This window comes from Atractosteus spatula, chromosome 11 (genome assembly GCF_055471065.1).
Source record: "Atractosteus spatula isolate fAtrSpa1 chromosome 11, fAtrSpa1.hap1, whole genome shotgun sequence".
Classification (NCBI taxonomy): Eukaryota; Metazoa; Chordata; class Actinopteri; order Semionotiformes; family Lepisosteidae; genus Atractosteus; species Atractosteus spatula.
Genome location: NC_142716.1, coordinates 3656738 through 3932825, shown reverse-complemented (window position 1 = coordinate 3932825; position 276088 = coordinate 3656738). Strand labels below are relative to the sequence as shown.

General features: G+C 43.1%; 10 protein-coding genes across 34 annotated transcripts; 5 read left to right on the top strand and 5 right to left on the bottom strand.

Annotated features, from left to right (window-relative positions):
* Positions 1–1743: 1743 nt before the first annotated feature.
* pigk (phosphatidylinositol glycan anchor biosynthesis, class K) lies at positions 1744–35414 on the bottom strand. The gene is made up of 11 exons (XM_088927776.1): positions 35303–35414; positions 33848–33901; positions 33256–33347; positions 30317–30452; positions 29599–29710; positions 28502–28598; positions 26506–26623; positions 25944–26054; positions 21942–22114; positions 14786–14861; positions 1744–4063 (listed from the first exon to the last, which is right to left on the bottom strand). Exons 1-11 carry the CDS (start codon positions 35387–35389, stop codon positions 3947–3949), a joined length of 1173 nt encoding a protein of 390 aa, XP_088783902.1. The 5' UTR covers positions 35390–35414; the 3' UTR covers positions 1744–3946.
* Positions 35415–38556: 3142 nt separating this feature from the next.
* Positions 38557–100950, top strand: ak5 (adenylate kinase 5). The gene is made up of 14 exons (XM_088926562.1): positions 38557–39066; positions 42353–42539; positions 43548–43715; positions 47132–47304; positions 48436–48549; positions 53454–53645; positions 73500–73590; positions 81667–81743; positions 90886–90928; positions 91323–91358; positions 96400–96563; positions 98705–98821; positions 99603–99794; positions 100164–100950. The coding sequence occupies exons 1-14, from the start codon at positions 39007–39009 to the stop codon at positions 100227–100229; spliced, it is 1680 nt and encodes a 559-aa protein (XP_088782688.1). The 5' UTR covers positions 38557–39006; the 3' UTR covers positions 100230–100950.
* A 1018-nt stretch (positions 100951–101968) lies between these two features.
* zzz3 (zinc finger, ZZ-type containing 3) lies at positions 101969–134328 on the bottom strand. Of its 9 annotated transcripts, XM_088926560.1 has the most exons (13): positions 134229–134245; positions 133869–133906; positions 116424–118010; positions 111255–111393; positions 110945–111092; positions 109402–109523; positions 108986–109057; positions 108712–108813; positions 106889–106984; positions 105766–105915; positions 104524–104658; positions 103828–103928; positions 101969–103389 (listed from the first exon to the last, which is right to left on the bottom strand). In XM_088926560.1, exons 3-13 carry the CDS (start codon positions 117935–117937, stop codon positions 103245–103247), a joined length of 2724 nt encoding a protein of 907 aa, XP_088782686.1. In that variant the 5' UTR covers positions 117938–118010; positions 133869–133906; positions 134229–134245; the 3' UTR covers positions 101969–103244. The 9 variants fall into 9 exon arrangements, with proteins under 9 accessions (XP_088782686.1, XP_088782680.1, XP_088782684.1 ...); XM_088926554.1 differs by lacking the exon at positions 133869–133906 and having other exon boundaries at positions 116424–118000; positions 134229–134328; XM_088926558.1 differs by lacking the exon at positions 133869–133906 and having other exon boundaries at positions 110945–111065; positions 116424–118000; positions 134229–134325.
* Positions 134329–139905: 5577 nt separating this feature from the next.
* usp33 (ubiquitin specific peptidase 33) lies at positions 139906–170706 on the bottom strand. Of its 2 annotated transcripts, none has more exons than XM_088926551.1 (24): positions 170445–170706; positions 161634–161762; positions 161041–161094; positions 160412–160474; positions 158058–158207; positions 157043–157145; positions 156460–156529; positions 155381–155494; positions 154416–154494; positions 152657–153083; positions 151877–152020; positions 150887–150999; positions 150294–150466; positions 150100–150170; positions 149800–149833; positions 149328–149373; positions 149038–149218; positions 148043–148169; positions 146794–146963; positions 145572–145653; positions 145334–145442; positions 144119–144221; positions 142503–142571; positions 139906–141182 (listed from the first exon to the last, which is right to left on the bottom strand). In XM_088926551.1, the coding sequence occupies exons 2-24, from the start codon at positions 161718–161720 to the stop codon at positions 141025–141027; spliced, it is 2727 nt and encodes a 908-aa protein (XP_088782677.1). In that variant the 5' UTR covers positions 161721–161762; positions 170445–170706; the 3' UTR covers positions 139906–141024. The 2 variants fall into 2 exon arrangements, with proteins under 2 accessions (XP_088782677.1, XP_088782678.1); XM_088926552.1 differs by having other exon boundaries at positions 152657–153074; positions 170445–170666.
* Positions 170707–172132: 1426 nt separating this feature from the next.
* miga1 (mitoguardin 1) lies at positions 172133–201720 on the top strand. 2 transcript variants are annotated; one of them, XM_088926549.1, is made up of 16 exons: positions 172133–172327; positions 174415–174611; positions 175778–175958; positions 177125–177255; positions 177643–177775; positions 179289–179425; positions 180675–180798; positions 188741–188838; positions 193909–194027; positions 194524–194596; positions 195043–195129; positions 195214–195312; positions 196104–196238; positions 198015–198068; positions 198294–198410; positions 200421–201720. In XM_088926549.1, exons 2-16 carry the CDS (start codon positions 174507–174509, stop codon positions 200649–200651), a joined length of 1824 nt encoding a protein of 607 aa, XP_088782675.1. In that variant the 5' UTR covers positions 172133–172327; positions 174415–174506; the 3' UTR covers positions 200652–201720. The 2 variants fall into 2 exon arrangements, with proteins under 2 accessions (XP_088782675.1, XP_088782676.1); XM_088926550.1 differs by having other exon boundaries at positions 172144–172251.
* Positions 201721–202856: 1136 nt separating this feature from the next.
* Positions 202857–218801, top strand: nexn (nexilin (F actin binding protein)). Of its 9 annotated transcripts, none has more exons than XM_088926540.1 (16): positions 203085–203476; positions 207049–207140; positions 208345–208536; positions 209484–209565; positions 209823–209971; positions 212086–212127; positions 212749–212949; positions 213546–213725; positions 214460–214648; positions 214898–215089; positions 215760–215807; positions 216170–216364; positions 216647–216868; positions 217445–217636; positions 217762–218122; positions 218273–218801. In XM_088926540.1, exons 2-16 carry the CDS (start codon positions 207114–207116, stop codon positions 218284–218286), a joined length of 2286 nt encoding a protein of 761 aa, XP_088782666.1. In that variant the 5' UTR covers positions 203085–203476; positions 207049–207113; the 3' UTR covers positions 218287–218801. The 9 variants fall into 9 exon arrangements, with proteins under 9 accessions (XP_088782672.1, XP_088782673.1, XP_088782674.1 ...); XM_088926541.1 differs by lacking the exon at positions 203085–203476 and adding an exon at positions 205494–205650; XM_088926546.1 differs by lacking the exon at positions 208345–208536 and having other exon boundaries at positions 202857–203476.
* Positions 218802–219897: 1096 nt separating this feature from the next.
* On the bottom strand, positions 219898–232512 carry fubp1 (far upstream element (FUSE) binding protein 1). 5 transcript variants are annotated; one of them, XM_088926536.1, is made up of 22 exons: positions 232210–232512; positions 231271–231367; positions 230598–230660; positions 229791–229829; positions 229553–229592; positions 229246–229292; positions 229093–229164; positions 228797–228854; positions 228465–228627; positions 228266–228364; positions 228074–228178; positions 227783–227885; positions 227473–227573; positions 227229–227364; positions 226948–227108; positions 226659–226807; positions 226323–226399; positions 225232–225348; positions 224699–224773; positions 224268–224330; positions 223733–223887; positions 222354–223434 (listed from the first exon to the last, which is right to left on the bottom strand). In XM_088926536.1, exons 1-22 carry the CDS (start codon positions 232300–232302, stop codon positions 223426–223428), a joined length of 2022 nt encoding a protein of 673 aa, XP_088782662.1. In that variant the 5' UTR covers positions 232303–232512; the 3' UTR covers positions 222354–223425. The 5 variants fall into 5 exon arrangements, with proteins under 5 accessions (XP_088782664.1, XP_088782665.1, XP_088782662.1 ...); XM_088926535.1 differs by having other exon boundaries at positions 223088–223434; positions 225232–225357; XM_088926538.1 differs by lacking the exon at positions 224699–224773 and having other exon boundaries at positions 219898–223434; positions 225232–225357.
* A 1174-nt stretch (positions 232513–233686) lies between these two features.
* slc25a24l (solute carrier family 25 member 24, like) lies at positions 233687–240194 on the bottom strand. The gene is made up of 11 exons (XM_088928051.1): positions 240132–240194; positions 239883–240006; positions 239653–239779; positions 239088–239175; positions 238519–238630; positions 237866–238024; positions 237469–237606; positions 236924–237031; positions 235997–236164; positions 235211–235349; positions 233687–234025 (listed from the first exon to the last, which is right to left on the bottom strand). The coding sequence occupies exons 1-11, from the start codon at positions 240155–240157 to the stop codon at positions 233853–233855; spliced, it is 1362 nt and encodes a 453-aa protein (XP_088784177.1). The 5' UTR covers positions 240158–240194; the 3' UTR covers positions 233687–233852.
* A 1636-nt stretch (positions 240195–241830) lies between these two features.
* On the top strand, positions 241831–246040 carry dnajb4 (DnaJ heat shock protein family (Hsp40) member B4). The gene is made up of 3 exons (XM_088928386.1): positions 241831–242249; positions 243384–243958; positions 245605–246040. The coding sequence occupies exons 1-3, from the start codon at positions 242039–242041 to the stop codon at positions 245836–245838; spliced, it is 1020 nt and encodes a 339-aa protein (XP_088784512.1). The 5' UTR covers positions 241831–242038; the 3' UTR covers positions 245839–246040.
* A 2288-nt stretch (positions 246041–248328) lies between these two features.
* On the top strand, positions 248329–274830 carry gipc2 (GIPC PDZ domain containing family, member 2). Of its 3 annotated transcripts, none has more exons than XM_088926533.1 (7): positions 248329–248833; positions 248943–249270; positions 261688–261873; positions 264578–264758; positions 272408–272520; positions 272649–272730; positions 273202–274830. In XM_088926533.1, exons 2-7 carry the CDS (start codon positions 248998–249000, stop codon positions 273351–273353), a joined length of 987 nt encoding a protein of 328 aa, XP_088782659.1. In that variant the 5' UTR covers positions 248329–248833; positions 248943–248997; the 3' UTR covers positions 273354–274830. The 3 variants fall into 3 exon arrangements, with proteins under 3 accessions (XP_088782659.1, XP_088782660.1, XP_088782658.1); XM_088926534.1 differs by having other exon boundaries at positions 248940–249270; XM_088926532.1 differs by having other exon boundaries at positions 248596–249270.
* Positions 274831–276088: the final 1258 nt, after the last annotated feature.

Sequence of the window (276088 nt, the reverse complement as noted above, 5' to 3'; positions counted from 1 at the left end):
CCAACCTATCTCTAATCTTTCCGACTTAAAATGCTGAGCTTTTTAAAGAATTTTTTAGGAACTGTTTAGGAAACAAAACAGGAAAGATGTACGAGAGCAAGTACGTTTTCTGTTTCTGCGTTGATACCTGACAACGGCCATCTATTACTTCATCCCTTTTGGTTTGTTGTTGGCCAGCTGACTGTTTGCCTCATTGAAATGAAATGGGCATACTGTACCTGCAGCACAGTCGTGTTAATGGATAGTGTAGGATCAAAGACCATAACCCACTTTAAAGAGGAAAGCATTCCAGTTTTTTTGTGATCCGTATTGAAATAAAAGAGAGAAAAATTAGCTAGGCTGTCAACAGCCGTACAATTGGCATACTAGTTTGTACTTTGCAAGATAATGCTCGCTTGTATTCCCAAAGTCATTTGATGGCTTAGAACAAAACATCTGCCACTTTTTCCAGGCTGCAAGTTCCACAGGGCATGCAGGAGAGTTAGCGACAAATGTAAGATTGATACCACTCTCACGGGCAAGCCTGAAAGCTCAAAGGCACACAAAGTTACAGGGTTTACTGTCAAATTTTAAACTCTGAATACTTCTCTTCACGTCACGGCAATATCATGGAACATGCCTATCGACTTTCAGGAAATGGCTGGATAAGCTCCTTGGAACCATAAACAGCTACTGTACCTGCCAAATGGGCTGGATGGGCCCGCTGACGTCTTCTCATTTATAACCTTCCTCGTGTTCTGAAGAGCTGCCTCAGGGATCTCGATGTGCTCCGTTTTGAAAGGTTGCCGTTCAAGACCTAGAAAGTCTTGCGCTTTTCTATGAAAGGGGACCGGGAAGCGTCCAGGTTTATCACAGGACAGTAATGATGACGCATTCCTCAAAGCTGTGAAAGTGCTTCTGGAAAGTGCTCTGCAGAGAACTTCTTGCAGCTTTGAAAACAATCGTGGAGAACAAATTTCCTCACTTGCCAATTACTTAAACCAGCATGGTAACGAACAATGCCTCGTTCTTGAAACGACGTACGGAGCCACCAGATACACTAGCCCTTGTGCCAATGGGTCTTTTGTTAAGCCCTAAAAAATAAACACTGGTGTATTTTTTTAAGTGTTCGTTTATTCACCCATCCTGCAACATAACAGCTCTAGCTCCACAAGTATTGCTTTGTCTCTTTAAGGCCGGGCCAGTGCAGTTCTCATTACGCATTACCGAAGCCCACACAGACGGCACAAGTTCAATATCTTTTGTCATTAAAAAAGGAATCTCCTTCCCATGCCTCTGCCTTGGGGGCATTTTCTCTGCTTCTTGCAGCTCTGCGGTTAACAGGGCTTGCAATCTGAAATAATGGCAAAAGACAAGCCTGGGGAGAACTTCTCATGTGTGATGCTAAAAATAGCCCCAGAGATTAGATTTTATTGAATTCCTCTATTAGCTTTTGTCTGTGCAGGGCCCCCTCTGGACTAGAGATCTTTAACAAAAGTTCGCACTCTTTGTTCTAGTGAGTACACTTAATGTTCAAGCCCAGACTAAAATCAGTGGCAACTTTAATCAGAGAAGGACTCCCAGCCCTCCTGGTCTCTGGAAATCTATAACCACGCGAGGTTTAAAACTAGAAGGCTGTGCGTGTCAGCTAGGCCAATATTAAGTCCCATTAGGAAGTCCTCTTCACAGGAACATGCGTCTTTTATATTTTGAATTTAAAGCTCTTCATATTTTAAGTTGAAAAATAAACACACCACCACTATATTCTAGGGAACCCATCAGATTTATTCCACTTGTTACCTGAGCCATATCCAAGCCTTTGTATGTCACTGACTCATATACCATATCAAACACATGCAGAAACAGCAAGCTTTCAATAGCTATTTGCCCACTGTGATACATGGTACAAATCATACTACACATTCCTGCAAATCAGTGTAACGTATGAAGTTTTTTCCCCCAAATAGAGTAAGTGGCAGATTAATCAAGCAAATGCCAGAGATGGATTTTTTTTCCCCAAACTTAAAACGTTATCCCAGACAAGAAGGAAAAGCATATAAGTAGGATAAAAGTTAAACTGTAGTTAAAGATGTAAGGTAAAGGACCCCAAATGGCTCACAGACGTCCAGAAGCAAAAGGAGTACCGTTTTTTAAATTTAATTCATTCCTTCATGAACACAACATATTTCACTGGGACACACAGCTGGATTTTCCGCCCAGGAATTTAAGTACAATGCAAACCAGTAAAACCGGACAGTGTGTACAGATTTATTAGTGATGTATAAAAAAATATTTTTAGGAGGCTGACAAGACATCAGCTCCTGTTAGTGGGAAGTTTTTTTTTTATTCAATAGCTCACAGTCCACGACCGAGGCAGTCGACTCTAGCGAGCTCCGAAATAGCCTAAGAAATGACGAGGAAAACCCATCTCGTGTTCTTATCTGATCCATTATTCATCTTTCACTAACTACACAATGTAGCTGTGTGAAAATGTCATCCTCATCAAAAACCCTGCCAACGAGGGACTAGGCAAAGAAGCCAACTGATAGGCAACCAAATCTTCGAGGATTTGCAAATACAGTATGAAATGTGTTCAAATCATTAGAATGCATCCATCTACCAATAGATAAATAGATGTCTAATTACGCCATATGTTCCTCATCTCCAGAGGAAGGCAATATAATTTATTTGCCTTAATCCGTACAACAGAAGCCAAACACAGCTTTACCACAGAAATAGATGTACACTGAAGGGGAATGGCCTTCGTTTAAAATAGATGTGAGAATAAAAAGCAAAAGATACCGTATTTCTTTGAATGGCGGGACCGTTCAAACAGTAACTACCTCAAGTGCGTTGTGCTGTCTTGACAGAACAGAAATGTGCTACTGCTTTTCACATAAGTAAGCATGCTAGTATTGAAAAATGTGAAAGACAGGCCTTCACTGCAATCAAGTCTATATCTATATAACCTTGTACTACATATAGTAGATATTAGCATGGCTTTGGTACAAAACATCTGAGTTCCTCAAGACTATGTGGAGCTTTTATAACCTATGCAGTGTCTAGTGCCTTGTACAAAATGTACAGTTTTTTTACTAATATGTTTACAGCACATTTGTTAAAATAATGAGACTTTTCTGTTTCTTCGTGCAGTTAAAGATTTGGAGTTGCACCATCAGAAAAAATACAGGGATCTTAAAATGGCTGGATGCATGGGTACTGATATGCAACACTGTGTAATTGCTAAAAACACAATGGTCTTTTGTTTGCAAAGTACTGTAATAAGCAGCAAATAACTTAGGCTGTAGGCATGACAACAAAAAGTGCTTTAGGCAATGTTTTAATATACTCTCCCATCCATATATTTTCTAACAGCTTTATCCAATTCAGGGTCACGGGGGAGCCGGAGCCTATCCCAGCAAACAACAGGTGCAAGGCAGGACACATCCTGGACAGGACGCCAGTCCATCACAGGGCACACAGACACAATAACAGACACAAACACGCACACACTCACAGCAGGGCCAGCTTTCCCGGAGGCAGATTAACCTACCAATACTGTGGGAGGAAACTGGAGCACCCGGAGGAATCCCACACAAACGCAGGGAGAACATACAAGCTCCATGCAGACAGCACCCCAGGAATCGAACCCAGGGCCCCAGGGCTGCAAGGCAGCAATGCTAACCACTGCGCCATCGTGTTGCCCACTGTCATGCATTTGTCAAAGTGAGTTACCTGAGTTCATACAACCTTCTGTTTCATTCTTATCAGTAGTAGCTCATGTGTTGCAATTGGAGCTGTTTTAGCGAAACAATTTGATCCCTTTGGCGAATCCACTGATCCTGATTTTCAGGGATCCATCTCGGGAAGGAGGAAAAAGCTAAACTTTTCACCCGCAGTGACATTGACAAAGTCTACTTCCAAAATCACAAATCAGTGCCAGAGATTTTGACGCTCAAGAGCAGTCTTAAAATATGTGCTTCAGGTGTTTGATCCCATAGGTTTTGAAGAAAACAAGGAGAATTAATGTCCACAGGCCCAGGATGAATCCATCAGGAGGGTGCCATTCCTTCTGTCTGGGTTTCTGCAAAAAATAAACAAAGCTGATAAGTGATGCATTTGTCCTCAAAGTAAGCCTCTGAAATGAAGGAAGAAAAGGCACCTCAGTACACACAGCAGATCTGTCTAATGTGCAGTGATTTGTCTGCCAATTTGGTTTCCAGTTAAAAAAAGATTTAAGTGTGGGTTCATGAGAGGCCCAACCAGTACAGGTACTCATGAGTGCAGGCCGAGCTCTGCGATGCAGGTGTCCTGGGTTCGAGCCCAGGATTCTCCAAGTTTCAGCGCACAGGAGTAGGGCTTGGATTAGGTCCTTCTGGGCCCACTCTGTGTCCCGGGTCAGTGACCCCCTGCAATTTGCATTGATGGCAATGATGGACGTACAGTAACCAGTCCTCCAGGCGGTGCCACCTGTCCCATCAGGCACTGTGCAGGCTGCAATGTGTCCAATGAAGGACACCCCTGCAGATGGGTGCGTCAGAGGAGTGGGTGGGTTTAAAAAGTAATCATTGGCAGTTCTCTAAATCTCTAAAAAAGTTACAGCAATAAAAGTTTCAAGTTTTAAACCAGCACCTCTGAAGAAGTGAAGTACACCTCCAAAGCCAAATGAAACCTTAGCACATAATGGGATTCTCGTTTACTATCCCTATATTTACTCACCTAACATCCATCTGTAACAGTGGGTGTCCTATCCGTTAAAAATGCTACAGCCCCTAGGTTCCGATCTTTACAACACAGAAATAGTGCAGCAGTGTCCGGATAACATAATGGTACCATGTTTGCCACAGTCAGGATTTTACCAGACATTATACCCCATCAGTCTCTGATACAAAGCGTCAAAGTTCAAGCCTCTGCGATCGGAAATGTTCTATTGTATAATCACTGACTGTGTGGGTTTTATATTTTCAAATTTACTTCTTGTTATAAAACATGTCTACAGAAAAAGCATTTCTATGGTAATGAATAGCATTTTTTTCCTTGGAAACGAAAGCATTGACCTTTTAAAATCTCTCCAATTTCACCCGGTGGGTTGCATCCCAAGTGCGGTATGAATTTCTGAAATGCTAACTCAGCAGCTGCACATTCCCAGATGGAAATGTGCAGCTGTGGATCAAACCTCTCATTTTTAGAGAAAGGAAGAGCAAAGCACATAGCTCGTGTTCTGTTTAAATGTGTGAAGACGATATTTTCACTTCTACCAAAAACAAATATTGAACCAGCGCTCTGATCAGTTGGAGCAGTGTGCATTCTAAGGTCAGGTTTGACTTTTTGAGGGGAGGTTCTGAATTTTGAATCTGACAACTGCTGGTAGCATGATGAAAACAATAAAGCACCAAAAAATTAAGTAGAAAGATGAATTTAGTGGGCAGTGCAGTGGTTAGCATTTCTGCCTTACAGCGCTAGGGTCCTGGGTTCAATTCCTAGGGTGCTGTCTGCGTGAGGTTTGTATGTTCTGCCCCTGAGGACGTGGGTTTTCTCCGGGTGCTCCAGTTTCCTCCCACAGTCCAAAGACATACTGGTACAGCTACTTATTGGCTTCTGCAAAAAATTGGCCCTGGTGTGAGAGTGTGCGTATCTGCGTCTGTGTGTGCCCTGCGATGGACTGGCATCCCAAGCAGGGTGTATCCCGTCTTGTGCCCGTTGCATGCTGGGATAGGATCTGCCTCCCCCGTGAACCTGTACTGGATATAGAGGTTAGAAAATGGATGGATGGATGAATTTAGTTCCACGGCTACAATTCATACCTGTTGGTCCTTATTAGCTGTCTAAATGCAACAACAGAACCAGCGTAAGGGAACAAGACACTCTGCAAAACCAAGTCAGGACTCAATTTGATCTCAAAACTTTGAGAAAAATGACTTCAAATTACTATACTTCCAGTTGATATTCTAAAAACAGGGGTGTCTGTAACGCAGATATCCCAGATTAAAAAGTAAACAAGCTCCACAGTGGGGGAGCCTGTAAGGGGACAGGTGTTGATACACTAAAAAACTGCAAAGTGCTGCCTGCTAATATGAGGTCTATTTCAAGTAATGAGAGAAAATAATATCCTGCAGTACAAAGTTACTCATCTGGCCACAACGCAATTCTTAAAAGAACTTTCTAACTTTGCGATTTTACAAAGCACAGTGCTAACCGACAGTAATCGAACTTCTACAGAGAATTCGTATAAAAAAGTTCAATTAGAACTACAGGATACTGTATACTTCAGTACACGCACTACTTTGACACAAAAAAATAGAATGTCATATTTAAAGCCAATGTAGTAGCAATGAGTGGCAACACTGTGATTATTTTTGATAAGTAATGTGAGTGTAACACGCATAAAGGAGATCGTGTTTTTCCCTGATCTCAGGGTTTTCAAATTGCCATGATCTAATTTTAACTTCTTAAGGTGAATGAAAACATGACCCTAAAAACTGTGTAACCACCTGCAGTTATAAAAATCGATCAGGCTGGCCACTGAAAGGTTATAACAAAAGAACTGCCAAGAAAGAGCCTGCAGGATCATGGCAGCTATGCACTTGTGGCTATGACCTTTCAGTACACTAGATTGCTTTTTCACTTGCTCCTGGAGAAAGCATGAAAGGTTCAAAAGCAGAAAAGTATAAGCAACACAGAACGCTGCTCATCAACTATGCAAATTTCAAAATTACTATTTTTTTCTTGTGAACAGAAAAGGCAAACGTCTTAGTTAATTACTCAATTACAAAAAAACAGTCATTTAATCCGCTCCCTGTTGAAAAACGTCCACCCCTTATTTTATTTCCAACACGTGTGCCTCTGCCTTTAGCAACCTTGCTCTTTCTTATCTATACAAAATGATACTGCCGATTCCGTTCCCAGAAATGAGTTTGAAAATTACGGGTAATAACTCAATCTGCTCAAGGTGCCATCCTGACACAAAAGGAAAGCTGGCGAAGAAATAAATCATAAAAGAAACAGTCAAATGAATTGTGGTCTGTCAATGTTGCTGGCTAGGATAAAGGCAGTGCTGTAAATACACTTCTGTTGCCAGCTCTGGTGAGGCTCTTCTCTCATGGATTACCAAAGGCCATTTAAAATTCATAGAAAATACTCTTTCATGCTGTTCAATGCACTTCAATCGCATTCAAAGGAAATGAGAAATGTTTAATCAAAATTCAGCTCAGGTGTATTATTTAAGGAATGATGGGGGCTCACAGGTTGAGGGTGATCCGCCAATACAGTTATCTTTCCTCATGCATCAGCCCTGCTGTGGCAGATAGGCTCATGGAATATATTTTTCTTTATTCTCCTTTCCACTTCAAAGTCCTGGTGAAGTGACACTTAATAAAACCTTAAAAGACTCCTTTGTCTCAATGCAATTTGCCATTGTTTATCTGAGAACACAACACACAAGAACTAAAATCTTTTCTTTTTCTTACTAATGCAAAGGAAGACCATGATCTGTCAGTGGCTGATGAGATCTTTGAATTGTCCGTCACCCTATGTATATTTAAGTTTAACCATAAAAAAAATCTCTTTTTTAGTGTAAATATCTTTTTGGAAAAACGGGCTGAGGTCGTCTGATGGATAGAGAAAGAGAAAGAGACAGACACAAGACAGTTAAAGGACATGAAAGTAACAGCACAATGCTCAAGAAGCTTATTACCAATGCACTACACCCTCCTGTTTTGCTGAGTACCCTTTCTGGTGAGAGCTTGAGCATGAGACCATAAAGGTTGCAAATAAAAGGATGCCTTTTGCCCCCCAGCGAGCATGTGTGGCTGCTAGTGGCTTAATGTTCTAATAATTGTGAGTTCCTTTTTTAAAGGATCACAGGGAGGCAGCTTGCAGAACATGACTTCAGGGCCCCCACAATCCTCCCCATAAAGACGCGTGTCCTGTGTACCGTCTTGAAAGAGCCTCAACATAATCTCCAGTTGTGCGTCTTGATCCTTCTGTTGCTGCCGATTGTGAGAGAGTCAGGATTTGAACATGATTTTAATGTTTAATATCTGAACCAAGATCCCATATAATATAATCTCTGTTCCTGGCTAAAAAGCATCCGAGTGTCCCGAATCAGCAACATAGTATGATTAACCTGCACAGGTTCATGTCAGTGCAATTTTACATTATATGGCACTATTTTTTTACAAAGCAGTAGTTTCAGAAATTACTGTTAAAATATAAAAGACTTTAACCATACAATCCTTCCTGCGAATCTGGCATACACTACTCTGTTATACGATTCTCCATCCATTCTAAATTACATCAGTGCTTTGTGACCCTAAACCTTAAGAACCTTACTACACCTGGTCTTACAAGTGTCTTCAATCTGAGGCTAAAGATCATGTTAGTCTTGACTAACCAAGCGAATAAAGATTTAAATGGCTTAATTGCAATAGTTAACTGGAATGAGAACTAGAAATCCCTGTCACTGTCCAGAATCGGGGGATGGGAGCCCTGGGATGCTATATGAAAATATGGCCCAAATATCAAAAGCACAGCTGTATTATATTGGCAAATGCTATAATTCTGGATAAGAGGATACAAATGGTTGTGGGATTCTAGAACAAGCTACACAGCCATGTGGGTGGGTAGACCTAGCAAGGAGATGCTAGATAACATCCTTGGATCAATCTCCTACCAAGAACCAAATGAGCCAGACTGGCCGAAGAACCTGCTCTTGTTTGTAACCTTCTATTCTCGTAACCAGACAGGTCTTCAGAGTATTAGCCGCCTGGCCACCCACACAGGCTGCGGGACTAAAAACGCACGGTCAGGATAAAGAGGAATAAAGAACTTGTTACTACTGCCTAATTGACAAGGGGAGAAAAACCAACAAAACGCCACACCAAGAGCTGCTCATTTTGGAATGCATTCCCAGAACCCTCTTCTCTGACACTGTGATGTCACAAAGATAAATGAACAGAGAGCCCAGGTAAATGTAATATAAAAAATGATATCTTTATTTCAGCTTTATTTGATTAGTCTTTTCAAAGCTGTATTGATTAAAAGGGAGAAACAGACCAACAGCACAGCTCAGCTCATCATTGGTGCAAGTAACCAGCTGTCAGGCAGCAGGCACATTAATCAGGTATTTACTGCTGCTCAGGAGCAGGGCTGCAGTGCTGTTGTTACCATGGTATTACCTTTAATAAAGGGGAGGGTCTTTCTCTTTCTGCAAAAGATGTCGTGCGTCCTGTGCATTCATTAAGTGTGAGGTACGCTTCAGGAATTAAGGACATGAAGCGGCACACATTAAAAAAAGACAACTTGTCTTCTTTCATTAGTCTGTGGCAGGTTGTTTTTGTCAGTGCAGAAGGATTAAGTAGAAGCTATGAAAATACTAAATCTCTTCACTCTAAAATTCAAAGGTTTGTGGCAGAAAAAAAAATTACTGTAGACTTTAGCGCCAAAGACAACTATGGAGCAAAGCACAGAAATATTTCCATTCATTCCACTGAAACAACAGCAAGGAAGAGTCAATTAAAATGCCAAGCTACAGACAAAAGTGTTAATTACAGAATATATCCAAGTTTTTGCCTAAGGTAGTGAAAATAGTTTGCTTTTAATTTAGAAGTATAGTAGGCAAGATAATCTGGTATAAACAAAAATGCAAAAATTTAGGCAAATATTTTATTGCAGATATTTTAATAAGCTTTATTAAGCCAAACATGCTAGTGCCACAGACAGCTATATCATCATGCTGCATGTAAACCTTGAGAGAACACCCTGAAAATCTCTTGGATAAAACGATCTTTACAAGTGAAAATCGGGCTTTCGCGTTCAGCTGCACCCCTCTTTGTACCTCTAATTATTTAAAGATGCTCATGCTTTATTTTCCGACTGCTTGGCATTTCAGCCAGAGCGATTTTTCAAAACATACTGGAATGTAGTGGGAAGTTTGCTAAAGGGAAATTTTCAACTTTAATTCAATGTCACAATGCCCCAGAAGAGAGAACTACAGAGACCTTTCTAAGTACAGTAGCAGGTTTTAACTGCCATGTACTGAATATTATTGAGCAAGAAAACCCTGGGAGCTTGATAATTAAAAATGACAAAGTTCTTATTTGCCACTCCCCCCTATTAGCAACCTGAAATCTTCTGGTATACATTAATGAGGAGATAGTCAGTTACTTTCTAAATATAGCTGTAAAAGCAAACCAAAGTGGAGCTGCTTTTCCACCTGACACTTATTACAGCAATTTCCTACACTACTTTTGGTAAAAGCATCTGCTGAGTGATACCAATTAAATTATAAGCACTCAAAAGGAATTTATTTTTATAGACCAGTGAAAAACACTATTTTACCCTGGGTGTCCTAAAAATAACTTAAGCTTTTTAGAGTTTCATACCAACGATCTTCTAATGATTGCAAGGAATTCCATTTTATTTAATTTTGCACTGAGAAAATCACTCCACCGGGCAAGAGAAAAACTCTTCTGTAGGATCATGTTGTATGAATAAGTAGCACGTGGCTCTGGCAGTGCATATTTCAGAGGAAGGAGCACAGTCTGTACCTCTCCTTGACTGCTATGAGATATAGCAGCAAAAACAGTATTGATTGGCAGGAACCAAGGTTTGGTGGGTGTAAAAGAAATGTTTCAAATAAAAAAAACACTATGCACGTACATTAGCTAGAGTAGCTGAGATCTTTTAAAAAAAGATTAAAAGAGAGAAAATGCCAATCTTTCCTTCCCTGTGGCATCTCATCACAATAAATGAACACCAATACAAAAACACAGTACAAAATGACGTGCCCCGTTTTAAATGTTATGATTGTTTCAGGTTATGACTGTCTCTTAAATATTTGTTTCGAAGTCTTTCAAACTGAATTTTCTGACATTCAGTTTTGGCAGCTGCACATGAAAAAATCGCAGTCTCAAAAATCGACTTACTGTGGAGTAAGTCCTAGGAAAGGCTTCTAATTTCATTCCAGGACTGTAACGATGCAGTCTCCTTAAGACTTGTGTACTCCACTTCAAATCCCATTAGAACATTGGCTACTGGCAAATCCTGAAACACCTGAATGAATCCTGGAGATTCCTAACGGTGAACTACTCCATCAGACTCTTTAACCAGTCCATTTTCAACAGGCTTTCAGCCTTGTGGGCGAGAAACCAACTTGCAAAAACACTACGATTTTTATGTAACAATGCATAAAAGACCCAGTTTGTTTTACAGGACAATGGCACTGTTTGCTCGCAATAAAAAACTGTATAATTTTACTTGCACAAATGAATTTGACCTCTCTGTGCTGATAAAACCTAGGCCTTGGAACACAACCAATTTCAGTAGCTGATTGTGTTTTAGGGATACATTACTCAATAAACCCTCTATTGCCAGCTACATGATGCTGTGTTTTTGGAAACGGAGTATATAATAAGTACATAAAATGTATGCTAATATGTAATGATAGAAACAAAAAGTGAAATTTTATGACTCAACCTGATAGGATGATTGTCAATTTTCCAAAGAACTAACAAGAATTCAGGAAACTGGTTCCGACTGAACTGAGAAAATACCTTAAGCTCTACTGTAATTCAAAGGAGGCCCAAGGGCAAACTTCCTCAGAGGAATCATAGCTACTGACCCCTTGTGTGTGACGTGGAAAAACCCAAATAAAAATATTTTCAGAGAAAAGGAGCATTTTAGAACAATGTCCTTCCTCAGCAAAGGGGTCTAAATCTTTATCATAAATTTATCAAAAGATAAACTGAGAATGTGTTAGAACAGAACTGGGGAAGGGGTTTTGCTGCACAAATATGCTCTGTTAGTACCGATCTTAGCGCATTCATTTTTGAACAACCTGTCATCATAGATCTGCTTTACTGCTCATAAGGATTCAACTTGGATGAACACATTACAGCATACCGCACCTCAGGCTAGTACTTCCTGACAAGGGACACTGTACCAGGAAGCACTGGGTCCATGGGGGTACACCATGGAGTGCATATGCAGACAAATTAGAGACATCAAGAATCCTAACCAGCATGGACACCAATGCAGATGTGGGGAGAACATGCAAACTCCACACAACAGATTTTCCCAGGTTAGACTCCAAACCTGTATCCAAGAACCGAGAGGCAGCAAGGCTGATCATCGCACCACTGTGATGCCATATATACCTGAAGAATGCATAAAGCTAATGACGTCATGATACAAACAAACAGTCATAACAGCAGTTGTGTTCAGAGTTCGGCTCTATAGATCCCACAAAAAGGTTTACTAAACGTCACGTTCAGATTTAAGTGACTAAGAACATCTCCACAGGTAGCGGGCTCCTCTGAAGTACCGTGCTGGAGAACATAAGCAGACACCTCCCATCACATAGCTTCAAAACGCACACCGGAGTTTGTGTTTGATGGCATGCCTCCCAGAAGGTGGAAATCAAATTACATAAAAACTTTAATTACTTTAAGCAGAATATATCTTGCGATATTTGGCAGAAATGTGGAAACCTATTTAAAAATGTTCTTTTGATGCTTCCCAGGTGTTTAAAAACATATGCCACATAAAGGAGGACATTACATAATAGTCTGCTGTCAGCAGAATCCCCAACCACTCATCCACACTACCACAATAGCGTCTTTGTTCAGCCAGAACATAACTTCCATTAAGGTCCTCTGCTGACCTTGCCAACTTATTCTACAACTCTTAAACATCTATTATTTTCCTATCCTTTTTTTGTTTACTTATTCATTGAACACTTATATCTAACTTGGTGCAAACTTATCCATCAACCACCCCCCCCCCCTACATATTTTGGGAAAACGACAGACTTCAGATATATCATTTCACTGATTTTTTAAACACTGTTACATCCCAGCTCAAAATCTCTTCTTTATGCCATAGTGTAACACGAAAAGAGACATTAAGACTGTCCATTGGGATTCGGTCTTTCAGTGCAAGATTTTAAATTAGTTCCTTAGGACGGTACAATATGTGGCTAAAGGTACTGCAACAATAAACCCAACGGGTGTAAATGTATTGGCGATATTGCAATAAAAAATTGATTTATTTTTTCTCCCCCCAATGAAAATTTTGGTGGGTTCTCTTCAAGCTTTTGGCTTTTGGGGTATGAAGGAGGGGGTGTCAGAAAAGTGACCCCCTGAGCTAACTGCGCTCATAGTGACATCGCTTCTTAATCCTTCGATGTCGGCTCACTGCGAGGAGGAATTCGGCAAGCTCTGGGACTGTTCACCCGCTGATCGGGAACGTGAGCCCCTGTGAGGCAGGTTAGCTTTACCCTACAGCCGTGTTCTTGCAATCCTAGCCCGGCTCGGTATGAGAGAAACGGCAGGGTTCGACATTCGGTGGAGGGGGAATCATACCTGAACACTCAGTCAGAACAAAGATAATCTAACCCCCCTGAACGTGGGGTACAGCTCCTGTTTTTCAATTCCACACAGCCTTTAGTTTGTCTCTCCGCTTGTGCCGGCTGTAAAAAGCACATTGACTTGCTGCCTGCTCTGCTGTTCATTTCATTTGTGGTGAAAGCCAGGCATGAAGACTGAATTTTAAACATATGGCATTTACAGCCTGTTTGGCCATTTGAAGCTGTGAGAACTCAAGGGAGATCCCGCCACACCAGCCACTTCTCATTTTTAATCTTGCCTGCGTCGGGCACATCAATCGCTTTCCCTCAAGTGAAAGTCTCGGAGAAAAGGCTTAAGTACCTTTCTGATTGGGCAAGCTGCTCGATGGGGAAGCTTTGAATGAAGCTCACGTTCTTTTTATGTTTCCAGGTGGCGCTGCTTGTGCTAATCGAATTCAGCGTGCTACTTAGTGACGGAGATCCATCTTTTATGAAGACGCAGATCGCGACAATAAGAGAAGATCTCGAGATTCGTGCAACAAATCCGACGCCAGCCTCTAACATTAAATTGACACACTCTGTGTGATTAGCCATTTGTTCTCCCATCAATCTTTCGTAGAAACATCCCACATTAAGCGCAGGATGACGCGGGAGCTCCATCATCACAGCTGAAGAATTGCATGCTGGTACATGGTGAGCCTTTGCCAAACACACAGAACTCACAGGAAAAGTTTGAATGGAGGAATCTGCTAGATAACTCTTAAAAAAATCTATTCTTTACAGAAAAGGTACTTGATAAACTAGCACAAGCGGATATTAACGAAAGAGTGCACAGTGAATGAAGCCGTCTAGCTTCATGAGCCAGATGGGTGCTGCACTTCAGTAGTAGATCCCCGTTCTATATGTGCAGTGCTTGTCGTCATTATGATGAAAGCTAGTGTAAAAATGCAAACAATTATAAACTAATGACTAAAGAAGAGTTACAAAATAAGCATGCTGCATTCTGCATAAACAAAGGCTACTATACTATATGCTTTGTTTGGTGGTTTAGGGATCAAAAGTCCTGTCCTGGTGTGCCCCTGTGTGGGCTTCTGGTGTGTTCACTAAATGGCATCATCAAGGAACTCTGAAGGAAGGTATTTTCACCTGCACAGCCATTTTGCACAAAGAATGGGTTTGTTCCAAGTAAGTGTCATACTGATGTGCCTTTGGGGAAAAATCCACACACTGCATGAAGATACAGTAATTTGAAAAGTCCAACTTGTTATTACAATCCCTGCACAACAACTAAAGAACAGAAGAGTAAAATGAGAAGAGAAAAAACGTATTGTAAATGTAAAAAATGTATAAAATGTGGTTATTATACATCATAGTCAACTCTGGATGTTCTAGATCAAGTTCAAATACAGATCTACACAACTTGAAACTTATTAATCGAGTGAATTTTTAATGTGGACTGACCTGATGGATAATCTCAGCGACAGGCAGCTGTTGAACATACGTCTGTGGCTCAGATGATGTCATGATTGTCGCAGGCCTGAAAAAACAAAATAACACTTGACAATGAAAATACATCCACAGGCAAGACATGAGACACAAAATAACATATACATGGGCTGGGAAGACGTTTTAAATTCAATAACAAGAGTACTCTGTTGCTGGGGTGCCCAGTCCTGGTTGCCCACAGACCTGCTGGTCTTCATTCCAGCCCAGCTTGAAGAACAGAACTGAAGCCTTAATTGAACCAACTGAACTTGTTTGATTGGAATATTTGCAAGTTTGTTTGTTTTTTTCTACTCGGAAGTTTGGAATTTTAAGTTTACTTATGAAATGCAATAATTAAAATGCAGCCTCCTACCCGTTTAAGAGATGAAAACGGGCAAACAATTAAAATCAACCCATTCAATTAAGGCTGCTAAAGTAACGCAGGTCATCTGGAACAAAACCCAGCAGGTTTGTTGGCCTCCAGGACCAGGACTGTGAACCCCTGCTCTATTGCAGGCGAACACACAATCAAACAGCAGAGTAAATGAAGCAGCTCCATTAGGCAGGCAATGGAGCAAACGTGTCGTCACAAGACTACAGAAAGCAATATACAATTGCAAAAGTATTCAATGCAGGCTGGAGAACCTGTCTGTGTGGAGTTTACAAGTTTGCCCTGAGCTCACAAGGGTGTTTTGCAGACACTCCCAAAAACATGCTGGCTAGATTTGATTGGCTCCTCTATAGTGTCCCTTCTTCTAAAGGTCCTGTGATGGACTGGTGCCCTATCCCAACCAGGGTGAGCGCTGGGGTGCTTTCAGAGCTGGTTCACACCCTGCACTCTCAGGGGAGACTCCAGCCGGCCGCGCCCCTCTCCCGCACAAGGAGTATTCAGATATCAGAAGGATGGAACGGCCTCGACTCCTGGAGGCCGTGCCCTGGAGGGGCTGTACAAACAGCTTAGCATTTGCAACGAGACCTTGCCGCAGGAAAATAAATACAAAACACTTCCCATCTGGCTGCACACGGTGCACTGAACAGCTTCTTGAGGTTTGCTTGTGTTTCGCAAATTGTAGAGGATATGCTCAGCAGATAAGTCATTAGTGTGCTAAAATGGAATTCTTGGTTCTCAGCTTTACACTTATTGATTTCCAAAATTAGAATCTAATTAATTTTTGGTTGCACTGTACAGGAGAAAACTTAGTTCATCCGAGATACTGACGCATCAGGGAACTCAGTATAGGAAGGTGCTTTAAAAAAAAAAGTTACAAGATTTATATTTGCACAAAAATTCCACTGCTGCTGAGCCATTACCCTGACATACAGTACATCGATGACCATTAACTAGGGCAAACAGAAAAAAGCTCAATTAATTCATCTGGCACTTCCACACTAAAAACTTGAGTGTTATGTGTATGATGGGAATAAAATGTGAACCAGTAGAGAGCAAAACCTTAAACAAAATCATTGAGGAGGTATAATTTTTTATACTTACTATATTTTTCTGTTGAAGCACTTAAATAACTAGCCTTACTTATTACCCAGATAGCAAAAAAAAAAGTAATGCAAAGTGAAAAGTAAGATTTATCCACATCTTATTTCCTCCTGTTAAAAGCAAATTCATTTTTGAACAGATGAAATCGGCTTTGGTTTTACCGAGCAGAAGATCCAGCTTGCCTGCTCCTAAAGTAATCTGGCATATCATTCTCCCGTGCCACCTCCCAGAGAAACGTTATTCCAAAGGGAGCCGACATCCTCGATATGGAGTTTTTAATGAAAGTTCGGGAGGAACGAAGGCAGCCGAGCTCATTCGACACAGCTGCTGCAATTCCCCATTAATTCTGACGTAAGCAACCGGTCTCCATATATACCAGACGTCACCCTCTCGTCTCCCTCGTTCGTTTTCTGCATCCCTCCTCCACCCCCTCTCCACCTCTGCAGCTGCCCAGTGGGTCGCATGGGGGTCCTATCCTCCCCGTCCGACGGCTGGGAGGTTGGCCCTCAGCCAAGTCTTCACCTCCCAATAAACGATTCTAATTTCTCCCAACCTTTCGGCTGCCGTCATTCCCCGTGAAGTATCGGAATAGCTCCGATTACTTCTCACTGGTCACTCCCGTGTTCCGGAATCACAGGGCTGAAGATAGAGAAGAAAAAATCTAGGCTGACTCATTTTGAGCCAGCCAATAAACGAGACTGCCACTCTCTCTTAAGACACCCATGTTTGAAATAAAGCAGCAACGCGTTATTTGCCATTTCCTGATAGACTGAGCAGAACCCTGTGTCCCTTAAATATACTGACTAGTAGGACACGTCTAGGACAGATGTCAGCATGTGGGAAAGATGTCACATTGATCTCATCATACGAATGGATAAAAAAAAAACAGATGAAAGAGGTACTCATCTACTATAATTTAGAAAAAAATATGCTATCATGTTTGCTTTTCTTGCTTTTGTGCCTAGCTAGGCAGGTGAAACACTCCAAGAATATAGCTATAATCCCATTAATGACAGTGAGAAGGAAAACTAATATAGAACAAGTTTTCAAGATCACTTGATAAAAATAGATCTACTGCCTTGTACTACTTGGAAATGAAAACAAACTGGAAATGCAAAAGAGGATGACCTTGCGTATGGTACACAGATCTATGTAGCAGATTTAGAGAGCTATGAAGAAAAACGTGACTATGAGCTTAACATTATTTTGTATTATTTTTCCGTATTCCTGGAACACAATTTAAATACAACAGCAAATTATCAAAAGAAATTCTGCATTTTATATGAATAGTCAGTAAAACCAATGTAAAAAATAACAGCTACTACAGAACTGAATACTATGTGAAAACCTCTGTCTAAATTTGACACAGCATCTGTCTGTTATGAGATTTTGATGCTTACTTAAAAAAAACATTCTCTTAAAAGCAGTGTAAAAAAAGATGGGACCATTAAAGTATGACTCAGTCTCAAAATGTCTTTTATGTGGAAAAAAACTGCAGTGGAAGTTCATTCTCTAGGGAGAAAAAACTAACAAGATAGTAAAATATGACTGCCAATATCTGAAATTAATATAATATCAGATTAATTTTAACTACAGCAAGGTAATTTTTTGATGGTCGGCTCCCTACATATCCTAATGCTTTGTCATTTACTCTCTAAATTAAATCTGTGCTGTTTAAACAAATTGTATTTCATAGTTCAGTTATTTATAACCACTGGTTCAAATTTAATTACGGGCATTAAGCACTAGTGAAGTGGGTAGAATGATTGCTTTTGAATCCTGTTTCTTGCACAGATAAATCCATCACAATGGATGAAACATACAGTATACCTGCAGTAAATATATTCCCTCCTTGATTCTCAACTACATTTACCTTTTAATGAGGGTCTCAGACCTATACCACAGATCCAACATCTCCAGTCCTGGTCCTCGGGAGTTTCAAATGCATTTGATTTAACCAAGATCAGTTAAGCCAATGGTTTGTTAAAATAAGTGATTTAGATAACACTTGCGACCAAAATCTAAATACTCTTCATCCTGCAAAGACCAGTGCCCAGCAGGCTACTTGCTTAATTTAGTAATAACTTTCAAGTGTTGCCAATCTTGAGAATCAGGTAAGGCTAACTGGATTGGGGCTCTCCAGGACTTGAGGTGGATAACCCCGTGACACTGAATCTACAGAATATGTGACGCAATGAGGCATTTTCCACTGTCCACTCATTTGACATCACTGCCTATTCATGGCTATTCAACCAACTGGAACATTATGAGCTAGAACATTGAAAACAACTCTGCTTCAGAACGAAACATTTCGCCCACCAAATGCAGAGGCAAAGAAACCTTACAGCACCGAAGATCCAGAAGTATAAATCACGAAACAAAACTAGACATTAAGACATGTAACAAATGCCGTTTGTTGAGACGGTAAATAAAACTATGAAAACTTCAAGAAGCCTCCGTGCAAGTTATGCCGTAAATTCTCGGTAACAAATTCTGATTAATTTCCAATTTACAAATTAATTTAAGGAAAAACAGGAGTAGGGTACTACTATAGAGTAGTGGACTTTATAAAAAAAACATTGTTTGGTACATGTGAATGGCTGTTCATTACCATTTAGGGCATTTATCATTGCAACTCAATTTCACATATGATTATTGGGGCTACACTACAAACTTTTAGAGCAGCGCAACTGAAAATCAAAAGGGCAAGAAAAACTATTACCAGCCAAAGGCATATCTGTGAAAACAACAGTATATTATTAGCCCGTACGCGTTGTGATTAAAGGAAGAACTTATTACCCTTTGATTATTATCTCACAGCAAGGAACGCCAGAACACGGGCAACAAAAGAAACGAGAAAAAGGGTTGCAAGAATCTACGTGATGGCAGAAGAAGAAATTGAGGTTGTGTCCTTTGTAGCTGCGATTCAGAGCACTTTTCAGATAGTGGCGGTTCTGCTCGAACGCTCAAGATAAAATTTAGACCTCCAGCGAACAATCTTCATTTTCATTCCCTGCTGGTACAATGGTCACGGTTGCAGAATATTGAGTAACTGATGAAATAAAAAAGTAACTCAACAGGGAACGCCACAGCATCCATTTCTTCTGGTCGTCCTGCACGAATATGCAGGACACAGCTCAAGGGAGGCTCATTCTTCACTGCTTAACAAACACACATGATCGGGCTGGTTAGTGGACATTTTCATACCCAACCCATTTGAAAATAAAGGATGATTCAGAACTGAAAGCACAGCCTCAACAGCTCAAAAAGCAAAAGGGTTTACTACTGTACAACTCTAAATCTGTAGCACCGATAAAACATACTAAATACAGATACGTATAATCGCCAGTCTTTAAGACAAAGCAATTTTTGAAAGAACTGTATTGAAAAAAAAAGCAAAGTTTATATTTATATATTTTAAACTCAAAAAGTATATGCAGTAATTAAATAATTACCAACAGAGGGGACAGGCACCCTACAATGGATTCCAGTCAGGGAGAAACAGCTCTGTAGTTGCTAAATGTTTTATTTCATATTTAGGAGAGACGACTCGCAAAGTGTGCCTACAGAAACTTTAAACTAGGCCTTACAAAAAGAAATGACAGAACAGTTACTTTAATTAATGTGGAAATTCCAGTGTAGCATTTTAGGACTTTTCTTTCATCTTGCAATGAACAAGTATAATATCAGTAATGAATACTTGTTGTCTAAATTATTTAACATTTCTCTCCATGAGGCAGAAGGAGAGAGGCTGAGAAGCCTGTCTTCATCATCGCTGCTGCCCAGAGGCTGAAACACTACTGAAATCTAATCTGGGATGCTAATTAGTTGTAACCTACTTCAAATTATGTCACTGTGTCCAACATACAGTAGTTGAGCTGAAATTAATTTAAAAAACGTGTTGGAACTGGTGGGTTTCAGCTTTTAGGAGTCTAGTCACTATATTACATATGAGCCTGTTTGCCCATCTGAATGCCTCTTCTATTACAGTTTCCTATTCTCTTCAAATCAATATTTATTTTTTTCTTTCACGAAAGATCTGTCGGTTATAGTACCTAATATTAAAATTAAATTCCCACTGTGAAACAAAATGCATAAAAACATGAGGCAGAACACCCTAGGAATGCATTTAATATTGCACTTACATTTTGTACTTGCGGGGACCCACATGAAGATGCAGGCATTACAAAAACACTATTAACAGTTTTATTTAAGGTTGCCCACAAATGTATACTCGCAAGACTAATTAGCCAGCTGTTTGTGAGAGAGATATGCAGGCAACAATGCAGGTAAATAATCAATCTATGCAATTCATTTCTGGAACAGAGTCTCATACATGTGTTTTTCTCGTTTCCATTTGGCATCAAGAGACTGGTTGCAGATTCAACTGACAAGGTTAGAGATGTTTACATGAATTAATTAAATGAAAAACATGGTGTCCTAATTTGTGAAAGAAAATGAGCTTCAGACGCAAAAGAGCTGAACTCTGAAAGAGTACATACAAGACACGCCACCGCCATCTAGTGTTACAACCGTGTAAATACCAAATTCTCTCTTCGGACCAGGCATTTTAATATTACAAACTTTACCTTCTATAGAAAATTCTTAAAACCAATCCATCTTTACATTAATGCTATGTATAAACACCTAAACATATAGATAGTATCATGTGTTACATGCACTTGTCAAATACTGTGCATTATCATGCGTCACATACTGTACAACACCAAGCAAACATTCAATTCTCTAATGAGAATGGCTTTAGGTTAATACTGTACGTTTCTCCCCATATTGGAGAAACAGCTCAATATATTGTCAATGGCTCAAAATCCATAGAAAATAGAAAGGTATTTAAAAGACTGAAGGAAAAATGTCTGAAAAGGATCATTTAAAGTGGTTTTACACGGTACATGGTTTTAACCTTTAGCAATAACGCCGAGACCAATGTGGTCTGGTGGTAAAACTGTGCAGTATAATGTAATCCAAGCACAGGTCTGGAAGCAGCACATATTCAGAGCCTCGATCATCAGTGAGCCGCAGTTCAATTTTTTTATTCACTAGTCACAATGCAAACTGCAAAATAAGAACCACACAAAAAAGGACCGCCATACTGGAGTGTTACTTCCACCAAACCGGGGAGGAGGCTGATAAAAATCTGCCAATACCAGACAGAACCAACAAAGTGGTTTTTGTTTTTGAAGTCAGATTTATTATGGAGGACACCGGCTTGAAACATGGAGGAAGCTAACCCATTTTGCAGAAGGGTTTATTAAAAAGGAATCCCCTTCAGCAGCCCTGTGATGTTTTAATTTTCTACTCCACTTAAAAAAAGACAATATTGCCATGTTGTATTCACTTTTCACATGTACCACTTGTCTGGTTATTAAGAGGTCATTAAGAGATCGATATCCCCATTCCAGCTCTTGCAAATTGCCAGCAGGACTTGGAATGTGAAAAGCACAGCATGTGAAAGGCAGATTTCCCCATAGTTCCTGCATTGTATACTCTTAAACTGTGTTTGATAACACTTAAAGATGTCAGTAATAATGGCTTTTATACCGCAATCGCCGAAGAGGTCGGCAACAGTATTTACTTCGATGCAGTTCCCGTTATAGGCACCAGTATTCTACCACTACTTACTCGTCCTGCTGTTCGGGAACGCCAGGAGTCAAGCTCACAGTCTCCGTCGTGATTTCCACTTTGCGAACACTACCGAAGAAGTCTGTGATGAGCACGCTGCCAGGGTCCCTCTGGAACAGGTCCTGTCTGTGGCCAGGAGTGGAGACACACTGGCTCTTCGGACACACTTTAAACTGGCAAGCGAGATTGAGACAGGTTACAGGCAAAGCATTTCACAACCGCAATTAGGAAACTCAAATAATCAGGGCGGAGCTATTTTCCCCACACACACAAGCAGCATTTAGCAAGTGCATTTCTAATTAAATTTTACCCTTGAAAACACAGCACAGCCTTTTCAACCCATTAGGATGGGTGGTTCACTATAGATTGCTACTTTCACCACGATGGGTCAGCTCACCACCTCCTGTTAAACGAAGGACTGATTGCTAAATGAAACCTGATAGGAATTTCATGCTTTTTAAAAAATAATTGAATCCCGAGGCCATGCACAGAGATCATTAGTTTACAATCAAAACCCAGCAGTGCATGCATACAGTACGTACCTCTTTATACCTGATTAATACATTTCGCGGTTTTAAAAAAAAAAATGAAGTGTAGCATTAATAACTGCAATTATATAGAGCTTTTCATCTCAAAGGACGCCAAAGGTCTTCAACATTCAGGAGGGGGACCACTGACGTGCAGCACTCACTCGGGTGATTCAACACAGGCTTTGTGTACCATAAACACAACAGACCTGTAGATTATTGTAGGTATAAAAGGGAGAAACTGCTTCAACTAATCCAAACCAGGATATATCCCTAGTCTTATGAGCAGTGCCGGTTGGTTTGATTTAATTAGACATTGTAGGAGCCGTGCCCTTACAGATCATGGATCTATGACGAAATTACAGGCTGCCATCCTCCATAGATCCATCATCTACTGGTAACCAAAGCAACACGGTGGACCAAATGGTGTCCTTCTGTAGTTTTTCTCACATCCTCATGACCATCTTTGGCCTGAGATTCTTTAGGTGCAACTATACCTTCATTCAGAGCGGTCCTTTGATTATGGGAAGTGTGTGCGTATGCAGTCAAGACAGCATTTACATAATATTGGACTTAAAAATAGTCCGAACTTTTTAATTTATAGGCAGAAAAGCATGCACTTCGATGGCAAAAAAAACTTTGTTACATAATGAGCAAGTGGCATGGCCATAGTCTACTGTGCAGCTGAATTAGCAGTCTACAGAAACTGATAAGGAAAGGAGCTCTGTGATATTAAATATGAAGTTGCCAAGTGCCACAGTTCAGCAGCAGTTGTAAATAAAGATAATCGTTCAAGACTTCAGCTTGCAAAATCTCTCTTGCCCAAGCACGCTATGCTCAGAGAAAGAAGTGTCACTTTGTCTCTCCAGTGTAATCTTTTCTGTGACTTTTCGCCAACATTCAACTCCTACCTGTGTGAATCATCAGCCTCTCTTGTTCCCAATCTTGATTCTATAACTTTCTAATCAGTCCCACAATCTCCTTCTTGCCACCCACACCCTCCTGAAACATGTCACAGCTCCTCTTCACACAGGGACTGGAAAGAATCCCTACAGTCTTTTCCACTTACGCAGCCAAATTTTTGTTTTGAGGTCCCTAGAAATCTCTAACTAGGCAAACAAGTTACCTTTATCTAGTAAGTTTAACTCTGTGCATCTTTTTTGTTATTAACTATGTTTAATTCTTTATGCTCGTTTTATGCTTTTGTTACTTTCCCCAAAAAGTACAGATAGATTAGAAGATGCTTCGATAATGTTTAAATTTAGATCTGCATAAAATGTAGCACCTTGCTTATCGAAATGGCAAACATTCAGCAAATGTGTGGCCTCATAAGCCATAGCTTAAAATTCAAAATCTGCTGAGCATCAAAAGAAACCTGTAACTGCAACCACCCAACAAAGATATTCACCAGAGAAATAATATTGTCGTAGATGCCCTAACATTTTAGTAAACAGATTTGACGTGGGAAAACTCATTATGCTGATTAACATCTGTCACAACGACCGCAGATCGATAGGTGGTCTGCTGTGAAAATCACAGGCTAAGAGCATGTGTGGCTAACCGTGAACACAGATGGCGAGTGTCACTGTGCTCAGTTAGTCCAACCTCCAATATACAGACAGCAGAAAGGTGTTGCACAGGAAGTGACCCATCTGCCCTGCATTCTATGCGTTTCTTCCTTGATTTTCACCAGGCTTGATATTTAACAGGTTAAGTAGGAAGCAAAAAGACAACAGACATATTCAAAGCCATATATTCATAAGTGGTCAATCCTCTAATGCCTTAATAAAATGGAAGGACCTAAAACCACTATTATTATTGTATAACCCCATTTCACACAGGATCAATTAAAACTATAAAAATTAAAAACATTGTGGCAGTTCTTTGTTCACTAAGCAATAATCAGTCTTTGTATTAAAGCTGTTTTCAAGTATCTATTAATCTGTTTTTTTTCCCTTTTTCCTAAAAGGCTGCCCCTTGTAAACTGGACAGATTTGAAAAATATATTATGTTTTTTCCCCCCAAAATAAATGTTACTTCTATAAAAACGAAATACACACTGAAACCTCCCCCCTCAACATCCTGCAAATACTGGTGACCTCAGAGCTTCTCAAAAATTGAGCGTAAAAATCCTTTTTATCAGAGGGCCTCTCTAATCTGATCAACCCAGAGCGATTAGGAAAAGCACTCCAGATAAAAATCTGTCGGTTTTCTTTCAAAGCTGGAACACTACTAATCCCAAACCAATGAGAAACTCCAGCTTTTAAAAGTAATGAACGCTTAAAAAAAAACTAAAAGCTGAACTTGAACACGGCAAGGCTTGTGATTTCAAACACAGGTTTATAAACGAATACACTGGCCAGTCGGTATCTTAAAGACTCTCCTTGTTTCTGAACGAAGAAGACTCTTTCTTGTTTCAGCAAGGGATGATTGAGGAAGGTCATCAGGGGCCAAATTCACTGCCAGCTTCAGTAAAGTTTAAGTGAAAATAATAAAAAAGAACACTCCAGGCAAAGGTCTTCCATGTCCTTTTTCAAAAGACCCTAATCTACAAGCAGCTTTATTCATTCTTTTTCAAGTTGACTTCTGCCTTTCATCTGTATCACTGATCATGTTTGGAGCCCATCCTTGTTGGGACTGAAAAATTAATAACTCTCCTTGGTTATTAAACCCCACTCAAGCTTAATACATAGAGGAGCTCCGCTAACCCCAGGGCAATTCGAAATGCAACAGATTCCACAATGGCCCCTGAAGTGGTGTCTCAGATCTTCACACTAATTAGCTCGTCCAATTAATATTAAAAAAGCTTGTCCCAAACCTCTCAAAGTGAATAACTAACATTTAGGATGTCTTACATTGTTTAAAAGAAGAGTTACTAATCATTTTCTGTTATTGATAGTGGCACCATAGAAAACAGTGTTTTTAAGACTCCGTTGATAAAAAAAATGGATGGGGTTGAACATTACAAATTTAATTGAAAGTAAAATAGTTGTGCTAGTGTAAGTTTGGGCCAAAATATACCAACAGAGTTATGAGCTTCAGTACATTTCAACAGACTATTCTGCTTGGGAAACAAGCTCTCGGAAGATTACAGCAGGTACAGTATATATTGCAGTGAACCATGTTTAAGATACTCAATGCCTCTTGACTGTAGCTGCATGCTAAATGACAATAACATGGTGACAAAAATTACAACAAACCTGCTGGCAGCATTCATTTTTCAAGCCCCAACTGCTTGACTGTGAGGTAAATAAACTAGGTTTGCTCTCAAAATGCACTTCAAGATTGTACTTTTAAAGGCTTGTAAATTTAATCAACTAAAATCATGTGGTACAGAAGTAGATGCCCTACAATGGAACACATGAGGAGCTACACAGACCTTACTTTGACCACCATATGGACTCCAACACCGTTCCAAGATCCTTCCGTTTGCAAGCACTCTGAGCACAGCAGGATAAAGGAGGACCGTTCTTACCAGATCGTTCATGCTGGCCTGACTGGCTGGGTGAATGTCTTCCAGGAACTCCAGGAGATAAAAGGTGTATCTGTCCATCAGGTGGACTCCAATCGCCAGGTCCGGCTGGTGCTGCAATACAACAAGGTTTTTAAGTCTCAGGTGTCATTAATTCCTGTGCAAAGCCTTGATATGGTTTGGGAACACAGTAGTGGGGAGGGCTAACAAAACATCCAATGCTAAACACTCAGAACAAAATTGAAAATAAATCTTGTCATAAAAGAGTACCACTTAGACAAGGTAATTAGGAAAAGTTTTAGTATGAACTATAGTGGGACAATGACTGGGGAGCTCGAAGTACCCACTAGGCACAAAGTGTCATTCTTTAAACTTGAAATTTTAGATAAGGCGTGCTAATGCGCATGCTTAACAGTGCACTGCTCAAATAGAGCCAATAACAGAGAAGAGCCCTTAACCAAATCAGGGGCTAATTAACCGCAAGTCCTCCCCACTCCCGGTGTGAGGTGAGGTGGAGACAGTCCTCCGACAGACCACGTAAAGGATTGCAGGGTTTGAGCCTTACTGAAAGGGAGTCTTCTCCAACTTGGCTGCTGGCCAGGGCCATTACATTGGGAGAATAGAACCTTTCATACATCGAGACACCTTGGCAAGTGTCAATGATGAACAGCAGCTCATTGTACCTGGAAGAAAAGGACCGCGGCTGTTAGCTCTTTTCCCCTAGTCCTGTTGATCGAGAACACACCACTGCGGAAAAGGTGGCATCATTTTCAACAGGGGGTTGCCATGGCTACCGAAAAGGGCTCATTTTCTATGCGGAGAAGGAATTTAAATGCGAGGTTTTGCCCTGCTGTTACAACAGCAAACGGTGCCTGAAACAGACGCAGACAAAATTGGAAACCATCGACTAAATCCCCCCCCCCCCGACCTCAAAAGCCAAGCCATCTACCAGTGGATTTACATTGCAAAACCTGCACTTTTTCTAGGTTATGGATTACAGAAACATTTAATGGCAGCAAGTTCACAACGGCAAATGCTTATAGTACCGTTTTATGCTTTAACCTGATACGACAGCTAGGTGATGACTATGTATATATATTTTATACACCTTCATTGCTATCTTACCTGCTGTACTGAGGTGAAAAGGTCATTACAAAACTTCTGTGCATTCTGCCACCTCCCACTAAAGCCAACACATTAAAGTAACCAGTCCTCCAGTCACGTCACACATCATTTATCAAACCATCCCCGAGCTTTTACATAAAATCTGCAAGCAAAAACAAAACTACTTTGCATTACGTAATTATCAGAACAGATCACCTATTGCTCCCTTTAAAATCTTGGGGGAAAAATCTAATGAGATAAAAATTCTACATGCCAACAGCGTGAAGAGCAGCCCTTGGAATAAGGCATATTCACTTCTCTAGACCCGTTTCATTCAGGACAACATCAAAAGGTCTCCAAAGTTAAATCTCTGACTAGGCTAAAGACACACTGCTTACTAAACGGAGAGTCATTTGGCACAGCGAAGAGAATCAGTGCCAGGCCACTAGTGGTGAATCCTAACGCTCTGGAGCAGCAAAGGGAACAGAGCTAGAGGGCAAGTACTGACAGGCCTGGCCTGGACAGCATGGAAGCTGTGAGTGCAGCAAGTCGCAGCAGCCTGGGGTTGCACAGGTCGAGCAGCGCATGGAACAGTGCTAACAAGCACACTGTAGTATTGCCTGATGGTTATTCTGAGTTAATCTGGGGGGCCAGGTGAGGCAGGAGAGGTACAGGGATCGTGCCACCACAAGGTAGAGCCGAGTGACTCCTTAGAACTGGCCCTGGGATATCATGGACAAGTCTCCTGTAAACAGACTCTTCCACTCGGTCATGAATAAAAGATTCCAGGTTCTTGCCTGAAGCAGGAGCTGGCCTCCCTCTTCCGAAGTTTATAGAAGTTTATAAGAAGCTCACAATATATATATGCACTTTGCAAAGTCAAACAAGAAAAGCAAAAGATTTAAAAAAAAGGTGACCGACACAGAGGAGGAAATAAAAAAAAAAAAACAAGCTCAGACACCCAAGAGAACCTCACAGGCAACACAAAGCACACCCTGCCAGAGGACGAGTGACAACAGTAGCAGCGGCCGTCACGTGTGTGTGGTCTCCCCCAGCGCAAACACGTGGCTTCTGCTCTCGGGACTCTGGAGAGGGCCCGTGTGCCCGTGTGCACGCTGTCTGGAGCGCCCTGCGGCTCGAGGTGCTCTCAGCCCCCAGGGGTGACCGGGATGCGACACGAACAGTGACGCAACTCGCAACCATCATCACAGCCGAGAGTCCTGACTGCTTTGCCAACAGCCCCCAAAACAATTTGTGCTGCCACAAAACACTATAGTTATACCTTCCTGTAGCTCGTCAACAGACCTTGTCCGGATAACAGTAATTTGAGACTCTGAGACAGCTTTTGTGCTCCTCAGGAGAAAGATTTCATGTTGTAATTTTCCGCTGCTAGGGATTCAACAACCATCTGCAAACCCATCACCCGTTTTCCCCAAGCTCTCCGCGGCCTCACTTGCCTCCTCTTCTGCCACATCTGCTCGAACGCGTCAGCCAGCTCCACATTACTGATTTCTTCGGAATCTTGGAATTTCAAGAAGCCGTTCCCTCCGTGACCTGTACAGAAACGACGGCAAGGGACGGAGTCAATGCAGCACGTGAAAACACAGAACCCTATTGGGCGAATTAAAAACACTGCCTGTACTGTAGGCCTTCCACAAATACTATAGCGTTCGCGCAGCAGGAAACGTGCTAGAATTGACAGCATTTCAAAATGATTTTGTGCCACATCACATCCCTTTAAACCTCCCTCTGACCTATTCCGTTTCCCAGTTAAAAGCACCAAGAATGTGCTAAGGCGAGCCCTGTTGCACTTAGCACCACAGCTGTCGAGCATTTATCCTCATCCATCGCTCCAGCACAGTTCACAGGTGACTCTGATCGCTAATCCCACAGCTCATTTAACTTGCCTTTGAGTGCTGCTGCTCCCCTAACAACATAGATGTATATGGCTGCACACTGATTTATGACAGCTGTTTAACGAGACGTATAATTAATGAACAACATCCTGTACTTGTAAGACAAATATGTGTTGCTAAACTGAGATCTAGTGAAGATGCAATGGCTGTTAATTTGTTTATAAATGGGTAAAGGTCATTGTCAAATCAGTACCAAAAACACAGAACACTAATTATTAAGCAATATTTGTGTCCAACACAGGTCCTAGGAAGCCACAGTCCAGTAGGATGTTCTGAAATGATCAATTTGTAAACATGTGGAACAAATTTAGTAGGACATTACGTTGAATGAAGCCTGGAATGGTCATTTTAGGTATATAACAGTACAACTTGGAATAAAACCTCATTTCCAAACCACACAGTTTTTTTTACCTTAAAATACAACCCAGTACAGTGCTTAATGATGGTCATTCACTGAGGTCTCCTTCACTACAATAGTGGATATTTTTTAATGTTATGAATTGAGTAATTCAGGTTTGTGTGCATGAAAAGAGAAAAACCTAGCACTCCCAACGAACGTTTAAGAACAAACAGTAGTCTAGAAAACTGTGGAAGCTAATATTGTGCTGAAAGGTGGCCTCTTCCTGCATCAAACCTACCAGTTAAATAAATCAGTATGTTACTCCTGTCATCAGAAAGCAAGCGTTTTGACCGAGGGGTACTCGGAGGCAACCGACCAGTTAAGACACGCAGGAAATTCTCAACAGTAACCTGTAAATAAAGCAAAAACAGATTCATGTTTGCAGACAGATGTCACAAAGAATCAAGCGTCTCCATTAGAGCAAACAACACACGCACAGGGCAGAAGGCAGAGCAGCCAGGGAAAGCTCTCATCATTATTAAATAAACATTCGTACTGATGCAGCAGCATTCCTAAGGATTCACCAATAAAAAAAAGTTTGACAAAAATAAAAATTCAGACTCTTAGCTTCTCGGTAAGAAATAGTATACTCTGAATTCCAAAGATTAAACACCGACTACCAACAATATCCTGTTTTTGACAGTCTAAACCAGGGTTCTGGTCACTTTAGCATTAATACTTCTAACCAGGCTCTGAGGTGACTTGCACCTCTAACTAAGCGAGTGGCCTTTGTAACAAGTGAAAAATTCCTACAGACACCTAATTCAGAACAGAATTAAATTCACTGCCTGAATGACCACTCAGGTTGGAACAAAACAACAAAACACAGGCAGCACCTGGTACTGAGTTTGAAGCTATTGATCTAAACTTACACAATTCAACTGCTAGCATCAGGAAACAAACACTTCTTCGGCAACACCTTTAAAAAGACCATGTGTGTCATCACCAGTGCCCACCTCGTATCCTCTGTAATCGACTTCCACGTCATCCCCGTACACATTGAGCTCCATGTTTTTGTGGCTGAAGACTGTAGCAGGCTTGGGGTTTCTGTGGTTACAGGCCATGTCATCTGCCAGCATTAGCACAATATGGCTTAAAAACAAAGACAAGATACACTTACATGACGAACAAGGCATCATTTCCCCAACACTTTGTGTCTAGTAGATATTTCTAGAACTATTTAAGTACAAAAGGGGAAGACAGAGAGAGCATCACAACAAACAAAAACTCAATTCTCTCTCAGCAGGAAATCCGTGATTTAGTCATACTGATTTGCAAAAACAAAATTGTTCACTTGAATGCCATGCCTAGAATAAGTGTCAAAATAGCAGTGACTGCAAATTCACTGCTTTTTCACCAGTTACTGTACTTATCACGCACACACTTTCACTGAAGCAGTGTGCTGTAAATGGGCACCTAACTGAAACCAAGGACAGCGGAGGGTTCTTTGGCAAAAATTTTAATGAATTTCATAAATATGAAAATGAGATGCAGAAAACTGATGGCTTCAGCCAAAAAGTTTCAGCAATATATTGCAGAAAGCAGAACATATTCTGCTGAAGAAGCACACCACGAATTCAGTGCCGGAGTGTGGAGTCATTTAAATGTCAAAAGACACTAGTTTAATGCTCATTTATTAATAATTCATACCACCCACCCCTTCACACAGCTCATGGGCCTTCCACTTAGAAACTAGCGACAAGTGCAAGATAAAACAGTGCGGCCAAAGAAATGAATCATGCGTTTTAAAAACCAAAGGACTGTAGTGAAACAGATGGCGGCAAGCTTAGGACCCCTGCACACCATAGTAAGATAAATAATAAATTAATAAATAAATAATTTTTTCACGCACCCTTTCCAGATTGAAACACTTTGATCCTCAAGGCTGTGGGAATGTCATGAATGAAGCTTGTTAAGTTTTCAAAAGCAAAAAGAACCAGCTCCAAGAGCCAAGACAGACTGGTTTTTACCTCCTGTAGTTCGGAGACTGAACCTACAATCCTTAATAATTCAAGGAGTCGAGTCTTAATAATATATTGTAACTGTGTAATTCTGCTGTCTCCTCTCATTGTGTTTTTATTCCGTAAAGCACTTTCAGAACTCACTTCAAAGGCACTATATATAATAAAGCTCTATTATGATGTTCTTTTGACTCCTGAAACAAGCTCAGTAGTACACAACAGTTATATATCGCTTTGTCTTCACTCTTTGGGTAACAAGGCCTTCTCTTGCTACACCCCAAAACTCTGGAATTCTGTCCTCAAGGATATATATATATAAAATGTATTGTTTATTATTAGCAGTAGTTGTGTAAACAGTAGTAGTAAACATTCTTTCATCTGTTGACAGTGTAAGTGCTGGTGTGACTGTTTTAGGTACAGTGCTATAATAACTCATCAAAAAGAAGGATGTTGCTGCTTAAATCAATTTAACCATGTATTGTGCCTGGTCATATCAAATCCCCTTAATTCCCCCCCCCCCAAGAATTACGGTTCAAACTTTCATTCTCATTGTAATTCTTTTATCAGCAAGTCTTCTGTGCTACACTTACACACATGAGAACTCAAGGAAGGTTAGAGATGGGAAGGCCAGACAGCCCATCTTGCCCATATGCTTGTTAGCAGCCAAGTTAAAATCTGAGGATCTCCAAGTCCAAGCCAGGTGGTCACGTGGCTAGCAGAATCAGCCCTGGCACTACATGCAGAAAGACTGCCTCCATTAGTCAGTTTCAGATGCAGTTCCTCCTAGTTTCCAATCATTATTATTACAGTATGTCCTCTATTTTTGCGTTTCACTGTTTATTCTGAAGAAGCTGAACGGGCTGACTTTGTCATTGCCTGAGACTGGTCTCCTCGTAGTCTTTTCTGCTCCAAGACTACAAAACATTTCTCTAATTTCAGTGCAGGGCATTCCTTTAAGCCCATGAACTCTTTTCAGAACAGCAATACCTTTTTGTAACATAGTAGTCAAAAGCTGTACACAATATTATAAATGAATTATTTCTAGTGCACTGTAGCATTCCTTGTTTTACATTCATTATATAGCGCAATGTTTTTTCTTTTATATTGTTTAACCCTTAACCACCTCATCTAGATAAAAATGTGTCAACACCTAGTAAACATCATAAGGCTTAAGTCTTTTGCATAAGTAACTTCTTCCAGGTCCGAGCTTTCTGTCTTATCTTAATAATTTATGTTTTTACTACCTGTAAATCTGCAGTTGCCATCCCTCACAGGCCCCATTTTTCTCTAGGGAAAGGCATCCTTCTAGTAAAGCTAGAAAGGCGCATTAAGACAGCCTGCTTTGTCTTTTATAAAATTCTTTCATCTCGGGCTCCTCTGGGGGCACGCATCACAGACTAAACGTGATGTAAAATGACACTCTCTCCTGTTACCAGAAAAAAAACCGACAACTTAGAATACCTAAAAAAAAAATCATTCTCTGAGAACAAGAACAGCGCTTTAAAAAATAAGCTTCAAAAGATAACCCATTCGACACCGAATGAACTGCACTGAGCACCAAGAGTTTTGCAGGGCCAAAGAAAATATATTTTTAATTAAGAAAACTGGTCCTGGGGACCCACACATCTGTGGGTTTTTGTTCCACCCAAGTACACAGTTACATCTTTCAACCCTTAATAGATCTGATCATTTTAATTTAAAGTGTTTACTTGTTTTCAGTTTCCAGACATATTGGAGATTGCCTTTTAATTACTGTGTTTCTAGAAACTATTAAGTTTAGGTAATTTAAGATCTTCAGCCTGTGAGTTGGAAAAGAAAACTTGACTCTTACAGGATCCAATGAAGAAATGCAATTAAGGATTAATTTAAGCCTAATTTAATTAGTTTAATTAATTAATTAAAGGATTGGGAACGCCTGTATTAGATTTGCGTACCTGTCAGGAATCCCCAGTCGCTTGACACTCCGGTAGACCGAAAGAGTATTGGCCACATGGCGATAGTTGAACCAGAATCTGGACGTACAAACCTTGGTAAAATAAACAGGTCAATAATGACACACGTGAAACGTGTACCATGCGTATCAAGAATTATTAATAAAACCTGAGATAACTGGTTGACAAAACATTGGTAAGCAATCATCAATAAACTTGATAATCTCTCTTAAATCACCAAAAACAATTACAGTAAAAAAAAAATCACCTATTGTTTAGTTAAGGACTAGTTTTAATGAGCTTTTACCTCATGCTACAGTGTTATACCAGTTCTTATATTTAGTTATTTTCTATGTATTCATTCTGTGACACAATGCGTTTTCATCAAATATATTGTAAAAACATTGCTTAAAGGTATTTTTCAGGAATACTTCTATACAGCACAGATTATTTCATGTGAAACCTCGTTTCATACTCGCAGGCTAGATCAGATTTAACCTACTGTTACACATACTGTTTTTGCACTACTTCCCTGAACTCCAGCAGGTGTCCCTATGCAATACCCTGAAAACCAAGTCAAGTCCAGAACACCTACCAGAACCGCCCAGTTGTTCGTGTGTCCACTTCGGAAAAACTGGTTGGCTTTTGCCTAGGAGTCGGAGAAAACAGCCGGCGTAAGCTGGGGCTTCCCACTACTGGTCCTGGGAGACCTCACACACCAGCGGGTTTTCATTCCAGTTGAGCTTGATTACCTAACTGAAGCCTTAACAAAGCAGGCGTGTGGCCCCCTGGGACCAGGACTGGGCAGTTAATACGCTTTTCCCGGTATTACTTTAAAAACACCAACAGCTGTAAGCTTAACGGAATAAAAACTGGTTACCTAATCAAGGATATCCCTGTGAGGTTTACGGTTTACGAAACACTGGGCCATTTTAGCGACCCACATCGGAGGCTCCAGGGGACTGAAGTAAGTTCCTACAGGAAGCCCCATATATAAAAACCCAAAGAACTAGAGGCTCCCAACTCGAGTCCTGGAGAAACACCGGCTGATGGCTCTCATTCCAGCCGAGTTCTATATCTCCAGCGCGAATTGATGATTTCATTGATCTGCCTGCTTGTTTCGAATTTTGCTTAACTGGTTTCTCCGGTCACTCTTGGGTGTCGGATATGCCCTTACTTCAAGAGTACTGTTTCTAACAGCCCCCGCACACCAAACTTGCAGGCTGTCATGTCTAAAAGCTCTTACTAGACCATTAAATTGGTAAAGGGCTGATACCAATTACAAAACCCCTCTGACATTTTATGGGCTGAAAAACTTAAATAAATTAGACAGAAATTAAGAACTGGTGTAAAAACCAAACGACAGTGACATTGACATTGACAGACAACACAGAAATATATTCAGCTCAGTTCTCCTGACTGTTACTACAGGAGTTAAGTTTTATCGAGATTATTCTGACTACACATGTCACGCAACAGAGTATTCTGGATACGGTTTATCACCATTAAAATATCTATGAAGTTGCACAAAACAGCAGTTGTCTGAACACCATCTATAAACAGATTGTTTTTTCAAACACAAATCAAAGTTAAGGATATTTTTTTTTTACCAAAGCTAACCAGCACACGATTTATCGAATTCGATTTTTACTTCTGTGCAAGACAGCACTTAACGCATACAGGCACTCAAACCCAGTTTCACTGTTCAGTACTGAGGTCATTTTTATGGGCTATTTTTTATGGACAACTCCTCAGAAAAATACGTGCTGTACTGTTTCAGTATTAGAATGAAGAAAACCGTCTAATTTCCATAGACTAATAACGTCCGAAGCCACAGAGTACGGGGAGATTATTTTTAATTACAAAAACACTGAAAGGCTTATCGTACTACGCCTAAAACTATATGAAAATATTGCAAGATGATCTATCGCTTTCATTCATTCAAAAAACCATCCAGTAGCTAGTTGATTCCTTCAGATGAACAAAAAAGATTTTACAAATGCCGACACCACGTGTCAAGCGGTACACATATTAACAATAAACAGTTTACCTCAACCGAATCAGTTGCCACAGGTGCAGGATCAAGAAATAATGCGAATAAAACAAAGAATCCAAAACACCAACTGCAAATAGCCATCTTTTCCTAGAGAAGGGGGGGGACCGGAAGTGTAGATACTTCCTGCGTGTCACTTAAATACTTCCGTGTGGATTCTTTCCATGAAGGACCAATCAGATGTTATACCTGTAATGTATTCGAGGGAGATTTTATTCGTAGGATTGACCATAAAATAATGAAACCCACTAATTATTGAACACAGCACTTTATTTAGCGAATGGGGGAGACTAGCTGAATCTTCCATTCTTTTGTGACCTAAACTTCTCTCATACAGCCTAAAAGCCTCTTTTGCACCTTAAGAAATGAAGTATCAGTTAAGTAGTTAGTAAAGGCATTTGTATAGGTTCAAAGTTCTGTGAAAATGTTTACTAACCCTTCTCCAGCTGTGCAGGGTTTATAGATTATTTTTGCTATGTGTCCAGCCAGAATGTGGAACGTCCATGAAAGTTTTCCAGTAGTTTTCCAGAAATTGGAATTTTAAGTCACAACCACACAGTTTTTCTTGGATGGTACAAAGTATCAAATCAACCCAAATTTTAGGAATTTGTATACATTGATATGTATTCAATACAACTGTATAAGTTAATCTCCTATTGCTCCTGATCTAAACTCCTAAACAGTTAAAATGTTTACCACTGCATTATTTTTCTCTGGGTTTCTTTTAAAAGTCACTTTTAAACACATTTGTGAAATTAATGTCTTCATACTAAATGGAACAGAATCAGTATCTCAAATATAATGTCTGTCTGTCAAGAAAGCTTTTTTCCTATATAATTGCTTGTATTTTAGGAATAAAGATCTCATATTGTAGTTTTATTAGATTTAGGACTCCTTTTTGTGTACTTCTCAGCTTGAAACTATCTTACCATATACACCATTCTATTTATGATGCTTAAGCTAAAGTAATTGGCTTTTAAAAAGATCTAGACCCTTTATTCAGACAGTAAAAAAGGCTGCTCCTATGTAAACAGTCATATCTAATTACTAGTTTAACACTCGAATTTCAGATTTTTACATAAAATCGTTTTGAGTAACTATGTCCAACCACATCAAAATCTGAGACGTATAATGACAACGGTCAGGTGAATTGACATGGGTTAACCCACAAACCCAGGGGTTGTTCTCTTTAAACGCAGAAATGTGATCTTGACCATTCCACCAGAGAGAGAGCGATTACTTTGGTTATTTAGAGCTATTGTAGGCAAGCGTGCCCGTGCGTCGTCAGACCACCAGAGGGAGACAGATATTTGGCAACGAGACAGAAAAGTTGCACTCTATCGACTGGAAATACAACCTTGTACTGTATCTGCCGGAACAGGATAAGTGGGTATAATTATTTTTCACTCTCTTACGCATGTAAGGCACGGCGAAGAGCTCATATAACTCTGTAATGTTTAAGCATTTAAACTTCAATGCTTGTTTAATTTGAAAGAAAAGTAGCGTCATGAGGCTTGTTCCCCACCTCTGCAGTGGTGACTCCTGTGGTCATACCTCGAATTTCCCCTAAACCACTGTGCTTTGTTTGGCAGGGAGGTGACTAGGCCCCAACAGAGTATTCTAATAAGTATTGCCCCGAAGCAACACTACATTATGGAAACAGGAACATGCCCAAACCAGACAATACGTAGTATGATACTGGACAAAAAAGTACCACACCAAACACCTGGATGAAGGACGCCAAGTACACTGAAGGAAAGGACTTCCAGACAGGGGGAGTTTGTGCATGAATTCAGCAAATATCCAGCCTGAATGCTAGGGTCAAGTACAGTAGAGAAGTGCTGGACAGGCCTGGTTGCCTGTAATCATGGCTGCCAGAGGAGACCTCAGTGGCTGTGAAAGAGAGGTGATTTCAGGAACCTCAGTGACAAAGACAGCTCTTCATGTTGATTTTTCATGAACAGCAGTGTCCGGGGAGAGGTCAGCACCCCAGTGATGTCAGCACGATCAACGTGAAGCAGCCCGTTTCAGCAAAGGCATGCTTCCAAGATCTCCCCAGTGCAGGAAGCCATGTTCAGGCTACGGAGCACAGACTGCTCTTCACACCTGCTGGCCGTGCTTGTATGTGAGGCCAGTGGTGAAATGTGAGATGCATCATCCTCCGCCATGTTCCTGACAAACAGACATGCTCATGTGGTGCCGGTCTACAAAACTCTTCCGCCCTGAGTGTTCAGGTCAGGTGGCTATAGGACACATTTTCCTGGCATGGTTTAATAATAATAATAATAATAATAATAATAATTAATAATAATTTCTTACACTTACAGTATATAACCCTTTTCTGGACACTCCACTCAAAGCGCTGTATAGGTCATGGGGATCCCCTCCACCCCCACCAGTGTGCAGCCCCACCTGGACTGGAGTTTCAGTGCACTTGTTCCCTCAGAAGGCAAGGTCAGTGCTGATCAGTACTTCATCTCCCCATGGTGCAGCATTTCCTTCCTGCTTTCCGTCCTCGCCCATGGAGCCCATGTGACCTCCCAATGTTATCCACACAGCATGTCATGGCTGTCTTGGTTGCCAGATCTGAACCCAGTCAAGCATGTTTTCCAGCTGCTTCGGCCAGGCGCGAATGGGGTGACTTTCTACAGGGAACAATGATGTTGCCTCCCTCCTGCAGAACTCCAGGTGCTGGTAGACTCTGTGCCATGGGGAATGCAGGCAGTCTGTGCTGACCCAGCGCCCTATTAAAGTGCCTTTACACTGGTGTTTCTTTTTCCCCACACTATATGCACTTGGAAATGGTTATAGTTTTATATATGTTAGTAAAACATGTCATCACTGCTGGTTTACACTTCCCAGTTGGGTACTGTGTGAATTATCCAAAGAATTCAGAGGGAAGAATCCATATCTCTAGCAAAACATTTATCATAACCCTCCTTAGTATATATGTTGAATGTATAGAATTACTGTACAAAAGCTAAATACCGTTTGACGATATCGTATTTATTATCAGATAGAATACAGTATAAGAGAAGTGGTAAATACTGTAGGTAAATAGGAGCGTTTAGCTAACTTCACAAAAGTCAATGAGCATTAAAACTACACGAAAGTAAAGCGGGACCCATTGACAGTATGTTCTTTTGGCTCAAATGTTATCAGCACATTTGATTTTCAGCTACCACGATTTCGTCTTGTATTTTTTTTATATTTCAGTCTTGGTCATGCCCGTCTCATTCATTGGTTCGCCTTGAAGGAGCGTTTTCCTGATCAAGAGCGCTAGGTTACGTTAACGTTAACTTCATTTACTCTTGGCAACAGGCTTTCCTGAATCCCCTCCCGGCAGCAGATGACATGACGGATGTTCATTTTAAGGCATTGCGTTGGATCCCGTCGGTTCTTTAAGTAGGCGATATGACTATGAGACAAGGGGCTGGTTAAAAAAAAAAAGCCCAGCATGTCACAGTGAAATCAATAGGCTGCTGCTCGCCGCGGAGAAGAGAGAAATCGCCTTGTGGGATTCCTCGTTTTCCAGCCGCCAGGAAAATGCACCTGACGGTCTGAGCAACTGCCTGTGGAGTTTCATGCCCCAGGTTTCCAGTCTTAAAGCTCCAGGTGAAACAACAACAACAACAACGTCAAAACAAAACTGACAGACTGGACATTGTGTCGATCCCATTATTTTCCAGAGGACCAGAGACATGAATAGCGGCGAAGCCAGGGAATACCTCTCCAGGAGAGAGATACCGCAGCTGTTCGAGGTGAGTCCTAGACTCCTGCTGTACCTGCGGGCTAAATTGAGCCCGTGGTGCGTGATGATGGTAGGGTGTTTCTTATTCAATATTTTGTCACACGGCAGGACGCGTGAAAACAGGTTAAAACTGTAGCTCGAACGGATGTTTTGTCCCTCTGCGACTGGAAAGCTTAATATGTTAGAGCGTTTCATATCTGAACGGCAGCACTTGGTATTTCCAGTTATATGTTAAAAGTCTTCAAATGTTAACCCTGCGCTGTGGATAATAACCATCAATAATTAAAACAGTCTAATGGAAACGTTAATCAAACTGCGAGGATGCTGTGATAATTATGACTGTTTTTCATAAGTTCTATTTCGACGCTGATTCAATATGTGGGTTACAGCAAACACGTGCCTGATCACGGGTTTTTTTTCTCTCTTTCGGCACATGAATTAAGATGCCGGTACTGTGTAGCAGTCGATTCGAGTATAATCGATTCGTGTATACCGTGTGTCACAACAAGGAATCGAAACGGACTCAACCATGAAACAAACGGGCTTCGTTTTCATGGGGCAGTCAGACGGGGAGATGTACAGTGTAGTGTGCTTTTCACAATAACAAAGTGCACCTGTTCTCTTTAATTTTAAGATTAGAATAATTCTAGGATATACGAAATTTATTAGACAATCGCGTCTCCTCTCACATCGCATTTTTCCAGAGACATGCCAAGACACTGCCATCCTGTGAAAGTAATCGATATACTGTAAGTGCTGCAGCAGGTCCTAAAAATATAACTGTGAGATTGTGCTACTGGTTGTCTGACATAAATTGATAAGGTCAAATGTCTAGATTACTTACAATGTTTTTGGAGTTTACAGTAATGCGTTTTAGAAGGCACAGTTCTAATGTTATCGCAGTCCTATAAAGACTACATATTCAGAATTCAGTTATGCGTGATATTTATGATATTGTGCTGCATTAACATCTGGCAACAGGGTTTGTATCCTAAAATACACTATCTGTAGTGTCTTTGTGTAAAGGAATTCAATGAGGTGTGAAGGAGTGAGTACATTTGTTGACAAGCAGATTCAATATAAAACCTTTCTGCTTGCTTGTCTTGAACAGAACACTGTTCTTTAATTATTAATTAATAGATAGCTAATGGCCGATCTGTATCTGATTATATGTTAGTGCCTGTCACGGTGCCAAGCTCTTTGATGGTGCATTGTTTAGACCGTTTAGAGATTTGGGGTTTATGTTAGAAGGGAGGTGGTGGAATTTTTGTCCTAACGGACAGCATTTTCATCATTGTTTCTAGAGCAAATAACACCTCCAACTCAATTTTCACATGCTGGACATCAGACGTCTGAATAATGTAATGCAATTACAGTATGCGTCAGAAGGAGCTGAATCTTTTCAGTCTTCGACAGAGGAGGTTAGGAGAGAACCTGAGAGAGAATTCAAAGCTCTCAAGGGAACCGACAAAGTCAACCTACAGTAGTGAATTTCTTCAACACAAACATTGAAACACCAACCAGAGGACATACGGTATGAGGAATCTAAGAAGAAATGCACTTAAAACTGAAAACAGGAGGCACGTTTTTACACAAAGCGTTGTGGGAGTGTGGGAAAAGCTCCCCAGCTTTTGGTCAGGTGGTCTTCTCGTTTTTGTAACATTTGTTATGTTTTCTTCTTGTGCTTTATAAGATTTTTTTCCTTTATAAGTTTATTTTAATCTGATGTAGAACTAAAACTGTGCTGCACACTTCAAGCGACTGTCTCTCGGGTTCTGTCAAAGTACTGTGGTAATGATTTTCTAAATAAATGGCTTTAACTGCTTAAGCATCAGATTTTTAGCATAACAAAAGGTGTTTGACATCATGACATTTCTTACCTCAAGTTTAACAGATACCCATGTTCCTGTTTTGGACAATCATATTGTGTTGCTTTGCATACAACACTACACCTGTGGTCAGTGACGCAACATCAACTTTTAAGTTACAGAACACCATCCATGGCAATATTTTTGTAAAGTGCTCAACTATTGAATAACAAAGCAAACAAAAGCAATTAATGAAATTGTCTTTAAAGGAAAAGACCTCGTTGCTTACATTACGTATTGCTTAATGAGTAGTTTTCACAGGGATTACAACTAATCACGAGGGTACATTTTAATTTAATGGAAATGTCATCAATAATATGCAGCAAATTTTAAAATGTACAAATTACAACTCCAAAAAAAGGTTGGCCCCCAAAATAGTTCTCGTTATTTGGCATTCTCTAATTTAATCTAATTAAATTATCTTATAATACTCCCTAGAATCAGCTTGCTTTTATGTTAGTAAAAATATTTCAGTAAATGGGCCACAGGTGATACAGGAGTTTAATTCTTGCCTACAGTTCTATAACATGGGAAGCTCTTATGTTTAAAGCCAATATTTTCAGAATACTGAAGCAATGTGCGTCAAGCTTCAACTTTCAAATGGATTGTGGATACTTAAGAAGCTTGCAAGCTGGACTTTGCAGGTTCATGTGAAATATTACAATGTAAGATAACACTGATATTTTAATAAAGAATAATTTGATATAATAATTTAGTATTCTAAATTAAAATAGGATTTTATCATTTATATTATATACTCTATACCAATATTTGTAATGGGAGTTTGTGACAAACGTCTGGGAGGGATGACAACAATCAAATGCAATTAGTAATTAGCAGTCACTCCTGATCTCATTTCCTCTCCTGAAACACTGTAAATACTGTACTGATCTCCTTCCCTCCCTGGATTGCATCTTTCTGCATCCCAGCACCACCCCATCTCCACCTCTGCAACTACCTCTTGGTCACTCCGAGCAAGAGGGGTCCCAGCCTCCTCGTCCTCCGGCCGAGCGGGTTCAGCCAAATTTTCACTAAACGCTCCACAATCCTTTCAGGACACTTAATTCCTGGGTGTTGTTATTCCAAGTGAAATAATATTTAGATAACACAATGCATGCATTTATGAAATGTTTTATTAACCATTATGAATATTATTATAAACAACAACAACAATAATAATAATAATTGAAAATAATGAGTTAAAAAACTGTAGGGCTAAGAATTCAGATGTAGCATGAATGGATAATAAGAGGTACAGGAGGCAGTGGAGCAGCCCGCGTGCAATGGGTGCCAAGTATTGCCACAGAGGCTCTGTAGTTCACTGGTGAGGAAGTGGGTCCTGTTAAACACACAGAGCACTTCAGGATTGAAAATGAGCCGTCCAGGAAGCAAGGGGTGAGGTGTTTACTTCGTGCATTGCTGTTGCAGAGCCTGCTAACTGGCTTGATGTACTATCGGCCGGATGACCCAGTGGAGTACTTGGAGAGCTGTCTGAAGAAGGTGAGGGAGCTTGGAGGAACCGAGAAGGTCAGATGGGACACATTTGTCGGCCAAGAAAAAAAATCTTTACCCCCACTCAATGGCGGACAGTGCAGAAGGTCATTCTTCAGAAACGGTAAGTGTGCATTCACAATGCACAACATTCGCTTGCAGTCAGCAGTTCAGGTTGAGGTGTGGGATGAACAGCTATCAAGAATGGGTTTCGAATTGAAACAGCTTTGATGCAAAATGCGAGAAAAACAGACTCCGAAGATTTGTCTCTTTGGCCAATACACTGTGCCAAATATTGGCACGACTGCAATGTAATCCATCAACAGGTATCTTTGTGAGATAGCACGATACCCTTATTTGAATAATACCTGAAGGGCAGGATTACTGCTGATAAAAACAAAAAAAACTTTTATTGTGGTCATGAGATATGGAAATCCTATGAAAAACTGCCACAGTTCTGCAGTTCATGCATGAAGTCGAAAACTTTGTAGGTGCCGTGGTTTTCCAAACCAGCACCTTTATGAGGAAAGGAATATTTTTCTCCTCTGCAATGCCTCTTGCGCTTATTCAGGCCTAAACCCAGTAAACAGGGGCTGTAAAATGGGACTGTAGATCCATGGATAAGATTAGAGATAAGATACCTGGTCACAACCAGCGAATTGCCTGCTTTAATGACTGCCATTTTAATTGAATTGTTCTATTGGTCCGCTGTGAAATTTGGCCAAACTCTAATTCAGAAGGAGCAGTGGTGTGATTTGGATTAGCTGCTTTATTGTGTTCACTTCCCTGGCTGATGGAACTGCTTCATGACCATAAGCTATCACCCCCCCCCCCCCCACCACCACCACCACCCCACCCCCCCACTACATACACACACACATTTCACAAGGAATGAGCCAGGGAGCTGCTGTAGGGGTGATGCGAGTTGCAAGGGTGCAGGTGGAGGGAGAGGTGAATAATATTTGATATTTTCATGTCTTGTGTGGGCGAGGGTAGGGTTCGGCCTCCTCCTGCACGTTTGCTAAGATTCCACATGTATAATCTTTTATCCTGTTGTCACATGGCTCTGTGGACCTTGTTCTCCATGCTGCAATGTTTGTAAATCGGCTCTTTGTTTCTCTTCACCCTTCAGTGTTGCCAGACAGCCCCAATTTCCCTTACCGACGGTACGACCGGTTGCCTCCGATCCACCAGTTTTCCATTGAGAGCGACACCGACTTGTCCGAAACAGCAGAACTCATTGAGGAGTATGAAGTATTCGACCCCACTAGACCTCGTCCCAAGATTATACTCTTAATAGGTAAGAAAAGTGACCATAACTAAAATGGTTGTTTTACTGAAACCGAGAGTTTTCCCCTCAGGTTTTATTAAGAAACTCCATATTTGTTAGAATGTGGTCATCCGCACGGCGGTCTTAATGTTTTCTGCTGTTAAAAGATTGTGATATTTTTTCCAAGGCATGAAACGGCAAAGGACAGCACTGTAAGAAACTGGTTTGTTTGGGCAGTTCAAGCTAAATTTATTCTCTTATTAATGGTCTTATTAACATCACTACAAGCTTCTGTCCTACATTTCTAGAATTCTATTGACCTACTGTCACAAAATGAACAGTCAGTTCCAATTTCTCTGTGAGTTGGAGATATTTGCTTTAATTTCTTTAGAACCACAAACCTCCCACATATAACATTGTTCCTTTTTTCATAAAAATACTCAAGTCATTTTTAAGTTGCTGTAAGAGTTGTGAACCTTTACAGTTAAATGAACTTCTACTAAAGTTATTTAATTTATCATGTTTAGTTCCCAACTGCTGGTAATGATTAGGGGTTGTGTTTTCCAGCAGTGAAAAAAGGAATCATCTTGGATTTCAAAAGCTTTACATTTCAGTTATGTTTAAATTAAATATGAAAAGCGAATTACCATTTTATGACAAATATGCAAATTGGCTACAGCACCAAAACACACTATAATTCAATGTTAGGGAGCACTAAAATATTTATATTTGATTTTATGAAGAAATATATTTATAAATAAAACAATAAATAGATGTATATTTATTCAAAATATAAATAAATGCAAATTTATTAAAAGTTAAAAAACATTATGTTAATGTTAAAAAACATTAAAAGACATCATTTGTATGTAAAAAAGTGCACAGTTTGTCAATGAAAAGAAGCTGGCTGAACATTTTATGCCACAAGATAACAGTTCAGAAAATCTGGGATTAAATTCCTCAATTTCAAACACACTAGAAGTACTTTCACTCCTAGAACAAGTGGTTTTTGTAAAAAACAAAACTGCATCCTACGTAAACCAACAATCACAGTCCACCTACACACAAGTGTTCTGTATTAACAGCAGCGAACATCAATTTTAACAAACTAATGAATCCAGAATAACAAGTTATAAGGCCTTATTTGCAAAGAAAACGACTGTAACTTGGTATGTTTTGTAGAAGTATAAGTACATAGAAATCCTAGTATTGAACACATTCTGGTAATTTACAACCAAAGAACTTAAGTACTGGGGCAGTTTGTAATGAACCTACTGTATCGGCCCTGTTCTGTGAGTTGAATGACTGTAGTTGCAATGCCTAGAAATGAGACAAGAGGGAAAAGTAGCATGCACAGTACAGTGAGATATGAGACATGAAATAGAAAGCACCAAGCATTTAATCTTCAGGCTGTCCTCTATGGATACGCGTTCCAAACGTGAGCTCACTCATGAAGCGGGTTTGGAAATTAACCATGGTCATTTCAAGGAATCCCAGAAAGCACTGACAACTTAGAATTACAGGCCTGTCTTAATTAGACAGAATATTTTTGGAAGCAACTGTATCTGAATGAAGTACTTGTTATAATTGATTTTCACATTTAAATAACAAGATGATAAAGTCTGTATGTGTTGACTTTTTTTTCTTCATTTTTTGCAAGCCCTAGGTGTGCTTTTAAAAAGAAAACTACCTTTGCGGTAATGTTTAATTTGAGCCCTTGAAAACCTTTGCAATTTTTCACTGTTTGCCCAGTTCCTGTCTTTGGCATTAAAATGTATTCAAAAGGTTAGAGAGAGATTGTTAGCTCTTCAGCAATCATGCATCCTTATTAATTTTTCTGCTTTGCACTGATAGTCATCGTGTACTACACCTCGTTCTGACTGTCAAAAATGACAAATACAGTATTTGGATTTTCTTGCTATGATTAGCTTTTGACAGGTTAACATATTTCAAATAGAGGATTATAAATTGCTGCCCTTTTAAGATAAGCCGAGAACTAACAGAGCAAAACGTTCAGTGAACAATTATTAAATAAGGCTACTATAACTGAAGGACAGATTATGGCAGATTTAAGATGTGAATAGTTCCTTTCAGTTGCAGACATGCTTAGATATGCGGAAAGTGAATATGAAATGTCACCATCAGCCATGCTGAGTGTTTAAGCGTCCTGCAAATCCTAGTGGAAGCCATGTGGCTCTCTCCAGTCATGTTCTGTAAACGAAAGGTTAACCCTTAGACCTTGCTTTAGGCCCTGCTCATTTACCGCTGTGCACAGTCACATCTCCAGTTTGTGTGGGACTGACAAGCTGTGGTCCGGACAGGAGAATCTGCCCGAATAAGAAGAGACAGCCTGTGTCTTTGGGCTTTTCGGCAAGGAGCCCAGTGTCATCAACTCAAATGTCATTGGCCTTGACAGATTCGACATAAAAAGAAAATTGCTATGACTCAGAACTTTGTATCTCGATAACAAAAAAATCAGAATTGCGTGATCATGTTTTAAGTGTAGCGTGCACTTCACTTTTCCTTTCACTTCAGATTAGTTTTTTTTTGTTGTCTGCTCTGCATGGAAACAGCATATTCTCTTCTGCTGAGCAGGTTTCACGCTTTAAAAAGATTCTCGAGGTGCATCAGTAGGGACTCAGCACCCTCCACACGCACGCACGCACGCACACACACACCAGAAGAAGCTGCATTCTGGGGGATAAGCTGTTAAATTGTGATTCTATCCACCTGCAGGGACATCTTCTCTTCTTCTGTACCCTGATTTAAACCCAACACAGGCTACTAACACTAACCTCAGCTCTCCGAAATCATCCCAGGCCCAGGAGGTGAAGTGTAGCCTCTTGAGACAAGAGAACATGATCTAGGCTCAAAGCCTCAGTGGATTGCCTGAATGCATTATTAATTTTCTTTATGAATTTCCCCCCCAACATGTCTGCGTTTAAATTGTGATGCCTAAGGCTGTGGATTCCCGATGCCCTCTGTGAAAAAACAGACAATGGAGTCTCTTTCTCTGCACACTGTGCTGTCCCTCTCAGGACATCACAGGAGAGATGCAGTCAAGACCTTGCAATACTGCAGTGGTGTCATTATGAACACCCCTCCTCCCTGCTAGAAAGACATTTCATGAAGTGTTGATATGCGACCCGTCCAGTATTAAGAAATAAACGCTATTTTAAAAGGCCAACAGGTTGTCAATACTAAATATTTAATATAGCCCACGTGTAACATTTCTCTGTTGGCAAAATATTGACGGCGCTCTCAGCTGACCTGCTGACCTTTTCTCTCATGCCCATTGATTTCCCAGCCTTTCTGTTTGAGGATTTTAGACTCGATGAAGAAGTAATGAGGATCAACAATCTTCCTATTCCGTTTGTAAAGTCTAAAAATATGTTCCCTTTCATCTGCTTGTCACATAGCAACCCAGTTCTTTTTTGACTTCGCAGGCGGTCCGGGCAGTGGCAAAGGTACCCAGAGCCTGAAGATCGCAGAGCGCTATGGCTTTGAATACATCTCTGTTGGCGAACTTCTCAGAAAGAAGATGATCCACAATGCCACCAGCAACAGGAAATGGAGTTTAATTGCTAAAATAATTACGAATGGAGAACTGGCACCACAGGTATAAACCATTAGTCTAGTAAAACCTTGAGGCTTGAAGTCCTATAATAGCAGCTTCTCATTCCTGAAAAGCTTATAATTTCCCACCCAGCAGAAGTATATTGTGAAATTTCAATAGCTAGGATCAGAATTACATTGGCAAAGTGAGAAATGTTATTCGTTAATTAAAAACAAGCCTTTCATCTACTATTGACACAACTGGCATAATTAATGTTAAGCAGTCACCATCCAGTGCAAGCCCCCTGGAAGCAGAGCAGTTAGTGAAATAATGTATTTGGAAGAGCATGATTTTCTTGTTGAGAACATAACATTGTGGCACAAAGCGCCCGCAGGTCTGACGAACGAGCTTAAGGAAGAGAAGTTTTAATGATGTAAAGGGTGATGCTGTGAAGCGCAGATGATATTTCTCTCAGTTTGTCCGAGACAGACCGTGCATCATTACTGGACACTGCTTTAGAAGATGTGTATTGTATTTGTGGACATGCCTACATACATGTGTATATTTACTGTAAGCAGAGAAGTTTGACTCTTCAGGAGTCATACGTGATGAAGGGATAAACAAAGATGGAGGCATGACTGGGGAGCCCCACCCGCTATTTAAACTGAATGTAGAGGGATCAATGGATAAGGAGCACAGAAGGTGCGAGATATAAAATCTGACTGATGCAACAGCCGGAAGCTCAGTTCTGGGATATGTTTCCTTTTACGTCTTTGTTTGATGTGCTTTGTTTTTCGTCTGGTTCTAGTGTTTGCATAAGCAGTTAAGCAAGCGCAGGCAATTTGGTTAAACCCTGTACATTGTGCAAGTGTGTCGTAGATCCAGGCATAGTCTCCATGAATGGCTTGGATTAGGGTACAGACAGCACCTTCTGTGATCTCCACCTAAAAAGGTTTTTCAAGGGAAATTCCACACCTGCATGTCTCTTATTCCTGGGACTTCCCAGCTTCCAATGAAACACCCTTCTTCCCAGCACCGGGCTTGTCATTATCGAAACCTTCTGTGATTCATCTTTGTGTAAATATGACAGACACTAATAAATACATAGAGCTATTTCTAAAATGTTAAAAAAAAACATCTTTGCCCATCTTTTAAATTTTTACCTCTTTGACCAAAGACTGTGCTTCCCTCCAGGAAACCACGATTACAGAGATAAAACAGAAAATTATGCAGATCCCAGATGCCCATGGGATAGTAATCGATGGCTTTCCTCGTGACGTTGGCCAGGCGTTGTCTTTTGAAGACCAGGTAAGCTCCTCTAGTCCTTATTTAATCAAAACATTTCAGGAATACATTAGGTTTTGCTAGTCACTAGAGTTTGGAGTCACTGTGGTAACAGCATCCATTACCAACTCAGTTTTCTTTTTACAAATGCACGTCATATTGCTTTCGCCTGTAATCAATTTAACACCATGAAATGCTGAGTGATGCTCCAGACAGGGTTAAAAATCTTATTGCTAAAAACTGTACTTGTGTAGGCGGCGCTGATGAAATGTTACATTACCTCTTAGCAGGACTCCATCTGTGATTAACTGTGTGCATGTGTGGCAAGTGTTTTATATGGTCTGTGGGCATCTACAGTATATGCAAAAAAGGAGCTAGGAAAATAAATATTAAAAATGGACGTGGGTGGGTAAAAATAATCCTATTTCTCACACGGTGTTAAGTGACACACTTTTAATCAGTAATTGACACTGTGTCACCCAGCCTTCAGATTTCACCTATAGCCGTCATGGGCATTAACTCCATCAGCATGAGCTTTGTGTTCTGCACATTGTCCCTCTGACAAACTGCAAAGGGGTAGCTAGTGTGCAAAACCCTTTTTTAACCCGAGTGCGGCCCCTCCTATCTCGGTTTCCACCCAGTCTGACAGCTTTCTTTTCATCTCCCAGTCAGCTGAGATCATAGCTTAGTTGGGCTTCTGGTGGAGCACCAGTTTCTGTCACCTTGAGGTATCTGGGCTGCTTCAGTGATCATCATTGTGTCACAGGGCCCAGTGCACTGAGCTGGTTACAGAAGTGATGTCACCCCCCTCTGAGATCTCTGAGATGAAGACGGTGTGAAATGTGACTGGGGCAGAGCAGGCAGATTCTGGTTGAGTTACCCACCCTGTAGGTAGTGGTGCTGTACATGCTGTGAGCTCATGAGTAACCGGGATCGAATCCTGGCAGGAGCAGGGAGAGTTACGCCTGGCAGTCCTGCAACATCAGAGCTACAGCTGGTGAAAATGCAAACATCCAACAAGCAGTTTAACCTCTGTGGAGCATTTGGCTGTGTCAAAACAGAGAATGAAACCCCTTCAAGAAAGTGGTGTGGACACAGTAGGGATCACATGGATGGGGGCCAAACTGTCTTTGTATGCCTCTCATTGTACTTGAACATGAATCCAATCAGCTGAGATGGGATAAATTTCATTCCCAGTGTCTGAGATCAATTAATTTTGCAGGACTGAAGACTGAAATAGCAACACAGCCAGCACAATGCTCACATCTACAGTTTTTCATCTCACCTAAGAACCTAAGAAATTCAATTGAAAACCCTGCTGCTTAATTGAGTGATGGGCTATTTCCTTTAAAGTGCAGGCTTTTGTACTGATACCTCAGTACTATAATCAGATACAGAACGTAAAGTGAATGTCACAGGAGAATGACGGTTCGTTCCTGTCAAACTGTCCTTATTACCTCTCCAGTGATGAAAAAAAGGAAATTTAGCTATGTCTAAGAGAAGAGAGAAAAGGCTTTCAGGACAAAATGGAAGTCAATGTGAAAGAAATGCATTGTTTAAAGAAAAATTAGGCCTAGCAGGAGCATGTTTTGTTGCCTGTATAATTGCTTTAAGAATGTCAGCGACAACACTGAATCATGAAAGTGAGAGATGGCAAATTCACTGTCTCCCTGTTTATCTCGGAGACAAGACAGCCAATTACATTGATATGCCCCTTGTTTTAACTAAGAAGGTGTGAGATGCCTAAGAATAGATGTCAGCTACAGCAGCTAAAAGGCATGTGACCTAATTAGGGGCAAACTAATTTGCTGGTCTCTCTGTTGTCAGAGCACCTCCTGCAGTTATTGGAATGGCAGGACAGAAAAAATGAAATACCGGTGCTGTGAGGGAGACTCGTTAGTGCTGTTTCTCTGGTATGGCGTGTCCATGCTGTGTTTGTCATATCTGCATCTCGGAAAAATTGTCTTGAATCCATTCGCAGTGCAGCTCCGTTGTTCTACATGCCTCCATTTTTACTTCAGTTTTGCGGTTTTGTGGTTCAGCAGTGTGTGTGACTAGGGACTGCCTGCAGAGAACCGTATTCCAGTGTGAGATGGTGATACAAAATGCATGTCAGCCTAAAAACAAACCAAATCCACAGATCTCTGTGAGAGCTGTAATCTACCAATCCTGTTTGGTAAAGCTCACACTAAATCTTCTCTGTGATTTTGATGTGAAACCTCAGGGATTAAAGCAGAAAAAATGGTGCAATCACCTATGCTCTCACACTGCAGTGCCAGATGACAAGTGCATACTAGCCATTTCTAAGCTGCATGTCTGAGGCCATATACTGTAGAACTCTCTGTAAGACTGAAATAAGTACAAGGCTAAGAAGAGACATGCGATTGATTCCGGCAGTCTAACCTACCAGCACGGATTCCCCTCACATTCAGAGCTGTGTAATTACCAGATGCTGACTGAAGCCAACATCGAGACTACAAGACATGCCTGCCTTTAATGGTCTCTCACCCAAAATAAAGGCTTGAAAATTCAAATAGTGACTGTATAAATCGATAACAATAGAAAAGACCCCAGCCCAGTCCTGCATATTCCTGTGTGTAATTTACAAATTGTTGTTCAGAAAGTACAACTACTATTACAGTGAATCAGAGTCCCGCAGTGTCTCTCCAGCACGCCAGTCTCGTCATCTGACTGACCAGATGGTTTTATAGCCGAAGATGATTATGTGTGGTCAGAATGAGGACACCCAATGTACGTTTTGTTGGCGTAAAAATAATTGAATATATTTACACCAACGTGGGTTTATTGAACCACATTTTTATACAACATACTATTATATTGGCTAACTGAGACCCTCAAGATGCATACCAGATGCCTCTTCAACATCATGTTTTAATTCAGCAGTGTACAATTTTTCTTTTGATTTGTGCATATGGTAGTACAGAGCACGCTGTAGAGTTAAGCAATAAACAATTAAACTAATTATTCTAATTGTCCAAAGGAGAGCTAAAGATATGAGAAATCTGATTCTGAGCCCAGTTTTTTTTAGCTGCTGTCGATGGCCTCTTGCAAGTACATGCTTAATAATAATAATTCCTTACACCTAAATAGCGCTTTTCTGGACACTCACTCACAGCGCTTTACAGGTAATGGGGATCCCCTCCACCCCCACCAGTGTGCAGCCCCACCTGGATGATGCACCAGTACGCTCCCCACACACCAGCTCTCAGTGGGGAGGAGAACAGAGTGATGAAGCCAGTTCAGAGATGGGGATTTTTAGGAGGCCATGACTGGTAAAGACCATGGGAAAATATGGCCAGGACGCCGGGGTAGCACTCCTACTCTTTTCAAGAAACACCCTGGGATTTTTAATGACCACGGAGAGTCAGGTCCTCGATTTTATGTCTTATCCAAAGGACGGTGCCATCTCACAGTATAGTGTCCCCATCTTTATACTGGGGCATTAGGACCCACACAGACTGCAGGGTGAGTGCCTCCTGCTGGCCCCATCACCACCTCTTCCAGCAGCAACCTTAGTGTTTCCCAGTAGGTCTCCCATCCAGGCACTGGCCAGGTGCACACCTGCTGAGCTTCAGTGGGTTGCCAGCCGGGAGATGCAGGCTGATGTGGCTGCTGGCTTACCAAGAGAGAGGAGTTTGTTGTGAAAGACATTAAGAAAGCTGGCAAAACGTCTGATGTAAGACTTGGCCAAAAGTGGGTCTTTGCTCTGGTCTCCTGCGCTGAGATGTGTGCACAGGACCGCAGGAGTGTGGGGGTGGGCACAGGGGCGCTTTAGACAAGGAGACATGGCTTCAGCCCAACCCCTCTCATTCCGAGGGCTGGAGCACTGCTCAGATAGTGGGGGCTCTGTGGTGGCCTCTAATTTACTGTAAGAAAATCAGGGGACTTCCTAAAACTGGAGCCCCAGCCCTGTCCTCCTGAACCATCGCAGAATAACAGCAACACACTCCCCAGGAACTATGGGGGCCACATGGGAGGAAACCCCTCTATGCATGGTCTTATGGAACTGCAGTTATTTTTAAAACATAATTATCTTCTTTTAAGCAAGGAATGCCCTAGTTTAACACTCAGCACTGCCTTACATAATTACAGAAGTATATAAAAGACTATTTTTAAGATTTTGAGAAAGAGGACATTTCTTCAGCAAACACGGCACGTACTGTAGTACCTAGATAACTGCTGTTTGCATGAACTGAAAATTGTTTATGAAGACATTATACATTATGAGTAACTCTGCATCAGTGTTAATGGCTGTAAACTACGATTAAATATGAGTAGCATGCTGCCTGCTGGTAGTGCAGCATAAATTAATGGTAATTTCACTGTTTATGCCTGTCATCCCCTGGGATCTGATTTGTTTATTTGTCCAATGCATTACAGCTGAGACAGAATAATATTCTCCTTCACAAGCACCTTATACAGTATATATATATTATTGGAATGACTATCAGCTCTCAGTGTTTCATCATACTGACAAGGGTAGACCACCTCAAGAAACTTCTAATTCTAAATTGTGTTGTGTGTATATAAAGCCATTATTGGCAGCCATGGACAGCTGTTTGGACAGTCAGTGGACAGCCATGGATGCTTATTTGGGCTCATCAGTGTGGCATAGCTAAGTCTGACCCATGAAAATTGATAAGCCCTACTAAAGTGCTGTCTTGGACTGCTAGATGGATCTGCCATTCCACAGTATTGTGAAACAGCGGTGGCTAATTAATACCAATTCCCAAAATTCACAGCGACTGCAGGCTTGTAATACACACCATAAACCTGAATTGTGTTTCACATAAAAGGCATTGTTCCTAAAGCCAGCATTGTTAGGTTCTTCCAAAGCAGCGCTTGAATGACCTGGGTGGAACTAAACTGAGCACGCCATGTGACAGATGACTGACGTCTCTTCACAGATCTGCACCCCGGACCTGGTGGTGTTCCTGGCCTGTGCCAGCCACAGGCTGAAGGAGCGGCTGGAGAGGAGGGCGGAGCTGCAGGGGAGGCCTGATGACAACCCCAAAGCCACGGAGCGCCGCCTGACCAACTTCAAGCAGAATGCCATCCCTCTGGTCAAGTACTTCCAGGAGAAGGGGCTCATTGTCACGGTAAGCGTGTGTGTCAATGTGCTTGGCGGTCGCCAGGCAATATTGAGAACATTCCATTGCAGATCATGCATGCTGTTCCAGCACAGGAGACAGATCTAGAGTTGAATGAGTGCCTCTTTTTCTATTTTTTTAACCTGGTGTTACAAACAGCACATGAAGAACACTGCTCAGAAACCTGCACTAGCTAGAGTTCTTCATCGCTATATAAAATAAAATGTATTATTATTATTATTTATTATTATTATCTTAGCTGGATTGGCTCTTTTCGTTTAAGGGGTCATGATTCTTTCATGAAGTTCTTTCTGAAACACCCATCCTAAAACATGCTTACTAAAATGGAACGGTGCTGTTTCAAGGTGTAAAACACACAGTCTATATTCTTTTCAGCAGCTTTTCACATTCAAATACCACGTCATTCTTGAGCATTTACCTTTAAAATTAGAATTACAAATCAATGCCTCCAGTTATCCTTAATGCTAGCAGTAAGCACCTCCATCCCTTCTTCTCCTTATTCCATTACAGCACGGTTAAGGTACTGTATGACCTCTAAAAAAAAATGACTTGCGAATAAATGCAACCTGCTTTCTTTCTTTCTTCTCCATTTACCGGGAGGTTCTCAGTCATAGAACCGGCTGCAGGTGCCATGAATTATCCAAAGAGCAAAATTCTCCTGGTTTTGTTTTGTTCGTATCAGCAATTGTACACCTGCTGGTAGTTACGTAAGTGAAGGGTGTTGTTGGTGCTACCCTGGTCTTGATAAATCAACTTGCCTTCAGCTGCCTTGCTTTTTAAGAGTCTAAAATAAATAGCACAAGAAGAAATGTCTCCACCAGTTTTTTTTTTTTTTGCTTAGGCTTTGGTGTATAACACTGAAATGTCAAAGGAGAATGTAATAGGTCCACCCAAGCAGAAGAGAGCAACAGAATTCCTCAGTCTAATTTACAAGAGAACAGTCTGTATGCGTATGCACACTGCAGTTTTTATTTTTACTCTTTTATGTCTTCGTTTTATTTATGTTGACTGCAAGAATAAAAATGGGCAAAAACAGTCAGCCATTGCATTTGGCTCTGAATGGTTCAGACCTGTCTCTGTCTGCACCCAGATTAGTAGTTAATCACTCCTTTTTATGTAATGAGAACAGCAAGGCTCTTCATAGTGGGCTTTGTAATTTCTTCATGCTGTAGGAGTGCTTAGCTATAGCCGGGGCCTGACAATTCCAAGATCCAAGAGTTTTCACATTTTCAATTGCTATTTTACTGGGGTTGATTACTGTTGACCTCACCACTGTTGCTAATTAAAATGTAAATCATTGTGTTAATTTCACAGCAGGAAATCTAATTAGCTGCTGTCCTGTCTGGGCAGCAACTTGGCTGCAAGAGTTTTTCCAAGTGTGATCAGATTGTAAATGCACCTGTTTTCTGCCGCTGTGAAGAGGGGCTGAGGTGTGAAGAGATCGATTCATTAAAACTGTGAGCAGTGAAGGCTTCTTTTAGACTTTACTCTACAGGCTATTCATCTGACGATGAGAAGGTCAATTACGATAAATGGAAGAGATCTGTAAAAAAATAACCTGCAACAGTGATCAAAATAGTGGATAGTTCTACACCTCCATAAGAAAACACTGAGAAAGCACTTGGACCTAAATACTGTTTCTCCATCCAACCTGAAGTGCAGTATTATGCTGTTCAACTCACCCCTGTTATTACAGATATTTACAATGATTATCTCAGATTGTATTCTAGCATAATTCCTGACCCTAAAACTCAACAGTGACTTGTGTCAATGACTAAAGGCCTGTGGCCCATACCTTAGTTATCATGGATGTTTTTGAATATAGGCTACCGTCGTATTTAAAACCTGTTACTGATTCACACCTCGAGCCATTTCAATCTGCACATCAGATGAGCAGAGTCGATGTGTGTTGTACTCAATATTGTGAGTCCAGGCCTTTCGTTTAATTTCATGTTACAGCATCGAGAGGCTCCTCACACACTAACAAGGCAAGTGGATTACAAATCCGCTTTTAATGCCCTTGTCCCTCCTCAGCTGATTGCGTCACTCTTCATGACTTTGTCTGGGGGATGGATGCCGCTCTGCTCTGCGCCTGGCAGTCAGTCATAGCTGATCACAAGCCCAGAGCAAATGAGCTGGACAGGCCAACTGGCCTCCTCTTGTACGTAGGCTTTTTTATTTTCCTGTACGCTTGCGATATTATGCCTCCGTTTTATTGCGCTGTTTTGGAGAACACTGCAGCAGATACGTTTCACGCAGGAAAAATAGGACAACCCTCACATGGGGACACAAGCACATTCTGTTAAATCTCCGTCCGCCAGTTTTAGGCGACAGAGACCAGCTCAACTCAACAAGGGCTAAACACAAGGGCTGTGGATGGAGCATGCGCGCAGCTTTAGGGTGGTTACAAGACAAGGGACAATAGCAGAGGCTAACACTAGGCTGTTGGTTACACGCAGACTAATTAGGTCTATTTAACATAACATAACATAACATCACTTTATTTACCCTTTACAATTTCTTGCATTTGGAATGATCTTTTCGCATACCCCAGCTTGCTCTCCATGAGACACACAGACAGGGAGAGAAGCTGGGGGTCAGAGCGCAGGGTCTGCCATTGTACGGTGCCCCTGAAGCAGGTGGGGTTAAGGGCCTTGCTCAGGGGCCCAACGGAGTAGGATTCCTCTGCCGGCTGCAGGATTTGAACCGGCAACCTTCTAGCCACAGGCGCAGATCCTGAGCCACAGAGCCACTTACATAGGAGGATGGCTGTCAGGGAACCAGTAGGTTGAATGGGAGGATCCTTATGCATTGCCATGAGCCCTGCGGAATGCACAGGAGCACAGGGACAATATCCGAAACACGGATGGTCGACAGGAGAAGCAATGAGTCCGGTAACTCGAGAAATCAGAGAAAGACAATCCGAAAACTGATGCATGGTCGAAAAAGGCAGGAGTAAAGATCAGGAACCGGGAGATCAGTCAAGAAGGTTTGAACGCGCACAAGAGGCTTCTCAATAGTGAGCATGGGTTGGTGTGTGAGGGAGCTTTAAATACTGGAGGGAGAGGGACGTGGTTGGATAATTGGTCCAGGAGTGAGAATCTGTGGAATCTGGTGCCCGTGGGAATGTGATGGGCTCAGTTAGGAATGAGAGCGTGAAACAGTGGGTTTGGGAATGTGACAGCGTTGGCGAGGGAGAGTGCGGGGCATGACAGTGGCCTATTGGTCACTCTGCAGCCTCACGGACTATCCCCCAGCTACAACTCCCAGCCTGCTCTGCGGCGCCTGCGTTTCTCAGGTGCACCTCCACCTCATCACCCGGGTTTGTTAGAAGACCACAAAACGATGAAAATCACCCCCAGATATTGTCACGTTAGCACCTGAGGTGGATGGAACAGCCTTTCAGCAGGGCTCAGTATAACGTTGTTGATCAGTCTCATCTGGTTTGCCACCTGTTTCAGCTTTTACCATCAGGCAGGAATTATAAATCAATTAAAAAGAACCCTAGTCATCTCAGATATAGTTTCAATAGATTTTTTTTTCAAGCTTTCACCTGTAAAGCGCTTGAAATGTTTGAAATGAGTAGTGCAACAGGAGCCTTGTATTTCAATCGTTGTGTGCAAAGTTAGTCAAATTCCTGGTATCGCATCACGAAGCATCTGTACTGTATTTCTGGTATTCAGATGTGTCACTGTTGCTGTGCACTTGAACTCATTAATGTGCACTTCTGCACATTAAAGATTTGAACTGAAGTTAATCCTATGGAGCTGTGCAACTGTGCACTCTGCAAGAGACCTACAGTACCTGTATAATGGCCTTTGTGGGAAACAAAAACATTATCAAAGCTGTATCATCAGATACTTTTCAGGAGTTTAAAAAGGTTCCATTGTTAGGTGATAGCATAATCACTTCATTCTCTGTAGTCAGTTAGTATTTCATAGTTCTGACTATATGCCTGCTGCAAATACTTTTTTTAGTGCAAAAACACACACTGAAATAGGGAATGCTGAATGTGGGACATTGATTTAAGCTACATGTTGGAGGTGGGGTTAGCCGGGGGTATTCTTGTTTGATTTTTCCTGTAAGAGACTGATTTTCACTTTCACAGCAAATGAAAAATGCATGCCGAGACGTCTTAAAATACCGTCAGCCACCTGCGAATGTGAAAGAACAGCATGATCTGACAGCAAAAAAAAAGGCAGTGGGGGAGAGACTTTTTCAATTTAGAAAAAATATGAAAATAAAGGAATGTGCTGCAGTAGTAAGTCAGCACATCTGCTCCTCCTCTGGAATAATGGCACAATGCGGATGCCACAAGGATGCTTTGTGGTGCTTAAGTGGTTCTGGGACACGATCCAGAATCCATGATTGACTGAACATTAATTGGCTCTGAAAGTAGATGAAAAGAAGAACGCACCAGGCTGCTTTTTTTTAAATAAGAGGGTATGTTAAAAATATATGCAATCTAAGGAAATGCTTTTGTAAATGGCATTAGTTGCCGTTTGGCAAAGCGTTTGATAAGTGGCAAAAGTCGCGCGAACGTGGAGGCCCCAGTTTGAACAGCTTGGGGTCTGTGGCTTTGCCGAGAGTGTGCCGAATTGCAGAGAGCAAGGAGCACCCAGACTGGAGTTTGGCAGGGAAGGCAGGTGTGAAGGGTAGGGGGCGATAGAGAGCGACCACCTAAAGATGAAAGCCGCGTTTAATGGCCAGGAAGTGTCATAGGGCATGGCGTGTTAAAAATGAATGCACAAAAGCTGAAAAGCTGACGTTCTTCCAGCCACAAGGCTGCAGAGCTGAAATGCCGCACAACTGGCATTTTTGCTAATGACATGCAAATGATATAACACGGGTCTTGTCGATTCAGATTTGTCTGCTGTGATGTCTGGTATCATGTCGTCCTGGTTGCTTAAAAAGTGGCAGGAGTAGAGGATGGTTTCACAGCTGTAGATTTGGCTGTGCCGATGAGTGCCACTGCGCAGCTCGCTAGCCCAGACAGACGTTCCAAGCCCTTTCTGTCGCTGGCCTTTCAAAGCTGCCGTTTGTGGTGATTGTTGCAGATTTTCCCTGGGAGCTAAAGTGGCAGATTCCAACAGTCCCCACCCCAAGGGTAATGCACTCAGCTACTGCACAATTCATTAATTCTGTAGCAGCAGCGGCATTTCTCAACTCAAGGCTCCAGTGTGTTGTAACTCTTTAACACTTTACGCCCTGATCAGCAGACAGCATGCATGCAGCATCTTGTATTTTTCAAGAACATCAGTGGAATTAAAGCATTGCGACATTTAGCCTAATATGATGGAAAAGATTCCACGCTGGCGAGGTCAAGATGTATATTTTCCTGTCCCCTTTTGCACAGCAAATGGACTGGAGAGGCAAGGCAGTGAAATAAGCGATGTTTAAAGTCCTCCAACGTAAGCCCTTTCCTCCGTCTCATCTCTCTCAACAATGTCTGCTGTCCTGTACCCGGGTACAGACACCATTCTCACCCTGAGATCTCCAAGTAGCCAGATCTTTTAACTTTAGTCAAGTAACAAAAGTGGGCCAACAGTTGCCTTTGTGCTATTTGTGATGGGTTGTTCATCATGATCAATGTACTGTATAAACAATCAGAAGCAAAATGATAGTTTTTATATGTTCTACTATGGATTAAATGTTAACATACAGTACAAAATATGATCCATTTATTTAATATGTTCATCACTAAACATCCCATAAGGTAAGGATAAGGATAATCATTCTTAACCCACACGTTAAATGTGTAATGTAAATGCTGGATTTCAGCACTGAAAATCTTGCATTTAAAAGTGCTTGCACGCTTACCATATTCATCCACATTCTCACACAAACACTCACACTCACCATCATACACTGCCCACCAAAAAGCAATTTGTTTCTGTAAGGACGAAACTCATTGAAATGGAAAGGATTTCTCTAATCCTGATGAGCTAATTTTTCTTTACAAGGGAAGCAATAAAAGGCTTTTCTTATTCCAGTTAGGCTCTGTTTATAAAGCTGAATCGGTTATGAAGTATTTCAACTGGTGCAATTTCGCTTTGTCCACCAAACTGCCACAGTGAGTTAGTGATGAAGTCGGCACCTGGTGATGTTTTCGAAGCCTCTCTAAATAGACTTATTGTACAACAGCCGTGTCTCCAGATAACAGCCGCCTTTCTCAACATGGGGTCATTCTTAGATAAACATCCATGAGCACTTTTGACTGCTGTGACCAGACTGGAGAGGAAAACATTGCTGAATTAAGGTTTGTGCAGATTAAACAGTTTTCAGTCATCAGTACCAGCCAAATATAGCGTTTCTTCAAATACAGGTGTGTCTGCCTTCTGTCATACTGTGTGTGAGGGGGAACACGTAAATATTGAGTACTTATGAAGGCATTAGGACTAGATGAAGATCCTGTATTTTTTCTAACTTATGCAATTGCTTTGTGCATTTGCTTTGGGCTCTGCAAAAGTAACGTGATTCAGAGCTCGATTAATGTTTCATATACCGTATGCTGCCCTGGTTTCTTGTAGTCTGGAATCTCAGGGGCTTTGAAATCACATTTGTCATGCAGCAGAAAAAATAATACAAATTTGACTCTTTTTTTTGCAAACGGACATGTTAGAAAACAGGACATGTGTGTTAACAGAAAAACATGATATTTTCATTCCCCTGCAATTAAAATTACAAGCCATTTTTTGCACTGGATTTTACTCCTTCATCATACAACCTATACATTTATTTTCATCTCTTCAGCTTCTCTTCAGTTAAGCTACCTATTTCCTTACAATGGAGTCATCTAACTGTGTGCTTGATTAAACCTTTTACAGATAAAACAAGGGCAGGATATTTCACCTAGAATAAATACTGAAAACAGGGTGCTGATTTCCTGTAGCTGGCCAATAAAAAGCAGTAACCTCTATACATTTATGTACTGTAAATATTCTTCCCATGGAAGATGAGAAAGTTAAGGATTCTTGGGCATGAGAAGAAAGCAATTAGGAAAAGGCGAGTTTGAGTCAGGAGGTAGTGCATTACATATGCAAGAAACATGCCATACCGTCACCGATACAAACTGTGAGTTATCTGCAAATTATTAATACCCAGACAGCAGCAGGGCCAAGAATTTTAGCAGCATCTGTTATCTTAACAGAAGGCTTCCTGTCAATAGGATCGTCTTATTCTGTTGACCTAATTCTGTGTCCATGAGATACAAACTGAAGCAGCTTCCTGCAGAACAAAGGCCCTCTCTGACACTAACCAGATGAGTCTCTTGTTTTGTAGTTTTTGTAGTTTACATGTCAGCATTTTGAATTTTTCCTTTTTTAAATAAAAAATGGTCTAAAAATAAAGGTCTGTTTAAGAATTCTAAACTCTTATTTGTGCCAAAGGTAATTATGTTAAGATGAGTTTTTTTTCCCAATACCTACCTGTTAAGGCTGCTACTGTATGTGGTACAGTGGTCAGGGTTCTGGACTCAAAAGGTTGTAGGTTTGTTTCCAGCATGGGGCACTTTTGTACCCTTAAGCAAGGTGCTTTGTTAAGATTGGTCCACTGAGATGCCCAGCTTGATAAATAGGTACATATCTGGATAATAGTATTTGCCAGAATGGTGAGTATTCTGTAAAATAGCTTTTCTTTTTCTATATGCATTTGAAGTCAGTTCAATCGTTTTCATAAAGACCAAATACCCATGCAGAGACCGAGACCAGTTGTATGTCTTGTAGTTTATAACTCTGTCCTCCTTAAAAAGCAGGATCATTTAGCTAGTATTTAAATATCTTATGGTCATGTGTTACACAGTGAGCACAAATACCTGGAGTAATCCAGGAGGAAAGAAAGCCAATGATAGCATTCAAAAAGAAATTTACTGCATTTCTTGGATTGTGGGTGTCAGTCATGTGATTACGAGTCAAAAAATGTGAAGTTTTAACTCCTAACTGGCTTGTTTGGCCTGAGTTTCAAAACACTTTTCTTTTTGAAAAACACCTTCAAGTAAATGTATTAGTATTATTACTCTGCATGTGTCTCAGTAGACCATGGAAGGAGATTTTAAGAAGTGCTTTTACAATATATCATTTAGTGACTTTTTATGTTGCATCACATGGAAAACACAGCACGATGGTGAGCATCTGTTCAGGTAATAGTGGCCCTGGCATCCCTGTTGAATGGCATCTGACCAGCGGGAGGTGCTGGGACCGAATGAATCACCAACCCCTTACCAGCTCAGAGTGATTGTACACCATAGTGGAGCATCAGTGAACTGATCTCCAGGCCCAATTAATGGGAAATAAGCATGGAGACTCACCAATCCAGCACACAGTGAGAACTCATAACTGGTGCAGCATTGCTCTTCTGTCATTATCAGGCTACCTCATGGGGGCTTAGTCATTACAAAAAAAATTACTTTTAAATCATCAGGTTGCTTGAATACGATTTACTTTATTTACTCATCGCCTCCAGGTTGAAAGGAATGCATTATGGTACCATGGCAGTGTGGAAAAGAGTGTTCTGAACTCTAGTTCATAGATTCTATGACTCATTAAACGGTTCCCTGTAGGCCAGTGTATAGAACTGTAAGGAGTCATGCGAAACGTGAATTTTAAATCCACAGAGTGAAATTTGGGCATTAGGGCATTAGGATCACGAACAGCTAGTTTAAGATGGGAACCTTTTTGATCACTGTACCAAAATGTGTTTTTTATACCCCACTGTCTGAAATTGAAGTCTGAGTTAAAGTCCTTGTGTATTGTTGATATTGTTATGGATTTACATCCTGCACAGAGGAAATGAATGCTAAATTGGAAGCACTTAACTTGATGCTTCACCTAAAACCTCACAATCTGAGTTTGACTGATGATCTCCACTCTGACACGTTTATCAGCCTGACGAAACCCAGCTTGTGTCATGTTTCCCGTCATCCCTTCATAAGGACGCACCCGACCTGCTGCATTTTCTGAGGAACGCCTGTCCCTGCTCTTTTCATGCCTTGCTTCAGCAGGCACTATTGCCGCTCGGGAGGAAGAGTTTCTACAATACAATACGCCTCCAAAAAAGCGAGAAAAAAAACAACAACAGAAAAAGCAATGAAACAAAAGGTGGTCCTCGCACCAACGTATTCCAAATGAGCTTTCAGCGAATGTTTTTCACCAGGGCGTATAAAGAGGGTTAGAGCAGAGAGACATCCTCAGTGTCTGCAGGGGGCAAGTCATTATTTTGTATAGTATTGAAATCTCACATGAACAAAGAAGGAGCTTCAAGATGATGTAAAACCACTGCTCAGAGCTCCCCTGCTCTCACCCCAACACACGCTTCGTACTTGCCCACGTTAGAGGTTGGAAACGTAAAACCACTCTAATTAGAGGTGGAATGTGTTGCACAGTCTCCAAAGCCCTGACTCAATCATGAGACAGTGGGGTGCATTTATTGAGAGCGTGGCCTCAAAGTGCAGCTGGTGCACTGGCTTATATTGCTGGTGCAGAGAAAAAGGCATGGAATGAAATGTCAGTGTGACACCCTGCACATACTGTAGATAAAATATTCCACAAAGTCATTACGCCATTGTTGAATTTGTCTGAAAAACATTATCGTTGCAGAGGCTGATTAGATTCTTTAGTAACCAAGTCAAATATAAACAGTTACTGAAATGGTATTTTTTACTGACAGTGGCTGTGTGCCACATGGAACACCTGTCACTTTATTATTGACATTTACTACCTGACAGAGCAAGAACATCTCATTTAAAAATTCGTCACTATTTGAACAACTTTTCTTTACTGTCAGACTACAGGCTAGGGCTACAAATGGTTACTGTTTCTGACTTTTGAAAGCTTCTAAAGCTTTTAAAATGTTTCGGTTGCTCGATTACAGATGGTAAAATGCGATTCATTCTGCTACGGGATTTCTTGTTCAAGGGCTAAAATTCAGTGGAAGATCTTTTATCTATTTCTCTGGAGGATTGATAGGGGTATTGACGTTTTTTTTTAAATTTTGCTAATGATTCAGAAAATAATGTAATATTTTAGAATCCATTAGGATTGTCATTTTTGAACAGAACTTCTTTCAGTACAGCTTAAAATAAATTGAATTGGCTCGTGCTTTTAAGCCATCTACTGCCTGTTCAGCCCTTGCCTGAGTCACCATATGAAGTGACCTGTGGAGGCCTTCAAAGCTTCTTTAAAAATTTTTAATCTAGTTTAATCCTTTAAAAGGTATCGGGCTATCTTTGTAATTTGTTTTCAAACCATAGCCTTTAGAAGCTACTTCCTTCTGCTTTCCTGAAAAAAAAACAAGCGTGAAATGGCTCTGAAAAGACTGTGCTCAGGGTTTACCTGTGTGAAATCCACCACAATCTGGTGTGTCTGCAGAACATGGCAAAAAACACCCAGACACAAAAACACTGAAGGCCACACACCCACCAGGTAGATGGAACTGAGTCAACGAAGGACAGGGGCAAAGTTAAAAATAGACAAGTGTTCACTGTAAAAAAATAGGGGTTAAAATGTCAATCTAAGATGTTGGTTTTCAATCATTTCCTTTTTTAATTTAAGAAGTAAAAATTCTTTTAAAATACATTTCTTTAAAAACATCTGAGTGAAGAAATATGCTTGTGTTTGAAAGAAATAACAGGCTGATCACTGTTGAGAGCGGAAGGACTGAAATCTTCACCTACTGTATAAGACCGGATTGCACCAAAGAGTTTAGTGTGCTCTCCAGGGATAAATTATCCAATTTTAGTTTGTCTGGTTTGTAACATTACTCCTTACAGTCAGTGCAGGTCTTTAATGGCTAACTGTTCCACAATGACATTTCCCTTGAGCACTGGTGCAGATAAAATGTTCAGTTATTGGTTGCTTTATTGACTTTCTTGGATATCAATCACTAGATATTTAGTTTACAGAAGGGAGAAGTGACAAACATTGAGGATGGGAGATAATCAATATGATTCTCTCTTCCTTACATTCTCTAACTCTCTTGTCGCTGTAAGACTTTCTTCTTGTCAGACTATGTACAATTCACTTTATTCCTTTAATGCTTCATATGAAAGACAAAACCTTGTCATTTATTAACTATTACTCTAGACTTTACAGCTATAAATCCAGCTTTTACTTTGTTCATTAAGGCATAGATGAAATCTGATGACAGGTATAAAACAAAGAAGCAGCCCATAGACATTAAAATCAGCCTATAGGCACCCTGGCAAATGACTTTGCTGAGGAAGGATTATCTGGATTATGCATTCAGATTGTCATCTTTAATTTACCGGGGCTGCTGTAAATTCAGGTTCAACAATGAATATGGTTTTCCCAGTGGTATTTTGAGGTCAACGTTAGCTATATGTACAGTATGGAAATTGTTAATTTCATGAAGGATACTGAAAGCACTGCATACGTCTACAGGACATGTGCTGTAATAATGCCCCTGGGGGGGATCTATATAAACCAGCCATAGTCTGGAAGAGTTGAACTGGCTGCAGGTTGGAAAAAGAAGGGAAGCTAAAAGATCTGTAGGTTTGGCTTTTTTTTTTTCATGTGCTGGCTGACCTAGTGAGAAAATCTTTGTGCTGCCTGTCTAACTTTGGTGGCTAAATGCTATTGTTATGTTACTATAGGAGTATAACCTGAGGAAATGCCCTTTTGTCTGCTTTCACGCAAAGGAGGTGCTTTCCTTTTGTTTCACTGTGCAGTGTAACAAAGCCTTTTGTATAACATTTTGGCCAAACAATAAAAAAAGAGTTGTTTTGGAAGGAATCCCAGGGTGTAATTTTTCTCCAAGCCAACTCAGGGTAAATAGAGTGAACAGACAGTGGAGTCTGTTAAGATTAACAGTTTGCTCTGGTGCAATACGTTGCATGGCAAAAATATGAGTGAGGGCAATGCATTGGACTGGTGTGACCTTGTAAAAGATAATGGGTACTACCCACCCCTGGAACAATTTTCCAGGAATTGTTAGAGGATCACACAGTGTCAAGTGACTGTAGAAGAGATTTTTCACAAAGCCATCAAATCACTGCTTGAACCAGGAAAGAATCAGACCTCACTGGCTCAGCTTTCTGAAGGATTCCTGGGGGCAGACCCCTGCACGGTCTTGTCTTTCACAACACATTCACAGAGACTGGTTTGCTATTTTCGCCAGTTTATCCCGTTCATCAATGTTAATACTTAATTCAAAATTTGGTATTTAGTATTAAATTCATCTTGGAGCTCGGTCAAAGAGGCTAGAGAATGAGCATGTCTTCTGCGCCATCTCTCTGTGATGTAGTGAGAGGTGGCTTGGTGAGAAAGGCACCATCTTGGCTGAGATCTCAAGACTAGTGGTATTGCCCTGAGCCCGGCTGGCCGTCTGGTGATAGGGAACACCTGCAGTATGATGAGCACAGCTGCTCTCAGTGAGTAATTAGGTCTGAGAGGGAGTGAGATCCCACATGAGGGGAAAGGAGCTATAAGGATAGTCTCTGTGTGAAATTAGCCACTTCTTTGGGCTAGATAAGAGTCTTGTAAGACCAGTTAGGAAGAAAAGGCTTTCAGCCTGTGTCTAAGTGTAAGAAGGGAGGGAATGGGAGCTCTGACAAGGAAGGGATTGGGCAGATTTATTTCCCTGTGGGACCCGATGAGAGAAGGACCCTTGAGAAAATACAGCTCAGGCTCTGCTGAGGAGTGTTGCAGGTTCTGCACACACAGGCTACATGGTAGCTTGTTCGCCAGACCCAGTGGGGATGAAGTGGCTGGGCATCGCCTGGCAAGGTAACAGCGTATCTTCCACGCAGAGATGGGTTGTCTCAGAGAGTGTGAAAGGATGGAGGCTTTCCTGGCCAAACAGGATCTACCAAGAAAGTTTGCAAGAGGGTGCTTGGTGCAGAGTTGAAGGTAATAACTTAAAGATGGATAACTGGCCAACCCACAGAGTTAAACGAGTTGAAGACTCCGGTGCCTGGGGATTAATGAAGACAGTGAGGAATTAGTGAGAGTGACGGGCCGGTGTAATAGAGCCAAGGGAAGACCAAAGACCAGCAGAAGGAAGTGGGCTGTGCATTGTTCTCTGGAGGGTGTCCAAAGAACAGGACAGATCTCTTAAAAAGTTGGCATACTGAAAGTTTTGGGATGTATAAGGACTATGTATGCCAGCATTAGTCACACTCACTTTCTGGTCAGATATCACTGTGGATGGAATTGTAATCTGAAGCAGACATAACACCAACCCCATTCATTTTACATTGTGCTCTGTGCCTTGCTCAAAAAATATAATATTCTGCATTGCCCTGTACTCTGGAAGACATTTCCAAACATGCATCAGGCATACATTAGTACTGTACATGCATGAAGTTCACAGACAGCTGCAGACATAATTATTGGCATGCAGCACACTGAAGAGCATAAACTACCACAAGCTAAGATGAGTGGGAATGCAACAAGTTTGCATTTTCATGACAAGAGCAATACAGTTTTGACAGTTTGACAATAATGCTTATTCACAGGGAGTGAGGGCACACAGGAATTAAATTGTGAGATTTGGCTGAACCTGTGTGGCTGAGGGGGCAGCTTCCTGGCTGGAGGATGAGGAGGCTGAGACCCACTGAATAGCAGGGGGGTGGACCAAGAGGCAGCTGAAAAGGTGAAAAAGGAGTGGGAAGGGAAGCATAAGACAAATGCAGAAAGAGAGGTTCATTCATATCATTTACAGCTTTCAAGAAATGAGGTCAGGAATCGGTATGAGTTAGGACCAGCTGGGGTGGAAGTGATTTAGCTGTCATCATCCCCCCTGAACTTTTATTAATTATGACTCCATTCTAACCAATACACCAGTGAATTGCTTTGTGTTCAATACAGAGCCCTGGTACAGATCTGCAGCTGTACTGCACAGTTCTTTAAATCTCTCTGAAAAGTTCAGTTTAATGCTGCCCTCAATTAATTGATAATTGACCGAGCAAACCATTAAAGCCAAATAAAACTACACCACAGCAGAGGGGTATTTGCCCAACTGGGACTTAAAGGGTGGAAAACTCGAATGATTAATAGAGGGTTTTGAAAGCTTTGTGCTCCAAAGCAGAATTTGCTCATAATGTCTTGATTGTAATTATACATTTATAAAGAACTGAACTGAACTGAAGCCGCCAATCGAGCCAGAGACAATATATGTGTGGAAAAACAAAAATCATTAGTATGCTTTTGAGTAAAAATCCATTTTAAAAAGGGCTGTGTTTAGGGGGAGTGAGAATGCGGAGTGTCCTGTGGGCGTTTTTAAAGCATGGACTTAGCACTTTACACAATCACAAGACAAAATCTTTTACTTCAGAAGAACGTTATGTCCTTTCGTGCTCCGTCAGTTGTTTTCCCATTTCAGTGTCACATTTGAAATAGTCTGGCATACATATGTGTGCACTGTTTGTCTTTTGGTGGATGTCATGTTACATCTTAGGCACCATGGCTGAAATACAAAAAAAAATATGAGTTATGAAGTTATTGATCCATTTTTAACCATGACTGAAGTGAAGTTATTTGTCTTCCAACCCAGAAGCCATGATTGCTCTTGGATAATTTCACATCCACTCTATGGCACAACAGGCTTGCTCAGCATTTACCTTCAGACTCGCCACTAATAAATAATGCTGACATGAAATGAGCTTTAGGGCAAAAGGAGACTCAGTCTTCACAGTTTGTGCTTTAATTAATGAAGACACAGCTGTCATGCAAACCATATGGAATGACAGGACACTTCTGTACTCAAGTAGACTTCAGCGCTGGTGACAGTAATGCTTACAAAAGTGCTGTTTGTGTTACCCAATTAAATTACTGCTTCACTTCACAGTGCTTTGGTGAACAAACAATGCAATAAGCAAGAATAAATCGATAATATACCATTGCAGAGCTTTCAGCTGTTGAAATGCATCATTTGAGGAGATTCAGATGAGTGGATTGGTGCAACAATATGATTTTTCACAGCTTGCTTCCCAATAGGAAGCAACAACTCATTCAGAGGTGATGAAATGAGACATATTTGAAGAATAACTGAAAAAAAATAATGTCTACTCGTAGCAAAAAAAATATCCCTGCCTTTTTAGGTTATTCTTTTTTGATTCAAAAAGGTATACAAAAATGTATACTCTATAAATGTATGTGTTCTTTATTAAGTTTGAATTTGATCCCCAAAAAACGTAACAACTAACTTTATGATATGTTAAAACTAACAGTATCTGTAAAAGTAATTTATTGTTTCCTCATGTGAAATATGCCTTTGTCCAAAAGTTTTGGAAAGCTAAATTTTTAACATGAAAAAGCATTACATATTGCACAGGCAAAATAGAGATGTAACAGGTTTACAAAAGATTTGATATAACAGGATGGAAAGTAAGTCAATCAAGTCTAATTTTCCCTCTGATCCAAATGAACAACTTAATTAATTTAGTATACAGTAAGCAGTTTGCTTACATGAAAGACTTTATTACATGTTATTAATTATTATGTTATCTATTTAAGTAATTCTCAATATTATAATTGATTGAATAAGATAAATCAGTTTTTTGTTATCAAACATAATTACATGGTATTGTCATGTTATATTACAATCATTTCATCTGTTTGCGCATAAGAAATATATGGTATGTAACAGTGGGATTTCACAAAAAAGTATACATTTCATTGTGAATAAATATCTCAGGTAAATGTGGGAGGAAATTCAGTGCTAAGTTGCAGCAAGGAAACTGGTTTGTACTGAAAACAGAGAAATTAAATATTACAAAGGAGGAGTGATGGGAAATGGAGTATTTCAGCTTGATGTGTTTAATTATAAGTTTCAGGAGTGATGAGAAATGTTTCAGCTTCACATGTTTATTATTTCTAGGATTGATGGAGAATACAGTACCGCAGTTCAGTATATTTCATTACGATTTTCATTGTAGTTGTTACTGATTGCAATTTTATAAAAACTAGACAAGTGAAAAATGCTTTTACTGTTGTTAATCTAAACAGTTTTTCAAGGGGCAGGCTAGTCGTGGTGAAGAAAAGACACCGGCATCAATAATACTTGGACTTTCCTAATTGCTTTTGTTCAATATTATAGCCAGTGTGAAGACAATCAATTTATTAGTTTGTGAGATGGAAGACTGGAATTCACAATCTGAAGTACAATTACTGGGAGTCTCATAAAGAATCAGGATGAAATTAAATTAGGCTCTGCGCATCGTATGCTACCCCCAACAGTGCAAAAGCTCAGTCATGGTAGCGTTGATTATTCAATAAAGCCCAGTTTCCTGGTTCAGAGCATTAATGCTTCATCATACTGTATCTTTCATATCCTTGTTTTAATGAGGCCTTGTATTATGTTGTCATGTGCACATGCAGATTAAAACAGAGCTACTTGGTGTTGGTTTTCAACACTTACACAGATTTGTATTAACTTTGCCAGAAATTAGACCTTTTTGAATTGGCATACTTTCATTAAATGTAAATTATGAAGTAATAAATTGCATAACAGAACCAATTGCAGATTGCTGATGTTAAATGTTATTACTCTCCTGGGAAATACAGACTGAAGTTAGCTGCACTGCCCCGATGTAGTCATCCTTCCTCACTTTGTTCACCTCACAGTACAGTATGTTAGTAATTCAGTGGAAACACTTAAAAAAGTGATATTTACAGTAAAATATGATGCCAAAATATACAGTAGGTCTAAAATTGCACGGGATGCCGGAATTGTCATTAATAAAACAAATGAACCAGTAAGCGAGACTTCATGCAATTAAAACCTGTCTATATTATAGTCATTTGTTTTCAAAACTTTATAAAATGTGTGCCGCAGCTGTTGAGGAGATAATTTTAAAACTGTGTTGCAGTACTGAGCCTCTGCACAATGGGTTTCTCCACTCTTAATTAGGCTTGTGATTTTTCGTCCGAAAAAGAAAACAAAGCTGTTGAATATTTTATCTTCGTGTGGCACAAAATCGCTTAATTCGACTGTCAATTGTACAACTTCACTTATTGTTAATTGCTTTTTTTAAAGCCTACAAGCTCACACTGAGAAAAGAGTTACCTTTCAGCGCTTTGTAGCGTGACACGCTGAGAGGTTCCAACACGGGCTAGGTGAAAAACGCAGCTCAGGCTACGATACGAGCCTTGGAGACAGCAGACACTGGGGCATTGCTGAGAAGCATGTGTGCTTTCAGTGAGTGGGATGCACAATCCTGAGTTGTGGCATTCAAGGAATGAGGAATGATTGGGCGTCACACTGAAAGAGCAAAATCCAGGACCTGAATTGTAATTTTTCTTTTCCCCACTCACCGCATTTCCTGTCAAGGAACTGTTCAGGTGTGTCTGCCGGGCTGCTTGTGAGTCGAGATCTCGGCGTGTGAGAAAAAATGCAAATGCTAGTAGAACTCTGCCAGACTGAATCCCAATTCCCTTTTGCTAAATTGACCCTTAATTGATCTCTAAGCCAGTGCTTTCACTCTGTCTCTCCTGGTTGATCTGCCCGTGTGAAACTGGTCCTTACAGCATTGTTTTATATTATTTCTTCAGGCAAGATACCAGTAACCAGCAACTGTGGGGGTTAAAAATTGCCTTGCTCAGCCACAAAAGGCAATTCCTCCTCTCTTTTATTCCACCTTTGAGTCTTATTTTTTCTCCTGATAGCAGTCTACTGCATCATGGTGTCAAAAAGTGCTGAATTGCAATGCTAAATAAAAACACAAGTCTTGCTAAGCTAGAAACATAGGCATAGAATGACAAGGCGTTTCTTTTCCCTTCATGAAATGTGATGTGAGGTCCCATAGTAAAAGACAAGCCTCTCTCCAGAGGCTTTTTAGACTCAGGTCGGGCTCTGCCGTTGCTAAAATCTGGAAGGTATCTCAGGTAGAAGTCTATATTCACAACGTTGTCACTTGGACATGCTTGTAAAGTGACAGAACTTGGATTTGGATTTTGGGATTCCCTTAGCTTTGTTTAAGCTAAACATTCAAGTGACCAGTGGTTCTATCTGAATTGATCTTGATCTGCCTCTTGATCTGCATTTGTGGTTCAAAGGTGCCACTTTTGAGATTCATTAGCTGACATGGGCTTCCTATGCGATTGGCAATTGACCACGTAAGCCCTTGAAAGCACTGCTCACCGCATGATCCATCACAGACATTGGCAGGCACGTCTGCTAATTGGGCTTCTGCAGAGCAGGGAATGATAAAGAGAACAGGAAGACCTGCTGCCACCTCACACATTCATGCAGGTTTGCTGAAATAATGAATGAGAAAAGAAAAACAGCGTACATTTATAAGATCCTTTCGGGCTTAATATATATTTCCTCATTCATAAAAAGCAACCCATTGATAAGAAAAAAACAAGGTCATTTATATTGCATTTCCAGCTGGTATGTAGGGTATGTACAGTACGTACCTAGAGTGGTTTGTAGGGTGAATGGAAGTCCTGTGTTGTGTAATGTTTGTACAGATGCTTGAGTCACTGAGTTTTTTTAACCCATCTCATTTTTTCAGAACTATAAAACTTACATTCTGACCTTGCTACAAATTTATTTCTAAATTATACAAAGCCTTATTATTATTATTCTAGCCTTATTATTTAATTGCTCTATTGTAGCATGCAAGTTACAAGTTACAAGGTGAAAAAGCATTGCATAGACTGAACGAGCAGGGAAGTACTGTATGAAAAGCTTCCTGCATGATTGTCATACAGATTTAAAAGAAAGCATTTTAAATGACTGTTTAGGCTTTATTACAACTAAAAGTAAAAGTTCAATTTTCGGTTTCCTGTGGAAAGGGTATCAATAATATTGAAATTGTTGAAACAGAGACAGTATCTTTCATGGTGTAATATGTTAATGAAATGTATTACATTTCTGCCAATATAAAACGCATTTAAATGTCAATATACAGTTTTAATCAACTGTCTAATAAGGTCGGATATTCATGTATAGCATGCAAGTGAGCATGAAGTTAAAAACATCAGGTTCATTGTGTTGCATCGAGATTCTCTTTAAGATCACTGAAGCCACATTATTGACACAATTAAGAGATACATCCAGAAAAAGAACCTAATCACAAAATGATTTTTATGTCATCAGTATTTTTAAGTGTTTCCTGAGGCACTGAGTCTCTAATTGGGCAGCAGCTTCTTCAGCATTTCTCACGCAGAGGGGATGCCAGCTGTGATGGAGGAGCAAGTTCTTCTCCACAGCAGCAAGGTGCCAGATTGCAATGTAGCCTTCTGCTTCTGTCTGTTGTCAAGGAAACCACCGTAGGTAGCAGAAGTCTTCAGCATGCCTCTGTCTCTTCTGATGCTTTCTGAGACTTATTTAAGCAGTTTCTGAAACAGTAGAATCCAAACCTATTGATTGTAACATGCGCTGTAGTAATCTACAGCCGAGACCTACTGAGGCAGTGAAACGAACACAAAAATGCTCAGCTTCTGACAAAACAGAGCCCCGGCGAGCTGTGCCAATACATTGTTTCTATCAGATCCTAGATGCACATCTCCTCCGTCTTCGAGGGCCAAAGTCCAGCAGGTGTTCTAGGTCTTTTTAAATACCTAAGACCTTTCTAACGATTAGCTCAATTACGTCATTAGCGTATAGGAGATTAGTCATTAGAGCAGAGGTACTGTAGGTGAAATTCAAATTCGTCATGGTGCTGGCTTGACCCATTAACAAACCACAGCAGCGCTTGGTACAAAGCAGTTTCTAAAGTGGTCCAGAGATCCCGAGGTCTTTATCAGTGTATGTAGCCAACAGATCTTTTTGTCTGTATTGTAAGCTTCTGGTTGAGGGTAGCAATGATGAAATTGAGGTAATAATGATATTGAACCCCAAGAGCAGGAAGGATATTCTCATTGACGTCTTTCTCCACAGCTTGATGCCGACAGAGACGAAGAAGACGTTTTCTATGACATCAGTGTGACTGTTGACAACAAACTGTTTCCCACCAAAGAACCTGTGGCAGGTAAGCTAAAGGTCTTTATTTTATAATGTTTAAAACATTGAGGGAGGTATTATAATTAGCACATATCAAAGGGAACAGAATGAAATACTAATGAACAAATAAAAACCGAATATTGTAATTGTGGTCCATGTATTAAATTTCAAAGAACAAAATGTAGATTACTGTTTAAGTGAGCAACGAGATGTTCTTCTTCGCAGTCCATTTCTACACTATTGCTATCCGCAATGTCTCTCTAATTCATGCAGCAGGCAGTTTTTTCCCCTTCCACTTTACAGAAGAGAATGAAACACAATGTTGATGTAATTTGAGTGATGTGTTTTGTAAGAGAGACAGCTGAGAAGAGTATTTGAGCTCCATTTTGTTTACTGACTCTCACAGCACGTCCCCTTGTAAAAAAGTGGCACTCTCCGATTTTCTTCCTGAATAATCACAGAATCTGTGATGCCCCAGATATCTATCACATGGTCTTCAGAATCTAGATATATATAGATCTATTCAGAAAATAGATTAATTAAAACACAGTTGTCCTGTAAAGACACTCACCTAAGCAAAAGTTGAGCTCTATGACCCAGTATATAGCCATCATACAGCAGTAACCTGGCAGCAATTACATACGCCTTATAGGTTACTGAGACAGTCTTAAATTCACATTGCTCAACATTTTCAAAACATTATAGTTCAAAGTGAACTACTTACAGTATGTATAGTATGTATAGTATGAGCTTCCTATATGAAATGTTGTAGTACATACATTGACCAAATGGAATTTATAACGGATGTTCTGGAGATCTTAATCTCTGTGTTGTTCCACTTATTTAAGTAATGTACTGTATATCTATATATCTCACTCTCTGGACTTCCCTTTGCCTATCTCTCCCGCCACACATCCACACCCTTGTAGCAGCTCCCTGGCTCATTCCTCACAAAAGTGAAGGGGATTTGGGAAGCCTTACCCTCACAGCTAAGGTGCCATTTCCTGAGCTCAGCGAGTCACACCAAATACTCTCTACATACTTCTCCCTCCTACATGAGAAGAGCTTTAATGCCCTTTGGGATGAAAAACTCTCCTATACACTAAGTGCAAAGAGTTATTTAACGTCATTTGAATATTAGCACAAGTGCTACTGTAGGTAGATAGGTAATTTCCATATCCATGCCGCAAAGGATCATAAGGCCAGAGCTTATCCATGTTTCCATGGCCTTTAAGAAACACAAAGCATGTCATGGGGCCCCAGTCCATCACAAAGCCTCCAAGTACTTTGCTCAAGTTGCAACAGCAGTGTCTGCAGCAGCATCCCAAACCCATAACCTACCTGGTACACTGTTCCTCAGTGTTCTGTATTTGGGAGAAATTAGTTACTTGACATATAATTTCTTTCTCCCTACACAACGAAAAGGCTAAAATGCTACAGTACTTCTTGTAGAGATCTGTCAGAACAAACTGTCAGTTGAAAGGAAAATGGCTTGCAGTAGAGAGTTGCCACAGAATTGGTTTTCAGCAAGGATCAATTCTGCATATGAAATTTTTTTTTTAAAAAAATTCCCATGTTATCCGGAAAGAGAGTAGAGTTCTTTTTGTGTTTGTGATCATGGGAGATAACAAAATATAGTAGTTTAATCTGATGGATCAAGATTAATTGTATTTAGCTTCAGTTTCATTGTTATATGGACTTAAAAGACAGACTCTGTATCATTATCATTCAGTGCAATAGCGATAGATAACTGTCCCAAAGTGGTGTAAAACTGGGGATGGACAAGATACACAAATGAAGCCATTGGCAGAATATGATGGTCTTCTCAAAGCACAGCTCAAAATGAAACTGCTCATGGAATCTGAAATAGTGTTATTTTAGTGTTTTGTTGGTAATTGTTCCAATTTCTAGGCGTTTCATGACACTTGCAAAAGCATACTGCTGAAGCAGATATGCACACTCTCTCCATTCGATATTGAAATTGTTCTATTATAGGCAGAGGGCTGTGCCTTTGAAAAATGTCCCGGAAATACAATTAGGGAGACAGCAAATACGAGAGGTTGCAAGAGGTAATGAGGATTCCAGCCGAATCCTCTGACTGGTGTGGAATGTGTCGTTAATAGTCAAGGTCTTCATTGAAGTGTGATAGGAGGACAAGAAGACATTATGTAAGCGTTCATATTTCATTAATATTGCTTCGGGACATTTCCCTGTGTCTCATTTGATAACAATCATTTCTCATTCATTTCTAACCATCTCTCTCACGTAATTTAAGTTTTATTTACATTTAAATTGTGTCTTTTGGGAGTTTCTAATTTCATTGCCATAGTTTATTCCCATTTGTGCCAGGCATCACAGAGCAGTGCTGACATTTGTATAATGCGCAGAGACAAGCAGTGAAATAGGATATTTCAAATTAACTGCTTATGAATGCTCCTCACGCCATCTCAGAGGATGCGTACAGCACGCCGAGTCAGTAATGACGACAGTATGGTTTATTTTACAAATGGCAACTGGGCCCCTTCTTAACAGCACACACCTTGTTTGGAGTGGATTTGTAAATAGACTTATGACAAATCTTGAAAGACATCTATCAGAAGGATGAAGAAGGCACATTAGGAAGAAAAGAACTACCGAATGATGGGTAAAAAAACTCCTGCTCCAGTGAACCAAATGCGTTGCAGCATTCCTGATTGTTATTAGAGGCTAGGGCGTCACAAGGGGTACGGTTTTAACAAGGCATGGTTGTGGGGGGCATGGGAGGGGTCCCTCCAATCTTGATTGGATTGCACCTGAATAACGCTGAAAAATAATTTATGGCTTGATGTCATGCTCATTAGTATGGGTTAATGTCATTGTACGTTAATGCAAAATAATTTCCTCCACTTACACTCCATATAAATAATAATAGTGATACTGTTTCATTCGTGAGTGATTTTCAAGCAGCTCAATGCACAGTCAGAAGTGAAAGTAGTAAAAAAGAAAAGCACAGCAAATTAATTTAGTGACACAAAGAGTCAAATAGAACTAAATTATACATTAAAAGATCTGGTGAAAAAGAGGTTTTTAACAACAAAGAGAGATGCACAGCGTCACAGAATAAATACAGTAGCTGCTGTTTTTTTCCCCCAGACTGATAGGATAAAGACTCCAAATTGCATAAGCCTACTTAACATTTTGGTTTTGAAAATATCAGGTCTCTTTTAAAAATGAAAGCGCATGAGAGGGTAGTTGAGTTGGCTCAGAAGCAGAAATCTAGATGAGAAAATCAGCATCAAAACCCAAGATCTTCATTACTGGAGAATACATAACTGTGAACTACAGAGCTATAGTGCACTGCACAATGCTGGTGTGAACTCTTGTTATTGTGAGGGCAGTGGGTTATACGTGCAAGGAGCTTTTCAGTGCACACTAAATGAACAATATAGTGGCATTTGGCGTGTTGTTTTTTTATTTTGGACTGTTATTTACCTTTTTCACAGGATGTAAAAAGCAACATCGTTTTGAGAAGGTCAAGAGAGTGTGCCATTTCACCCGCAGGGGGTTTGTGCTTTCGTGCGTTCCAATGTGTTACAAACACAGAAGAGCCATTTACACCTCCGTCCTCTGTCCATCCTCATTGGAATTATTAGCTCTTTGATCCCGCCTTTAAATTTCTCCAAAACTGACAACTCAAAGAGGGGGTGAGAGTTTGCCCCCTGCATGTCCCAGTCAATAGAACAGCATTATTGGAAACTGAGCAGATCACCCCTCTCTCTGCATCTCCACAGGGCGTTCCTCAGGAACCCGTGCTCTCAACTTTAATGTCAGCCTCCAGCAGCCGAAGAAGGTCATGCCACCAAAGGTCACTGAAACTCCTCTGACAAGCCTGTGTCCTTAATTAAACACTGAGCATGGCCTGTGCAGCCATCGCAAAGGCTCGGGGCTTTTTAAAACAGCCAGGCTCTGCGGATCACTGAATTGCTTGCTTGAATGAGTTTTCTGTTCAAAAGGTTTCTTGAATACACCGAGCCTTTCCTTGTCGATGCGGTCTATAATCAGGTTTGTTTGAATGAAGCTCTACCGGCTGGCTAAAGGACACTTCAGGCTTGTTTCTCCTTGTGCTGGCAGGGTCACTGAAGTCCTGTGTCAGCAGATTTTTCTAGTAGCTGTATTCCATATACGGTACATGTATGAACGAGCATTTCTCACGGCCCTTCATGTGTTCTGTTGACTAATGCTGTTCAATCCAGCTTCCTGCAGCTCTCGGACGTTATTGTCAGTTTTTCCACTTTCCCTGAACATCATGGGAAGAGGATGGATTTTCAAAACAAACTGGCTCGCTGTTTGGCGTCAACACTTTCTCTCTCTCTTTCAAAAAAAAAGAAAATATCCCCTATGATTTTTTTATGTCTCCAGATGCAATGTCTTTTTTGCCTGGTCAAGTGAGTCACCATTTTTATAACCCACATCTTCTTCCTGCTGGAAGATTATTTTACTGGAGGATAGTACCGAGGTCACAGAACATTTCCTTCTGCAGATCTTCAGAAGCTGACACAAGGGTTGCCGAACCTGCAGAGTTGATTTTTTTAACGAAATGATCTGCTGTATCACAGTTGCCATCAGTAATGAGAAAGGACGGTTGCCATGAGCAACAATAACAGCAGTTTTTTGCTTCTAAGGGCAGGATGGGTTTAGGCCCCCGCTAACACTGCAGTTATTTCACAGCTGTGTGCACCTCAGCATGGTGAGGAAACCGCTTTTTTAAAAACTACTCGGCTGACAAAAAATCGTTTAGCCCACGTCCTTATGAAACTGACCTTTCCCCTTTGGAAGATGAGGAACTGATGATGCCTAGAAGAGGGACGGCTTGACCCTACAGGAAAATGGAATCACACGTCTGAGAAATGGCCAGAAAAAAAAAATTGCCACTTTAAGCCCACTAACATCTCCTCCCTTGCGCAAGGCAAAAGGGGACAGCACTCCTTGAATCGGAAAAGTGTGTTTTTTAGTTGAAATTTGAAGATGGTGCGGGCTCAGCTCTGTCCAAAGGTGTAGTACTGAAGGTATGAGTCAAGATGTATTAATAGAATTCCTTCAAATAAAATCTCTATCACCACGTAGCTTACTGAAATGCAGCGACGCAGAATGTTACCCTTTCGGTAAAGGCCACCTCATGGTATTTCATTCTGCTATTTCTGTATTCACCTCGGATGTGAAGGTGCTCTTTAACCGGGGGGTCACTGAGAACCATAGTCAACAGACCTTAGTTAAAAAAAGGAGACCCCAGTTACAACTCATCGGTGTTGGGGGGAAAAAATGAAAATCTTGATGGATGTACTTGTTATGATTCTCAACATTGCAGGAAGGGGGTCACGATAACATTAACTGAAAGGATACTGAAAGGAGACCTTCAGTCTGAATGTGACTGATACCATAATAAAACCAATTCTAGAAGAAATATCCTTAGAATTCAAAGATTACACAAATATCTTGCACATATAAAAATTAACATAAGCAACAGGTGTACCCTTAAGCCAATAGCTATATAGCCAATAGCCAATAACATCATCAATTAATAAATATGCACTGATGATTATAAAGAAATTCATACATTACAGGAATACATAAGCACATAATAGTTTTATATTATACTATATAATATGTAAGAATTAAATACACTGGTAACAGTCAAAACGTTTTGATCTGAACCGAATTCATTAGTTGAGTATTTTCGTTACACCTCAGATGTTTAAACTACAAACATGACTGGGTAGCTTCTTGCAGTGAGGATCTAGCCTTCCACTACACGACAGGGAATGAGAGGAGGAACTGGCAGCTATATTGGAAGCAGTTTTCCCCTCTGCCACATTACACATTCATTAATAATGTATGAAAATATCTGTCTTATTTGTTTGCTCCCTTACAAAGACAGGTTCCTCTGATCCACCCCCATAATAATGTAATGATATATTAGTATCATGCAAAGATGAACAGAAAGTCTCTTTTTGTGTGCCCCTTTTAATTGGATTGCTTTTAGTTACACTGTATTATACTTACACGACCTGTCAACGTGCAACACGTGGGTTCATTTGGCCCGTTTTACTCGCCTTACAGCGGGCTGATCCAAGAATCACAGCAAGCCGTTTCTTTAAAGATCAGCAGGACAGAGCTCGCAGGAAAGTGTCTGGCTGGTTGTTCTCCAGACTCACAGCTGTAACCGGCTCCCGCGAAGCGTAGCTCAGGATTTTTTGCAGATTTTCTAATCGAAAGTAAGTGGAGAAGGACATCCGGGGGAGGTACAGCAGGATAGGACGGGTTGACAGACAGGGGGGCGTGGCGACGGTGATCCGGTGCTCGGGGGGCGTGGCAAGGGCAAACAGATCCATGCAGCTTCTCAAAGGGAAAATCAAAACAGGGACAGGGATTAAAAACAGGGTAACGAGGCCAGATTTCTCTCTGTTGAAATGTGCTAAATTTAGGAAAGCAACTAACAGCAGGGCCCCAGGTTAATAGAATGGTTCCTTGTGAGCGGCTGGGATCTTCAACTCAGATGACAGAGAAGTAATTTCCCTGCTGAAAAGGAATCACTAGGCTTGAAATTCACCTCGTGGACACAAACACATGCATGAAACACACACGGAATGCTAAGGCCAAATTCAAGGGGGCGGTTATGTCCTTAAACATATTGAAAAGGTTTCTAAACAGTTAAAAGCTAAGAGTAGAGAATTGAGTTGACATGACAGTGCACAACTGATGAATGCAGGGTAGAAAGTTTGTATGTGGTTTGTTTCTAGTCAGGAAACTTAATCTCTTTTAGAAGCTTTTTTTCGCATATATTGTTTTGATGTAATATCCTACAATATTTAAGAACCTTCTCTTCCCCCCCGTGGTCAAAAGGCCGTTGTGTTTTCATCTCCTTACTTTTCTGTAATCACAAATTATCTAATAGTGGTTATGATTCATCTTCAGCCATACACAGCCTCTGTATTAGAAATGTGACATATGTTGACTATTTGCAAATCCTCCAAGCTCTTTGTCCAGGATAGCTATTTGTTTTGTGTTTTATTATCTTTAATCTTAAATGACATCATTAACATGCAACATGTGATGCCTTTTCTTTGTTTTTTAATAAGAATATGACGTGATCTTTTAATTTTCAGGGGTGATGTAAGTTTACATTAATAGACTTGTATCTGTGCATAGCTCATGATATGTTGCCTAATGTGATCTCTTTCTGATAATTTTGTTTGATTCTGAGTTTCATTTGTGCTGTCGGATTGGATTCTGATCCTCACAGCAAAGATAGTTGGTCATTATCTAGAATTGATGTGCTACAAAACAATAACATGAACATCAACAGAAGAATTATTCTACTTCTCATTCTGCAAAGCCTGTTAAAACCTGTCAAAAGGAACATTTTACCAATTAATTTTGTAGACAATTTTAGTCAAATCAAACAGCTTGACTTCTGCATTAAAAAAAACTAAAAACCACATAAATAAAGTCATATGACAGTAGAGCATTTGTAGGAGTGGGATAAGTTGTTACTATGGAAGAAATGTTTCTGTTTTAATTTCAATCATTATACAGTTTATACTCCGACGGCAGGCGGAGCGACGCGCCGGTTGGAGTATTCTCGGTCGCATTTAATGGCAACGTCAGCTCAAAGATTTGGTTCAAACCACCAAATGGAGACTGGTGTGCCGACAAGTGGACCCTGCTGATGCGGGATTAACGCTAGGATGAGAGAGATACAGTTTAAAAATATCACATGACTAATATAGACTAACAAGGATTCTACATTTTTAAAATCCGCACTACATTTTAATTGCATGATCCATCAGACCACAGAGACTTGTCTTAGCCACTTTCTTTTCATGTTCAGTCTTTAATGGCCTGAAAATGGTTCCCAGTAAGTGAACGCCTTGTTCAACGGAGGACAGAGCTCCGTTTGAACCGACCTCATCCAGTGAGTCACCTGTGATTTTTCTCTTTTCTACTGGGAAGGAATATTAGACTAGGCACCAATCACAAAGCATTGACATCAAAAGGCCTCTTGTCCTGTCAGTCACGCTTGATCACAGTTCTCCTAATTAATGGTGTTTGTGGTCTCCTGGTCTAGGTCCCAGCGAACTTGACCTCAGCCTGCTAGTAGATTCTGCCGACTCTGTGGATATGGGCTCCGAATTTGAAGAGCAGGTAACAGCACTTTTCATTCTTACAAATGACGATTGATCTCTTAGTCTTTTTTTCCCACCCCTGCCCTAAAAGGTCTGGAAAGGTGATCTCAATCAAAACTTGATTTTCAGAAATGACTCTATTGTGTGTTTTTAGAACATAAGAAGATGAGAAATGTTACAAATGAGAGGGGGGCCATTCAGCAGATCTAGCTCCTGTGGTTGCTAGTAGCTACCTGGACTGAAGATATTGTCCAGCCATTTCTAGACAGAAGCCAGGGTGTCAGCTTTAACCCTGTGGTTGGGTAACTTGTCCAAGACTCTCCCAACCCATTATGTAAAGAAGTTCTCAGTTTGATGTCATGTTCACTTGTGTACTATGGTCCGTGCTTCATTCTGTTGACTCTGTCAGTACCTTTGAGGATCTTTATTGCTTGTGCCAGGATTCATGGTCTGATTTCCAGAGGAGCAATATTTATTTTGTAACTTTTTGAACAAACATGCACACGATATTCTGTCGAGGTCTTATTATTTGATTGTACAATTTTAAGATAACATCTTTTGACTTCACCTCTGCGGTTTTTCCTCACGTTCTGTTTATGACCACTCAATCCTGTAAACCTCCCAATAACAGCCCCTGTTGTCATTTTTCTTAGCATACTACTGCCAAGCACATGTTGAAATGGCTATTTCCATAATCATGTTATGGCTCAATACATGGCTTACCGATGACGGATGGATGCTAGATCTGTATCCCAGAGCTATTTTATTTTACTTATTTTTGCTGCCATGCAGTGCAAACTACACTTGTGCATCTTGTCTCTTATTAAATCCTCGCAATATCAAATATCTACAGTATTACAAGTATTTGTACAAGTGTTGGTAGTACTTTGTTTAAAAACAAACTGCTCTGTTTTGTTTTATCATTATAATAATAGTCAGTAAAGGGTTTAGAATTCTTTAAACGACATAACCATCATTTTAACTCAAGAAACATAATATACTTCATCCTCAATTAAACCTCAGATCTTTGGTTCATGCTATAATTTCCTGCAGGTCACCGTTCACTACTTGTGTCATGTGGGTGTTTAAGTTTAATGGAATCACTGTACCTGTCTTCTGTGTTACAGACGTTTGCCTCATTGTTACTGAAAAGCTCAATTATAATGATATAACCAGTACACCCCCTTGCATACAATATTGTTTAATTTAGAAATGGATTAAACATATTTCTGGCATATTTACACTACTTGCTTTTGTGGAAAAGTAAAAACTGCACCTTATCATGTCAGAATTTACCAGGATTGTTCACTGGGGGAACACAGATGGGTGCTATTGTATTTTTGGAGCAATCGCTAGGCTCAAGGGTGCTTTATTCTCAGAGTACATCTCCATTAAGGGGCTCTTTGTTGAAGATGACGCATTAAGACACGCTAGTACTATAGGTTCCTGACTAGAGAGATTCTGCAATATGGGCAGATGCAATAAAAGCAGATGTAGCAGCTACAGGAGAAAACAAGACATTTCATCAGAAATTGTGGACGCTCCCTCACCTTCTCTCCTTCTCGAGCTCTCTTATGAAGTGAAACGGAAAGAAGGAAGGTGGCGGTAATGTTCTTTAGAGTCCTCAAGGATGGGAAATTGAATCCAAAGCAACAAACGATGAAGCAGGAGATAAAAAACAACATTGTTACAATGCAGGGAATTCACACAGCTGCACAAATCCATTTGGGGCTATTCTGAGAACACAACACCCCAATCTGAGTTCATTTATTTTCCCAAATGACCAGACAAATTGAAATGTTCTTTGAGAAAGCATCTACACTTAGGAAAGATGACATATTTAAAGGGGGATCTCTCTTTACAAACGGCAGACTAGCACCTTCAAGCTAGCAAGCATTCTCAAGAAAGTGATGCTAAGGCTTTTGGATGATATTCTACACCGAAATGCACTGGTAAATTTTCATAAGGCTGCAAATGTGTTCGGATCCTTTCTGCCCAATCTGGGGTTTGATCCCCAGAGCACATACGGTACAGCACCACTCCCTAGACAAATGCAAACTCCACTACAACCACTACAAAGCAAGAGAATGTGGCATCATCAGTACCAATGCACCCTGTTACCCAGTGTTCGCTTTCTTTAAATTGGCAGAGATCTGGCTTCTGAAGCGTGCTGTTACACAGGGTGGTAGTGTCATCCACAGGTTAAAGGCAGATGTGGAAACGGGGGGGGGGGGGGGGGGGGGGTGTTGCCAGATTCATTCATAATCAGGCCATCCCCTGCATTGATTCCTGTCGGTGATCAGTATCTTTAGAAAACCATGGTCAGCAGATTGCGCCCAATTTGCTCTCAGATCATGGTAAACATAAAGCCTGTTTTCTAGCATGAGCGAACACATGGTACTTGTTGTACTAGACATTTCTTGTGCACATCTGCCTTTTCAGAAGAACTGTGTTTTTAAGAGGTGGTTTCATAGCTGACAGTTTCCCTCTGCTTTCACCCCACAACATCCTGAGAATGAGTGGTTTATAATTATTAACATTAATAAGAATGGTGCATAATAGATAAAACTCATAAGGCATGATGCAACAATCATGGCCACAGTGCTTTTGTGGTTTCTTACGCTGGAGAACCTTTCAGATATTTTTTGGTAGTGCGTATTGAGTCACCATTGTTTTTAATATCCTGTATCCGAGCTGTGCAAACACCACAGTGTTTACTGTTTCTGTTTGGTTTCCCTCTAATTTCCAGTTACCACACCCTCTTGTTTCTTTAATCTTGTTTTCTCTGCTGCATTCAGTCTAAAAATGACTGACTTCCTTCTCTCAGCCTGTTACCCTGACAATCCTTCTCAGACTATTGTTACTAAGATTGCTATTCCTGCTTCCCATTCGGGGCCCTGTTATTTTAAGACCTTATCCATGAGCTCGTGTCTGAAAGCTGGAAACACAGGGACAACCCAGTTGTTATACATGGTTATTAAAAAAAAGAAGGAAGCTTGGAATCAATTACTCTAAATGTATTTTTATGTGCATTTTACTTCATTTACTCTTTATCAAATAACATAATTAAACTACAAATTCCTCATTCGGAAAGAAATGCTCTGTCTTACATTACCTTAGCAAAAGGAGAGATCAACTCTTGACACAAATGCAGAGAACAGTAATTAAAACAAAAATTAGGATTTGGCTTAAAAACAAAATTTGGATTCTGCGTACTCTAATAACTTCGGCAGAATCACATATTGCTTGTACTGTTTTGTGTTATATAAAATATAAAAAGAGTTCAAAAGCAAAAGCTGATTATTTTCAGAAGTGTTTTTCTTTCCAAACAGATGCTTGCATAGCTGACTGTCTGGGATATTTTCAGACTCTAGGCAGAGTAGCTGGAAACGTTATTATTCTTCTAAAGATTATTTTATTTTTCTTTCATTTTGACACCAAGAAGGAAAGAAACCTTTTGATACCTGTGGAATTGCCAGGACCACTGTGCTATTGCCCTTTGCTATCACCGGTACTGTATGTTGTCAGTGCTGTGCAGTTAAGTTAGCTACCTTTTGTTAGGAGGGAACTGCACATCATGCACAGCCATCACCTGAGATGATACATTTTTCCCTTTTCAATCAGTTCAATCAAATTCTAATTGCCACCAAATGAGATGACAAAGAGATCATGGACTTAATATCTTAGTGTTTGCCGTTAAGTCGCCTGGCAGAGGGAATAACACACAAGGAAAGGTTAGGTTTGCCAAAACCCGCCCCTCACTTAGGAGGAATGAACCAGGGAGGCAGCCACAAGGGTGCAGGTGGGGTGGAGGGAGCCAGAAGATGTGTACAGAGTTGCGGACAGCGGGCGAATATTTATATGTAGGAGGATGGAAGTGCAAGATTACAATTTGATCTCTCCAGGACCAGGGTGGGAGCCCCCTGCTTTTGTGGGCATGGCCTGTAGGTGGCATGCAAGATACTCTAACATCTAGAAGTGGAGGCAGTGTTATGTGGGCTGCAGTTAACTCATATCTGTCACCTAGACATCACAGTAAAGTTGCTTACAGATTCTAGTTTAAAATTAGTTTTAATAGTTTAATAGCAAGAATACCCTTTTCTTTAAAAGCAGAATACTTGCTCTAGAAGACAAAAGGCCCATCACTTTTCAGCACATTGGTTACAATTTGTGCGGCAGAAAAGGTCTATTTCTTTGGCTTTTTCTTCAGTTCTTTATGCCACAGTTGTATCACTCCAGGAATTATGCTGCAAGAGAAACAAAATATATTACACCTTTTTTTTTCAACAACACTCCCAAAAGCTGTGAAGACCTTCCAGCCAGGCGTGATTTTACATAATGAGCATCACATAGATGAGAGTGTGCTGTTGCCCACTGATTTCTTGCAAAAATGTAAATCTTTCTCTTTTTCCCAGTCTTATGAAATCACTTGCATTTTGTCTTTAAAAAAACACTTTATACATGTATAGACAACATGATGTGCATGAAGAAGGTCTGTTGATAATCATTTGAAAACATAAGTATCTATAAGTATTAAAGGCAGAGCTTGCATCCAATTGAGGTTATCATTTTTTTCCCTGAAATTTCTTTAAAAATAATCTTTTCTATAGTATAGTAAAGGAACAATTTTAACACAGACGTGAGCAGTGTCATTTATTAGTTGTGCGCAAGCAAGGGTCTGTTTACCTGTTAACACAAAGAGTTATCGTTACATCAAGCAGAATAGCCTTCGGAAACATGGTGTTTCAGAAAAAAGAACTTAATTTCTGTGTATTGTCCCCATCTTCCTATGTAGGTTTCTGTATCAGCTGGCAAAGCAAATATTATTAAGGTACTGTAGAGAGAATATAACTGCCATTTGCTCAAATTATCTGCAGTTAATGAAAACAATCAAGCATCTCTTTATTCTCAATTTGTATTTGCCTGAAGCACGTTGGAGCAAATGAGCAAAGCCTTAAAGCCACGTGTCCTGAATTCGTTACTGCTCCTCAGTCTTGTTTGCTCATGTATTCAGTGGCACGGTGGGCTGTGCTGTTAAGGTAGCACGATCACCCAGAGACTGAGATGCTCACCTCACGCTGTCCAGGAAATAAAGCCCGTGTCGGCGTTAACATTCACCTTGATCATCCACAATGATTAAAAACAAGGAAGAATGTATTAACCGTTGTCTGTCCCATGGGTTTGGGGGTAAAGCTCCGGAATGTGTTCCTCATTTCTCTGTAGATTATTTCAGAATGGTGAATGGTTGCTTCTTCCGAGCTGCTGCTGCCAGATTCTCTCTCACACTCCTGTGACCTGTGTACCTTTGTACCTGTGACCTTGTGTTCCTGTGTCCTGTGTATCTGTGCACCTGTGACCTTGTGTTCCTGTGACCTGTGTACCTGTGCACCTGTGACCTTGTGTTCCTGTGTCCTGTGTATCTGTGCACCTGTGACCTGTGACCTGTGTCCTGTGTATCTGTGCACCTGTGACCTTGTGTTCCTGTGACCTGTGTACCTGTGCACCTGTGACCTTCTGTTCCTGTGTCCTGTGTATCTGTGCACCTGTGACCTGTGACCTGTGTCCTGTGTATCTGTGCACCTGTGACCTGTGCACCTGTGACCTTGTGTTCCTGTGACCTGTGTACCTGTGCACCTGTGACCTTGTGTTCCTGTGTCCTGTGTATCTGTGCACCTGTGACCTGTGACCTTGTGTTCCTGTGTCCTGTGACCTGTGTATCTGTGCACCTGTGACCTTGTGTTCCTGTGTCCTGTGTATATGTGCACCTGTGACCTGTGATCTTGTGTTCCTGTGTCCTGTGTCCTGTGACCCGTGTATCTGTGCACCTGTGACCTATGACCTTGTGTTCCTGTGTCCTGTGTCCTGTAACCCGTGTATCTGTACACCTGTGTCCTGTGACCTGTGTATCTGTGCACCTGTGCACCTGTGCACCTGTGACCTTGTGTTCCTGTGTCCTGTGTATCTGTGTACCTGTGCACCTGTGACCTTGTGTTCCTGTGTCCTGTGTATCTGTGTACCTGTGCACCTATGACCTTGTGTTCCTGTGTCCTGTGTATCTGTGCACCTGTGACCTGTGACCTGTGTACCTGTGCACCTGTGCAATGGGTCTGAAGTGTGGCAGTTAATGAGTATATAAGGTAAGGATGAAAGCATTTTTATACGTAGAAACACATCAACAAATGATTAAAAAATATATATGTACATCCCAAGATTATTTTGAGAATTCTTGCTATTGTTTAACTTGTATGCAATATAAAAAAGTGGAAAGGACTTTAAAATCTACTAGGACAAAATTAGTCTTTATTCCAAATGAAAAAAAGTTAAGCAGCTTAAGCTTGGTATCCTTGCTGGTTTGCATCCCAGAATTGAATCGTGAGTGAGGCCACTGAAGTTTTTTTCACACCTCACACAACCACCCATAGGACTCAAAAGAAAACAAATTGCCACAGCAGCAGTTGTTCCTGGCAAGTACAGAAGTATCATCACTCACTCATTACACCTCGGAATACAAGATTAATGGGACAGAGGCATGCATATTCATTTGCTGCAGGAATGGAGATGGGAAATTAGCCTGCAATAGTCCTGAATGTCTTTGAGTGCTTTTACAACGATGCAAACCTATCATTTTCTGCGGCAGCCACATCCAGCCTGACGACTTGAAGCTCATTTTGTGTTTTTGCTTTTTCCTGCCGTCTCGTGACTTTGTTGCAACGCTGGTCGTGACAGAAAAGTGTGGCACAGAAATTTCTATTTGGCGCACCAGCTCCAACTGCAAAGGTTTAATCAGTCGGGCATGAAATTAGGGTAGCGAATTTCTTAGCCACTGCCCTGGCTACCAGATTGACTCGTCACAGACTTAGTGGTACTTCCAAAACCAGGAGAAATTCCATCTACACAAGTTGAAGAGCATATTCATCTTTATTTAACAGTTTAAACATTCATAATATTTAAAGTTTACTTAGGTGATAAATCTTAATTAAATGTATGACATGCCTCTGTGTTTCTCGATAGCTTTCCTGGGGTTTAGGCTACACTAAGGTTTTTAAGGTGTTTAGTCAATAATCCCACACTCTCTGTAAGTACACTCAGATTTACACGCCTTGTCCCCGGTTTTTGTTTGCTTAGTTTAAAAAGGTGATTCATCATCAATTAGAGAGGAATAATGGGTTTCCGCCACAAATCAGCCTCTCCAACTCCCATGACCCTCTTGCTGTAAGTGCGGTGCTGACAGAGTTCTCCTCATGTCACACCAGCCTCCCACACTCCGAATGCATCTCTGAGTCACCCCTGGGCTGCCATCAGATGTACATGACAGCTCTTCACTTTGGTTGGCTTCAATTAAGGAAAAACTCCCCTGTCTTTTAAACGTGTCTCTGTCTTTCGGTGTGCAGGCAGAGACCCATATAACTCTGTTTCCTCCTGTTTCTGTGGTAGCTCCTATGGTCTTCTGTTGTCCTAATTTACAAAGCACTCTGTGGGTTCTCATATCAACCACAATCCACAGCTTTTTTTTTAAAAATGTACCAGTTTTTGAAATCTGTAAAAACATAGATGCCATTGACTCTCCTTACTCTCAAGTGTAGAACTGAAGTTCTTTTTTTCATAAACTGCGCTGCTAAACTCTGCCTGTTTGTATTTATAAGGGGTGCCCACTAGGGATGTGTGTAGGTCGTGCAAATATAGACTATTCTGTGCATGGCTTCCAGATTAGTACATTACAATGCAGCTGTAGTGCGGAGCTGACTTCATGACACTGAAGGTGTTTCTTAAATCTTAAAGCACTGTAAAAGAGATTCCAGGAATGTATTTGTTGAAGAATTCACCATGCACTCCACACACTGGGGACAAAGTGGGGTTCATGGTAGGTTAGGGCAAGAAGGGGTGTTGAGTGTCCCCAAAATGAAGATACCGTCTCACATTCCACCAGAATAAAAAAACAGGTAAAATAATGAAAAGGCTGTATGTGAGGTGAGTTTAAGTCTGTTGTGGTGTCTCTAAGGGACTGAAGCACACAAAAAAGTCATCAACTGGGCAAAGAGAGCCCGACTCTCTCAAAACCTTTCATCCCTCAATGTTGACCAAGCTCTGTCTTCCCTCTACTACCTCAGCACTTCTTTGCTTCCTTCTAGTGCTCCTCCTGTCCAGAAATAGTGTTTAATTTGGAAATGTCTAAATTAAGTTACAGAAATTGCAGCTAAAAGTAAAAATAAAGACCTTGTTCAGATTGGAGCATTACCGAGTTTTTTGGTTTGATTTTTGGATCTCTTTTACTCCTCCCCCCAAACCTAACTCCCCGTCTCTCTGTGACCCTCTGGAACTGTTGCTCCTGTTCCCCCCTGCTGTCAGTAAGCGAAAAGCCACCAGGGCCCTGTAGCAAATTCTTCTCTGGCATTCGGGAATCGCTGACATTTCCTACAGACTGCAGGTACATGAAAGTAAGAGTTCCCAAAGACTAAATATTCTTCCCCTGTGACCCATGTGCCCTTTTCCTCTGAGAAAGAGCAGCTGTATTACTATGGAACCTACAGCCATAATCCACGTCCGCTCGATATGACAACACGCTGCTTCGGTGTGGCAACAAAACTGGCAAACCTTCACAGCAGGTCTGCTCCCACAATGTATCTCCGCAGACTCACAGTAAATTAGATCGAGCTGATGCCCTTTGGAACAAGGTTTCAGCTGGACCTGTTAGCAGTCTGCCAGTACAGCGCAGTTCAACTCCAAGTGCAGCAGTGTGGGAATGTATTTCAGGATGAAGGCCAGTAAGGGAGCTTGAACATACCCAGTAAGATGTTCGAGTGTTGTGACTTCAAGGCATATTGGCGCTGGTTTGCTGCTGGCAGACGGCGTTGGAGAATTCTAAAAAAGCCTATTTGATTGAGTAATGATACTGTACCCTCATAGCATTTTGCAGTATGGTAGCCTAGTGTACAGTAGTGTTTGCTGTCTCTTCACAATGAAAGACTGGATATTTAACTCTCTATCTGTCTATATATTGATGTATCTGCGTCATCATGATCATAATCGTACGCATGTAAAAATACTCTGTATTAAATTGTTATTATATATTGTACAGCATATACTGTATCAATTTGTTACAGCATAAATGTATACACAGTCATAAGATATTATTTTATTCTCACTGTTTTGTGTTTTGGCAGGCTGAAGATGAAATGACTGTATATGGAGAAGAAAATATAGATGGTAAATATTCACTTACCAAGAATGATATGCTGTTTTTTTTTGCTTGATGACAGAAGTCCTTTGGCAGGTTTCAGAAAACCTTCATCTCAATCAGTAACAACTGAATGATTACAAAATTATTTAACATCTTTTTCTGTCACTGCATGCTTTATTTTATGTATGTATTATATATGGGCACATTACACTTTTAATGTTAAAGGATTGAATTAAAAACATCTGTGATTAGAAATGGTAATATTCACAAGTTTTTTCACGGTATCATTCCAATCAGTAGGTATTCCATAAAACTAATTTTTAAGGTCATAAACTGTTTTATAATAAAGGTGTTGTGTTAAGGTTGAAGTAAAGATATGTTTCATTTAAATACCACTGTCTTGTTTGTTGTCTTATACAGAGGAACTAAAGAAGCTGAAGATCATCTTTGTGATCGGTATGTTAATGCCAAACATTTGCTTGTTACAAACCACTGCATCACCAGGCTATTGTTGGTGCCTGAGAGACTTCAAGTAACATTTTTTTCACGATCCTCTCACATTCGGGACATTACAGAGGGAGCTAATAACCGTAGAAAAAAACAATAATAAAACCAGCAAACAGTTGGTTCCGCTCTAATGTGCTGGGATATTAGACAGTGCTGACCAGCTACAGTGCTTCTTGGCAGACAGGAAGCAGTTACATCAGGATATTAACAGTAAGGGACAGTCATGAGCCTGTGGAGTAAGGTATGTCCTGAGATGTTTTCGGTGTACCGAAGGATAAACTCCAAGAGCACAGATTGCCACAAAAGAAAAACTTGGAAGTTTAAAAGTGTTTTTATAGTACAGAAAAAAAACACCAGTGTTAGATACTGTTCTGACTTACGGTACAAAATACAGTATTGTCAAGTATACTGATAGATAGTCTTGTGGATTATGGAGCCCATATTTTCCAAATCCTTTGAGGAGCTTATAGGTTCACAAGGGGAAAGGTACATTATTTATCTATCAATCATCCATCGATTACAGCTGTGTGATGATGAGGTAATGTCACTATTACAAACTGGGCTTGCATGTCCCCATTCAGATAAACGTATATACTGATATGAATTTATCCTTAATTTCCTCAAAAGACTTATCAGAATGAAATTGATTTAATATTTCAAGTTGAGTCCTATGGTTTTCTTGCAATTCATTCATCCTTAATCAAAAGGCATCTTACTCCCGGTCTCAGGTCTCAGCAGGAGGGTCTATGTAATGATACATGATGAACTGGAACTGGTTCTGTTATGTGCTTGAATGTGTTGCAGGTTTCTGAACAGTCACCTGATTCTAAGTATGTTGCTCTCCTGGTAATTATATTAATGTCACAGCCCTTTCATTTAGCAAAGTGCTGCTGTTTCTGACTGTGCTAGGAATTGTTCTACCCTGGGCTACAGTTTCTTTTCTCGTGTTTTCAGGGTTATGCCCGACAGAGGCAGGCCTGGCACTATGGGGGAGGCATTGAGGCCAGTGTACCCCAGTACCAGATTCACAGGAATATAAGACAGGTCACAAACGAGAGCCGTCTGTTCGGCCAGCTGGCTTGTTAGGTCATTAGCACCTAATTAATGCCAGGATTTCATCCAGCTGTTACTGGAACAAAGCCAGGGTACCAGCTTTTAACAACACAGCTGATCAGCCTCTTGGGTAAATAAGTGCCTTCTGCGCTCAGCTCCAGCTAGTTTCTTTTGGTTCGTGCCTCGGTTTTTGTTCTGATGAGATCTGCGGGGCTGACTCTGTCCCCTCAGTCTCCTCTGTTTAAGACTGAAAAGATTCAGTTCCCTCGGCCTGTCAGTGTAGGCCATTCCCTTTATCACAGGAATGTGACTTGTTGCTCTTCTCTAGACTGATTCCAGAGCAGCAGTGTCTTTCCCTTTCACATGGTAACCCAGATTGCAAATAAGTCCTGACTAGTACATTATACAACTTGAACATGACGTCCCTAACCCGTGATTAAATTACTACAGCTGTTTTTTATGTGCCACATCATTTTGGTTTGGTTTAATGTCTTCTCATCGCTTCCATCTCGATTGAGAGATAATAACACGAATCTGCCCCTCGCCCCTCACTGATACCCCCCCCCCCGGGATGTCCGGGATGTGCAAGGGGAGAGGGGGAGGAGCCACATGACCTGCAGAGAAAGGTCACGACATGAATTAAAAAGGTGAAGTGATATCCTGCAGAAACAATGACAACGCAGGCAAAGCGAGGAGCGCTGTTTGGACGAAGGTTGGACATTTCAACGCCTGGGTGGGTTTTTTGTTTGCGGTGTTATCCTCCCGCAATTGAATTTGGCAGAACGGGACACTGCAGAAGTGGGGGACATCACTCTGTCTGTGACCCTCAGGCAGCGCTGGGGCTCCGCAGTGGTTGATACTGACACATTGCAGCCCTCGAGACAAAGGGAATACTGGATGTGGCTAGCTGATGTGGCGTGCCGAGCTCTGATCGCAGAGTCAGGTGGGAGGAGGGCACTGCAGCCCAATCCTACGCTGGCCCAGACAGAATTAGCTCGAGTGGGGAGCTGCGTCACCTGAGGTCCTCGCACCCGAACAGGGGCTCAACAGCCGAAGACATTGTGTTCTTTCTCTCTACATTTCAGCGGGGAAATAAGCCTCCCTTTGTTCCTGCACAGAGTTTCTTTGACATTTCTTTATAAATGTCACAAGTGCACAGCTGAGTTGGTAGTACAGGGTTTAAATCCCCATTAACTGCGCCGTAGTTCATAATCATGGCGTGTCAGAACTCCGTGAGTTTGAATACTGAAGTCCACAGAACTATGGAGAGGCGTTACCATGGTTTCCAGAATACTTGATGCACAGCCTTACAGTGGGGGGAGAGTGGAACAGCAGTAAACACATGAGCAATGCCTTTCATAAGCTGGTAGTCCCCGCTTGTATTTCATGAGGTATAACCCCGGCAAAGGAAACATGAACCGTGCTCCCTGTGAGGTTTTGTAAAAGATGTGCTTTGAGTTTCGCATTGCTGCGAGGAGTCTAGTAAACTACAATTACTGTCAAACCTGGCCAGCCAGGTTCTGAAAGATTAGAGCTTCCTCAGGAAATTAAAAGAACGGCCTAGTCTGCCAGCAGAAACCTCTTTAATTTAGATGCGGGAGGCCTTGACTTGTCCAGTGTGGTTCTGGAGGAGGACGATCAATAATACACAAACCCTAACAATAAAGTGTCGATAAAGTATTTGTATTTCATTTCGTTTTAAACTCTATGGCTTTGATCGCATGTGCTTAATTTAAGTTAAGCACTAATGTTTAAAAAAATAACCCACCTGACGCTCAGTGAACACTGTTTTAAGAGATGTTACGATGGGGATTTTAAATTGTTTTGTATAAACACCAGTACAGTTTTACAACACAATTACTTCTCTGATAAAATCTTCGTGAACCCCTGCTGGCACAAAAAAAGACAGTGACAGACTGCTGTCGGGCAAAATTAGTTTGTGCGTGAAGATTCGACTGCCGCCAGAAATCCATTACGTTTTTTCAGCCAGTAGATGCAAATCCAGTGGGTTTTTAGGATTTTCAATCCATATTTTGCGTAATTGGGCTGCTGCAGTTTGCCAGGCTCCTGGCCGGCTTTGCCTTTTAATCTGAAAAATTCTGTGCACTTGACCTTACCGTTTTTAGCAACACTAGTAAATCGGTTCCTTGAACAATTTGCAGTGTTCTGAATGTATTTTATTTATAACGATAACAGCTGTGGAACAGCTCTTCAGAGTAGTGTTAACTCTAGAATTTATGTGAGGAAGGTACATTATTGTAGAGGTTCAATTCTGAACTTGGGAACACCAATGTTAATAAGCTAGTAGAAACTGACCTCTGCTGATGGCTGATTAATTGCATGCTTATTAAAAAATGCGAAATTGTCTTCATTTAACAATGCTTTATTAATGGATAGTTCAGTGTTAATAGCTGGTGTATTACATGCGCTCCAGTGTTATTTTCAGTCCTATGAAGTGCTTATTATTGATTAAATTATATTGCATGGAAAAATACTTGTTTCGTACAGAAAAAGACAGAGATAAATTACAAAACCTTAAACTTCAAGGGCTTTCAATGCATCTTTTAACGCTGCACAACTTTTATTGATTAATTCAGGGTTTTTCTGTGAATTGTTGTGATCAGGGTCTAATGCAAACTGAGAGTGACCATCACCTACTGTATATAAGAAGCAGATTGGGTGCTGACTGGGAACAAGATATTAAGGTTGGACTATTTCATCAACTATGTAGTACGAAAGAAAATAACAAACATTCAATAACAAAACATCCTCACATAATAAAATTAATTTTAACAGAGGGCTTATAATAAACAAGGGCATTGTCTGTTTTAAAAGACATTTTTTAAAATGACAAATTTAAAATTGAAATACAGCTCACACAACAATGAATTGCAACCTTTGACTAATTCTGAAACTGATTTCCGATTACGCACGCTTTCTTATATCTTTCAGACGATTTCTGTATTTTAATTGCGTGATCTGATAGATGCTGTTATAATCTTATGTGTGTATAAACCAGTATAAATATTGCTTTTCTATTCGTATTGTCTGTACCATTTTGCTGTATGAAAAATGCTGTCATACTTTGTGGAATTATTGTAAATTCTCATGTTGATTGCTTATGTTTTAGGGGGCGTTATGTTATCTGTCGAAAACTTCCTAAACTAGAAAAATATCAAGCATTTACCTACAAATTCTCAAGCATTTCATTATGCAGTTGGTCTACACCGTGTGCAAAAAAGAACCCTATTAAAATTCTTTTCTATTTTTAGAGCTCGTTACCTCCTGATTTTGTAGTCAAATTAGAGCCTCTGAAATGCAGATGAGCAACTGAGTTTCTTTGCTGCTTGTTTTAAATGTACGGTGCTCTAGCCAGAGATTAACTCTTCTATCTGCTTCTATGTCAACTTTGCCCATTGTTCTTAAAAACAACTGCCCTTAAAACGCACGATGGATAGGTTTTCAGAACTCTCTAAATCAGCAAAACCTTTGGGAAGGGTCAGCGTCAGGGTTAGACTTAAAGTTACACATTCTCTGTCACCTTCGGGTCCGACACGACTAACCAGATTCACGAGAGAAATAATTAGGAGACATTAGGCGCCAAAACATCTTCACCCTCTAACCCAGCTGTTGGCACGCTAACTTTTCTGGTTCTGGCATTTCACATTTTCTGAATGGAGATAATAGCTTTTTCTGCACGAACAAAGAAATAAAAACCAAGGCTGCTCAGTGCAAAAAAAAAAAACAACAGAGTGGTTTTCTCACTTACTGATCAGAATTAGAGGCGTCTTTTCTCCAGCGCACGACAGAATGGGCCACCTAGCCCTTCCCGCATGTGTGGTAGACAGTAAAACCCTCATCCGGACACTCCTTAAAGGGCCGGGAGCTTGGATTCCGGACGCTTGACCAAGCTCTGTCTCTGTCCGGTGTCTTTCAGGTGGGCCTGGCTCAGGCAAGGGAACACAGTGTGAGAGGATTGCAGAGAAGTATGGTCTCAGGGTGCTGTCCGCCGGGGACCTGCTGCGCGGCGAGCTGCAGGCGGACTGCGAGAGGAGCAGGCTCATCAAGGACATCCTGGAGCAAGGAGAGCTCCTGCCCCTGGTAAATCAGGCTTCCCCCTCCTGGCACAGCCCACAGGCCATCCTTAGCGCCTGTGCTATGAAGCTGAAAAAGGCTTGGTTTCGTTTAGAAAATGGGTTACTTGATGGCACTGGTGCTTTGAAAATTAAATATGCAGTTGTACGTTGCTTCTAAAAGCTTTTAAAGCCATTTAAAATCAAAAGCTGGAAGAGATGTGGCTTTTGTGGAACAGCCTGGGAACGTTGAGCTGATTTGCTGTCCGGATCCTCTGTGTGTAATGGCATGGTGGGATATTTCAGTGATGGTAGTTCAGGTGGGTAGCTGCGTCAGCATGCGTAGGCTGCAAAGGAACAAGTAATAGGTTTATTCCATGCTGAAAAAAAGAAGAAAGAGAACACAACGTTTCGGCCATGGAGCCTTCTTCAGTGATGGGCGACCCAGAGACGCCGAGACCTGGCCAGCCGTCTCGGGATCGCACGATCACTGGTGGAGGAGCTGATCCAGGATCTCGCATCCTTGCGGAAGCGTTACCTAAACGCATCTTTCTTATCGGGGTTATGAAGCTTAATACGAGAGGAAATCATCGCAACGTCGCGACAAGACGCGTAGGTTTGACCACAGTTTGAATGACTGGGTGTTGAAACCAAATCTTGTGTTTCACAGATTCTACTGTCCTTCACAAGTTAGTAAGGCAAGTTCTTCAAGCTGCTTAGACCACATGTATTGCAGAAATTTTTTTTTCTTTCCTCTGTGCAGGCAAATTGCACAGTTTGTGATGAATTCAGTGATCTGCAAGCTATAAGGGGGGTTTCTTCTCTGTGACTTTCTCCCTTGCAGAATTCTAATTAGCCTTAGTAGTTCTTATAAAATGCTAAAAATACCTTCAGATGTTTGTCTGTATTTGAGTCTGATCACTTGTGCTGTCAAAATGACACTGTCTTCACGAGAACTGCCAGCATGTCTTCGTTTTATCTGTTGTAATTGGATTTTTTAACTTTTTTTTTCTCTGTGAGCCTGTTTACAGTACTGTATATCCTTCCTCATCATAAAATCCATTATCTTTGCATCCTTACTTTCCCATACGTTCAAGACTCCCATATATCGGGAAACATAAGCGACACAACAGAACAGGAAGGCATTCTCTCAGCAGGGAACTATGGGTTGCATGTTGTTTCATAATGTTGATCGTGTGTTGCTGCACGAGAACCATGTTCCTCTGGGTATGTCTGCCTGCGTCACTCTCTCTCCTAGCTGAGTGTCTCATCACCAACACTACTGTTCTGTATCGAAGCCTCTGTCAGCATGGTTAGATAGGAATGAAGCAGGCCTTTAGTTTTGGCTTTCCTTCACTGTAATGTCTGGTTATTTTACTGGGGTGTAGGCATGGAACGTAATGAGTACATAGATAAGGAAAATTTAGAATACTTTGTAAAGAGATCAATAAAAATCATAGCAATCTTGTTTTGTCTTCTGTACTTAATGTACTGATTGCATGAACCTGTTCCAGTTTATAACAAGTCCTTACCATCTTGTTAGTTTGGGTTGAGTAGGGTTCTGCAATCAATAGTGCAGTGTTACAAAAAGAACAGCAAAATCTCTCCAGATCAAAAGCAAAATACAAATTAACTTCTCTAACAGCTTCCCGGCTTGCTGGGGGCTGGGCAGCAGGTCAGAGCTGGGATGAGAGCATGCTTCCCGCCTGTACCACACTGCAGTCAGATTCATGCTAGACATTAGAAATGGAAATAGATTTGGAGAAAATAAAAAAAAAAGAAATCCAGTTTTAGGAACACAGCCAACATGGACCTTAAAATCTGTGGTTTTAGCAATGTAAACTGTTTTTTTTTACCCAGCCTCTGATCTACAGCTTTGAAAGGGGTTTCCAACAGTGGGAAAGCAGAACTCTAATGAGTTTAGGGCTGCATGCTGAATCGGCGTTCCCTCCGGTACAGCTCCTAGGACTTTCGCCAATTGGTCCAGGCCCTTCTGGCAGTAAAACAGAGATGGTTGCCTGCAGTACTAGCGATCCAGGTTTGATCCCAGGCCCCAGCTCGCTTTCCCTCCAGCATTACAGCATGTTGCCTGTGTTATCCAAACGCCATTGGGCACTGAATGCCAGTCTGACAGATGTCTCTGTCTTCATGCATCTTCTCCCCTCCCAGGAGCTGCTGCTGGAATTGGTGAGAGAGGCCATGGCCTCCAGCCTGGACAGCACCAGGGGGTTTGTGATGGATGGCTTTCCCCGAGATGTGAAGCAGGCAGAGGAGTTTGAAGCCAAGGTAGGTATTCAAAAGCCAGACAGGCGCCTCGAACGAGCCAATGGGAACATGCGTTTTAGGTGCAAAGGAGACTCCTGTACTTTGCGTTTTGAAACCAATAGCGGTCCTCATGCCTCTCAGCATATCCATATTGCATATTTGTATGCAAAAACATAGAATCATAGGAGAAGGTCCTCCTGTTCATGTAAGGAATAAGATCAGGCTACTGCAGGTGCATGGTATCAACACCAGGTCTAGTTCAGTTTCATACAGGGAAGCAGAGTAGCTCTGGTCTGTAAACATTAGGAGAAGCAGTTACCACAGGGGAGCTGAAGGTGCACTTCTCCTTCTGAATCTTTACCATCTGAGGAGGCTTCAGTTTTAACATAACTAACCTCTGTAAACCTGGGCTTCAGAGAAAGTTGAAAGCTGATGTTTGCACTATCACATTATCTCCCTTGACCTCCACAGAGCTTTGCGCAAGTGTGTTAGTTAAGCTTTCGCTAAAGAGACGGACGACTGCTAGAAAAAAAGACGGCTTCACTTGCAGAAGCTGGTCTGAATTCCAAAGCACATGTTACAGCAGCCCCTGCTGTTAGATACACACAACTGCAGAACATGAAGCAAAGTTAACACACTAAATAGGAGGGTAAAAAAGGTTTAGGAACAGATCCAAACGTTTGTTCACCTCGCTCAAATCACCTTCCTAATCTCCATTACTAGACGGTAGCTCTAGAAGGAAGAGGTCCACAGAGAACACACTCCTGGGAAGAGAGCAGTGGCTCATTCCTCTTTCCCACAGATTGCAGAGCCCAGCCTGGTGCTGCTGATGGAGTGCCCCGCGGAGACGATGACCAAGAGGCTGCAGCGCAGGCCCCAGGTGGACGGGCTGGCTGATGACAGCCGAGACACCATCCGCAAGAGAGTGGAAGGTTTCAGCAGGACCACTGTGTCCGTCACAACCTACTACGAGCACAGGAGACTGTTGCATAAGGTTAGCATCACCTCCAGAGCCGGGAGCCAACTGCGTACTTCTTCTACTGAGCTCCTTCTCAGCTGATGGAAGGAGAGTATTTGGTTTGAGACAAAAATGGCCAGGTGACAAAGATTTTCTGTTTTATGGTGCCAATATGCATCAGTATTATCTGAAGATACCCTGAAAGATAATATATTTTGCATTAGATTACTGGACCATCAATAAAAGCACAATCTGCCGTATAGGCCAAAAATGCAGTATTGTGAAATATCCCATTGCAAAAGTGGGATAATTGCATCCCTGTGCTGCTCAAAAATGACTACTGGTTTAGCTTTAAGGGATACACAGACAGTAGGGAGAGGGTAAAAGGCTCTTGTTGTCTTTCAGATCAATGCCGAAAAGGCCCCCGATGAAGTGTTCCAGCAGGTGTGCCAGGTGATCGAATCCTGTTAGCGATTGAGCTCGGGGACAGCAGCCCCGACTCCGAGCGCAAAGCCGTCCGATAGCTGCAGGCGGGTGCTGCTCACTCAGGCGACGCCCCCCCCCCCGGCCGGATCGCAGCTGCTCTCCTCCGCAACGCCGCTTCAGAAGCATCGAGTCCCGCATTTGGAAAGTAATGCATGTTTGAGCACACTTGTAGACACTCGCAAAAACAAATGACTACAGCAGTGTATCGCACTACAGTGAGTGGTGGGAAAAAAACAAACATTAACGCTATCAGGCGGTTGTGGTTCACTCGTCTCTGTGCTACTCCCAGCGTCCCCTCTCCCACTGCGCCAAACAAAAAGTTGAAGTGTTGCCTCATGTACTGTATATAAATAATTATCCCGTCATTCTGTCCATGCTGCTGTGAAACTCTCCAATGAAATACTCAATAGAAAAAGGCATGAGTGTGGCTTTCAACAGATACTAACAAAATAAGATAAGCTGTCAAACTGCTTTTAAGCACCAGTGTTAGTATGATTGTTATTAATTGTCTGTGGCCAGTACAGCTTTGCTGCAGCTAGGATGCATGAGCAACTCTCCGTGTCTCACGGAGCCTCTACATCTCTCGCGGCACGAATTCCTTAGCAAATGGTGGCCTAATGGAAGAAATGGGTTTTTGCATTTTGAGTTGTATATTTACTAATGTTATTCGGCATATTTATCATTAAAACTATTATGTGTTTTAAAAGGGCAGTTTATCGTTTTTTTCAGGGGTTTCTCTGGGTGGCGCGGCTGCCTCCTCCCTAAGAAAGATGTGCCGGCAAGGTCACGTAGTCAAACTGTGTGTAGGAGAGCCTGTGTCATGTCTGGTGCCCAGTGCCCCTGGGTGGGCTGTGGGGTACCACAACCCTTGTCACTAACAATCAGCTTTCTGGAGGGACAGATGGAAGCTCTCCAGGATTTAATACATGTAAAAAACTTTCTTTTGGATTAATCATTATTTTCCGACTGGGGGACAACATTGTGTGGTACACATTATACTTGTGAGATGAGCCTTGGGGTGAATTTCCTATTTCTTAGGTAAGGCACATAGGGTGGTTAATTTCCAAATTCCCCATTTATTTCCAAGGGGTCCAAGGGGTACAGTGTAAAATGTATTAACACTTTTATACAACAGTCCACTTTCATACTTTTATTATGGCAACCTATATGAACACCCTATCTACATAAAATCTAATTCTTAGAGTTGCTCTTTGTATCCTTTGATCCAGTTAAGCATAAATCTTAACTGTTTCACACCTGAACGACTAACCATTTGGTTAAGGTCTTATAACGCTGAAATGGGACATTTCCTTTTTAATTCAACACGCGTTAGTAGAAAACCCAGATGGTGTTAAAAGCTCCAAATATTCCAAAATATTTTTCAACGATTTTACCTTAAAAAAATTATTAAACCTGTCAAACGTTTTACCTTTAAAAATAATTAAAATCCAAGATTCTCCAGGGCAAGGGTTACATATATCCTTCGAATGAAACACCAAACCCACCTGAAGTAAATGGCAAAAGATTCGAGAGACTACTTGACACGAATCCCCCAAACCTTATTAGGCGATGTATTATCAGAAGAGACATTTTGGATTTTGAAACAGTCGGGCTGATGTGTCATGAAGGAAGAGCTTACAGTCGGCATTCAGCTAGGGTCAGACTGGAGCTGCTTGGAGCCCGACAGAAAGAGGAAATGGAAAAAGTCCAGGACTCAGGCCATATAGAAAGACTATTTCCACATAGTTTTATTTCCACAGTTCTCCTGACAATTTTACATTATTTAAGAACATACTGTATACACAGATACTGAAGCAGGAAAAAAAACCCTTACAAAATGGTCTAATTGAAGCACAACAAAATCTACTGGTATAAAAGAATGCAGGTGAACCTCTGCTCACTGCGGTGACTAACCCTTTTTTTTTCTTTAAATAGATAATAAAAATACAATCTTTTATGGACCTTGTGCAGACTGCAAAATTAGGGAATCTACATACATGATTAGGCAGTTTCATCGACGAGCTGCAATGTCAACTCGCACTGCAGAGGCAGAAAGGCTGTGTAATTCATTCAGCTGATAGGTGGAAACTCCAAGAAATGTTACACAGTTACTACCACTGGCTACTTCTTTTTCACCATATAATGTACACACCACATGTTTTACAACAGTACATATTTTTAAAAAACGACTGGATGACACCTCTACCTTCTGAATCTGGGGAAACTAAGAGCAGCAGTGTGCTGCACGCCGCTCTGCGCTTCTCTTCTGTTGGTGTAGTGCTTCTGTGTTGGTAAGCAAATGAGTTTAGTGAAGTTTCGATATCAAAAAAAGAACAAAATAACCAAAAGACGTGATAAAGCAGCTTTTAGTGAAAAGGGGACCACGCTGTTGACAACTGCAGGGTCCACAAACATGTTTTAAGAACATTATTGGATTAGCAAACACTGTGATTGGTTAAAAACCTAGTATGAATCAAAATGTCCGTCCCTGTTCCATTTCTAACTCAGGACAAAATGGCAAGATACCTCACTGATTCATTTATAAATACTTATCTACAGACACCTAGCTATATCATGTTACCTTTTGTTATGATAAAGAGACTGAGGCTCCTTGTCAGAGAAACGTTTGTGTTGTCAGAGGTGTACTAGACAGCGAGCTCATCTACGCCCTCGAGTCCGTCAGCTGACCACGTGGGGGTCCAGCGGCATCACCTAAAACGCAAGCCTCTGGAGGCGCCTCTTTTAGCTGGCCCAGGAAGGAATGTTGCTGCGTCTTCTGACGTCGTGCCGTTTTTAAAGACCTGTGACCGCTAGGACGGCCGCACAGAGGTTTGGCCATGACACACCTGTGGAAGCTGTCCTACCCGGTTTTCGACCGCGTGTGGGAGAGCGCCACCGTCCGGTTTCCAATCCAAGCCCGGAACGTCGACAATGGAGCCATTGGCAAATTTCCCCGTTAATAAAGGACGTCGAGCCTTCGGACCGCTGTCTTTGCCCCTGTCATCTGTTGGCGGGGAAGTAGTTGGGATCAAGGTAGTTGTAGCCTGTGCTGTGCGGCATGCAGTAGTCTCTGTCTAGAAACGTCTCCGCTCGGTAAATGGCCTCCAGGGTGTGGTCAGGCTTATGGGTCTCCGTCTTCAGTAAGCTGTCAAAAGCAGCGAGACGCACACAGAGCGTTAGACGTGCAAACATGACGAAGCAGCGCCACTGCAAACCTGCTAAAAGGGGCGAGAAGTCTCGCACAGCAGTTTGTGCGACTCCTCAAGCGAAAAGCCGTCTTAAGGCGTCATGGGCTGGAAGGACAGCTTCCCCGATGACAACTCCAGCAGTCTGGTTTTCGACCACATGAATAAGGGAGTTGACATGGGAGCGCCAACCTAAAGCAAGTGCAAAGTTAGGGGCCTGGACTCACCAGTTTAGTCTCTTGACGCAAGACACTAGCTGCAGGCTGGAGAGATGCTACACCCTCCTTGGTGTCGAGAAAGCTGCTTACAAATGAGGAGGGATCCCCCCCGCCCCCAACACACACACCCACATAAAAAAACATGGCATCTGAAATAAAACCTGATCTGTATGGGCTTACCAGTCCGAACAGCTGGTGCAGAAATCGATGGCGTTCTCTGGTGAACAGTCCTGACAGTGCCACCGCACTCCCTGAATAGGCTCCACCCCACAGTTGTCACACTGCCAAACAGCCAACAAAGAGCAGGACAGGAAACGCATAAGAACAGAAGAAAACAAGTGAAAGGAGGCCACATGGCTCCTCTAGTCCTTTCGGTTGTTAGCGGCTGACTGATCCCAGGAAGCTTTTTGAAAGAACCTAAGGTATGAGCTCCAACGATGTGAATGTTTGCTCCACACCCCCACCACCCTTTGTGTCAAGTATCTCCAGTTATTCCACGCTCTTTTTACTGTTCACTCTGAAGATGTCCTGTGGGCTGACTCTGTCAGTGCCTTTGAGGATTTTGAATATCCGCATCGGGTTCCCTGGGAGTCGTTTCTGTTTAGCACTAAAAAGGTTCAGTTCCTTCAGGCAATTCTTTTCAGGACTGATTTATCAACACTGACCCAATAATCAGCATCAGTATGACAGACGGACCTGGATGAAACACAGGATCACCGGGATATTCCTAGTTTAATTATAAATAAAAAATGACTGCAAGACATGTTTAATAAAATTCCTGTGCATATAGCACCCAGACAACCTAAATCCAGATACACTAAGGAATCGAGTCATTTTAAGAATCTGTTGGGAACTAAAGCAAATCTCTAAACTCACCTTAAATCCAATATGTTGCACCAACGAGTTTTCAGCACACATTTCATGGAGTTTCTGTTTCTTCAACTTCTTCAGCTGCATCAACTCTTTGTACTCCGGTAAATGTCTGTACTCCACCGGGATGCTTTCCTCATCCTGCAGGAAAGGAAATTCAGCATACACTGGAGATCACCGACTGCATGCAGAAACCGAGCCCTACTGACGCACGTGCAGAGAGAAACATCACAGCAGGTGTATGAGCCCAGGAGCTGGTGTGCTCCAAAAAAGCATATTTAAGAGGACTCCAGTGAATATCTGAAATCGTTACAGAGCACGTTTTAAAAAAAACAAAATTCCAATTAAAGATGTCAGCACTTTCTGTGTATTACATCTACAAGCTGTGGATGCAAAATAAAATGTCTCCTCATATGAAGTGAAGACACTAGCACCTAGAAGTTTACTGTCAAGACAAAATAAATCAAGTATATGTCATCTTCCAAGCAAATTTACAACCTACCAAAAAAAAGGAATCTGACAGCCCTAGTCACAAGTACAGTGATATTAAGGCTCCCTCTTGTGGTGTAATTTTGCTACAGCTCCTGTCTCTGAAGAAGGTTCAACAATCTGTTTCCTCAGTGCACTGCAGAGAGTCTAATACACTAAAGAAAGACATGGTCTTCCAGTTCTCTTTAAAGAATTGAGAAGTGCAGAGCACTGTGTTATCCTTGTGCACAGGATAATAATGGATCCCTATGGAATACAGTAATAATACATTAAGCACTATGGTGGTATACACAAAAAAATGGGCAAATGAAAGTCACACTGAGCTGAACATCTGTTCAACACCCTAATCTTGTCCTGTTCTCTGATGTCCATGTTTTCTTAAAATACACTGTTCTTGACATTTTTCGCATAAGTAAACGGGCAGAAAATGTTCCATTAGAAAAGGCAGTCTGACGCTCAATCACTTAAGTAATAACATTCGGAAAACCGTACAAACAAATGGCCTTGAGATTCTCACATCCAAACGAACATGGATTCTTGTGGCTTTCGAAGACCGAACTACTGAGAACATTTCTTGTGGGAGAGATGCTTTATTTTTACAAGACGCCCAATGAAAAGTGATCGATGACCCAGACAGCCTTCTGTCCCGTCAAGCCAGAATTCCAGGTGCGGATGCAGGGAGGGTTGTTCATCCGTATGACGGGGGTGTGACGCCGCTACAGTACAGCACAGCTAAGCCGAAACCCGCGGCCCACTTACAGACTCCTCGGCCGCCGCGTCCTGGAGGTTACTGTAAAAGCTGGACCTGTCGTCGTCGTCGTCCATGTACACTGGTGGCTCGTAGGAGGTCATGAAGGTGGAGGGTCTGTACAGGTGCTTGTTCAGGTGGTGCTGCCTCTTGTTGGACGCCTACAATGAGCACTTCTGTTTAAGTACAACATGCTCCCCAGAGCACAACCATCAGCTGATCCTTTTCAAGGTGCCCTGCCTGTATTCCTAACGTAAGGCGCTATATAAAGAGCATCTACAATCTCAACACGTCCTTCACGTCTCTTAACCTTCAGGCATGTGGGGTGTCTGCTTGTGGGTCTGACTGGGGAGTGTCCAATCCTGGCCTTTGTGTCCGCAGGCTTTCATTCCAATGTCACTCTTAACAAGATCAACTAGCCTGTTCTTGGCTTTAACAGTTTCTCCCAGCTCTCCTGGTGCTGCTGTTTTAAAGAGACCTAGAAAACCTGCAGACACACAGGTCATCCAGGACCAGAACTGGACAACCCGGTTCTGACTAGCTGGGTCAAGATCAAGATGCCCCTCAGATCACATCTGCATTCATTTGCAGAACCCGTTCTTATGGAAAGAAGCATATCTAGGATATATTTTGCTAGTCCAAAATAAAAAAACAAAATCACATTTCATTATTCCCCTATCTTTTTTTGGTGTGAGCTCTCAATCTTTATTTTCAGTATTTGTGCCTGTACTTTTTTTTTATTCAGTTAAAAAAACATTCAATAATCATTATAAATAAAAATAGTGGGTTAAGGATTAATCAAGATGTTTGGGGAAAAAAACACAGCTAATGAAACAGAGCTAACCTAGACAGCCATACAGTTTTAATGTAGGATGGTAAAAGACGTCCAATTTAATTAGATTAAACCTTTCATTATTTTTTCTAATTTGAACAAGAAATCTTTCAACATCCAATACAATTTTTCTCCCTTTTGTCATTACTGTGCTGCTTTTCATTAACAGTGACTACTTAATGAGTTGAGAGTACAGAGGGGTTTAGAAGTAATCACAGCTCATTATGGTGTTCTGCACAATGCTTTGTAAAAATGTTATATCACTGAACAAACAAAAGGAACAAACCGATAGTATCCATTACCTTTTTGCTATACATGCAGAGATTGGGAGTCCTTCCTGGTACTGGAATTCCAGCTTTTGTCAGTTTTATAAAGTACTTCTGTACCCTACTGGCTACCTGCAAAGAGACCAACAACTGCTAAAGCATTCTTATCCCCCAGGGAAGAAGATCAACAGAACACGATTATATGAACAGAGGATAAATCAAATTCCTCTGAACCCCACAACGGACATGAACAAAGGGATAATGAGGAAAAATGTTAAACACGTTCTCCTCTTCCGCTACGAACAAGCAGGGCCGCCGACAGTTTCCTTAGAGCGATGCACCCTTCAGATCCTGCTGCTTTCACAGAGGGTGCCAGTGCCTGGGCTCGCAAGGGCCAAGAGGTGAAAGGGCACTGTCTCCCACAGCATCTGTGGAGCGGAGCTGCTGTGAACAGTTACTCTGGGGTCCTCGTACGGGAGGAACATCCATAAACCGGCTACAAATAATATAGCACTACAAATAAACAAAACTGTGCTTAAGAGCATAAAGGGGTACTATAATATTTTTCATGCTGCCCATCTGATTTCTAAACAAACACCATTTCTCACAAACACCAACACAGCGGTTCTCAGTCCCGGTTTCGAATGTGGTTTTTGCTCCAGCAGAGTCCTTCGTCACGGGCTAATTGTGTTCATTTTTTTAATATTTTGGGTATATTTGTAAATTTGCTCATTAAATTAAACATTAAATTTGTAATTGGTATCAACCCAGTACACCCGTATTTTTGAATAACGGAAGCCAACTTCAGAACTACGAAGAAGTCGTTCCAAAAATTTTTTGGGGGGAATCCTCCGCCAAGTAGAGAGTGAAAAAGAAGGCGTTTCGTATCGAGTGTTCAAATCACAGTGCACTAACTAGTCCGGGTGAAAGCAAGCACAGAGCCTGCAGAGTGGCAGGAGAGACGTGTACGATACAGTTCACTGCGTCTCGATTCACGTGTTGTTCTCCTTCGTGTGCGCTCTTCCTTAACGTAAACATATTTCTGGTTTAGACTTCACCACGGACCCTGAAGGTGTTGAGAAAATGAAACCTGGGTGTGTGTAATTACACCAAAAGCAAATGAAGTGGTTACTGTACAGTACTACATTGAGGTCTGATTAATGATGTCTGACCAGGTAATCTGTGTTTTAATACTAAAAAGACAAATCACAGTATAAATGTTATTATTGTTTCTTTTTATCATTTTTTGTGAAAAAAGTAAAAGTAGGGGTGACATTTTGGGGGGGGCCGAATTTTTGGAATTTTTCCCCATAAGAAATAATAAAATTAGTCCTTTTTACGAATTTTTTCTGTACGAAAGGGTTTCTGGGAATGAATCACCTCCAGAAGAAAAGGTGCACCAACTTCTGAATCTCAGAAGATTCAGGTGTGTTGCCAAAAATATAACAAATACCTCTGCAGAGGAAAAATGGTCACTGTGAGACAAGTCTAACATTGTGCCACTCCCACCACGGGCGTGTCCGACGGGACCACACCCACCACGGGCGAGTCCGACGGGACCCCTCCCACCTGTGTATTCAATTAGTAAAACCTGTTCTGTGAGAAGCAACAATCAATTCATGGAGGAGTGTTGTACAAATTGTGGTAAACAGTACCCTTGAAGGAGGATATTTTTGACACTCAGAACTGACCAAAGAAGCCAGCTAAATAAACATCTAAGCAAGTAAGCAGCTCAATGATGTCATCGATCTGCACCGGAGATGTAGAGCTCAGCTGCAGTGAAAACCAGCCTCCAGGACCAGAGTTAGAAACCGCTGACCTCAATAACCTCAGCAAGCCAAAAGGGAATCAGGAAATACCTGCTTTGCTGTTCTGTTACCAAGTTCATCTGCTATTTTCTGCCACCGTTTAGACTCAACTTCTTCCGGAGGGAATTTCAAGAGGAGCTGCTCCAGCTTTTTCTGCAAAGCAGAATGAAACAACAAGACAGGTGGTTATTAAAGAACAACTTGCATGTCGCAGTGTAAGATTCCCACAAAGAGGGGAAATTCAATATTTCAATCTGAGGATTTCCAAAACTAACACTTCAATTAATTGAGATTTATGTCTGATTAACAGGTGCCCCTTGCTTACCTGTTCTTCCACTGTCCAGAGCTGGTTGAAGGTGTCAGGTTTACTCTGATCACAGACCCTCCCTCTTATCATCTGCTGAGCAAAAGAAAAAAGGTTGGCAAATTTGTCACTGCAAGACCTTGGGATCAATGACTACTTTAAAAATCCAGTTTCACCATACGTCTTTACCACTGTCATATTAAGAATCAGAGTTTTTCACGATACACACGAAAAAACTCAAAACTGACAGAAGCCACGGGGGTTTCACAAACTGGCATCAACTGAACTGTTTTACAAATGTGAAAGAAGATTAAAAAGCTTTTTTTGCAAGAGCTGCCCTGCTCTTGAATTGCTCCTGTCCATACACGCACCATGCAGAGTCCCATCTCAAACACTGCAGGGCTGTTATATCACACGGGCTGAAGAGCCACACACACCTGCGTCCTGCTGCCCGATGCCAGGTCTGGGCCGTCGCTGGAAGGCAAAGCCGAGTACAAAGCAGAGGACTCTGCTTCCTTTTTGGAATCCAGAGGACTTTTTGGTCGGGCAGGCAATCCCACTGATGAGACAAAAGCACTATACACACTGCCTTGCAAAAGTAGTAGGACCCTGGCAAGCTGTTTTCACATTTTGCTGCTTTAAAGCTTGCAGTCACGACACTTTGAAATTTCAATTTATGTTATACACGCAACCTACTCCAGAAGTTCAAAATAACAAATAGTATGAGAGAAGAATGTACAAATCGTGACTGCATAAGTTTTCAAACACTTAATACCTTAACAAGCCACACAAATAGTTGAAGGGCCTCTGTGTGCAGCGATATTGGTTCTCATGATTTCAGAACAAAAATACCCGTCTCTGTGAGGCTTTTTGGTCAGGGGTCAAGTAACTGAACACCACAGATCAAGAGAAGGGTACAAAAAATAAACCATAAGGCCATCCCTCCCAACTGAGTAACTGGGCAAACAGGAAACCGATGTCACTGTGAGGCCAAACAACAAATTCGGAAGAGCTGTAGAGTTCAATGACTGAAATAGTGGAAAATGTGCAGTCGGTAATATCCCAGTCATTCCGCCAAGCCGCCTTAGAGAGCAGAGTGGAAATCCGTTTTGTTCTGGTGAAGGCTTAAAAACTGAGGTGAAACTTCACCATTCAGCAGAACAATGATCTAAAGCCCAAGGCCAAAGCTACAATGGAGTGTCTGAAGAATAAGAAAGCGAATGTCTTGAGCGGTCCTGACTCGAATCCTGTTGAGAGTCCGTGCCGTGACTTGCAAACTGCTGTCCATACGCGAGCAAATCTTCCTGGAGGAACGGGCAAAGAATATACAGGCCGGGGTGCAAAGCTGATAGACGTGTCCAAAGTGACTCGTGGCTGAAATTAATGCCAGAGATGCTTCCACCAAACATCGAGTTCGCTGAGTACTTATGCAATCGACATATTTCAGTTTTTTCCTCTTTAGTTTTTGCTCACATTTACTGTAGCTTACCCCTATAAGCACTCAGATTGTGCTTTCAGGTTTTGAGTAATTTATTCATTTGAAAAATAAACCTAATTTTGTAATTTGACAACAGGGGACACCACAGAAAAGGTCTGAGTACTTTTGTAGGCCCCCCATTCAACAGCCTCTAAATATGGTGAGAAAGGAAAAGCACTTGAAGCATCATAAAAAGAGAAAGCTGAGGAAAAAAAAGCACTTTTCCTGTTCAGCTGAAAGTCAACACCTACACGTGCATTATAACCCTTCTGCTTGGAGGAAAGGCTAAACTAAAACAGAAATGGCCTTAACAGCTGATCAGAATCAGTCCCAAGTGCTCGATCCCAACCTACTGCTGCATTTCGGGATTTCCCAGTACAGCTACAGGTGACATGGAGAAACCACTGCAGCACGGTCTTTGACAGAAAGACAGAACCGCGGATCCCTTTCAATTACAGCAACTGCAATCACTTCTTTACGGGAAATCCATTTTGACGTTTTACCTTTGTCAAATATGAGCTTTAGCCTCCTAGTGTTGCGTTTTTTGTTGCGGAACTCCTTCTGAAAGTCTCCGAGGCCAGAGGTGTACTGGTCCCAGGCAATCTCGGGCAGCTGGACGACGCGCTGTGGGCAAGGCAAGCCGACACTCACCTGGAGGACAGGGGACAAGTCACTGCACCCCAGTGCCTTCAAGGGCTGAGAAAGGCGCCCAAAAGGCGCCCAGCACAACCAATCAGAACCAGCACCGCCAGCCCCGCCCCCAGTCTCCTTGACAACCAGGCTGTTTGTCGATGCCGCCCTGGCTCTCTGTACCTGCTTTTGGAGTTGCTCTACAAACCCAACAGGGTTACTGAGGGCTTCTTTCTGGCGCCGGGCCAGACACTCCAGGTCCAGGATAGCTTGAGTGCGCTGAGCCTCCAGCACAGCAATGGTCTGAAGCAACCTCTGGTAACTAAAAGGGAACAACATGCATTATTAAGGCTTTCTTCCCACAAATACTTACACAACAAAACGAATGCCCGAAACGGTTAGTACCTGGATAATACATAATTCATCGCAGCAGTGGAAAAACGCATTATAAAGTCATGTGTACAGAACAGCACGTTCGCTCTGCTCTCACGTTGCCTTCAGTGATCAGAGGGAAAGGGACGGCAGCAATCTGATTAACAGACTTCACTCAGGAGCTTGATTCACCGACTTATTTGACTGGAGGGGAAGCACCCACATGATTTCATCAGGTACTGACAAGCATGCTAAAGCCGCTTTATTTAAAGGGGAACAGCGACATTATTTTTAGATTTTGGGGTCAGAAAGAATCGGCATTGATGAGTGCATTTCAAAACAACAGTGAAAAAGTAAAACGTAAAATGTACGAGATTCAGAACCAGCCTACAAACCTTCCTGTGACGTGAAGCGGCCTTATTACAGGAACAGGTAAAGGCTGTGGAGCCTTCTTCAGGTGTCGCCTTTAGAAACATTGTGTCTCTTTTCTTTTCAGCATGGAATAAACCTTTACCTGTTCCTTTGCAGCCTACGCATGCTGACACACCTCCCTACTTGAACGTACTACATTGTAAACAAGCAGGCTTGTGAATACATCTCTTTTAATCCAACCAAAATATTGCTCTCGATTCCGAGACCGTTTTTACCAAAAAATACTGCTTCCCTATTAACCCTGCACGCAGATCACGTTGGAACATTTCTGCGGCGAAATGTCTGCTGCACAACCTGTACTTATCCCCTCGTACACCACAGTATATCAATCATTACAGTGACTAGTGAGCAGGAAGGGCCACACCACGTCGCAATTTTGCACAAACTCTTGCGCTCGCCTGTAGCGAGACTAGGGGTTTGCAACATCAATGGAGATCATGCGGTACTTTCACAAAAGCTCACGATTTTGAGCTTCATTCGAAATGTCAAGGGATTTATTTCGTTACAGAGATCTGAGAAATTGGGACCGCAGTTCTCCTTTAAAAGCCTCCTCGGGCGCCGCCCTAGTTGTGCTGCAGCTCAAAGGTGGCCACTGTACTAGAAGGGCCGAAGGCCCACCTCTCGATTGTGCCTGTTCCGAGATATGGAACGAGCGTGCATCACTTCAGCACTCGTGGACTGAGACCCTGCAGGTCTGCAAGCAGGTGTGGGGATTTCCCATCCACATGATTAGCTCAATTAGTTCTCAAGAAACTGGGGCGGTCTTTCCCTGGCATACGGCTACAAAGAAACGGACACTCCTCTGTGACTCCTGAATGCGTTCCCATTCAAATACTTATTTTTTTGCCACTTTAAAAACATGGTTGTAGTTATGGGCCATGGAACTATTTTAAGTCACGCAGAAACACAAGTTCACAGCCCCCCCCCCCTCAGCACCGCAGTCTGGCGCCGTTTCCAGTGGACGCACACCTCCAAGTGCAGGGAGTGACTTAAAAGGGGAAAATTCCATTTTCAAGTTCCGAGCATTTCAATATACATACAGGGTTCAGGAAATGAACCTTCTCGGAAATGTGAGAAGTGACTGTACAGGAAAAATGACCTGCTAAAGGAAGTTCTGGGGTAATAAATCCAATAGAAAGAAAGCATCACGTGACTAAAGGCTAGTAGACTATTTAAAGCTCTTCTCTGGAAGTTATTTTTCTTGGCACTTTACGTTTTCCCCTGAAATACTTTATCATATTACCTGAACTCATATTTTGTTAATCGCTATTAACAGGGTTACAGCGCAAGTATCTGGGATCTAAGTTCACATCTAGCAGCAATGGCTTACTGTGGCCAATCTGGATGTTGCTCACCGATAAGCTCATAGAAAAATTCCCTTGAGGACAAGAATACTTTACCGTTTGTCATTTTCCAAAACTACATTTAGACGTATGTTTTGTCTGTACTCCAGAGACAAAACATACGTCACACTTGCTAAACATGCCAACACTATACGCACCGCAAATACAACACATTACTTTAAATTTTGTTCACCTGTTTTCCAGCATTAAAGCACAGGGGCGCTGGGTTCAGTTCTAGACCTGGGGTGCTACCCGTGTTCAGTTCTAGACCTGGGGTGCTACCCGTGTTCAGTTCTAGACCTGGGGTGCTACCCGTGTTCGCCTGGATTTCCTTTGGTCTCATCCCTCAGTCCAAAAACATACTAGACTTACTAGTAGGCTAAATGGCTTCTGGGAAAACTGGCCCTGGTCTGAGTGTGTGTGTGTGCCCTGCGTGTTGGGCTGGTGACCCATCCAGGGTGTATCCTGCCTTGTACCCACTGCATGCTGGGATAGACTCCAGCTCCCCTGTGACCCTGAACTGGAAGGTGAGAAGACATATGGATGGAATTAGTTCTTGCTTCAGCCCGTTTCCACATACCCATTCGGTGAACAGCATCGCTTTAGTGACTTAGTGGCAGCTGCCAGAGCCTCACACTCCCTAAACACGTCGAGATCGAGAAAAATGTCTTCACGTGTGACTTATCTTTATTATAAGTTATAATATCAACAAAATCCTTCAACTGAACGAGCTTTAGTTGCTTCGTGAAAGAAATCTTCAAAATTTCAAAACTGAAATTCGATGCAAATTGGTAATCAAGATTTAAAATGCCCATTTTAAATGATTTTTTTAACCTTAAGATTGAAATGACAGAACGATTAAACGACAACGATCGGATAAAAATCTAGATCAGAACAAAGTCGTATTGTTATGTAAGAGATTGCAAACATTGCATTTAAAAGGCTCAGAGTAAAAAGACAGAAGAGTCAGAGCTGTTCAGAAGTGTCTGTGGGTACAGGACTTCTGCATTTTTTCCACACAGTTCACCACTCACCCATTTACAAGAAATTGCTAAACATTTCAAAATGACTTAGTGCAACTATATAAACACCTTCCAGAAATGCGACGTTGCTTTTATTCCTCACGGCTGGAAGTGGATGCACTCCTACCAGGAATTTGTTTTCAATGTATACACTTTTGATTTATGAGCCACTTGTCAGGAATGAATCTGTCGTGTAAATCGAGACTAACCAAATGATAGATCCTACCAATACATGTTTTAATGTAACATCATGTCTCAAACTCAAAAATGCGTCATTGAATCTGAGGTTAAGTACAGCCAGCCACTCGCTTCTCAGAGGAACCGTTAGGACTGTGAAGCGGCAGTTAAAAGCCAATATTCTATTCACCCTTTCTATGGATCAAGCGTGCTTTTTACAGCACACATGCACCCCAGAAGCCGCTTCCTGTTTGCACTGTTAACTGAAATGACAAAGCGCTGAGCAAGATGCCGTGAAACAGATCCTGAGCTTTAACGCCATCTATCGAGATGTTCTTTAATTGCAGGGAAAAGAGCACTGGGCAGATCAATCAGAGGATTTATATGAACATCAAAATCTGAGCAGGAAAAGCATCCACCCTTTCCCGGTGACACGCTGATCCCCATACCCCCCTGGAAAGCCCAATCCAATCCCCTCTGTTACAGGCAGGCTCAAGGGCGTGCAGTTCTGCTGCTCAGTGCTTTGAGGCTTCAGCCTTATTGTTTCCGAACTGAGCTTCTGCACGTTCGCTGACACACCTTCCCTTGCCTGACGGACAAGCTGAAGAACGCAGAGACATCGTTTTGTTTCCACAAGGAGGTTCAGCACCCCGCCAGGGGGTCCCGCTGCTCAGAACCCCTTGCCCTCTCTCGGCACAGTATGGCAGGCTGACAGGCGGACCCGCTGGCGATCGGCGCAGAGGGAGCAGCCTGCCCAAGTGCGACGGCCTCAACCCTCAATCCTGAAACAAGCACGCTGCCGACAGCGGGGGGGGGGGGGGCACGACTGCCTGTCCTGCAATGGAAATGAACTATCGATCTGTTTTGCCTCATCACCTTAACTGACGTGCAATTCCAAGACATGGTCCTCAGCTCCGGAGCTGTTAAAAGGGCTTTAGTTCACTGGAAACCTGTTATTCCCACAAATTAATACGGCAAATAGAAAATGCTTTGGATTCGCAACAGAACGCTGTGGGCTGACTTGGCTAAGTGCAAAGGAATCCAGTGCACTTTGCTCAGATTAAAAACAATCAGAAGGGCTCATGGACATTAACACGTTAATTAGTATCATAATTCGTTCTGAGCTGCACTTTCTGACAAGTTAAGGCCCGAATTTAAATTGATTTGGTTGCTCTTTTGTTGCACATAAGTGGTATGAAATTACACACCTCGGTCTTTCTGAACTAGTAATAGCTTTTAACTACTGTAGAGCGGATTTCAGTACTTCACCAGACAACAAGACAATATCAGAGTGGACCTTAATGTTTCAAGCACTCAAAGAGCAACTCTCGCGATGGAAAATGAAGCACTGACCTGAGACCTGAGCCTTTAAAATCACTTGCTATTCAGATTCTACTGCAAACAGAAATTTGCTCTCTGGGCATGCTTTTATAAGCACTTTTAGACCAAAATGAATTCCTGAATGAACAGAAATGAACACACCTTTACACATTTTCTAATGGGACATAGTAAAAGGACCATGTTGCTCCAAGTAATAGTTAATGTCACGTGCCGAGAAGCAAGCCAAGTGTGGTTTATAGAATACACAGCTCAGGTCCTCTTAATCTACGCCTTTTACAAGTCTATCATTGAAGCACAAGATAAGCTGGTTATTCCTTCAAGTTTAAACCTCTTTGCGGCGCTCAAAATAAATAAAGCGTGCCCTGCCAACACCGCGCTCCTCTTATGTTGCTGTCCTGCGGTCCACATCCTCTCCAAAGAATTTGGGACACTTCACACTGCAACGACGCCTTACAGTCCACACAGTGCTGACCAAATCATCTGCAAGATGTGCCAAGGGTCTCCCTCTCCTCCTACTTTATTCTGTTACGAACCAACAACAACAACTCATAACTTTTACATAACGTTTTACCAAACAAATCGGAGCAACAAGTAGAAGCACACTGTACAGTACACCTGCAAGTAGCGACAAAATGCATGATAAGTTACCACGTTTTTACACATACTCTTTGCTGTGTTTCAAAGCCAAATGATCCGACTCAAAATAATAGACATCGGGATCTTCCTCATCCTCGTCTTCCTCCGTGGCGTGGCTGCTCACCAACTCTTTGGCGGATCTCGAGAGTCTGCTGTCCGACAACCCTGACTCTCCCGTTAACTTAACCGTTACGTCCCCGTGCTCGCCAGGGGGGCCCTGCCCGTCGCAGGGGGCCGGGTCCGGTTTCGCGCCGGGCTCGCTGTCCGACTTGGCTTCGCCGGACGGCAGATTCCGGTTCTCTGTGCCCTCCTTCTCTTCCTCCTTCGCCGGCCCGCTGTCCCTAGAGGGAGAGTTCAGCTTGTGAGGGCTGCCCCTGCTGCAGGCGGCCCTCCTCGGCGAGGTTCTCAGTGTGTATCTGTGTTCTTGAGGTTCCGTGAAAGAGGCCGCCTCAGCGGGGCTGCCATCCAGCCCCACCGGCGGCTCGGGTTCTCCTGAGGTTGGTTTGTTGTCCTGTACAGCACATAGGCCACCATTGGTATTTTCCACGCCACACTCCCTGGCCGAGCCACCGCCGCCGTCCCCCACCACGTCGACCTCTTCCTCTGGCTCCTTTCCCGCCGGCAGCTCCTCTGGCGAAGAGGCCGCCGCCGGCCGCGGGTGGGCGCGCTCGTTCTCGACCGCGGCTGAGCTGCCGGCGGTTGTTGTGGGAGCCGTGGGGGCGCTGGGCTCCGCCTGCTCAGAATGCGAGTTTGTACAAGGCACATCATCGGGGTCTAGGGCAGAGTCCGCCTTGCTGCCATTCAGCAGCGACAAAGACTTGTTCCGCGTGCTGGCAGGGACAGCACCGATATCCTCGGCGGGTTCACAGGAGCCCGCGCGGTGCGGTTTGGAGGCGTCTTCCGTGCAGTTTTTACCGTCATCCAAGTCTTGTTCGTCAAGCCCATTGGTCACCTGGCCGGCCTCGTCAGAAAACACAGGCTGGCTGTTTTTGCCCGCGGGGCTGTCGACCTTTTTGATCTCCCCTTTGTCGTAATCGTCCAGTAGAAGACAGCGTCGGGCTCGTTTCGGGCCGGGGGAGTCCTCGTCGCGTTCCGCCTCCTTGGAATCGCCCGCGGGTTTCTCGGGCTTGACCGGAGATTCTTCTTCCGAGCTGGGAGCATCCCCAGAGCGCGGGCAGCGTTTGATGCGCTTGAGGACGGGAGACACCTCCCTCGAAGGCCTCCGGTCGCAGTTGTCTGCTTTGTCAGGGTTCGAGTCTTTCTCAGAGGAGGAGAGCCCCCTCTTCCTGGGGCTCATCCATGATTCTCTAGAACCCTGCGGCTGTTTCGAGTCGGCTAGTCTGCTGGAGGTAGTCCCCTTAGAGGGCGGCTGCTGGCAGTCCTGCTTCTTCTTGGGAGACCGGGCTCTCTGCGGAGGGTTGGGCGAGGAATCCTCCGGGTGGGCAATGCTACGGTTTCTTAGGGTTCGACCACAAAAGTTGTCATCCAATCCATTAATCCCCACTGATGATCTTGTAACACGCGTGGATCGAGAAGCAGCCATACTATGGCAAATCCCTAGAATCTCCTCATCATGGTCCTCTCCACAGCATCGCTTAAATTGCACCTGCAAGAGACTGACACCCAGAAAAAGTTAAAACCAGAACACAGCCCAGGCAGCCACTGAGCACTGCACATGCAAAATGGTTTCATATCAATCTAGGGATTAAAAACAATTACTAAAAACTAGTACCCTTCAGCATCGCGTTTTAACGTGACTATTTGTTTCAAATCTGACCAGCAAAACAACTGAACATTTTAACATAAAAGCAGAATAACTTTTCAAATCAACAGTGGGCTAATTTTGTTAATAAAACAACATTACATGTCAAACACTACCAGTATGGGTTGGGAATTAGAAATATCCACCAGAAACCTTGCTTCATTTAATGTTACAGAAACATTTTGTATGAAATGAAATTACATATGCATTCCAACTGCTAATATTCAATGGTAAATATCTCTGATGTTTGCAAATTAAATTAACTCCCCATAAAGTTAAGGAAACTTGTAGAGGTTTTTAACTGAATTTTGTTTTTCAGTACTTGCCTCAAATCCCCAAAAGTGGTTGTTTCCCACATTTTTTTACAGGTAAATGTGCACCTGTCATTTATCTGATAAACCACGGTCTTCCTGAAAGCACTAAATGTACTGCAGGATGTGACCTTGTGTTCTTTAGCGCAGACAAAAGCATCCAGTTATACAACAGGTTAGAAAAATGTATATGCACAATAAAGCAAGCAAGCGACAACAGAGTAGCATTTTTATGGGTAAAACTAGACAGACTGTAATAAGTTTCCGCTTTCACTGAATGGATGGTCACATCAGGGTTCTCCCTTTAAGATCAGCACCTTTACATTACAAATTGCCAGTTACAATGCAGATTCGCCTTAACTGGCCAAACCAGATGATGCCATTTGAAGATCCCAATAAAGTATTTAATATTGCACTGCTAATGACCCAGTTGAGAACAAAACAATCCTCTATCTCCAGATTTAACCTAATAAATTGGATTTTAAAAAATAATATACAGAGTGTATGAACCAAGAAACCGTTAAAAGCTCGATGACAAATTTTAAGCTGTACCTATGATTAAATGGATAGAATTCTAGCATTGGGTGTTGTTCCCAAATTTTAGAATGCTGTGAAGTTCTGCCATGCTGTTCTATATGGTGACAGAAGAGGAAATGATGTTGCACATATTAAAATTGCAAAATTGCTAAGACTTGTTAGCCCCTTCTCAAGATCAGTAATGTGGTTGTGGGTTGCTTCCTGGTTTACAGAAAAGCTTCCAAACATGAAAATCTGAGTTTTCATCCAGTGGCGCAACACCCTCTTTTAGAACCAAACTTCCCTTTGGCCTTTACCAATCACGGCCTCCTAATAACCCCCCATCTATGAACTGGCTTCATCACTCTGCTCTCCTCCCCACTGAGAGCTGGTGTGTGGTGAGCCTACTGGCACATAATAGCTGCCATCACATCATCCAGGTGGGGGGGGCCACATATTGGTGGTGGTAGTAGTGGGATTCCCCATTACCTGTAAAACACTTTAAAGACAAGCGCTATATAAGTGTAAGGAATCATCAATTATTATTAGAGCACTCAGTTACGGTGGCTGGAAGCACAGAGAATTCCAGCAGCAATTCCAGTCAGACAGGAAGCTGGTCAGAAAGGAACCCAGAAAGAAGGAAGGTAGACAACTGGAGTCCATGGACTTTAAAAACAGTATTAGGCAGAGCATGAAAAAGAGAAGCATCTGATGTTCCAGTGCACTCAATGTATAAAACAATCCTCACACAGAAATGTATGCATTCATTTGTCGATGAAAAGCAACCCATACAGAACGGATGTAGGGAAAACAATCACGTGTTCCCCAAAAGCCATCGCACATGTGCCTTCAAGACATTAAGAGCAGGTGGGTGTGCAATTCAGCTAGTTTGAAGTGAGAACGATCACTATAATAGGGGTCGGGTGATGAGAATGGAAGGCACCCACAAAGACAGAAAAGGGGGATGTGACACATCCCAACCACACGCCTTCCATCTCACCTCCGTGCGGAAGCTGGGACATATCCTGCTCAAACAGTGCTGTTTGTCAGTACAGCTGACTGGAATACCCGATGCTTCCAGGAGCAAAATGGTGAACTGTGCAATACATCAATAATCCTGCAGACCTGGGCGCCTTCAGTAAAATCACAGTGCAATAACTTGTTTTTGCAGAGGACTGAATAACTGAGGGCACATCGGGAAACCGGTTTCCACTTTCACCTCAAAACCTTACCCTCCTTGGGTCTTAAAGGGAACCCAGACATTATTGATGCTGGATCAGATATTGAATGGAATTCTCGAAAACCACAAATAACTGTGATGATGGAACGCTACTTCAGCCACATGTAGGTATAACCTTGACAGGGCTACAGAAAATAAAAGGATACATAGTGTACGCTTATCACACTTCTAAAGAGTTTTCCAGCCTTTGCAACTCTGCCTTGCAGTGTCTGAATAAACGGGAATCTCAATAAATCTGTGGGAATCACAAATCTTGGAAATCTCGGAAATAATCCGAGCCTTTCCAGTTCACACTAGTAAGTATTATCTCTGCACGTTTGACGAAGTGGCTGTGGGGCTACTCTGTTCTTCCCTGAGATTAAATTACTCGCATTATAACTAGCATAGGAAAAAACAACCACACACAAACTGGGACACTTTTCTCCAACTATCTGACAGGAGTGAAGTTGGGGATCGAAGTGAAACTGCTCTGACCACACACTGCCAAGTGGCACAACGGGCTAAGGTTCCCATTTTCAGTGCAGGATGAGCCCCACACTCATTCACACTGGCATTAATTCTGACACATTCCCACTCTGCTGAATTTCTGAGAAGTTTGCAATGTAGAAATGAAATATTGCTTCTCCTTTAGAAGTTTAAAAAAATGCTAATTGGCTGGATCTTAGGCTGAACTAGAAAGTAACAATCAAATTTATTCCAGCTGCGTTCAGAAACAATGGCTTTTTTTTTCCCCCAGCAAGAAACAAATAAAAAATCCAGTGCAGTTAACATTTCTGAACTTGCATCAACAAAACATACAAACGTTTTTTTAGATAATACCCCTAACACCAGATTCCCGTTTCTCTTTGAATTAATTGTAAAATTATTTACCAGATTCCAAAAGTGTCGCATATTATTGCCACTTCTTGCTTAGTCTTTCACTCACAAAATTCTGGTCTCTTGAACATCCCGATCTTTAGTGACCATACAGTACTCCCACCCTACCAGAGAACCTGCATCTGTTTCAACTATTGCTGCATATTTTGTAAGACGCCCAAAGGAAGGGCATCTGCTAAGCAAATAATAATGTTTTCTGTTTGAGACCCAGCTTAAGTCTTAAATATCCGAGCTGGAAATTTACTTCCAACAGAACAGACTTACACGTGTGACCTTGAAAGGTTCCATGGGAGTCAAACGTGAATGATGCATCAAACGAGATTGTAAAATGGGAAGAAAAATATTTCGCTTTCTTGCAGTGATCGCTGAGCTTTTCCAGATTTGCGATACTACACAGGCAGCACACTCAGGTACTGTCATTTCCAAATGTAGTGCAGGGGGGCTAAGGAACGGAAAAGGAAAAACTGTGAAATAGACAGATCTAATCTGCACTCCAGGTGCCTGCTCCTGACAGAACAGTCTTAAGAAGAATGTTGCCAGTCACATGTGCTTTCTGACACACAAACTCTGCGCTACATCATTTTCAACTTCCATTACTGCATACTTGGTGCTTGTCACTTAAAATCCAACATGAACGTAGGCATACACATTAGAGTATTACACATGGGATACTAAATGAAGAAATTTCCCAAAGCTCTCTCGATGCACAGCATTCACAATCCAATCTAATCAAGAACCCCAATATACAAATAATTGTTTTGATTCAGACGCTTTGCTTGCAGTACAAAGGTTACAGTGGCTACCCAGTCAGGCAAAACCTCAAAGTAACCTAAAGCAACAGCACACTCTCTCAAGGGCTTGCAGTTTTGAACATCTGTAACCGGATTTATTGTCCAAACCGAAAGAGCAGTGGTTTGCCGGGCATAAAAGCAGTCTAAGAAATCAGAACGTTCCTGTATCTGAAAATCATTGCACCTAAGCAGAAGGTAAATGCCTGGGTACATAATCAAGAATTTAAAACTGGATGGGCCAGCACATGCATCAGAATATTTAACTACTAAGAATACAGAATCACAGAAGGAAAGAACTACAGCCGCACAATGAGCAGCTAAAGTGGATAACTGAAGGAAAAAAGCCTGCGAGAAACCACTGTAAATACCCACCAAGCTGTGAAATGTGGAGTTTAATCTGTTAATTCCTTATCTAAAACGGAAACCGGACTGAATTTGATCCCTATCTGCAATTATCCAAAACACCTCCCTGCAAGGTGAGCAATGTTTGTTTCCGGCAATAACATTTTTTTCTGAGGCTTCAGACCAGAAGTTAAATGTTTTTAAAAACCTTCCTATTCGACAAACCATGAGTTTCACGTTCTTGTTCACTGATGCTTGCTATTTTTAAATCCGCAATTAGTGAATAAAGAAACGGCCACAGGTGTGTTTCACACATTATAATCCGCCTGCGGACATTTCAATTTAGAATGTGAAAACGCCATTCAGCACATGACTTGTCTAGTGCTAAATCATTCCATATACATTTATAGAAGACAGGCTATAGACATCTCCCACACAATTCAATGACACTGAAGGAAAGCACATAATATTTCTTACCCCTTCTGACTCAAAGCAATCCAAGTTGGATGCATATGATGAAAAATGTCTTGAGAAAGTGACAGATTCAAGCATAACTATGATGAGCATGGAATCGTGCTGCCGATTAGGAATATGGGCTGCCTTGCACTGTCACTATAATTACTGGCAGAGCTGTAGCTCCTAACTAAACTCCTTGCTTATGATATGCTATTCAGCCCAAATGCCACCTACAGAGAACCCAAGAAAATTCAGAAAAATTGACAGTAATGAGGCAAATGTTCCGCCGTCTGTATAGGAAAGAATATGCTAATACACAGACACATCTAAGTGTTTAAACCCCTGAAAAGGCTGGATTTTAATTATTAGAGTTTTGTTTTTCATCTGTTATGTTCAGCATAGGTTTTCTTAGTCACCTAGAATTGTTTTAACTACCTCCATATTCAAAACTAAAAAAATGTTTTGCATCAAACTCATCAGACGTCATCTTTTTTATGGAACCTCAGGTGGGGTTAAAAGGGGTATTTAACAAACAGGTGAAAAGAAACTGAAGCACAAGATCACTGCAGCTGGGTGACTGGCTTCCAGGGCACCTCAAAACTGAAATATGTGGGCTCAAGACTGCTGACCTCGGCAGTTAACAAGCCATACAGAGGCACTGCGCCACAGGCAAGGAGAAGGGAGAGAACTGGGCTCCAAAGGCCACAGCTGCAGTGTGGAGCATGCACACCTCACAGGGGCAACACTTCGAGACTCACAGGAGCAATGACCAGCCCCAGAGGACCAAGCCCAGTGCTCCCAGTAAAGGGAAGCCAGTGATAGTGGAGAACTCCATCTCAGATATAAATAGTGCACTGTGCAAAGGGGATGGGAGTCTCAGATGGTCTGCTGCTTGCCTTATGTCCAGGATGACGCAAGCTCAATCACTCAGCTAGTCAATTTTATTCTTTCCCAGCGCCTACCAATTCAGAGCACCCAGAAGGTGCACAGCTCTGTCACGCCTCCTGGGCCGAGCAGGAGTGGATCTAGCTGGCATGGGCTACGTCAAAGACAAATGGTAAAGCAGGCTGATGGCACTGCAAGAAAAAATCTACGAATTTAGCTTGCAAACCGAGAGGAGGAACGTCCACGCGGTCTTCCTGGGAACTCTGATCCTGATCCTAGGTGAGAACCCAGGGAGACAGGGAATATGGAGATTTAATAGGTGGCTAAAAGGCAGGTGGCAAAGCAGAAGGATTTAGGTTTATGGAACCTAAACTGGGGATCCTTCGGGGGAAAATGGGAGCTGCTGACAGCAGGAGGCACCTGAGAGGCGCCAGTGAACTGGCCAGGGTTGCGCGCAGAGGAGCTGGGGAGACTTTAGGAACCTGGGGAGCAGAGAGCACACAACAGGAGAGCCCTGGGGCTCACTAAGAGCAAACCTGACTCATTCCTTTTAAAATGCCCGTGCCTCATTGACAGGACCACTGGGATTAAAATGCAAGGACTTGAGGCCAGTGCATGCACAGGTTACAGGGACACGGAGGGACTGACTGAAACATGGCCAGGAGAGGAAGACTGGGATGAATACAAAAATAATGGTTACTCTTTTTCTGGATGGACAGCCCAGACAGAAGAGCTGGAAGGGTGGGACCGAACATCTCAAATGTCCTGCAAGCAAAGGCACTAAAAACTGAGCTGAGGCCAAAATGAGTGTCCACAACCCCAAAATAAAACTGTGAAGAAATGAGTTGGAGCTTAAAAATGGTGAACTAGAAAAACCGCCAGATTGAGTCAACAAAATAGCTGCCACCGTCAAAACAAATCCATCTCCGAAACAAATAAATCCAAGTCTAGGCTTTAATGGAGAGCTTCTGACAAAAACCCAGAAAAAAAAAGATCACTCCGCAGACTAAATGGGTTTCCATCTTTTTCCGAGATTCGATTATGTGAACAATAGGAGCAGCTGAAAAAATATCGTAATTGCCGAGAGAGAAAAAGAATATTGCAAAACACAGAAAAATAAATTTGTTACTGCAACAATAAAAGGTGAAGAAAATAAATATAAAGGTATTTATATGCGAGGTATACTTGAGGTAAGAAATGAAATATAAAGACAGTATGCTCAATGGATATTCACATGAGAAGACATAAATAACTGCATGCCTCAGAGAAGGCGCACCGCCAGTGTTCGGTAATTGTAGTATATCAGACAGAAATTCTGTCGGGGCTGGGGTGGCTTAAGAAATCTCCAGGGCCTGATATTTTCCCAGGTGTATTAGGAAAGTAAATGAGGGGTGGCATTCACAGATCTTCTCCTTAGTTAGCATATTTCAACCCTCACTAAGCATGGTGCTGTACGCACCGACCGGAAAATTGCTAATGAGGCCGATTCATAAACACTGATATGAAAGCAAACCAGGGACCAGTCAGCCCTAGAGGTAAAGTAAGTATGAGCTGTACCTCAAGAATAGTTACAAAACAAAAAAGAGTTAAGAGATAACCAACACTAATTCAGAAAAGGAAGGTCACATTTAACCTACTAGAAATCCTCCAACAAGCAACGAAGACTAGTCACATGGGAGAAAGGCTAGAGCACGCCATGAGATATTTCATTTGAGAACGTTGAATCCCAAAGTGAAAGCGACAGGAATCCAAGGCAGCAAATGCACATGGAACAAGAGCTGGTTTGCAAGGATCAAATAGTGTCACCTTAAGGGACAGATCTAGTGGTGGAGTACTGCAAGGAGCTGTTTCAGGTCCACTGCTCTTTCTGATGAGTATCACTGGCTTGGATTACAGTATACTTAGCGGACTGGTTAAATCTGCAGATGCATGGGCAGACGCTTATCAAACTAAATTTAACATTGATGAGCGCAAAAGCAGGAACACACATGACCCGGCACATGTGTGATTCAGAGCTGCAGGCTGTGAAGTGTGAAAGGGATCTACCCGTCACATCTGAATGTGGGGAAGCAATAAAAAAAAGCACACAGAATAATTGAGTATATATATAGGAAGTAGTTTGCAATTGAAATAAAGAGCAGGTTCAAAGAGCAACCATAATGAACGATTCCTGGTATCAGTGGATTGTCATATACAGGCAGGTTAAAGGAGACAAACCACTTCAGTAGTGGAATGAGGACTCAGTGTCACTGATCGAAGCTATAATGCTATCCATTTCGGACAGACAATACGAAAACCTTCTGTACACAGCCTGGACTCATGTCCTAACTAAGTGGTAGAGGCACAAACGCTGGTGTCCTTCAAAAAAAAAAGTAGATACAACAAAAGTTAAATAGTAAATTCACTTAACAACAAAGCAACCAAACTGCAAGAGGGACTGATTGACTTCTTGTTCTTGCCGAGAAGTCATTCGTGATCTCCCCCTAAAATGAAGCACACCATTTTAGTTATTATTAACACCAGATGCAATTACATTTTTCAGTTTTCAGTGAAGAAAAAACCCACGGCACTAAAAAACTACACATTATGAAATCCGTGGCAAACCATTTGCAAAAGTATCCACGCAGCAGCACCTCCCTGAACTGATCGTTGGGGTTTAAAATATTTGACAAAACTTTCTCCATTTAAAATGTGTGCTCGGAGAAAGCCAGGAGCAATGACAACAATTCTTATCATTTCAAAGAGAAACCGGAGTCTTCATCGCAGAGAAATGAAGTGGAGGAAAACAATCACAGGAATGTCAAAACCATCTTTCGTCTTCTGGAAGTCAACAAAAAGGCAAATTATCAAGTTTTCTCTTACAATCACTGTCAGAAAACAACTGACTGGAGAATCTTGTCACAGACTGTAATTAAGCATCAACATTCCTTTTCAAGGGTGTCATAGCTTATGAAGTGAAATAACTTCATTTGTTTCAGTTTAAGGAGCAGGATAAAAAAAAACTATCCTACCGCAAAACGTCTCAAAGATTATGGAACCACTCTCATGGCTTTGAACGGATGTACGGATATTGTACACATTGTGTTAATCATGATATTTTGCACTGCCTTTTACCTGGTCTGTGCAGGATGCCGTCTCGCCTAATAGCTTGAACAAGCTCTTAGCTCTCAGCCACCGGCTACAAAGTTGTGAGATGGTGGACATAGGACAGTCAGTGATGTCCGAATGTGTACGACAGGCATCACCCCTGCATATTATACTATGCAAACTGAAACGCTGCTTTTTGGTGCAGAACGGAGGTTCCTATAGTTAACTGTGACTCTTAGTTGAGCTTAAACATTTAGGTTAGACACTGACAAACATGTCAAAGGGTCAGACAGACAGCAAAGCATTACTAGAAGTCCAGAACAAACAACCTGGCTTTTTTTGCTTTACAGTCAACATCAGAAAACATTTAAGAATTGTGTATTCATTCCATTTTGCAACAAAATACAGATCACAGCTAATAATTTTATTATTAATATAACACCATTTTATAAAAAAATATGAGGAGCACTGATATTTTTTATTTCATTCTTTTACATAAAAACATGCCTCTTTTACTGCCTCTCTCTTGTTCTGTATTTTACTTCCTCTCCTTTCAGGAAATGGTGAATGCCAATAACAAGTGGAAGAGTGTATCTAAACAAAATCCTCATTAGAGATTCATCTGTAATATCCCAAGTTTTTATTTTGCTGCACACAAGTAAACAACATCAGTGTAGATCCTTCCTGGTGTTACCAGTAAGGCTTAATAAAAACACAGACCATATGGTTAAGTGCTCATCAAAACAGTACAGCAGAACAGGATTTAAATTTCCCTTTAAATGGAAGACTTTAATTTGTAAATGTGGTGTTACACTATTTCTGAGATGACTGCAAGTGCAAAGATCCACTGCTGTTTGCTATAAATGCTCAAACGCTATCAAACAAATCAGAAATGGTGCTCAGCTGCTCCCTCCGACTGACTGTGGGCAGAAATATTTCATTGCATTTAAAAAGAGCTGTTCATCCACATGCTTCCCGTGGTGCTTTATTCATGGGAGGGAACCCACTGCACCCAACACACGTGACACATGGCAGATACAGCTCACACATCGTTCATGATCACTCCACCCCACTTCTCTGCAGGTCAGCGGGAGGGGAACTTTAGAGGGAGGCCAGACTGGACAGGCCAAGAGTGAAGTTGAGCCGGGACGTCAAGGTGAACACTCCTGCTCTTACAAACAGTGCCCAGGTCTCTTTTAACAACCAAGTAGTAAGAACATCAGCAGAAAACAGTTGATCATTATCACTAGTTTATCATGCACTGGTTTTCCTGACTAATTTAAATCGCCACAAAATTGTCATGCTCGAACTTACAAATCAAGTCTTTCAATTTTAGCGCAGTTTTAAAATCACATCCAGTTTCAAAGTTTCCAGGTAAGAACTCAGTCGTATGGTCACCACACTTTAAAAAAAAAAAAGAAAACCAAACTGATAACCGAGATTTTAAAAGAAAAACTGAATCATAACCAAACATCCCAAATCTTACTTCTCTAGTATGAGTTCCTTTCATGAACTACTGAAAAATGCAGGTACCAGACATTAATGCAACACCTTTGAATGGTTTGAATACTATCTTCTCAGCGTGTCAGACCTTCAGAATACAGGATTTCTGGAGAGAGAGAGAAAATACAGCACACACTTTTTCAGGAATGCTACTCTCCCGCCTTGGAATCAAGTACCACAAAAGGGACAGGGACAAAATGATCGCCTGCAAAAAATGAGTCCAATACGCTGTAACATTTAATGTGCTCTCAGAAAGGTGTGCCCGTTTCTTGAAGTATTTCAAAAATGATTGACAAGAGCTGATGAGTGATGGGGGGGGGGTGTCATGTAAGATTGCTTAATGTTGATCTGGAGCTGACAACATGAATGTCAGGGCTGCCCCTGTTGCCACACAACTTACAGACAACCCTACACGGCACAGCCACCTTTCAAAACACCCTGAATGAAATGAGCATGAGAATCACAGTTCACTTAGGTCCTCAGGTCCCATAATACACTCACCATCTTAATTCTACCCTGTATTCCAGGTCCAATCACAGATATTAACAGGACAGGCAACCCCCTATAGTTTGCATTCTTGGTGTGACAATTCTCTGTTGCCTTAAAGCCTCATTCAGTAGACCCTTGTTTGGGAACCACACTGAATTAACTGAAGGCTCTAAAGGGATACAGCCAGGTAACTGCTTCAGTCCTTAACACTGAAGAGCCAACGGGTCTATCTGACCGAGAGCCATTTCATCCTCTATTTCAAAGAGGGCCACAATAATAAAAAAAAAATCACGTTTTTGGCTCACAACCCAAAAGGAGGTTTTAATTATTGAAATGCTGTAGCGCATACAGTAGTTCTCATTCCTTTGAGCAGGTGCATTTCACATCCAAGATTTTCTTACTCTGTCACAGAGGAAAGCAGGTAACACATTTCAACGCATGTCCTATTCTGAAACTTTTTTTTTTTAACTCAGAGGGAGGACCTGGGAAGTTCCTGTACGGCTCCTTTTGGACTATCAATGGTACAGGTAAAAAATAACATGGAGCACCATAAGATGGAATTAGAACTTAATTGAAAACGTGCTGGAGATGGTGACCCATTGTGTGCTTTTTGTATTTTTTTTTAACTGCACTGCCCAGGGGTAAGCTTAGTCTCAGCCCACAGAGACACACTTTGGCCATAAAGAAAGAAATTCCTGAACAATGAAACTGGCTAAACCACAGGCCCACTGTCCAACCTCTACTCCAATGCATTCAATTCTGAATATACACCTGCGACACTTGCTAACTCACAATACTAACTCTTATACCCACAATAACAGCATGCAACACATGACTTGAACGAGACTTTGTATTCTGTATTTGTGTATTTCTGTATCATTTTTATTGTTTCTTTTTAGTTAAAATGGCTACAAACCTGATATAAAGTAATGCACTATACATAAAGCTTGCATGTATAAATATTAATCACTGCATAACGATCTATCATCAAAGTTGCATAAATGACTGCAAGTTGTATACTCCACTGTAGTTCCTTTAAAGTACCCTGAGGCTTAGCTAATAAAACAAATCATCCATCCCAATCAATGTACTGTGCACGATACAATCATTGTCTCCCTCACGAGTGACCCAAAATTTGGAAAACACAAGAGAGTTTTTTGTATTTCATTATTAACAAAACAACACAGCTCAGAGACAGAAACGTTCACCCTCTGTAGTAAACTCTACATTTTACCAGGCCTTAAGTGGTTCACTGCAAGCTAATGGGCACTGACCATGCATGAACGAAAGGCATAACATTAAAGAAAGACAGCACCCTGTCTGAGCCATCACACTCGGAGCAAAGCTGACGTGCAAGAAGGCCCCGTCGCAGTCAGAAAGAAGCGAGATCATTCTGAATTAAACCCTGAAATTATGCAGGCTGCTTTGAAAACACCATATTTGAATTGCAACGTTTCAGAATGTGTCCAAAAAAACAAGTGCTCCTCTTTTTTTTTTTAGCAAAACAAGTAAAAAAATTAAAACCCACTTGACCATTTAATTTATTCAGAAATGGGGTGCACTCACCTTGTGCTCCCAGACTTTATTCAGGGTTCACACTGACACACCTGATTGAGCTTTGTCTCTTGCTCCATAAAATGCAAATGTTGATGCTTAATTAAAATTTAATCACACTTCTATAACTAACACAGAAGTGCGCTCTAAAAAAAGGGGAGGTGTGTTAATTCCACTGTCAGTAACACACTGCATGTGCTGCTCTTTCACTGGGGAACCTACAACTGTTAGAGCAGCATCATAATCAGCTCCAAGCTTCACCCAGAGCTGTGGATCCAATAATATATAAGTGTCAGAGGTCAGTGGCACTGACCAAGATAAACGTAAGCTTTATTCTACAGATTAGAAGGGCGAAGAACAGATCTGTACCAAAGGAATACAAAATGCCATTAGCTCATCAGGTAGGGACCAGGTTATCTGAACCCGTAAAACTAATACCTCTTGCACAGAGCAGGGCAGACAAGAACCCCAGGTCAAGTCTGAAACCTGTAACGTCATGTTCCGCTGGCCTGGGGCTCCTGTAGTGAACTATTTCAGGTTCCTCGGGAATAAAGAATGGCTTAAACACCTACTTTCCTGTCCTAACGTTTCAGCCTCTTTGCTTTCACCTGCCAACTCCCTCGCCATTCTTGTTTTGGTCACCAATCTTTCTAACAGTATGACGGTTCTCGGCACCATTTCTAAACTCTGCAACAGGCCCGGCAACTGGGGAGGAACGGACGACGAAAGTCCAGCTAAAGGAAGAAGAGGAGCTGCTGCACTCCGAGACAGGAGGTCGACCCTCAGACAGCACAGAACGAACCGCGCTTCTTCACAAGCTTTCAAGGGGGCTGACAGAATTCTGCAAGCAGCCTCCATGCTATCCCGTAATGCAAATTTATCTTAATTGGTCCAGACTCGTCAGTGCTCAAAACATCATTGCAGGTGCAACAGCCAGAGCTCAGCATGACCTTCTGAGCTTGGCTCGTATGACAATTCTACAGCCACTGCTGCTGCCCCTTCTGCAAACACCCCCCACACAAGAGGGAACAGCCCCACCCCCCGGAGATGACCTCTGACCTTTGCCGTCTTCCTGCGACCAGAGGAGGAGGAGTCTGGGTAGTGGGCCCAGCGCATGCCCACGCACTGGATGAGTGAAATTTTGTACTTTAAGGTGGTCTTGCAGAGTATCCGATTTCTGTGAGCTTTATCCTCAATATTCCTGTTCGATTTCCAGTTTTTTTGTTTTAATTTGCAAAAGAACTAAAGATCTCGCCACCAATCAACACAACACCTCCAAACAGAATTTGCCTGTTTTGAATGTGCCCGATTTTGGGAAAACGACAGCCAGACAATTCCAGAGGAACCACAAAACTAAACCAGACATAGCATGGCATTTTTAGCACGGAATTTTAAAATGATTAAACGCCAGAATGGCTGAGCCTTCTTAAACGGATGTTTAAATCTCCCCCCCCCACAGTTCAACACACAAGACTACTTTAATGCAAGAACCCATCAGTTGGTTAAAAACTTAAGACAACCCTTCAATAAAACACACAGTTCTGAAAAGCATTTTCTACTTGATTGTGACGACAATAACTTAGTCTTCGCTCTAAAACAAAAACAGACAAAATAAAGAAGTACTACTCTGCACTACAACTAAAACAATTAAATAAAACGCAGTTAGCCCGACGTACACTTTAACTGACACAGCGGCTACGCGTGAATTAACCGAACTGGAATAAGCGGATAAATGTTTTCTTTAGATACCGGGAGTTAATCGAACCGTCAGGTCCCCTGAAATGCTGCTCGGACACGAGCTGGAGACGCACACCTCCCTGCTCTGTTGCATGAGTGACCTGTGTGCACCAATGACCAGGACAGCCTTTTCCATACAGTCCACTGCCACTGACATCTTCCTGGCAACTGATTAACAGTCTGTGCTGCTGGCCCCAGCCAAGTGTAGCTTGGTTGCGGACTTAACCTCTGGGACCTTTCAGCACCTGAGATGACCAGGGTTTGGACTGGAGCAAAGGAGGGAGGGGAAGTCTTTCTGTAGGAAAAGCAGTCCTCCCATGTGGAAGTAAAACACTCTGAACTGAACCAAGCTTCTTTGAGTCAGAGGCCATGCTTCACTCAAATGCCATTTTTTAGGGAGGAGGGGCAGCCAATCTTAATTTTAAACAATACAAGATTGGTATCGTCAAGTCCAGTAGCTTTGCAATAGTTATTACCAGCGATGCCATTAAAGTGCAAAATCCAGTGCTTAGGATCTGGACTCAAAGGAGAAGACAAAGTGTGCAATGATTGTTCCCAGCTGTCACGACTCGGGGCAGTAATAATATAATTAATGACAATCAGACACCGAAAGAGTAATTCTAAAATATACCTTCCACATGCTTTAAAAGGAAAAGGGAAAAAACTGATACGCTATATAACGTATTTAAGAAAAACAAACCATTTCGCACGCTGTTTAAAAGCCCAGCAGTCCTCAGCCCTGTCGCTTTGATGCATGAAATCGCACGTGTTTATCGCTACTTCCTGATTAAACGCGGGCGGCAGCGTGTCGGACGCGAACTTTAATTTGACATGTGTTCCCTTTCGGAAAGTTTTTTTTTTTGCTCAAAAACTGCTGCGTTCGCCGTGTACACGCAAAAGGACCTAAACCGCCGCGCCACCTACTTGTCCCGGTGAAAAGTAAATGTGTACCACCACCACCACCACCAACAACAACAAGAAAAAAAATCACCACTGAACCCCCCAAAAAAAAAACAAAAATACAAAAGAATTACGTTGCGGAGAAACTGAACAACAACTTCGTACTGTAGGTCCCGCACTCACAGCCGAGACGGAATACGCTTAGCGGTTTCTGCTGATCAAAGACTGAGCGTCTCCGTGTTGTCCTGTTTCTGGCCCACGGAAGAGCTTTTTAAGCTCCTCTCCGCCGGCTGCTGCTGCTGCTGCTGCTGCCCAGTCCCCGCAGTTGTTGTTTTTTTTTTCTCTCCTCCCCCGTTCATTTTCCGCGAGTGGGCCTTGAGGAGCTCTGGGGGTGGTGGGGTGGGGGGACCGCCGAGGAGCTCCAGCCCGCAGAGAGCCCATCCTGCCCGGGCAGGCTGCAGCCGAAACCCCGCCGGAGAGGTCCCCCACTCCCGCCGCACGGCCGCTTACTTGATACCACGAGTTTCTGGGGTTGTTGTTTTTTCCTCCTCCTCCTCCTCCTTCTTTTTTCTTTTTAAAAATCCAACGCTTACCGAGTCTACTGCACGTTACGAGTCCCAGCCATCAGCCACGAAACGTGCACCACGGCGCCGCGCTGAGCTGAGCTGAGCTCGGTCGCACCCTGCTGCATGATGGATGCACCACGACTGACACGAATTTAGTATGCAATTTTTTTTTTTACCCCCCCCCCTCCTCTCCAACCAACCACCACCACCCCGCTGCTGCCGCTGCTGCTTAACTCGCACTTGGTGACCAAGGCATGGTTTGCACGACCTCCCCCCACTCCCAAAAAATAAATAAATGAGTCGCGTACAATAACAGAAACTACGTTCAAGCCAGCCGCACATCAACACGGGGTAAAAAAAAAACAAGGAGAGGGTTGCTAGGGTAGGGGGGTAGGGGTAAAAAAAAAAAAAACCCAAATATGTACGAATGTAGGAGGGCTGCAAGCCCCCTGTGCTAACCCAGTTCCAGCGAGCAGATGGCCCGATCTCGGCGACCGCTGCAGGAGAGACCGGGGGGGGGGGAAGAGAGGCGAGGGGTTAGGCGGCCGCTCGGCGCAACAACTTTCCCGACAGCGATACACACGTTATCCGCCGGACCCCCTTCTTCGGAACCGCCTGGCCGAACCCCCCACCACCACCACCACCCTCCCCCTCTCCCTCTCCTCTTGAAGTTCCACTTTTTTTTTTTCTCTCTTTTTACTCGGTGGCGACCCGGGCACGTCCTTTAATTGCGGCGGGGGGGGGGGGGTGGTGGTGGTGCTGTGGGGGGGGGGGGGGTAAAATAAACGGCTTTTTTAAGAGCCCGAGAATTCGGCTTACCTCACTTCCGCAAGGGGTTCGCTGCGCTCTCGGCCGCCGCCATGTTGGCTATCCCCTGGCTCCGTGTGCGCGGCTCGCTGCCGAATCCCACAATCCCGCCGCGCTCGGCACAGCAGTGCATTCGTGTGTGCGTGTGTGTGCGTGTGTGTGCACTACGAGCCTGCAGTTTGGGCACCGTGCATCCTGCAATACTGGGTCACTGCAGCACAGCGCCTTGGCTCTGGGATCAACCCGCTGAAACGAGTCTTCTTATTCCCGTTGGCTTGTCGCATGGCCGTGCTCGCTCGATTTCCGTATTTTAGTTTAGTTTTGTTGTTTTGTCTTTTTTTTTTTTACCCTTTTTTACCCTTTAACGATCGCGTTTGAAGTTCGTGTAGTAACCGGAGCTGGGGAAGATCACGGTGCACCAAGCTGGTGCGCGGGAGGACTGGCGTAATTAGGAGGAACATTAATAAGGAGAAGAAATATAGGTGAAAAGTATTTTTTTTTTAAAAAATAAAAATAAATCAAATCTTGCGTTTAAATATCGACGGCGTAAAATTAGGTGTTCGGAGGGGATTTTGCATTCGAGTCACGACACGAGAACTTAACGAGCACCGATTTTTGGACACTAAAGGTGTTTATTGCATTGAACGCCGGTGCTTCGTCTTTAATGTTTGAGCATTAGGTGGCTCTTTCCGCGTGCACGCGTTAGGCGAGCGCGCACCCGGCTGACCTCTTGAATTGATAAAAAACTTTAATGTCCCCTCGGGGTGGAGAGTAAGGTATATATTCACGTCGAAAAGTAGGGCAGACGCATCGATCAGGGTTTATGTCATTCACCGCTTTGCTCTGACAGGTCCCCCTTACCTCGTGTTCCCGTCTGTGTGGAGTGGTGGTACTTTTTCCATGTAAAAAACAAAATGAACGGGCCAAGAGGAGATTGTTATATAAGGTGTTGTGAACCTATTGTGCGTCTTGTTTCCTTTCCCGGTTGGAGGGCATAATTATTAACCTGATGCGACAGAGACCGAATGACCTGGCGTTGCTAGGTAGCCTATCTGTCATCCAAGCAAGCAAACGTGGACAGTAGCGATGCAGCCCAACAAGACGCTGCGGTTTATATGTTTTGTTGTTGTTGTTGTTGTTGTTGTTGTTGTTGTTGTTGTTATACAAGCGAGGCGACTTTTCAAGCTTTTCGGGGACTATAAAACAAACGACTGGAGATGAACCGCGGTGGCGAAGCCGGGCCAGGAGATGGGTTCACTGGTCACTTGATTGGACCGACAGGGACGGAGCTGCTGCGTGGTCGCCCTGTGAAAAACGGGGCTCCAGCTGGGACGCCCCCCAACAGAGAGGATAAAACCTGAGATTTGGGAATGTGGGTGCTCACCGTCGTAGAGGTGACAAGCGTCCCGAGTTGCAAGCTCTGCTTTGGGCTGGTTTGCAGAGCACAGGGTTGGAGGGCCCAGCACGCCTTAAGGCCGGTTCAGGGAATCGATTGCCACTCGGCAGGACACAGTCCTTATAGCCGATACGAGCACGGGTGCCTGGCTGTGGAAAATATATTATATTTCTGAAGAACGGGCCGCCTGCTGTAAGCCTTTCTTAATTATAAAACCTGACAATACATATACAATTAAGTAGTGGCATGTTTGTCAATCCTGGCGTGTTCGCGAATCGTCCTTAAAGAGTTAAGATCTTACTAGGATGCTTGCTGTTATAATTATCATTATGATGTCCTCCAAGTCACCCCCAAAGGATCATTAATTACTCAAGAATTTGAACTTTACGTTTCTTCAACTTACATTAAGTGCTTGGCCGTGACCTTTAGCACACACAACTCAGGAAGGTTCGTGTCGATATTATTCGCTTAGCAGACACCCATATCCTTTGTCGTCCTATTCATCAGTATGACAAGAGCATAGCACTGCCTACAGCCTCACACAGGTGGATTTCAGGGATGCTCTGCCCCCTAGTGGTGAACAGAGCATGTACACCGGAAGTACTCATGCTTTCCCCACACTGAGTGACAGTTTTGTAGTCCTACCTCGAAGTAGGACTGTGTCTTTGGGTCTCGGTCCAAAACTGAGCTTTTTAATCATTTAAGCTGATTGAACCCTAATTGAGCCAACTGATTGATTTTTAACAGATCCCCAAGCCCAGGACTTAGTCTCGCAAAACAATCTTCTTTATGTTTGTCAGTTCCAGTAAGTACTGTGAGCAGAGCTCTGTTTCAGTTTGGCTTAAAAATGTTACTGCCCTACAGCTTTCAAAACAACTCTTATTGTGTATCAGTTAATGAGGTGCAGACACAGGTGGGAACGACGCCGTCAAACTCTCTCATCATAATTGTTCTTAGTGCTGCATGGTCCCGCTGGCCAAATTCAACGCAGTCGTTGAAACGGGAGACATGCTGAACTCCAGGCATCAAGCACAGATTTCATGCCCCTTTCTTGCCTCATTCTACTATTTTAAGAACCAAAAGGATTTTAGAAATACAAGCCAGCAATTCTAAAAATTAAAAATCCCAGGGCATTTCTCGAAAAGAGTAGGGGTGTTACCCTGGAGTCCTGGTCAAATTCCCCCCCTGGCCTTTACCAGTCATGGCCTCCTAATAATCCCCATCTCTGAACTGGCTTCATCACTCTGCTCTCCTCCCCGCTGAGAGCTGGTGTGTGGGGAGTATACTGGAGCATCATCCAGGTGGGGCTGCACACTGGTGGGGGTGGAGGGAATCCCCATTACCTGTAAAGCGCTTTGAGTGGAAGTGTAAGCAACGATTAATTATTATCAATTCTATGTTAGAGCTCGATGACCCAGAGTGAAAATCAAAAGAGACAAATACATTTTCAAATAGAAAACAGAGGTAGAAGAATTCCTTGGTACCGGACCAGTCCTCCTTTAACCAGATCTTGCTTCCTAAGAGTGTATTGAAAAGCAGGCAATTAGAAATCTTTAAAGTACATGTCTCTCGTGAACCCGGGCACTCAACGTCAAGACCAGACAAGCTTGCACAAGCAGACCCTACATGGAAGTACATTTAAAACTGAGAACAGGATGCCACTCTTTACCCAAAGGGTTGTGGGGGTGTGGAACAAGCTTCCCCGGCTGTGCTGTTGAAACCGATACCCTGGCTTCTCTCAAGAAATGGCCGGATGAGATCCTTGAATCGATTAGCTAGTAAGTGTGAAACAGGCTAGACGGGCTTAATTACTTCCTCTGGCTTGTTACCGCCCTGGTGTCCTCAGGTTATATAACCGTGACTGGCCTCTATCATCATGCAGCTCTCTGCACATCAGACAGGGGTGAGATGGATGTTTTTCCGATTTCATTAAAGTGTCATTCTTTCCATATTTACACAAAAGAAAAAGACTACAATGTGCGAGAGGGCCAAGTTCCTGGTGTGTACGAGTTAGGTATAAAGTTAACCAGTCCTTGAAAGGTATAAATTCTGTGCTGACACCTGACCCACAATTTCTAAAAGTTTTTTAAAACAGATTGTATATGATCCTAAATACCCCTAATTGAGGACAAGGCATTAGCTAGCAATATTCGGCAACAGAATGTTACTTATTGTTATTGTACAATAGATAGGGTATCAGTATATCAGAGTGTCTGGATGTAGTTTTCATTTTTCCATCTCCTGGCCCGGCTTCACCACCCCGGTTCATTTCCAGTCATTTATTTTATAGTCCTCGACTGCGCAGGCCCAAACATCAGTATGAATCCATCTAACGCGCCCTTTGATCTATGTGTATTGCTATAAGCGGAGTGATAACGCGTACGCTTGAAAAGTCGCCTCGCTTGTTTTACAACAACAACAAAATAAACCGCAGCGTCTTGTTGGGCTGCATCGCTACAGTCCACGTCCACTGAGACAAAGTGGAAGACCTACACAATAAGAAAAGTTCTTTTTTTCCCCCAAATATCCATTATACCACAGAGCAAAACTCTGTCTCCCTCCAAGAACAACTCTGCAAAGCGCTTTCAGATCAGGATAAGGTGTGGCCAAACATTTGTAAGAAAATTTAGAAAGACAAGAACTTGGAAGAAAAGCCCCAGGAAAAGGAAAAGATTGGAGCAGCAGAGAGAAGTGCTCTATGTCAACAGCGGAAGGTGGATAAAATCACAGGATACGCTGTGACCTTTGACCTCAGTTAGTCTTTATAGCGCACACCTGACAATGACAGCCTAAAACCAGCAGGGTTGCCACAAGCATATCCTTAAACAAAATTCCTGTTTAAATTTTAGTTGTCCATAACAGTAAATAAGGGTGGCACAACTGACTTTTTGTTATCTCTATTGTTCGTGCCATTCATATTTTTGCAGCTCACTTCCTTGTACATTAGAGTTGTGACCATTTTGTGTAGAAATAGAACGACTCATGCTTACCTGTTCCTTCTTTCTGAACCCCCAGGCACACTTACACGCTCTTTCCAGATTTAAAAGTTTCAGTTTCTGCTGTAACTTTCATGAAACGGGGAGCAAACGTCACATTCCACACGATCGTAGGTCTTCTTTTCAGTTTCCTGCCTGCATAGTATCTTCTGTAAATACCCAGCATTCCTCTCACTTTATTCAGATTAAATAAAATCACCTGAGTCAAGGTGTGGATTGATTTGAATTTCCCTAGAAAAGGGCAGAATTTTACCTACAATTTCAAAATTTGTCCAGAATACAGATTTCGCAGTAAATGCAAAAGAAGGCAGTAAAAAAATGTTCTCTTACATCAAGCCATTTCGTATAAAATGGGAGTCTCAACTTACATCTGTGAATCAAAATAATTACACATTTAATTTGTGTGGTTGAATGATTATCTTCACCACAAATATATCTTCTCATGATTTCCAGGCCAGCATGCAAACTTGTGTCCATGACTTTATCCCGACTTGTTCTGGCATTTAGTCTTGGTTATAAAGCTATCAATTCATTTCTTCTCTGGACACAACAACGCCCTGCGGAGCTTTTCCAAAGCTGGTGACTCGGCTGGTGAGATTCAGGGAGCCTTTGGCGTTCAGCTCAGGAAGTGAAAGCCGATTGTTGCATGGCATCGAGACACCGATGCTGACCTAAGAAGAAATTTGGCCATATCTTACCACTAGCTACGCATTTTAAGGTGAGAAAGCTTTTGACTCGCTCTTAACCATGCGGTAACAATTCCAGTTTGGTTTCTTTGAGCTATATTAAAGCTGCTCAGAGCAGTGGCCTCTGTACCCGATTATCATATCCCCCCAAGACTGGCACAATAGATGCAGTGCATGCAGGGAAGACTGCTAACAGAACATCAGCTTGACAAATAAATGTACACGAAAGCTTCCATTAAATATATGAGCAAAATGAATGGAAAGAAAGGGCTCCTGTGGTGTTTTTGTACAGCTCACGGATCAGCTGTTATGCTATCTTGACATTGCCAGGGTAATCTAATCCACATTTGTATCACTCGCAGTACACTGGCTACGTAGAGGACTCTGCACAGCCTTTCCTACATTTGTAGCTGCGTCCATGGGAAATGTTTCAGGGTTTTAATCCGACTGCTTCATGCATCCCTGTGCCTTGTGTGAAGAAAGCAGAAAGCCAGCGTAGCATCATAAAAGTGACATTGCTTATCTGTCCAATGAATGTGTTCTTTTTAGTTTAATCCATTACACTGAAAGCATGTTACTATCAGCTAATCAATAACTGTAAAGCATAAGAGTCTGATCACACTTTTTATTGAAGAGCCTGGTTTTCAGATTTTTTAAGGTTATAATAGCATCAACCAATGACAGAACATACTGTATTTACCTGTTATGAAGCATTCCATGTGTATTTTTTCCCCCCAAGTACAAAAGAGCACCTTTCAAATTACCTTCCCAGCTTCTTAACACAGAAAACCATCATGCCCATGTACATAAAAGAATGCCTTTTTTTCCCAAAATAGCATCAAATAAAAATCCCTGGATCTGAATAAATCATTATGTATTCTGTACATATATCTTCACAGACGGGACAGAAAGTTTTTGCTTAAGTGTACAATATGTTGCATTTACATGCAGATGAATGCAATCAAAGAAAAGTTGTAAAAGTACAAACCTGTTTAAAACCTGTTCTCTTTTGTGCACAGCCTTTCTTTATAGCCCCGCCCTTGAGCTGGCGTGTTTCTCACAAAAGACAACTTATTAGATTTAATCCATTATAGGATAAATAAAAATAAAACAGTAGGACTTAACATAAGTACTTCATGTACTGGTACATTCAAAATATATCAGGCATCACTTGTGTGAGCATGCTGTTTCTTTGTCACAATACAGTGCAAAACAGTTCTTTCCTGAGACTACTTAGTAAGTACTTAGTATCCCTTGATAACCTTAAAATTTGTGTCATTTTTGAAAACCTTTTAGCTATCCGTTTTTGGTTTTTTAACCACTCTCTAAGACAGTATTTCATAAAGAGATTTACTTCTAAAATGACTACTATGGTATGCATCGCATTTTTTACAGTTTGAAGTACATAATCGGAGTTTAAATACAAGGGCTGGTTTTTAATCTATTTGATTTACAAAAAAACACCATTTATAACTTCTTCTGCACAGTAGGTCAACACACTTGTTTAATCACAGCCTGTTAGTCTAAACTACTGTCTTCAGTGGCAAAAGAAACTTCTATACAAATACAGTACTTCTTTTGTCGTGTACTTATTCCATCGATTGTCAAAAATAACAATGCCCATATAATTTAAAAAAAAAGAAAAATGACGACATCCTTCCAAAATGTTTAAAAAAATGCTTGTCGAGTGCAAAAAAGGGGTGCGTTTATTTTCTCTCGCAGCGCAGGAATTACACAGAACGGGTCTCCACCTCTATCTTCTCTTCTGCATGGGAGAGCTCGGAGTCCTGGTGTGCAACGCTCGGCCGCAGAGTCACGTCCGGGCCCCCCCCGTAGATCGAATGCAAGAAGTTCCAGGTTTCTTCGGAGATCTGTCCCGAATCCGCCCCTGTAAATTCAGCACACAGTGAGAGAAGGTCACGGTCCTGCCCCCGTGAGAGCACAAAACTCCACCTCCAACTCCACCGTGCCTTGCTTTCAAGCTTAACACCAGCTCCAGTTCTTATAAACCCGAGCTCTGGTGACCAGAATCACAACGGGCAGCCCCTGGACATGCTCCCCTTCTATTCACCAGGCTGTCTTTGCAACGTAGCAGATGAGGACACAAGAGTGCCAGCGCGGGACGGGGAATCTCTAACAGGGGTGGCAACCCCCGATTCCGGAGAGCTGAAGTTTTCTTGGGGGGCATTTGTTTCAAGACCTTGAGAAATTAAGGAATAAGTTAACGAGCTTAGTCAGTCAACAGTGACATTGGTTCCAAGTATTTAACCCCTGGTGATTATGAAGAGCTATAAAAACCTACTAGGCTATGGCTCTCCACAAGAACAGCATGGTTAGCCCCGGACACTGCTGCACAGGGGAAAAAGTAAAAACCTCTGTACACAACTAATCCTACTGTGCCTTACTGACTACAGGAACTTTTTTGTTTAACTGACATGATGATTAATTATTGGGTTGCACAAGAAAGATCTTCGAAAAGATCCTCAAATTTCTATTTCAATCGAAAATGATTTCCTTGACTGAAAATCATTTTCAATCAGCAGAATTTTTTTTTTTAGCTACCTCAGGCCCCCACAAGATTGAACACCGCAAGATTAAAAGAATGATCCCCATGGCTTTAAAAAAAAAATAGAATAAATAATGTGAATAAATAAAATAGTGTGTTTTTTGGGGCGTCTCGGCTCACAGGGGAGAAGCACAGTCGGGTGTTTCCGACTCGCTCACCTCTGGGCCACCTTCGACACGTCACAAGCAGGCCAGTCCCATGCAGGGTGTCTAGCACCCAGCACTGGAGAGGAGCGTCCCTCACCGACTGTCCGGTGGCCACAGGGGTCACAGGCAGAGCCCTGGCTGACCAATCCCATCCTACACTCTGCTGCACTCGCTCATCAATCAATGAATCGCTTAATCAATTGAGAGGCTCTACTTAAGGAATCTAGGACACACTAGGCAGCTGACATAACCAGGGCTCGAACCCGTGATCGCAGAGCACCAGCTGTGCTCGGGTGGGCACCTTTAATTCATTCAAAGACGGAGATTGAGCTGATTTAACTAATTACGCCTATCCCCACTACAGCTGCAACGGGCATTTCTGAAAATGCTCCAGTCGGCAGAGTCATGGGAAGAGAGCGGAGTGTCCCTTCGCGCAACAAAATAAAAAATGAAGCCAGCAAAGCTGAGCAGTGTCTGACAGGAGCTGAGTCATAACCTTGTTTCAGTGTGATGTGCCCATTCTTATTCACAGCGATCTTGGTGTTATCAATTGGCCCAGGAGGATCTAAAGGAAAAGACAAAAACAAGTTCGCTTTGAAATACTTACGATTGATACTACTGTTTTAACAGCAGTGTGTGCTCACCTATTAAGAACAGAATATACAATAGGAACGACAAGCTTTCATTCAAGTTGCACTGAAAGGAAACAATCAAAGCCTACATTAAAATGTCTAATGTGCTTCTCATCTCAATGCAACTCAGATTAGGTTTTAAATCACAAGAGCAAAATGCTGGGGAGAAAACAGCAGGTGATAGAATCACAATCATAAAAATGCTCTGAATAATATGTAAGTATTGGAAGTACATGAAAAAAGGGAACTTAAAATGAATAATCAATTACTACCCTCAGGACATGCTGTATTTGGAACAACAAATGTTATGAGCAATTTAATAGGGCACTTAATCTAATGGGCACATTTCTGGTGTACAATTTACTTCAGTACATCATTTCAAAATATTTACATAGTGCTTTTCATGTGGAATCAATAGATTCAAATGGAACTAGTAAATGCCATGTGTTACCAATTACAAAGGTTTGCATTCAGACTTTTTTAGATTCTAAAACCCTATTCTCCGAGTCATAAGGACAAAGGTATTGCATGTTATACAGGGTGGATGACATTTTCAGAGCTCAGTTTTGAAAGGGCAGTCATCAACACACCGTGCAGTTGTAGATGGGTGGACAAAGATATATGCTTGACGAAAAGTAGCTGTGAGGTGCCAGTGTAACGCAGAACTTTATAAACTTTACATTTAATTTTGCAACAGAATAATTTTGAAATAATCTGCTTCAGACAAACAAGGAAAGAAGTGGATTCTGCACTTCTCCATTAAAACATTAACCACAACCTTTACTCAGACTAATGACTGAAATACAGCTTTGGACAATTCCTGTTTTATAAGTTTACCGTGAGAATGTCTTCAGCCTTCAGCAGTACCAAACAATACTAATAAATAGTGCCATTTTTTAGACCATTATCTTTAAGGCTATATACGGACACAATGCTGCTGGGAATAATGAGCAGGATCACATTTGAAGGAACATTAAGCTCGAAATTTAAAAACATATGGCTACAAAATTCCTGTCTTTACAGAACAGCATTGAAACCATTAAAACAATTACACAGCCATTTGCCATAAAAAAATTGCATTATAATCTACCCCAAAAGAAATGTGCAGAATACCGATGAAGAATCTGGCTTTGGACAAACGGGAACGACTGAGGACCGATGCCGAACCAGTAACAGCTGCACTAAAAGAATTTCAGGGCTGGCTGATCGACGAGACCCTGGCTGCGTGTGCACGTTACAGAAACGGTCTAACAGTCTCAGGGCTTACGGATACGGACAGCATGAGGAACGGCAAGGTCTCACGAAAAGATGCAGCAGAACCGCCTGTCGACGAGGGAGCCTTGGCTATTTATAACCTGCTTTCAAGAGGGAAAGTGAAGCAGAAGCTCAGAGTTTCATGCCGGCTAATTTATTATTTGAAAGACGTGGCAAGTGTGAAGCTCAGCAGATGCGGAGGCAGGGGTTTTTATGAGGGACTCACCATTGTCCTTGCCTTTGACGAAGCCCTCCCACTCTCTGAACCACTGCATGCTGATGCAGTAAATGACTGCAGGGGCTTCCTCTTCCTGGAAGGCTTTGTTCAGCTGTTGACAGAAATGGATCTATTATGTTTGGCAGTGTTTATGACAAGAACTGGCAGTTTCCTTATCTCTGCGTTTGTGGTGAGGCTAGGAGGGGTGGGGTGGGGGGTTTCAAGGCTACAACAAAAGGTTATTGTTCCTTTAAATATATTATATTAACACCTAAAGGAAAGAATTAAGAAATGCCCCCACCCATCTTTGGTTCAAAACATGGGTGAAAACCTAGAATTAAATATGTACAGTCTTGCAGGATACTGTTCAACGGATTTTGTTTCCCCTTCTTGGAATAAATGAAATATAACACTGATAAAACACAGTTATTAAAATAACCCAAAAGAGCATACATATTTTGTAGGGCAAAAGTTAGTGGGCTTTAATATTTCACTCCAAAATTCTATAACATGAACAGCACCAGAAAGGCTAATTACAACACGTTTTAGTCCGATTACTTAAACCTTCAACAGAGGAATAAAGGAAGTCCATTTTATCTTTGATTTTGTCACGTTTGTTTTGGTTTCAGGACAGTTCAGCTCACAACAGGTTAAAGCCAGTAAACCTGCTGCCAAGAATTATTAACGGACCTTTTTGTTTTAGGACAGACATTTTGATCTTTTATCATGCGAGCAGTTCAAAGTATCTCAAAGGATATATCTTCCAGCATAGCAGGATCACGGCACAGGAATCTTAAACAGCGAAGACAGGATGAGAGAGCTGCCCTACCAATTACCCTCTCTGTTCTCTGCCTCAGTTCTGAAGGAGGCTGTTGGCCAACTTCTTTAAAATGCTGAGAAAACAAAACCCACTGCACTGCACTGCCATATAAAGAGGGCTCACACCTGCTACACTTGCCAGCGCTCCTTACTGAGGGCTATGGTAATTTTCACACTGCTAAAAGCTTCACAGTGCTATTGATCAAATGGACCACTTGCCTCACTGCCCTATTAAACAAAAAGTTCTCCAGATTGCTTTGTAGTTTCCCAACCAAGTAATGCAGATGGGCTTTAATATTTCACTCCAAAACTCAATACATTATCATGCATTTTCATGAACAGCACCAGAAAGCCTAATTATGATGTTTCAGTCTGACTGAAGTTAATTTGCCAAAAAAAGCATACCCGAACAAACATATCCAGCTCTGTTTTTCTTCTTTTTTCGAGCTTCTCTATCTCAGTCTGGCACGTGTGACACACATAAAGATGGTTAACAGCTGGACCTCCACCATACCTTGGGAAAAAAAAAAGAGGAAACATGATCAGAGACAGACCCAGGTTTTTCAATGCTGACAGAGACAAGCACATCGAGGGCTTGTCCGCAAACTGCTGGCACAGAGAGCCACAGTGGCAGAGGCCTCACCTGCTGTACAGATAGTCCCAGACATTCTGGGGAAGCATTAAAACAAGGTCCTCGATGTAGGAAGCTTTGTGAGGTGGCACACCTGCAGAGAACACAAGGAGCGCACACATGAAAGGCTGCAGGATATCTCAGGAAAAGGTAACCAGCCATCGTCATGAAGGCACTTATTTCTGGTGAGGGTCACGTAAATCCGAAGCCTGTCCTTGAAATACAGGGAGGAAGGTGGAATAAGTTCCTAGGCGGCACAGGACTCCATCCCAGAGCACACACATACACAATTTATAGACCCAAAAAAACCATGCCATCAAACATACAGACAGTGGGTACCAGCAAAGTTCTTCTTAATGTGTCACTCAATCTTGTGCTGTGTGAACTGATCTCTAAGATCCTAGGTAAGCACAAGAGAACACAGATACCACTGAACAACAGATACCCCTGAATTGTTTTGGGTTTTTTTCAGCTACTGAGTAAACTACATTACTGTCACAGTAAATGGATAATAAGTAGCAATGTCAAGCTTGGCATGATCAAATTGTAAAGTACATATATTTTGTGGTGTTCGACATGTATTGCTTGCAGGCTTTGCACTTCAGATAGACACTAGTTACCAACAGGTTCTGCTCAAAGTTCTGAAAGAGCTCATGGAGTTATTTAGCTCTGCTTTTTAATCTCCAACCTGAATACAAGTGAGGAACAGAGTAGGTACCGAACAGTAGCTGAAAAGCACAAAAACAATCCGAAACAAACTGCAGGCAGATTGCTTTTTGGCATAGCTTTCAAACAGATGGTTTCAATTTCTTCTTCATTTCAAGTTTACAATCAATGTTTTTGTCTATACACATCATTTAGAAGAGAGCTAAAACAGCTAAAAGAGCTTCGGAAAGCTGCTGCAAGTTTAAGGGTACAGCCAGTAAGCACTTTGTGTGGTCGCATTAAAGGTTTGTCTTCAAAAATTCAGCAAACCCAGCTTTACTTCGGATACATCCTGGAAGAAATTTCAGTTAGCAAGAACCGATAAAGAAATGCATAAAAACTATTCATCGTTGACGATCTCTTGGTTCTGTTATCGTCTTCAATTGTCACGAAACCTCTTTGAGAACTCGCACGCCTGGCCTAAGAGAACTCCAGTCACACTATAACTACTACATTTAGATCCAAGGAAATAAAGGGGGAGGGCATCAGTAAGTGGCGGACAGGAAACGGGAGCTACGTCGTCCGTTACCTCCGTGGGAGCACAGGAAGTCGTTGTTGCAAATGGGTCCCGGCTCCGCAAAGGTCTTGAACTTGCTGAGCCACTGCCTGGAGATGTAGAACTGCAGCAGGCTGGGCTCCAGCATGCTCAGGAGATTGGACACTCTCCGCCTCTCCTTCTGAGCCTCTTCGTTGCTCTTCCTGGCACGACACAGCACCTCCATGAGCACAGCCAACCAAGCCACTCAGGGCAAAGTTTCTCTCGAATGAAGAGCACCACAACACATAAGCACGTACTTGCATGCACGTTGTACGATTACGTAGTGGTACCTCACTGCTCATTTGACCATTTAAAAAAGTAACATTTCACTCAGTTCAAGTCTCGGTGATTCAAGTCACTGTATAAACTACGAAAATGCTACTTTTTAATTTTTAATCACAGAAAAAAAATACCGACATGAATTTCTGAATCCGCATTTCAATGTCAAGATTTTTAACTTTCTATTATGCACTGATCAAAAGAACAAATCAGGAACACCAAAACTTGACACGACAGAAACTGACGTTAATCCAGCTTTTTAAATGGAATTAGATGACCATGAGAGTCCCACAACCCTAAATGGTATGAAGAGGCAAGACCAAATAGTCATTCTCATGAAGTCAGGGCAACTGCAAGCTCTCAACACACTACAAGAAAATGAACAAATGAGAAAGGACCTTTCACCCATATAGGTTTCTCTTTTAGCAGCTACCTGACCTGAGGATCCCATCCAGCCACTTGTGATAAAAGACAGGGTGTTACTGTCAAAAAACATGGCTGTGTAAGCTTCTTCCATGCCTCTGACTTTGTGTGGGAAAAAACGTCTCCTATTACCAATTTTGAACAAACGCCCCACAAGTTCATACTTGGGTCCACCAGATGTCTCTGAAAAAGTCCACCTTGTTGACTTTATATACAGTATGCCTCAGAAGATTGCAAATACCTGAATCAGGTCCCCTCAATGTTATCTGTTCATGCCCAAGAAAATATGGTGGTTTTCTAAACTATGTGCAGAGGAGCAATATTTTATTGTATCTTGTTGACCGAAAGTGCAGAGAACATTCTCAATGATGTCTAACGACTGCGCTTTACAACTATAATATAGATCCCTTGATTTCCCATTTTCTTCTTCTGCTTTAGGATTTGGATACCTGCATGCATGGACATTAAGGGTCATGCGTGTATTTTCTCCTCGGAAGACATTTATCTCAACGCCCCAGCAGAAAGGTCTCCGTCTTACTTGTAAAACAGGACGTAGGCTTCAGCGTTCTGGACAGTCACCTCTGAAACCTCAGTAACACTCTGGTCATCAAACTCGTACCACAAGCCATTGAGGTCATTCCTGCAATATGCTATGTAGTGACCACCTAGAGAGGTCAGAAGGATACAAACAAAAAGGTGTTTTCAACAGTAACAGGGCAGTGCTTAAAGAACCGTTCCGGCGGCACTCCTGACCAAAAGGAAACAGAGCTGCGCTCTGTGCATCAGGGAGTGACCCACATTATCGCATGATTACCTTCAGCATTCACCTTGTCTCAGGGAAAATTAAAACCGATCCATTTCTTCACTGCTCTGTTTAAAAGCATTATAACGCCAAAGAAATTAGTTGCTGGTATTTAAATTTACAGAGGTGGTATGACATACGTGGCCGTATAATCCATAAAACAATGTGTACTGTGACTCATTACCTTGTACAACATACCGTTTTGAAAAATAACATACTTGAAGTGGATAGCTTTACCGAAAGGGAAGCCTTCTAGGGTGTGAGTGGAGGAGATATTCACACAATGTCTAAAATGTATAGCATGTATAAAAATGTGCTGTATATGTTCAAGGACTTCACAGTTCAAGGAGCTGTGAAGGATGTAATTCTCTTGCTGCCGTTTTTGACAATGAAAACAACACTGTACGTAAACCGTGTAAAAAAAAAAAAAGGATAATGCAATGACCAGTAAAAAAAATACATTTTTAGTGGACCTTTTTTAGGAATGTACCTGAAAAGGCAAATATTTAAACTTGGACTGGTAACTCTTCACTATCAGTAACACAATACGGGAAATAGTACAGTTCATGGTTCATCCACTACAATGAATACTTTTTGGCCATTCTAGTCCTCGATTTAGAACGGAACCCCCATGTTAAACTGCTTAAAAACCATTCAGAAGGGCGCGATCTTGAGGGGGGTAAGTCAGGGGGGCCCTTTTGCCCTGTCCACTGCCCGCCGGTGGAACTCACTGCTGGCAGTGCCATGGTGGCAGATGACCGAGAGCAGGTCGTAGCTGGTGGTCTGCGCCGTGCTGTCTTTGGCCAGGAAGGGCTGCATGTCCAGCCCCTCCAGGGGGAAGGAAACGTGGGTGCCGATTTTGGTGGAGAACATGAGCTCGTGCCTGAATCTCTTCAAGTGGATGCACAAGACCTGTACCGAGACAGCGCGGGAGCTGGGGTTAATGCACTTCCAGGAGCTGCAATCCACATTTATCAGGATTTCTTAAAATCGAATGAAGGCAGATCAACAGAATAAGTACCTCTGGAAGACTCTGTACTTTGCAAAATTTCACTCCATTTCTTAACCTGAAGCAGAAAAAAAAGCCATTACTTTTCTTATCTGTATTTCGTACGAATACTCTGCAAGTTGCAATTAAAAAATTAATGTAGAACTTGGAACTAGAATATCCTACAGTTACTACCGACTGCCTGCTACAACCAGCCAGTAAACGTACATCAGGAAAGGTTGTTCTCTTAATTGTGCATCACAGGTTTCTTATTCAATGACCCTTCCTGTCTACTCCACAGGGAAAGCGAGTAGATAGTTTTTAACTTCAGGAGTGCCCCATGAAAATGATACTATGACTGTAGCAAGACAGTGCAGTGCCACACGATTTTTATCCTCAGCCCTTCTGTGCATACAAATAAACACCAACACACTGATGATAAGAACATGTTTTTGGCCATGAATGGGTGTATAGCGTACTATTAAAACAATCTGCAGTGGCTTACTTTTTGCACTTCTCACAGCTGTACATGTTATCCCCTAAAAAAAAAAGAAAAAACGAAGGTGAAAAATTGAGCAACAGTGTGATGCATTTGCTTTAGTGACATTGTGTAGTTTTTTCCCCCCCAAAGGACACATTAATGAAGAACACGTTCACATTGATTTGATTTCTGTTAACTGTAGTTAATGAAATTTCATTCACTGGCAGTCATTTTGGAACCCATCGTGCAGAACAGCAAATTTCTTCAGTTTCTTGTAGAAAACTTGCCTACTAGAAGACGGGGAGGACTTGAGGCTTCTCTCACCTTTTAGTTCATCCCTTGCAAAAAAGGCAGCTAAGCAGTCTTGCAGTGTAACGACAGGACCCCAAAACCAACTGAGAGGAAAAAATAAGGAAGATTAGTGCCGGAACACGCACATCTTCTACAATGAATAACTAAAGTAATTTAGAAATGCGATGCGAGTTGATAAAGGCGGTTTCCAAGCGCTTGACGGCCACCTTTTGATATATTCCATGACGAAAGCTATCCAGCCCTGAGGAGCATAAGCCTCCCCACATGAGCCGGCTTTGACCAGGGAGGTCTGGTGTGAGGAGGAGTGCAGCTTTGCCAGATCCTCTTTCCCAGGGATAGGCAGGGAGATGTCCTGGAAGGTTTCCAGAGTAACGGACACCTGCAGGGGCAACACGCACAGCGCATCCAATCACATCCATCGCCGCCGCCGCCTCCGCTTCCCACACGCCCCTCAACGCGGCTTTTAAAACTTTACAAGCAAAGGAGCCGCTTCTCCTCGTTTTTTTTTTGCCACACTATTGGATTCAAATAAATGCTAAACAGGAAAGACAATCTTAAAAATAAATGATGTCTAAGATCGACAATGCCATGCCAGAATCATTGGGAAGTGTTACTATGCTTAAAGAACATCATAAACAGAAAAACAGATAGAAAGGTTGTAATATATATTCACAGTTATCGCAGTTAACCAGCTGATTAAATAGGAGCACACTGTATCACTAACGAAACCAGTTATTTTCATATCAGTACGTGTCAGGAGCCATCAAGTCAACATGCTCTTAAAGCCTATCAAACTCACCCGATCACAGGTCAGGCACTGCACAGAGCTGACAATTGTGCCATCAAACACGTCCGAGATCACGCTGCGGTACTTCTTCTGCGTCTTGTTCTTGGGCAGCGAGAATGGCGTAACTGGTTTACAAAACAGAAGCACGATTGGTCTTTCATCGTCGACGGGGAACTTGGCTACTTGAGCTTCCCCCGAAAGTATTTACGGAAGTATATGACTTTCACTGGATCCGTGCAGTTAAACGGACTTTTTGTAGACTTTTTTGACTTTTTTTATTCCTCAGAAGTGGAATCTGATCTTTAATGTCCGGCCCAATGATCTGACACAATGATCTGTAAAGTCAGACAGGCTTAAAAAAAGAATCCAGCCACAATATTTATAATGAGTGTGAAATCAGACTAGACTGTTTACTTTGAGCTGACTGTCATCGACTTGCCAACACAAAGCAGCCTCACTCGGGCATGCCAAAAGTTCTGATTTATCACTAAATGAATTCTGTACTCTTTCAGGACAGATTTCGAGAAGCCACAATTTTCAATTTTCCTCAGCAAGTTACATTTTCTTCAAGCTAACCACCATGTGACATGAAAAACACGAAGTCAGGAAAGGCCATTCATCCCATCTACCCTAGCTGGTAGTTAGCAGGTCCAGCCACTTCGTGAAAGAAACCAGGGTGTCAACTTCAATGACCTAGCTGGAGAGCTTGTTCCATACTCTTAAAACCCCTTAAAGTAAACAAGTGTTCCTCCTTTCAGTTTCAAAGACACCGCCACGCAGTTTGCACCCCCCCTGGTTCATGTTTCGCTGTTCGTCCTGAATGAAAAAGCATCAGACAAGAGCCATTCAAAAAATAAAACGGAGAACGGCCAACCTTTAGAATTAATGAATAACCGATCGTAGTCGTGTACAGTTAACACAAAACAGAGGAGCCGCGTTGACTGCGAAAACAGTCTGTCGCAGTCGGCGCACAGGTCTGGTGGGAAAGTGTACAACAGTCACCTTTCTTGTGTGAAGGGGCCAGGCCTGACCACACGGGGCCAGTTTTAGGAGGACTGCTGGACAGCTTGGCGTTGAATCCTTCATTCGGCATGGGGCTGTGCGATCGGGAGGAGCCGAACGAAGCCGGAACGTCCGGGTAGCAGTCTGCTTAAAGCACGCACAGGAGGAACACCAATGAGCAAACGTTCACACAAGCTCCTCACTTATTCCAGACTCAGAACCCATACAAAAAAAACAAACAAAACCAAAATGAGTTTTGAATTCTATAAAAAGGCATGTTACAGCACGGCAGACTGTAAGAATAATTAAGTTAACACGCAGAGCATTAGCATGTATATGACGGGACGGTAAGAATCCTTTGTGGAATTTCATTACCACAGGTAGACCTCATACGAGAAGACTCCGATCATCAAAAAGCGAGTCGATTGCGGACAAGAATGTTTTTTATACAGGGACTGGCTGCACTTAGGTTCATTTACCTTGTTTCCTACGCCTAACTGGACACGTGACATACAAAAAACATACATCTTTGCCGTGGGCCCAAAAGGCTGCTCTAAAAAACACCGAAGCATTTTGAAACAGTTCTTTGACATCGACCACGCAAGGGACGGTGGCCGAGAACTGCTTCCACCACGTTTAAATGCAGCCATTCACCTTTCGCCCATCACTCCTAAACGCCAATTCTCAACGGGCTCCGACGGGCCCAAGGCTTTCAGCTCCAGCTCGTTTGGAAGACGTTCCCCCCCCGTCGAGCCAGAGGAACGCTCAGAGCATGGTTACCTGAGGCCCGGCTCTGCATGGGCACCTTGACCGCCCCCTGGCTGCTGATGACGGCGGCGGCGGGCTCGGCCGCGGTGTCGATGTCCTTGTCCAGGTCCCCGGAGGAGCCGGCCCGGTACGGCCTGCTGCCGAGGTTCTTCTCCTTCTGCCGGCCCCTGCCGCTCGCCGGGGAGGGCGCCTCCTCCTCGGGGATGAGCATCGCCACCTCGCCGGGCTCCTCCGCGCCGGGCTTGGCCTCGCCCTCGGCCCGGTCGCTGCCTCCGCACGACTCGCAGGACTGGAAGTCGTTGTCGGACTGGCTCCGGTCGTCCTCCGGGCCGTCGTCGGGGGCGAGGGCAGGCGAGGAGGGCTCGTCGGGCTCCACCAGGACCTCCTTCAGCTCCTCGTGCAGCTGGTCCATCAGGCAGCGCAGGAACTCCTGGGAATCCTAGGAAGTTCAGGCACAGACACCACACTCTGCCCACTCTGTCCCAGAGACAACACGCAGCGCCAGGCAGCCGACCACAAAACTAATGTAGAAAACAATCCCAAACCAATTTTTCCCCCCACTTTTCAGCACCTCCTGCAACTCCATTTTTTACACATCTCAGTGAGAAAGACTGCTCTTTCCTTTTAGAAGGCCACTGCAGAACTATTCAACAATACTGCTCAATAACCCACTTTCAAAAAAAAAACAGAGGAAGTAGCATCTGAGTTTCACACTATCTTTTATACCGGTCATGGAATTCTGCTTTTGCCTTCATACGAAGGGGAAATGTCTAGATCTCGGCTTTCTTGAATGTCGCTTTTCACTTCACTGCAGAGCCGGGCTGCAGGACTAACCGCAGATGTTTTGTCTAAAGCGCTCACTGCGCTTGGTTTGTTGTTCCTACGATTGAAATGCTAATTATCTTGAGCGCAGTGTAACTGTGGTGTGACAAATTAATATTCACGAGCTGCTACAACTAAACAAATACAGGCACTTAGAGGAATTCCATCACTGCATCTCAGTGCTCTGAGCATAAATAGCCCTGACTAATTTAGAGTCCATGATTACAGCAGGGAAAGTACAGATAGAGCCATTCGTAATAGCATGTTCATTTTTTTCTTTCAAAAGGATTTTACTGAGAAGCATGAAAAGTTATTACAGATTATAGCAATCTTGTGCTATAACTTGTGAAGTAAATCACAAGTTACTTTTCTCTTCCTGTAAACATAACTGACAACTAAAAGACTTTCTCCTGGATCATAAATTTAGATTTAAAATCAGCTAAATGACTAAAATGAGAAAACACTGTTCTGTTCTGATTTTCTTCCGTCCCCTATGTTTTTATGAGATGAAGATGGCTGGCTTTGCTATATATTTCTATAAACACTTGCCTGGAAATCAAAGATGTAACTCACCTGCCAAAGGCAAACTACAAACCCAAACTTTAAGGGCAGGCTTCCACTATGCAGAGGAAAAAAAACAAATCCTTCCATTCGGTTTGGAGTTTGTTGTCAATTTTATTGAGTGAATGGCAGGTCAAAGCTTTGATCCTGTCTTGGTATTGTGTATACCACGTGGTATGAGAAGTTTTGAATTAATCAAGGACCTAGTTAATCAAGGACGCAACGACTGTAAAGAAACTAATAAGGCCGTGATTTTAAAGAACTCCTCGTTAAGGATTTATTCATTATAAACAGGTTTTAATTGAAGGAAATAAAAAAATAAAAAAATTGATAATTACTTTGTTCATTTTGTATAATAAGTTATTTAGGGAGTATAATTACAACTCACCTGCTGTGAATATCCGCGGAACAATGGATTGATTGCTTTTATTCCCTGGAATAAACTTGTTGGCACTACATACCCAGGCCTGCAAGGCAATAAAATGCACAAATAAACATTTCAAAATTGGGCAGTTACCTAATGGTTTAAACAGCTGCATTTAATTACACTCAGATAATAAATCAGATAATAAACTGCTGTGTTATTTCCATGATCTCCTAAATGAACGCACATTTAAGTTGTCTTGGATGAAATCAAATAATTATATGACTATAAAATATATCTAGAGGTGGTCAACCCAGAAGATTTTGTATTAAATATCTGAAGTTGGCTAGCCACAAGGATGTTTACATTTTCTACAGTTTGAGGTCCATAACTGCTCATGATCAATGAATGAGCAAATCACCATAACCCTAAACCATTAAGACAGGGGGGCCAGATTCAAGTATTCAGAAATCACAAACACACTGACAAAGCCAACCCCATGGACGTCCTCATGATCTAAAGTGAAACACAAACCAGTGGGACAGAAGGGTAGAGGTATTCTTAAAGCTGAGAAAAGGAAGCGCATCTTTGACCTAAGGGCTATGAGAATGTGGAGCAGGCTACTCAGCCTGTCGAAGCTGCACCCTGCTTTCGATCAAGAAACAGCTGGATCAGCTCCTCAGATCACTTCACAACCAGCAACCAACAGATCCTCCTCATAGATTGTTCACTTCTCCACTTTTAGAAATCTTGGCACCCTTGCAGCATCCACTTCAGTCATAATAACCCTGTTTTAATAATTGAATCTTACTCAGAAACCCACGTCTTGCAAAGCTGTTTAGCAGTCCCCTGGGGGAGGCCACACAGACAATGCCAAGAGTCTGACTACAGGACAGACCTCGAACCATTCATTCTCACTAAACGGGAGCTACAGACAGTGTGCACTCTGATCATTTCTGCATCTGAAACCTGCGACGTGGGAGGCCAACCTGTTTTTGTGCCAAATGTCCGAGACCAGCTTCTGATAGGTCTTGCACAGAGCAGGCTTCTTCTCCGTCCTCACGAGACCTCCACAGTCAAGGAAAAACTGGGTGAGCGGTGGGCTACAACAGAAGAGGGGACACAAAAAGAGGGAACACATTAAACAAGCAATCTGCAAAAAAAATAACCCCCGTTAGTCATATCTGACAACTGACTGCAGATGACACTAGCTGTGCAAATACATTGTAATTATTGTACATTAATGTAAAGTGTTACACCCTAATGTGCTGATCATCAGGCACTGTAGGATGCACATTTTCAGGAACATCAACGAGCAACATAGCATTAACATTATAAGGCCCATTGTATTAATACAGCTCAGTCGAATCCCTTGAGCTCTGAACCCTGCGATGCACATCCATCTTTCAGTAAGTATAATCTTGCTATCACTCCATATCTGAAAAGATAAAATCTGAATCCCCCAACCACCAAACCACCAGCAGAATGCCTGATGTAGGAAATCTCTGATGCTGCAAATCAAATCCAGTTGTATTCGGTCATAAGACCAATAAGCAAAGCTGAAAGATGATCTTGTTATTGAAGAGAACTTCATCCGATAAGATCAGTGTAGAACTTAAAAGCACTATTAGATTTGCAGTAATTTCATACTGTTGAATGCACTCCTCCTCCCACTAAAAAACAAGACACAAAATGCATGAGCTAGTAATAAACACAGCACTATTTAGTAAAGAGGTTTTAAACAGCTTTAAAGCTTTTTTCACATTCGCAGACTAAAAGAGGGGAAAAAACATCAGCAGATAAGGTCACTGCGATCTGAACAGAGAGACGCAGGCCATGTCACCTCAACCTCTTTTTTCGACGGCTTTATAAAATGAAGCATCTTTTTGCAGAGACACTAATAATATTTCTGATATTCCCTCCTGGTCCTGGGAGGCCACCTTGTTTTTGGTTTTCATTCCACCTTGGATGCTTCATCACACACTTTGTTACCAATAAAAACTAGTGGAGTTCTGGGAGCGGGCTTGAACATCACTGGCAGCAGACTGAGCTGAGGAGCCCCACCTACCAGTTTGAAAGTGCCTGAAGAGCTGCGTTCATATAGCACGTGTTCCCAATGTTCTTTAATCCAGTGAGGCCTGGAAGGAAACGCAAATGTTGAGAGATCAGTTAAAATCAAATGCTGAACTGTACAGCAGGAAACTGTAATTCATACTGTAAAGCATAAGATGGGACTTTTAAACAGCGTCTGCATCTGTTCTGCTCCTTGCTACATGGAAATATCTCACTTCAATTTTTCCCACCAGCAGCATCTAGGACAATCAGTATTAGAAGAACAGAAGGTAATTAAGTTCATGGTTATGACAGAGCCAAAAGGACAGTAATTAAATGTGCAGTTAATGTGTTACTGAAGAGCAGTCAGCACAGACACCATGAGTTTGATGCAGAATGCCACTGCAGCTACACTGCTGATACAAGCGATCGCGACAACGGTAAGCACTGCTGTGGTCTGGTGCTAGTGGGATGGACTACTGGTTTACCTCAATAGGAATCTGGCCTGACAGTCTGAATCACCTGCACTGGCAAACTAGGAGCTGGAGCCACTACAATGTTTTGCAGTCACATGCAGCAGTGATGAGCAACAGCTATACCTCTTGTTCTGAACTCATCCTCCTCTTCCATCTCTGTATCTAGGTCATCACAGACAGCTGCCTGGGGAATCCTCAATCCTGGGCTCCCAGGGACTTTCACATCCTGACACCAGAGAGACACGGAGAACACAGCCACATTACGGCGCATCCACATCCACAACAAAACAGACTAGAGAAAAAAGCAAAATTAAGCCTGCATGTATGCACATACTGTACTTGTGAGGAACTGAATACCCTTTTTCCCTAACATTTAAACACTGTATACCCAGAACAGAAACTATTCCAGACACGTTGCCCACGACAGACTGTGGTTTCACATACACTATCGCATATCAGTTGCAATCAAGCACACTTCACCACTGAAACTATCATGATCCCAGAATTGAAGAAAAAAAAATTCAACCAACAGGCAAGAAATGAATGTGAAAAGGAAGCGCCAATCGATCCCAAAGAGGCACAAACATCATGAAATAATAATGGATCAGGCTTCAAGATCTGCACAGCCAAGCCGGCATGCGGTCTGTGTGGGTGTGTGAGTGGTGTCAAAAGACACCAACTCCACAGCCTCTTCAGAACGCCATGTGATCCAGAGTCAGGAGGCTCTGCACAGAGAGCACTGGCCCGATCCAAGGCCCGGAGTTGAAGGTACTGTAGTTGGAGGCTGAGCATCTCCATCTGAAAAGGCTGTGAAATAGCGAGATTCCCTGTATTTTTTACACAGCCAACAAAATGGCTAGGTCTAAATTTCATAACTGCCTTCCCCCCTCCTCCCCCCTTTCAGGTCAGCAATTAATAACCACTCGTTTATCACTGAGAGACTTACACAGATGATGGGGGAGGGAGGGGTGAACTCAACCACACACAAGCAGACTTGGGGTCATACTTCCTAAAAGAAGGATGGGGCTGACGGGGTCGCTCGGGGGGGGGGGGGACACCCCAGTTCCAATGCCTCAGTCACTCGGCCAGCCTGCCTCTCCTCCAGCGCACGAGCACGCAGCGGTTTCAAGGGGCCTACCTGGCTGCAGGTGTGCAAGGGGGAATGGGGCTTGGCCGACGGGGCTGGGGAGCGGGGTCCCAGCTTCCTCTCCAGAAACACCTCCTTCCCGCAGGCGTAGCACCACACGCGCAGAGTGGTCAGGTTCACCGTCAGGTTGTGCCGCGCGTCCTGGCGAAACAGAGGGGCGTCAGCACCACGGTCCAGGCCCGTGCACCTGGCCGCTAGGTCCTGAGGTCGTGCTGCCGAAGCTCAGCTCTCCTAAAGGAACGAAGCTGAAACCGCCGCCGGGCCTCTCCATGGTCTTCGCTACTGCGGTTTTTGATCATGTCTGTAGGGGCCACCTCCACAAACCAGAGCCTTTGGTTAGTAGCCCCGGCAGTGGGAGCCCCCCAGACGAAAGGGAACTGATGAGTTAAGGCTCGACTCCCTCATTCTCATTCCCGGACAGATCGGCGGTTGACCGCCGCGCTCAGCTATTCGACGGACCACTATTATTGAAGCCGCCGCACAGGAAATTAATTAAGAAATACTGTGAGCTTGCAGAAACAAAACGGATTACGTACGCACTCTGTACCCCCACAAAACACATCCGATGTATGCCAGCTACCACGGTTAGTTCAGCTGTCTGGGAAACTGGTCATAAAGTTAGCATTCCTTCCCCCTGAAGGATAAAAAAAACACTGGCAAAAAGCACTGTGTGGAATCAGAACCCTGCAATTATAAATTCCACCTCTGACTGCAATACAGCGACAGCCTGTAAACCAGCCCTTGAAATACACTGAAACTGCAGCTTCAGGCCAACTCAGCCTGCCCAGTAACCCCAGCAGCACAGGCACAGGGCTCAGGAGCCAGGACCCCAGCAGATGCAAGAATACATTATTAATGAATCACAATTAGCTTTCGAGACATTAACATTAATGCTTAACGTGAGGCAAATATTTTTGACCGGGGCGTGTTGTGAAACGTTTATTAAGAACCTTTGCCATAGAAGGGGGTTAACACCTCTTGTTTCTCGAAAATCCTGTCTGAGAGAGAGAAGTGGTTTGGAGAACCACCAAAAATAACAAGCTGCTATTTTTCTCATTTCTTTTAACGACAAATTAATTCTGCCCTCTTCCCTGCAAGCCCTTACAAGCTGCTTTTCACCCCTGAAATAGAGTGTCGGCTTAATCTGAAGAGCTACGTAAAACTGCACCAGAAAATACTAGACTTTTGAATTGTTCGCCTATTGCAGCTTCTGTAACACACCACAGTTTTTTTATACTACTGTTATGCACATTTCCGACTACTGCAATTAAGCACACGTTGTTCAAGAAAACTGGGCTGAACCCAAAAGCTGCAGCAATCCCGATTAAGAGTCATGAGTTCATTTATAAAGGGGTTCCCTTTGACAAGTAAACGTGCTTCAGTTTCAGACATCCTGCACGGCAGCCAGACCCAGCTCGTTGAAGAGACAGCTGGCACCAAATACTGCAAGTACTGCACATGTGCGTGTCACTGGACTACCAAAAGACTTGCTTTTAAGTGATAAACCCCAGTAAAAAAGTCTCCGATATAAATGGAGTCACAGGTGATCACCCACTATGTTGTATTAATCACACCATTAAAACATAAATGAGAGGTTCAAGGTGTTGAGGGGCATTTTTAGAGTACTGCTCCCTTTGACCGTGGTGACTCTTTCTGCTCTCTCTGCTGTTTCAATACAGAATCTATTGAAATAATTATTTACCACCATTCCCCATGTCTCAGGTTTCTTCAGTCAGTCAGTCCAGTGAGACACCCTCGACATCTGATGAATGTTGGCTATACAAGTACTATAATCCACAAATCAAACTGAATTTAAAACAATAACTGTGGTAATGCGTCTTTCCCAGAAGTCAAAAGGCTGTGCTTATCGGATGTATTTATGGACACTATATTTTATGTCACAGCCTAAAACACTAAAGCCAGAAAAAGTATCTGTTGCTTAGGATGTTTCAATTATCATTAATAAAGGACGCAAAATTCAGATATTCTGGAGAAAACCTGCCGAACCAACCAACCAATACTGCTGTTGAACATAAGAGTATGAGAAGGGTGACAAACAAGATTCATGAAGCAGTTCCATGAAGCCAGAGTATCGGCTTCAACCACATGGCCGGGTAGCTTGTGCCAGACTCCCACAACCCTTTCAGAACTTGATTCAAACCAAAGAGCTACAGGAAGCTCTTGTGCCGTCTTAAACTACCTGAGAGGCATGGGTTAGCTGCACCATGCTCCCTGTCGATGTATGACCTTGTACTCCCTGCCCAACCCAATGCTTACCCCTAACACACGTGCTTTGAGCAGGTCTGCTGCTGTTCTGACCAGGGGATCTCGGCAGAGCTACTCACCTGAGAGTGACCGGTGCTGTGGTCAGCATGCGACTCTCCACATCCCACATATGTACAGCCATTCTGCAGAGAGAAAGGAGGAAACCGCTTATTAGTCTCCGATGAAAGGAAAACTAAAAGCAATGACAAAACCCGAAGCCAAGGTTTGGATTTCAATCCCCTGCTCATTACCAGGAGTGTGAAAAATGAAAAGTGGCAGAAAACCTGTTTGACTTCCATGCAAACAAACCGCAGGATTTTCCAAAAACTGAGCAGTAAACTGAGTCCTTGTAGGATCCTTGCAAAACCGCAAACAAGCACAAAGAAAGAAACAACACACGTTACAATGAAGGAGGGTATCTTGGTCTTATAGCGAACACATGCAGGAGTCAAAATGAAATATTTTGCAAACCAACATTGTAAACAGTTCCTACGACAGCGACTCCGAAGTGGTCTGCAAGTGACCCCTTTCAGAGCCAGTCATTATACAGTCACTGTCTGGTATGATTTATAGTTATAAATTTAGATATATACAGGTTATGGCTGTTGTGAATACACTGCCATGTGCCTGGGTTAACTGCAGTTAAAACCGTGCTGGTACGCTGCCTCACAGTCAGCTCTCTGTCAGAAACATGCTTTATCATACTCACCTCCAAACAAGCCCACAGGTTTGGTCCACCAACTTTACAGTCCTGACACTTGCCCTGCAGAGACATTGCGAGATTGTCACACAGACTGTACTTAAACCTGAAACCAGAACACCACAAAACTGAGATATACAAATAATGGAAAAGGACTTCGCCTTACATCTGTAACAACATCATTTTGATCAGGCATTTGTGTGCATGTTACTGTTAATCAATGGTGCCCAATCCTGGTCCTGGAGACACACAATACACCAGTTGGTTTCTGTTACAGCCGAGCCCTCAGGTACACAATCAAACCCTTCATTGACTTATTAATAACAATAAGATTAATGTGAACTGTTTGTTCCCAGCTCTTTCGCATGTTGGAGCTTTAGCCATTCTGTAAGTGAAATAAAACCGCCAACTTGTGACTAGATACAAAACGCAAATATTCAACTGAAGCAACTTCCTAGATCTTGGATAAGGCTTCTACCGAAGGTGGGAGGGAATGAAAACCAGCAGGCATGGGGGGTTATCAGAACCAGGACTGGGAGCCACTGCTGCAAATCAACTGTGAAGGAGTGGTTTTCCCTAACCATCGTTTTTCATGAACTCACATGGGATTTCTGGATCAGCTCCTCCTTAGTGATCTCACCCACACACTCCAGGTGAGGACAGTCACTGTTGACTCCGACGGGCGACATTTTCCCAGACAGATGCCTGCCCGTCCTCGGAATGAAGCTTTCCTGCGGGAGACACGGCACAGGCAGAGCTGAGACAGTTTGTGACACGCTTGTCAGTCTACATCAGCCAAACACCCTGTGCCACAAGGACCACAGGGAGGTCAGATCTCAACCCCTAGGGCACAGCTGACCGTGGCACAAGAAACATTCTCCAGATGCGGCAGTCTTCTGCAATAACACTTCAAAAGTAATGCAGTTGAACAGATAAAATCTTCAACTTTATCCCTTCCAGGCTTCCCAAGCTTCTGCTTTCATACACACTATTACGCCCTTTTCAGAAATGCACTGATTAAGTAGCGATACAGTATAGTGATCATTACTATAACTGTTTCTATGCAAGGTAACCAGAATACAATAAACGGAGAGATGTGGATTATATCAGAAAATCACATAACCAAATACAAAACACAAGGCTCTGGCTGCTGGCAAACTCACAGAGACAGGATTCCACGCATTGCTTTCAATCTCCTTTGAAACTTAAGGGCTAGAAATTTTTCCAATGTATTCTTATTTTTTTTATCCAACCACATATCAAAACCTGACACTCTAAAAATGTAAATACTATCTTCTTTAGGCTCAGGATTAGACACGGCCCCAGGCCCTTTTGTACAACAGAAATGTCATTCGATAGCATGGGAGTGAAGGGGCTACAGCCCGAATATTTGGTATGTAAAAAAGCTCATGTTTTACTGCAAGCATCGGTCTTAAATCTTAACTATTTAATACAGTACTTGCAAAAAAAAAAAAGCCCAGTTTCTCCTCAAACGACATTGCTTGCTTTTCTGCAAATGACAACCCCGGACGTGCTCTCTGTGATTTATGACTTTGAGCTTCCATCATATTGCCCTGTTCAGCATATTGGTTCGCCAGACTCTGCACAGACATCTGCTGCTGCAGTTAGCAGGGAATAATGTGCCACATTATAATTGTGTGTGTGGTACATACGAGAGAGAGGGAGAGAGGCTGCAACTGGACAAAAGGGACAAGGGACTCCATTTGCCTCCTTATATGTATTCAATTTTTAAACCTCTTGATTTTTTTATTCATGTCATAATTACAGCACGTTCAGAAGGAACAGGTCTGTTGTACTACTGAGAACCCCTTTTCATCAGGTGTTTATTGCCAGGCTCCCCTGCAGTCTGCCACTCCTGTTGTGAATTATACATGAATTAAAGGCTCAGACAGCTAACACGTCCCCAGAGACAGTACCCAGGAAAGGGAATCAGGGCTTTGCTACCAAACAAACATCAAGCACTAACGGTGATTTTATTCTAAACAGCACTCACAGCTGTCTTGACATTATTTCCAATTTCACACAAAAAAAGAAATGCCCTAACCAGGAAAAATCATTGTACACACTTCTGAACCCTTTCAATGACATCCTCTGACCAAGGCGAAAACAACTACAGAATACAGTGGAAAACACTACTTCCTACTAAAATGGGGCTACTACACTCAGAGGAAATGGCTTACGTAAGGTGTGAATCATTAATCATTTTCTGAGAAACGTATGGTGTGCAGATATTGTGTTGATGTTTCCATTGCTCATATAGCCTGTGAAATCTGAGTCCCTGCAATAACATGAAAATTAATATATAATGCATACTGGTGTGGTCAGATAGCCTGCACATTTACTTTCTTAATACAAATGCTAGTGATGTACAAACTGCATTTAACACTGGAAAAAAAACTTCTGATTGTAAACAAAAATAAACACATGTTTTGTGATACAAAAAACATCAAAACACAACATGAAGGAAGAGTTTACAAAACTCAGAGAGCTTGCAAGAGGGCTGACAATCACAGGAGCTCAATGCAGAGTTTTAGGGCAAAATAGCAAGACTGTAATAAAATGAAAATAAAAAATAAAAGCTGGTTCCATTAAATAACAGCTTACAACATACAAAGCTGAACGGCAATCTATTTTAGGCACAGTGCAAAACTCTGGAGATTGGCATATCTTAATGGCATGACAGAGCATAGCCTATAAAAAGCCAGTGAAGGAGACAAAATCAGAAACTTCCTAGAGTGTTCAGAATTAGCACCAGTAACAGGCCACTTACATGCTCTTACATCTGTAGGCATCAGGAGCTCAGACAGGGTGATTGTAACCTCTGAGAACAATGTTAAGACAGGCATGCATTCTGTTTCACTGTCAAACACATCTACAAACCTCAATTATGCAGATACCTGAAAGCAAGATCTTTAAAGTGGAGGGGCAATCTTTAGTTTAGAAAAGATCCATTTGACAAGGGCACACTATATTACATAACTGTGTTACTGTACATACTTTAGTATATTGGTGTTTCTTTTGGGGGTGAAGTAACAGAATTAAAGTGATGCCGTGCTATGGATTTCAGGTTCCCAGCTGCCTGTGATGAGCATGGAGATTTCTGGTTGAGACAGCTCTGCACCACAGGAAGGACTTAGGACCGGACTTCCTTAACACCTGGCAGAGGAGGAGGATAATCCCACGTTCTGGAGACTGGCCCCACAGATCTTCTTTTAGACAGGAGGAATTTTCCATGGAGAAGGTGTGACGTTCACACGTGTGAAAGCTTTGACATGCGCCCTGTCAACTCCCCTTTTAGCAGTAGCGTGGCTCATCTGGGGAAGTGAAAGCTACTGTAGAAACCAGCTGGAACAGACCGCAAAGGAAAACTCTGAGAGCCGGTTTACCGGATGTTAATAATTGAACCGTACAGTAGTGGAGTGCAACACCAAAAGCACAAGTAAATCTGAAACTACTTGCTGCTAACAATCAATATACAGTACCTGCAGGATTAAAGGCCCCTAAAAGTGTCCTATTATTCATGACATGGAAAACTACACTATATCAAGGTTCACAAAAATAATAAGGATAAGGAACTAATAAAGCTCATGCTACTTCAAGCTGCACTATAATGCAATAATGACGTGTTTTGCGCTACGGCACAGTCCAGAAATGTGTTTATCTTCACTGTCTTCCAGATTATATCAAGTGAAAAACATCTGAGACCAAAATCCCCAACAGACATATGGGAAGGGCCGATAACACGAGCAGCAGATCTCAGACACACTTAAAAGTGAACCTATTTGTTTCTTACTGGAAAAAAAAATCAGCATTCTAACAATAATCGTACACACCTCAGCTTCAGATTCAACACACGGCACCAATCAATACGGTTGTTTCCTCTGATCAGCAGAATTGCAAACGTCTTTATTGATCCAGCATCTGTCTGACTGGGCTACCTCCAATGCTCGGTAATTGAGTTTAACACCCCTGAAGGCAGCTGACAAAGAAACTACACCACAGGAGATTTGAGAAAAAGACGAGGTGCTGTGTGCTTTATCTTGGACACTTATCATACTGGATGACTGTAAACAAAATGAAAGATTTCTCCAACATAGCAGGATTTAGAAGGAAAGTGCCTGTTGTGGCTATAAACAAAACAGAGAACAGAATAATGATCTTGGAACGTTTTTTCCTTAAAAAAAGGTTCATTAAGACTCAGTTACTGCTGAGGTTTAATGGAAATTTTGCTAAGTAAACCCATTAAATGGAAATGTTGCTAAATAACACTTTCTATTGCAAGAAATCACACTAATTTCACTGAGATTCTCCCAAGATTTTTTATACCAGTGACATAGTGTGCTACAAATAACACGTATTCCCAGAAAGGATTCACAAGCAAGTTATACAAACCTATGTTAATGTTAAGGTGTTCCTCCAATGTGACATTTTAACCTCGTACTGGACAACAGGAATGGCAGAATGTTACTGTAAGGAAATTACAACTGCAAACACTGAATTAGAAAGAGAAAGCACACTCTGACCCTATAGTCAATATATGCCATATGTGCAATGAAATATTTATGGAATAACTACTCACTTTAGAATACACATACCATATTTTAAAAGACTGGATATAGTTCCCAATTCAAACAGGAAACTGATTCAAACAATTACCACCTACAGACCCCATGGACAGAAGCTGGAGAAGCCTTGAACTTGTTGATTTCACTAAGAATACTGCAAACCTATGAAAACCACAGGGTACGTAACCGTTACCCCCTGCAGAACAATGCCTGGCATGATGATGACAAAGAAGGCCGTTATTCCGCTGCGTGGTGCTCCTCCGAAGATCTCCAGAGGGGAGGGCTTCCCAAACCAGGGTCCACGGCCACTGTCTGAGCAGGAGAGTGCACCGCACTCCTCCTCCCTCAGCTGCTGAACCCCTGCACATTTCCTGACACACAGCAGCTCGTGTCATGAGCTTGGGCACCCACTCTCCTTTTTAAACAATACAGGATGCACATACACACTTGCCATTATGAAATAACTTGTGCCCTACTCAGAGATTTGTAAAAACTCACTGGATAAAACAATTGTAGCATTTGGGGAGAACTGTAGCCTTTACTCTTTCACAAAGTTAATCCAGAAACAGAGCTCTCAGACATTTCTAATATTGTCGCCCAGAACAATGTTGTTCAAGCTTTGGCACCTTTGAAGGCAGATGCAGACACTGTGCAGAGAGAGATTTTACCCAGACATTCTGAAACACTTGAGAGAACCTGAACTCCACCCCTGATGTGAATGCTCTATCAGGACACCTTAATTCTAACCTATTGTACAGGACGTGCAAGAAGGACTCTTCTGCACTATCTGAAAACACACCACCAATTAAAGACACCTAATTAAATACCCAACATCTGAAAAGTCAACAAAAGACTTCACTCCTGTTTTGCAGTGAATTGAAAACTGCGACTGGGCCAGATTCCCGGAGGAAGTGAATTAGCTGCAAAGTCACTTGACAGTCTGCCAGAGAACGAACGAACACCTGCATGAGATATTCTGCAGCTCCCCTGTCCTCGAGAGAAGCCACATACAATACTTCACCCCAGGCCTAAAGCACCTCTCCAGCACCCGCAATGACAGAGCTTCAAAACTAACCCCTTTTGCGAACAGAAAAATAAACCAGAACAGAATAGAAAACTAAAAAACCTGCCTCCCGTTTCCTACCTCAGATTGTACATCTGTACAATTTGCAAAGCACATCATCTTTTAGAGTCATCTTTTAAGTCTGGGGGTTAGGCAGTTCACACACCTGGCAAAGATGTTAATATGGACATTGGCTGCAAGGCGCACTTAATGACAGTTTGCATGTTGCCCTAAAATCACAGCAGAACATCTATTGTGTTCAATGGTTTCACTATTGTTTTGATTCCCATTTTGACAAGACAGTGGACAGCACAGCGCAGTCACATGGATACTTTCTTATGGGTCCACAGAAAGGGTACTCACAAGGTTGACATGCAGTGTCCTTTAAAAAAAAAAAAAGACTCCCACTACATAAGACGGGTAACAAATGAGAAAAGGCATTCGGGCCCTCCTTGTCTAATTGGGAAGAGTAGATCGATCCCAGGATCTTGGAAGAAGCCAGAGAACAGACTTCAACAACAGGGCTGGGTAGTTTGCTCCATATTCTCACAACCCTGTGGCTAACACTGTTCCAGTTCTTGGTTTTAAACACAGACCTCTACTTGTTTCTTTGCAGCCGACGCACTGCCGCAGCTCCCTGCTCGAAGCTCCTCATACTAACTTCGCCGTGACCCGTGCCTCATGTCTGAACGAAGTCGACAAGTCTCTCCAGCTGAGCAAACCTGGTCCAGACCTCTCCTTCGGCGCTGAGCAAGTGACAACAGAGGTTCGCCGCTTCCACGCCAGCAGGGTGAGGAAAAAGGCTTTAACAGAACCCAGACTGAGCAAACACGACGGCCTTCTTTGAAACAGACGAAAAGAGAATGACCAAACCAGGGCGAGACTTGTCTGTAGCACTTTCCGTTTAAAGATGTGTGCCGTCTGAGAACACTGCCCTCTACTTAAAAGCAGCGCAATCAGAGGATGCTCACTTGACCTTCACAGTGGGTGACACTTGAGCCCTGAAATCACCACTGCAGTGCATGAATAAAAAAAAAAACGGACAATTTAGGAGAACAGAGATAATTTACATAAGTAGTGCACAGTGTCACCTAACAGACAAGGGCACACCTGAATTAATTGCTGGAGTGAATCATAATGACCCTCTGCCACTTTAGAAGAGGCATGAAATGAATAGACACCCAGCATCACTAACATGGAGGGTTTTCTGTAGCCAAAAAAAGAACATTTCATGCCTTATATGACCAAATCAGCTAAAGTAGTTGGTTTTTTTAAAATATAATTAGAGGATCTAACAGCTGAATTGCTTGTTAACGCAATCAATTCAAAATAAAGCCACAAGAGGAAAAACACAAAATTTCTATTAAGTGCTGTAAGGCTGTCCTTGAGTACCCAGGCACTCCAGCACTGCTGCTGTTCAAAAGCAATCCCAATTACAGCAATTTAACACAACGGATGGCTCAGCAAATCAGCATCCACAGCCCCCTGGTCTGATGACTTCAGGGATAACGGGGAACCACACAGGGAATGCACAAAAAAATCCAACAAGAGCAAGCGTTCGTCAGAAGCACGATTCCACTTCTTTCATTGGTAACTCTTCCCTCTCCTTCTGTACTACTTAACTCTCTACACATGCCCGTTTAATACAAACTTAAGTCTCCAAATCCACTTGCAAATGCATTGATAGTAACATCTCTCATTTTTCACACATTGATGATGAGTAATAGTTTAACAGTATTTCCTAGAACACCTTAGTATGGGCTGTTAAACGATCTAAGCTGCGCGTGGCTGTTTTCCTAATGTTTTATCGACTGCCATTTCTGTGCAAAATCATGACCTTCAAAGCATACTGACTGATACTGTACTTCATACCTTGTCAGCGCTCGGGTGCTTTTAAAAGCCTGCGGCTGCAAGACTTGGTTAAACAATAAGGGGCTGCCTCATGGATGGGAGGTGCACGTCCAAACACAAACATGACACCAATACAGGGGTTCCCACACTAATCCTGGGGACCCACACACCTGCTGACTGAGCTCTCAGTTGCATGAACCCTTAATTGACCTAGTAAGAGGTACACTTTCCCCTCTTTAAATGCTTTCAGTTCCCAGATGTATTGGAAGCTCCCTTTTAACTCTTGTGATTCATGGGTCACACAGAGGATCTCCAACTTTTTGCACAGAATCAAAAAGGTTCCAATCAAGCAATGTGCTGGGTCAATTAAAGGATTCAATTACGTAACGAGCTCAGCTGGAATGAAAAGGAACGCCGGTGCGATCCCCAGAACCACAAGCACCTGCACTAAAGTACTGAAGTCAGTTTTCTTTTAATGCTAAGGAACTTTCTGAAATTTGAGTGATTCCCTACTGTTAAAATATTAAACACGTTGCACTTTCAGATTATATAACATTTTCTTGAACTGCGAATTTATCCTCTGAGCAGAGTGGCAAGAAACAGTTTTCTCAAGGAACTTCTGGCTTGCACACCGATGGTAACACAGCAGACAGAGTGCCAACATTTTATAGACTTTCAATGTGATACTTAAATGTAACGATTTAACTTTCTAAATTTCCTGCCAGCAGTGAACACATTTGTGAGTTATAGTGCTGGTTTTATTACCGTTTTCAGAAAGACAAGGATGCACATACTGCAACAGTAACACACAGAATACTCAACCAGCACGCATTTATGATGGATTATTAAGAAATATAATCAATAAGATGGTTATTATTATTATTATTGAGAGAAGAATAATTATTTTTATGAGTGAGACAAAGCTTTATCTAGATAAAGCACATGCAGCTGATAAGACTGCTCATGATATTTCACTTTCACACACGCAGGTGGTTTTCTTTTTAAAACAGATGCAGGCGAAACCCCACTGGCATGAGGCGCTCCTGAGCGCCGGCATTTGTAAGCATTGTAAACATGACACCGGCGCGACGTTCCCACCTTTAAACCCAAGGACCACGCATTCCCGCAGCTACACTGCTGCAATAATATTGCTATTAAAAAAAAAATGAAGGTCCCGGAATGACGGGATTCCTAGTGAAATATGAATGCGTTGCGTTGCAGGGCTGCTAATGTTCATGAAACGCAGCGACGCGAACTGCACGATGCGTCTCCTAATAGGTGCGCACACCCCTTCGGTTAACCATTACTACCAGCTTCTTTACAACACCGGGCTGAACAAGACCAGGGCACACGAAAAACCTGCACAATGACGGGGAGGGTGGTTTGTCCCACCGCCTGACATCTGGCCATTTCGGCGGAGGGCTTGCCTTAATTCACTACAAAAAAAAAAAACATCCCCAAACCCTCATGAGGGCGGCTGAATATCTGCGTAGCGAGAGCTATACAATGTAAACCGAGATCCAAACGATATCGTTAGATAAAGCTGTTTTTTTTGTGTGTTTGGTTGGGTGTTGGATGTTGTTGTTGTTTTTTTTTTTTGCTCTGTTTTTCCGAAGGAAACGACCCAGACAACCTAGACAAAAGTCACTTCTCCGATATCCGGGGGGTGGGGGGCTGGAGTGACAGCTACTCACTGCCGAGAATAAATTAGCAAGTTCCAGCCAAGCGCCGGTCGCCGCCACGATCCTGCACAGGATTCGGGCTCCAGAAGACCCGCACCCCCCGGCAGAAATTCAGGGTCAAACATCTGCGCTTCATACGGCCATGATGAAATAAAACACCCCCGAAATAGTGACATTCTAGAAAATGCTTGGCCAACGCAACCGACTGCAAACATCTTTTTCCCAGCTTACCTTCTCAAAGGAAACGTTGAGGGGCGGGGGGGGGCTGGGGTTGTAGTTATGCGTCCACTCCCGTCAGAAATGCAGCGGCGTCACTGTATATCCTTTACATTTTCGGAGAAATTCGCCTCGTACTCCCCAGCGACCGCAGGTGACCAGCGCTCAGCTCCCAGGTCGCTGCTGCTGCTGCTGCTGCTGCTGCTGCTCCTGCTCCTCTACTTCGGAAGCGGCGGCGGCTGCTCGCGGGGCAGCTCCTTCCGGTTCTCCGCGCTGTGAAAAGTAGGCTCGCACGATCGCCGCAGCGCCGCCTAGCGGGCCGTGGCCGCACGGCTTTTCCTGCCCGGGAAGGGCGGCGCACTGGGCAAGCAATTACAGACCGGCGGGACCGAACGGTGGCGCACCCACAGCCCCAGTGCCCCCCGGTGGCAGAGCGGTGAACTACACCCACTGGAAACAAACAACCACTCTGTAGTTTTGTTAAGGAGTATTTAATGCTAATAAAAACAACTAAACCCCATAAATAGTTAAATCAAACATCATATTTTTTACTTAATTTTAGTGTCTGCTCCATTTTCTAGTTCTGCTAGGACTTCCTACTCAATTGAACTGTACCATAGCATATTTAAAACAAAAACACCAGAAAGGTATTAACTGTACTTTGATCTCTCTATTTAATTATTATGTTTTTATTTTATTTTTGAATGCTTTCCCTCTTCTTACAATTATATATTTTGTGGCTTTTTTAATTTGTTGCCAAATACTTCCCTCTGATATCTTTTTTATCCCTGATTGTTAAGAAATTTGTCCACAGTGGTTTCAGCATGCCTGAAAGTTTGTATTTGTCCTGAACTATCCTATGCAATTAAAAAACAGAAAATCTATTTTACAAAAGCCTGTATGTATTTGTAGGATATGGACTATCATACAAAAACAATTAAATATGTATTTATTAAATAATCCTACAAATAAGTGAATATTTTCTGGAAAAATAACTTGTGGGACCCTTCAGAAATGATATAAAAATGGATTCAGAAATATTCTGCAGTCTAGCATGTTGCAGAAATCAATTCTTAATATTATAAATGAATTATTATGATTAACAGATGTATAGATTGGTGGAAAACAAATTACTTTATATTCTAGCAGTAAGGCAATGCTGATAATAATTGATTGTTCCACCCCTGTAACAGAGTTTCAGTTTTGACATTTTTAATCAGGTAGAATGAGTTAACCCCTAATTTAAAGTTTAAACAGCAGTTACATTTGACAGGATCCTCACTAGAAGATTCCTGGTGCAATTTCCAGTAGGTTCCAGTAGAAATTAGCAACGGGTTTCTCATGGTCTGAACTGCTATGTATTGGTTTAAGATGCTCAAGGAATTAACTTCTACTGGTAATAAAAATGACTACCATCAGACAGCGTGCCTCTCTGTCATAGACCGGCGTCTTACTGAATTTCCACTTAGGGCTGGTGTTTTGTGAGGCTAGTCTGAGAATTTGCCAATTCTATCGCGCATCGGCTCATACTTTGGAAAAGGAGAAGGGGGAGGAATTTCTGGACATTTCAAATGAGTATGAAGCCGATTGCAACAATAGATGCGAGGCTGGTGGACTCACAAGGGTGTCGCCCACACAGATGCAATCTCAGCACAGCCCTGAGGCTGCTGCAAGGCTGTTCTCTGACCCAGGAAGCAGTTCCCAGCGCCGACAAGTTGCTCCGTCAGGCTGCAGGCGGCACTCACTCACTGTTGCAATTGATCGCAATGGCACCGTGAGGCTTAATTAGCGATTTCTGGTAGCAGCTCGGGAGGTTGGATAGGTAGGTAGGTAGGTTTCCTCGTCTTGAAACTCCGGCATTTGGCGGCTGCCGTGAAGACCGCGTTATTAAACTGACGGTAAGGCTCTGGTCTCATCAGTAAGGTGTATTGGCGACTGCTAGTCTCTGGTATAGGGACCGGGGCGGTGTGTGTGCGTGTGGTGTCGTTTTTCTTCCTAACAGTAACAGCACAGGCAAAACTGCATGTTGCAATTGCAAAAATGTTTTTTTGGGGGTCCTCAGCGCCCTGATTGTCAAATGTATCACCCCAGTAGCTTCTGCTTTGAAAGCGAGCTGCCTGAACTACTCCTATTGTGCACCTGCCTTCCTTTGACTTGTAAACGAATCAAACGGACAGATTTCACACGTTTTATGGGGTTAGGATTCGGCTATTACTGGAATTAGGTTTATCGCTGGTACCGGCAAGCGATTTAAATGTATCATCAATTTTGTTGACCGTAGTAGACAATGGTTTATTTCTTTGTGTTGAATTTGCGTAAGTGCATGCTGCCTTCTGCAGATATGGTAGTTGATATCATTTTTGTTGATTGCACAGCGCAGGGTTATTGCAATTTTGTTCATCCCATTTTGCTAGTAAAAGCAGCACGCAGCTACAGTAATTATAGCCCTTAACAATCAGTTCGTTTTATGATTTTCTTTTGACATTCTGCCACTTGAAATTTAGTTTTAGAATTAACGCTTGTATATTTATATATTATAGACTTAAATTGCATTGTTTGAAATCTTAATTCGAAATCTTCCGTCCAGAGGAGAGTTAACTAGGTTAACGAACAAGCATTTAGAATTTTTCTTCCAAGGAATGTGTGAATAACAGACCCACAGGTGAGCAGTAAATGTCGAAAGGGCAAGTTCTCTGTGCAGGTGGGAGCTCCAGGTCTCCCCCTTGTGCCACGTGCTCTCGTTCACCTCACAGGTTTTTCAGCGGGGGGGGGGGGAGTCAAGGGGACTAATGAGCCTGAAAGACCAGCGCTAAGCAGGTGCGCCTACCTAATCGTCTTGTTGATAAGCTTTCTAGCCCCAGTCTGGGAGCATGTACTGTAATCAGCTGTGAGGTCCCTTTTGCATTGCAGACACAAACAGAGCTGAACGTTTGGCAGTTGTGCTCGGGGGGGTACAGCTCCAGTCCTGGGGGGCCACACGGTTCCTGGGTTTCTGGGGGTTCCTTCCATGTTATTTGAGCTCATTATTTGCTTAATGGGGCAAAGGCTGAAGCCCCTCCTTGTCCTGGAGAAGATGGAGGTTTAAAGAGGTGTTTGAATCCTGCTGGAGGGCAGCCCTTGAGCACGGAGATCAGATAGACAGGGAGAGAGAAGCTGGGGGTCGGAGCGCAGGCTCAGCCATTTATACAGCGCCCCTGGAGCAGCTGGAGTTAAGGGCCTCGCTCAGGGGCCCAACGGAGTAGGATTCCTCTGCCGGCCGCAGGATACGAACCGGCAACCTCCCAGCCACAGAGCCACCGCTCCGCCCTCCCGAGTGACACAGCCCTTGTAGTTGGTTAGCGAGCTGAATCCGGGTGGCGTTGCTTTGTCTCGCTGTGCACAAGGGTGGTGGAGTGTCCCTATCCTGACGATGGGGAGAGGCCTGCAGGAGCGTGTTGGTGCACAGGCACATTTGGGAAGGGAAACCTAATCCAAAGTATGGCCTATGAATCGGGTGGGGTATGTTTGCGAGCAGTCTGCCGAATGCAGTCTGCGAGCTCATTAGATCGCTGTCCCGTAAGCACCTGCTCTGGGCTGAGAAGGGACAGTTGAGGGACACAAGGGACTGATCGTGCATTTATATGTATGCAAATCGGTCTTTGTTCAAGCGAAGGGGGGAGGGGGGAGGGAGGCAACAAGATAAAATATAATTTTTGAAAAGCGAAAATGGTTACAGGTCAAAATGGGCTTCAAATAAGAACTGAAGAATACTTACAAACGAGAGGAGACCTATTTGGCTCTTCCTGCCTGTTTCGGCAGGTAGTGATAACAATGATATAGTAGTGGTAATGTGCCAGTCTCTCTGCTGAGGCGGTTTTCGGTAATGCGGTTGGCACTGCGATGTGCTACAGCTGGAGGTCAGACAGAAGCGCGCCTGGTGCCTGATGATGCACAAGGAGCAGTCAGCGCTCAGATATCTGCCTTCGGGCTGTTTCTCTTCATCCAGGAGCTGTCCTGGGCAGCCTTCAAGCAGCAGCAGAGGCCGCGATGGGCATGGGGTAAACGGCTGCTCGAGGGGGATTATGGGAGACGGGGAGCATGACTGAAGACGCGCTTAATAACGTCAACTCCCAGTCGTCCCTGAAGACCGTGGCGCTGCGGGTCGTGGAGCTCCCTCTTTCTCTCTACAGCTCCCTCCCACAGGTAACGGGTCCGGCGCTTGGGGGGGGGGGTGAAGGCCAGGAGAGACCCTTCATGCAACGGGGAGCCACAGTGTCCTGTACAGCCGCAGATAAGATCACGACCGTGTTGTTTCGGGGCTCAGTTTCACACTGCAGCTGCTCTCTCATCACTGTTGCATGCCTCCTTCATGCTCTGCATCCTGATTCCACGCCCAGCCCTGCTCTGCGCACACACAGACACATCTGTGTCCCACTCTGTTCTCTTACCGTGCTGCGCGGCGCCTTTATAGCTGAGCTGCTCCATTGATTGAAGCGATAACACTTAGTCGCTCTGATAAGCATTCCTGCCACACACGAAACTCACAGGATCCACGTTCTCAGTCCTGGTTATGTTCCGAAATACTGCGATTTATCAGGAGAATTGATATCCATAAGGAATAATATGATTAGCTTGTTAATTAGTTTTCTTAATTGATGACGTGTATCCAAAACTAAGAATAACAATCCTGACTCTGTATCAGGTTTGATCCTTAATACGGGCCTTCATATTGATGTGTTGATAATTGAGTCTGTCTGGTATTGATACTGTTTCCAAAACCGAGGTGTACTCCAAGACGAAATGACTGTAGTGCACTTGCAGAAACTCTTTTCCTGCTCTTTAGTAATATAGTTAGAAATTCTGCGTTCAGTCTGGCTGACCTGCTTGGCAGTTTTGTCTTGCAGCTGGGAGTGCAATATTGAAGGGACAGCTTTCTTCCACTGCTGGACATGGTCGAATTGCAATGTAAAATCAGTGCCATTGCCTCCGTTCATTTGAGATGATGCGTAAAATGCACAGTACTGTATGACGAAGTTGAAATTTGCCCCTTATGGATCCATTTTTGTTTACTGTTTTGGCTCCACTGGAATGACGGGCAGTATCTAAAGATTGCACATAAAAAAGCATGGTACCGAATGTCCTAGTGCTGATGAGATTTGCATGCTCCGTGACGTGATCTCAGTTTATCTGCAGCTCTTTTATTGTGTTACGATTCGCAGTGGATTAAGTGCAGCTTTATCCAGTCCGTTTGTAATGCCTTTTCTTGTTTCATCTCTGCAAGCTCTTCTTCAGAGTCAGGCCTGCTGGGTCGCTGGTGCTCTGGTGTGCTCGCAGCTCGCAGCCCCAGTTGTCTTCCTTCCCTCCCCTAGGTGAGATGCAGCCCTGGTGCGAAGAAGCTGTTTGCGGTTGCTGCCTTCGGCGCCGTGTCTCTGATCTTCCTTGCTCGTCACTTCAAAAGGAGGAAAGGGAAGACTAAAAAGACACCACAGCCTCCATGGGGTCAGGAGAGCTTCGTCCCAGGATTCCTCACCACCGCCCCCTCCGAGAAAGGTAGAGTAGACGGGCATGGTAATAGGTGTTGTTTTAGTGTGTTGTAAAAAAAAATGACTCTCTCGTCTAGCGGAAAGTGAAGCAGAGTACGTCGCTCGTGTCCGATAATCATGCATCCAGAAACCTCAAGCAACCAGAAAAAAAAATAATAGAAATGAATCAGAATTAATATTAAAATAAAAAAACCTCAGCAACAGTGTAAGTTTGCACTGCGCTGCTTTGCTCGCCTCCCATCGGTGCAGCTGGTTTTATTTCCATTATACTGTCGTATTACGTGACTTCATTTCAGTTCTTTATCACCGTGCTGTCGTCGTGTTGATTTAGGCCGGGTGTCATTGTGTACCGGTTTGCTTTGATCTGATCCATCTGAAAATCCTCATTTCCGGGACCTCTGACCCCCGTTTCATCCAGACACAAGGCAGTTTACTGCACAACAGAAACGAAACCCACAAGGCAGGAAACATTTGAAATAGTTCTTTAAAGGGTCTTTCATCATGTTCCTTTGCTGTGGGGTTTTTTTTGTTTGATGGGAACGAGGAGTTTGAAAACACTGCACGTCGCATGCTGTGTCAGCAAGAATAAACTTGGGCAGAATATTGTCTTTTGCTTGTTTTCAACACAGGGCTTTTAATTCTTAAAATCCATTATTATTGCTGTGGCGCGACTCACTGTAGTGAGAATGTAGTATGTTCTTGAGGTATGGAGTATACAGAATGTGTGCTTCCGGTCTGTAAAGTCTGTTACATTAGTGGCCTGTCCTGTTCATGGTGAGGCCCAGGAGGTCTAATGGGTCACTTTGAGTAATCAGTTTGCAAAACCTTTGCCTTGACCTAAGCAAGAGATGTGGTCAATTAGGTAGTAAAGAAATCATTTGGAAAATCTTTAAATCATAAATGAAAAGCCCAACACCCTGCAGATCTCAAGGGTAATAGCTGGGTGTTCCTGACTTCATTTAGCCATTTAACTTCTTAAATTGCTCCCAACTCCCACGTTCCAAGTCTATATGAGCTGATGACTTCAGGGTGACCTGTAGGACCGGCTGGACTGTGACTCTCCAGGACCAGAGTCGGCCACCCTGGTCGATTGTAAACATGTAGAACATCCCGTAGGCATGACTTGGACGTTCCTTTGTGTCTAATTGACTGCTTTGTTTTTCTGTTCGATAGATTCAAGTCGCTCCAGTAGCAGACAGAATCTCAGCCTTTCCTTGAACTCCAAGGCTGGTCAGTCCTACAATCTCTATCCCAATGGAGCGCTTTGCAGCAGGTTTTCTGGTTCAGCACAAAGTCTGGCCTCAGTAAGACTCTCTTGCCGTCATTTCTCCCTCTTTTCAACGATATAGAGGTTGTAGTTTAAAACAAGTTTTAACTAAAGTGTCTTTTGTTGAATAAATTGCCATCTGAGTGACCTGTATCTTAACTAAACCCTTTAAGTGTCCTTCAGTTTCTTTTGTAGCTGCAAATAAATTAGAATTCTTCTGTTTTGAATCAATTGAATCATGAATAATGAAAAGATTTTGAAATAAATGTATGTATAAATAAATATCGAAAACAAATCCAGCCTGTTTCTAAAAGCGATGGAAGCTCAAACACAGAGAAAGTGAACTGATTGACTGAGGGGCTGTGCTTTGCCACTGTCTGAGTTCTTCCTTGAAGTAACCTGCCATGTGCTTGCTTTTCCCCAGGCAAACAGTGTCAATTCTTCAAACAGCTGCGCGTGTGCCAACAACTCCAGCTCCTGGGACAAGGCGGCAGAGGACAACGAAATAAACGCAGTCAACATCCCTGTGACAACCCCTGAGAACCTGTACCTCATGGGTGAGTTCACTCTGAGGCTGGGGTGACGTGAACCAGGTCAGGACTCATTCCAGCGTATGCTTATTCCATCGTGTCTGTCGTTTGTTGTGTATGCAGTTGCTCCATCCATCCATTTTCTAGCCTCTTCTTCCAACACAGAGTTGAAGGGGAGCTGGAGCCTATCCCAGCAGGCAACGGGTCCATTGCAGGGCACTCTGTCACGCCAGGGCCAGTTTTCCCAGAAGCCAGTTAAGCCATCGGTATATCTTTGGGCTGTGGAAGGAAATCGGAACACCTGGACAAAATCCATGCAAACACAGCGCAGACATACAAACAACGCGCAGAGAGCACCCCAAGAATTGAACCCTGGGCCTCGGCGCTGCAAGGCAGCAATGCACAGCACTGCGCCAGCGTGCCGCCCACTGCATGCAACTGACGTAGGATGCGTTTTGATGGGGGAGAATCTTGCTGCGTTTCCAAAATATTCATGGTTCCGATTGGTCGTGCAGCAATTATGCATATTTGAGCTAAATTATATAAAGCTTTTGCTTGCATGTGCACATTTAAAATTAATTTAACAGAGCATTCCGATCTTCAGCTTATTGGAAGTATTTTTATGCGGCGCAGGGAGAATCGTTGATCCGGGGCGTAGCCTGGCGCCTCTCTTATCAGATGCTAGAGCTGGTGACCTGCCTGAAGCCGTCTCGTCCTTGCATGGGCTCGTGGCCGAGCGCTGTGGTGCACGTGCCTCGTGGCCGAAACAGCTTGCGCTCGCACGTGAATGAAGATGTGTGCACACGTGTTCAGGCGCTGAATTATAACCAAGAGCAGCGTGCCTGCCTTAGGCAGAGTTGGACTTCTTAAGTGAAATTTCAGAGTTCTGTACAAGTGGGAGGCTCACACTACAGCTGGATTAGTGGAGTAGCCTGTATGGAGCTATGAAAATTATCGCATGGCTTGAGATGAGATTAGATGATGGAACTGTGTCAGCCTGCGAGCTGCAAAGGAATAAGCGCTGGTTAATGCCCATTGCTGGGAAGTGAAAAGGAAACGGAGGAGAACTGCAGGATGTTTCAGGTGAGGAGCTTTCTTCGAGTTGTATGGAGGAGAGGGGGAGAAAACGGGAATGTTTCTGGGTCTTTTTCTATTTTTCAGCATCGAATCGGACTCGAGTTTTACATTTGTCCGGTACAGTGCAAATGCTCGATATTCAAATTGCTCGTACCTGAATTTGTACCTGCACCTACGTTGTTTTGTAAGTCAGGAAGGCGTGATGGGAAAGGAAGGTTTGCACTAGCCAGAGGTCACTAGAGGACACGAGCCTGTCCAAAGCTAGCAAATGAGCTACAAGGGCCCTTGGTGGTCCTTGCTTAGCTCAGTCAGGACAGGAGCAGTCAGGAGTCCACGTCCACAATGGGACATTGGGAGCTCCTGCTGTCTCCTGGGTGGCAGACAGTGATTCTCCGGAAAGAGACGTCTCGCTACTGCCCCTCAGCTGTGCGCGCCTGGTTCTAACAGCGGCTGTCCGGCACAGGTATGGAGCTCTTTGAGGAGGCTCTGCGGCGCTGGGAGCAGGCCCTGACTTTCCGAAGCCGCCAAGCAGAGGACGAGGCAGACTGCGGCTCCATCAAGCTGGGGGCAGGAGACGCCATCGCCGAGGAGAGCGTGGAGGTGAGCGTGGAGCTACTACTTCCTGTTCTTGCCTCCACACCCGCGGCGCGGCATCACGCCGTAAGACAACAGCAGACAAAAGCCCGTTTATTGTAATACAGGGGTTGTTTTATTCTTCCTGCTTGGAAAAGGACAGTTTTGCAGGCCCCAGCTACACAATAGCACACTATCAAGTCATGAGGTGTTTCAGTTTTTGTATTAAGCGCTACTGGATATTCTGAGGCATAGTTACTTACAGGGCTCCTGAGTAGCTGAATGGGTAAAGATGATTGCCCGCAGGTTGGGCTATATGCTCAAAGTTTTAAGTCCGGGTCATGTCACTAGCTGAATGTGATGGGATTTCCCAAGTAGTGGTACACAATTGATGGAGCACAGCAGGATGAGATTAGTCGAGTAGAGCCCTCTCAGCAACCCCTGTAGCATCCCGGGCACTGTCTGTGAGATACACCCCTCTCCTCCAATCAACACTGAACCTCTGTACTGGGAGGCGGGGCCTGTTATGTGTTGCGGGGGTGTGGCTTAAGGGTGGGAGGAGTCTGCACTTCCTTATTCTCCCCCGTGTGCAGTCATAGGGTTCAAAGCCTTGAGCAGAGACTTGAAAAACATGCAAAAGATTATCCCAGATCCAGTGAGTATTTAAAAAATGAGCAATTCCATAAAAAACATTTCCTTTTTAGAATTATTTGAGATTTCCAATGGAATCAGATGCTTAGGGTATCTGACTAAAGGAAATTTATAGACTGCAAGTAGTTATTATGAGATAGAAATTTGTAGACCTTATGAATGAACACTGACTTTTTTAAATATACGGACTGGGGAACAATTAATAGATTTTGAAAGGTTAATACATATTGAGTTCATATTTTATTTTTTTTTTTTCCCCCATTAATTAAAGCTTCTTTGTGGTATTTTGAAGTGAAGACCAGTTTAAAGGTTCAATATTTAGAGTCACTAACATCACTTTTTCAAGCCTACAGATTGTATGATTAAAGGATGACTTATTGATAGATTTCCTGCAGCAAAAGAAAATCGCTTCCGTGTCAGTCCTGAAGAGTAATATGCTCTTATTGAAATAAAAACAACTCTGCAAAATTATATTTGCTCTTGCACAGTATTTCTCCTGGGGTTTGAACCACTGTTCTTGAGGTGTCTTGGGTTTCCGTTCAGGAGACCCTCCGGGTGGACTGGTCCTGTCGACCGCTGTGCTTTGCCCTAGGTGTTGCTGACGAGTGTGTTTCCCTCTCCACAGGACATCATGAGTGCCGAGTTCATCCACAAGCTGGAGTCTGTGCTGCAGAGAGCCTACCGCCTGCAGGAGGAATTCGAGGCCACTCTGGGATCCTCAGACCCCTCTTCTCTCGCTAATGACATTGGTAATTGTGTGGTCGCAGAACAGCGCGTCTTGACTGTGTCCTTTAGGGAGAAACATTGAAGAGCAAAACTGTGGGAGCTTTGGTAGAGCTAGGGCAGAAACTGCGGGGGCAGGATTGCATGCTTTCTGTTATACAGTTTTCAGGTGTTAATTATCCCTTTAATCTTCCTTTTTTGTGTCTTAACTAAATATATGTAACTAAAATATCCATCTTACACAGTCCAGTATAAAGAGGTAAAAACAACTCCCTTTAATCCATAGGCTCCTTGCCTGGTGTAAAACGACTCTGTGAAAAATATAGTTAGGAAGCTGTGCGAAAATGTATGAGCCATTTGGTGCTCATAAAAGTCTGCTCTGTGACGGCACAAAATGTCCGAGGCCTTTGAGTTAACTGTGTGCTGGGGAGTTTGAGTCTGGCTTGGCTTCTTCTGCATGATTTTACAAGAATGCTCTGTCTGTGTGTTTAAGATGCATCATTTATCACTGAGGTGAATGTCCTGGGAGAAGAAGGCTGATTTCTGTAAACTGTAAAGAGATCTACGCTTGTGTTGCTGTAGTCTCGGTGTTAGGGAGTCAATCAATCAGGTTTTAAGTGACATTTGGAAGCCCTGTACAAACAAGAGGGAGGACACAGAAACCCTGAATTGTAGACGTTTCACCAGAGGCAGAAGCTAAATTAATGAGCATTATGTTCTCAGGTCAGTATAACGATATTTCGCACATTTTACACTCTTTAGTCTGAGGTCACACCTAGGTCATCTAAGGCCCTCCTATTGCAGAACTGTAATCCCTACCTTCTGAATTTTGAAACAGGTGTTTAGTGTATCTCCTGCACCAGCTGTGGGGCTATTTTAGTGACCGCTCACAGCTCTGCCTCGGAACTGCTGCCTCTGAAAAATAAAAATAGATTTTGCTGCACCCTTTCAGTTTCCGCGCGGGCGATGGGACTAAATCTGGTGTCCGTGTGTTGTCTGTTTATGCCGCTTTCCCAGCAGTCGCGTCTGCCCCTGCGTGTAGCGTCCTGTCCGAGACGGTTACTGGCGAGACTTGCTGTGTCTTTGTCAGACTGAGGAAGACGACGCACGACAAGCGCAAGGCTCTCGGCGTTGCTTTCAAGAGAAGTGGATCTAAACCTGCACTGGGTCTTTCGAACCAGTTGTAATCCCCCTGTTGCTTATGACAGGCTGTTTGCCAGACCCCTGCTGTAATGCCAGGCTGTTTCAAGAAATATCAGACATGTCTAAAACTCTCTTGGCTAGCTCTGGAATCAGACGGGACCCTTGGTAATAGGCCCACACAGAAACCAGCAAACAACCGAGAACAGCAGACATTTTTTCATCTGCTCCACCTGTCGCTTAGCACATATGCCTGACAAAAGGGCAAGTCATTCACACTCATTCGCAGCAGAAAGGCTGTGTGCCTGTAGTTGTTGTGTTTTGGCTGTCAGCCTGCAGGCTGACTTAGTGCACCCTATAACTGGATGGGTTGCCGGAGAGTCTCAGTATCAGTCCTGTTCCTCGTCAGGCTGATTATTGTGCGGTACAGAGTGAATTAACTATCTCTGGTAGAAATCAAAGTCTTCTCAGTGACCTCTAACAGCATGGCAGTATGGAGCCTAAATAAGTACGTCAGGTTTCATCTGGTATGCATTGATTCTTTTCATCTGTGTTGTGCTTTTCATGTTTGGCTCCATACACTACAGAATATCGCTCGCTCAGTGAGTACTGGGATTGGGTCTTTGTCTTTTCCAAGAAAAACGGCTAATAAGCAGGTTTCAGCCCGCCGCTTCGCATACAGTAACGTGAGGTGTGATCAGGCGGCTGTAGTGACCCCACTGCCACCTCCCTGCAGGTGTGGAGGCCACCTGTCTCTGCCCACTCTCTTTCCCCCTGACCGTCACCAGAGGGCAGCACTGTGCGCCGTGCCAGGCCACCCGTCTTCTGCGTATGCCTCCCTGCCGGTCTGTCCCGAGAAAACGTGGAGCCGAATATAGCCACGGACTCGCATTCGTCTCTGTCACTTGCCTCAGCAGAACGAGGCAGCTGCCATGCCCAGAGAGCCCTGCAGCAGGGAGCCCTGGAAGCTTCCAGGGACAGAGACCGCTTTCCGGAGCAGAGACTCGCCGATTCCTTTTCCAGAGGGCTGGCCCACCGGTGGGGGGAGAGTACTTTTAAAATCGCTTGCCTGCCTCTGATCGGGCATTGCTTTTTCTGTGGATTCTTAGGTAGCCTGCCTGCGGTTTCTCTCCAGCAGCATTTGCACGACCCAGTGGAGTGGGAGACCATGAGAGGGGACGAGCCCGTTCAGCTCGCTCGGGTTCAAGTGGCTAATTGGCCTGTGTTTCTCATCCTGCTGCTTCTTGGTAAGAGCCAGGGGACTGGCTTTGACATCGTGGCTGGGTTGCTTGTTCCATACTCCCTATGGCCTCTGTTATTAGCTAGCGACCCAGCCATATTGGTGAAGCCCATGAAACAGCTGGCTGAGATCCTTAGATCAATTAACTACTAACTGCCCGACAGGCTGGACAGGCTGAGTGGCCTCCCCTAATTCGTGACTGTTCTTGTGTTCTCAAACACACAAGAACTGCACACGTACGCAGTGCCCAGACTAACGCAGCACCATCCCATAACATTCACCTCGCATCATGAATTCATTTAGGCTCTCAAGCATTCATGACTCATGGGGGAAAATAGGCAAGTCCCTTTCATAAATAGTAGTGACCATGCGAACTCATTCAAAAAATATTTTGCTGCTGAAGTGGGGTTCTGTGTGTTGTGGTGATGCCCTTAACTCCCTGTTCATGTTGTCTGCAGCTGGGTTCGTATGTGCTCCAGTCCTGTAGATATTCACATGCAATCTGCCTGAGCGCCTTTTATATGTGACCTTTCTCAGCTGTCAAATCATATTATTCGCATTAATCTGAGTCTTGCGAGAACTGTCCGCAGTGTCTTGCATGGTAATTGAGCACTGCGGTTACCCATCTGTACCTTTGACGGCAGATGCTGTTCTTATCCCTTCAGTCTTTGAAAGGGGCACTTGGACATCAGGCTGCAATGAGAGCATCACATCCGCCTTCCAGGAACCTCAGCATTTGTGGCATGTGGCACACTTACACAAACCACACTGTGCGTCTTAAGAGCACACTTCATCATAAATATTAAATTGTGAGTCTTTATCTTGTGTTTAGGTCAGGTCATAAGAATATAAAGGTTCCAGAACAGATAGAGCAGATGACATCACCCAGTGTGGAAAGACGTGTCTCCTGCTGTTGTCCAGAATGGTTATGTGTGACTGTATATACATCAATAACTTAGATGAGTAACTAGCACTATGGATTTAAATTCATTGTTTGATGTCTGTTAGTTAATTCTTTTTTTTTATTTTGTGTGTAATCTGTAAATTCACCAAACCTTTTCTAGATAGTCCTATTCCCAATTTTCCATTTGTTGTCCAAAATAATTTGCAATGAGTCTGCACTCCAAAACTCAGATGCTTCTGCCATCTTTATTTTAACAAGAGGGAAATTCTTTCTGAAAAACATATCCAAATGGCAAAAAAGTTTCTCCCAAGTGGGGTCCTTGATATTTTTCTGCCTGGCATTCAGTATGATTGATTTTATTAAATTTTTATAGCACTTTTCATCCCTATAATAGCAAAAACTGATTTAATAATACATGAAGCACACAATCGTTGTGAACCTTTGGTACTGAAGATTTCTTACTTTTCTAATTTGGAATGTGAGGTCAAAGAATGGGAAAACTTCCCCACATTTTAACACCCCCAAGGTGCAGAGCATGTAGTTACTGTCAGTTTCAGTGTCCCTCTTCGATGCTTCATATGTCTCCTGAGTGCAGGATGAGACTGAAGATAATCAGATACAGCTGCATTTGCTTGAGGTTAATCTGAAACATTGCGACTCGGATTGAGCTTCACTGCAGGGAATAACGATCTACTAATTGTGTGCATTGCTGCTTCTGTGGCTGGGATTTCCATTAACATAAGCACATAAATCTTTCAGACTGCTGGCTGTAAAGAAAACAATATAAGATCTGACTGTTCTGAAGTCAGGAGTCACGTCTCATCTCATTATCTTTGCTTAAAAATATTCACAAAGTCACAATATTTTGATGAGCTAAAACATGCTGCATGTTACAGATCCTAGTTTTGTTTTTCCTCTAGAAGTAGTGAATTTAGAACATGCTGATTGCTCGGCTCCCTAGCAGAACAGTCCTGCTGGTGTGTTATTTGAGCCTCAGTACTTTGAGTTATCCGAGCGCATGAGAGCTATGTGGTTGGACTCCAGAAGCAGGTGACATTCAGACAGCTAGAGCTTCTCCTCACTGTCTTCTCGAAGTATATTGGACTGACTGACTTTCACTGAGGGGACTGTTCTGAGCTTGTCTTCACTCAGGACCTGGTGACTCTGGTTCTGTCTATTCTTAGGGTATTTCCTTCACGATACAATGGGAATTTAAACTGCCTATCACACTTGCTAGTTGCTGATCAAACCAAATATCTAATTTCATCCATTTCTTGAAAGAACCCAGGGTATCTGCTACAACAACATGTTTCAGTAGTTCATTCTAGACTCTCACAACCTTGTGCTGTGATTAAATTGATCAGTATTCCACCCTGCAGTGAGGATCACCAGTTGTTATCCTGGATAGCCAGTGAGTTCAGAGGTCTTTCAGGTCTGTTTAAAGCAGCAAGACCCAGAGAGTTGGGAGAAGCTGTTAAATTGGTCAGTTAAAGTTGCTAATGAGCTGATTAACCTTGTTGAGGGTTTAGTTGAGTAAGAGATGGAAAGAAAGCCTGAAGACACAATCTTCAGGACCAGAATGGTTGTGGCAAAGAGGGAATATCTTTGCCCTTAGAAGTTCCTAGCTATTTCCAGCTGAACTCTTTATTCAACTTATTATATTTGATTATGATTATATTCCCACCTAACGCTAACTGATCTCTATTTGTTTATGATTGGTTTTAAAGTGTTTTTTCAACTCTAAAGGGGTAAGATGGAGTAAATTTTTAATTTGTGGGTTTCAAAACTCCCTTTATTCTGGAAACATCCTCTGCAGATAACCGATATTGTGGGAGTGCTGGACACAGTTCCATTTCCAGCTGTATCTCTTCCTCAGTAATTAGTTAACTGTGAAGTTGTTTGAACAAAAATAAGGGAGCAGCCATTTAATAAGTAAGCTGAGGAACAACAGAGCACTTCTGTCTGCATTCCTGCTAACAATATGCTAGAAGCCGGGCATTTTGTAAACCAAATACCAAGTCCAGAAGCAGTGGAAAAAGATGTAATCAAGCAGTCGGTTAACCTTGGTAATAGAGGGCCCAGTAAGAATGAAAACCCAAAATGACAAAGTTCCTCTAGAACCAAGGTTGAAGACTGCTGCTCCTGGATCTTGGAAACTGACTTCAGTCTTTACCACACAGTTAAGCGTCTTGTACCCGAGTTTGTTTGTGTGCTCCTGGTATCTGTTAATCAGCCAGAGACACTGCAGTCGGAGAATGCTTGCTGTAGTCGTGCAGCTTGCTGCTTCATAATCAGTTCATGACAGGAATTTGATGCTGACAATCCATTGGCTCGTGGTTTAATTGGTGAGGTGCGACGAAATCGGTACCTTTTCAAATTAAGGCATGTATTTTGTTTCTTCTGAGGTCTACCAAATAAATCCCTAAAAAGGCTGAAGAGAGGCCCAAGAATGTCTGCTGAAAAAGAATTTAAATACCCCTGTAGACGTGATGCATTTTGCTCAAAATCCAAGTCTGCCTGTCTTCATTCTGGCCTGGATTAAGTGTTTTTGGAGCTACAGTTAAATTCTTCAGGGACTGTCTGTACCTTAATCCTTCACAGAGCTGCTTAGACAGCTCATTCTGCTCATGAAGTCTTTAGATGAGAAAACTTTGAGGAATACTGTATTCTTTTGTGGTGTTAGAGCTAACCTCTTAGGACCTTCAGTGTTTATACGGTAAGGAACAAATGTGTTCTTTTAGAGGGCATAAAAATAATAGTAGATCGTTTATACTGGTGGTAGCATGGAGACATTCCAGCTGGTAGAGAAACAAGACTCTTAAAGCTCTTTGGTTTGTTGGCCACTCACTTCTAGCACAGGCTATGGACATGAAAATGAAATCCATGTTTTTCTTTGGCCTTTGGCCTTTTCTTCTGCATCATCCCCAGATGATACTGACACGAGCAGTGTAAACAACTGATTATATTCACCCCTAAATCACAGAAACGTCCTAGATCGTTTTGAGGTGACACATTTACGTTTTAAAATATTGCAAATTGCTGAAGAAAGTGGGGAAAATTCCTGACGAACTTACAGGACCCCCCGAGATGAGTGACAAGAAAGTTATATGTAATCGATGAGTAAACAGTTCCATTGAACAAACTGGCATTCAGCCGTTTTTAGCTTGTAAGAGTTCTTAATATAGCCAAGCCACAGTAACTGATAGGAGTGACATTAGCTCGCTGTAAGGTGATATTGAGAGGAAACAGAGGCCATCAATCGCAGGGTTTGTGTCGGATGCCAGACAACAGGCAAAGTGACACACCAGATTTAAGCCGAGCAGCTTCAGCAGGAGCTGTGAAGTGGCCAGCCCGGGAGAGTTGACATTGAAATAAAGCAGAAATCCATGTTGCGGTGTGATGAGAGCCATGAGCTGTGAGGATTGATGTGGTCGTCCCAGACAAAATAAAACAGCCGCCCTAGCTACACAAGAGCCGTGCAGATCCCCAGTCGGCCGATGGCTTCATCTCCCATCTTTTCAGTAGCTTCCGTCATGGGTTCGTGTTGACAGGAAGATGAGGCTAGGCAAGTCGAACGGACTTGTTTCACTTCTTGAACTGTAACATTGCATCTCAATCTAGACAGCTCCCACTGAAATGGAGCATAAGTGATGACTGACTGACACGCGAGGACCTGAAATTGGGGATCCAGGTGTGCTGGATAGCTACTAGCCACTAGTTTTCCATCAAGAATGAAGGATCCCCAGCAAGGTTCATACTGTTTACTTCTCCAGGTTTTCTGTTGTAATTTCATGCGATATTGGAGCAGTGGATCTTTTTTTCTTGGTTTATTTAGCTTTTACTAGAGTGACAACGTCAGCATGTAAACTTTTAATTTCGAAGTTGAATGGACGTCGGCGCGAACCGCAGAAACTGGTGAAATTGTACGTTGGGCAAGCCAGCCGCAAGCAAGCCAGCAGACCTAAAATAAATGAGTCAAGGTTAATTCCACGCTGAAAGTCTGGAATTAAACGTGCAATTAACCTCTGCTTGTGTCTTTCGAAAGCTGAAGCTTCAAGACTATTAACCTCTTCTGGTTACAAATATGCACAGAAACTAAGGTCATTTTTAAGCTTTAATGAGGCCGTTATCTCTCCTGTCCCAGTCTGTTACCGTATTATCTTAACGTCCACCAAACACTGTGACCTTATTTCCTCATTCAACAGCTTGAGGCCAGCAGCTTTCGATACTGCGTTTATTTGTGTAAACCACAGTGGATCAGGCACTGTAAGAGAAAAGCTTTTTATCAGAACGAATCTCTCAAAGGTTTTACATTTTTAATGAAGTAATCAAGAAGCCAAAGCACAGCTTAAAGTGGTCAAGATGTGACAGATTCAGATGTGATCCATGTTTTTTTTTCCTTTACTCATTTCTCAAATATGTTTCGAACATGAGAAAGTTAATGACTTTACCTTAAGCTGAATGGAAATCCCTGCTGCCCTCGCTGGCGGCTCATTTTCAGGGTTTAAATGTTATGTGGACACTCTTGATCTTACCGACATGTTTCCTGCTCACATTTTTAAGAGGCGCAGCTAAAAATATTAAATCAGTGTAGGTTTTTTTTTAATCGCAGTGTTGCTGTTGAGTTTCGCCTTGCAGCGTGTCAGTATTTCTGATCTTTAAGATGCCCTTTGTTGTCTTAAAGATAAAAACACTGACATCACGGTGCGAGAGGATGATGACTTCTGTCTGAGGGACACTCTGAGCATCGCGTCCACCGATTCCTTCGTATCGGCAGCTGAGGTAAGACTGAGCGGAGGGTCCCAGGGAGACGGTAATGAATCTTAGCTTGCATCACTGAGCCCTTAAACAAGTTCAAAGACGCTCCGAGGTCTTGAAAGGTATTAACGAATGTGTCTGCAGATGCTTCCTCCTTGTGACAGGAAGGCACATTGCCTGACCTTGACGCATGAGGTACAGGGCAGCGGAAATAGTTTGTGGTTTTGTAGAAAATGTGCTGAATATTCAGCTTTGCTTTGAATTTGGAAAAGGGAAAGGACCTGGAGATGAAACGCACTCTGTTTTGGCTGCTGCTTGAAGTTCTCTGAACGCTGGGAAATACATCAGCAGCGATCTGGGCCATCACTTGAGTGCAAAGGCCAGCAGTGTCACTTCATAATTAACCCAGTGCCAGATTAAGATTTCTGACATGGACAGTAACACATGGAAACGTGGAACTGGACATGAAAAGGTGTTCTGACTCTGCGATCTCTGTAAGGTTTTTCAAGTTTTAGCTTTTGGGGAAAAAAAGTGATTCCAAGATGCAGTATAAGCGTTTTTCTTTCATTTTCCATTTTCATTCTGTAGAGGCATGCATGCAGACCTCAACTTTTCCCATTACTATTTCGTTGACACAATTTTTCACCTTATGTGGCTGCATCCAGTTACTCCACGACGTGTCTGCTTCAGTTGTTTATAGTGCTCCGGGATGCACCTTTTGAAAATGAAAATTGTGGCCCAGCTGTGTATTAAGTTAACAAACAATTGATTGTGGGAAGAACAAACGATATAATCTCCTTTTCATTCTGTGTAAATAATATGAAAAAGAGAGGGATGGTTTATCAGGTGGTAGTCTGTCAGCCATGGTAAAATACTGGCTCAGTTCTGTTATTTATTCCTCCATGAGTCTGACCATCAAACACTTCATCTGCATTACTTTATTTCTAGGGGGTTTTGTCACTAAGATTCTGCATCATTTTAATGTCTCAACCAGAATTGCCAATCTATATCGCTGCTTGCAGGTAAGCAAAAAACTAAATCAATAAACCGTAGGCTTGTTTTTTTCAAATGGAATCACTTTTTCGGGATACGGTCAGATCTTGCAGACAAGTAGAATCCATCAGCCGGTGGCTGTTCCGTTTCTCAGTGCCCCTGCCGAAAAAGGATCAAGTCGCAGTAGAGGAAGCCTGTGGTCAGCAATGTGAGGGACTACTGCTCTGTGACCGCAGATATTTGGGAGCAGCTGCCTTGAGCACAGCAGCTGCGCTGTTGCAGGCTTCCACTGAGTGACACAGGGGCACTAAAACATAACTCTCAGCAGTTCACAGCCCGGACTCCAGCTTGCTTTGGTTTTTACCAGCAATACAGGGAACAAGGTAGCTGAGAAGAGTCAGTATGGCTGGACAAAACGAGGACGGACTTTTGCCGTTTGCTGTGAATCGGAGACGTTTGTTGGGGACTGGGAATTTTGACTCTCGGGAGGCAGCAGCTGATGCCTGCATTCAGCGACGCTCTTTTTTTTTTTGTCATCCCTGAATTGATGTGTTGTCGCAGCTGCTCGTCTATTTACAGGATAGGCCCTCACCTCGTATCTTCACGCATAACGGTTGATCTGACAAGGCAGGAGGAGTGTGACGGGGGGGGAATAAACCAGCCTGGGAATCATGGGGTCAGTCCTATCATCCTGCACTCGAGCAGGTGTAGTGTAAGTTCTTAGGGATTTTCTTAGTCCTGGATGGTTCAACATTTTCCATTATAGGCCCCTGATGAGTCCGATTTGGGTCTGTGCTTAACATAAGATCCCAGACATTTAAAGTAAACAGCTGGGCTACATTAGATGTAAAGTATTTATCTGTTATTTTGGATTTTTTTTCCAACCCACGATTAGTTCTGTTGTTAGTCTTCAGGCTAAATGCCTGCTCCTAAAGGCCTTGGTTTATAAAGGGAATAAGAAAGAGAAGAAAAAATGGTAACTTAACTCGGAGGTTCCCAAACCTGGTGTTGGAGGAGCTCTCTTTCGGTTTTTACCAGTTCTTAATCACGGGCTAAATGGTTTCAGTTTTTTGTTTTGGGGCATATTTCAGTTTTTAAAAGATTGAATGGGATTTGTAATCGATATCAACTTCATACCAATATCTGAGTTTAATGCCCTCATTCATGCCTGAAATCTAATCAAGAGCATGACTGCAGAGGAAAAACTCTCATCGTGGGTGTGTCTGATGCATGACCCCTCACACCCGTGTCTCTTTATCATCAGTTAATCGACTGGTACGAGCGGCCTAGTTAGAAATAACAATTAGCAATTTGGGGAACAGCTCAGTCTAGTATTTTTGACAAGTCAGGATTGAACAAAGAAACAAGTTAAATGAAAGTCTGTTCAAGCAGGCAGATCAGTTAATTACAAAATCGCCATCGATGAGCGCTGGAGATTTGGAGCTCAGCTGGAGTGAAAACCAGCTCATACAGCGTCCCTCCAGGGCCAGGGCTGGGAACGACTCATCTGCCAGACCACCGTATTTCACCTTTTAGACCAGCGTGCTTCCACATCTTGACAGAGAGGAACGAGCTGACGGGGGTGATAAACTGCAGCTGTCATAAAACGAACAGAATGGGAGCTGACTTTCTTTGAGTTTGTCCTCAGCCTCACTAAATCCTACCTCCCTTGATCCAGACCTGGGAGTCTCAGTCAGGCCAGCGGTGGAGCACATGTTGCAGTCATTAAAATCGGAGGGTTTTTTTGGTCAGGCCACAGAGGATATATATTAACGCTGAGATAAGAATTCTTAGCATTTACAATATCAGAACCACATGTTCACCTTCGTGTCCTTTTGATTTTTTTTCCTTGCGTTTAACTGCTTTTCTGCGGGCGTACCGAAATCTTTTTTATTTTAGTTCTTAAGTGGTAGATTTTAAAGGAAAGCGGTAGTTTGCAATCACTCAGTCTCAATGGGTGATGGGCCTGGATCAAGCTGCCCAGCCATGCGATCAAATCTGACACTCTGGCTTCCTTGAAGAAACGGCTGGACAGGGTCCCTGGATCCGTCTGCCTACTAGAAACCAAACAAGCTGTCTGGGCCAAATGGGCTCCTCTGATTTGCAAACTATCCCCTTGTGTCAGTAAATCTAGAATCGCCAGTTCTTTCTTGTCATGCCCACCCAAATTGGAATAACACGTTCACGGCCACAGACTCCGTGACCGCACACGGGGGAGAACGGAAAGTGTAGGCAAACTCCTCTGGCCCCAACACAAAATCTCCGTCAGTGAGCGCTGGAGATTTGGAGCTCAGCTGGAGTGAAAACCAGCTCATACAGCGTCCCTCCAGGACCAGGGCTGGGAACGACTCCTCTGCCCGACTGCCGTATTTCACCTTTTAGACCAGCGTGCTTCTGCATCTTCCACAAGTAACCTCTAGTATCAGTTGCTTCTGAAGAGAAAAGGTAGTTTGCTAACAGGTTGGCGGTAGCAGCAGGCCAGAAGACTCCTCCTCGGCCAAATCTATCATGACTTGGAAAATTGGTTGCAGATGCTCAGGATTAGATCATTTTCATCACTCTCAATGCTGTTCTGCGTCGCGCCATACTTTGACCAAAAGCCTTACCTTGTTCATTAATATACGCTAAGCTGCAGCTGGCGGCGAGCTACAGGCATGTGCCTTTGAAGATGGAAGGAATTAGATGTCTGCCGTTTCGTTCCCTCAAGGACTGCCGCTGAAGGCAGCGGCTGGAAGCTGTGGCTCTGATGAAGGGCCGGGCTGACGGGGTGTCGAGTTCTGAAAGTCCAGCAGGAGACACGGTCTCCCTGCTCCTGTGCCGTGCGTGGCAGCCGCTGTGGCGAGCAGGAAAGAATCGCCTCCAGGAGAGATAGAGAGGATAGAGAGAGAGAGAGACAGCAGCCCTTGAGCATGGAGATCAGATAAGATCACTTTATTGGCCATATACAATTTCTTGTATTAGGAATTTGTCTTTCCGCAGACCCCAGCTTGCTCTCCATGAGACACACAGACAGGGAGAGAGAAGCTTGGGGTCAGCCATTTGTACGGCACCCCTGGTGCAGTTGGGGTGAAGGGCCTTGCTCAGGGGCCCAACGGAGTAGGATTCCTCTGCCGGCCACGGGATACGAACTGGCAACTTTCCAGCCACAGGCGCAGATCCTGAGCCACAGAGAAGAGACCCAGGCAGGCTGACCCCTCTCACACAGAGGGACTGTGAAGTAATAATAGCTGTGTTCTAATGGCAGCCTGCTGATAAAGGCCTGGAATGCAGATAAGATGGAATTCCAGTGGAAAATACACAGACCTGAGAGCTGAAGTGGGTCAGTGATAGTTGGAATGGCATTGAAGCAGCCCTGAGTGGAATTTGCTACTTGTAATACTGTTTTGTGCTGGTCGTTTCATATGTGTGAAGCACATGTTACTCTGCGGATCACGGGTAAACAGTGTCCTCTTGGTCCACACCTTTTCTTTGTCTTGCCCCCATGGTTTAGTACGAGCTTGAGCGGTAAGGGGGTGGAGGGAATTCAACCGCAAGACTCCAGTTCCCAGCTGGGGTTGTGCTTTTCAATGTGCAAGTATGTCTTGTACCTCCGGATTGGTAGTGGTGCTTGGTACCTCCTGCGTAGCTTCGATTTGGCAAATCGGGCTCATGTTTTCCGCCACCAAAAGTGAGCTGAGATCGCTGTCCATTTCAATTGGTTCGTCGGGTGCGTGTACAGTTCCCCAGTGCAGGCAGGAGGCCTGGTGCATGCTGAGCCTGCCTTTGAAGCGTGGCTGCTGTGGAAGGAAACTCTCTTGCAGAGGTTGTCGCCAACGCTAGACAAATGTTTATTGTCCTAAATTTTATACAGTATTTTTTCCCCCCCAAAGTTGTCTCCTGAGTTTTACCAGCCTTGCAGCGTGGGTTCGCTAACCCCTGTGCTCACATCGTGGATGTCCATGCCCAAGCCTGTCCTGTAGAATAAGTGACCTCTGCCTTGCTGGATCTGACTCTGCTCTCATGCCGGGGGCCGTGTCGTTCAGGACAAGCGGGGTACGGGCCGCATCGCCACGGCCGCTGAACGCAAACGGGAAAGGCTGTTCTCTTTTGCATGCGCTGCAGCTGTCGGAGCACCGGGAGCTGCGGGATGCCTGCGCGCTGGGGTCCCTCTGTCACTACCCGCTGTACGAGGACGCCCTGCGGCTGGCCGAGGAGGGCCAGGTCTCCTGCAGGGTGCTGAGGTACGCTCCGCCGCTGCGCCCCAGCCCCAGCGAGTCCCCGCGAGTTACGCCGCGCAACCTTGTAGCTCTTTTCTGACCGCGAAAGGGTCATAAAGCCGGTGATGAGACGAAGCGGCGCTGGACTCTGTTTGGCTCTTGTGAAGTGCATCTCTCTGCCGTGTGATGCGCAGATTAAGTTAATCCATGATCAGGAAAATAAAGGATTGCAAGATGTTTTTTTTTTTCTTCCACTACAGTTTAGAGTTAATAATCATAACGGGCTTTCGTCTGCCACTGAAGTGTTGCATCCCCCTTATACAGTACAATCGCAGGCGATCCCTCAGTCAGAACTAGAAAGACTTAACTGGAGCAAACACTTCAGTGCAGGCACTATACGGGAGCCCAAATGTGAGTTGTCCAAAAAATGTACAGTAATGCAGTTTTTTCGTTTCTTTTTCTGCAACACTTCTTGTTGCCGTGTGGCTGGGGGAGACCTGAGCACATTGTTTCCTTTCAGGACCGAGATGCTGGAGTGTCTGGGAGACACGGACTTCTTGGCGAAGCTACACTGTGTTCGCCAGGCTTGTGAGGTAATACAGGGTTCCGTTCTCTTTGTGAACCCCCTATCTGGGCGTGTCCCTGTCCATTTTCTACCTGCTTGATCCAGTTCAGGGTTGGCTGGGGGGGGAGCTGGAGCCAATCCCAGCAGGCACTGGGTACGAGGCAGGGTACATCCTGGATGGGGCTCCAGTCCATCACAGTGCACACACAGACACACACACCAGGGCCAGTTTTCTCTGTAGCCAGTTAACCTACCGGTATGTTTTTTGGACTGTGGGAGGATACCCACCCGGAGGAAACCCACCCAAACATGGGGAGAACATACAAACCCCACACAGACAGCACCCCGAGTCTGGATTTGAACCCGGGGCCCCAGCGCTGTGAGGTGGCAATGCTAACTGCTGCACCTCTGTGCTGCCCTCCGTGTCAGTATGTTCCTCGGAAATCTGTTTTCAGTGCCGTTTTCCTTTCCCAGGTCATTCTTTCCGAAAGAGCAACTCGAGCTTTTCTGGCCGAGACGGGGAAGAAGATTTTGTCCGCCATCGTTGTAAAGGCACGCAAGGTATGGTGCTGCATGGGAGTGACGTCAGTTCTCGCAGCAATGGCAAGGTACTGTCGTGAGACGACTGAGGCTTGTGTTTTACAGAACCCAAAGAGATTTGAAGAGGTCTTTGAAGAAATGATGAGTTTCCTGGAGCACACTGATCACTGGGAGAACACCGAGTTGGAGCTGGCCGCACGAGGGGTGAGTCCAGTGTCAAGTGATGACGAGCCCCAGTTTAAAGGGAGTGAGAGTCTGGCCAGTAACTTGCCGGCTGGAAGCTGAACACCTGTAAGTGCAGGTTTGTGACATCTACGGCTTAAGAGCCAAATGAAAGTTACGAAGGAGAAGATGCCTTTGAGAAATGTGGGTCCTTCTGAGCATGAGAATTTCAAAAGTTAGTTGTACAAAGAAAAAAGGCCATGAAGAACTTTCTAAACAAGGGATTTGGTCCATCGAGCTCTTTTTTTTATGATTAATAGCTAACTGATCTCAGGACCTCATCCTTCAACAAGGTGGCAGGGTTACGTGTTGCATACTCCTACAACCCTTTGGGTAAGGAAGTGTTTGAATTGCACGTCTCTGTAGTTTCTGCCTGTGCCCTCTGGTTCATAGTTTTTTCACAGTTCATTCTGAAGAAGTCCACTTAATTGGACTTCAAGGTCGGTGCCCTTGAAGATTGGGAACACAGTTAAGTTTCTTCATCGTCTTCTCTGTTCCAAACTGAAAATGTTCAGTTCCTTTAGCCTGACAGAGTAAGACCTTCCTTTTAGCCTCAGAATGTAGCTGGGCACTGTTCTTTGGACTGATTCCACAGGAGTATTATCTTTTGTGTAAGATAGTGACTGAAACTGACCAATGCAAAAGCTATTCAGCGCACAGGTAGTGAATTAGACTAGATTATTTACAGTATCTTTTACCCAACGACAAGGGATAGTTTTTTTTTTCTCCAGACGTTATATAATTGTTTGCCCTTTTGCATGGTCCATTCGCAGGTCAAACATTTGAATTTTTATGACATAGTCCTGGATTTCATTTTGATGGATTCCTTCGAAGATTTAGAAAACCCCCCCATTTCCATCCAGAACGTGGTCAATAACCGCTGGCTCAACAGCTCCTTTAAAGAAACAGTAAGTAGTACAGAAAGGTCGTTATTCTCGCCCCCAGGGGTATATGTGCTGGTTCTGGGAGTCTTCAGACTGTCCAGTGGTCACAGATTTCAGGTGTGGATGATTTGCACCAGAGCCTACTGAGATGAATCAGTGCCAAAGTGGTGAATACTTATGCAATCAGTTATTTTCAGTTTTAAGTGTTTAATAAATTATAGGGGATCTATAGAATTTTGTTTTCGCCTTGTCATTATAGAGTGTTCTGTGTTGCTCAATGGCAAAAAAAAATCAAATTAAGTACATTATAGTTCCATTTTGAAACACAATTAAAATGTGAACAAGTCCAAGGGGGGTGAATACTTTTGATAGCCACTGTTGACAGCATATTTCATTTGTTTATTGTGATTTGCCATGTGATTTATGAACCAGCTCGTTAACGATCATTATGATCATTAAATCAATTTTAGCTAAGTATATTTAGTTCAGTGGGTAGTGTATCTTGCCAAAGAAAGCTTTTGCAAAGGATTTTTTGTCTACTGCTGTGAAGGAGGAGCATTGGTTGGTCTTGATTATTCATGGCCTTATTTGGAAAACTTTGGGAATACAAATGCTGCAGGCTGTGAGCGAGAGCTAACGTATTTAAGATGGTGCTCCAAATTCCTATTTGTGTTTTTTTTTGTGAGCAAAAAATGTGAAGTATTTCTGGTTACCAGCATTTTGTTCTGCGGTTGGCATGCACTGTCGAAAGAACTTTTTCTCTTGCAGACCATCTCTCGGCCTGAAACTCACCAGTGACATGCAACGTAATCAGCAGTATTGTCATCACAGATGTTTATACACAGTAGCTAGGAATTCAGAGACAAAGTCAGGTTGAAAATGATACATTAATAGCTACACTACCATAAAAAGAGGTTTGCCTTATATACGGTACCCCACCTTGGATCGGAGGAATAAATACAGGAAATATCTGGTTATTGTGAGTAGGATTTCTCAGTCCGCAGAATTTTCTGTCAAGTGCAGATCAGGGACTTGATTAGGAAGCACTCAGGAATGTTTTCTGTTGGCCATCATACAGGCTTGAAGTTAGCCACATGCTGTAGCTTGCATATTATATTATATTATAATGTTTGTATAGCACTGTTCACGGTAAGCCATATTACTGTGTGATTTCAATGAGTAAGAGAGTTTTAAAATTAATTCTGTGACACACCTGTAGCCACTACAGTGATGCCATCACAGGAGTAACCTGTGGCCCCTGTTTGGGTTTTGTTTTGTAGTAGCTGCATTCTACACAAGCGGCAAGTGAGATAACAAATTACTTGAAAGACCTGAAAATGGGGCATCACTGTAGTCTAATTTGTTTTTCTGGGTCAGAAAAGGGACTGATCTAATTCTAACAATGTTACACGGATGTTGGCTCTCGTTGTGGTGTTCGTCATGATTGTGTGTTATGTAAGGGTTTTGTCATGAAAGCAAAAGAAAGAAAACATGCAAGTAATACCAGTAGCACATGCCAAACGCAGTATGCACTTTAAAGGTCAAAACTGCACATTGCAAGTAACCCAATTGACAAGTCGATCCCCATCCCCACATGGGATCAGGTGAACGGTAGTTAGGATAAAATCGGATTGCAGGACGCCCTCTTGATCTCTCAGAACCCCCCAAAATGCCTTCATCTATAAACCTGGAAATTCAGATGGGAAAGTAAAACTGCAACATTTTCAGAAGTATAATCTTTTGTCCCACCTCTCTGCCTCTTGTTTTCCGAGTCACTGGCTGTTTTCTGTGTGCTTCCAGGCTGTGGCCTCCAGCTGCTGGTCAGTGCTGAAGCAGAAGAGGCAGCACATGAAGGTAACCACGAGTTCCTCTCCCAGCATCTCCCAGCTATTGCAGTGAATCCCCAGCTCTTGTGAAACAGAACTATTTTTCCTAAAACATTTTTCAAAGTGTTTTTGACCAAGAGCTGCAGAAACCCCGGGGGGGAGGTTAACGTATGCTGAGCTTTGGAACCGCCGCCTGTCTAGATGACCTCTTATTGACTCGGCGCTGAGTTCTTCCTTTCTGTCTTGCGAGCAGGTTCCGGATGGCTTCATTGCACACTTCTACGCCGTTTGCGAGCACATTAGCCCCGTTCTGGCTTGGGGGTTCCTTGGGCCAAAGAGTTCTTTGCATGATTTCTGCTGCTTCTTTAAGGTATGTGAGCTTCTGTCTCCAGCCAGTCTGACCTCATGATCGCTCTCCTGGCGACAGTGAAGTTTGCGTTCCCCACACTGCCTATTGCTGCATCACTATCATTTGCTGAAACAGTCTCTTCGGAATTATAGCCTGGGTGTAGTGGTTTGTGTTTTACCTTTTTATTGCGCTAAACAATCAGTATGTGAAGCTTGCTCATGCATCTCGGTCCTTGGCACTCAATGGCTTCTGCTATACCATTGCACACAGGTGATCCTCTGAGCCGCAGTCTTGATCATCTTCCGCCAGCTGGCAGCATTCGGAGACAATACAGAGACTAGACTGTGCTGGTTTATTCTTTGCATTTTAAAACGAGAAAATGATTTTGCCCCCGAGCGTGAACTGTGATATTCACCTGACACCCTAGAGGCAATTAAACGTGTTCTGTTTAACATCCAGAATGTAAATTGCTTGTGTTACTAAGTGGAACTTATTTAGTGTATCTCTGCTAAAGCCAGGTTTCTGTCACTGGGCTAAGATGATGTCAAGGCTTTTTAGTTCCTTTCATTATGCACAAGTGTTTTCAACTAATATTTTGCATAGCCTTCTGGCATGTCAGTATCATCCCTGGAACATAAAATACCGCACTAATAGGGACTGGGGGATCACGGTATTTATTGCTGCTGTGGTGAGTCACCGATCAGAGTGCTTGTTTCAAACTTGGCGTGTTTGAGTTCTGTCTCCCTCGCAGGGCAGTTTGTTTTGCACACAAAGTGAGCTGGGTCTTGATGAATGGAGGGCAAATACACTATAAAATAGGGACGGCTAAAACCCAGCTGCTGAACTGATGACGTGCTGGAAGGGTGACTTCTTCCAGACTTGTCCACGAGCCCCTGCCGAGACTAGGGGGGTGGACTGTCACGCTGCTGCCAGTGCAGGGGCTGGTTTCAGCCGCCCCTCGCTCACCCTTCCCAGATCGCACAGATCCCATGAAATATATGGCTACACTTCTTGCAGCATCCAGATCCTCCCTGAGCATGTGTAGTAATTCATTTCTGAGATCCACATTCCCAACCAGCGTTTTGTCTTCGTTCAGAAGTAACGGGACTATCTCGAGAACGTTTTTATTCGGTCGACTTGCTCACAGAAATGGTGCCAAAACATGTTGCCCTCTGAGAAATTGCATTTTTGCGTCGGCGTTTCCCTGCATGTTGATGGGTCATTTAAGAAAAGTCTTTTTGCTGAATTAGTAGCCAAACGATCAGTAGACACAGAGTGCAGCGTGTTCCGGCGTGGTTCTCTCTGGTTTTGCACTGACAGCGTAAATGGGCCTAACCCTCTTTGAATTGCTTGTTGCCGTTCAACCAGGAAAAAGCAAAGTCGAAATATTTAGCCATGCGTGAGCCCATAAAGCAAATTTCCGATGTCATGTTTGTATGTTTATGATTTAATCTTCCAGCACATGGTGTCAGATTTTCACTGGGGGCCTTAGTCCTCGCCACACAGCATCTTTTACATTCCGGGCTTAATGGATACGCCTCTGTAGGCCTGTAAAGCAAGTGCCCTGGCCGTGACGCGCCAGGGTGACTCCTTGGCATTAAAGGCAGAGAGGAGGGTCTATTTGTTTTTCCTGCGTTATATCGTGTCTCGCGATGTAAAGAGACGGCGCACGGACACGTGCTCCGTCAGAACGAGCGTAACGCGGCGCTACGACGCTCCATTCCGTGCCGCTGCTTGGGACAAACGAGACGCGCCCAGTCCGCGTGGACAGGAAGGGGGGGCTGCTCCGCGTCAAGCTGATCGCGATCGTGAGACGGTTGCCAAGACGCTGTCGGACGAGAGCACGGGGCATGTATGTCCGCTCTGTTGCGAGTCGGCGGTTTGCGTCTTGGCAGACGACGGGCCAGAGCTTTGCTGTAGCCCTATAGGAGGGCACCGCCGTATGGCGGGCTGTGCTCTCGAAGGCGGCTGCGACCCCAGGGTGGCGCGGCGCGGTCCTGCTCACGTCCCGTGCTGTCCGATCTCCCGCAGGACCAGGTTCTGTTCTTCCTGAAGGACATCTTCGACCTGGAGAAGGTGCGGTACTCCGGCGTGGACAGCCTGGCCGAGGACGTGCTCCAGCTGCTCCACCGGCGCTCCGAGCTCCTCCTGGCCTACCTGGGCGCCGACTCCCTGAGGCGGGTCAACGGCTGCGTGGCTGGGAGCGGGAGCGGGCCGGGCCGCGAGCTGGCGGGCGGGCTGCTGGAGGCCCGGGTGCAGTGAGCCCCGGGAGAAAGGACGTCGGTCAGTTGCTACTGTGGGAATACCTTGGGACTTTCCGGGCGCTACGGAGGTTATCTGCTGTTTCGTCTTGGTGGCCGTATTTATTTTAGTCCTGTCAATACTTGCAATATTTGTGCAGCACCTTGCACTTGTAGAATTTGCCCAACTGTCCAGTGACCGCCGTACATTAATATGAAGTGAGTTCTGGCTTCCTGTGTGGGCTATGTGGGCTGTGCTGTACACATTTGATCCTGTACTATGATTGTATGCCTAAAGCCACACTGCTGCTTGATGTTGCCTTGTCACAACATTTACTTCAACACGCTGCACCTGCCTGATGTAACGCAAGTCTCTGTACACTACTATTGGCACTCTACACTGGACCTCATAATGCTGGGATTGCATTGGAACTGTTCATCTTCAAATACTTTCAGCTGGCCTTTTTATACTGCAGAGCAGGGCTGCTGTGAATGTATCATTACTTTCTGTTATACACATATGAATAAAGCCTTACTTATGTCCTGGGAAGCTATGAATTTTTAGCATTTGTCCATCACCGTTTTCCATATTCCCGATAAGATTTTTCCTCAAAAAAAGCAGGAGGCGGAGAGGCACTCAGTCAGAATCCAGCTGTGCTTTTTGCTCTCCGTGAAAGGTTGAGAAACACGACGAGGCGCCGGGAGTCTGGCCATGCCTGCTGCACGGGTCCTCTGGGGGTGTTTGAGCAAGCAGTGGACTGAGGGCCTGTGGGGAGAGGTCATGGCGCTGTTGCCTGTGGTCGCTCAGATTGTCGGCCCTGCAGTCCCTGTTGTACTGCATGATCACTCGGGGAAGGGAAGGCAGTTTTAGGATCAGAAGAGTTTTCAAGACAATACAGTAGGCAAAAGAATCCCTTTTAGGCAGTGTTAAGTAGACGATGAATCATGGATCAAGGGAGAACGAAGTTAATTTTATTTTTATATACCTATACAGTATATAGGCAGCACTTTTCTCTTGTGCGTAAAAATGAAATTTTCACGACCTGTATGCATATTGTCTGCAAATAAAGAATGAACAAACGTTAACTGGCTTTTTGGGTTTTGCTTTTTTTCTAACCATCAAGTGCATTCGTTTTGTTGAGGACATGCAGAGGACCATAAGAAATACAGTTCGGGCTTCAGACTAAACTCTCTCATAATTGTCTTGGCATGCACCAGTGTAGGAAGTATGTATACAGACTTGGGGAGTTTGAATGGAATATGCTGACTTGTGCCAAAGATATCATTGGGTTGTATCTCTTCTTAGCAGGAGGACTAGAGAATGTTTTGGAAGCAATATTTAGGCTTTAAATAACAGAAATGTCACCACTTGATATGTTGAGTAAGACCACATTCACTTCTCTTCCAGAATTGTTTGTGTTCGTAAGAAGTCGGCTTCAAGCCAAATAGTCACGAAACAATACAGCCGGGTGACTCTTTGGGGAAATGGCTGGTTTATGATATGTCTGTCATGAGGTTTTTTTTGCTGACGTGCCAGACGAGATCCGTTTGCCAAATGAATATGATCGCTTCTTAAACCTAATGAGCAGTCAGTGCCAAGCCTCGCTTACATTGTTTTTGACTGTGTCAAAGGTGTCGAGGTGAGAGGAAAACTTCTGGAAAGAGTCTTTTTCACTGCCATTTTGTGTCTACTATACAAAGAGTGAAACGCCAACAAGGGGACACGGGTGAAAACTACACAGACGTGCACAACTGGGAGCTGAAGTCCGGTATTTACACATGGAAGCGTGGAGCAAGTTCCCCGCCATGTTGTTGAAGCAGATACTCTGATGGGTTTAGCTACCGACTAACAAACGAGTGGGCTGAATTGCTTACTCTCGCTGGTTAGCTTCTCTTGTTCTCTTCATTTGTTCTTAATATAGACAAGTTATTCCTCGCACAGCGCTGCGCCGTGTCAGCAATGACAAGCACGCAAGGTGCATCATGTGCGCACAGGAAAATAATAGCGCAAATATAAGAAATATGATAAAGTTTGACGATATGTACGAAGAGGAACTCGCCGAGTATTGGCATACGATGCAGGTCAAACATCACCTTAGTTCCCTCTTAAGATCACATAAGGCTTCTGTAATTCCAAAAAGTTTCCCAGTGAAGCGAGTTCCTTGTATTATTGCACAATAAACGAGAAAAAAAAATTGAAAGCTGGGAGGTCTTCAATAAAGAAAATAGAAAAGGCGCAGTTCTGAGATTCCTTTATTTCTGCGAAGACCTTTTACAACAGATAGGCTCAGGTGAATAATGTCGAAATTCCGTTTCAGAGGAACTTGGTTGCGTGTGGTTTTTTTTCGGCACCTGCACCCTCTCGCTCTATAAAAGCATCACTAGAAGAGTTTTTGCAGCCCGGTATGCCGACAAGTACAGGCGACAAGCAGAAACAGCCCGTCGGGGGAGAAACGGAGACAGCCGAGGAGATCCTGGAGCGAGTGAGGAGCGGGGCACCAGGTCTCTCGTCCTGTAGCCGGTGTGCTTGCGGGGGGGGGCAGGGGGTTTCGGACAGACAGGAAAAACCATGTGTGTGTGGGTTGGAACAGCTGAAGCCTGGCTCTGGATTGCCTGGAATGCGGTAGATGGAGAGAGAAACGAGACTTTTATGGAAACTGGCTGCCGAGCCGTAACTTCACCCACACGACACTGAGTGCAACCGGAGTGAGAGGACTGCACGCGTCTCCTGGCTGCCACAATTTCGGATTACAGCTCAGCGTCGGTTTTTTAACCGTTTGATCCTTTCTTCAAGGGGAAAATTCTTATGTCAGAAAGCTGCTGAATAGACCGTCCTAAAAAAAAAAGGTAACCAAGCATCTTGATGGTTTTTTTTGGTAGGAAAAAAAAGCAAAATGGGTATGAAAATGATCTTCTCTAGAATCTACGATGCCAGTCTACTTACCTAACTTCATTTGGTGGGGGGGGATTCAGTTACTCTCTGACCACAAAAATATCGCTTCGTTTTCTAAGGTCAGGATATTGGTTGTAAAATGGATTTTTGAAACGTCGGAACAAGAAAAGAAAGTTATTCGCTTTGTGGAATCTGACGGCATGACTGCACCAGGCATCCCTACGATGCTAAAACCAGCTCCATTAGCAGAAGACAATATGCGCACTGTATATATCTGACACGTCTAGAATGGCTTTTGGTGTGATTTGCACAATTTAGTGTTCTTAATAACTAATACGGGAAAGTCGAGTTTCATCCTTAAACTGTCAGAGAAATTTTGTTTGTTTGCGGTTGGTAACGAGACATTACAGCTTGAATGCGTTAAGAAAACTTTTAATTAGGAATCTACAACAGGTGAAGGTATGTAAAATACGCCACACGTGGGAGGCAAACCTTTCTTTCCATGGAAGCGAAGGTATTTTCTCTGGCTTTAAGCCAGGTTAGAAGTAAGTAACAACCTCCCATCCAGCCTGCAGAACAGTTTAAGCATGTGTGTTAGTTTGGGGATGTGACCCCCGATAATGTGTATAAGATTAATAATACACCCACCGGCCCGTGTCCAGCCGGTCGGCTTGTACAGCAGCAGTTATCATTGGTAAAATTAGACTTTCCTTTTTTGGTGCTCGGTGTGGCGATTCCACTCGCCGGACTTTCCAGGAGATTGGGACACAAGAGTATTCCGAAGTAGTATTGTCACAGGCAAAGCCACCAAACTTCACGTTCAGAAAGTTGAATTTGTTTGGCATCCAGGGCCGCTGAGTGACACAACGAAATCTGCTTTAACGATTATCTCTTGACTAGCCTAATCAGTTATGACAACGTACTGTATTTAACCTACCTTGCGACAGTTATTAACTCCCGTCTTAAAATGGAGTGAAGTCTTTATCCCCCCTTAGCTTCAGTTAGTAAAATCTAATGAGCAGCAGTTTGCAAATTGTGACGCTATATATGAGCTTCTAAAACCGGAGAATATAAAATCAAATCAAAAACGTACAGAGGTGAACCCAAGCATGAAGTCAAACAAGCTCTTATAAAAAACCCGATGAAAACCAAGGATGTCCCAGGCTTGCAGAGCTGTGAAACCTGTACAGGTTAACTCGCTTCAAAGGGGTGAAAGGTGGCTACGTGCACATCCAGACCATGACAGGGAAGGCTTTCGCAGCGGAGTCTGACGGCAGTCTGTGGGGCTGTATTCCCCTCTTGAGGGGAGGCATGATACCGTAGAGGTGAGCGCCGCTGTCCTTGGGTCCCAGGTCTGATTCCAGAGCAGGGGCACCTTCCGTGGGGAGTTTGCATGTTTGCCCTGTGTCCCACGTCTCCCCATGTGACGGACTGCTGTCTCCTCCATTGCTGAGGCCTAGGTGTGAGTCTAGCAAAGGCTCTGGGCCACTGTGACCTTTACTAGTGTCTGCAGATTTCTAACAACAGGTGGATGGAGTTTCCCCCTTTCCTCAGGGAGCAGAGTGGGGAATAGAGTTTGGGAATAACGGGATTGCCCCAGGTGTGCTTAAACAGGTTCAAGGGGGTTGAGAAAAGGCAACCTTTTGCCCTTGTCTGTCCTGCTAATCTGTTCATCATGGTGGGAATCAGTGGCTTTCCTGATTTGGAGTGGATTATTGTCGGTGATCAGAATAATTATCGACTCAAATAGAAATCGGGCGAGCTGGTGTTGAGAATGTAGAATCTGGCAGAAGGCGAGCAGCTCGGTGGCAGTTCGTCTGAGATCAGTAAGCGCACAGTGAGCCCTGCTCATACTGTGAGGCTGACATCACTGTGCTTGCTGCCGAGACGTCAGATCTTAAACTGGAACGATGACCGGTTGTTGTCAATACACCTGCTCTGCACACTGAGCTGTGACTCATCAGTGCGCAGGACAAAGCTCTGTGGACCGAGTTTCACAACTAGCACGCCAGACGTGACGTCCACCCTGAGGTCTCGGCACTGTCCACTGAGCAACACCCGGTTCGCACTCATCAAAACCTGGACGCAACGTCTGCTTCCGCCAGAAGCTGAGTCACACTCAGTCCTGGTTAGTCAGGCAAGATTGCACTTTAAAACCCATGCCGCACAGCACTTTGCAAAATAAAATCAACTAATTGCATTTGGTGCTTATGAAATCCTCTTACCTCTTTTTTTATGTTTGTCAGAGGGATTCCTCTACATTTTAATCTAGAGCATTTTAATGCTTTTTTAGTGTATTTATTTATGACTGAAGCAAACATTAACCCGTTTTGGAACATTTTTTTAAAACTTTTTTTCCCAGTAGAGTGCTTTGTATGATTTTTTGGTGATGTGTAGCTGCGTATTTACTGCATGAGGAAATGACATAATAACACTGGTATAATCAGATCACATGGGCTCTTTTTTTTTACTCTTCTCTTCCCATCTGCAAGCTAGCATGTTGTACCGACTGTGGAGTTAACCAGTTATTTCAGCAGGCATATCTGGGCATAGTACCTCATTGGAAAAGGTGTAATCTATGTATATTTTGTCCTCTGTTCAAGATATACAGATGTGAAAGGAGTGATTATTACCTGTAGATACTGTGATAATTACATAGTGTAATTACATACCTTTTGTGCAGAAGAGTTTTTTATCTGAATAACTGTTCTTTTATTGTTTTTTTGTTCCACATCAAACATTGAAATCCGTTTTATCTCAAAGTGTTATATTTGTTTATAAGAGTGCCAAGTTATTTCTGATTAGCACAGCTGTTACACACAGGGCACAGGACTGTAACTGGTGGCTGGTTTATAGAAACAAGACAGAGGAGTGTGGCCCTTCAGCCTGGCACATGTCACAGATCTATGCACTTCTCAATTGAGAAGGTATTGCTGGAATCTCTTGTATGCAACAGGGCCATTGATAAGAGCAGGCGCAGGATGTTTGGAGTCCATAGTCATTTTCTTGTCAAAAGTATCGAGCCCATTTCTAAAAGGCTTCATGAAAACTAACCTTGGAGACAAGTGCTGAATGAAGTCTTATGTTTGACAGCAGGCTTAATTTTAATTTAATAAGTTAACCAAGTTTCTCTTAATGCCATTGGGAGAGCAGCTGAGATCCATGTCTGCAGCTCCTACTACGGAGGTAATTTTTAAGTGGAAATTATGCATATCCTATTTGTTAGTCCTCAGAACAGGAAATGCGCGTTTCCCAAACACATGCCTCTTTGGTGAAAGCTAATAACACAGTCGTTGTTCTAGAATGGATTCATTCTCTTAATAAAAAACAATTAGATTTCATGGGCTGTTACACTACTGTATAGAAAGAAATCCCTTTTACCCATTAGGATATTAATTCAAACCACAACAGCATCCTGTTCATGTGTTGTTATTGTGTGATCTGGCGTTTAACCCATGGAGAGTGAAAAGCCCGTTTCAAAGTAGTGTTTCTATTGCTCAGACAGCTCACTCCTCTTCCTGCTCAGGTGCCTTTTGAAGACCAGTGTGCAGACAGTGTCCAGTGCCCAGTCGTAGCATCAGAAACACAGCCATGACTGATGTGGCACAGAAGACAGAGGTGAGTGCTCCTGGAGGAAGGTGGACAGTTCACTTGGTCTGGTGTTGCTGGACAGCACACATACAAAAAAAATCAGCTCAGCTTGTCTGATGTGATTTGTAAATGGTTAGGGCATTACTAAATGAGACTTACCTGTAGTTGTTTTAAATAGGATATATGCAGAAATGATGACAAAGTCACAGCAAGGACAGGATTGCTGAGCTAGGAAAAGAAAATGGTGCTTGTCCAAGATTTTTACTTCTCTAAATTAACTCTGACATTTTTTTTAAAAAAGCTTTCCATCTGACTGGAGACTTTCTTAGCTTCCAAGAATCCTGTTTCTCTCGTGTGTGGGGCTTCATACGCAGAGTGACAATGGAAAGATCACATATCCAGGAAAAAAAGCTCAATGGTGCATGTTTTTATTGGAATGGTAATGAATAGTTCAGTGCTTCTGAGTGGTCCTTTAGAATTAAATTTGGGATTACAGTAAAAAAAATGGATTTCAACATGTAGCTGAAACTAAATTGCTGTCAAACGATACAGTAAATGAGAAGAAAAGATACAGAACTGCAAGTGTCTCTCGGTAGGTCACCGAAAATAATTTCTCTTTCAATCATAATAGTTGTAAAGACTGTGCCATCAGTCTGAAAACTGGGGCATTTTATTAAAATCCTAAGGTTTACAGTTTACCCACACATTCTGTCCCTTCCCCCACCTCTTCAGGGGAAGATCCTAACATATGCCTTTTATAAAACATTCTGAAATCTTGCTTTTCTGATTATCTGCTCCCACCTACCAAAGCAGGGGCATTTCTTTGAAAAATAAACAGCTGTGGCTGGTGCCTTTCAGAATAATTCCCTCACGCCTTCAGAGTGGTGATTAAAAACAGTAAAAGCCTTTAGAATGGCAGCTAAAGAATTTTATTTTCCTCGGGAGCCTCACTTCAGAAACGGTACAGTGTTAATGTTACAGTGCAGTTGTATTATACTGGAGAGGGTTTAATCACTGTCTGAAGTGTGGCATAGACACACGTGTACACTGGGGGCTGCAGAGGTAGCAGATCGGAAGGCTCTCAGTTCTGGATGCGGACCGTGTCTCTGTGCCAGTTTTCCTCGGCTGGTGGGAGTGGAGCCCACCACAGCAACCTGCCCAAAATCACCGCGACGCCCCTTTTCAACCCTTTCCTGTCCCCTTTCCCCCTCTCCTCCCCGTCTCTCCAAAGATCCTTCTTTCTTCCTCCAAACCCGTCGCGAAATGCTACGTGCCCAAGCTTGGGAAGGGGGATGTTAAGAATAAGTTTGAAGCGATGCAGAAGGCCAGGGAGGAGCGGAGCCAGAGGAGAAGTCAGGAGGAGCACCAGAGGAGGAGGGAGCAGTACATTAGAGAGAAAGAGCGGAACCGCAGGAAACAGCAGGTCCGCACGGATAACCCAATTAATCACGCCTTGCATGGCCTGGGCTGAACACTGTTAGGGGTGACCTTCAGTTGTGTGCTCACCTTTCGGCATGGCAGGCACCCAAAAATAGAATGCAGAAACAACAAAGACCCCCCTCCCCCCCCTGGGTAGATAATGTTTTTGTGACCACTCATGGTGCTCAAAATAATTCCAAGATCCTTTTTGTCTGAGTTCGCATAGTTAAATCATGACACCAAGGTGAGGCGCAGCAAGACGTTGAGTACGTTCAGAAGTTTGCGCTCGGTAAAGGTGGATGTGAAACACGGTGGCTCATAAGGTAAGGAGTAGAGCAAGTAGGTTTGAACAGGGAGCATGCGTTGGCTGCAAGGGAACAAGTGCAATTTAATTCCACGTTGAAAAGTGGAAGAAACAAAGCTTCCCCCTTCAACTTTTCAGCGTGAAATGAACCTGTACTTAACTTGTTGCAAAATATACATGAACTGGCTCTGGAAAAATAAAGTTGCTGCAAGTAAAGAAAAAAAAAACATTTTAAAGAACTATGGAGAACTGTTATTTTGTACCAGACATCTGTCTGATGATGCATAAGAATTTACACTGCTTATCAGAAATGGTAAAGATCAGATTTGTTCCCTGATGCAGAGGAAAATAAATCAAGAATCTCTTGTAATCCTTCCAGAAATATTAGACTCCAGTCTAGACTAGAGAGTCCCAGTATTTCTCCTATCTTTTTTTCAGCTGTGTACTAGTCTGATCCTCTCTCCCTCCCTCGTGTGACGAAGTGGCCTAATCCGATCCCGCACGGCCTTCTGTATCTGTGTGCTCTGCCGAGATTAAGCCGCATGGATTGTGCAAACTGGCATGGGCCCTGAAAGAGCGAACGTGCGCGGACGGTGATCCTGGATTAAGCTCTTAACCTCAGACACTCTTGCTCTGATCTGTGACAGATGAAAGAACTCCTTGCTTCTGATGAAGAAGAAGACACAAAGCCAGCAAAACCAGAAAAATCCTACGTACCAAAAATCACAGGTAAGAAGGAAAATACAGGGGTGGAACGCTAGAAGAACTCTTTCAAGTGCACTGACATCAAAGACTGTTATTATTGCTAGAAGCAGTATTAGCAGTGGTTGTCATAGTGTAAGCGATAGAATCAGTGGTTTTAAAGGCAGTAGTAACGAGCAGTTTTTTTTAGCACATTAGCAAACCCTTCAACGGAGGGTCGCAGAGTCAGGGAGGGAGATCTTGTTTCCAGTCCAGCGGTCAGAGCCCTGCCACTGTCTGTGCAGGAAGTGTGAAGGGCAAGTTTGCAGAGATGGAGAAGCAGAGGCAGGAGGCGGAGAGGAAAAGGACAGTGGAGGAGAGGCAGCGCAGACTCACGCAGGACACCCTGGAGAAGTCCAAAATTCAGCGGGAGCTGGCCAAGAAGGCGGAGGAGGTGAGTCTTGGGGGTTGGGGTGGGGTTGGGGGAGGGGGGGTTCTGCTCGTCTCCAACAAGAACAGTGGAAAATGTCAACCAAGATGCAGTCCGTCTCTGAAAGTATTGTAATTTGCAGCCACAAGTATTAGCATTGCTTGCAAGCTCTGTTACCCCATGGCCAGTGTACTTAAATCATTCTTCACTGTCTGTTCCTATCAGTTACAAAGTGACGGGTCTGGCACAGCAGGTACCCTGATTTCCTAAATGCAGTGAGCACCATTTTAATAATATTATTATTCTTAGTAATAAGAATAATAATACTTACACTAATATAGTGCTTTTCTGGACACTCCACTCAAAGCGTTTTACAGTGGTGTATCCCACTACCTCCACCAAAGTGTAGGTTACACCTGGATGATGCGCCGGGAGCCAGAGTGCACCAGTAGTCTCACCACACACCGGCTCTCAGTGGGGAGAACAAAGAGATGAAGCCAGTTCAGAGATGGGGATTATTATGAGGCCGTGACTGGTAAATGCCAGGGTGAAATTTGGCCAGGACACCGGGGTAACTCCCCCACTCTTTTCTAGAAACGCCCTGGGATTTTTAATGACCATGGAGAGTCAGGACCTTGGTTTTGTGTCTTATCCAAGGGACGGGACACTTGGACAACATGCACATTAGCTCAGGAAAAATGTTCTGTGAAGACTGCATGGTTAATCTTTCTGTGCACAGTGAAAGAGCAGCAGCAGTAATCATTCAGCATGCTGCAAGGCACACATTCCCAATGTCATCTGTCACTGTATGAGCACAAGCCCAAAACTTCATGAATGTCTGAAAGAACAGTGATGGTTTACATCAGACTTCACTGAATTCATGCCTTTGATGGAGCTGCACCCCGTTTCACAGCCCTGTTTCTCTGGCACTCTATCCAGCGTTCATACAACCTACCTTAGCTGTAGATTCATTGTACTCCTTTTCTTTAACAAGAAAAAAGACCCTGACCTTTTTTCTTTGTTTTATAAAGTACCTTCTTTCTCCTTATATAGTATGCATCTTAATTGATTTATTAAACCACCACAAAATGAAGGTAGCTAAAATACCCAAGCATCATTCAGTCTCCTGGCTGCTCCCTCTCAGTATGCAGGTATTGCTAGTAGAAAGTACGGTGATTATTTTATTATGAATGTACTGTAGCCCAGTCTATGTTTCATACCACTGTGATGCCAAAGTGAATGAAGGATGATTCCCTGAATTAAATTAAGCTTAGGAAGACATATTATTAGAAGTCATAAATTATTATATTGGGCATCACAGTGGCGCAATGGTTAGCATCGCTACCTCCCAGAACCCTGGATCCTCCCTGAGTTCAATTCCTGGGGCTCTGTGTGGTGTCTGTGTGTTCTCCCTGCATTCACGTGGGTTTCCTCTCTGTCCAAGGACGTACTGGTAGGATAATGGGTTCTGTAAAAACTGGCCCTGGTGCGAGTGTGTGTGTCCTGTGATGGGCTGGCATCCTGGCCAGGGTGTGTGTGTGTCCTGTGATGGACTGGCGTCCTGGCCAGGGTGTGTGTGTGTCTGTGTGTGTCCTGTGATGGGCTGGCATCCTGGCCAGGGTGTGTGTGTGTCTGTGTGTGTCCTGTGATGGACTGGCATCCTGGCCATGTTGTGTGCTTCCATTTGTCTGTTGCTTGCCAGGATAGGCTCTGGCTCCTCCTACAGCCCTGCATAGACAATATTCAATTTGTTAGGAGGGAATAAATGTAGTGTTAACAATTAACAGTTTATGTTAATTGTAACTGTCACCAATATAACCTTAGCACAGAGCTAATTCTAGGAAATTGTGTTTCTAGTGTAAGAGAAGATCCACATCCAAACTTCAAATAACACAAAGCTGTAAGATGCATAGTATGTAATACTGTTCTCCATCTGAAACTTTTTTGTCACTTTGGCAAGAGATTAATTAAAATATTGAAAACTCTCAGGATGTATTCACAAAATCTTCACTGCTGTTTAAAATGTGCTTCACAAATTTTTTGTACTCCATCACTGACACTTTAAAGCACACCGTCTGCACCTGTGACTGAAACGATTCTCAAGTCAAACCTAATAAAATAAACTTTTCATTTACTAGATTGATGACTTAAATAATACTGGATGTGGCTCAGAAACCGAGGTAAATATTTTCTTAAGTCCCTTTCGAAGAGCAATTTTACGTTCCCATATGTTGTATCCCTTTGAAGCCCTTTCTAATGAGTATATGTAGCTAATTAAATCTGTTTAAAAAATCCAGTTAACTTTGTATTAGGCAAAAAATATTTTCTATTTCTCAAGTTGTTTTCAAACGTGCAGTTGCCAAATCCAGGAAAGCTTCCAGGAAGCTTTAAAGGCCAAGTGCTCTAAAAAAATCGATTCCCCAGTGCTGCATTAACCAGTGTTGTCTGGTTCCACCAATCTTCCCTGACACACAATCGGGAATTCTTAAATCAGTGTTGCATGGAGGAAGCTGTGAACAGCAAGCCATAAACAGCCACAGCTGGTCCCCTCAGATAGTGTGACTTCCAGCTGTGTCTCAGGTCATCGCCTTGATTTTGTTCAGTAATGCAAATCAGATGTTCCTATTAGAAATAGACATTGGCAGCCTCACTGTTACAGAGAAATGCAGCTGACTTTCAGAACAGTCTCAATAAATATTGGTAATAAAAAACAAAATGATGCAACATCTGTCTTCCTCTGGAGTACAGTGATCAAGGAGATGAAATTGTGTTTGCACACCCTTCTTTGATGTGACACGCAGGAAGGCGACGACTCCCTGCTTGTGAAGGTGGTACCGTTGAAGACATCCAAGACCCCAGGCAAAATCAAAGTCAACTTCGAGGACTTGGAGAAGACGCGGGAGGAGGAGGAGAGGAAGAGGAAAGAGGAGGAGAAGACGAAGAGATACGAGGAGCACCGGCGCTCTTTCCGCGAGGCGAAACGACGCTCCACAGTCCACTCGGTGAGAGGCGGGGAGGGGGGCACACCGGCGGGGTTGCGGTAGAATCGTTTTTAAGATTGGATTCGCCCCTGTTTCGCGGAGGGGAGACCTTCAAATCATAGCCCTGCTAGCTGCCTGCTTCTCAGCCTTCTCAGCTGAAGTCTGAAGTGGTTGGGGAGAATGTGGAGAGGTTACTTTCTGCTGGATGAATGAGGGCACATGCAGTGAGAGTCCTCTGGCTGTGCGGGAAGTGGAAAGGGCACAGTGTGTGCATGCATGTCTTGAGCCAACACACGTTCACTGTTAGTAACTGCAAAGGAAATGACAAAAGTTGCAGACTGATCAGAGTTTTGAGTGATGGTACCAGGGAGAACAATCTATCCCCGTATGATTGCAAACAGAATGCGGTTTCTTCAGCTTCACAGTCTTGAGTTCACAGACAGAACAGATTGCCAATTGCGGGGACATTCAAAGCTTTTTCCCCCCCCCATTTCCACTGGCACTGACTTTCCTTCGGCAGCTTCAGCACGTGTGACTGGCAAGGTTTCATTTTTAACACCTGACGACCTCTCTTCGAGCGGAACGTGTTAAGTAGCGTTTGTTCTCGATTTCTCGAGGAGGAGGACGAAACGCAACACAAGGAAGTGAAGGAACAGGTCACCCCTGGCAAGCTGAAGCTGACCTTCGAGGAGCTGGAGAAGCAGAGACAGGAGCAACAGAAGAAGCAGGCGGAGGAGGAGGCCAGGAGGCGTCTGGAAGAGGAGAAGAGGGCCTTCGAGGAAGCCAGGTTGCAAATGGTAACCACAGGAGCTGGAGGGTGTCGAAGGATTATGGGTAAAGGAAAGGGTCCCTTCTGAGGAACAGAAATAAGGAGCGAAAAAACTCCAGGTGAAAAGACAGTCGAAAGAAAAGTTTTATTAACAGCGCTGGAAGGAACCGTCTCTGTCTGTTTGAACACAGGCGACCAGGCTTCTTGAAAGACAGTTTTCACTGCATATATATGGACAGATGACATCATTTAACATTCTTTGAAAAGCAAAAATCGTGTAGATGGCAAAAACTTTGACCTGATCTTAAATCTTGTCCGTTGCTGAGCTACCACCCTGAGGTGACCTTTGAGTAATGTTAGTTGCACCAGCTTAGTTGCTCTTGTTCTTAAACTAGTTTTCAGACAGTTTGCAATATATTGTGTCTGACACCTTATCTTCATTTAATATGTGGCATAAAATGAGTATCAGTGGCCAAAACTGACACAATCACCCTAACGCTGAAAGTCACATCAATTTGTTATTTTTGTTCCACATAAGAGTGTGGATTCACCACACATCTGAGAACTCCAGGTAATAAAACAAGCAACAGATCATAATTAGGATACATGTCTCCATGTTGGGAGACCTATAGGTTGATCAAATTGTGAAGAAGCTTTAAATTCAAGGGACTGAAAATCCCATGCACAAGTTGAATTCAGACTTGTGTTTTGCGGCACTGCGAAAGAAGACGGGCTTTTTTTTCAGCAACTATTTTGTTCCAGGGCAGCACAGAGGAGGAAGAACAAGGTGCCCAGTCCCTGAAGGAGGAACTCCGACCGGGGAAGTTAAAGCTAAGCTTCGAGGAGCTGGAGAGGCAGAGAGTGGAGGAGGAGAAGCGGAGGGCGGAGGAGGAGGCCAAGAGACGCATGGAGGAAGAGAAGAAGGCCTTCGCCGAAGCCAGAAAGAGCATGGTCAGTACTGGGCTGAACACACCAGCTGGGGAGTGCCACCCTTTGCGCAGCACATTGCAACAGCGCAGGCTATAATTAAAATTACACTTCATCCTGGATTTAATGTCTAGTGATTTCAGTTTTATTTCCTGGTGTAAAGACTTTCCCAGTTGTTGCTGTTTTTATAAACAAACTGAAAAGCAGGTGGTGGTTTTTTTTTTTTATGTAATCCCTTTGCTGCTTTCAGCGCGATTCTGCTCCCGCCCGCAGGTGCTGGACGACTCCGACGATCCGCTGGCCTCCATGCTCACCAAGGAGGGGGTGAAGCCGGGCAAGCTGGGCCTGGGCTTCGAGGAGCTGGAGCGCCAGCGGCGGGAGGAGGAGCAGCGCCGCACGGAGGAGGAGGCGAGGCGGCGGCTGGAAGAGGAGAAGCGGCTCTTCGCCGAGGCGCGCAAGAGTTTGGTAGGACCCACGGGGGGAGGTGTGTGTGTGTGTGTGGGGGGGGGGGGGTTTGTGAATCGCACCGCTCTGACAAGCGACAGGAAAGAGTGTAGGCCGCCGCCGCGCTTCGTCCGACACGCTCGCATGGCCGCGACGGCAGTACCTCTCTCTCATCGCCATCGGCATTAGTCATAGCCTTCAGGATTGCAGCGGGAAGGAATCCTGCAACGAGGTCGTACACGGGGAACGGCTCCATTTCTCCAAAACGTGTGAAGTTTCCTGGCGCTCGCTTACGCGCGTTGCGACTATCCGTTTTAGATTTTAGTGCGCCTACACGCATCTATAGAGATGAGCACGTACTTCCAGCATCTCAAAATGTATGGAACAGACAGTTGCCTTTCCCCGTACCTTTGTGTACTACTGGAAATATCTACAGTATAATTGTGTATTTTTGACTTGTGCTAATTCTACATGCTGACTAATGGCAACGGGTTTATGGCTGTGTGCTTTTACTGTTTGAGCATAGTATTTTATATTCAAATGCACATTCATCTAAAATTATTTAAAAGCATTTTGTTTCAACAGTGTGAACGGGGGATCAGCCCCAGAAACTGTACTCAACTTTAAACACTAATGAGACGTGCTCAAATGGTAGCAATGCTTTTTCGACTGTCCCTAATTGTTTTTAAAGAGCCCAGGCCAGGATCAGGAAAATTCAGGAACTGGATATGGAGATGATGTAAGATTTTTTTTTCCTCTTTTGAAATGAAGCATTGTCAGACGATTCTGCATTGGAATTTGTTGTAAACTGTACTATAATCTACATCAATACCATTAAATATTTTTCCATGATGAACAGAATACTAAAACAGAAAATAGGGAGAATAGCAAAAAAAAGTAAACCTGCAGCCTAAAAAAAGTCCAGAAGAATCTCTTTCAGGACGGTTGCTTGTTCCTGTGCTTGCATGCACGTGAAAGGCTGGCTTCTGAGCTGTGCATGTGAACAATTCAGCTAGAGGCTCTAGTTCTTACTCCATGAGCAGTGAAGTATAATGATGCTCAAGACAAGAGAGTGTAAAATTTGTCCTTTCCCTTGGACAGGTGCTCGATGATGAAGAGGAACTAATAAAAAGTGAGTCTCAGGAGGCTCTTGCACCTGGGAAACTGGACATTAACTTCGAGGAGCTGCTGAGGCAGAAGGAGGAAGCCGAAAAAAGGCGCACGGAGGAGGAACGCAGGCAAAAACTGGAACTGGAGAAGCAAGAATTTGAGCAGCTCCGACAGGAAATGGGAGAGGTTGGCATGTTATTCTACACTAAAAAAACAAAACTCAAACTCATTTCATCTATTTCCCCATACAACTGAACTCTACATTTTATGGGAAAAGCTAGATAATTTTACTTTCAGAAATTGTAGAAAATTAACTTATGATCAAAATCCTCATACAGCCTCGTGAAACCCTTCTCAATTACACCCTCTAGCGAGCACTGCAGTAACTTTTCAACTCGTTGTAATGTTAAAACCCTGTCAAGTGTTCCAGCTGCAGTCCGGCACAAGTCACCTGCCTCTCTTCAACAGGAGGAAATAAATGAGAGCAGTGATGTCATCAGCACGGAGTACGAAGAACTGTTAAAGCTGAAGAGAACGGGCTCCATCCACGCCAAGAACTTGAAATCGAAATTTGAAAATATTAGCCAACTGACCGAAGAGGAAATACAGAAAAAAATCGAGGAGGAGAGAGCAAGAAGAAAAGCCATAGATATGGAAATCAAAGAAAGGGAAAGTGAACGATTCCAGGAGGCAAGTACAGTCTTTCCCAAGCGATGTCTGTAATCTTTCAGCACATCCCTCCCGAAGTTATTAACATTTTATCCTTGCTGTCATACAGTAGCCATATGAGGACATACTGTATTTCCATTATAGCCATCAGCTCTGGAATATCCAGTGTTGTATTTTTTCAGATCTCAGCTTGCAGTTCCTAACCTATTTCTTCACTATCTGCAGTCAAGGGGAAGGGTAGGCCGAATCCGTCCCACCAAGATTTGAGCCACTTGTCTTTCAACGCGTCACAGGCTGTAACAGTGGTTCCACAATGAATAAATTCCATTCAGATTTAATTGGTTCTATAAAGGTTGAGGCTCATACATGCAAAATTTTACCTTTTCAATGGAGTAAATGGAGCACGAAAGAAGCATTTTCAACAACCATGCAGGAAATTCTGGGACTCAGCCCTCACTTTTGGTTACTTACCTTTTTCTGAGGTATTGACAAGTTGTACTCAAAACAGCCAGGCCCACCCCAGCAGCCTTGTAGATCCAGTATACAAACTATCTTAAGTCACTACACCTAAACTTACTTTTTTACAAATCATTCTAGGAAGATGCAGAGGAGGCCAGAAGGGAGGTCTCCCAAGTTCAGGAAGCCCCATTTAAACACAAGGTGGACATGCGAGCTCGGTTCGAGCAAATGGCAAAAGCCAGAGAGGAAGAGGAGCGGAAGAGAATTGAAGAGCAGAAACTACTTAGGATGCAGTTTGAGCAGCAAGAAATCGATGCGGCCTTGCAAAAGGTGAGACATCAATTCCCTCCGCCATACCCCACCTATCTACCTCAACGGCTACTTAAACTTGTTTTTTTGAAAAATGTCCAGAACTCACATTTCCCATTAAAAACTTTATAAACCTTTTTTTGCAGAAGCGGGAAGAGGAGGAGGAGGAGGAAGGGAGCATCATCAATGGATCAACATGCGAAGACGAAGAGGAACACGCGAGATCTGGGGCTCCGTGGTTCAAGAAGCCTCTGAAGAACCTGTCAGTAGTGGATGCTGAACCAGTCCGGTTCACTGTTAAGATCACTGGAGAACCCAAGCCAGAAGTGACCTGGTGGTTTGAAGGAGAAATGCTACAGGACTGCGAGGATTATCAATACATAGAAAGGGGAGAAACATACTGCTTATTCCTGCCAGAGACGTTTCCAGAAGATGAGGGAGAATACATGTGCAAAGCAGTGAACAGCAGAGGCACAGCTGCAAGCACCTGCATTCTTACCATTGAAAGTAAGCATCAGTCACCATAGCCGTCTTCTCACATCACGTCCATCAAGGAGTAGATCCCAGGACCATGGCGACACAATTTCATTCTTTTTCTCTTGCTTCACCCTCTGCTTTCTTCTCCCAGCTCTAACTTTCTCCTTTTTTCTCTTCTAGCTGAGGACTACTGATGCCCTTGCTTTACTGGAACTTTACCTGTCCTTCATGTCTTTTGTGTCCATCTTCATACTCCATCTTTCTTATGGTGGGGCCAAAAGAATATTAAAAATCTGGGATTTGTGTCATTCCTCCATGGTTAAAAAAAATAGCACCGTTTATACATTGCTCCTCCTCATTTAAACCCAGTTCCTTCATTCAGAAAATACAGAACCTGATTTTAAACACTTTCATTTTCAACTGTGCCAAACCAGAGAACAAAATTCTTTACATAAGTAATCTGACCGATATTGTTTAATTCTATAACTTAAAGTGCAATTGGATTTTCCATTATTCTTCTGATGTACAGAAATCTCAAAGGCAGTCTTGACTTTTGAATTTAAAAATGCTATTTTAAGTGTAATTCAGGCACCAGGGGAAAATGTTACTGATCACAGCCTTCAGAAACTAAACTCTTGAGCCCTGAAGATGAACTGAATATGAATGAAGCCTGTGAAGAGAACCTACATTAAAGTTTTTTTTAAACCCATTGTAAAGTTTTTAAACTTGTTTCTTTGATCTTTATAGGACGTTTGATTTTGTAGAACAGATACAGAAACATTGTAGCTTCTGGTTTTCATAATTTCATGATCACACTAAACGGCAAAATGTGAAAACGCTACAAAAGGTAATTGCTTTGATTTGAATATATTCTAAAAGGTGCACACCATCCTGTTGGTGCAAAAACCTCCAGTTCCAGCACAACCAAATTTGTGATGTTTTAAATTTAAATTAAACATTTTAAAAGTCTTACCACTCTAGTGTCATTTATTGCACAACTGACTTATTTAGGTCTTACAGTGGGGGAAAAAAACCTCCACTGCAAAAACAATTCAGACAGCAATGTGAAATTCCCAGTTATTCCTCTTACACCCCTCACACAAGCATAATGTGGATTGCTAGAAGGCCTGGCCAAAATCTGATTTCACTTACTACAAACCTAAGTACAAAAACTCTTGGCTTTGGTTACAAGGTGCCTTAATTTGTGCTATCCATACTTAGTATTCAGATCTACCCACAATAAAACAAACCAGATAAATGCTGCACATCTGAGACTTCACACAAAGTTCAACCGGAGGGGACTTTTCAATGAAGTCCAGCTTAACTACGCTCAAAGCAACGGCATTAAATAAGTCATAAATTAAGCAAAGAACTGCTGTTTTAGAGAGGTGAAAACTTAAAAATGACTTCTGAAGGGGACTAGCAAAAAAAAAAGCTGACAAACTCAAAAGGTACTGTACAGAACTTTAACACTTAAGTTTCAGTTCTGTTGTACAGAGAAGAAATGCTGTACAAACAAGGAATATTCACTAGAGGAATATACACATCCTCCAACAATGTCCTACAATGACTACAATACAAAAAAATAAAGGGACAATATAAGCAGAACAATGCTGTTAACGTCTTAGCCTTTCATACCTGGGTACAAAATATGTAAAGAAAGCCATATGCAGGAGTCATACAAGCATATGAAATCTTAAGAATAAATCAATGGGATCAGAAAACTGCTCAAATGTTTGTTTCTAAAAGTCTAATACGCACTAATAAAGCCAAAAATGAAAGACTCACTAAAAGACACACATCTGTAGTCTTTCAACTAATACAAGTTTATTTTTTTAACATAGGAACAAAGTTGCACACTCAAAACTTGAACAGTTTCATCTATGAAAGTACATTGTGGAATATACACAGCACGTCACCATTGGTTACCTCTAACGCATGCTCCCCTTTTGGATATTTCTCAGTACAGCTCCTGTTTTTGTCTTCTTTTCTACACCCCAGGCATTTTCTGCTGAGAACACTTTCCTCAAAAGGAAACAGCATCTCACATGCATATAAATAAAATATATGCAGCCAAACACTCGAATGGGCAAAATGTAGAAACTTGCAAGTTCTTAAATATTGATAGAATTATTCTATCCAATTTATTGCCAAAATCTAAAACTTTTCATTAGAACTTGGAGGCAAAAAAAGTTTCAATTCTAACCGTCTTAAACTGCCTAAAGCAAACTTGTCATGAGTCTCCAGATTTGTCAGAGTACCGCCAGTTAAAAGCATATGTAAATATCTACATTTATAAAAAGAACTATAAGACATTAATCACCTAACATTATATGATAGAAAAATATTGCATTTTAGAACATTAAATCAATTTTAAAAACACAAAAAAGCATGTACTTGAAGACAGACCCTAAACTAACAGAAAGAACATTAATTTCTCAGTTATAACAGTTCCTCAAGTTTACCTTATAACTGGAGCCCTTGAATGGTCTACGTTCACCAGTGGAATACACTCAAAGGATTCCTCCTTAGGGACAAACTATTCTCAGGGCCTGATTCTATGAACTATGCTCGCAGCATCTTCAACACTGTGTGTGAAAATGAAGGCAGCATTTTTAAGTTGTATGAACACTACAAAAATGGGGCATTACATGTTTCAAACCAATAATACACAAGAAAATTATATGGCATTACTATTTTCAAATACTAGCAACAAACTGCATGCAAAGTTTTGCAGTGACACTAAGGATACAAACGAAAGCAATACCTATTTTCTCAAAGCATTCTGAAAGGTTACACTAAACAAATCAGACTTACCAGAAACCTAAGTGTATACAAATTATCATAGAAAAGCTTGTTCTAGAATATCTACATTAAATGATAAAACTGCACATAAGAATTAAAAAGGAACCAGCAAGTATTATACTATAAAGCTATGCTTAAAAGTAATTGCAGTCAAGGGAGAAGAAATGCATATTTTAACTATATTGCAACAAATACTTAAACTTCAGTTTCATGTTTTGAATATGATCAATTCAATGCCATGCAATTCATTGATGTTCATCACATTAATATGAAAAATACATGAAGGCTGTTGCTATTCTTCTGATTCTTTTTTTCTCCAAGGTCACAGTTTGAACCAAATGATTTAACACATCCCTAACAGCTTCAACATTTTCGCAGAACAAAAATGACAAAAGTATGCATGTCACTACAAGGCAAGTCATTCAAGTCATTCATATTTCAAACACTGTTGTCCTTAGGTTATGCTTACCTGTTAAACTGCAGCAGAACCTAAGGTGAAAGGTCTGGGTCACACTGCAAAGATTAAATATTGCACTGTTTGCCATCAATAAAAAATTCAATCATTCAATTATGAATCAGTTCAACAGCCTCCAGTATAAACGTACTTTAAAACAATGGCATTTCAAAAAAACTCAGCGGAGTAATTCTTCTATCATTTTTTAGAGCCATTCTAGAAGTGCTTGTTTAATATTTTCTAATCCAATTCTGAAGCTGCTTATTCATTAAATGCATTAAATGCATCCTGTTAAATGATCTTATGAGTAAACAGTCCTATCGTTATGCGCAAGAAGTGAGATTCTACAACCATAAACTTTTCTAATTTCAATCTTTATCATCAGTTACATGGTTTAATAAATCACTTTATTGTAAACAGAAATTCTGCCACATACTACACTGTACACCCTATAATATTTTAAAAGATAGTTACTAAAGCCTCCTATTGTAACATTTCATCGTATTGAAAGGGATGGATCAAACCGGCAAGCATTTCTAAAAAAAGATGGTAGCCTACAAAACAGTCTACAGTACCAATTACGTATGCGGTAGCCTAAGTGCTAGAACTAAAAGAATTCTGCATTTTTCGGTTAACATTGCAAAACACGACCTTCAAATGATTACATTTAAACTTGGAACTTAAGGAAAGGTGTCATGGTAACAGTTGCAATAAACGTGTTTCAATACGTGGATACTTACCTATGAATAGAAAGGATCCTATTTTTTAAATAAAAGCAATACTTCAACTGCTAGTCAAAACACTACATTTTCAGTCTCTCAAAGAAATACATTGAAAGCAAAAGGACTTCGGATCCATTATATTTGTGATTTTGTACTTACATTGAAAGTGCTCCTTGATGGAACAAATCAAGGATGGGGTACAGCGTAGGCCTCCTCAGCCCTACAAATCTAGACCTACGCTGGATGCACTTTAAAGGACAATGGCAAAGCAAATGGATTCTGCATTCACGTTTTTCCTTTAATCATAACAAAAAGCCAGCAAATATATACAAAGCAGACAGTGGCTTTAAGACACCAAGATGGGGGGGAAAAAAATCAGTACTTTTGCAAAGACAATTACTGTTAATATAAGAACACATTTACCTGTGCTGTAAAAAAGCAGCAATTTGACTATGATGTTCATGAAGTCACATTTAAGGGAACATTTCAGAAAGAATACTTTTTGCTTTCTTACCACCTTTCTAATCTTTCCTGTGAGGGAAAAAGTTGTTCTCTTATTATAAACAGTTCAGACTACCTCAAGTCAGCAAACAGGTAATGTTCATATACAGTACATTGAAAAAATACTACAGAACTAGGTTGTAATTTCAGGTGTATCATGTTGCTATCACTACCTCCATAACTACATGCACACTGGCCTGGTCCTAAATCACTGTATTGAAAGCCTATAGAATAGACAAGGCTAAAACAAAACAGGTACTTAAGTGAAAAACTGCAACATTCCTTTCATTTCCTAAGACGTTTTAAATACCAATAAAAATGTCGTAGACTTAAAACTTCAAATAAAAACTCAGAGCCATTAATTTTTTAGGGTGACCGAAGAAAAACTCGAAACTTAAAAAAGTCATCAAATCTGGACAGTCTGTAACAGACATTCATATACACCTTAGGGCAGAACTACAACTTAACTTGCAAGGCTGAGAATTACCCATATTTCCACCCAACTTACCAACACAGGAGGTTTCATTTTGTTTTATTGCAAAACACAAAAAACAGGCATTTTTTAAAAAAACGAGATGATTTACATGGAAATTACTACAGTTTCATAAACATGAGCATTGACCACATAATTAATGATGAAATACAGGAGCTGGAATGTCCAAATCTATGAACCACATACTAAAAACAAACCGTTCATCTTATACAGGAAAATTGCCTTCGGTGTTTTTTTACGTACTCTTTCGAACACTGTTTTAAACCAAAGAAATTAAGATCTTCATCAAGTCGTCTGCATCCATACATTTAACAAAGGTTTTTCGACAATGAAGCAAATACTCTATGTCCACTTCACATTACTGGCCCTGTGCAGAAGAAATACATAAAAAATACATATATGGTTAACAACAGGAACATCTGTTTATCTTTAAAAAAATCTAAAAACCTGTATTTGGGGGGGAAAAATGTTAGCGAGACGCCGGCTCGTCTGGTGCTCTGTTTCACCTGGGGAGGAAATGTTAGGACAACACGTATTATACATGCCGATTTACAGTAAGGTCTTTTCTGGACGGGAACTATATTGACCTTTAAAAGCAAATAACGTCGGGTCTAAAAAACAAAACAAAACCGTGACGCTAAAGCCAAGTCTTAGCACGACAGTACCTGCTGTGCTTGTGGTGCAGGAGGATGTGGGGGCATGGCCTGGGGACTGGCCTGTCCATAGTACGCCGCTTGCTGCCTGTAGTACTCAGCCCATGCTGCGCTGTAATCGGGCTGGCCTCCTGCCTGGGTAGCAGCAGCAGCCGGAGCCGCCTGACCTTTTGGGTCGTTAAAAAAAAAAAGAAAAAATATTTTTAGAAAACCAAAAGAAAAAATATTTTTAGAAAACCTCCCTACTTCCCTTTACAAAGATCCCAAAGTCAAACCATATTTAATTGTAAACAAATTAGTTCTGGTGTTCTACAAAAGATAAAAAAGTTTTTTATATCAATATAAAATTCACCATAAAGCTTAATGGCATAAGCCAATTTCCAATACGTATTAGATTAAACCAAACTGGTTTTAACGTTACAAATCTGCAGCCGTGCAAGACACAGACACTGAAGATTATCAGGCAGCTGCTAATGTGCAGTGCTATGGAGACGTATGATTTTTATCTCAACTGCTTGTGATGTACTTTCAACTCCAGTTCAAGTACCTTGCTTTTTATAGTACTCTTCCCAAGCCTTCGTGTAGTCCTGTGGCTGTTGCCCCTGTTGACCTGAAACAGCAAAGTACATTAGGAATGCTGCACTTACAAAAAAAACTGCATTACACTCTTTTAAACAATCCAAAGAGCTGTTCCCATCATTGCCCTATTCATTCAGATTCTAAACTAGACAACGGAATACCAAATTTCATCATTACAGATCTGAATATCTGGTTCCGTTCCCCTTCAGGCAGATGTGTGAAGATTTCAAGGTGTACACAAATGAACAAGCACAGTGCAGTGAAAGCCCCTGTGTAACTTCCGAGAGCATTTAAAAGTGATGCTCTAAACAGTAAAAGAAATAAGTGAGAAAACGAACTCATACTAACAAACTAACCCACTATATAGTCCGAATTTATGTTTTTCAAAATTATTTATACCCAATTTCTTGTAATATTCCTCCCAGGCCTTCGTGTAATCTGCCTGTCCACTCTGACCTGGATTCTGCTGGTCACCTGTTAAAAATGGTACAATTTAATTGATAACCATTCTTAAAAAGGCTGCAGTAAGAATTTTTCTGAATGATCTTCAATGTGTAGGCTGATTTCTACACTAAAATTTCAGCAGCTATGATTTTTTTTTTGTCCGTTCCCAGACAGCATAAGCTAATGCACAAAAATGCACGTGCTGGCTGACTATTCAACAACAGAAGACAAAAGAAATCTGTTGATTCTTTGAAATCAAACTCACTTATTTGATTTATCTGTTTTGCATGTGCGCACGGCAGGCTGAGGACGCCGACAGCTGTTACCCCCGACTGGAATTTGGATTGTAACTCAGCAGATTTCTATTGGCTCTGGTTTTGAGTCGCTCATAAAACCAAATGACAAACTTCACACATCTCAATACAGAAACATGCCAAGCCTCCGCGCTGAAGTCACGTAAAACCCACAAACCGTGAACAATGACTTACTTTGTCCATTTGTCTGTGCAGAGCCCGGAGCAGCGCTGGCAGCTGCAATTGGGGCTTGTGGCTGCTGCTGATACTGAGAATAATAAGCTGCCCATGCTGCTGCGTTCGCATCGGCTGCTGCCTTCCCTGCGAAGCATGCAGAGACATGGGTCACCCAAGAACCGAAAGCACACCTCCCAAAAGGGGGCTACCTGTAAAAAGGGCGTGGCGGTGGCTCTGTGGCTCAGGATCTGCGCCTGTGGCTGGAAGGTTGCCAGTTCGTATTCCGCGGCCGGCAGAGGAATCCTACTCCGTTGGGCCCCTGAGCAAGGCCCTTCACCCCAACTGCTCCAGTGGTGCCGTATAAATGGCTGACCCTGCGCTCTGAGCCCCAGCTTCTCTCCCTGTCTGTCTCATGGAGAGCAAGTTGGGAGTATGCGAAAAGACGAATTCCTAATACAAGAAACTGTATATGGCCAATGAAGTGATCTTATCTGTGACATTAAAAAAATACATATTCAAAATAAATCCCCTGCCCTTCACTAGTGAAATAAAGCAAATCTTCCCCCAATGTGAGTTTGTGCCAAAAAAAATAATGGGAAGAGGCTAAATGTGAAAAGATCCCACTATCCCCCCAGGATTTACTATCCTACTCGCTCTGGAAACTCAAGAGTCATGTCCTCCAACACTGCTGCACCAAAAAGCCCGTGTACGCTGGGACTCAAGAACTTCAGTGAAGACGTTGTCTTTAATCGACCGCTGTACTATTGTTTTGGTGAACCACCATTACAAAAGCAGTTCGACATCGAAACGCAAGACACCTGAAATGTATAACTGCGTCGTAGTCAAGAACAAGTTACAACAATAGTGGGGGGGAAAAGGTTAAAATTCTAAATTGCAGGTATGAGTGTCATCAGCTTTCACCAAAAGTAAGCGTTTGAAGATGTCAAACAAACTTTATCGGGCAAAAATGTATAGTTCCATATACAGTTCTGAAGAGGCAGGATCCACCAACTGTATATAATATACCTACATGACTAATGAGTGACTTCACAAGGCCATGTCAACTATATACGCAAGACTTAATCAAATACAAGGAACAGGACACCTACCGGGGTCCTGCTGTCCTTGCTGCCAGTGAGGAAAGCCATTCCCCCATCCTTGTGGCTGGTACGGTGCAGGGGGACCACTGTAACAGAAAAACCAGAATGTCAGGTCTCCAGTCAAAATTAATGCAGCAGGCATACAACTGACTTCGCCAACACCGAAAATGCCATTAGACGAAAAAACCCACGCTTGTGTTTCAGTAGTACGACGATATATTGAGCATTTTTCACAATACTTAAAAAGTCAGGGTGACTTTGAAAATTAAAAGTACCGTGTACTGACATGGAGCATATGCATTCTTACAGGGTTCGCACCACGGGAGTAGATCAGTGTGAACTTACTGAGGACCAGGCGGGCCCTGGTTGTAGGGTCCAGGATTGTAAGGACCCATGGGAGCAGGTGGTCCAGGAGGCCCAGGGGGGCCATGAGGAGCCGGACCTCCATGAGGCCCCGGTGGGCCATGCGGACCACCCAAGGGACTGACGGGACCCTAAAATGACAAAGGTTTGCAGATATTATCCACCAGACTTCATTGCCAGCTGTCCTCTCTCTATTCTGTGGTCATGCTGCACATTGATCAACTGCTTTAAGTTCAGAACAGTTATTTCACTAATACAAGACCAGACTCACTCCAATCTTTTCTTCAACCAACTGCCTGGCATAGTCAATCTGTTGTGGTGATCCACGAATTGTGAACATCTTCAGGCTCGGGTCTGCATTGGGGGGAGGATTTCTCTGTAGCTCTATTCTGGCACCGGACTGCTGGCTTATGCTTTTTATCGTTTCACCACCTGAAATGAAAAATGTTTTTAGAGAAAATTTAAAAGGCGGAGCTCCATGCATTACCTATAAACATTCAAATGCCTGGCCTGATCGTTTTTCTTGGGAGTTCAAACTGGTTCAGTGCTTACCTTTCCCAATAATGAGCCCAGTTTTCATGGTGGGGACCGTGAAACTGAACTCCTGAAGTCCTCCAGGCGGGCCCATGTTCCAGTTGCCCTGACCCCTTCCTCTCCCCCTTCCTCCTGGTCCAGGTGGACCACCAGCCTACAATAAAAATTTTCCAAAATGCATTCTGAGGCTGAACCAAACTATGAACTGTTCCAGGTCTTCAAGATTCTGTTGATCGGCTAAAATATTTTTAAAAAAACTAACCTGAACACTGCGTAGGAGGTCTGTGATTATTTCTGCAGCATGCTGAGATCTGTCAGGGGGTCCCATGATCTGAGCAATTCTTTCTGGAGTACTTCCATCATCTAAAGACAAGAAAACAAATAACACACTGTTAATCTCATGAGTGTAAGTCACTCCATCAGTGAGAATATTAGCTCATTATTGATCTATTTTAGAGCACACACTGAAATTTCACTGAATCATTCATGCTGCGACCAAGAAACAAGCAGTAACAGGTGAATTAAAAAACTATTTTACAAAGGCTTCAAGTTCCTACTATCCTGGAACTTACCTGGTTTAAACTGAATCCTCACACCGGTATCGTTCTGAATTTTCTTGATCATTTCACCATTTCTGCCTATAACGATTCCAACCGCAAACCTTGGCACGGGAACCTGGAAGAAAAGAGAAGTTACGGGATTAGCTCTGCGAAGGAAAAAAAAGTTAACCTGTTGCCTTTTTAAAAACTCTGCACACTTTCAAGACATTACAACTTGGGCGTATCTAAGAAGTCTACAGTCCATTCTTACACATTCCAAAAATATGCTAAGACACTGCTAACAGCTAAGCAGCTTTCACTCACATCTAAGCTGCAGTCACTTCCTCCCATTCGGGATCCATACTCATTCCGCTGTTCTCTGAACCCTCCTTGATCGCGGATAAGCTCCATCACCATTTCTTTGGCTTGCTGGAAGAACGACAACAAAGAAGCTGTAAAGGAGCTTTACTTTTACAATTTTACTCTCAAGCTCCAAGGACCAGAACACCTGCCTACCTGCACTTTAAAGGGGTCGCCTGAAATCCTAAGTGGTTTGTCTGCCCCCGTGTTTTGCGGACCCTCCTGAATCATCACCATTTTCACTCCGGCACGCTCCTGTTTTGTTGGGGGGGGAAAGAAACAGCTGCTTGTACACGCCACAAAACCGCAGGCTTGCATTTGCACATGTCAGGAGACAAACCATTTTTCTCCTCACCTGCAGCTGTTTGATGGTTTCGCCACCTTTTCCAATCACCAAGCCAGCTTTGGAGGCAGGAACGAGAATTTCTTGAACTGCCATTCCTGGCCCATCAGAATGGTGGAAGACTGGTCCAGGCCTTCCTTTCTCGACAATTTCAGTTAGCAACCTCTTTGCAGTTCTAGAAAAAGACATCACAAAACACAACAGCCATTCAAGTCCACAATAAAAATTATGCATTGAACAACAAACTCCCCCCCAACATACATTGCACAAATAATATAAATTAAAATGATATGCCATCTGTGTGAGGTTTATTATTTAGATGTGCGCAGACATTTTATACTTACTGGATTGAATCATGAGAACCTGTTAACATCACAGATCTGTCTGGCAGACCACCACTGTCTAAAATTTTAAAAAGAGAACATGTTAAAATCACTCTCAATTCATTTCTACACATTCAAAGGTAATATACATCTGAAACATCTAGCTTTGTTACATCAGTAACTACAATGCCTATAAAAAAACCTTCTCACAAATGTGAAAAGAACCCATATATAATTGCATCTAACAAGGTTTAGGTTACAGCTGTGTAACATTCTGTAATAACCTTAACACAATGCAGACTAGATTCAAACCTTACCTGGGGCAATCTGTATTTTGCATCCAGATTCTTGCTGCAAGCGAGATATTTGTTCACCTCCTCGACCGATAACTAAAGACAAAAAAGAAGCTTTAGTAAAACCTGAAACACGCTCTGCAAAACTAATACTAGCAAATGTAGAGTTAAACTTACTGAATCCAACCATTCCATCTGGAACCTTGAACTCCTCAGAAACAGACCTTTACAAAACAGAAATTTCAGATTTGGATTATGACTGGAACAAAAGAGCAAATATGCAACACTAAGACTGTCACTAACTCTTGAAGGCAATCTAATTACTAGTTTAGAATTTGTTAAAAAATTGATAAATTTACCAAAGTGCAGATTGCTACATAATGCTGAAACCTTTGTACACCCACTTATGAACCACACAGTTCTCAAAACATGCCATAAATCTTAATATGACAATACATTTACTCCATATTAAAATAAAACTTACCTCTGAGGTGCATTCATCCCGCCCATTGGAGAAGTATAAGCTGAAAGAAAAAAACGAATTACAAATCTTTTAAAAAGTTTTAAATGCAACCGTATACTCAATTGTAATTTGTGACAATTCTGTAAGTAACTTAAACATGAAAAACCTCAGATTGGTTTACTATGTATAACACTGTCAAATCAAACAAAACAAAATAACTTTATATGGAATATAAAGAATAATTAATTTTGAAACTTACGATCATTCTGTGAAGCAACCTTCTTTGTTTCCGGCTGATCTGTAAAATAGAATGCTCTATTATGTGATGTGATATTTTGATCAATGGTTTTACCCCCAGTGTTAAGATCTGAGGCTGAAAGGGAAAGTAAGTTTTCAATGTTAGTTCTATGATATAGCTACAGGAACACTTTGAAACTTAAAAAGACAAGGAGAATTTCCAACATTTAATACTGACAAATACACACAGAGTTAAGATATGTACTAGATGTTAAGAAGACCACTACAGAAAACAGGAATGTTAACAGCACTTGGGAACAAGGAAGCGACCATTAAATTTCACAAAATATCATTGTCATTGGAAAAAAGTAAAATACAAATGCAAATCTGACTGCCTTTCCATTTTCCAAACAATTCAAAGACAACACCAAACTTCTCAAATTCAGACACTTGCGTGATGTTCCGAGATTTGACTATGACATAAAATGTGTTCCCAACTGCAGAATATAATTATGCCCAAGTACTGAAACACTTTCCAAAAAGATGCAGCAAGTATTTTCCTGGAAAAGGGGTCTGAAACTTTTATGCGGTTCCTTGATTTTATGTCAATTTCTATCACCCATGCTTCTAAACACTCAACAGACCTAAACATGGGTGCAATAAACATGAACACCGTCAGCCCAATTAATGCTTTGAAAGTTACGACATGGCAAACTTGAACAGAAAGGCAACGCTGCAGATCCTATTGAAGAGCAGTCCATCTCCAACTGGGCTGACACCTTCCACCTTCACATACTACAGACAGGTTTAATAAGCAAAAGGTTCCTGCCTTCAAAAGGAGGGGGCAATCCCTTCCAGTGTTTTCTACTGCTCAGACTTGTCCAAGAGTCATCTACACATGAAATAAAAGCATGAAATACATGAGCTGAACCATCATGACGTTTTGACTTTCACTTATGTTCCAGGGTAGCGCTGGGGAGCTCATTTATGCACAAGAAGTACACTGCAACCACACCAACAGCACTAACACAGTAATAATTTTAAACTTATTTCCAATTTTTGGCAATATTAAATGATTCATCTTCCTTATGTGCACTTGATTTTTGTTAAACTTTTTTTGCAGAGTAGACGAGAACCTGTAACATTTGTTGTATCAGTACAATCTTATGACAAGTCAGTCTACACAAAATTAGAATCATCCTGACACCTTGCTTACATAAAACAGTGCAGTGTAGCAGTCCTGATACTGCAAGCTTATACACAAACACAAGCTGACAAAATCTGAAAATACAGATTTGTTTGGATAATGGAATACAGCTTCTTAACGTGCATAACACTCAAAAGGAAATAAAAATCAGGCAAAAGGAACTAAAAATACTGTGTATTCACCAATTTTAAATAGAATACAAGAAATCTTTACAAACCAGTGTAGAGAGGTGTAAAAAAAAATCAGGAAATGACCAGAAAATGGATGCAAACGTTCTCTAAACAAATCTACTCACCTGCATCTTCCAACGGCCTTTTCTGGCCTGGATATCCAAATTCATTGGTAGCTGGTGGAGGTGCACCACCAGTGTCACCACCAATTTTCGCCGCGATCTGAAAAAAATGAGATTGAACTGCATGAACTGTTTTACTTGTCATTCAGCCGCCTCTGACACTACTTCTTCCACCAGCGTTACTGGGAAGTCCATTTCCGCCTCGGATAAGCGCCTTCACGTCTTGCTCTCTCGTCAAAGGAGCATCTCAAGCGCGGAAGACACGCTACCCTACAAACACATTCAGGCGGACTGGATCCCGGTCGAGCGAATCCACGCTTACTACAAAACGGCTCTTTTGTCTAAATGTTCAGGTGAAACGGGTTGGGTGCAACTTGAAAAACGACTCTTGGCGACATAAAAGTTCCCTCGACGTTGAGCCCCCTTTTTAAAAGTTGACCGCACCAAGCAGGGTATTTAGGCCAAAACTATTCCCTGTGGTCGAGGTTTTAAGATATATTCATATATATTTCATTCGAAATCGAAGGCGCCTCGTCCTTTTAGCGATACAAATATCAACCCGTAGCCGACAGCGCCACAAGTAAACCGCTTTTCTGCTGCGTGCTCTCATAACTCGGGCCTAGAAGGAGGTGGGGGACGTGGTCAACTCTCGAAACTGTGGGGGAGGATTTCACGCCATTTGTAAGAAAAGCCCCCCCAAAAAAAACTTCCCCGGTAAACTTTTACACACTAAGGACAGCAACTCGCCGTTCGTCTGCGAAGCTGCCACGGGCGAAACGGACCCTTCCTTTGTTAGGAGCGGTTTAAGAAACAAGGCCCAAGCCGGACCGCTTTGTTGAACGGCGGGCGCCTGCCTCTCTTAATGTTGTTGTTTTCCCGACCGATCTTAAAAAAAACTCCCTGCCGGGGAAAGCAAAAGAAACCCGCGCCCAGTCGACCTACCTGTCTAGCCCTTTGCAGGGCGTCCTTAAAGGCGTCGTTCATGCCCGCGCCGGAGCCGCTGGACGGAGGAGCCACGCTAGAGTAGTCGGCCATCGCGGAGCACAGCTATCTTCCCTCTCGCAGAAGTGGAGTGAAAATGGCCGCCGGTCTCCGGGAAACAAGGTAGTGCTGCGACACCGCGGCACGAGGGAGCTGGTTGGGCCAGGAGATATCGCGATAGCTGGGGGGGGGGAGGGCGGAAGCGCGCAGGGGGCTCGTGAGGCACCAATTAGTGCCGAAAGGTGACCTGGGAAGGCGGTGGGTGAGGGCTCGTCTGACAGTGGGAGGGGTCTGTCGTTGCCGGAGGATTTGTTTTCCTTGTGGTGGTGGGGGGGGGAAAAGGAGGCTCGTTTAAATTTTAAGAACAATGCCCTCATTCTAAAGATGTCAGTTCCCCCCCCCCACCTCGAATTATTGCAAAACCTGCGCTAGTTATGATTCCTAGTTATGCAGCCAGCCAAAATATCGCACTGGCAGCCCGCTGGAGCTCAGCAGGTGTGGGCCTGGCCGGTAACCTGGCTGGCAGACCTCCTGGGAAAGGTTTGGCTGGGACATAAAACCGCGTATTGGGGCAAGATCTGTTGTGTTGTGAGCGTTGATACAGCCGTTGCAAAAAATTCTGAACTTCTGCCCCCATCCTTGAGGGGGGCGTATACAGCCTTGTGGTGTAATAGATAGATGAATTATGACTTGTCCCGTAGGTAGATTAATCCACTTTTGCACTTTCACAGATAATTGCGCCACAGATAAACACGTTTCAGCCCTTCGACCTCATGCAGTTAGTTTGGAAGCCCAAGGAGTATGCCTTTGTTAATGTTTGAATGTATATCCGATTTCCCTGAAAAGACGGGCATATTGTATCTGCGTAACTTAGACTGTGTCTGAAAATGTCACAACCCACCCCTCCGGCCCGCTGTCTCTTTGCCTCTTGAATTGGCCCTCGGATTGCGAAGATGTGCTGGCGAGAGCTCACCCCGACTATACACCAGACGCCTGGATGCTATGGTCTGTGACTGCTGTCATCCTCTCCCGTGAGCAATATAGTCAACGATACAAATTTGAATGAATCCGACCTGAGGGAGACAGCAATAGTGCAGACGCCTGGTGCAAAGACCACAGGCATCGCCACGTATTTCTGAATACGGATGCTTCCTTAGTACGACAAAAAAAAAATACCTTCGCGTTTTGTATCACAAAGGCCAACTGATTTGAAACAAGAAGTCAGTCTTCATTTTTTAAAAATTAGTCTATAAATTAAATGGCGGGTATATTCGGGCATTTAATTGCTTTGGGAAAAGATGTGTTGCACAAATTACACCCTAAAAGATGAAGTGGCGAGAAACAACGCAAAAAAAAAACCCACCTTCATCGTTACAGAACTGCAGTTTAATGAAAATGGACACGGTTTGTATCACACAGGCCAAATGAAGGCACTCTTCACGCGTACATGATTTTACAAATTAAAGTGCAGGTATATTCGGGCATTTAATTGCTTTGGGAAAACATATGTTGCATAGTTTACACCATGAAAGGGAAGTGTGAGAAACACGACTTCAAATATATTTACATTCTTCTAAAAGAACGACGCGGATGCCGTCAGACGGTTAAGGGAAGAGGATTTCCAGCCGGGAAGTTAAAGTGTAGTTTAATAAGGCACAAGGAAATGCTCTTGCAAAACTGGCCCCCATTCCGCTGTAGAAGCCCCTGATCCCCTGATTGCGGTAGATGCTCGTCAGTGTTTCGACTGCACTTGAAGTCTGTGTTGTTGAACTAATGGCTGCAAGGGGAAGAACAGTGAAACAGAACAGTTAAAAAAAAAAGGAACGAGTAAAAGGTTTATTCCGGGGTGAAAAGAGAAGAAAAGAAACACAACGTTTCGGCGGTGGAGTCTTCTTCAGGTGCCCACGTTGCGTTTCTTTTCTTCTCTTCTCGGCAGGAAATAAACCTTTACTTCTTCCTTTGCAGCCTGCGCATGCTGACGCAGCTGCCAATATGAAAGCGGTGCGGACATTATTTTTATTTACTTTGTTTAATCTTTTTTCATAACTTGAATTTATGTAGTAATATGTACCCCTGACGATCTTTTTTGTCTTGAATTGTTATACGTTCTCTTGTTTGTATTGGAATTTTTGTTATTCTGTTAAGCGTAAATTAAAAAAAAGACGCAGCTGCCTGCTTTGAATTAAAAAATAGCCACACCCTTTACATTGTCTACAATCACCTCACACCTGTTTCAGCCCAAAGTTCTTACCTGCGTTTTTTTAATTCCAATTTAGTTCTTTACTTGAATCATGATTGTAAAATATTGATTTCTCACACTACTTACGAGTTGATTTAGATGATGCCTTTATCCAATCTAACTCACATTTTCTCCATTCACACACCTGAATATTTTACTGGAGCAATTCAAATGGTCTTGGGTACCACAGCAGTCTCTCACGTGGGATTTGAACCCACAACCTTCCAGTTATGAGTCCCCAACCCACCCACTGTTGCACTTGACTGCTCGAAGGTTTATTTGTTTGAACACACTGTAAGTTGTTGGATCACTTGCATAGCAATTTTTTTTCCAAGTGCTATTCAGTTCCACCTTCTGCCAATGTGTTTTTCTTTTGCCTTTTTGGCACAGAATTCAGTCTCTAGTTTTTTTTTTTCCTTTTTTAGACCAAATGCTGACGCAATTCTCCACTCAAAGACTGTTCCAAACTTGGAGTTTCTTGAGTTACATATGAAATGTCATAGTTAGAAACTGGAAACAAGTAGAGCTCAGAGTAATCCTGTTATTAGCTCAATGAAGTTGTCTAATTGGATTACTGAAAGCTTCGCTGGAACAAAGCAAATGTCAGGTGTGTAGGTCCCCTGTACCTGAGTTTCTTTTAGAAAGAAGTTTAACGACATAAAATTCAGGTTCAGAAGAAGAAACATCTACTGAGTGGGTATCAGCTGAAAAAACAACCCTTACCCTGAGCTTGTTGTTGAGTTCTGATGACGGCCAGAGGATAACTTGCTGTCTGCCCAGAAGCAAAAGCAGCAAAGCTACAAAGGAACAGCCTGGACTCACTGCTGTCTGCAGCATCTGCTTTTGCCCAGTTCATAACAGACTGCGAACAATGGAAAGCTGATATGAGGACCAGTTGCATATAATCTGCCTTTTGTCATTTGTTTTTGTCCAATTCAAAAATAGTTACAAATTGGAGTTGGTAGACCAGTTGGGGGCGCTCTTTCCTCAGGAGCACAGGGTTCAAAGCACAGTTTCAGTATTTCGCCCGGGGAGGTGGTGCTGTCATCTGGAAGATACGTTAAACTGAGGTCCTAACCACTTGATCATCAAAGGGTGAGGTGAGTCCCCTCCTATACTGTATGTAGAGCGTTTTGAGGTTTGTTTGGATGAATTATAAATGCAAGGAACTATTATTAATTTTAAAAAGCTCACAAAGAAAGAAAAGTTACATTATGTAGTGTCGTATGAAAAAACATGGACTTTATAATAGTGCCTTAACCTATACAATGAGGAAAACAGTACATGATCAGCTATGGTAATTACAAGGGTGGATCTGCAGGAGCACCTGAAGAGTAATGTTTTAGAGCAGATATTTAAGGACTCTGCTGTGTAGTGGGGCTGCTGGCACATAACGGCAGTTCAGCACTGGTAGAAGACTTGGGTCATCCTTCTAGATGAAAAGTGTTCTGTTGAATGCAACAAATTATTCTTAATTATTAAATTGTCCGGCACTTTCAGGCTACGTACCTGATAGACCGCACACTCCACGCCAGCATACGGTATCATGCAGAGGATGCTAGGCCTGAACCCTCTGTAAAAGGCGACTATTGATTCATTTTGATAAATGGACTTGGCACATTCCTTAAGCCCCGTGTATGAACCTGCCTGCTGAAGATTCAGTCGGACCTTTAAAACCTGAAAAGACATATGCAGCATCTTGGTTAAGGGTCCAAAACCTTCTCTATATATATATGCAGAATGAAGCACACTTTTCATTATTGAAGCTGATTATAATAGAGTCAGTTTGTCCACACATGCATAAATATCTAGGTAACTTTACTGTGTACAGTAAAATTAACTTTGAAGCTATATTAAGTACGTATTATATCATTCATAATCCGGTAATGCAAGTGGGAACTTCGCGTACTTATTGCTTTTGTGCCTGTAACACATGACTCAGATATCAGCAGGATGCTCTGATACGATATTACAGGGCCAACTTCTCTCTGCCACTTGGATGCCAGCTCCATCTCTTCATTGCCACCCACGACTGGGAAACTCCATAGTCGGAACAACATGACGGCTAGGAGACAGAGTCACGATGATTCGTGTGAAGTACAGTGTCATCGTTCCAGATCCTTCAGCCTTTACACCCAGCTGAAGCACAATGTACGCACTGCTGATTTTAAGGCCTCTGTGGGAACTGCTGACTTTCACAAGCTTATTTTTATCTGCATTGATGTGACATCATATGACAATTGTGGGTGAGGTTTATGTTCAAAGGTTTGTGTCACATCCTCTGCTTTTAGAGAACATCTTTGCCAGATGCTGTATGCTGAGCATTAAAGTCTCTTTCTTATGCAATGTACAGGTGTACTCATTTCTGAAATGCCAAGCACATGTGTTAAGGACTCAATTGATTCTTCATACCATGTGCCCAGTGTTCATTTTTACCTCTAAGGGATAGAACACTGCATGTGCAGCTGCTCCAGAGACACATCCAAGCCCAAATCTCTGCTGCACAGTCAGCTCACCTTCTGAAACTTCCCCAAGAATCTTCACCTGCCAAGACACCCATTAAAATACATTGTGCAGCTTAACACTCTGTTTTCTAGAGTTAACAATGCAGAATTGCACTGCAGTAGACAAGAGTATTTTTACACAGAAAAAATGAAACCATCATCGATGTCTTGCTCATACTGTCAGTGTTCTGTAACAGAAGAAGACGTCCGGAGTGCACATACAGACCCCATGCAGAAGGTAGCCCTGGCCAGGACCTAAGAACTGTGAGGCAGCAGCTCTAACCACTGCACACAAGGCAAGAATAACTGCTGCATTCAGGAGAAAGTACTGTGCTGCTCAACTCTGATGATCAGCACCGTGATAAAGCATTCATATTTAAATTCAAACTTTCTTAAAATCATTCCCAAGTCTGTTACAATGCAGTGTTGTGACATTTTGTCTTGTGCAATACAGTGTACAGTAAATGCAATACGTACCCGGTTGTATATCAAACACTGGAGAGTTGACTGGGGGGTTCCTTTCATCACATTCACTGCATTCCCCTGCCACATCGACTTGATACCGCCTGCTCGTATTTCCCTGAGCCCATGTGATACTGCCCCAGAACCATACACCTAAACAAAGGCAAAGTGACCAGCTGGTGATCTGCTCCTTCACATTTCAAACAGTCGTGAAAAAGGTTGCTTTTCCTCTATTGATAAACAACACTTCTCATGCAAACAATCTCCCAGATGGGCTAAAGAGGAGTCCAAAGGCACTGGCATGTCAACTAATTCAGTACACCTCACGCAACATGAAAAACACACGGTGTGTCACTGCAGCTCAATGCAGCGCGTCTGTGTGCGTGCACTGAAAGGTATCGCACTCAATTACCTGAAGCTGAATTTTTATTCGATCGATTGGCGCAGTGACGGTCCTGGACACCGCGTCTGCTATTCCTCCAGCTAAAATGTACTTCTTCCAGGCTCCAGAGTCTGTCTCCTCCTGTGTGAAGTCCATGGGCAGAGGCCGGCTTTCTCCCACATCGAACACCTGTTGACACGGCACGAGATTTTACATACGTCAGCCATCGCAGTCCATCTCTATCCTGGAGACTAGGTATCTCTGGCCTGTGGGAGGGGAACAACTGTGGCAGTAGGGACAGTAAGGTGGGATATGACACATGAAGACTACTGGACTGCATTCAGAATGCTTATGAAGTTATTTTTGCCTGTGGAGATAAACTGATGAGGAAAAATGTACAAGGCGAACCGATCACATTTGGTGAAGATACGGTATATACTGAACTAAAAACACATTCCAGTGACAGTACACGTGAGATACTAACAGGAGCAGGGGTCCCACAGAGGATGGGTCCTAGGGTATAGAGTTCTCTGCACGTCTGTTGTCATACCTATTGCTCCACAGTGCAGTTTTCACAGTCCACTTGCATATACACTATATACTGTATATATAATTAGGCAAAGTAAGACTACACTGACCTCCTCTGCTATTAGGAACAAGGTGCTTCACAATGTAGCCCTTACCATGCTGCGCTTCCAAGAAGAAACAAGCTCTGCAATGTCCTCAGCGGGGTTTAAAATGATGTGCTGCAGAAATTCATTCCAGTCCACGGTCATGGAGTTGTCACTGTCCATCCTATGAGAAACCACGAGAAACCATGAAGGAAATCTCAAGTGTTGCTACTACATGACTACAGGTTGTTGTTTATTAATAGCGTTTATTCTGTGGCACTGTGCACATAAAATATATAATTTTATCCTGCTATGGCAAGTTCTGTTTCTGTACGTTTAAACTTATATTTATTATATAAACTATATTATATGTCATTAAGGTGTTCGGTTATGTGCTGTGATTGCTGTATTATGTTTATATTTCCATAGACATTGATTATGGATGTAACAATAGCATTACAATATTACATAAGCTTTATGAAACATATTTTTACCCAGGTTTTATGTACATACAGGAGGATTTTTGTAACACAAAAGACGCCTTTAGCACCAAACATGTGTTCTATGCTTCGTAACTGATAGATCAAAGGCAATAAATCTTTTATAGCAGTCAAATATTAAAAAGTGGCAACAGATCTTACATTTGTATTATTTTCTTTGCATGTTGCTTTGAAATGACCACTCCTAACTCCTTAAACAAATCTATGATTTCTTCCTGGTCAATGACCCCTAGTCACAGAGAAGAAATGAATATGAATACAAAACAGTTGAGCAAAAATCTCAAGACAGAAACCTTCCTTTCACTGTTTGGCCTTGGAACGAACTGTGTCCTTTGGAAAGGGTCTTTTTTTTTCCAGGACGAAGGGGTAATAAATACCAGATCCCACTGTGGCAGGAAAGAACACAACTGTATTGACGGATGGCGAAATCCATGATGATTGATATTTAATTAAGTAGCTTGCTGGGGTATGCCCTGGCTCTCCAAGAACCCGGAATTGGATGAAGTGGTTTGAAAACGGACAGATGGACGTTCAAAGAGATCTGGAAGACGAGCTGGACTGCAGTTGTGCCCCTCTGGTTTTGACTAAAGCACCAACAATGTTAACTCCAACCCCCCCTGATTGCAATCCCCCCCCCCCTTGGCAAATTACACTTTCTTCACTTTTGCACAACCTGGACAGGGTCGTTCAAACTTCTCCAACTCACCGCAGTTGTTTTTGTCAAGGACTTGGAAGTTTATTTTCCATTTCTTCTCCCTGTCCATCATGTAGGTCAGGAACTCCTCGTAATCTAAACGTCCGTCGCTATCCAGGTCATAGTTGCCTAGGATAGCCTGAAATGGCACAATTTAAAAAGCGCAGACACGACATGGGATTAACCTTCACACCTGGTAGGAAAATGCCGTGTGAAAAAGGTCGGCATTCAGCGATTCATACCTGAGCCTTCTCCTCTGCGGCCAAAACTCCGATTTTCTTCATTTCTTTGCGGAGCTCCTCTACGGCGATGAAACCATCGCTATTGGCATCTAGCCTAAGGAACAGGCTGCGGAACTGCTGCATGCTTCGCAAAGGAAATAACAGTTATCATTAGAAATATTTCTCATCATAACACTCGAGATGCTGAGTAGGAAAAAGGCGTGCAAATTAAAAATTAAAATTATTGTTCATCGCGCAGGTGTAGCGTACCCTTTGGGTGACTGATGCTGAGTCATCTTCGGAGAGGCTGAATATCAATTTGTCGTCTTCAGTGCCGCAGCCAGGTCCAGCTCAGTCAACGCGATCCCTATGAATCCCGAATGCTCTTGCCCCAATCGGACGGCAGGGGGCACTGTGTAGAGAATTGGAGAAGGTCCCGGGCAGCCCGCTGTTCAGTATCCCAGGCGAGGGCCGGCTACGGAAGCCTGTTAGCGCCATGGAGGAAACAAATGTTTATTGCGTTCAAACGAGACAACATTGCGTTTAGTAGTAGGTCGCAATTGCAAAACATAATATGCTTTTTTTTTTTAGAACAGCAGAGCTTATAGATGTGAAAAAACGTTGACCTAGTTTAAGATAAAGTTAGGACATGATGTTAGGACGCAACACATAAAATCTATATGACACTCACCCACAAATGTAGCATTTGTGTTTTAAAAAAAAATGTTGGGATGGATGTACTGTAGTAACTGTAAAACATCAGCCATATTTTTTTTTTAATGAAGTGAAAAATAAAACTAAACTCGCTGTTTCCCTAATGAAACTGCACATCTGGGGCCGATGTCTCTGGAGATGAAATGGTCAATCGTGCTGGCCGTGCTGTTGAGTGATGATGCTCAGCCTAGGTTGCTGCTCACGAGAGGGAACAGTTACCAGGAATTACAGATGTCAAGCTGGGGTCATGACTACCTTTGACACCGTCAGATAAGCTTAGAGCGCACATTTTCACAGCGTTGAAGAATCTGTTGTGGGCTTGAGTTACCTGTTAGGGGTGCTGTCATTTTAACATATTGTAAGGCTTCGCGGTTCGTCGGCCGTATGCGTTACAATATGGATGGGAAAGGGGAGCCCACCAGATACAGTGTTTACACATCCACCTCATGACTGAGTAGGCACTCTTGAGTAACGTAAAGAATGCGTAACATGATCTTTCCTTTCAGCAGCTCATTGGCGGATTTTACAAAGGGTAGATTGATCTTTTGAGATCGGGGGACACCTAAGACTGTACCTGTCCAAATATCTTACTTATATCCTCTGTGACTGGACTGTGCTACTGTAGAAAGGCTCCTATAATGTATATTTTAAATCACCTATATTTTAAATCACCTATAGCTAAAGATCCGTGTCTTTGGGATCACCTGAGCATATGTGTTAAATTATGTCATCGGGGACCATAATCTGAGTGCCCTTCTCTTAATTGAACAGATCCGTTGTTTATTTCATCAAAAACCTCACAGGAGTCTCCGGTGTTTCCAGACGCATGGCGGTCCACCGCTCAGACACTGGGGCTTTTAAGCATGTCGGAGGCTGGATTGGGACTGGGACCAGTACGTTTTTGGACTGCAGAAGGAAACCCACACAAACGAGGGGAGATCCTACAAACCCCCATGTCCATTGAGGGTCCTTGTCAACGTTTCTTTCGGTGTTTCGAGTTCAGGTAAACCCGTCAATCAAAACGATGAAATAATCTAACCTTTGCCTAAAGGAGAAAAAAAAACTTCGGATAACCTACATCAATTTTTTTTTTCTCCCTGCGAAAGACTTTACTAAAAAAGTAAGCTTTATATGGGAAATGACGTGCAATGATCAGCACTTACTACTTTCTAGAAAGAGCTACTGGGTTCCGGCGAGTACCAAGAGGGGAGAGAGACACGGCTATTTAAAGGACCACGCCGGAGAGAGAGAGAGAGACGCACCAGCAAACACAAGGGCATAAGTATCGAAGCAATAAGCTGTACAGACACAAACAGGGCTTGGACGAGAGTGAATATCCCCGATTTTAAGAGCGGCAGTACCCGGCTAGCATCTGCTGTCCATCACCGCTCGCTGCCTGCCAGCTGCTGCTATATAACGGGTTTATATCCTTAGGTTATCGCGGGCTGCGGGCTGCGCGGAAAATGGGGAAGGACTACTACAAGATCCTGGGGATCCAGAGGGGGGCATCGGACGAGGACGTCAAGAAGGCGTACCGCAAACAGGCCCTCAAATGGCACCCCGATAAAAACACGTCCGCAAACGCGGAGGAGAAATTCAAGGAAATCGCGGAGGCGTACGAAGTCCTCAGCGACCCCAAGAAGAGAGAGATCTACGACCAGTTTGGCGAAGAAGGTGAGATTATATATATATATCTCGTATGTGGAGATGTCGCCAACGCAACCCCCCCCGCCCCGTTTCGGTATAGTTTGTTGTTACTCGATCGCTTTAATTGCATTTCAGGATTAGAAATACTTTCGGAGTTTTTTTTGTTTTTGTTTCTCCTTTTAAATCCAAGCGTGTCAGTGTCCCTTGATTTGAGCCGCACAGGATAAAACGCCGCAGAGCGGAAACATTTGTTAAACTGCACTTCGCCAACAGCAGGAGAAAACCGGCTTTTTTCAATTTAATGTGGTTTTGCCGTTTTTCAAGGGGGGGGGGGGGGAGTGATTTACAAACGGATTCTGTGGTATTCTACACTGCAATAAAATATCCTGTCAGGAGAACGTCGTAGAATGATCCCGAAGGATCAGAGCGTGTATCCCACCCTGTTTAGCAACAGTAAAAGGACACACCTGGCCGGGGTCCCTGGAATGGGACGCACTGGCTGTTTATTTCGGGGGTGTTATGTTGAAGCTTGCTGGCTGGTGCTGCTGGTGGCTGTGCGGAAAGCTGTAGCGGTTTGCGGAGTTGGATCATACATATCGCCGCCGCTCTCGGATCTGGGGAAAACGCGTCTCATCTAATCTGGGAAAGAGGGTAGTTTCCCCCTTGTACTGGCGAAGACCATCAATCAGAACAAAGTCCGAGATAGGAGGACAGTAGCTCCCAGATCTTCATTGTCACTCCAAAGACTGTCCCCCACGTACTCGTGTTCCTCTTGTGTCCAATAATATATATCCGACTTGCCTTCTTACCATAGAAGTACTTGAGCGTCTTTACCTCCCAGGGTCAGAAGTGTGTTCTGAGAGTAAAGTAAGTCTTCAGCCACTCCCAGCAGGTGATGAAATAATTTAAGGCATTGTGCGGGTGGCTCCCTGAGGAAAGCCTCCCTGAGACAGGCCGGTCGCTCGTTCTGCAGAGAGCCACCGCCGGCCTCTAGCCCGTCCCGAGCGACTGTCTCTGGCGCCCCTGCTTTTACCCCAAGGGGGGTCCCAGCCTTGCGGAGCCGTGCACAGTGGCGCCAGCGAGGCCCGGGGCTCCTGGGAGCGAGGCCGTCCCCTGAGACTGAACCGCTCCTGTCTTCTCCTCTCCTCTGGCTCTCGTTAGGTCTCAAGGGGGGGGCAGGCAGCTGCGACGGGCAGGGGGGCAACTTCACCTACACGTTCCACGGGGACCCCCACGCCACCTTCGCCGCCTTCTTCGGGGGCTCGAACCCCTTCGAGATGTTCTTCGGCAGGAAGGCGGCCGGCGGCCGGGAGGAGGAGGACATGGAGGTGGACGCGGACCCCTTCGGCGCCTTCCCCGGCTTCAACCTGAACGGCTTCCCGCGGGAGCGCCACATGGGCCTGGGCCAGGCCAGGCGGCGGCAGGACCCCGCCATCCACCACGACCTGCGCGTCTCCCTGGAGGAGGTCTTCGCCGGCTGCACCAAGAGGATGAAGATCTCCCGCAGGAGGCTCAACCCCGACGGGCGCACCCTGCGCACCGAGGACAAGATCCTGACCATCGAGATCAAGAGGGGCTGGAAGGAGGGCACCAAGATCACCTTCCCCCGGGAGGGGGACGAGTCGCCCGGCACCATCCCCGCCGACATCGTCTTCGTCATCAAGGACAAGCCCCACCCGCGCTTCAGGAGGGAGGGCTCCAACATCGTCTCCCCCGTGCGGGTCAGCCTGCGACAGGTAGGCCGTGGCGCGAGCCCTCGGGGGGGGGAAAAGGAGAAAACGGGGAAAGCGAAGCTTTGAAAGCTGCCCGAGACCTTTGCTCCTGGTGCGTCTTAATTCCAGAGGAGCACCAGCTACGTTTAGCGGGAAGACGTGGTCTCTCGAGATGTCTGGGGAGCAACTTTTCAGCCTGAGCCGATCCTGTAGATTTGAGGGGCACGAGCAGTAGAGGGAGTAGGATCCTCTGCTGCTGTATCTCTGCCCAGAGCTCCCGAAGCCCTTTGGTTGACTGGGCTGACTAAGCCGCCATATGCGGGCATTTAATTGGTGTAACTGGATAATCTGAAGAAAAAGTTGACTGGGAGCCATCGTGCTTTGGGGGAGTAACTCCTGGTGCACTCGCTACATTACATAACTTCAAACATGCCGTCAGACATGTGGGCTCCTGCCAAATGTCAAGTAATAACAGCAACAGCGTTCCCACCTACAGCATGCACTCATACAGGCTTCCTGACTGTAAATGGTCACACTTTTACTGCTGTATTTTTAGCTCCGTGTGCAACCCGAGCAATCCATTGAAGAACCTAAATGAATTAATTCACTTCCTGTGGTGGTTTGGTTTTTTAGAAAACTCGTTTCCGCCGCTATGAGTGTTGAAAGGCACACATAGCAAGACCTCTGTTGCTCCTGTTGGTTTCGACTCTATACTCCACAGTGTTTGCTTTCAGTCTTTTGGGATGGTTTTCTTTTTTAATCCAGTCTTTGCAGTAAAGTGATGCAGTGTGAGCAACAAGTCGGTCCAAATTCTTGTGGAGGTGTTAGGATGGGAAGCCTGCAAAGAGGCTTCTTACCACTTTAAGAAGGTGCTCCTCAGTGGAATCCACACTTAAGTATTTTATGTAGATCAACATACAAACCGAGGCACTTCTCTCGAAGAGCATCTCCATCCCTTTTCTAACCACTTCATCCACATTGGGGTCGTGGGGGAGCCAGTGTCACAGATGTCTGAAGGGACGAACCGTGGAATGGCAGGAGAGCGAAAAAGACCCTATGCGTAGCGGTGAGACGGGGGTTAGTCCGGGCTCAGCTGTTCAGGAAATGCCGTATAGAAACCTATGCCCTCAGGCCATGGGCAGGAGCGACCTGGTGCTAGGAGGGTCTCAGGACATCCGAACCTCAATACTGAGCCAGGAGCAGAGCAGAAACAGGAAGTAAATAGGCTACACAACAAGGCACACCAGAAAGACACGAATAATCACAGGGAACTGGGAACAGGACAGAAGTAGAGTGCCCTCTAGGTGTACCTGGCCTGACAGCCAGAGCCTATCCATTCAAGCAACAGGCACAAGGCAGGGTGGATGGGCCCCTAGCTGGCCGCTGACCCTAATCTGTGGTACAGTGGTTTGTAAAAGGACAGGCAGGATAACCTGGGAGGGATGGATAGTCACATCCACTCACACCAGGGCTAATTCTCCCGGAAGCCCGTTAACCTACCCGTATGACTTCGGACTGTGGGAGGAAACCCACACAGGCTGCACCCCGGGGCTGGGAGCTGAGCCTGGGGCCCCAGCCCCGCGAGGCAGCAATGCTGGCTGCCGCGGCACCGTGCCGCCTCTTAGGAGCATCTCAGCACGAGCCCTTTCTTCTTCTCTCCTCCGTTCCAGGCCCTGTGTGGCTGTTCGGTTACCGTGCCGACGGTGGACGGCAAATCCTACACGTTGAAGTGTGCGGAGGTGATCAGACCCGGCATGAGGAAGATCATTTCCGGCCAAGGACTTCCTTTCCCCAAAAACCCGGACCAGAGAGGTGACCTCATAGTCGAGTTTGACGTGGCCTTTCCGGACAGTCTCCCCGCCAGCGCCAAGGACGTTCTGAAACGCCACCTGCCCGTGTCTTAAAGGACTCCACAGGAGCAGGACAGCTGTGGCCACAGCACATCCCTTTCTCGTGTACGGACAGTACCCGCCGGTCAGACCCCTTTCGAGGACGGTGCAATATATATATTTTCTATCGATATGGTGTTTATTTTTTAAAAAAGAAAGTTTGCATGCTATGACTCCAAATGAAAAGTGTAAGTAAAAAGTTTTGATGTCTTCAAAATGTTGCCGAGTCATTTCTTGGTCAGATTTTTACTGCGAGACCACCACCACCACCACCACTGCTCTGTGGTTTATTAGATTTACTCCAGCCTGTGCTCATTCCTGGTCTTTGATTTCCAGAAGGATGCAATTTCTTTTTTTTTTGGAAGGCCTGACCACAAATGCAAAATCGTTGTTCAGTAAATGCACAATCATTATTCGGTCTTTCAGCAGAAGCAGGTTGCACCCGTGTTAACGGATGTATTAAGGAATGGCTTTGGGGAGATTCGCTGCTTTGACCTAAAGAAAAACACTGTACAAGCAGGAAAGACGGGCTTTGAGCATACAGCAGAATGGAGCCTGTTCATTAAACTGCTTGTAACATCCCCAGATTTTGCCATAAGTCTAATACGTTTGTGAATTCAATTCCTGGGAGTTTGCACATAGTGCCACTTGAGGGCACTATTTCATTCTTCTGTACAGGGGTGTCTTAAGTACGGTACTATGTCAAGCCTGTGCTTTCCTGCTCCCTGAACTGTAAATTTGCAGACTTTTGTAGAAAATGTAAAAATGTTTTTGTGAACTTAGCACAGTTGTACAAGTCCACATTGGACATCTCTGGTCCTGGTCAACTGCAGGCGAGGTCTGCTGTCATTCCAATGGATCGCTAAACAAAATCATTGAACGGCAAGTGGCACACTGTTCCACTTTTTAAAATTCTGGGTGATTTAAACTGCGACCACCTGTTAGGAGACTGTGTCTTTCCTAGCAGTCCTCTATGAGCCCCCTTGTATCCTGGCAAACTGACACCCTGTAAATGTCAGAGGGGAACCCTTGTGTATTCACACTTGATACTGGCTGTGCATGAGTCAGTTTGGTTTTTTTTGGTGGGGGGGGGTAGCTTTAGAAAGACATGATGAAAATGCATCCCCATGAATAAGTCTGTTTTTATCAGCACAACCGTTCTGTGCACACGGGCTTCCTAAGACCATTGCGAGTGTGTTGAAATTAGTATGTGGTGAGAATGGGTCTGTGTTTACCCTTATCTATTGTACTTCACTGTCTGCCAGCTTCCCGTGTAATGAGTGCTATCACATCCAGTAGGATAAGCTCTTGTTCATGGGGTGCGGGCAGGCTGCAGGAGGCTGATGCCGTTTTCTCCATCAATTTGGAAAGGATAAAAGACAAGGCAGGACAAATGCCTGTTGCTTCACCAGAATTAATCATGCTTGCTATGGATATGAACTGGGGGTCTGTGCAAACAAATGACAAAAAGATGTGACCCATTTTCTAAGTCCGTGTTCAAGGTGAGCTGGAAGAAGTTTCCCTGCTCCTCTTTATGAGGGCCTGTTGTCTCTGAAGCAGCAGTCAGCTGAGCTGTTTTTCCTTGCCCACAACAACAACCACAATGGGGAATGTGATCCGTGTCTTCAGTGTACTGTGCTCTTAACAGGAATATAATTGTACTCTGAGGAGTGGACAGAGAAGTGACACAGGAATGTGTGATGCCGTTTTCCTATGAATAAATGCAACAGTTTTCCTATTTGTGCAATTGCTTGTACAACACGTGGAAATGAAATGGGTTTAGATAAGCCAAAAATATCGATTACACTATGCTAAAATGGTCTAGAACGAGACATGATCAAGGCTGTGTTGACACGTACCCTTTTAAGATAAATTACACTGCTAATATCAGTGTGCCCCTAGAGGTTTTTTTCTCCTTACTAAGGAGTTTTTGGTTCCTCTCCTCCGTTGTCTTCTGGTCTTCTGTTCTGTATTGACAAAATGTATCATCAATTGCATTGTTAAGCACCCTGGGGCAACCTTGTTGTGAAAGGCGCTATATAAAAGTGAATTGAATTGAATATGGTAAAATTACTATAATGTAAAGGAAACACGGGCCAATGAACGGTTTTGACAAGATACCCCATAATACTGTATCAACTACCCGAGTTTATTACTCAAAATCACCTAATCAATGACCTGCCCAAAATACTGGAGTGTCTTTGCTCCATATACTCAAACGCAGGACCTCACACCACCCAAAAGCAGCTACGTTTATTTCTGATAATTTTACAAAGAGGAACATAAAATTACAAGCATCGAAAAAAGCAGACATCCCTATCAGTTCCATTCAGCGAGTTAACCATCTCTGAATAAAGTTAAATTTCGTCTTTGCCAAGATTTAATTTGTAATCCGCCTAAAAAATAATAATTAAGCCACATATGCACTTTACTACTAGGTATACACATGAAATATCAGAAGATGCTCTTCTCCAGGCAGGGACGAACCGCTATCAGACCGATCCCAGCAGACGTTTCGATGTTTGGTGGCGCTCGGGCTCTTGACAGACCTACATCAGGGCTCGTCCACTTAAATTGCGGTCCTGCGTGTTCGTGTTCTCCTTCGTGCTTTATTTAACCCGCGGCCTGTGCGTATCTGCGGCACACGTCCCGAGGCTGCCGCGCTGAGAAGGGAGTGCTGTCTCTTTAATAAAATTATATCACCTGCGACAGGTGAAGAAGTTTCGGTATGACGTCCTCCGCGTTAACTGCTCCGCCCTGGACTCCTCGCCCACTGCGCCTGCGTTCGCACAATGTCGCAACAGTGAAGCCTTTGTTCACCGCCTGTTAAAGTCTATGGCAGAGCCTCTTTTTTTTCTTTTGCAGATACAGCGAACGGGAAGACACTTTCTTATTGGCCGTCCTACCTGTTGAATATTGAGGGCTTGGCGATCGGCAGGCTGGCGCCGTGTCGCTGTCGAAGAACGAAGTCGAGACTGTGAAAGGCAGAGGAGGGCGAACTTTTCCGCAGGTTGATTTCCCGGCGAGAGTGTTTCTGGCGCAGGTTGCCTTATGTTTTGAAATCTTTGTTGTTGTTTTTTTTTTAAAAAAAACAAACAAACAAAATCTTACGCCAGCAGCAGCAGCAGCAGCAGCGGCGGTGCTGGCGGTGGGGGCTTAAGCCGAAGAAGCGAGATGCCACTGGGACTCAGGAAAAAGAAGAACAAGTCGAGGGAGAGCTCGAATTTGGTGGAGAATGAGGAGGTCGGGGGACTGGCCGGAGGCAGCGGAGCCAAGGCGACTGTCAACGGAGCCGGTCTGCCACCCCCGCCGGCCAGCCTGCGACCCAAGCTGGTTTTCCACACGCAACTGGCGCACGGTAGCCCGACCGGCAGGATCGAGGGCTTCACCAACGTCAAGGAGCTCTACGGGAGAATAGCCGAGGCATTCAACCTGCAGGCGACGGAGGTACACCTTGCGCTGGGTCGTGTTGCGATTTCAACCTTCCTTCTCGGGCTGTACCCGGGACTGCCCTGCCGCCCCCCCGTTTCAGTTTTTAGCGAATACATCCGATTAGCACTCCTGCAGTGGCAGAAATGCAGCTTCGCTTGGTTGTTTGGGAGTCAAAATGTGGTGTGTGTGTGTGTGTCGGGGAGGGGGGGGGGGGGGGGTACTGCGTTTGCTGGCGCATCACGGATCGTTTTAATTAAAAGTGTGCCGCAGGTCTCCAGGTGTACGACTCGGATACGCGCAGCCTGCGTTGAGAAACCTGTTGAGGTGCACTGGTCCGAACTTTTTAGGTAAAATGCACACGAATATAACTCTTTCCCCCCTCCCAAAGTATTTCCGATGGTGAGCACGACGCGTTCAACCCGAGCTTTCTGTTTAAGCAAAGTTAACCAGTGGCTTAATATTCTTGGTTAACGTTAAACTAGAAGAATCTTATTTAGCAGTTCTTAATTTAGGTCGATTAAAGTTGTTTTGCTGGGTCAGTGCAAGAGATCTAAGGACTAGATTAATATTTAATTTATTTTTTTTTACTCGACGCAAAGCGATTTTTGTTGCTGAAGTGAATTATTCAATTATTACCTGTGATGGCGATACTGACACTAAATTAACCTGAATAAATCGCAGATGTTAAGGTTGCACGGAGAGGCAGATCAATGAGGTAAAATGCCATTTAAAAAAAAATCACCAGTCGCGTTTTGACATACCTGTCCCGGCGAAGCACAATGCTTCACATTGTTCAGTACGCGCTGCGTAGTTCTTGCAGAGTAATCCCTGCTTCTCACGGATAACGCGAAGTATTGTAACAGTCTATTAAATAGTTCGCGGTTAAAACCGCTTTGCAAGTGAATTAATAACTTTCATAATCGAACAGATCAGGCAGTGGTTCAGGACCAGAGTGGAATACTGCTGTTGTACCCTTGAGCGAGATGTTTTCTCTGAGTGCTCCAGTAAGCCCCGAGGTGTATCGAAGCTTCTCCGTGTTGTTGTTATAAACGAGAATATCTCAACTGACCTTCCTGGCAAAGTAAGGGGTATGGCGCAAAAAGCGCTTCAAGTGCTCAAAACTAAAAACTGGACTTTCTCTCTCGGATCAATGTCCTGGTTTGCCTCCCCTCTCCCCTCTCCCCTCTCCAGAAGCCCTTGCCGTCGCTGAGTGCAGTGTTTGTAATACAAACGCATGGAAATGAGGCTGAGCTGAAAGTGAATGATCTCTGTGCAAGCCTTTTTCTCTCAGGAGCCGGTGTGCGCGCAGACTAGACTGTATCCAAATACAGACGCGACATACAAAGAGGTCGCACCTGCTGAAGGCCCTACAGCCGAGACGTCGTGTCTCTTTTCTTTTCCTTTCAGCATGGAATAAACCTTTACCTGTGCCTTTGCTTGAAACCAGGGCTGGTTGCACTGCGTACACGAAGAGTAACAAGTATTATTCCCATTTAAATTCCTGTGGTTCTTTCTCTTGTTCCTTTGCCAGAAAACTACAGTAATGATAAAACCTAGATGATGTGCTGATAGAATGTATGTTACCATTCCAGATACACTTTCAAATATTCTTCTTGAATTCCAATGGAAATAGGTGGGTGAAGGTGCCAAATAGTCTACCATTTCAGTCGTGCATTTGTTTATGAGAGTAAGGCTGACTGGAAATGACAAATACTGACTCTTCAGGGGTGATATTTTCTGTGGGGAAATTGTTCCTTTCCCATATATTGAAGGACCTTGGGTTTTTTTTACTCGCTTAGGTGAAACACTGCCTTTCATCAGGAATTGAGGTGATCCTCTGTCTTTTAGAAGCAGAGCACCTGGGCTTCCCTTGGATCTGCCCAGCCATTAGGTTAGCTGTTTAAGCTGGTGTTGTAATTGCGGTAAATTAAACCGTAAAGGGATTGAGGCATTAACTCGTGAGTCAGAAGTTTATCTTTCTTCCGTCTGCTGATCTTCAAGATCTGCGAGGTAGTTTCGTGTCCGGCGTGTGGTAGCGAGGAAAAGGCCCAAGCACAGCCGCGTGTGGCTGATGTTCCGGGATTTTGAGAAAGTACTCATTGGAGTGCTGGGGTCACTCCTGCACGGCTGCCTCTGAAACCAGATCTCGCTCAAAGTTGGTTTCGCATGAAGCGAAGCACAGCCTGCTTGGAACGGGTTTCCATAGGGTTACTGTTGCGTAAAAGGTTAGACTTTGATCTGGCAAAGCACCTGAGTTACTGATCTAACGTTCAGAGCATATGCTTCCTGAATAATTTAAAAAAACAACAACATGCAGATCTAAAGATATATCGTGACTGATGAAGTTAGGTGAATGCCTGATGCTCACCTTATTTAAACTAATTTGAACCCGTCATATACTGTATGTTTAACTGTCTTTTCTTTTAAAAGCGTTTTGACTGGGTGTCTGATTTAGTTGCCTGGGGTGGAACACAGGGCTATGGGACTCATTGGTTTTCAATACCACACGTTCGTTTCCTGGACAGAACTGTCTGCTCCGTTTTCCCATCCGTTTTGAATAAATGTGGTACCTAACCTCAAACAGGGCAGCATTGCATGTTTATTTATTGAATAAAAGTTTACAATGTGCTTTTTCCCCCTCGTATGATCTTTAGGTTTTTTATTTCTAAAAGTATTGACTCTTATCCCAACTATTAGTCAGCTACCTTAATAAGCTTGTATGTCTAGTGTACTTTGGTACTATACATTTCCTTGATATACTTTGAAAAATAGCTTTTCAGCTCAAAAACGTTTTGTTGGAGTCAGTGGATTTTCCTTTGTGCACATGGTTAATTGGAACATGTAACCGGGGTGACGAGGTGTGTTTTCAATGCTTTTTAATGCTTCCTTTTCTGCTTTTCAAACTTCATCAATACGTGTGGCATAGTATAAAGGAAAGTACTTCCTGGTGACAAATATTTGAATAGCTTATGTCATCAGTGTTGAAAGGTCATTGGTGATAGTTTCCTAGTGCCTGCCTACCCTGGACATAAGTCTGGACAGTGTTTATCCATGGGACTTTTTATATCAACTGAGGCCTTATTGAAGAGACTTAGTGCCAGCCGTAGCAGGAATAGGCTGACAGGAAAGAGAGAGTGTCTGTCTGAAGCCAGCCTGACAGCTGATGTTCAGTGTTAGCTGTAAACAGGAAAAAAAGACTGAGTACAGAGGAAACTAATGGAGAGCCCAGCTTTGGTGTTTTATGGCATGCAACAGAATTTCTGTGCAGGTGCTTTGTTGAGTTTCCAGACTGTTGTCAGAAACTTTTTTTTTTAAATGGCCCCTTTTGCAGGAACTCCATTCTTGGCATTGCTGTTAGTTGCTTTATTGAATAATGGACCTCCTGTTTATATTATTTTTATTAATGAAAATTTGTCACTTGTGGGTTTTGAAGTATATTAATGAGGTTGCAGCTGATCTGGCAGACCATCCTGAGAAAATGTAGGTGGAAACACAGTCTATTAGCAGACTGAAATCCTGTTTCTGCCTTAAAATAAACCTTTACTAATTAATGGCTCAAGTGTCAATATTTTTAGTACTGTTTATCTCTTCATAATGTAATTTCGAAAAATTTCAAATTCAGCAAATTTTTTTTACCAGATTTATTTTTCGGACATTCACACTCCTTAATTGCAGCTATAATTGCTCATAAAAACGCTACTTATTTTACGCTTTGAAGTGTGACGCTAAAGCTTCAATACATGCTCCTTAATGGATTATATTACAAAATGAATAACAAGGTCATAAATCACAGCCTCAAACCAGTGATTACTGCACTGGGCACTGCCCAGGGTGTAGCAGATTGCTGGATATTAGAGCACTAATGTATAATACTTGTAAACTGGAAAAAAAACCCTTCCTGACATATAGTGTCAAATCCACAGTGACCAGTTCTGGAAAATCAGTTGTGCGTTCCAGGGAAGGCTACAACAAGAACAACCAGGCGTTTTCCCTTTCGGTCCTGCTTGTAAAGATTCATGGTCAAATCTCTTTATCGGCTGTCTGCCAGAGTACCACTAGGGCAAAGTCCCGCAGCACCGCCCAGTTCTCGAAACCAGCTGAGACCCTGATCTTTCCACCACTTGACTTCTGTTCCCCTGCCTCGGATAATTGTAATTGTTGTCCGTAAAGCCTTCAGGGCTAGAATCAGATAAACTACAGTAGCTCTGAAATACCCCTGGTGTTTGGGGTGGAGCTGGCCAGTTCTGGTTTGTAGCTCACAGCATTTGGATTGCAAACTATACAGTGGTAGGTTTTGTTTTCCCTATGAGAGAGCGAGAGTTTAAATAGTAGCCAGATTATTAGTTGGCCATTATACCATACCACGTACACAATGTGTTAACAAATAGGAACAAGCAGGATTTTTCTGCGAGGGATACTTGCTCCTTAAGCGCTTCATCTTAAGGCAGAGTTCCCAGTCCTGCTCCCAAACACGAGTTTGTGTTCCAGCCCAGCTCGGCCAAGCAGCTGACCCCTTAATTGGCTTAAACGTAGGATCCGTTTGAACTGTTTGATTGTTTTCAGCTCGGGTTGTCTTTTAAATAATGCATGTCGTAAGTCAGTAACCTACAATTCCAAACTTTTGTGTAGAACAAAAACGAAGCTGGCCAATGTTCCAGTCACTGGACTAGATGGACGCATTAAGGCTCCCGTTAAAGAATTGGGATTGGTGGGGATGAAAACCAGCAGGTGTGAGGGCCTCCTCTATCAGGATTGGGAACCCCTGGCTGAAGGCAGTGGTTCCTGCTTGGTTGTGTAACTGTAGGCTTGCCAGTTGTTTTTATAGAAGCGCGCCCTCTTGCAAAGAGCCGGTGGTGTTTTTATAGACGCAACCTGTTTGCGACGAGCTGATTGTGCTCCACAGCCCCACAGAGCAGGTTCAGTGTGCCTCCGCACAGAGGGCCCGCAGGTGCCTGTAGAGACTCGTGTACACATACATTGGAGTTCTTAACCACGCAGATCTCTCGGGATATAGACTCGTGTACACATACATTGGAGTTCTTAACCACACGGATCTCTCGGGACGTACACAGTACAACAGTCAACACCACACAATGTAGACAACAGGAACAATAAATATGTTGTGGAACAATAAATATAGGAGTGAGGCAAGGAAGATAGAGGTCGCAGGGGTCACTGTAGCGCCAGGAGCCAGGAGAGCCCCGCCCAACTAATCCCAACCCTTCTGGCCTGGTGCGCCCCCTCCTGGAGACCTGCTGTCACAGGTGGCTGGCGACATGATTGTCAGGGTTGTACACGTACCCCGACAGCTCATCCTCTCTCGGGCCCCTGTGTCTTTATTTATTTTTTCTTATTTCCAGCTTCCGAGACTGATGGGAGCTGTTAGGAGCAGCGCTGACTTCAGAGCTTCTTCCCCAGCTCAGACGTTTCGTGTTTCGTGGGAGGGCAGGGGCAGGGGCAGCTGCTTGATACCTGAGATGTTTTTATTGGCAAGCTTTACATTAATAGTAAAGAAAATTCTGGTTTTAAGTTGCTGAATGTTTATTGCATAGTGTTAAGATGCGCTGGAAGCTAATCGTTATTAGGTGCTTTGATTTTATTTCTTGAGTGTAGAAAGCTGAGGTTTGGCATATTTGTTTTCTCTTCTGAAGTAAACTGAGTGTCCCTACATTTATGCATGTATGTTTTTAGAAAAACATGGAATTCAGTTCTTAAGTGTTTTTGCCGTTATGTTACTTAATTGATCCTTCATGACTGACCGTGATACACTCCAGGGACTGCTGCATAAGCACTAAGTCACATTGGTAGCGATAGAGTTTTGATTTGGCACAGGTGATGTTGAACGTCATAATCAAAAAATCAAACAAGTAAAATAAAAAACACAGCTGAACATCCCGCCTGGTTACTTTCAAGCAAGTTCCCAAGTGGACTCGCTGGCAGTGGCGCCAAGTCCTTTTTAGTGACCAACCAAGCATTTTTGGAACTGTCCTGATGGACATCAATGAGTGTGGCAAAAACACGCAGAACAGACCAGCCGCTGGCCAGCCATGTTGGTACCAAATGTAATTTGCGTTAAACGAATTTGCCAATGCCGTGTCTGTTCTGTAAAATGTCAGGACACAAAGTACAACGAAGATGGTCATTTTCCCCGGCCTTTTGAATTTCTAAGTGATAAAATCCGTCTGATGCGAAGGAACAAGCACAGGTTAGTTCCACACTGAGAAGTCATAAGAGTGCCGAGCTTCTCCGGGTGTGAGGGGGAGCGAGGAAGGTGGAGGGAATCTAAAGCAGAGCAGGGAGAAATGGGCACACACGTCTCTCCTTGCTGCTCTGCAGCCTGGGATTGACCTCGACTTGCTCTTTTACAGCCGAAGCAGGGCTGACGCAGCTCCCTGCTCGAGGCTCATCTGAGGCTGAGGGTACGTACGCGTGAAAGCTCCTCTTGTGAGCTTTCCCGGTTTCTCGGGGGCGCTGTGGGAGCTGCAGGAAGTCCCCGACATCCTGCTGGGTGGGCACAGGCTAAAGCCGTGAAGATAATCTTCAGCACGGCTCCTCTGGGGGCCTGCAACTGCCTGGAGTGGCTGGCAGTGTTTAACGTCCCAAAACCCACGGAATGGTTTCTCTCGCCATGAAATGCCCAAAGGGCTTGAAACTTGTCGTATTGGTAGAACAGGAGTCAATGGAATCTGTTTCTTAATTGCAGATGACGAACCTGGTGTTACTTTTTCTGGTTCCCGTTCTGTTGTGAAGGTTTTTTTTTTTTTTGCTTTGTAGTACATCTGCCTGCCTCAGTGGGAAATTCAGTAAATAGAGGTACGCAAAAAGTTTTATTAGTTTTCCCCGTGTACTGCAGCTAGGAGATTCATTCTGCGCCTAGGCATATCCGCGAGGAAAAACAAATTAAGACGGATGTAAGGAATGTGAGGGGGGGAATCAAAGGGAAATTCTCAATAAAGGAGGAATGGTGCCCACCCTCCATGGGCCATGTGGAAAGAATTAAAAGCATTCCTAAAATGTTTTATGAAAAAGCAACTCGCGAAGGAGATACTAACAGTTTTTTTTGTTTTGCTTTTTTCCTCCCTTCAAAAAATGCCAAGTATCGAGTCCGGTTAAGAGGGGTTAAAATATATTCATGTGCTTGAGTTGTTTGACAGAGATCAAAACCTTATGAGTAGATCTACTAATTTCCAGCTTGTGTGGTTCTGTGATCGGCGACGGCCTGCTGTAATGCACAAGCATACGAGCCGTCATAACATCGTCTTGGCATCTAACAAATGCTTTTAGTTAGGATTTGAATTTTTAAGATGCATAGATCTTAAAACCTCACTTAAAGCACTTAGAATAAAAAAGTACTTGTGGAAATCCGCAGAAAAAGGGCTGTGTGTGTGGGTATTTCTCATGTTACATAGTGTTCGTACCTCTGACTGCAACTGAAGTGTACAGAGTACAGGATTCTGTGGTTTGACGTACAGTCTGTCATCATTATGCCTCGGGCCACACCTGTTTATTCTGCCTTGGGATGAATTACACGATGTGGCTCGAGCGATTATTTTTTTTTTTCCTTCTCTTCTTTGGAAGTGATCAGGTTTGATATGGCGCGGAATTTTTTTACGGCAGGAGCCGATGACGATATGAAGGGCGTGCTGCCAAGGAGGGTGTGTGATGAAGCTTGTAAAGTGTTTTGTGCAGGAGTGCCTTGCAGGCCAGAGGACACATCAATAATGATAATTAACGTTGTTGTGCTACACTTGGGTGTTGCCACTCCACTAAATTTGCAAAGGATTTGGGTGGAAAGGATTTAACACCCATATGCAGTGCTATTCTAAACGGCTCAGCTCAAGTCTTGTATTTGGTCTGTATAGATAAGTGAAGGGCATTTCAGGTAACTTTGATACAATGGCTTCAAGGGACTCTTTGTGTTTCTTGCTGTCTGTTCCACAAGTGCACGACAGTTCATTGCGGATAACAGCTGCTCTTCAGTGTAAGTCTTGCCCGTTCTCTCTGCAAAGTAAACACACTGCTTTGCACGGGATTCCTGTGGGACGCAGAATTGATGGCAGCTCATCACAGTCTTTCAGAGAGGTGTCAAACAAATCTTCCTAGAATTTCAAGATGATTCTTTTCTGCTGTCTCTCCAGTCACTATGCTAGATGGCAGCCAATCGAATGATCGTTTCATGATAAATGAAAGGTCTCTTGCATTTTAAAGGACCAGTCTGCCCCATGTCTGGCTTCCCGTCTAGGTCCCGAGGTGGGGTTTTCGTCGGATGTTCTTGGCAAACGGGGGTACGAGCAGGTGCCCAGTGTCGTTGAAAGCACACGCTCCCATTGCATGTGTTGCACAACACTGGAATGTGAGAACAAGTGCGACTCTTGAGTCGAGCTGCCTCTTCTGTTCACAGAACATGTTTCAGCAGACACCCTCGAAGCTGGAGTGATTTTAAGCCTGGTGTTTGCAGGATTGAAAGATTCTACTTCCATTCACATATCCCCATCGATGGTGTACAATATACACACGCTGCCGTTATCATAGGCAGTTTAAGAGAGCTGTGCGGCTCTGAAGCAGAGAGCTGTGTTCCTGTTAGCTGACGTATGACAGAGTGAGGTTATTGATGGAGCATTTCAGTGGTGTGTCTGCTTTCAGTCTGACTGTCTGATTTGTTCAGAGTGGCTTAGTTTCAATAGTAATTAGTGCTTCTGAACTTATGTTTGTCATTAAATTGTGCATGGCTAATTATGATTCCAGCTTGCACATCCTGCCCGTATTGTTGATTTGTTTGATGTTGCGATTAATATGTCTCTCTTTCTGAGCAGACGTTACAAACTTCAAAGTAACTAAGTACAATATCTATTTTTTTTTTATTTGAATGCACTTCAAGCCTGAGTGAAAGGATTGGTTGTAGGTGAGTGATTTTTATTTCTGCTGCTTGAGGTGTCTGCTTAGATTTGCGTGTTTACAGTAGTGTCAGCACATTTTTTTAAACTCTGTGCAGTGCTTAATAGAAAAAAATCAAATATTAACCTCAAAGTAATGGCCTGTTCTGGCACTTTTAAAAAACTTGCTAGTTTCTAAAAGTGTAGGGAATCCATTAAGAAAATAAAGCAAAGCAGTTTTAGTACTTTTTTTACATAAAAGCATATGAAAAGTACTTGTCTTATCTCAAAAATGCCTCCCATTTCCCTCCAGAATTGCACACTGTGACACAGAGGTGTACTGTGTCCTTTCATGGATGAGACTCAGAGTCCTCTTCACAGCAACAGCTCTGAAAGCCTCTAAATCTCAGCCGTGTCCTTTCTGCGTATCAGCAGCTGGTGGGCTTCAGTAGCAACCTGTTTCTACGCTGTTAGCAAATTTGCATCCTTTTTTGATTTTCCTTCTCTGCTTGAAGCACAAAAGACCCTGACTAATTTATGAGATGGTTTCAATATGTATTTTGGAATCGTTTGTAGACCATAAATTAAGAGGAGCGACTACAAACCCTAATACCTGTACTCTCCTTGACTTTTTTTTTCTGTAGCAGTATTGTTCTCATAACTGTAAATAATATTCAATTATTGTAGCTGCAGTATCTTTGCTGCAGTTTTATTTTCTGAAGTCAAATTAAAAAATACAGAATTGAATACTTAAAAGGTGAAATACTGAAAGGTGTGTTATTGCATTTGAGTTGTGAGGTTATCAATTTTTTTCCCAACCAAATTACTGGTAGCTTAATTATTGTTAACTTTATTTTGTTTAAATCTTTTTTTTTGGGGGGGGAGTCTAATTTTACCTCTGGTGAAATCTTCGTTTACAACGAGCACCTTGGAGATTCATTTATACCGGCCATCACTGAAGGCGTAGGAGTGAAACAGTTTGCTCAAGGGTACAGCAAAACATCCCTTTGGAGGTCAGAGCCAAACAGATAACAGGAATCGGGTAACTGGGGGGGGGGCTTGTCGTGACTTCCATGCCCAGGTAGAGTACGCCTCGGTCAAGGCTGAAGCTCTGGAAGAAGCAGGACGTCTTAGTGCTGAAACCCCATCATCCAAAGCGCCCATCTCTGTTACGTCACTCCCAGCGGCTGTTGAGATCTCCCCCCCCCCCACTCGGCTGGCGTAGGTGCGCCTCCTCCACACTCCCCCCTCCCCTCCCCTCCCCGCTGCGGGCTGAGGGGTCTGGCCGCGGTGCAAAGTGGGAGCCGAGATTGCCGACGTCACTGCGGCGCCCGAGACGCCGCGCGTTGTTGCCGTAGCCAGGGGCAACGCTCCAGTCCGCGGCGCCTGGCACATCTAGCGGGCTCTGTGAAACGCCCTGTAAATAATGGGGAACTCCGATACAAAGCCTTCTGATTCTTGCTTAAAGGTGTTCAATTGTTTCATTCTGAATCTCAAAAAGACTTGCTGGTTTCACGTGGAAGCGCAGCTGTGCTAGGGTCGAGTATTTCCATAACCAATTCGTCTAATTTGAATATCCCTAATGAAGCGTGAGGTATTCACTGTGGAAAAAGAGACAGACGATTAAAAGTTTTAACTTGATTGGGTCTTGTTAGCCCTATCGAATCTTGCTAGGTTGTTCACATGCCTAAAACTTTTCTTAAATTGTTTATTGGTAGGTACTTGTGTGCGGTGTTGCCATTATATAGTAGATGTTTGTGATGCAGCGAGTTGTATAAAGTAGCTGGGGACAGAGGCATGGGCCATAAAGACACGTCTGCTTTCACCCCGTGTAGAGTTGCAAGAGACACTGGGAGAACAAGGCAGTAAAAATAGAAGAGAGTCAAGGTCAAGATCTCCACCAATATAGGAGTACCAGCGTGTGTATGATACCTGTGTGTGAGCAGCATGAATGCATTTTACTGTCTCTGTGAACACAAAACCTGGCAGAGTACTCACAATGACAGTATCTCACACGAAGCTTGGCAGTCCTCACGGGTCCAATTCGTTTGGCTTCCAGAATTGTCCCTGGGTGACGTTTTGCTTCATTTAAAGGGGCTGTGGCACCAGGGAGACGTCACTAGGAATAACTGACTCATGGCTCGAACGTTTGCACTTGGCCCTTCCTGTCTCTGCCATTTAGCCAGGGGGGTATGAGCAGGGCAGTGCTGTATCGTGTTCCTGGCGATCGCATTTCCCTCCTCCTGCCAGGAGCAGGGACAGAAAGGTGTGACTCCAGGTTCTGGATCGTGGTCGCGGTGGGGAAGGTTTCAGACCACAGCCTCCGAATGCCAATAACAACCACGCAAGAACCGCAGCAGGAGGCATAACGGTGAATTCGTTTTCAGAAAGCTGCCGAAATGTGGGGTACGTCTAACGACTGCGGTTTGAACTCGAGCCAATCGAGGTTAAACAGTCGTTATTGTTTTTCCAAAGTAATAAATTATTGGTATTTCTGTCCAAGACATTTGATTCTTCCCTTGGGAGTTAAAAGTAAGGGAATAACGTTACTCTTAAGTGGTGTGATTAGCTCTACAGGACTTTAGCTACAGCAAGTAGCTAGGGGGGCAGCAGGAGTCTTTTCTCATTTAGCTCTCCGTTGCTGTCCTGGCTCTGGTAACTGCAGGTTTGCTTACAGGGATAAGGACACCTGGTCTCCCAACAGCTTAAATGTGGGCTTTGAAACAATTCTTGCTGGAATACGGGCCAGGAAGCAAGGTGCTGCGTGTTCAGCAAGCATCCTTTGACTAACAGGTGCAGGATGATGAGCCTGGCCTGAACCCCGAATGTCAGACAACTGCAAACCCTGCTAAGAACAACAGAGATCAGAGACTGTGGGAGGTCCATGGCATCCAGATCAAAGAGGAGACTCTCATTTAATATTCACGCCATGTGGTCACGTGCAATGAATAACCATGAGAGTGGCCACTTGTTTTACTTGTCATTAATTCCAGACACGAGAGCCCCTGTGCTCCCGAGACATGAGCCCTGATGCCTTCGTGAAACCCTCCCAAATGCGCATGTTCCGCGAAACCTCTTATCTCCAAGTGTTCTCCCTGTCCATTACTGGAGCTGCATTTTCAGACTATTAATGCAGATCTGAAGCGGCGTGGTTAGACTAAACAAAATGCCGGGGATCAGGCGTGACTTTGTGTCGTCAGGAATGGTGGCATGCCAGCCAAGTATTTGGAAAGTCTTGGCATCGTCCTTAGGCTGGTGTCAGGTTGTCTGACTGCAAGTTCTCACACGTCCCAAACTAGAAGCTGTGCGCAGTTACTATGAAGTCAATTACTGTTCTCTTGTTCCTAAAACGGTTTGTACTTCTTGATTTGATTCATCTCCTGACCGTCTTACTTGTGGAATATTTCAAACTGGCTGCAAACTCCTTCCGTCTTTACACAGAACGCATTGTACATGTCAAACGTGCACACTGCCTGATGAACTAGTGCAGCTAATACGGTTCTGTATTGTGCAAAACATACTTTAGCGGTTGTTGACGATGACATTTTGTTTTTAACAGATCATGTTCTGCACCTTGAACACGCACAAGATTGACATGGACAAGCTCCTGGGGGGGCAGATCGGCCTGGAAGACTTCATATTCGCCCACGTCAAGGGAATCAAGAAAGAGGTGGAAGTCATCAAAGCAGAAGATGCCTTAGGCCTCACAATCACGGACAACGGTGCTGGCTACGCTTTTATAAAGGTACACGGAGCTGAAAAGCCACTCTTTGTCTCGGTGTATTCCTTAAAAGACTTCCGCTTTCAAAAGGGGGGAATGGGAGCATTGCGGCGGTTTGTAAATGCTGTCTCGCGTTGAGAGTCTATCTGTTTTCTTTTTGTGCTTCCGGGACCTTTGCTACATTTTGTATAGGGGGGAGAAAAACAAATTAACCCTTAATTATTAACCCCTCAAGGCCCAGTTTCATGGGGTTACTGACTGTGAAACAGTCAGTACTGCTGGGCGACAGGCGTTGCTGGCAAAACCCTGAACCGCCACCTGGTGGTGGTGAAGTGCAAGTACCTGTCCCGGACGTCTTCTTGAGCCAGATCTTTCTAATCTGAAGCACGGGGCCTCGCAAATCAACATTAACCAGCCTGAGTCTGACCCTGGAGTCAAAACCGCAACAGACATTACAGCTGTGGTGGTGGGGAAATACATTTTAACAATTGGAAGGAGGCTGTTCGGTATTGGCAGTAAAGTCCCAAAAGTATTTTCCAGCTTTATCTTTGCAGTAATCAGTGTTTTGCTGTGTGGGAGGTTGCGACTCGTTATGACATGAGCTGAAATGTTAGAAACCTCCCCTTCTGCTGCCCCAGGGGGATGCTGGGACAGGGAAGGGCTGCTTGGGCAGGCAGTGGAGGGCACAGGCTGTCTTGTAGGGTATCGAGGGGTATGGAGGGATGTTGAACAGTAGTGCTATTCAAGCTTTGTCTTTGTTATCTCATGTATTATTTATATTAAGCAACATTCTTGAATTAATGTTTTATGGTTACATTTACCTCGTAAATAGTTTTGTGGAGAGGCTCCACTTTAAATGCATTTAGTGGTATTAACGTAATTGTGGATAGAACAGATTTGTGCCAATCGTTTATATTGAAGTGTTGCATCATGTTCACATGAACATTGTCCCAATGATACAGGTGACGGCGAGGCAGCAGAGCTATTCCAGAGCAGGTAGATTAATGAGGAAGGATATCCCGCTCCTGCTGGGTGGGTGGTTTAGCACCGTCAAATCAGCCTGCCAGCACTGGGAAAAATGGGAGGAGACTTTAGAACCCAGAGAAATCCCACATACGTGCTAGGAGAACATGCAAACTCCACACAGAAAATCCCTCAATCCAGAACGAACTCAAGACCATAGTTGTGAGACTGTCACCCCACTGTCCACTACCAGCAAGAATAACAAAGTATCTGTTCATCATCAAATAATTGTTAATGCTATATCTACATAACCTAAAGCATTAAGCTTTAAAAAGCCTTAAAAAAGGCCTAGATCGACTCTGTTCTGTGTTGCAGTTGACAAATGGAAACGTGATGCTTCTTTTGTCCTGGGGGAATCAATACAATTAGATGGAGAATGCCATGTCAAGGAAATCTATTGCTTTGATCAGATTTCCTTTGACTTAAATAATGGGTTCTGTGCAGCCTCAGTCGGGGAGTGGAATTAAAGGAAAGGAGTGATTTGGCCTTGGTTGGCCTTAATTCTTTGAATGCAGGAATTTGATAAAGGATAATAAGTGGATGAGTACTGCTTGGTATTCTTGACGAAGATCCGGCTCTTCAAGTGTTGCTCGTCCCTTCTGTTTGCACGAGTGAAACAGCTCACCTTGTGTTCTGTCTAGTGTTCTGCATCTTTACCATCAGGTGTCAGTAAGTATTGGTCTGACCTTTTTGGTAAATCTAAGAAACATTCAGACAGAATGCAGCTGAATTATTTATCACAAAAACATTTAAAAAAAAAAATTCGGTGGAGTCCAAAAAATTTTAAATTGAAAATAAAATGGCTGACATTATTCAGGTATTGCCTCTGGTTACAGGTATCATTACAGGTATCATTACATAATACGTTTATAATGTGAGTCACTTTTACAAAGTTAAACATTTGAGGAACAGTTATGTGATACACCCAGTTTGTTTGTAATTAACAACTGGTGATGGTAGTAAGACAAACGACCAGTTTGAGAACAGTGAGCTGTAGGATGTTGCTGTGTGCTGATTAATCAAGACAAATGTAAAGATCCTATAAGCATTGCAATGCACCGCACTCCAAATTCCATATCTTAATATACTGGTGTCCTTATTCACCTGTTGGGCTGACATGGTGAATCCCTTTGAGGTAACTGAGGGAAAAGAAGAGCTTGAGATCTGATGCTAAGCAAGGCTGGGCCTGGTCAGTACCGGGATGGGTTTGATCTACATAGCTGCCGCTAGTGGTGTCAGTGGAGCAGCAGGTGGCGCCGTTGCCTCAGGGCCGAAAGGTCCAAACCCATGCTCCAGTCTGGCGACCAGGCAGGCGCCGCCCTCCGGATGAGATGTTAATCGAAGGTCCTGACAGTCGGGTCCCCCTGGCACTGTTTGAAAGAGTAGGGATGTTAACTCTGTGTCCTGGCTGAATTTCTCTCTGGGCTCTGCAGTCTGGCCTCCCCAACATTGCCCCCTTAACTCCACCAGGGAAGCGGTTTCTCACTCCTTCACTGGGCCCGCGGCGTAGTGGGGCTGCAGTTGCAGAAAAGCTGCCTAGGGGGCGCTACTCCACAGAAGCGGATGCACCGGGGCTCCACCTGTGTGTCCCTCTCTTCGGTGTCTGTGGAGATGAAAAGCGCTCCACGAATACAGGGCTGCTTTTTTAGAATTGGCCACCATGACGCGCGCGCGGGGGTAACGGTCTCGATGACTCGATTTCCAGCGCATAAAGGAAGGCAGCGTGGCGGACGGGGTCAAGGTCATCTGCGTGGGCGACCACATAGAGCGCATCAACGGCACGAGCATCGTCGGCACCCGGCACTACGAGGTGGCCAAGATGCTGAAGGAGCTGCCCCGGGGACAGACCTTCACGCTGAAGCTGGTGGAGCCCATGAAAGCTTTCGGTAAGTAATGCGGGCCTGAAGACCTGCCAAACGTCTTGCTAGTGATTGGGTGTGACCGTCTGGCTAGAGGTTGGGCTCGGTATTGTGCTCGCAGAGCGGGGACACGTTTCTCCAGGCACTTACCTGTTCCTTTGCTTTGTCTGCAGAATGTATCTACAGCAGGTGAAAACTGCTGTAAAACGATATGTGGCACTTGCAGTATATGTCCTGAAGGTGGCGCAATGCTCTAATATTCAGAGAAGGGTCCTCCACCCACTTCCCCCTTTCCTCTCCACACCCCCCGTTTACGCACAGCACTGCTCCTAATAGCTCGGTTTCCAGGAAACCGAATTCACAGCACCCATGCTGTTCTGAAAAGTCTGGACTGGAAGGAAAAGAGTTCTGTAGGAGGTAAATAACTACTGAAATAGCTCTGTACTGTGAACTTCATTACCTTAATTTGGTTTGCAGGGACAGTGTATGTTCGTTGTACAACATCCAGGATGTACGCGTCCACATCCACGAAAATGACGCGTGATGTTTTCGGAAGTATTGGTGACTCCGGTTTTTCTCGTCTACATCTTTTGCTGTTTTCTCTCCGAGATAGTGCAGATGTCCAAACCCTCTTGTGACGGAAAGATACTCTTCGACACTTCGGGCTTAATAGATTTTCTCAGGTTTCAAAGTATATTTTTAAAGGCATTCAGGAATCCAGACTGCACAGTAAAAACAGGAGCTGGGCAGGCGAACAGTGTGTTTCAGAGTGTGAGTTTGTTCTTGCCAGTCTGCACACGATGACCGTATTTTAACACTGATTTGATGCCATTTATCCAAGGCTGTCCAGTGTTGTCCAGTCCTGGTCTTCAATGTCCTCCTTTAAATGACAGGATGGTCATGAAAACCATGGTTTTTGTGCTTGAAAAGCTCATTAAAAGAATTCTAAAGAAGAAGTTGCACCCCCCTACATTAAATTCTAAAAGAAGTTTGTACATTTACAATATTTACATGCCTTTAAAACAAGAACAACTATACAAATCCTGCTATTTTTAGAAAGTAAAATATTACTAAAAATATTTAAAAACGCAGTAAGGGGCTAAATGGCCTGTCCAGTCCTTTAAACTTTCATCTAGCCCAACACCCTCCCAGCTGGGAAGAAACGGTCCAGTTAGAACAGTAATTGATCTGGCAGGTTGTTCAGAGCTGAGCTACCTGCAGAGATGGCACCCCCCCCCCCCCCCAGGACGCAGGAAGCCCTGCTGATCTCCTGACAGAAAACAGCTGTCGATGCTCTGCTCAAGAGCACGAGGAGAAAAGAAAAGATTTGCAATGGCGCTAAATGGCTGCATCACAGCTCTGGGGCAGATTGAGCTACAGTACATGAAGCAGAACATATTTTGCTGAGAATGGAACCCTATTAACTCTCGTTTTCTTGATTTGTTTCACTTTGAAGCTTCTGGGTGGAGAAAAGTTATAGGCATTGGAAAATGAGCATGCCTTTTTGTGCCTTAGCTGCTTACTCAATTACCAGTATTTGGTCAAATTGTGTAACTTGTAAATTAGAGTGCACTCTTGAGATTGTGCTTCCAACAGTTAAATTATGTATCGAAAGTGTTTGCAGTTCTAGTTGAAAGCTGCTGAATGAAGCTGTGTATCTGAATCATCCCACAGGATGTTGTCAGGATTCAAACCTTTGGAAGCTCAGGAATGCTGCGTTAGACACCATGCAAACATTCTAATCTCTCTCTCCATCTATCCAGAGTTTTTATTCTGCTGATTCAGAGGAAGGACATGGAATTTCCTTGAGTTGATAGGAATTCTCTTCTCTATACAGTTCCCTTGGTAAACCCTTTTCCATGTTATGTATTGTATGTTGATTTAGCTGTAGTGATGAGTTTTTTTTCTTTCTGACACAGAAGGAGGGATTAAAAGTGGGCTCTGCAAGCAAACGTTATGCAGTTAATGAAAATGATCAGTCAATGACCACTTCTTCTTGATCACTATTACATGAGATTTGTTTCAGTCTTGTAACACGGATACTGCAGCCTCTGAAGTGGACTGTACAATCTGTATCCACAACCTGAAGCCCAGAAAGCTGAAAGCTGAAATGAAGGCTGCGCTTGACTAGAGATACTGTGCCAGTTCCTCTGCAAACAATTTAGGCCACGTTGTCTGAAGCTGTCAGCCTGTTTTATGTGAAGATGTCACACTGCTCCCTTTCTCTGCCTGTTTACAGCTCCTCCAGCAGGAATGACTGATGAATGCTGCTGTTTTATGGCCCGTGTCTTTTGATACTGAAATGTTGCATACTGCATCTGTGTTTAGTTGTCCCTGCTGTGCTGTAAGCCGACAATGACCACCAAATGCTCCCCAATCCACCACATGCACAAGAAAGGGCTAATTTGGTCGAACCGATGGCTGGTTGAATGATGAGAAAGAAATGCAAGCACAGGGACTGGTGCTTTTGTGGGCACTGATGTGCAAGTGTTTTGAAGTGCTCGTCTCATGACTGGGTTTTGAAATGCTAATGCTTGGTGTACCACTGTGTAATACATGTCCAGGTGGCAATGAACCTTCTGAACCTTCATTCCTATCGCTTCCTTTTGTGCAGGTGGGTGCCAGTAGCCGTTTCACTTTTTTTCTGAAAAAAAAAAGAAAACTGTTATTTAGGACCATCTCCATTATAGAATTTACGCAATTCAAGTAATCGGAGACTTAAATAATTGGGCTTTTCAGTTAAGTCCATTAACGTTTTCAATACACAGTCAGAGGAAACTTGTTTCATTTGTGTTACTAGTTACACGTGGTCAAATTGATTTTTCTCAAATTTTCTCTGCTTTATAGGAGAGCTATATTGTCTTTCCATTTCTCCCCCCTAGCAAATTCCTGACCTGGGGATAGTCATGGGCATCTTTTTATGTTCCTGAGGCTATTTTTCGTATTTTATTTTTATTTGATCATTTTCAGATTTATGTGCTGTTACTGTGACTTATCACGGGATGGGTTCACCAGTTCAGGGTAACCCAGCTCATGACCTGTAAGTGAGACTGGACGTCCTGTCTGAGCTCAGATCATTACAGCTCATCACAGGAAAGCAGACTATTTCAACTGCAACATGGCTGAATGTTTTATTTGTGAAACCATCAGTATTTGTGTCCTACAGTTACAACCCTGGGTTGGATATTGTGTTGCTGTGGAAATGCGATCATGGGGAGAATACTCGTATGACTGGTAGTTTTGTGTGCTTCTACATGGAGCGTGACACTATTGATAATTAAACCCAGCAGGTGTTAAATGTGAATAGTTGTTGTGACAAATTTATCTGCATGTATCCAATTTCAAACAGGATAGAGTGCCTCTTCTGTGACTAGAAAATTAATATAGTTTTCCATTGCTCTATAAAAATAAATGAGAATTAGTTCCCTGAATTAAAACAAAATAGTCTGTGGCTTACAATTGCTCATTAGTGCCTGTTCCTGGTGATCACTCCCTTGGAGCCTAGATAAGATTGGGTTTTCCTGTGTCAGGAGACCCAGCCCTTTAACGAATGTAACTTCTATGCTGCCTGAAGTGTGGGGCTTTGTGCCTGTGAAGGAAGAGTGATCCTTAAGCGTTTCTGCTTGAATAAAAGACCCGCACCTGCCTCAAAATAAAAAATGCTTTTACAGACCAGCACAGTTAATGGTTAAATTGCAATCTTCAAAGAATTAAACATTACACTGTATACAGGAGCTCTGAGCTGAGCCTGTTGGATTGTTTTCTGCTTTCAGAGGAGATTATGTTGCACTAATACAGCAACAGTGAGTGATTACAGACCCTTCTCTTGTGGTGCGAGTTTATTTCTCTCTAGTCTCTTTTAGAACGCAGATGAGGTGTGTGATGGGACTAAAATAGCTCACCATTCAATATTTATGAATTAGGTCTTGATCTGCTTCAGTAGCCTTGTCTCTTAGATGCTTGGAAAGCTAAAACACTTTAGCATGTTCAACTAATAGCTTTGTTTGTATTCAGAACAGAATAACCGCTCAGACGTCCAGCATCTTTCTCTTAAGTTAATATTTTCTGACCACATTTTTTTTCTTAAAATGGCATTCCAGTCTGTATTATTTAATTATGCTTAAATGCCCTTGACAAGACTTACTGCAGTAGTTATTTGTATTTTCTGGTACAAGTACAGGTCTTCATTTTCATCTTAATAAGATATGGTGAGATTTGTAAGAAAATAGCTTGATCTAAATTATCGATTTAAATTATTTGAATGTATTTTTGCAGCGATAATGCTTTAAACCTTCTTGCTGAATGTTAGCCCAGACTAGTTTGTTTTTCTTTGCTTAGCTTGGCCGTAATTTGATTATAAAGGAATGTTCTACATTGATGATGGCAAGAGACATTGTTTAAAAGTGGCCAAGCGTTTACAAAACAGACAGGCAGTTTGATAAGTTAGTGCCAGTCTGTCATCTGCTGTTGGTTGTCATGAGCTGTTTCATGAAACTCTGGGAGGATAAAACAAAGTGAAAAATGTTTGTTGCTTGCACATTTCATAACACTTCTTCATTGTTAAAGGGTATAATGTTATTATTGAAGAGTGACATTTAGAGGCAGTCTCAAAGAACAAGATTAAACTATAAAGTGTTTGAATGTGCAGGCTGTTGCAGAAAGAGGGGAGGGGAGGAGTGATTCAACTGTACTTCAGCTTTTCTAGCATTCAAGGAGTAATGAGCAATTCTGAGCAAAGATTAAGGGTCAGTTTTCATACTGGCTTCAAGCTGTTCCTGCCTCTGTAGGAGAGTATTCTACATGCCATAATGGGAATCCTATTGCTACATTAAGGAGCAAAAACATATTATGTTTATTTATAAAGTCTGATCTGTTGAAGCAACACACTTGTGTTCTGGGGAGGGAGGGTAATTGCATTTTCCTTGAGGTGTACTCAAAGGCAGCTCATTAAGACTGAAGTAAAACTGATGCCTTTAAATGGGATGGCTGTGAACAACTCGCAATGTAAGAAAAAATCAATCCAATTGCTGTCTCAAAAGTGTATTAGTGAGACAAAAGGGTTTTGGTGACAGATTTTCAACTGAGTTTTCAACCTTTCAAGAAGATCCAATAGCTGAGATCCTTAATTAAGTCAAGTCATTTATCCAGACTTGCTGTTAATGTAAATATGTTTAAAACAGGCTTTGCACAAGGAAAAGCTAGACTTAGGTGAATGTTTATTTTGTGACCTGAGTCTTTGGATACAGCAGGTCTTTCCCAGCCAAAGTCCTGTGGGTTTACAGGTAGAATGATTAAGCGTGTTTAACTGGACTGATCAGTGATGTCAAGGGTACGGTTCAGTGAGACCGAGCTCAGCTGCAACGGACTTTCCATCGCGAGCTACAGGAGCAGACCCCTGACCTGGTTTCAGCACCATGTAAAACATGCAGCTTCCCGTGAACCATGTTGCCTGCTAGTCTGCTCCCGAACGTGTGTGCTCCTTCATGGGCAGAGACTGCAGTGCATAGAGACTCTTTGAGACGTGCTTTTATTTGGTGCAGAAATAATGCGGGTGCTTTTATGCTCCATGGATTCTAGGATGTGGATTTTTTTTCTCCTTTGAAAAGCATGTTTTCATTCGGCGTGACTCCTAAGACCTTCTACTGCTTTTAAGTTTTTGCTCTTTCTTGAAATGAAGTGTGAATTTCTCACAGTTGCGGTGCCGAATCACTGTATACACAATACCAAGCGTGTACAGTACAACCACTGCTGGACAAGATTTGCTTTGCTCTGTAGAATAAGTTATGGTTGTGCATTCAGGCTTTATTCCTCTTTGTCGTTCAAACACCTATCCTTCTGACAATATAAACCCAAATCTTGCACATTGTTGATGCAGTAGTTTGTCCTTCACTCCGGAGGCAGTACTTTATTTTATGTTTTTTTCCTCATGAGAACATAAAACTTACAAATGAAAGGAGGCCCTTCATCTCCACTAGCACAATTGTTTTTTACTATGATCCGAAGATCTCACCCAGGTGTTTCATGAAAGAAGCAATGATAGTGGTTTTGACAGCATGGCTGAACAGCTTGTTCCAGACTCCCACAACCCTGTGTGTAAAGAAGTGCCTCCTGTTCCCCATTTCATTCAATTTGTTTTCAATGTCTTTTTTTTGTCTTGGAGACAAATTTACAAAAGTAACATTTGTTCTAGTTTCAAACCAAATTGATTTTTTTCCAAGTCAGAATGTTGTGATTTCTCATTTCAATCGAGTCTTTTTTTTTTTTCGGGGATCATGGCCATATATCCAAAACTTTCTAATATCACTAATACACCTGAAATCAGCCCAGAACATACAAACTCTGGGAATTTGTATCTAATACACTGTAATGTTCCAAAGTAAGCTGTCAGAATTTAAAACCAATAAATATAAAATACAGAAAGCAAGAAGCACACAAAAACATCTGCTTTTGCCTTTATATGTTTGGGTCATTTGAAGCTATGTGCCTCTTGTATTTTTTCCTAAATAGAAGTGCTGTACTTGCATTGTTCTATTTGTGGTCTGGTTGTTGTTATTTCATCCCATTACGTAAAATAAGCAACTTGTTCCTCTGGACTAATTTGTTGTTTTTCTCAGCATTTAGATGGAGGTGCTTAATCCTTTCCAAAGTATTTAGATTTTTTTTTTACTTCAAGAGATGTGCAACATAAATCAAGTGAATACAGCACAAAGAAAGGCCAAGATGACTTCAGTCTTTAAGCAGATGGTTTGTTGGCTTCTGTTTTTAGAGGCTTTCAAAACTTAACTCACTTTGTCTCGTTTTCTGCTGTTCAGTAGTAACATGTTTTCTGGTCTGTGAAACAAGGCAAGTTTTTTTCAGGAGCTGATATTTAATAAATTGGATGCAATTCTCTTTTTTTAATATCGCTGGTGTTTCAGCAGTGTCTTGCTTAATTGCCTCTCTGAAGTGTCATGCAGTGTGACAACTGGCTTTCGCAAAAAAAAAGGGGTTCTCTTTTGTACCAACTCTTGCCTTCAAAGATAGTCTTGTAATTTAAAAGTGGGCAGAAGTGGTGTGTGTCGTCTTACTTGAGGAAACCCTTTTGTAAGAAGGATGCACGGGAGAGCCATTCAGCCTAGCCTATTTAGTAGTTAGTATCTACAGGATCAAAGGATCTCTTCCAGTTGTTAATTGAAAGAAGCCAGATATTCGGCTTCAGCTAGGTGGCTGGGTCGCTTGTTCCCCAGTCCGATGATGCGTGAAGCTTGCCCCAGAGTATCAAATAAGAATTGCCTGTATAAACAGGGTGCTCCAAAGTGGGGTAGGGAATAATCCTTTAAACAGCGAGGAAACATGAAAATAAAACTAAAAGTTCAGTTTGGGACCCAGAAAAGTTAAAAACTAAAAATAATAGCACGCTCGCCTCCTGTGGCACCCCAGTATGAAGCTGTTGCTTCAGCTTATTCTGTAAATGCTTGACCGTAACCCAAAGTGCGCTGTATCTTCGATAGAGCTCTAAAACCTCATTACGAGAGGCCAAACCCATCTCATTGCGTAGTTAAGGGTTTTCTTAGCTTTTCTCCGCTTTGGCTCAGAAGGCAGCCAGAGGGGGGCCTGGACGTGACATCGGAGCGTGCCGCCAGCGCCCCCCCCCCCCCCCCCTCAGCGATGTCTGTCCTGTTTTGTCCCCGTGGCAGAAATGATTGAGCCCCGGTCCCGAGGCGCGAAGCCTGGAGGAGAGAACAAGATCGGCACAGGCAGAGGGACGCTGCGACTGCGCTCCAAAGGCCCCGCCACCCTGGAGGAAGTCGTAAGTCGGTTTTCGACGGACGCGGAGCCGGCCGACACTCGGAGAAACGAACGCTCGGGTGATAACAAAAGGCCGTGATCTGCGCTCGCCAATGTCTGAAATCTTTTTTTTTTTTTTTTTCCCACCAGCCGACGGAGTTTGAGGAAAAAGCCGTGAAGAAAGTGGACGACCTCCTGGAAAGCTACATGGGAATCCGAGACACTGAGTTAGGTGAGCTGATGCGACCGGCCGACGTGATGAGAAGGTTTCCTTTCACCCGTAAGCTACCTGCCCCCTCTTGCTTGCTCGTTTTAAAGAAGCGTGGCTGGGCAGCTCCAGAACCCCACCACTCTTGTGGTAGAGTTTTACCTATTCTTTTCCTACATTGATTTCCATCTGCGTCCCTGGGTGCTTTCTTTAAGGACCACTGTGGAGTAGCTCTTGCTGGATTAGCGTTGCCATTACCCGTCACGCCTGTGCTCGTCTTAAGCCCCCTCGCAACCTTCCCTGTTCTGAGAATCGCCCCGCCGTTCAGAAGTTCTGGTTCGGGGCTGGTTAGCAGGCTGGTTACCTGGGGCTAGAACCTGGATCCCCCCAGTGAGAGGGCCGTCGTCTCCGCCTGTGGGCCGCCTGGTGCCCCGCTGCTCTCTCAGGCCTTCCTGCCTCCTGGGGTCTAATTTCCGCTGCTCTCCCCCCCGTCAGCTGCCACCATGGTGGAGGTGGGGCGGGACAAGAGGAACCCAGACGAGTTCGCCGTGGCCCTGGACGAGGCCCTGGGGGACTTCGCCTTCCCCGACGAGTTCGTCTTCGACGTCTGGGGCGCCATCGGAGACGCCAAGCAGGGCAGACTTTAACACGGCCGGCTCTGTAAATGCTTCAGAGAGGAAGGGGGGAGGGAGGGGAGAGTGAAATTTAAAAAAAAAAAAGTGTTTTGGGCTGTTTTTAAATAGAGGTTTTTATAGCTTTAGTACAGGAAGTAACTGTGCTTTAAGGACAGATGTATTTGTAACCAAGATTTTTTTTTTTACAGTGTTTTAACTCGAGCTTATGTTTTAATGTGAGGGCTTGACGTCTGCAGCTCCCTCCCTGTAAATGATCTCCTTTCCTGTCGAAATTAGTTGTCTGTGAGGAAGGTGCACAAAGATTTGATTTACCTTCCTTTACTGTGGCGCGGAGAGGTTTTTGAAGCTTCGGAGTGTCTTTGTGGGGAACAGTAGTAGCATTCAAACGAGAAGCTTGCACGACTGGACAGTCTTCGTTCTCTGCAGGCGCTGCCGAAATCTTGGTCATAGAGCGGCCAAGGGGTGTTTGCAGACTAGAACATTCCTCTTCGGCTCCCTGTAGACTTCACCAGGGAACCCTGTGCCCTGTTCCCTCTGACTTCGACAGAGTACCGTTGTCCTCAGACCTGCGTCAGGGTTCACGGGCCTTTTGAGAAAGTCGGTTTTTCTGATCCTCTTCCAAGCTAAGCTTTGTTATCTAAAAATGGAGAGAGCACAATCACAGTGGACTTCGCGAGGGGACTGTGCTTTAATTTTCTTCGACAGGCTTTTTTTCCTTGTTCTGGAGCCCAGCATGGGTTTGGGTTTTTAAAAAAGTTTGCTACAACATTCCCTCTGTGATGTTAAATGTCCCCGGAGACTGGGTAGTGTTGTAGCTTGCTTTCAGGGAACGCTGTAGAACAGAGTGGCATTTATTCCACCAGCGTGTGGCTGTCTGAGCAATCATTAAGGTACAGGATCAGCGGCTGATTTTAATTTGAAACCTTAGGTAATGGGGAATAAAAGCACTTCTTATGTGTAATTTCAACATTAACATTAATTTTTAATGAGTTTAGATGCTTCTTGAACAGTTTGCTGAAACACAAGAATATACTCTTACAAATGTCACAAGATCTTATATATTTTATATTTCTGTACTTAATTTATTTGTTTAATAAAACAATCTTCATATTATAAAGTGGGAATGTTTTTTTTTTTTACAATGTGGTAAAATAGAAAGATATTAATTAAAAACCGTTACGTGTCTCTGGAACAGCCTGTCTTGCGTAAACTTTTTCCTTTCCTTCTGTGTTCAAATTTTGGAGGATATATTGTTGGCCAAATTTTTGAAGATGATTATTTTGAGTTTTGTTTTTTAGACTTAGGAAGTTGTCTAACATAGATGGTGTGAGCAGATTGAATGTCCAGATTCACTTAATTTCATGCATGTGTGGAGACAGCTACAGTATGCAGGACTGTCGGTAGAGAACATCTGTGCGACGGTCCAGAATCTCATGGACTTCTGTGTTGAAAAGAAAACTGTTAATAAAGAAAAGCAATGTGCCCACTGGACTTCAGATGTTTTATTCCTGTTGAGGTTTTTCCAGCTGACCTGTTGTTTTGCTTTCTTGTTTCTTTGTACTGTAATGGGTTTTTCTGTCATCTCTCTATTAGCCACTTATTAACATGCAGACATGCCCTCCATTCAGGAAATCGAGCTGCTACTGTATATAACACTAAACCAAAGGATCACCTGGACTGAGTCAGAAATTCAACTGCTAAGACCTGTACTGTCAAGAGAGAACCAAGATCCTCTTAAACAGATTCTAAAGAGGTTTTATATTAGAATAGCTTCCTTCTCCAACATCTTTCTCTTCTTATCTTTAATTTACTGTAGCAATTCTTGTTTTTTATTTGGATTTGTTATCTTGGCAGGATAAAACCATTAAACCGGTTGTGCAGTACAGGTCTCACTTTTTTTACTTATTACAACATTTTTAAGCTCTCCGTATAAGGGTGAAAACAAATCGATATTTAACAACACAGAAACTGTGAGTTGGCGGACTGCCTGCCTGGCTACAGTATGTCATAACAGCCCTATTGATAGCAGCACTATGAAGTAGTAAGAAAAAACATTTATTTCAACTGATGCATTTTTTTTTTACATTTCCGGGCAAATGTTTACAAGTTGTTACCTAAGCATGGTCTGGTGTTTCCTGCACTTTGCTAGCATCCGAATTGTTATTCTTGCTCCTGAGAGGGAGAACTTCCCACAAGCCTTCATGCTCTTTAATCCTCTGGCTGTTCGGTCTCCCCTCTCCAGAGACGCAGAGGATTAAGTGTGGGGATTTCAGCTGAGTTCCCTGCAATTGCTGTTTTGTCTTCCTGTCCCATACAGTTCCAAGCTGTCAAACGCCGATGTGTTTTTTATAAACGGCTCAGTTGTTAAAAAATGCATGATGTTTAATGAAGTTTGGTTCGGTCAGTTATGATGTGATGTGGGAAATGTATTTTTTTTTTGTAACTGCTGTTGTAACAGATACTGTAGACCAGGGGTATCCTGGAGGGCCTAGTGTCACCTGGTTCTTACTCCAACCTGAGTTGTCAATTAAACAATTAACCTAATTATTTTCTTAATTAGACACATCTAGGCTGTTGCAAAGGTCTTTTATATTTCATTACAAGTTGCTATAAAACGCTTTGGAACCACATTAGACATATTTCAGTTATGCAGATAAATAATTAGAACCACTGTGTAACTGTGAGCTCAGCTGGAACAAAAGTCAGGACACCTCCAGGAATGCTGTAGATACTCTGCTCTGTGCACA

Excerpts from the sequence above, each read along its gene's own strand:
- miga1 (XM_088926549.1), top strand. The coding sequence starts at position 174,507 with ATGACTGAAGACGCGCTTAATAACGTCAACTCCCAGTCGTCCCTGAAG. Across the intron at positions 177,776-179,288 it reads TGAGAACCTGTACCTCATGG|GTATGGAGCTCTTTGAGGAG; the intron begins GTGAGTTCACTC and ends TGTCCGGCACAG. Across the intron at positions 194,597-195,042 it reads GTGTTCGCCAGGCTTGTGAG|GTCATTCTTTCCGAAAGAGC; the intron begins GTAATACAGGGT and ends TTCCTTTCCCAG.
- zzz3 (XM_088926554.1), bottom strand. The coding sequence starts at position 117,937 with ATGGCTGCTTCTCGATCCACGCGTGTTACAAGATCATCAGTGGGGATT. Across the intron at positions 109,058-109,401 it reads CATCGGGCAGCAGGACGCAG|ATGATAAGAGGGAGGGTCTG; the intron begins GTGTGTGTGGCT and ends TTTGCTCAGCAG. Across the intron at positions 108,814-108,985 it reads TCTGGACAGTGGAAGAACAG|AAAAAGCTGGAGCAGCTCCT; the intron begins GTAAGCAAGGGG and ends TCTGCTTTGCAG.
- fubp1 (XM_088926535.1), bottom strand. The coding sequence starts at position 232,302 with ATGGCCGACTACTCTAGCGTGGCTCCTCCGTCCAGCGGCTCCGGCGCG. Across the intron at positions 228,628-228,796 it reads GGTTCTCATGATTCAATCCA|AACTGCAAAGAGGTTGCTAA; the intron begins GTAAGTATAAAA and ends GTCTTTTTCTAG. Across the intron at positions 225,358-226,322 it reads GCAAGGACAGCAGGACCCCG|GGAAGGCAGCAGCCGATGCG; the intron begins GTAGGTGTCCTG and ends CATGCTTCGCAG.
- nexn (XM_088926540.1), top strand. The coding sequence starts at position 207,114 with ATGACTGATGTGGCACAGAAGACAGAG. Across the intron at positions 212,128-212,748 it reads GATGTGGCTCAGAAACCGAG|GAAGGCGACGACTCCCTGCT; the intron begins GTAAATATTTTC and ends TGTGACACGCAG. Across the intron at positions 215,808-216,169 it reads GAACTGGATATGGAGATGAT|GTGCTCGATGATGAAGAGGA; the intron begins GTAAGATTTTTT and ends TCCCTTGGACAG.
- pigk (XM_088927776.1), bottom strand. The coding sequence starts at position 35,389 with ATGGCTATTTGCAGTTGGTGTTTTGGATTCTTTGTTTTATTCGCATTA. Across the intron at positions 33,348-33,847 it reads CGAACAACTGGGCGGTTCTG|GTTTGTACGTCCAGATTCTG; the intron begins GTAGGTGTTCTG and ends TATTTTACCAAG. Across the intron at positions 30,453-33,255 it reads CGACTGGGGATTCCTGACAG|CCATATTGTGCTAATGCTGG; the intron begins GTACGCAAATCT and ends TTTGTTTTTAAG.
- ak5 (XM_088926562.1), top strand. The coding sequence starts at position 39,007 with ATGAATAGCGGCGAAGCCAGGGAATACCTCTCCAGGAGAGAGATACCG. Across the intron at positions 43,716-47,131 it reads CAAGATTATACTCTTAATAG|GCGGTCCGGGCAGTGGCAAA; the intron begins GTAAGAAAAGTG and ends TTGACTTCGCAG. Across the intron at positions 91,359-96,399 it reads GAAGATCATCTTTGTGATCG|GTGGGCCTGGCTCAGGCAAG; the intron begins GTATGTTAATGC and ends GGTGTCTTTCAG.
- dnajb4 (XM_088928386.1), top strand. The coding sequence starts at position 242,039 with ATGGGGAAGGACTACTACAAGATCCTGGGGATCCAGAGGGGGGCATCG. Across the intron at positions 242,250-243,383 it reads CGACCAGTTTGGCGAAGAAG|GTCTCAAGGGGGGGGCAGGC; the intron begins GTGAGATTATAT and ends GGCTCTCGTTAG. Across the intron at positions 243,959-245,604 it reads TGCGGGTCAGCCTGCGACAG|GCCCTGTGTGGCTGTTCGGT; the intron begins GTAGGCCGTGGC and ends CCTCCGTTCCAG.
- usp33 (XM_088926551.1), bottom strand. The coding sequence starts at position 161,720 with ATGTCGCCCGTCGGAGTCAACAGTGACTGTCCTCACCTGGAGTGTGTG. Across the intron at positions 149,219-149,327 it reads AAGTACAGAGTCTTCCAGAG|GTCTTGTGCATCCACTTGAA; the intron begins GTACTTATTCTG and ends GTCTCGGTACAG. Across the intron at positions 146,964-148,042 it reads GCCTACGTCCTGTTTTACAA|GAAGAGCAACGAAGAGGCTC; the intron begins GTAAGACGGAGA and ends GTGTCGTGCCAG.
- gipc2 (XM_088926533.1), top strand. The coding sequence starts at position 248,998 with ATGCCACTGGGACTCAGGAAAAAGAAGAACAAGTCGAGGGAGAGCTCG. Across the intron at positions 249,271-261,687 it reads TCAACCTGCAGGCGACGGAG|ATCATGTTCTGCACCTTGAA; the intron begins GTACACCTTGCG and ends TGTTTTTAACAG. Across the intron at positions 264,759-272,407 it reads GGAGCCCATGAAAGCTTTCG|AAATGATTGAGCCCCGGTCC; the intron begins GTAAGTAATGCG and ends TCCCCGTGGCAG.
- slc25a24l (XM_088928051.1), bottom strand. The coding sequence starts at position 240,157 with ATGACTCAGCATCAGTCACCCAAAGG. Across the intron at positions 239,780-239,882 it reads CCGCAGAGGAGAAGGCTCAG|GCTATCCTAGGCAACTATGA; the intron begins GTATGAATCGCT and ends GTGCCATTTCAG. Across the intron at positions 237,032-237,468 it reads AGTGTTTGATATACAACCGG|GTGAAGATTCTTGGGGAAGT; the intron begins GTACGTATTGCA and ends GTGTCTTGGCAG.